At 42.5% G+C, this 288,358-nt stretch overlaps 3 protein-coding genes and 1 non-coding gene across 8 annotated transcripts in view; all 4 read left to right on the top strand.

The window, feature by feature from the left end:
• The window catches only part of TSPAN33 (tetraspanin 33), a 26,599-nt gene extending 13,874 nt beyond the window's left edge, over positions 1-12,725 (top strand). The window contains exons 2-8 of one of the 2 annotated variants that reach the window (XM_030933174.1): positions 5,068-5,125; positions 5,790-5,914; positions 6,226-6,300; positions 8,265-8,360; positions 10,670-10,798; positions 11,291-11,452; positions 11,664-12,725. In XM_030933174.1, the coding sequence (XP_030789034.1) occupies positions 5,068-5,125; positions 5,790-5,914; positions 6,226-6,300; positions 8,265-8,360; positions 10,670-10,798; positions 11,291-11,452; positions 11,664-11,765 (747 nt within the window). In that variant the 3' untranslated portion in view covers positions 11,766-12,725. Of the gene's footprint in view, positions 1-5,067; positions 5,126-5,786; positions 5,915-6,225; positions 6,301-8,264; positions 8,361-10,669; positions 10,799-11,290; positions 11,453-11,663 lie in introns of both variants that reach the window. The other variant, XM_010378759.2, reaches the window with a different exon arrangement.
• Positions 12,726-35,702: 22,977 nt separating this feature from the next.
• SMO (smoothened, frizzled class receptor) lies at positions 35,703-62,462 on the top strand. Of its 2 annotated transcripts, XM_030933356.1 has the most exons (13): positions 36,451-36,549; positions 50,872-50,987; positions 51,643-51,848; positions 53,465-53,674; positions 53,872-54,044; positions 54,416-54,635; positions 54,730-54,853; positions 57,712-57,804; positions 58,230-58,338; positions 59,292-59,477; positions 59,888-60,036; positions 60,558-60,692; positions 60,945-62,462. In XM_030933356.1, exons 3-13 carry the CDS (start codon positions 51,702-51,704, stop codon positions 61,370-61,372), a joined length of 1,974 nt encoding a protein of 657 aa, XP_030789216.1. In that variant the 5' UTR covers positions 36,451-36,549; positions 50,872-50,987; positions 51,643-51,701; the 3' UTR covers positions 61,373-62,462. The 2 variants fall into 2 exon arrangements, with proteins under 2 accessions (XP_010377062.1, XP_030789216.1); XM_010378760.2 differs by lacking the exon at positions 50,872-50,987 and having other exon boundaries at positions 35,703-36,549.
• A 9,709-nt stretch (positions 62,463-72,171) lies between these two features.
• On the top strand, positions 72,172-285,799 carry AHCYL2 (adenosylhomocysteinase like 2). Of its 3 annotated transcripts, none has more exons than XM_010378763.2 (17): positions 72,172-72,597; positions 232,567-232,675; positions 243,085-243,228; positions 243,661-243,761; positions 252,199-252,301; positions 255,552-255,646; positions 258,680-258,786; positions 260,632-260,748; positions 261,378-261,441; positions 261,917-262,005; positions 265,936-266,006; positions 269,831-269,925; positions 278,446-278,544; positions 280,472-280,540; positions 280,661-280,739; positions 282,049-282,169; positions 282,644-285,799. In XM_010378763.2, exons 1-17 carry the CDS (start codon positions 72,235-72,237, stop codon positions 282,648-282,650), a joined length of 1,833 nt encoding a protein of 610 aa, XP_010377065.1. In that variant the 5' UTR covers positions 72,172-72,234; the 3' UTR covers positions 282,651-285,799. The 3 variants fall into 3 exon arrangements, with proteins under 3 accessions (XP_010377065.1, XP_010377064.1, XP_010377066.1); XM_010378762.2 differs by having other exon boundaries at positions 232,564-232,675; XM_010378764.2 differs by lacking the exon at positions 72,172-72,597 and adding an exon at positions 228,510-228,594 and having other exon boundaries at positions 232,564-232,675.
• Positions 261,169-261,230, top strand: LOC115898449. Its single transcript, XR_004058182.1, has one exon. It is a non-coding gene; the product is annotated as a U7 small nuclear RNA (small nuclear RNA).
• Positions 285,800-288,358: the final 2,559 nt, after the last annotated feature.

Here is a 288,358-nt window from a genome sequence, read left to right as displayed (position 1 = left end):
TGGTTTGGGATGCAGCCTAGGCATTAGCAGTTTTTTAAGCCTCTCTCCCAACAACCCTAAGTCCCAGGCGACTCTAATGGCAGCCAAAGTTGAGCATATGCTTTCAGCTATAAATGCTCTTGCCCCTCCACCATATAGCACATGGATTAAGGGTCCTCAGTGTACTGTCTGCATAGCAGCAGATGAATTGGATTTGGATAATGTATTAGTTTCCTGTTGCTGCTGTAACAAATGACCACAAACTCAGTGGCTTAAAACAACACAAACTAATTTTCTTATATTTCTGGTGGCCAGAAGTCCAAAACGGTTCTCACCGGGCTAAAATCAAACAGGTCTCACCGGGCTAAAATATGGCAGCACTGCATTCCTTCAGGAAGTGCTAGGAGGGACCCGCCTCCTTGCTTGCTCCAGCTTTTAGAGGCAGCCCTCATTCCTCCATCCATAGCACCACAGCAGTCCAGCCTCTGCCTCCATTGTCATCTCCTTCTCTGACTCCGGCCCTCTTGCCTCCTTCTTGGAAGGTCTTTTGTGATTGTATTGAGTCCTCAGGGATAATATCCCTAGCTCAAAATTGTTAATCACATTTGCAAAGTTCCTTTGGCCATGAAAAGTAACACATTCACAGGTTCCAGGAATTAGGACATGGACATCTTTGAGGGGACGTTATTCTCTCTACCATAGATAGAGACAGAGCAGCTGCTGTAATTACAGGCCCATAAATAGAGTTAACTTACTCTATGATGTGTGGCATCTCTTTACTTTGCCCATTTTTTCAACTTTTTTTTTTTTTTTTTTTTTTTTTTTTTTTTTTTTTTTTTTTTTGAGACGGAGTCTTGCTCTGTCACCCAGGCTGGAGTGCAGTGGCCGGATCTCAGCTCACTGCAAGCTCCGCCTCCCGGGTTTACGCCATTCTCCTGCCTCAGCCTCCCGAGTAGCTGGGACTACAGGCTCCCGCCACCTTGCCCGGCTAGTTTTTTTGTATTTTTAGTAGAGACGGGGTTTCACCGGGTTAGCCAGGATGGTCTCGATCTCCTGACCTTGTGATCCGCCCGTCTCGGCCTCCCAAAGTGCTGGGATTACAGGCTTGAGCCACCGCGCCCGGCTCAACTTTTATTTTAGGTTCAGAGGTACATGTGCAGTTTTGCTATATAGGTAAATTGTGTGTCATAGGGTGATATTTCATAAGCCAGGTAATAAGCATAAGTAGTTTTCCATCCTCTCCTTCCTCCTGCCCTTCACTCTCAAGTACATGTGTCCACGTGTACTCAATGTTTAGCTCCCACTTACAAGTGAGAACACGTGGAATTTGGTTTTCTGTTCCTGGGTTAATCTGCTTAGGATAATGGCCTCCAGCTGTATCCATGTTGCTGCAAGGACACGACTTCATTGGTTTTTATGGCTGCATAGTATTCCATGGTGTATATGGACCACATTTTCTTTTTTCTTTTCTTTTTTTTTTTTTAGACAGAGTCTTGCTCTTTCTCTAGGCTGGAGTGCAGTGGCATGATCTTGGCTGACTGCAACCTCTGCCTCCTGGGTTCAAGTGATTCTCCTGCCTTAGCCTCCTTAGTAGCTGAGACTACAGGCACGTGCCACTATGCCCCGCTAATTTTTGTATTTTTAGTAGAGATGGGGTTTCACCATGTTGACCAGGATGGTCTCGATCTCTTGACCTCATGATCCACCTGCCTGAGCCTCCCAAAGTGTTGAGACTACAGGCGTGAGCCACCGTGCCTGGTCCCACATTTTTTCTTTCTTTCTTTCTTTCTTTTTTTTTTTTTTTTTTGAGACGAAGTCCACTGTGTCACCCAGGCTGGAGTGCAATGGCGCGATCTCCGCTCGCTGCAACCTCCGCCTCCAAGGTTCAAGTGATTCTCCTGCCTCGGCCTCCCGAGTAGCTGGGACTACAGGCATGTGCCGCCATGTCTGGCTAATTTTTGTGTTTTTAGTAGAGATGGGGTTTCACCATGTTGGCCAGGCTGGTCTCAAACTCCTGACCTCATGATCCACCCACTTTGGCCTAAGTGCTGGGATTATAGGCGTGAGCCACCACGTTTGGCCCGGCCCCACATTTTCTTTATCCCGTACTGTTGGTGGGCATTTAGGTTGATTCCATGCCTTTGCTATTGTGAAGAGTGCTTGTTTGGCCTTTGTTGTTTTATCTGTACTACGATTTAATCAGAGAACATCTTTGTGGAAAATTATACACCCTGGTGAAAATTTAACATGAAAAACAATGAGAACCTGGGAGCAACAGAAATCAAGAGCAGATACACATTTTTCAATAGTTCAGTTAAATGACACTCAGAACTGTAATTGGCTGTGATGGGTTTGTTTTATTTTATTTTATTTTATTTTATTTTATTTTATTTTATTTTATTTTATTTTATTTTTTGAGTCAGAGTCTCACTCTGTCGCCCAGGCTGGAGTGCAGTGGCGCAATCTCGGCTCACTGCAAGCTCTGCCTCCCGGGTTCATGCCATTCTCCTGCCTCAGCCTCCCGAGTAGCTGGGACTACAGGCGCCTGCCACCTCGCCTGGCTAATTTTTTGAAGTTTTAGTAGAGACAGGGTTTCACTGTATTAGCCAGGATGGTCTCAGTCTCCTGACCTCGTGATCCGCCCGCCTCAGCCTCCCAAAGTGCTGGGATTACAGGCGTGAGCCACCGCGCCCGGCCTGTGGTGGGTTTTAAATGGCAGACAGAGATGCTCACTCACTGTGGCGGAGGACTGGCCACCAGGCCTGGGGAATGACTGGCATCTCTGTCGTGTAGTTTCCCTGCCTCCCCCATGCTCTGTGAGCCTGGCAGTGCTGTGGGACAAGGCGCCAGCTGGCACCTGCAGCTCTACTAGCAGCTCCCTCCCTCCTGGACAAAGAGCATGAAGGCTGGCAATAACACTTTGGGCCCTGAGTTAAAGGCATGGTCAAATGATGTGAGGTGGGAAGAGACCTGGGCTAGCCGGGTGCCGTGACTCACACCTGTAATCCCAGCACTTTGGGAGGCTAGGGTGGGAGGATCAATTGAGCCCAGGAGGTCAAGGCTGAAATGAACTATTATCATGCCACTGCACTCCAGCCTGAGCAATAGCACAAGACCCTGCTCCCCCACCCTGCAAAAGAGAGGGGGCTGTACATACAGGCAGAGAAGAGTTCTGGAAGATGTGGTTTTGGATAATGATTGCCATTTACTGCTGAAGGCACCTGCCATCCCCTGCCAGATGGCAGAGAACCTTCAACAAGGAGGCCTACAGGAAAAAATGTCTTTGTACCGAGGGACTCATCTGACCCTATTACCTGTTCTGGGGGCCTAGCTCCCTTCTTCCACCAAAGCCCCATGGTGGCTCTTTCCAGCTGCTTTCTGTCTTGCAGGACAGTGGTGTCTAGCCAGCCATCTCCTTCCCCACTGAGTTGGTCAAGACCCTGTTGCTGAGAACTCTCTCCTGCCAGAGCTTGGCCCCATCTGTTGCCATGGCAACAGCCAGCTGCTGCTTAGCACCAGCCTGGAGACTGGGCACAAAAAAGGGTAGCCAAGGGAAGTAGGCACTGGGGCTGCCCTGCACCCCTGGAGACCTGGGGGTTAGGGGGCAGATAAGGCCCCTTTGGGGTCTCCTATTAGTCTCTGATGGGTTTGTTCTCTCAGGGAGAAGCCACAAAATTTGAAAGATCTAAACTCCTCTCTATTCCTCCACAATGGAATCGGAGTTTGTGAAGATAAAGGTTCCTTTGCCAAGGCAGTTCCAGTGCTTACACACATACACCCACACACAGTCCTTCACATTGGAGTGCACTTTCTTTTTGTACTTGACACGATATTGACATCTAAGAGGGTTAGAGAGCTGGGAGTATGCAACCGCCCAAGCCTGCTTTAGGTATAAAACCTGCCCTTTGATGCAGATAGATTTGAATTCAAAACTTTTCCATTTCTATGTGACCCTGGGCAAGTTAACTATCAATAATGATAGGTAATATTTATTGTCAGGCATTGTGTTAAATGCTTTCCATGCATTATTTTATTTGATTCTTACAGTAATCTTATCAGTTGTTTGTTCTTACTTCCCATCCTCAGATACAGAAACTGAGGCTCAGAAATTTACCCTATATGTACCCAAGTTTGACTCGCTCTGAAGACTGTGTTCTTTTTAATTTTTAACTTAAATTTTTTAGAGACGGGGTCTCACTCTGTCACCCAGGCTGGAGTGCCATGGCACAGTCATGGCTCACTGCAGCTTTGCACTCCTGGGCTCAAACCTCCTCCTGCCTTAGCCTCCTGAGTAGCTGGGACTACAGGTGCACACCACTGCACCCAGCTAATTACTATTTTGTGTGTGTGTCTAGAGACAAGCTCTCACTATGTTACCCACGCTGGTCTCAAACTCCTGTCCTCAAGTTGATTCTCCTACCTTGGCCTCCCAAAATGCCCAGCCTGAAGCCCATATTCTTAATCACTGTTTAGTACTAACCCTGGATTGCCTTAATGTCCTCATCCGTAAAATGGGCATAATATCTGCCTCACAACCTAATTGTGTTGTGAGGACTGAATGAATAATGAAAAATATAATGTGAGTAAAAGTGTCTCATGGAGGCTGGGTGTGGTGGCTCACGCCTGTAATCCCAGCAGTTTGGGAGGCTGAGGCGGGCGGATCACAAGGTCAGGATATCGAGACCATCCTGGCTAACACAGTGAAACTCTGTCTCTACTAAAAATACAAAAAAAAAATTAGCCAGGCATGGTGGCGGGCGCCTGTAGTCCCAGCTACTTGGGAGGCTGAGGCAGGAGAATGGCATGAACCTGGGAGGCAGAGCTTGCAGTGAGCTGAGATCACGCCACTGCACTCCAGCCTGGGCAGCACAGTGAGACTCCATCTCAAAAAAAAAAAAAAAAAAAAAAAAGTCTCATGGAGGTAAAGCCGTGGCAGATTCTATCAGCAGAATCACTGGGGAGGTGAAAGATGCTCACGTTTGAGTCCTAGGAAAGTTGTCCTTCTCCTGCTCTCCTAGGTTACTCACGGCATTCAGGGCTCTCTGGTTTCCAGAATCTCAGGGTCTGGTTCTTTCCCTGTCTCCACAGGTGATTTCCATGGTGATGGTGGCTGTGGGTGTCTACGCTCGACTGATGAAGCATGCAGGTGAGCTGTAGCTCTCCCTCCCTGCCCCACCTTGTGCCATGCCCCTTCCCCCTCTGCCTCCTTCAGCCTGGCCCTCACACATTAGCTATGGTGCTGAAGGAGGCAGCCTCCCTGGAGCCAAATCTTCATGGTCTACTTAGGTGTCAGACCCCCTCCATACCAGTGCCCCTGGATTTCCCTGAGCCCCTCTGAGTCTTCCAGGATATGCCTACATTTGAGACTTAGGAAGTGTCTGAGAAAGAAGCTAGGCCCCCGGGAACAGACAGTCATCAAGGGCTTTAGCCCCTCCCTAGCTCTGTTCTGGAGAAACCCAACCACCATTCCTATTTCACCACACAAGTCTCCAGGAAACAGAATCTGCAAAGCTGGTAAGGCTAATGCCATTCTAATTCTTTTCTGGAGGGAAAGCAGCCCCTCCTCTCTTAAGCCCAGGAATGAAGGCTTTTATTTTGTTAGTTTCTCAAATTAAATACCACAACCCTTCTGGCCCCTTTTTGGTTCTCCCCCTGGGACAGGGGTGCTGCCTCCCCTTAACCTTCATCCAACCATACTGGAGATTCCCCCACCAGGGGAAGGAGAACAGTTTGGGGCACCCTCCCACCCCCTCCATGGGTTCCTCAGTGGGCACCGGGCTCAGGCTGAGGTCCGGCTCCTTCTCCAGAAGCAGCCCTAGCCTGCCTGGCGGTGGACCCTGCCATCCTGCTGGTCGTGGTGGGTGTCCTCATGTTCCTGCTCACCTTCTGTGGCTGCATTGGGTCCCTCCGCGAGAACATCTGCCTCCTGCAGACGGTGAGTGGTCGAGGCCCCACAAGAAAGACCCTGGCCCTCTCCCCATCATGCCTCTTAGCCTCCTAGGGCCCTTTGGTTTCCTTGTCCCACCCTACCCCCAGACCTGTGCTGTCCACTCCTCAGTGCAGAGCTCAGCCCAGGTGACCCAGCATAGGGTGGCCACCCCCAGGACAGTGTCCCAGAGGCAGCTGCCTTTCTCATGTGTGGGGCATCTGGGAGAATTGCCTGGCATCTCCCAGCATCCTCATGGCCCTGGGAAGGGCCGCTGCCCTGAGTGGTCCCAGACGCCTCCTCTTCCTCCTGCTCCACAGTTCTCCCTCTGCCTCACCGCCGTGTTCCTGCTGCAGCTGGCCGCTGGGATCCTGGGCTTCGTCTTCTCAGACAAGGTAATGCTGGGAGCCAGGAGGCCTCCTCAGGTGTGACCCAGAGGGAGGAAGGAAAGTTCCTGCCCATATTTAGCCTGGTTAATTAACCACAGTGCTCCTTCCCTTGAGAAACATCAGCCATCGAAAAGTTCATTAAGGGTGAATGAATAGCCTGTAAGCTCATCATATTTGAAGAGAATTTTAAGATCATAAGGTGCTTTCCTCTGACAATCTGAGAAGCTAACAGGGAAGTAAATTATACAAACACAAAGTTAAAATAATTTAGAAACTTTAATGGCAAATGACAGAATCAAACTCAATAATCAAGTGGGCCACTCTTACTTCTTTTAAAAATTGTTTATTGAGATAAACAGAAGGAAGGAAGGAAGGGGGAAGAGAACAAGATTTTGTTTTGAGGTTTTTTTCTTTTTTCTTTCTTCTTTTTTTTTGTGCGGAGGGGGGCGGTTGTTGTTTTTGTTTTTTGAGAGATGGGAGTCTCACTAGGTTGCCCAGGCTGGCCTTGAACTCCTGGGCTTAAGTGATCCTCCTGCCTCCATCTCCTAAGTATCTGAGATTACAGTCATGTGCCACCATGCTTGGCTTAAGAAAAGGTTGTTTTTTTGTTTGTTTGTTTGTTTTTTTAAGATGAAGTCTCTCTGTTGCCCAGGCTGGAGTGCAGTGGTGCAATCTCGACTCACTGCAAGCTCCGCCTCCCGGGTTCATGCCATTCTCCTGTCTCAGCCTCCCGAGTAGCTGGGACTACAGGCACCCACCACCACACCCGGCTAATTTTTTGTATTTTTAGTAAAGACGGGGTTTCACCATGTTAGCCAGGATAGTCTCCAACTCCTGACCTCCTGATCCACCTGCCTCGGCCTCCCAAAGTGCTGGGATTACAGGTGTGAGCCACCGCGCCCAGCCACGAAAATGTTTTGAACAATGCTTGCCATATCTGGAAATGGTCTGCCATTCAGTGACATTCCTTTTTAAGAACCAGAATGCCTTTCCCAAAAGGCAAATGATTGCCAAGGGCAGAGTACAAAACTATGGAAAGAAAATTTGAGAAAAGTAGTGGGGCAGGAAGGAAGAGACTATGGTAGAAAATTATGAAATTGGGCCAGGCGCAGTGGCTCATGCCTGTAAACCCAGCATTTTGGGAAGCTGAGGCAGGCAGATGACTTGAGGCCAGGAGTTCGAGTCTAGCCTGGCCAACATGTCAAATCCCTGTCTCTACTAAAAAACACCAAAAAAATTAGCTGGGTGTCAGGAGGCTGAGGCACAAGAATCGCTTGAACCCAGGAGAAGGAAGGTGCAGTAAGCTGAGATGGCGCCACTACACTCCAGTCTGGGCAACAGTAAAACTGTGTTCTAGAGAAGAAAAAAAAGAAAAGAAAAGAAAAGAGAAAAGAAGAGGGGAGGGGAGGGGTAGGGAGGGGAGGGGAGGGGGGGAGGGGAGGGAGGGGAGGGGAGGGGAGGGAAGGGAGGGGAGAAGAGAAAATTATGAAATCGAGAGCAGCTGAGTTAATTCCGAATTTCCTAGTCTTCCCGGCTTAGAAAGATCCTGAAATGATGTATTAAATAGCTGAGTCTAAAGAGATGCAATTATCTCGTGTCCACTAGAGGGCAGTGCCTCAGCTCAGTAAGCTACTTTCTGCTAAAAAATTAAAAATTAATTTGTTTTCATCAGTTAACAAGTATTTTGTGATAGTAGCATTCAGAGATAGATATGCATTGGAATATCTTGAAATGTGTCTCTGAAAAGCTTCAACAGCAGGTCCAGCATTTCTCCTGCCCACTGGTACCTGAGGGCCTTGGGATGGATGGGCTTTGGAACTGAACTGGCTGTCTTCCACTATTAGGACTCGGTTCTGATTTCAAGGCAGACTCAATTAAGAAGGATGACCCCTGTCTACTGTTATTTTTGCAGGAAGGAGCAAGTTAGGGATTAGTCCTCTGTTCTGATTCCTTGCCCATGTCTCCGGCAGGCTCGAGGGAAAGTGAGTGAGATCATCAACAATGCCATTGTGCACTACCGAGATGACTTGGATCTGCAGAACCTCATTGATTTTGGCCAGAAAAAGGTATGGGTCAGCCAAGTGGTCTGGGGGACTGTGGGTAAAAGTGAACGTCATCCCAAGAGTTGCCTCACCCTCTATGCCTGTGGAGCTCTTCGTTACCTGCCAGGTAATGGCTTCTGGGAAGGGGTTTGGCAAAAAACCATATGTAGCAGAGTGCTTTAAACGTACTTTTAAAGACACAGAACAGTATATATTGTAATCTACTGTGTTATAAGTGGTTACCTACAGGGGGATGAGGAACTGCGCAGATTCTTGAATATTACCTCTTCGAAAGTGACATTTTCGGCTGGTCCGAAGGCAGTGAGTTATCTCATTTGATTGTTCACTGTCAGCTACAGATCGAACTCCTTGTTCTACTCTTCCCCCCCTCCCCATTCCACTTCTGCACTTGACTAAACTAAAAAAAAGAAAGTTACATTTTAAAAATTGTGATAAAATTTACATAATGTAAAATTTACCATTTTTAAGCATGCAGATCTGTGGCATGAAGTACCTTCAATTGTTGTGCAGCCATCACCACCATCACCTGAACAAACGCTCATCTTCTCCAGCTGAAACTCTGTATCCATCAAACACAAACTCCCCATTTTCCTCTCTTGAAACTCTGTATCCATCAAACACTAACTCTCCATTTTCCTCTCTTGAAACTCTGTATCCATCAAACACAAACTCCCCATTTTCCTCTCTTGAAACTCTGTATCCATCAAACACTAACTCTCCATTTTCCTCTCTTGAAACTCTGTATCCATCAAACACTAACTCTCCATTTTCCTCTCTTGAAACTCTGTATCCATTAAACACTAACTCCCCATTTTCCTCTCCTGAAACTCTGTATCCATTGAACGCCAACTTTCCATTTTCCTCTCCCCCAGCAACCACTATTCTACTTTCTGTCAGTAAATTTTACAACTCTAGGTACCTCAAATGAGTGGACTTACAGTGTTAATGCTTTTTTGAGTGGCTTATTTCACTTAGCATGTTTTCAAGTTTCATCTCTATTGTAGCATGTGCCACAACTTCCTTCCTTTTGAAGGCTGAATAATACTCCACTGTATGTATATGCCACATTTTGTTTATCTATTCCTTCACCAGTGGAGACAAGGGTTGCTTCCACCTTTTGGCTATTGTGAACAAGGCTGCTATGAATCAAAAGTTAACATTTAGGCCAGGCATGGTAGCTTACACCTTTAATCCCAGCACTTTGGGAGGCCAAGGCAGGCAGATCATTTGAGGTCAGGAGTTTGAGACTAGCCTGGCCAACATGATGAAACCCTGTCTCCACCAAAAATACAAAACTTAGCCGGGTTTGGTGGCGCACACCTGTAGTCCCAGCTACTCAGGAGGCTGAGGTATGAGAACAGCTTGAATTTGGGAGGTGGAGGTTGCAGTGAGCCGAGATCGTGCCGTTGAACTCCAGCCTCGGTGACAGAAAGAGACTCCGTCTCAAAAATAAATAAGTAAAAAATAAAAAGTTAACTTTTTTTTCCCCCTAAGACAGAGTCTTGCTCTGTCACCTAGGCTGGAGTGCAATGGCATGATCTTGGCTCACTACAACATCCACCTCCTGGGTTCAAGTGATTCTCCCTGTCTCCGCCTCCTGAGTAGCTGGGATTATAGGTGCCCCCAAAACCACACCCAGCTAATTCTTGTATTTTTAGTAAATATGGGGTTTTGCCATATTGGCCAGGCTGGTCTTGAACTCCTGACCTCAGGTGATCCACCCGCCTCGGCCTCCCAAAGTGCTGGGATTACAGGCGTGAGCCAAGCACCTGGCCAAAAAAGTTAACTTTTAAGTAAAAGTGCTTTGAGACAAGTCCTGAGTTCCCCTTTCTCTGGTGCAATAGACACTTGACTTTGAGATCCAGTTTGCTCTCATGGAATAATGATGGGCTCACAATATTGAAGATTCCTCTCCTGTGTTTTCTCTATCTTAAGGAGAAGTTTTTCAGCACTGATCCTTTAATTATATCAGTCAATACTTTTGATCACTTCCATTTGCCTGCAAAGCCAAAAACTTCTCTCAAGAAGATTATAGCTGACTATGTAAAACAAAATATATGTACAACTGTAATACCAACAAGCACAGTGGTAAGTTATAACCAGATATACAAAGTAATAGAAATTAAGAAGTGAGAATATCTTCAGGCGAAGGCAACTGGGAAGCCGGAGCTCAAAGTTTAAGGCTGTGTTAAAACGCAACCCAAACTTCCCAGTGGGAGCTTCCTATAGACTTTTGGTGGCTCTGAGAATTCCCCTTGTCACCTCAGTGTGAGGGGTGGGTAATTGTTAACCTCTGGTGGGTTTTGTTGCAGTTTAGCTGCTGTGGAGGGATTTCCTACAAGGACTGGTCCCAGAACATGTATTTCAACTGCTCGGAAGACAACCCCAGTCGAGAGCGCTGCTCTGTGCCTTACTCCTGTTGCTTGCCTACCCCTGACCAGGTAAGCCAGCATCCCACCTCACTTCCTCCTGGGCAGCGAGCTGAGTCACTTTCTGATGGGGGCAGCTGCTATTGGGAATATCCATCCCCCAGCTTAACCAGTCATGTGGGACAGGTGTCAGGTGTTTTCATTCACCCCAGCCTGATGCTTCTGTTAACCTCGCACTCCTGTAGCCCACATGGAGTTCAGAAGATACAGATTTAACTTTTAAGTTCAGGTTCAGTACCTGTGCAGATTTGTTATACAAGTAAGCTTGTGTCTTGGGGGTTTGTTGTACAGATTATTCCACCACCCAGAGCAAACAGACCTGGACCCTGACCTCTCAGAGGAAGGGAAGTCTGCATTTGGCAACTTCCAACCCAACATCCTCCACATATATTCTCTGACAATTTAGGAGTTTAGGAAGGGTGTTCCGGAAGCCCATCAGCTAAGGCCCCAAACAAAAAGTTATTGGAATTAGAGTCCCAACTGGCTTTTCAACTCTTTCCCCAGGCAGTGATCAACACTATGTGTGGCCAAGGTATGCAGGCCTTTGACTACTTGGAAGCTAGCAAAGTCATCTACACCAATGGCTGTATTGACAAGTTGGTCAACTGGATACACAGCAACTTATTCTTACTTGGTGGTGTGGCTCTAGGCCTGGCCATCCCCCAGGTAACTTACCCTGTGAGACTTGTGGGTCCCACACACTCTGTAAAGACTCCTTTGTTTTGGGGAAGGCCCTCGGGGATCAGTGAGGGTGTCAGGCACTGACATGGCTGAGGGTGGGGAAAGGGATAGTGCTGGCCGCACTGGAAAGATCGAGCCAGGGAAAACAAAACCATCACTCACTGCTGAGGGCCCAATTCCTTCTTGCCTCTCCCAGCTGGTGGGAATTCTGCTGTCCCAGATCCTAGTGAATCAGATCAAAGATCAGATCAAGCTACAGCTCTACAACCAGCAGCACCGGGCTGACCCATGGTATTGAGAATCCATCCTGCACCTCCTCACCATGGCAACTGGCAAGCCTCATCAACTAACAGCAGCGGGTGCTAAGAACAGCACCAAATGGAGATTTGGATTCCAGCCCCCCAGTGACAGCCCAGTGGGAAGAAGCAAACTCCAGATGGGCAGAAGGCAGGGTGCACAGGTGGCTCCGGTCTCAGGAGGATGCGCCCCTTCTCCCCCATCCCAGCCCTCAGCATTGTGCGAGAGTGATGCCCTTAAGTGTTTGGGTTTATGTTTTTAGTTTTGTTTGGGAAACAGCAGTTGCACAGAGTTACGGTGTAGTGCTGCTGCCGTTTCACCGAGGCACTGCCACCACCAGCTCTATCAGGGATGCTCCTGAGCTTGGCGGACATACTTAGATCCTAACGTGCCAGTGAGACCTGGCTGTGGAGAGTTGCACTGGCAGCCCTGCCTGGAGTTCAGTTGGCATGATACCAGCTCCAGAAGGGAATGGAGTGGAGCAGACAGTGAGGAGCGAGCCTGGGGGTCGGCTGGGGACAGCCGTATGTGCTAGCTGGGAGTGGAGGGGGATATGTTTACCAAATGCCTGCCCTGCCATCCTCCCAGGTAGTCAGAGTGAGCTACATCCTGCCCCGCCTTCATTTCCATGGAAACATGGCAGCTAGGGCACGGGGTACAGCAGCAGCCAAATTCTTCCCCACCTCCTCTGCTTTGAAAAAAAGTTTGGAACCCTGGTCCCTATACTCTGCAGTCAGAAGTGGGACTGAGCCATACATGCCCTTGAATTCCTCCCTGTCTGGCCCTCCCTCTCCAGCAAGTGGGGTTTTCTTTAACTTGGCAGTGTGCAGAGGAGAAGTGGTAACACCCCCACCCCATTCCCCTGCATCGGAGCTCAGTATTCCTGCAGGGTAAGAGGTAGGAATCTTGCTGGGACGAGCGGAGCCAGAAGTGGCAATAAAAAACGTGTTGACCTGGGCTACGCTGGACTCCATGAATTTTCCATTCTGGCAACTGGAAGGGGAGGAGTAGAAGGGCCCTGCAGAGGACGGCACTGGAGACTCCTAAAGGCCACACACCTCCCCCTTGCTGCCCCCGACACGGCGCGTCTCCTTCAACCGATGCATTGCCACCCTCCCACAGCCTCGCCCTCAGCTCTAAATTAGGTCGAAAGAGTCCCAGTTCCGATCTAGGAACAGCATAATTTTGTTCCAAAACCTGATGTGTTTTTTTCTAATTAAAATTGATTAAAATTAATTTGTCACCCAAAACAGGAGGGGGATGGGGAGGAGGGACATGAGCACTCCACTGGGGTCAGGACGGGGGATGAGGAGGAAGAAGGCCCTTTCCCCTACCCGGGCCCTCCACGCCTTTCCCCCAGGCTGCTGTAGGGAGGACTCCGAGGAAGCTCGGTGCGCTGGACCTCCTGGCGCCGGGAGGAGCGAGCGAGGCAGGCGGGGCGGGCGCGTCCCGGGCGGAGAGCTGGGCTTCGTGGGTGGTCCCCGCCCCCACGGCGGCCTCTGCCCGCGCCTGGGTCTCTCCACCCGGAGGAGCTGGGGACTGTGCGAGCCGCTTTCCCACCTAGTGTTCCCGGAGTCTCTCGACTCACCCCGCTATCGGGCACTCAGACCAGGGGCTCGGCCTGGCGGGGGAAAGCCTCGACCGAACTGCTGGGGGGACAAAGAGCCGCGAGTTCGCTCCCTGCCCCCCGTGTCTCCTAAGCGAGCCTTCTGCTCCTAGGAAGGAGCCTTTCCAGCAGCCGCCTGGGACCCCGGCCAGTGTTTAGCTCCCAACTAGTAACAGACGGAAAGAAAAAATCATCTAGAATCTAGAATAAAAAGTAAGGGTCCTTTATTCTGGGAGAGGACAGTTAAAAAGCGCGCTTTCTTGCTAACTTGCCTTTCTTGCTTAGTGCCAGAGATGTGCACTTTATAAACTTCTTTAAGTGACACGGACCCAGAAGTCGATGTCTTGGGTTAGAGGCCAGAGTGATGCGCCCTCTGGGTTCAGCGGCTTTGAGGAGCTCACCCTGCAGCGGGCTCCGTTTGGGGCCCCTTTGAGGAAGTAAGAGACCAGGAACCCTGACCCTCAGAATGATCATTCAAATCTGGATAAAACTACACTTTCACCGTGGCCTCTACTGTCTCTCAATATCTAGCCTCCTGGGTCTGGACTAAAAAGCTGGGAACTTCTGCTCATGCCCCAGACGTTATAACGCAGAGCAAATGTTCAGTATAGTGCAGTTCAGGGTTCCTAGCTAGACTGCAAATTGCCAATGTCCCTGATTCTCAGTCTCTAGCTTTCTTTCTCTTCGGCCTGATGCTGGGGAAGAAAATGCGTGAAGTTTTATATTTCATGTTTGCTCCTTGAATTTCTACCTATTTCTAGTAACTCTCCTCCCAAGCACACACTGTTACCAGACAGGAGTCCTGATCCAGACCCAAGACAGGGTTCTTGGATCTGACACAAGAAAGAATTCAGGGCAAGTCCATAAAATGAAAGCAAGTTTATTAGGAAAGTAAAGGAATAAAGAACGGCTACTCCACAGACAGAGCAGCCCCAAGGGCTGCTGGTTGCCCATTGTTATGGTTATTTCTTGATGATATGCTAAACAAGGGGTGGATTATTAATGCCTCATCTTTTTATTTTATTTATTTATTTATTTATTTATTTATTTATTTATTTATTTATTTTGAGACGGAGTCTGGCTCTGTCGCCCAGGCTGGAGTGCGGTGGCCGGATCTCAGCTCACTGCAAGCTCCGCCTCCCAGGTTCAGGCCATTTTCCTGCTTCCGCCTCCCAAGTAGCTGGGACTACAGGCGCCCGCCTCGTCGCCCGGCTAGTTTTTTGTATTCTTTAGTAGAGACGGGGTTTCACCGTATTAGCCAGGATGGTCTCGATCTCCTGACCTTGTGATCCGCCCGTCTCGGCCTCCCAAAGTGCTGGGATTACAGGCTTGAGCCACCGCGCCCGGCCTGAAATCTGTTTTTATCAGCAGGGTCTTTCTGACCTATATCTTGTGCACACCTCCTATCTCATCCTGTGACTTAGAGTGCCTTAATCTCCTGGGAATGTAGCCCAGTAGGTCTCAGCCCTATTTTACCCCAGCCCCTATTGAAGATGGAGTTGCTCTGGTTCAAACGTCTCTGACACCACTACTTTAGAATAGCTCATCAAATACAGGCCATAAAGGTGGTTGAATGAGAGGAGATTCTTGGGGACAGCAGAAATCAGGCTGGGTACGCAGACAGAGGTGGAGACAAAGGCCTGAAGGATGGTGAAAACCTGGCAGGGTGGCACGCCAAGTAAGGCACCATTAAGTTGTGTGGGCCTTAAGCCCTGCAGTTAAACAAAGACTTGTGTCCAGAAGAGCAAATTTTGCAGAATGTTCAGTGAAATTCTGATTTCCTCCTATCAATTTTTTATTGCTACTGTTACAAATTACCAGACGTTTAGTAGTTTAAAGCAACACAAATTTATCTCACATTCTGGAAGTAAGAAGTTCAAAATGGGTCTCATTGAGCTAAGATCACGGTGTGAGCAGGGCTGTGTTCCTTCTCCGGGGCTTCCTGCTCCCAGCGGCCACGTGCATACCTTTGGGTGGTCCCCTTTCTCCAACTTCTGTCATCACATCTCCTTTTTCTCTGACTCATACTGCCCCCTGACAGGACCCTTGTGATTGTATTGGCTCATCTAGATTATCCAGGATGCCCTTTGTCAGGCCTGTGAGCCCAAGCCAAGCCATCGCATCCCCTGTGACTTGCACGTATAAGCCCAGATGGCCTGAAGTAACTGAAGAATCAAAAAAGAAGTAAAAATGCCCTGCCTCGCCTTAACTGATGACATTCCATCACAAAAGAAGTGAAAATGGCCGGTCCTTGCCTTAAGTGATGACATTACCTAGTGAAAGTCCTTTTCTGGGCTTTAAAAGCTTCCCCACTGAGCACCTTGTGACTCCCACTCCTGCCCGCCAGAGAACAACCCCCCTTTGACTGTAATTTTCCTTTACCTACCCAAATCCTATAAAACAGCCCCACCCTTATCTCCCTTCGATGACTCTCTTTTCAGACTCAGCCCACCTGCACCCAGGTGATTGAAAAGCTTTATTGCTCACACAAAGCCTGTTTGGTGGTCTCTTCACACGGACGCGCATGATACCCTTCCCCAATGAAGATCGTGAATTTCACCACGTCTACAAAGTCCCTTTTACCATGTAAGGAAAGAGATGCATCAGTTCTAGGATTTAGGACGTGGACATTTTTGGGGTGGCAGGATTTAGCTCATTACATCCCCCTTTCCAGCCTCATGCATGCCTTCAGGTGCAGGGCATTTGGGAATGAGCTGATGTTGAATGCTATCAAGAGTTTGAGGTGTTCTCTGGCCTTTGTTCTGATAATTATGTAACATATATCGAGTGCTTACTATGCACCAGGCACATATTTATTATGAAGTTTAATATGCAACCTTTGCTATTTTCTGACTTATCCTCATCCTGAAGACCAGATATGTTAACAGGGCCAGAGACCAGGTTCAAAAAGGACAGCAGGCCAGGTGCAGTGGCTCATGCCTGTAATACTGGCACTTTGGGAGGCCAAGGCAGGAGGATCACTTGAGCCCAGGAGTTTGAGACCAGCCTGAGCAACAAAGGAACACCCTGTCTGTACAAAACACAAAAATTAGCCAGGCATGGTGACATGTTGGCCTCTACTGTCTCTTGATACCTAGCCTTCTGGGTCAGTCCCAGTTACTTCAGAAGCTGAGGTGGGGAGGATCACCTGAGCCTGGGGGCGGGTAGGGGTGGGGGTGGGAGGAAGGGAGGTGGGTGTTGAGGCTGCAGAGAGCTGTGGTCACTCCCACTGCACTCCAGCATGGGCAACAGAGAAAGACTCTTTCTAAAAAAAAAAAAAAAAAAAAAAAAACAGCAAGCAGCATAGCTTCTTCTACCAGCAATTCTTCTGTTCTATTTTGTAAACACGTGCACCCCACCCCCAAAAATAAAAGTAATTAGATCTTTCAAATCATCATAGATAAAGCACTTAGGGGATGGAATAAAGTAAGGGGTAACAACGGTCTAGAACTCAGGTTGGAAATTAAGCCTCCAGAGTCTTCTCACTACCATATCGGGAACCTGGAAAATCAATCAAATGAATGGAAATAGCAAAGGGATTCCAGAAATATTTTGGACATCGGTGCTCACTGTCTAATAAACAAGAAGCAACGCAATGTTGAGAAGAAGCTGTGATTGTAATCACTAATAAATGCTATTAGACAAATGAATTATTACAGTGTGGAAAATAAATAACAGATTTCTACCTCACACTGTGCACTGCAAAGCATTCCAGAAGGGTAAAAGAGCTAAGATTTTAAAGTAAAACAAACAAGAAAACGGGAATATCAATCTGTCCTAGCTCTAGGAAGCTAGAGTAGACAGCTTTTCAGTGTATCTGCCCAACTTGCAATGATTCCTTCTTCTTTGGAAACTAGTGTCCACCCCTCAAGCCACAGGGGTGAGTCTTGAGGAGCCATATTTATCCTCTAAGGCCTGGTCCCCTAGGCATAGCTGATTGGATCCAGCTCAGTCACTCTATTCGTTTCCTAGGGCTCCCATCACGAAGTGCCACAAAATAGATCACTTAAAACAACAGATACTTATTGTTTCACAGATTTGGAGGCTGGAAGTCTGAAATCGAGGTGTTGACCAGGCCATGCTCCCCGGAAGCCTCCAGGGGAAGATCCTTCCTTGTCCTTTCCAGCTTCTGGTAGCTGGGTATTCCTTGGCCTGCGGCAGCGTAAATGCAAACTCTGCCTCCCTCTTCATCTTCCGCCTGTGTCTGTGTCCCAATTTGCCTCTTCTCATAAGGATACCAGTCTTATTGGACCAAGGCCCACTGTACTCCAGTATCCTTATCTCTTTTTTTTTTTTTTTTTTTTTTTGAGATGAAGTCTTGCTCTGTCTGGAGTGCAGTGTCACGATCTCGGCTCACTGCAACCTCCGCCTCCTGGGTTCAAGCGATTCTCCTGCCTCAGTCTCTCTAGTAGCTGGGATTACAGGCACACACTACCACGCCCAGCTAATTTTTGTATTTTTAGTAGAGTCGGGGGTTTCACCATGTTTGTCAGGATGGTCTTGAACTCCTGACCTCGGGTGATCTGCCCATCTTGGCCTCCCAAAATGCTGGGATTACAGGTGGGAGCCACCACGCACCTGGCCTCTGTATCGTCATCTTAATTAATTACTGCTGCAATGACCCTATCTCCAAATAAGGTCCCAATCTGAGGTGCAGGAGTCTAGGGCTTCAACATGTCTTTTTTGAGAAGACACAGTTCAACCCACAACAGGCACCTAACCCAAACAGTAACAAACAGAGTTATTTCCCTGGGACTTGGGAATTGAGAATGAGGTTCTAGTCACAGCCTGGGTTGGTCTCATAAAGAAAGAAAGCGAAGGGAGGCTGAGGTGCCAGCCCTCTTAGGCTCCAGGGAATGATTATGGAGAAAGTCGATTCCCAGAAAGAAGAAAAGGAAGGAGTGGGGTGAGGTGAGGAGGAAGAAGAGGAGTCCTCCTGGAAGCGCCTTTCCTCTGTGATCCCAGAACCTTTCTGCAGTGGCACTGCTTTCCCTGTCTGCTTACAGTAAAGCCTGTTTTGTTTGCTTAGGGAAGCTCAACTGGTTTCTCTTGCTTGCAAGCAGAGCTAATAGAAAAGCTAGAATCAGAGTAAGATGCTGTATTAGTTCTCTTTTGCTGCTGTAACAACTTTCCACAAACTAAGCGCTCAAAACAACACAAATTTGGCTGGGCACAGTGGCTCATGCCTGTAATCTTCACACTTTGGGAGGCCGAGGTGGGTGGATCACCTAAGGTCAGGAGTTCAAGACCAGCCTGGCTAACATGGCAAAACCCTGTCTCTACTAAAAGTATAAAAGTTAGCCAGGTGTGGTGGCACATGCCTCTAATCCCAACTACTTGGGAGGCTGAGGGAGAATCACTTGAATGTGGGAGGCAGAGGTTGCAGTGAGCCAAGATCATGCCACTGCACTCCAGCCCGGGTGACAGAGTGAGACTCCATATCAAAAATAAAAATAAAAAATAAAAAAAAGGCAACACAAATAACACAAATTTCTTATCTTAATGTTCTGTTGGTCAGAAGTCTGCTATGAGTCTCACTGGGTCGAAACCAAGGCATAAGCAGAGTTGCATTCCTTGCTGGAGATTCCAGGGACAATACATTTCTTTGTCTTTTCCTGCTTCTTGAGGCTACCTGCTTTCCTTGGTTGGTGGCCCCTTCCTGCATCTTCCAAGTTAGCAAGGGCAGGGCAGGTACTTCTCACACTACTGTCTGTCTGCAGGCAGGAAAGATTCTTCACTCCTGTGATTAGGTTGGGCCCATCTGCATAATCCAAGATACTTTCCCCATCTCAAGGGATGTAACCTTAATCACACCATTTGTAAAGTCCGTTTTGCCATATGAGGTAATGTATTCACAGGTTCTGGGGATTAGGATATGGATATCTTTAGGGCCTATTATTTTGCCAACCACAGATGCCCAATAGAATATATTATGACCATTTGTAGTAAGATAGATGACCAAGCATTTCTTTGTGCTGTTTCTTTTTCTTTCTTTCTTTTTTTTCTCTTTTTTTTTTTTTTTTTTTTTTTTTTTTTGAGACGGAGTCTTGCTCTGCCACCAAGGCTGGAGTGCAGTGGCCGGCTCTCAGCTCACTGCAAGCTCCGCCTCCCGGGTTCACGCCATTCTCCTGTCTCAGCCTCCCGAGTAGTTGGGACTACAGGCGCCCGCCTTGTCGCCCGGCTAGTTTTTTTTTTGTATTTTTTAGTAGAGACGGGGTTTCACCGTGTTAGCCAGGATGGTCTCGATCTCCTGACCTCGTGATCCGCCCGTCTCGGCCTCCCAAAGTGCTGGGATTACAGGCTTGAGCCACCGCGCCCGGCCTTTTTTTTTTTTTTTTTTGAGACAGAATCTCAATCTGTTACCAGGCTAGACTGCAGTAGCGCAATCTCTACTCACTGCAACCTCTGCCTCCTGGGTTCAGGTGATTCTCCTGTCTCAGCCTCCCAAGTAGCTGGGACTACAGGAACATGCCACCGCACCCCACTAATCTTTATATTTTTAGTAGAGATGGGATTTCACCATGTTGGCCAGAATGGTCTCAATCTCTTGACCTCATGATCTGCCTGCCTCGGCCTCCCAAAGTGCTGGGATTACAGGCATGAGCCACTGGTACTGTTTCTTTTTCTTACGAAATTGCTGCATTTCAACAATACAGTCTGAAGCTCTTTTTGAGGAATATAGGGTCAATTCTGTGACATTCAAGGACCTCTATTTAGCTGCCTTCTCGTAGCAGAAGTTTTAACTCTCCCAGAAAGACATAAAATGAGTACATATTCTCAAAGGCCTCATTGGAGCCAGGGAAGAATAAACAGAATTGGGTGAAATATGTATTTCTCACTAAAGAATTTCATTTATGGCTGGGCATGGTAGGTCATACCTATAATCCCAGCAATTTGGGAGGCTGAAGTTGGAGGATCACTTGGGCCCGAGAGTCTAAGACTAGCTTGGGCAACACGGGGAGACTCCATCTCTACAAGAAAAAAATAAAAAATTTAGCCACGCATGATAGCGTGTACCTGTGGTCCCAGCCAGACGGGAGGCTGAGGTGGAAGGATCACTTGAGCCCAGGAGATCAAGGAGGCTGCAGTGACCCATGTTTGTGTGCCACTGCACTCCGGCCTGGGTGTCAGAGAAAGACTGTCTCCAAAAAAAAAAAAAAAAAAAAATGCATTTATGAAAATGTAATTACCGGAAAAAGGCTATTTGAAAAAAATGTGGGCCGGGTGCGGTGGCTCAAGCCTGTAATCCCAGCACTTTGGGAGGCCGAGACGGGCGGATCACGAGGTCAGGAGATCGAGACCATCCTGGCGAACACGGTGAAACCCCGTCTCTACTAAAAAAATACAAAAAAACTAGCCGGGCGAGGTGGCGGGCGCCTGTAATCCCAGCTACTCGGGAGGCTGAGGCAGGAGAATGGCGTAAACCCGGGAGGCGGAGCTGGCAGTGAGCTGAGATCCGGCCACTGCACTCCAGCCTGGGCGACAGAGCGAGACTCCGTCTCAAAAAAAAAAAAAAAAAAAAAAAAAAAAAGAAAAAAATGTGGTGGCCAGGCACAGTGGCTCACACCTATAATCCCAGCACTTTAGGGAGCAAAATGGGAGGATGACTTGAGCCCAGGAGTTTGAAACCAGCCTGGGCAATATAGGAAGACCCCGTCTCTGCAAAAAATTTTTAAAAATTAAGTGAGCCTGGTGGCAAGCACCTATAGTCCTAGCTACTGAAGAGGCTGAGGAGAGAGGATTCCTTGAGCCCAGGAGATTGAGGCTGCAGTGAGTCATGATTGCACCACTGCACTCCAGCCTGGGTGGCAGAGGAAGACCCTATCAAAAAATAAAAAAAAAAAAGGAAGGAAAGAGGGAAGGGGAAGGGAGAAGAGGGGAGGGAAAGGGAGGGAAGGGGAGGGAAGGGGAGGAAAAAGGGAAAGAAGAAAGAAAGAAATGTGAAATCTTCTTTGAACTTAGAGTCTGGGGTGAATACCTTAATAAAAATTATGTCTCTGGCAGGGGGCTATAAGGTCTAATTTCTGTATAGATACAATAAACGAAATGGACACCTGTAGGAAGCCAGGTACACCCACACATTCACTCAACAAATGCAGTGTGCCAGGTGCCATTCTAGCACCAGGGAGAGAACATAACAAATGCTTGCCCCCCTAAGTTTACATTCTACTGGAGGAGACAGATGTATGCAAATATATGTTATAGCTTATCCATTACATATAATATAAAGTCAGATATAGGCTATGAAGATATAGACTATGAAGAAAAATAAAGCAAGTTGAGAGGAAGGAGAGTGATGTAGGGAGAGCTATTTTTGGTGAGACATCTTTTGTTTTTTTGTTTTTTTTTTTAGAGACATGGTCCTGGTGTTGCTGTGTTTCTCAGGCTGGCTTCAAACTCCTGGGCTCAAGCGATCTTCCTGCCTCAGCTTCATGAGGTGCTGGGACAAAAGACGCTTTTAAAAAAAACTTCAGGCCGGGCGCGGTGGCTCCAGCCTGTAATCCCAGCACTTTGGGAGGCCGAGAAGGGCGGATCACGAGGTCAGGAGATCGAGACCATCCTGGCTAACACGGTGAAACCCCGTCTCTACTAAAAAAATACAAAAATCTAGCCGGGAGAGGTGGCGGGCGCCTGTAGTCCCAGCTACTCAGGAGGCTGAGGCAGGAGAATGGCGTAAACCCGGGAGGCGGAGCTTGCAGTGAGCTGAGATCCGGCCACTGCACTCCAGCCTGGACGACAGAGCGAGAATCTGTCTCAAAAAAAAAACAAATAAATAAAAAATTAAAAAAACTTTAATTTTTGTTGTTGTTGTTAAATTATTACAGACTCACAGGAGGTTGCAAAGAAATGCACAGGGAAGTCCCATGCCCTTTTTCCCAACCTCCCCCAATGTTAACATCTTATACAATTACAGTACAATACATTATCAGAACCAAGGAATTGACACTGGTACAATGTATAGAACTTATTTGGATTTCAGTAATCATATATGCACTTATTTGCATATGTGTGCATGGCTCTATGTAATTTTATCACATGTAACTTTGTGTAATCACCACTACAATCAAGATATACTCAACTGTGTATGTGAATTACATCTCCATGAAACTGTTACAAAAAAATACTCAACTGTGCCATCATCACAAGACACACTGGTGTTACCCCTTTATAGCCACACCCATTCCTCCCCACCATCACTAACCTCCGGCAACCACCAATCTGTTCTCCACCCCTATAATTATGTTATTTCATAAATGTTACAGAAATGGAATCATGCAGTAGTTATCCTTTTGAGACTGGCTTTTTTCACTCAGCATAATTTCTTTGAGCGCCATCCAAGTTGTTGCATGTATCAATAGTTTGTTCCTTTTTATTTCAGAGTATTATTCCATGGTACGGATAAACTAGTTTGTTTAACCACTCACCCATTAAAGGACACTTGTTTGGTTTCCAGTTTTGAGCTATTACAAATAAAACTGCCATGACCATTTGTGTACAAGTTCCTGCGTGAAAATAAGCCTTCATTTCTCTTGGAGACATGCCCAGGAATGTGATTGCTGGGTTGTATGGTATATATGTTTTTTCCAGAAACTGACAAATTGTTTTCCAGAGTGGCTCATTTTATGCTCCCCAGCACTGTACGAGTGACTCAGTTTCTCTGCAGCCTTGCCAGCATTTGGTGTTCATCACTACTTCTTTGGGTTTTTTTGTTTGTTTATTTGTTTTTAAGACAGAGTCTCGCACTGTCACCCAGGCTGGAGTGCAGTGGTGTGATCTTGGTTCACTGCACCCTTCACCTCCTGGGTTCAAGCGATTCTCCTGCCTCAGCCTCCTAAGTATCTGGGACTACAGGCATGTGTCACCATGCCCGGCTAATTTTGTGTATTATCAGTAGAGATGGGGTTTCACCATGTTAGCCAGGATGGTCTCGATCAATCTCCTAGCCTTGTAATCTGCCCGCCTTGGCCTCCCAAAGTGCTGGGATTACAGGCATGAGCCACTGCACCCAGCCCAGAATGTTTTATTTTAGTCGTTTTGATCAGTGTGTGGTAATATCTCATTATGGTTTAATTTGCATTTCTCTAATGGCTAATGATGCTCAACACCTTTTCATGTGTCTATTTGCCACCTATATATTCTCTTTGGTAAAATGCCTGTGCATGTCTTTTTCCCATTTTCTAATTGGATTGTTTGTTTTTTTAAGTACTGTTTTCAAGTTCTTTGCATGTTCTAGATACAAGGCTTTTGTTGGACATGCAATTTACAAATGTCTTCTCTCAGTATTTAATTTGTCTTTTTATTCTTTTAACAGTGTCTTTTGCAGAGCAAAAGTTTTAAATTCTGATGAGGTCCAATTTGTCAATTTTTCCTCTTCTAGTTTTGCTTTTTATTTTTTATCTTACTTTTATTTAACTTCTTTAGAGATGAGGTCTCACTATGTTGCCCAGGCTGGAGTGCAGTGGCTGTTCACAGCTGCAATCATCGACCACTGCAGCCTTGAACTCCTGAGCTCAAGTAATCCTCCTGCTTCAGCATTCTGAGTAGCTGGGACTACAGGTGTGCATCACTGTGCCTGGCTCTGGGTTGCGCTTTCGGTATCAAGTCTAAGAACACTTTGCCTGGTATAAGTCCTGAAGATTTTCTGTGTGTTTTCTAGAAGTTTTATAGTTTTATATTTACATTTAAGTGCGTGATTTGTTTTGAGTTAATTTTTGTTTAAGATGTGTGAGGTTTACATAGAATTTTATTTATGTATTTATTTTGCATATGGATATGTAATTGCTCTAGCACCATTTATTGAAAAAGTTCTCCTCTACCATTGAACTGCTTTTGCTACTTTGTCAAAAACTAATTGGCCATATATGTGGACATATTTCTGGGTTCTCTATCCCACTATATTGATCTATGTGTCTATCCTTCTACCCGTACCACATTGTCTTGATTACTGTAACTATATAGTCAACCTTAATATCAGCCAGTGATTCCTCCCACTTTAATCTTTTTCAAAAATTGAGTAAGGCCTTTCACTTTCCATATTAGTTTTGGAATAAGCTTGTCTATGTCTACAGAGAAACTTGCTTTCTTTCTTTCTCAAAACTTGAGACTTTGATAGGAATTTTGTTAAACTTAGAGCCTTAGGGAATCAACTTAGGGGAAAGTGACATCTTTGCTATGTTTGATCTTTTGATTCATGAACATAGTATGCCTCTCCAAGGATTTAGGTTGCCTTTGATTTCTTTCATCACCATTTTATAATTTTCATCATATAGATTCTTTATAAGTTTTGTTAGATTTATACTTAAGTATTTCTTTTTTTCATTTCTTTTCTTTTCTTTTTTTGAGACAAGTTTCACTCTTTCACCTAAGCTGGAGTGCAATGGCACAATCTCAGCTCACTGCAACCTCTGCCTCCTGGGTTCAAGTGATTTTCCTACCTCAGCCTCCCCAGTAGCTGGGATTACAGGCACCTACCATCATGCCCAGCTAATTTTTGTATTTTTGTAGAGATGGGGTTTCACCACGTTAGCCAGGCTTGTCTTGAACTCCTGACCTCAGGTTATCCACCCACCTCAGCCTCCCAAAGTATTGAGATTACAGGCGTGAGCCACTGTGCCCAGTCAAGTATTTTTTTTTCTTTTTTCTTTTTTCTTTTTTTTTTGGAGATAGAGTCTCCCTCTGTCGCCCAGGCTGGAGTGCAGTGGCCGGATCTCAGCTCACTGCAAGCTCCGCCTCCCGGATTTATGCCACTCTCCTGCCTCAGCCTCCCCAGTAGCTGGGACTACAGGCGCCCGCCACCTCGCCTGGCTAGTTTTTTGTATTTTTTAGTAGAGACGGGGTTTCACCGTGTTAGCCAGGATGGTCTCGATCTCCTGACCTCGTGATCCGCCCGTCTCGGCCTCCCAAAGTGCTGGGATTACAGGCTGGAGCCACCGCGCCTGGCCTATTTTATTTTCTTTGGAGCAGTTTGTTAGGAATGCCTTCTTCAGAAAGGATATTCAAACGAACGTAAATGAGAACATAAGAGTAAGCCTGAGTGCCAAGATCCTGAGGCAAGTGCTTGCTTGGTGCGTGTAAGGACACACAGCAAAAACTGTACCCATTAATCAGTAAAAAGGACAGCATGTTCAAGGTGGTGTGAGCTAGAAAAACAGTGGCAGCAGATGAGATCCAGGTGGTTGCCAGGGGTTAGCGGGACCTTGGTGAAGTCCTGATGGGAAATTGAAATTTTACTCTAAGTGTGATGAAATGCCATCAGAGTTTTGAACACAAGAATGATATAATTAGACATATTTTAGAAGGATGACCCTGGCACCTGAATGCAGAATAGGTTGTAGGAGGGTAAGGGGAAACAGGAAAGCTGTTAGCTCTAGGAGTGGCCCAGAGGACAAGTGACAGTAGCTCAGATGAGGGTGGCAGTATGAAGGGGACAAGGAGTAGTTGGAGTCTAGATGTATTTTGAAGGTGTGGCTGTCAGGATTGGCTGATGACTTGGTGTGAGTTGTTAGAGAAAGAGAAGAGGCATGTATGGCTCCAAGGATCTTGGCCCGTGCAACTGGGTGAACAGTGGTGCCATTTACTAAGAAGAGAACTACATTCTTCAATATAAAAACAGAACTGTCAGCCAGCACAGCGACCTTGCTCCTATAGACCTAGCGATTTGGAAGGTTGAGGTGGTGAGGGGTTATCATTTGAGCCAAAGAGTTTGAGGCCAGCCTGGGCAATACATGCCCCCATCTTAAAAAAAAAAAAAAGAAGAAGAACTGTCACTACCCAGAAAAGACCTGAAACCAAATATCTCAGTGTGCAGTCACAGACTGGCATGGGATAAGATTACCTTTCTACAATGTTGGCAACTAGTTGGAATTCCAGAAACCACTGAGATGGTACCATAAGATGGATGTTGGAGATGAAAGAAAAGGTAAGGGAAACCAGTAGTTCTCAAGCACGTAAGAACCAAGCTTTTTCATGTTACTTCACACTAATCTTCATTAGACTCCTTATAGCTAATTAAAAATACACTTGTTTTTTCCTTTTTTTCTTTCTTAAAAAATTATAGTAAAGTATATATAACATGTTTATTATTGTTATTATTTTTTGAGGCAGAGTCTTGCTCTGTCTCAGCTCACTGTAACCACCACCTCCTGAGTTCAAGTGATTCTCCTGCCTCAGCCTTCCAAGTGGCTCGGACTACAGGCACATGTCACCATGCCTGGCTAATTTTTGTATTTTTAGTAGAGATGGGGTTTGACCACGTTGGCTAGGCTGGTCTCAAACTTCTGACCTCAGGTGATCCACCCGCCTTGGCCTCCCAAAGTGCTGGGATTACAGGTATGAGCCACTGTGCCTGGCCTCCGTATTTATTATTGTAACTATTTGTAAATTTACAATTCACTGGCATTAAATATATTCACAATGTTGCATAACCATCACCATCTGTAACCAAAAGTCTTTCATCATCCTCAACAAAAACTTTGTACCTGTTAAATAATAAACTCCCTTTTACCACTTTCCCCAGCCCCTGGAAACTTCTATTATTTTCTGTTTCTATGAATTTGCCTGTTCTGGGCACCTGAAATCAGTGAAATCACACAATATTTATTCTTTTGTGTCCGGCTTATTACACTAAACATATTGTTTTCAAGGTGCATCCATGTTATCCATATATCAAAATTTCATTCTTTTTATGGCTTAGTAATATCCTATTATACAGATATACCACATTTTGTTTATCCATTCATCCACTGATAGACACTTGGGCTACTCGCACCCTTTAGCTATTGTAATACTGCTGTGAACATTGATGTACAAATATCTCTTCAAGTCTCTGCTTTCAATTCTTTCAGATTACATATACCTAGGGGTGGAATTGCTGGATCACATGTTAGTTCTATGTTTAGCCTTTTGATAAACCACCAAACTGTCCTCCACAGCAGATGCACCATTTTACATTCCCACCAGTAATGCATAAGGGTTCCAGTTTATCCATATCTTCACCAAGACTTGGTATTTTCTCTGCTTCTTTTAATGTGTGTGTGTGTGTGGTTTTTTTTGAGACGGAGTTTGGCTCTGTCACCCAGGCTGGAGTGCAGTGGTGCGATCTCGGCTCACTGCAACCTCCGCCTCCCGGATTCAAGTGATTCTCCTGCTTCAGCCTCCCGAGTAGTTGGAATTACAGGTGCCCGCCACCATGCCCAGCTAATTTTTTTATGTATTTTTAGTAGAGACGGTGTTTCACCGTGTTAGCCAGAATGGTCTCGATCTCCTGACCTCGTGATCCACCCGCCTCGGCCTCCCAAAGTGCTGGGATCACTGGCGTGAGCCGCCACGCCCGGCCTGCTTGTTTTAATAATAATCATCCTGGCTGGGCGTGGTGGCTCACGCCTCTAATCTCAACACTTTTGAAGACAAAGGTGGGCGGATCACTTGAGGTCAGGAGTTCAACAGCAGCCTGGCCAACATGGCGAAACCCCATCTCTACTTCAAAAAAAAAAAAAAAAAAAAAAGCCGGGCGCGTTGGCTCAAGCCTGTAATCCCAGCACTTTGGGAGGCCGAGACGGGCGGATCATGAGGTCAGGAGATCGAGACCATCCTGGCTAACACGGTGAAACCCCATCTCTACTAAAAATACAAAAAACTAGCCAGGGCGAGGTGGCGGGCGCCTGTGGTCCCAGCTACTCGGGAGGCTGAGGCAGGAGAATGGCGTGAACCCAGGAGGCGGAGGTTGCAGTGAGCTGAGATCCGGCCACTGCACTCCAGCCTGGGCGACAGAGCAAGACTCCATCTCAAAAAAAAAAAAAAAAAAAAAAAAGCGAAAATTAGCCGGCCATGGTGGCGCGCACCTGGAATCCCAGCTCCTCAGGAGGCTGAGGTAAGAGAATTGCTTGAACCTGGGAGGCAGAGGGTGCAGTGAGCCAAGATTGCGCCACTGCACTCCAACCTGGGGGCAGAGCGAGACTCAGTCTCAAAAAAAATAAAAAATTATAATCATTCTAATAAATGTGAAGTGGTATCTCACTATGGTTTTGATTTGCATTTTCCTTATGGCCAATGATGTTGAGCATTTTTTCATGTGTTTATTAACTATTTGTGTATCTTCTTTGGAAAGATATCTACTCAAGTCTTTGCTCCCTTTTTAGTTGCGTTATTTCTCTTTTTATTGTTACTGAGTTTCAGGAGTTCTTTATATATTCTGGATATGATGCCTTATCAGACATATGTTTCATAAATATTTTCTCCCATTCTAAAGGTTGTCTTTTTGCCTTCTTGACAGTATCCTTTGATGCACAAAAGTTCTTAATTTTGGTGAAGTCCGATTTCTCTAGTTTTTCTTTTATATAGTCCTTTTTTTTCTTTTTTCTTTTTTCTTTTTTTTTGAGATGGAGTCTCTGTTGCCCAAGCTGAAGTGCAGTGGTGCAATCTCAGCTCACTGTAACGTCTGCCTCCTGGGTTCAAGTAATTCTTCTGCCTCAGTCTCCCAAGTAGCTGGAACTACAGGTGTGTGCCACCATGCCTGGCTAATTTTTGTATTTCTAGTAGACACAGGATCTCACCACGTTGGCCAGGCTGCTATCGATCTCCTGACCTCAAGTGATCCACCCGCCCCGGCCTCTCAAAGTGCTAGGATTACAAGTGTGAGCCACCGCGCCCAGCGGCTCGATTTAACTAATTTTTTCTTTTATTGCCTGTGCTTTTGGTATCATATCCATAAAATCATTGTCAAATTCAATGTCATGCAGATTTTCCCCAATGCTTTCTTTTAGGAGTTGCATCATTTCATTTTTATTTATTTATTTATTTATTTATTTATTTATTTATTTATTTGAGACGGAGGCTTGCTCTGCCGCCCAGGCTGGAGTGCAGTGGCCGGATCTCAGCTCACTGCAAGCTCCGCCTCCCGGGTTTACGCCATTCTCCTGGCTCAGCCTCCCGAGTAGCTGGGACTACAGACGCCCGCCTCGTCACCAGGCTAGTTTTTGGTATTTTTTAGTAGAGACGGGGTTTCACCGTATTAGCCAGGATGGTCTCGATCTCCTGACCTCGTGATCCGCCCGTCTCGGCCTCCCAAAGTGCTGGGATTACAGGCTTGAGCCACCGTGCCCGGCCCATTTCATTTTTAAATTTAGGCCTTTGATTAATTTTGAGTTAATTTTTGAATATCGTATAAGGTAAGGGTCCAACTTCATTCTTTTGCATGTGTATATGCAGTTTCCCCAGTTCTACTTGTTGAAAAGACTGTCCTTTTTTCATTGGTCTTGGCACCCTTGTCGAAAGTCAAGTGGCCACATATATGAGGGTTTACTTCTAGGTTCTCTATTCTCTTCTATTGACTTGTATTTCTGCCCTTACGCAAGTGGTATAGGTGGCATGGTGTTGTTTTGTTTTGTTTTGAGACAGAGTCTCACTCTTGCCCAGGCTGGAGTGCAGTGGGGCAATCTCAGCTCACTGCAACCTCTGCCTCCCAGGTTCAGGCGATTCTCCTGACTCAACCTCCTGAGTAGCTGCGATTACAGACATGCAGCACAATGCTTGGCTTTTTTTTTTTTTTTTTTTTTTTTTTTTTGTATTTTTTAGTAGAGACAAGTTGTCCATGTAGGCCAGGCTGGTCTCCAACTCCTGACCTCAAGTGATCCACCCGCCTCAGTCTCCAAAAGTGCTGGGATTACAGGTGTGAACCACTGCATCTGGCCATGGTGTTTTAATTACTGTAGCTTCACAGTATATTCTGAAGTTGGGAAATAGTGTGAGTCCTTTTTTGAAGATTGTTTTGGCTATTCAGAGCTCCTTGCAATTTCATATAAACTTGAGGACTGGCTTTTCCATTTCTGAAAAAGAGGCTATTGGAATTTTGATAGGGATTGTGCTAAATCTGTAGATCAATTTGAATTATATTGACTAACACTGTTAAATCTTCCTATTCTTGAATACAAAATGTCCTTTCACTTATTTAGGACTTCTTTAATTTCTTTAAGCAACATTTTGTACTTTCCAGTATCTGAGTCTTTTACCTCCTTGGTATTTAGTTCTTTTTTTTTTTTTTTTTTTTTTTTTTTCCCTGAGATGGACTCTTGCCCTGTCACCCAGGCTGGAGTGTAGTGTCACAATCTCGGCTCACTGCAACATTCGGCTCCCGGGTTCAAGCAATTCTCCTGCCTCAGCCTCCCAAGTAGCTAGGATTACAGGCACCCACCACCACACCCAGCTAATTTTTATATTTTTAGTAGAGACGGGCTTTCACCATGTTGGCCAGGCTGGTCTCAAACTCCTGACCTTGTGATCCACCCATCTTGGTCTCCCAAAGTGCTAGGATTACAGGCGTGAGCCACTGCACCTGGACGTATTTAATTGTTTTAGATTTTATTGTAAATGGTATTACTGTTTTAATTTCCCTTTCAGGTTGTTCATCACTAGTGTATAGAAACACAACTGATAATTTTCTCATTTTGGGGAGGGAAGAAATTGAGGCTCAGAATAAGTTGCTCAAAGGTGCATGGCTAGTAAGGCCCAACTCAGGGCTCTAATTCCGAATCTACTGTGCTGTCTCTCTGAAGAGGTTGCTTACTGGGCCCCTTTACCATTTTGCCCTTTCCCTTTGACTCAGTGCTCTTAGTTGCAAAATAGGAAACACTGGGAAAAGAAAGAACTGGAGCACAGCCGGGTGTGGTGGTTCACACGTGTAATCCCAGCACTTCGGGAGGCCGAGGTGGGCATATCACCTGAGGTCGGGAGTTGGAGAGGAGTCTGGCCAATATGGTGAAACCCCGTCTCTACTGAAAATACAAAGATTAGCTGGGCATGGTGGCAGAAGCCTGTAATCCCAGCTATTCCAGAGGCTGAGGCAGGAGAATTGCTTGAACTCGGGAGGCAGAGGTTGCAGTGAGCTGAGATTGCACCACTGCACTCCAGCCTGGGCAACAGAGCGAGACTCCATCTAAAAAAAAAAAACAAATTGGAGCACTGCAACAGTTATGTTCTGAATTTCGCCAGTATAACAACTGAACCATAGGAGGCAGCCACAGTCTCAGGGATACCTATGGATACGTTCACATCAACCCTCTTTGACTGGAGGGCCCACAGGCAAATAACAGTCAACATTGAATGTGTGACCTAAAAGTGCCAAAATACTTGATGAGAATGACTCAGAAATCAAGAAGCTACTTGTAACAAATCAAGTACTGAAATGCATTGTCAACACGGGACAGCCTCTCATCCCTGACAACAGGATTGTGTTAGGACATGTAGTTGGGGCTAAGACTCTTGAGGAACTGTGTGGGGCGTGGCTCAGGCTTGGGAGAGAAGCACTTTGCAGCCTGCCACCAGGCTGGAGACCTGAGTGTGCCGAGTCACTCTGCGGAGTCTAACAGACACTGGCAGTCTTGCTATGTCTACAGGAGGGGATGCATGGACTTTCTCCAGGAACCTGAATACCATTCACAAACCACTGGGAAATTCCCTCTCCCCAGAACCCACTGAACACTTTCCTTCTCTCAAATGACAGGATTCCTGAATCTCTTTCTACTTCCTTCTGTATCTAAGAGATAGCACATCACTGCAGCTGTCACTAATGGGAACCTGGCCTGGTAGCTGTGGACAGTACTAGAAGCATTTTTGCAGTCTGCCTTCCTGCTACCCTTTGCTAGGCCAGCAGGATTCCCACAAAGGAATACTGAAGTCTGGTGAGTAGTAGCACATGTGTGCATGAGTGTACACACACACATACACAGAGAATTGAGAACTCAGCAGTATATTCTCCTCCCAAGAAGGGAAGAGCGTTCTGGCTGGAAAATAGTGTCTTAGGATAGCCTCAGTTTGCCTCTGCTGTCTCCAATGTGAAGGTATTATATTCCCACAATGCAAATCTTCCTCATACTTCCCGAGAAACCTTGCGTAATAAATGAGAGAGCCTATATCCTTGAAGAATTACCTACTGACATTTGGGGTAGAGAAGTAAGGGCCTGCCTGAGCACATGTGTAAGTTCTTCCCTAATACATGAAATATTAAGAAAATCCCACAAGGCTTCAAGACTGCCACAATAGGGCCAAGTGCGGTGGCTCATGCCTGTAATCCCAGCACTTTGGGAGGCTGAGGCAGGTTGATCACGAGGTCAGGAGATCGAGACCATCCTGGCTAACACGGTGAAACCCTGTCTCTACTAAAAAGACCAAAAAAAGAACTAGCCGGGTGTGGTGGCGGACACCTGTAGTCCCAGCTACTCTGGAGGCTGAGGCAGGAGAATGGTTGAACCCTGGAGGTGGAGCTTGTAGTGAGCCCAGATAGCGCCACTACACTCTAGCCTGGGTGACATAGCAAGACTCCATCTCAAAAAAAAAAAAAAAAAAAAAACAGACTGCCACAATAACAACCAGAAATTTTACTCTTGCTCACTCAGGAAGGTAAAGAGAAAAGCAAAGACAAAAAGAAAAAAAGAAAAAAACACAATCAAATAGAAAATAAGTGCAGATAGTTTACAAAGCAAAGCATCAAGCACCAAGTGTGCTATCAGGCTCCAAGGAGGCTTTCTCTATGGCTTGGACTTGGACATGTTATAACAGCCATTTTATTATATCATGGAAAGAAATAACTGAAGTAGGTCATAACATTTCAAATTATTTTTCCAGTAGGAATATTACGCCCTGATGACATGGTCTATTTTCACTTCTTCCATAAATCACCAGTGACTTCCCTTAAAATGGTCCCTTGTCTCCAACCTCTTGCACTTCATGCCATCCTCATGTTGCCTTATGTGTTAGTCTGTTCTCACATTGCTGTAAAGAAATTCCTGAGACTGGTCAGGCGCAGTGGCTCACGCCTGTAACACAGCACTTTGGAAGGCTGAGGTGGGTGGATCACTTGAGGTCAGGAATTTGAGATCAGCTGGGGCAACATGGTGAAACCTACTAAAAATACAAAAATTAGCCTGGTGTGGTGTCGTGTGCCTGTATTCCCAGCTACTCAGGAGGCTGAGGCAGGAGAATCATTTGAACTTGGGAGGTGGAGGTTGTGGTGAGCCAAGATCACACACTGTGCTCCAGCCTGGGAGACAGAGAGTGACTCTGTCTGAAAAAAAAAAAGGAAATACCTGAGACTGGGTAATTTGTAAAGAAAAGAAGTTTAACTGGGTCACAGTTCAGCAGGCTATACAGGAATCATAACAACTTCTGCTTCTGGAGAGCCTCAGGAAACTTCTAATCATGGCTGCAGGCAAAGGGGGAGCGAGACATCTTTCATGGCAGGAGCAGGAGGAAGAAGCGGGGAGGTGCCATACCCTTTAACAATCCTTGTGAGAACTCACTCACTATCTTGAGAACAGCACCAGGAGGATGGTGCTAAACCATTCATGAGAAACTGCCTCCATGATCCAGTCACCTCCCACCAGGCCTCACCTCCAACACCGAGGATTACAATTCAACATGAGATTTGGTGGGGATGCAGATCCAAACCATGTCACCTTATTAACGATTAAAGATTAGCATTATTCCCCTAGTCAAAACTTTGCAGTTTCCTGACTATCAAGAGAGTTGACCCTTAATTCTGTGTGTTATTTGAGCCTTCTCACCAACCAGTTTCCCTACTTATCTATGTCCTGATTCCTTTTCTTTCTTTCTTTCTTTCTTTTTTTTTTTTTGAGACGGAGTTTCACTCTTGTTGCCCAGGCTGGAGTGCAATGGCGAGATCTCCGCTCATCGCAACCTCCACCTCCCAGGTTCAAGCGATTCTCCTGCCTCAGCCTCCTGAGTAGCTGGGACTACAGGCGCCCGCCACAATGCCCAGATAATTTTTGTATTTTTAGTAGAGATGGGGTTTCACCGTATTGGCCAGGCTGGTCTTGAACCCCTAACCTGAGGTGATCCACCCACCTTGGCCTCCCAAAGTGCTGGGATTACAGGCATGCGCCACAGCGCCCAGCCTCTATGTCCTGATTCTAACTCCTTCTACTCACACTTTAGTCCTGGATTCAAAACCCACCTCCTCTACTTCTATCCACGCTGACCTCTCTCCCTTTTACTATAGCATACTCATGGTACATCTCATTTTGGCAGCTTATTTATCAAGTGATTAATGTGTATGCTCAAGTGAACTAGATGTTTTGTGAACACAGAGAATGAGATAAGATCCCTTGCCTGGAGGAGGAAACGTTGCTGTTTTGTCATGCTATGTTTCCTGAGAGCAAGCCATGTATCCACAGGAAAATGGAAGTCCTCAGATTCTTCCAGGATGTCTCTGTGCTATGAACATGCTGGAATTTCAGAAAGGCTCGCTAAATTGAATTAAATTCTCTCTCTCTCTCTCTCTCTCTCTCTCTCGCTCACTTTCCAATTGATTTAGTTGAAGTGCAATAGCTAATATGCACTTAAACTGTCCAAAGTAACAGAACTAGTCCACTACCGCTAGGCCATGAACGACTCTTCCAGAGGTAAGAAAGGAAAACCCACCCTGGTGTGCTGCCCGATTAGCAACAAGGAAAAATTTGTTCAATGCAAGTCTACTCTCCTGGTGGGAGCCTTGTGGTTATGCTGGATTATGCTTGGTTGTGCAGGTGTAAACTGCTGCAGTGGGAAATTAAGTGTGGTGACCAAAGGCGTGATGCGCAAAGGAGTGAGGAAAGGCAAAATGAGCAGAGTGGGGAAGAGGAGTAGCAGAAATCCCCCAGAGCAGATGAGCAGCAGGGCCATCAAAGAAGGACTGGCTTCCTTCTCACATAACCAAGGCCAGTCCCTGGGAACCACAGTTCAGACTTCACGTATTTGTAGCAGTAAAGGCTTGATGTTGGCAAGTTTATTTCCCAGACACCTGTTCCCGCAGGTAACAGCAGCTGGAGCAGCTGCTGTGAGTGACTCTGAGGTCATCTCTCTCAAAGGTCCCGAGCTGAAAGGATTTGGAGAAGCACAAACCCCAAACCCAGGTTCTTCTCCATGGGGCCCCGGAATAAGTTGGAAAATCTAACCAAAGCAGGAAAAACTGGCGAGCCTGGAGATCGGGACAGAGACGGAATAGAAGTCCCTGTTGACTTCAGGCATCCCCTGTCTCTCCCACCCTAAGCCAGGAGAAAAATCCGCTTCCTGCAGACGACCTCAGACCAACCAAGGTGCCCGCCGAGTCTCTCCTTGCAGGTCCGGCCCACGATTTCCACCCATCTCTTTCCCCCTGGCGCGGGGCGGCGGCAGGCGGGGTCACCAGATCCCCCTAGCCCGGGCCCCTCCGGGCGCCGGGGACGCTGACGCTTGCGCTCCTCCTCTCTCGCCTCCCCTCCCCATCTCTCCCCTCCTTCTTCGTCCAGTCCCTCCCCCAGCCTCGGCGCAGGGGGGCCGGGCTTGGCTCCGCGAGGCCCGTGCATTCCAGAGAGCCCAGCGAGCTAGAGCAACAAAGGAGCCGGGTCGTCGGCGAGGAGAGCTCGGGGGTCTGCGGCGCGCTGGGGCGAGGGTGGCTGCTGGGCCGCGGGCTGGCGCGGGGGCGGAGCCGGAGCTGCATTCGCACCCCCGGCCCGCGCCTGGCCTCCCTCGCGGGGCTGGGAGTTGGCTTTAATGGTGGGAGAGGGAATGGGGCTGGGGATTGGGGGCCCAGGGGGCTCCCAGGGCTGAAGACAACTTGGATTGCGAGGCGAGGGCTTTGGGAGTCGTGCATCCCGGTCCGGGCCTCCGCAGCCCAACATGGGCCCCAGGTTCCAAAGTTTGCGAAGTTGGGCGCCGAAGGGCCGGGGCGCGTGGAGCGTCCGGAGGGCCCCGGGCCCGGTTTCTCCGGGCGCACAGGTCGCATGAGCCGCCTCCGCGCCCGCAAGGGTCGTGCGTGTGGCCGGTGGGCTCCGAGGAGCGGGCGGGGGCGCCGGGGTTTTTGCTGAGTTGGCGGGGTTGGCCATGGCCGCTGCCCGCCCCGCGCGGGGGCCGGAGCTCCCGCTGCTGGGGCTGCTGCTGCTGCTGCTGGGGGGCCCGAGCCGGGGGGCGTCCTCGAGCGGGAACGCGACCGGGCCTGGGCCGCGGAGCGCGGGCGGGAGCGCTAGGAGGAGCGCGGCGGTGACCGGCCCTCCGCCGCCGCTGAGCCACTGCGGCCGGGCTGCCCCCTGCGAGCCGCTGCTCTACAACGTGTGCCTGGGCTCCGTGCTGCCCTACGGGGCCACCTCCACACTGCTGGCCGGGGACTCGGACTCCCAGGAGGAAGCGCACGGCAAGCTCGTGCTCTGGTCGGGTAAGTACTCCGGAGCCGGGTTGGAGGGGGGGGGAGTTGCTGCGGTAAGACGGGGGCACCCTTCGAAAGAACAGGCTCAGGCCTGAGCCTCGGAGAGGGCGGGGACAGCACCCAGGAGAGTTGGAGGGACAGAGTCCGAAACTTTGGGGGCGGGTTACGTGCAGGATGGGACCCTCGGTCATGGGAAAGGGAGGGCAAGGAAGTTGATGAAGCGAGTCACAAAGGGCCCGATCTGGTGGGTGAGCAAAGGATGGCGGGGATGAGGGGCCCGTGAGGAGGGGGCTCTAAGCCACGGGAAAAGACATTTTGTAAGAAGAGGAGATGCTCCACCTACTCTGGAAGCAGGGTGCCGGGGAATTCAAGGAGGTGTTCAAGACCCTGGGGAAATTGGAGTTGGAGAGGAAAAGGGGAGGGATGACGGTGGAAGAGGTTTAGGCATTTGGAGGGAAGGGTAGGGGGACATGATCGAGTGAAGTTTTGAAGGAAATGAAACCTCCTTAACGATGAGTTATTAGAAGGTAACCAGAAAGTTCTGGAAATCTTGATTTAGGAGACAGGAAAGAAGCCTAGAGAACTGTGATCTTGTCTGACTTTCACAGGAGATTTCATTCAGCTTGTGCATCTGAAAAACGGGCACTCTGACGCATGCAGGAGATTATGAAGGAATAAGACCTTTCTAACGATTATTTATGTGTTCTTTGGAAATTTGGTTACCCAGGCTGGTCAGGGCTGTGGAAGGACGCTTAAGTCTGGAGTGTTGAGAGCCTGTGGACACTTCCATGGTGGTTTGAAGTCCCAGAGCCCCCTCACTGGAGTGGCAGAGTCTGAAAAACTGCACACTGAACCCAAATGTCCTTCCTTAGCAGTGTGGAGTATATGCTCTCCCCACCTGTCACTTTTCTAGATGAGGCCTGGAGGGTGCTGGGGAAGGGAGCTGGCCTTATCTAGCCAGTGTGATTCTAAAACTGTTCTTGAAAAAGAAAAGAAAACCAGGAGCCAGGAGCAGAACTGGGAGCCTCCCTCTTTTGACAGGGCTGGGGTACCCCATGTCTTAGCTCTGCCCAGGGGTCTGGTGAGGACCCTAATGTAGGGAGTGTATGTAGGCCGCCTGTCATTGACAAGTTCTCAGCCTTTGTCAGATGTTGGACAAGTCCATAAGGTTCCTGGCTTGGTTCAGATGCTGGAGGAGGAACTTGGAGGATGGTATCCGTGGTACCCATAAGGTGGAGCTACATCCTTTGTGGGGATCAGGTTCTAAAGTCAGCACAGCACATTAGACAGAAACCGGGTGTAATCAACAGTGGCTTTGAAAACTCTGCAGATTACTGTAGTGTAAGGTTGATGTGGTTTTGCATATACACTCCTTTTACGACATTTGCATAAATGTGTTACATGTATACTCATACATAAGAATGGGTATACATAGAAGACAATAATTGTAATTTTAAAGTTACATTCATGCAAAAGACTGAAAGAATAATAGTAATAAAAAGAACACCAAAGTAAGATTAAGCAAGGTTGCTTTGAGCACCACTTGAGTTTAGGAGTGAGCTGAATGGAAAGTCCAAATCTCTCAGCACTAGAATCTCACCCAGTTCTGAGTTGCTCATGCTGTCGAAGGATAATCTTTCTGTCCCTCTCTTTATTGATTTTGCAGGGACCCATGGTTTAATTTTCCCAAGTTAAATGCATGTTTGATGTTGCCTCCTTGCAGTTACCATCAGATCAAGGAGGAAGGGTATGAACCTCTTTCCAGCCCATACTCTTGAGAGCAGCTGCTGAGCAGACAGAAGTAGTTTAAGCTGGAACATGTACGAGTTAGTACCATCTGCTGGTTGTGCAGGTTGAAATCTCATTTTCTGTGCCTTTTGGCAGGGTAGGGTCCTGCAGAGACGCCAGCACTGAGCCCAGCACCATTAGTTCCATTAGTTCACTATGAGTTCTCTGCCACCAACCACCATCACTCAGCTCATTCCTGTTTCCATCTGCGTTCTGGTTGCACTCTTTCTGCTTGGGTCTTGCAAGTGGAGCAGAAGCAGGTGTTAGCTTGAGCTGGGTAATGAGTAGGTAGAGTGAACCCGAGCCTTGAGTCTCGTGTGAGAATCACAGCCAGGTCAGCTGGTAGCCTCTGGCAAGTTGTTTATCATGTCCTGAGTTAATCATCTTGATTTTGCATTAGACATGATCAGTGTTACCCGGCTCTTAGGGCCGTTTTTGTGGGTGAAGGATGAAGATGATATAGGTTGTCTTCATCGGTAGACTCTTGAAGGTAGAGACTGGGTCTTCACTTTTTTCAAAGCCTCCGAGTACTGAGTACACATCCATGCTTCCATTCATGCATTCAGTTATGTATTGAATGTTTGCCATATGTCACATTCTGGGCATGTAAGGATGAAGAATACAGACATGATCCTCTGTCATCAAGAGGAAGACAGGTTGGGCATGGTGCTCACACCTGTAATCTCAGCACTTTGAGATTACAGTGCTGAGGTGGGAAGATTGCTCAATCCCAGGAGTTTGAGACCAGTCTGAGATCTTATCTCTAAAAAAAAGAGGAAGACAGACCATTCAACAGGCTTTAGAAATACCTGTGAAAGGGCTGGGCATGGTGGCTCACACCTGTAATCCCAGCACTTTGGGAGGCCGAGGCAGGTGTACCACGAGGTCAGGAGATCGAGACCATTCTGGCTAACAAGGTGAAACCCCGTCTCTACTAAAAAATACAAAAAAAAAAAAAAAAAAAAAAAAAAAATTAGCCGGGCATGGTGGTGGGCTCCTGTAGTCCCAGCTACTTGGGAGGCTGAGCCAGGAGAATGGTGTGAACCCAGGAGGTGGAGATTGCAGTGAGCTGAGATAGCACCACTGCACTCCAGCCTGGACGACAGAGCGAGACTCCATCTCAAAAAAAAAAAAAAAGTAAAGTAAAAAAGAAATACTTGTGAAAGGTACTGTGGCATTTTAGGGTGCTGAAAAAGCACAAAGGACCCAAAGAACATCCCCAGAAGAACTGACATTTAACCTATAACTTGACACATAAGCAGGAATTGCCTGGCCGAGGGAGAGTTGAGGTGTGAAGATCCAGGTAGGAAGAGGAAATAGTATGTACAAAGATGTAGAGGTAGGAGGGCTTGGTGCTTTTAAAGGAAGTGTAAGAGTTGCAGTAGAACTGGATCAAAGCGTGTGAGGGGTTGAATTGTAAGAGATAAGACCTAAAGAATTAGAAAATAAAGGGATGTATACCTCATATTAAGTTTGGATGTTATCCAGGGGATGATAAGGAGCCATTGAAAGATTTTAAGCAAGGGAGAGATGTAATTGTCTTTGCATTTTAGCTGGATCTCTTTGGGTGTGGTGTGAAGAAGCCATAGGAGCAGGGAAAGCCTGGAGACTGACTTCTTGACCAGGGGATGTCGAAGTAGCCCAAGTGAGAGACGATGGTGGTTGGGACTTGGTAACAGGACGGAAGGAGTGGGCAGATCCCACTAACTTTCAGAGGTAGTGCTCAGAGGGCACTGATGAGTTAGATGTGGAGCCTCAATGAGTGGGAGGCCTCAGGTTTCAGGCTTGGATGGAAGGTGGTGCCATTCCCTTTCACTAAGATAGAGAATGCTAGAGGAGGAACAAGTTTAGGCAGGAGGTGTGGCTTTGATTTTGGCCATGTGAATTAGAGATGCTCATTGGACATCTATGTGGAGATTCTTGGCAGATCTGGAAACAGGAATTGCTGGAGAGAGGTGGCTACTGTGTGCTTCCTTGGCCCTGACTACTGGGGCTTTGGAAGGATGCCATTGACTGAGGAAGTTTATAGCTCAGGTTGGTCCAATTTCTAGGTCTGTATAGACCTCAGGTCTTTCCTCTGTCTTTCATCTCTCTGGCCTCAGGCTTCTTCAGTCACTTAGCATCTCTCCCCTTTACAGCTGGAAATGCCTCCTCCCAGGCATTCCAAGCTGACCAGACAAACATAATGTCCAGGCCGTGGTCCACCTTAGGCCAAACCTGGTTTAGTAAGTGGGGCAAAAAAGCAGAGAGGCCTGCAGCTGGCAGTGATGATAGTCCCTGAGAGCCAGCACGTAGCCTCCTTAACCACTGCTGTGCTCTGTGTGGTACGTAAGTGTGTGGCCCTGTCACCTTGCCCAGGTGCAGGTAAGTAGGAGAGAGACAAAGGCTGGGAGGAATTTCTTGTTTGCCTGTCACACATTGAATTGAAGGGTGAGAGGAGGAATGTTTTTGGTGATGGTGGATTATTTTCAGGGACAGATCAGAAAGAATTTCCTTAGAGCTGTTCCCAAACTTGGCTGATGATCAGAGTCAGTTAAAAAGATATATATGGCCAGGTGCAGTGGCTGATGCCTGTAATCCCAGCACTTTGGGAGGCTGAGGCGGGTGGATCACAAGGTCAGGAGATTGAGACCATCCTGGCTAACACGGTGAAACCCCGTCTCTACTAAAAATACAAAAAATTAGCCGGGCATGGTAGTGGGCACCTGTAGTCCTAGCTACTCGAGAGGCTGAGACAGGAGAATGGCGTGAACCCGGGAGGCAGAGCTTGCACCACTGCACTCCAGCCTGGGTGACAGAGTGAGACTCCATCCCCCCCCCCAAAAAAAGTGTGCATATATATATATGTATGTATGTATAGGCTGGATGCAGTGGCTCACACCTGTAATCTCAGCACTTTGGGAAATTGAGGTGGGAGATTGCTTGGAGCCAGGACTTTGAGACCAGCCTGAGCAACAAAGTGAGACCCCATCTCTAAAAAAAAAAAAAATTAGCCAAGCATGTTGGCACACACCTGTGGTTCCAGCTACACTGGAGGCTGAGGCAAAAGGATCACTTGAATCCAGGAGGTTGAGGCTGCAGTGAGCCATGATCACACCAGTGCACTCCAGACTGGGCAACAGAGCAAGACCCTGTCTCAAAAATACATATGTTTATATGTATGTATATATGTATGCACACACACGTATAGGGAAACTATAAAATATAGAAAAACATACACGGGCCTAAGTCTTTTTAATTTTTTTTTTTTTTTTTTTTTTTTTTTTTTGAGACAGAGTCTCGCTCTGTCACCCAGGCTGGAGTGCAGTGGCGCGATCTTGGCTCACTGCAAGCTCTGCCTCCCGAGTTCACGCCATTCTCCTGCCTCAGCCTCCCGAGTAGCTGGGACTACAGGCATCCGCCACCTCGCCCGGCTAGTTTTTTGTATTTTTTAGTAAAGACGGGGTTTCACCGTGTTAGCCAGGATGGTCTCCATCTCCTGATCTCGTGATCCGCCCGTCTCGGCCTCCCAAAGTGCTGGGATTACAGGCGTGAGCCACTGCGCCCGGCCTCCTAAGTCTTTAAAAAAATTTTTTTTTAAATTAATTATTTGAGCAATGGGGTCTTGCTATGTTGCCCAGGCTGGAGTGCAGTGGCTATTCAGAGGCTCACTGATTGTATGCATGATACTTATGGTGCCTGGAATAGCTGGGACTACAGGCATGTGTTCTGTGCCAGCCCAAGTCTTCAATTTTGCTTCAGATCTTTAACTTTTTAATTGTGAAATATAACATGTATGTAGAAAACTGCATAAAACACAGAGGTACTAAATAGCAAATAATTATAAAGTGGCATCTGGGTCAATAACTAGAACATGGTCAGACCCCAGAAGCTCCCTCTGTGTCTTGCTAGTCACATCCTCCTCCGCTTGCTCACATCCTCTCCACTTTTCAGTAATCACTTCCTTTTTTTCTCTATGGTTTTACCTTTTAGTTTTGGAATCCATAAGCAGTATATTTCAGCTTTGCATGTTTTTGAACTCTGTTCAAGTGGAATTTGTATAAAATAATATGCTGTGCCGGGCGCGGTGGCTCAAGCCTGTAATCCCAGCACTATGGGAGGCCGAGACGGGTGGATCACGAGGGCAGGAGATCGAGACCATCCTGGCTAACACCGTGAAACCCCGTCTCTACTAAAAATACAAAAAACTAGCCGGGCGAGGTGGCAGGCGCCTATAGTCCCAGCTACTCGGGAGGCTGAGGCAGGAGAATGGCATAAACCTGGGAGGCAGAGCTTGCAGTGAGCTGAGATCCGGCCACTGCACTCCAGCCTGGGCGATAGAGCGAGACTCCATCTCAAAAAAAAAAAAAAATAATACTAATAATATGCTGTGCATATTATTTCTTGTTTCTTTTACTCTACGTTATTATGTAAGATTCATCCATGTTATTGCAGGTTATTTCTTTTTTGTTTGTTCATTTGTTTGTTTTTCTTTTTTTGAGACAGTCTCGCTCTGTCACCTAGGCTAGAGTGCGGTGGTGCGATCTCGGCTCACTACAACCTCCACCTCCTGGGTTCAAACAATTCTCCTGCCTCCACCTCCCGGGTAGCTGGGACCATAGGTGCGCACCACCATGCCTGGCTAATTTTTGTATTTTTTAGTAGATACGGGTTTTTTCATGTTGGTCGGGGTGGCCTCAAACTCCTGACTTCAGGTGAGCCACCCCCCTCATACTGCAGCTTATTTCTTCATTGCTGAATAATATTCCATTATATAAGTATACCACCAATTGTTTACCCCTTTTATTGTCATTTCAAGTTTTTGCCCTCTGTGAATAACATTGCTGTGAGTAGTCTTTTATATATATCCTGGTACAACTGGCACAAGTTTCTCCAGGTATATGCTGAAGAAGAATTGCTAGCTAATAAGGTGCATGCATACTTTGGGCTTTTGCCAAACCATTTTTCAAAGTGGTTGTACCAACTTATACTCCCACTAGGTAGTAGAAAGTCAACATTGGTTCACATGATTCCCAACACTTGGTATTATCAGCCTTTTACATTTTTGCCAATCTACTGGCTATGTTGTGGCATATATTTGTGGTTTTAATTTGCACTTCCCTGATTACTAGTAAAGTTAAATGCCTTTTCAAATGCTTACTGGCCATTAGGATTTCTGCTTTTGGGAAGTGTCTGTTCAAATCTTTGACGTATTTTTCTATAGGGACTATCTGTCATTTTTGTAAGATTTGTAGGAGTTCTTTATATATGCTAGATACGAGTATATAGGATTACAAAGAAAATAAATTATATTGACATAATAGTTATCAAATATAAAAATGCAAGTAGGTGGGCTTATTTATACAATAAATAAGATCTGGTGCAGGTGTAATAACCACTATAATATCAAAGTGATTATTGACATTATTTCGAGATATCTGCAACAAAATATCTGGTTTCCACTTGTGACAAAGCCACAGGTACTATTAACATTATGTGCTGTGGGCCAGGCGTGGTGGCTCATGCCTGTAACCCCAGCACTTTGGTGTGAGAAAAGAAAGAGAGATCAGACTGTTACTGTGTCTATGAAGAAAGAAGTAGACATAAGAGACTCCATTTTGTTCTTCTGATGGCGGACTTTACCGAGACAATGGAAGTGGTATTGTATGTCCAGGCACCGCCGGCCACTATCTTCATGCAGGAACCACAGGGCCCCCCCCCCCAAAATTATATACTGTGATGTGTTGCTTACATTCATAATTGGAGGAAGGGCCAAATTTTGGTTAGGTGTAATTTTTTTCCCATTGAAATTCATGGACCTCAATTTTTCCAAAAATCCTTTGTGAACCATAGGGTAAGAATGTTACTTACAGAATATCAGTATCTAGTAGAGAGTCTGAGCTATTCTTGATCGCACGTGTGTGTGTGTGTGTGTATGTGTGTGTGCACGCACATGTGTGTGTGTTTTAATAGAGACAGGGTCTGACCGTATTGTCCAGGCTGGTCTTGAACTCCTGGGCTCAAGCGATCCTCCTGCCTTGGCCTCCCAAAATGCTCCTTTGTGTTTTAATATAAAAATACTTGGTGATTTTTTATTGGGATTGCATTGACTATATAGATTAACTTGGAAAAAAAAGAGACATCTTTACAATACTGAGTCTTCCAAACATTGAACATTTTTATATTTCTATTTAGAGCTTTCATTTTCTCAATATTCTGCACAGATTTAAATACTTATTATTTGTTAGACATTCCTAGGTACTTGATGTTTTCGATGCTGTTGTAAATGATGCCTTTAACATTTATTTCACTTTGTTTGTTGCTGAAATATAGAAATAAAATTGATGCCTTTAACATTTATTTCACTTTGTTGCTGATATATAGAAATAAAATTGATTGCTAAATTTATTCTATACACATAGTCATATAATTTGTGAGTAATGAGTTTTGTTTCTTTTTTTCCAAGTCTTATACCTTTTATTTATCTTTATTGCTTTACTTAAGGCTTCCAGTACGTTGTTAAATAGACACAACGTCTTAATTCTTGATTTTTCTGGATCCTAAAAAGAAAGCTTTTCTACCCTTCACCATTAAATTTGATGTTTGATATAGGTTTTTTATAGTTAATTACAGTTTATCAGATTAAGAACGTTTTCTCCTATTTCTAATTTGCCAATTATTCTTTTGATCATAGATGGATGTTGAATTTTATCAACTTTTTTTGGGGGGAGATGGAGTGTCACTCTGTCACCCAGGCTGGAGTGCAATGATGCGATCTCAGCTCACTGCAAGCTCTGCCTCCCGGGTTCAAGCGATTCTCCTGCCTCAGTCTCCCAAGTAGCTGGGACTACAGGCGTGTGCCACCATGCTCAGCTAATTTTTTGTATTTTTAGTAGAGATGGGGTTTCACCATGTTAGCCAGGATGGTCTCAATCTCCTGACCTCATGATCCACCCACCTCAGCCTCCTAAAGTGCTGGGATTACAGGTGGGAGCCACCATGCCTGGCCGAATTTTATCAACTTTTTTTTTGCACCCATTGAGATGATAATATGATTTTTTTCTCCTTTAACCTGTTAATGTAGTAAATTGCATTGACTGAACTTTCTAATACTAAACCAACCTTAGAACAGTGGTACTCAACTTGATTCGTCATCAGAATCACACAAATAAAAAGTCTTTTTAAAAGTCTAGATCAGCCGGGCGTGGTACCACCTGTATTCCTGTTTCTCTTTTTGTTTCATATTTTATTAAAAGAAATAAGATAATACAGACAAAGCTGATATCCCCTTTCTTTCTCTTTTCTTTTTTTTTTTTTTTTTTTTTTGAGGCGGAGTCTCGCTCTGTCGCCCGGACTGGAGTGCAGTGGCCGGATCTCAGCTCACTGCAAGCTCCGCCTCCCGGGTTTACGCCATTCTCCTGCCTCAGCCTCCCGAGTAGCTGGGACTACAGGCTCCCGCCACCTCGCCCGGCTAGTTTTTTGTATTTTTTAGTAGAGACGGGGTTTCACCGTGTTAGCCAGGATGGTCTCGATCTCCTGACCTCGTGATCCGCCCGTCTCGGCCTCCCAAAGTGCTGGGATTACAGGCTTGAGCCACCGCGCCCGGCTCTTTCTCTTTTCAGTTTCATTTCCTTCTTTTCTCTTTGGAAAGCTTTCCCATCCTAGTAATTTGTGTGTTTCTTTATTTTGTTTTTAAGCTCAAGTTTTTGTTTGTTTGTTTGTTTTTGTTTTGTTTTTGTAGAGATGGGGTTTGGCCATATTGCCCAGGTTGGTCTCGAACTCCTGAGCTTAAGTGATCCACCCACCTTGGGCCTCCCAAAAATGCTAGGATTATAGCGTGAGCCACCATGTTCTGCCTTAAGCTTAATTACTTTTTAAAAATAGGTTATACATGTACGTGGCACAGAATTCAAAAGGAACAAGTTAAGTCCTATTTCTGCATCCAGCTACCTATTTTTCCTCTGCAGAAGTAACCACCAACACTGGTTTGTGTGTCCTTTTGGAAATATCTGACATCTGTCTAGATGTAGATGTGCTCTTAGTCTCTCCTCTACCACCCAACCAGTACCATGCTCTATAGACTGTTCTCCACTCAACTGAGTCCACGTAACATTACAACATTGGACATTCCATTTCAATGCACGTCCTGTCATGCACCCCATAAGGAGACTTTGCTTAACAATGAACCACATGTGATGGTGTTCCCTTAAGATTATAATACCACATTTTTACTGTAGCCTTTCAATGTTTAGATATGTTTAGATACAGGGATACTCACCGTTGTGTTACAGTTGCCTGCAGTATTCAGGATAGCAACATGCTGTATAGGTTTGCAGCCTAGGAGCCATAGGTTATACTGTATCACCCAGGTGTGCAGTAGGCTCTACCATCCAGGTTTGTGTAAGTGCATTCTATGATGTTCACACAAAGATGACATTGCCTGGTGACACATTTCTCAGAAGATATCCTCATTGTTAAGCAGCACGTGACTATAGTTCAACCCTGAAAAGTGTTCTATTATAATGGTGTACGTTATTTTACTTGGTTGGTCTCCTATTGATGGGTAGGGATTCAAGCTGTTTCTACTCTTTTGCTATTAAAACAGTGCTGCAATGAATAATCTATATTATCTTTGGGAACATGTGAAGTAGAAGTACTAGTATAAAATTTTGGGACCGGGGGCGGTGGCTCACGCCTGTTATCCCAGCACGTTGGGAGGCCGAGGCAGGTGGATCACCTGAGGTCTGGAGCTCGAGACCAGCCTGACCAACATGGAGAAACCCCGTCTCTACTAAAAATACAAAAAAATTAGCCGGGCATGGTGGCGCATGCCTGTAATCTCAGCTACTCGGGAGGCTGAGGTAGGAGAATCGTTTGAATGCGGGAGGCGGAGGTTGCAGTGAGCCGAGATCATCGTGCCATGGCACTCTGGCCTGGGCAACAAGAGTGAAACTCAGTCTCAAAAAAAAAAAAAAAAAAAAGAAAGGTAGATAATGCCAAAGTGTTTACTAATTTTTATTCCTACCAACAAATATAAAAGTGCCGGTTTCCCCCCATACTCTTTATCTTTGCTTTCTTTTTTTTTTTTTTTTTTTTTTTGAGATGGAGTTTTGTTCTGTCACCCAGGCTGGAGTGCAATGGCGATCTCGGCTCACTGCAACATCCACCTCCTGGATTCAAGCAATTTTCCTGCCTCAGCCTCCCAAGTAGTTGGGATTACAGGTGCCCGCCACCACACCTAGCTAGTGTTTGTAGTTTTTTAGTAGAGATAGGTTTTCACCATGTTGGCCAGGCTTGTCTCGAACTCCTGACCTCAGGTGATCGACCCGTCTCGGCCTCCCAAACTGTTGGGATTACAGGCATGAGCCACCACGCCCAGCACTCTTTATGTTTTTAAAGGCCATTAAATGGCCTTGAGCCCAGGAGTTCAAGACCATCCTGAGCAACATGGTGAAACCTCGTCTCTACAGAAAAATACAAAAATTCGCCAGGTGTGGTGGTGTGAGCTTGTAGTCTCTACTACTCAGGAGTTTGAGGTGGGAGGATTAACTGAGCCTGGGGAGCTCAAGGCTGCAGTGAGCTGTGATTATGCCACTGCACTCTAGCCTTGGCAACAGTGTGAGACCCCGTCTTAAAAAAATAAAATAAATAAATAAATAAAAGCGTAAAGAGATGTTCGACCTCACTCTTAATAATACAAATGTGGAATAAACTACAACGAAATACTCTTTTTTTAAACTTTTATACTTTTTATCACTTAGTGATAAAGATCAAAACATTTGAAGCTGTGATCTGTTATTTGTCTTTTGCCTATGTTTCTACAGAATTATGCAATTTTTACTGATTTGGAGGAGCTCTGTGCATATAAGGAAATTAGCTCTTGTGATAAGCATTGAAAATATATTTGTTGAGTGTCTTACTTTTCTTATGATTTTGTATCGATTTTTCTGAAGTCTTTTGTTTAAATCTTTTATCTCATGGTGTGTATGTTTTGTGTCATTTCAGAAGGTCTTCTCCACTCCAAGGTTTAAAAAATCATTTCCCATCGTTTCTTCTAAAACTTTAATTTTTAGAAAAACAATGTAGTTATTTTTTATCCATCTGGACTTTTATGTAAGAAATGGGGTAAAGATCCACCTTATTTTTTCCCTAGATAATGTCTCAGTTGTCCTTTAAGATTTATTTAATAGGCCGGGCGCGGTGGCTCAAGCCTGTAATCCCAGCGCTTTGGGAGGCCGAGACGGGCGGATCACGAGGTCAGGAGACCGAGACCATCCTGGCTAACACGGTGAAACCCCGTCTCTACTAAAAAATGCAAAAAACTAGCCGGGCGAGATGGCGGGCGCCTGTAGTCCCAGCTACTCGGGAGGCTGAGGCAGGAGAATGGCGTGAACCCGGGAGGCGGAGGTTGCAGTGAGCTGAGATCCGGCCACTGCACTCCAGCCTGGGCGACAGAGCGAGACTCCGTCTCAAAAAAAAAAAAAAAAAAAAAAAAAAAGATTTATTTAATAATCTCTCTTTTTCCTGGGGAGTTTTATTTTCAAGGTATGAAACCATATTCACAATGAGGGGAAAAAAATAAAAACAATCAAATTACACATTTTTAAAACCTGATTGTTATCACAGATATAAAAAGATTGAGAAAAATTACAGTTTTTTGTTTTTTGTTTGTTTGTTATGAGATGGAGTTTTGTTCTGTTGCCCAGGCTGGAGTGCAGTGGTGCCATCTTGGCTCACTGCAACCTCTGCCTCCCAGGTTCAAGCTGTTCTCCTGCCTCAGCCTCCTGAGTAGCTGAGATTACAGGTGCCCTCCACTACACCCGGCTAATTTTTGTACTTTTAGTAGAGACGGGGTTTCACCATGTTGGCCAGACTGGTCTTGAACTCCTGACCTCATGATCCACCCACCTCGGCCTCCCAAAGTGCTGGGATTACAGGCTTGAGCCACCATGCCCGCCGACACAACCTTTTTATTAACTGCCTTATGTTTCTCTAAAGCATTTTGCTCCAGAGAGCTCCCCCCATTTTAAATGTACTGTGCAATAAAAGTAAACATCCAGTAAAATTCACTTTTTCTTTGTTGTACAGTTCTAAGTTTAGACAAATGCATAGACTTGTGTAACCAGCCACCACATTCAAGATAGAGAATAGTCCTTTCACCTCCATATATTCTCTCATGCTACTATTTTGTAGGCAAACCCTGCCCTCACCCCAATCCCTGGCACCTACTTCTCTGTTTTCTACAAGTACCCATGTGCTGAGAATTTCTGGTGACTGTTTTTAGGGTTTTGTTTTGTTTTGTTTTGTTTTGTTTTGTTTTTGAGACAGAGTCTCATTCTGTTGCCCAGGCTGGAGTACAGTGGCGCCATCTCTTCCCACTGCAAACTCCGCCTCCTAGGTTCAAGTGATTCTCTTGCCCCAGCCTCCCGAGTAGCTGGGATTACAGGCATGTATCACCAGGACTGACTAATTTTTGGATTTTTAGTAGAGACGGGGTTTCACCATGTTGGCCAGGCTGGTGTTGAACTCCTGACCTCAGGTGATCTGCCCGCCTCGGCCTCCCAAAGTGCTGGGATTACAGGTGTGAGCCACCGCGCCTGGCCAACTGGTAACTGAATTGAGTCAAGTGGGAACTGTTGCCTGAGGACATTGCTGCCTTTTTTTTTTTTTTTTTTTTTCTGCGATGGAGTCTCGCTCTGTTGCCCAGGCTGGAGTGCAGTGGCATGATCTCGGCTCACTGCAAGCTCTGCCTCCCAGATTCATGCCATTCTCCTGCCTCAGACTCCCAAGTAGCTGGGACTACAGGCACCCGCCACCACGCCCGGCTAATTTTTTGTATTTTTAGTAGAGACGGGGTTTCACTGTGTTAGCTAGGATGGTCTCAATTTCATGATCCACCTCGTGATCCACCCGCCTCGGCCTCCTAAAGTGCTGGAATTACAGGCGTGAGCCACTGCGCCCAGCTGGAGGAGGACATTGCTTCTTAACTGGCAGGAACTTGCTCTGCACCCTGGAATATATTCTGAAAGCTGGGAGTAGTCAGAGGCCTCAAACAAATAATCATAAGAGCTAACATTTCCTGAGCGCTTACTACATAACAGGTACTGCCAAGGGCATTTCAAGTGTTATCTCACTTTTCACAGCAGTTCCATAAGGTAAATCTATCATCCCCATTTTACAGATGAGGCCACTGAGGCTAAAGTACTTTGCACAAGATCATAGAGCCAGGAAAGAGTGGAGCCAAGATTTGGACCCAGGCTGGCCAATTGCTGTGCGCATGCTCCTTACCCCTCTACTATATTGCCTTCCCTCCAGAGGAGAGGTTACCTGTCTCTGCCACCCCCAGCCTGGAAATGTGACCGGCACCCACGTTGGCTCTCACATCGTCATATTCTCTCCTAATGCAACTTCTTGTTTGGGAAATAGATATTGCTGAAGCCGGGATGATTCAGGAGGGGCTTCTGTGATGGGCAGGGTGGAGGACTATGCTGGGGAGGGGTGCTGGGAGATCGCCGTCTGTTTCTGTCTTGCTGACAACATTTTTCCCCTCTCTGCACTGGACAGAGCCTCCTCTGTTCCTCTCCATCTGACTTCCTGCTTCCTCCTCTGGCTTTGGAGTGCCTGGCTCCTCTGACTACCTCTTCTTAAGCCCCCATCTCTTCTCTCTCTCACTCCGCTTGGTAAGAGGAACAAGGGTTCTGGGGTCTGGGCAAAGGGAAACATCTCCTGGTTCTAGCAAATGGGCCCCGTGAGGGTTGGGTGCACCCCTGAAAAGGTAAATCCACCCTGGGGAGCTCTACCAGAGGCATTACCACTCCCTAGGAGGGCATCTGGAAGAGGCAGTTATTTTCTTAAAACTTAAATTATAGTAAGCATACAGAATAGCGCACAGATCATGAACTTGATTCCCACAGGGTGAATACACTCATGTAACCAGTATCAGATCAGGAGATAGAATATTCCCAGCATCCCGTGTAACCAGTACCAGATTAAGAAATAAAACATTCCCAGCAGCCCAGAGGTTCCTCTCCAGGCTCTCTTCTAGTCACCGTCCCTAGTAGAGGGCTGGGGCATTTTTGTTTGTTACAATCACTTCTGGGTTCTACTGGCATTGAGTTGGCAGAGTCTAGGAATGCTAAGTGTCTGCAATGCATGGGACAGTCCTACAGTATAAAGAACTGTCCTGCCCAGATGTACTGTTGAGAAATACTGTACCTGCTGGGTCTGACCAGTGATAGGCTGCAGTGTGGCAAAGGCCTGGGGAATAGGGGTGCAGCTGTGTCTGTGGGTCAGAGTGAGGAAGGGCCTTCACTGCGATTCTGTTGCCACCCTCAGGCCTCCGGAATGCTCCCCGCTGCTGGGCAGTGATCCAGCCCCTGCTGTGTGCTGTATACATGCCCAAGTGTGAGAATGACCGGGTGGAGCTGCCCAGCCGTACCCTCTGCCAGGCCACCAGAGGCCCCTGTGCCATCGTGGAGAGGGAGCGGGGCTGGCCTGACTTCCTGCGCTGTACTCCTGACCGCTTCCCTGAAGGCTGCACAGTGAGTGCTCTGTGAGACAAGGTCCAGGCTCTCTGGGCTGGGCAGGACCGGGTATAGGGCAGGGTCCAGTGGGGAGCAGGGGAGCCCAGAGCTTTGTCTCCTGGAGACCCTGAGCCTACAGCCATGGGGTCAGCAAGCCACAAACTCAAACTGCAGTTCACTGGCTGGACCCGTCTATTACGGATTCTCTATTTATCAGTGATCACATGTTCAGCAAAATGTTTTGAGCAGTGGCTGTGTTGGGTGTTGTGGTGTTATGGGCATCACAGATGACGGGAGCCTATCAGGAAGTCTCTCGTCTATGTTGGGAGTCAAGGCATGAGCATGTGAAACAGCTAGAGCCACCAAGACAGGGGACGTGAGCTAGTTCTGAGTGGTGCAGGAGAGATCTTCAATGAAAATAATAACAGTAATAATTATAGTAATAATACTAATTAGTCCTGTTTACTATATGCCAAATACCATTATAATAAGCTCACGCCTGTAATCCCAGCACTTTGGGAGGCCGAGGCGGGCAGATCACCTGAAGTCAGGAGTTCCAGACCAGCCTGGCCAACATGGTGAAACCCTGTCTCTACTAAAAATACAAACATAAGTCTGATGTCGTGGCGCCTGTAGTCCCAGCTACTTGGGAGGCTGAGACACGAGAATCGCTTGAACCCGGGAGGTGGAAGTTGCAGTGAGCTGAGATCATGCCACTGAACTCCAGCCTGGGCTGCAGAGTAAGACTCTGTCTCAAAACAAACAAACAAACAAACAAACTGGCCGGACACAGTGGCTCACGCCTGTAATGCCACCACTTTGGAAAGCCGAGGCAGGTGGATCACTTGATGAGGTCAGAAGTTCAAGACCAGCCTGACCAACAGGGTGAAACTCCGTCTCTACTAAAAATACGAAAAATTAGCTGGATGTGGTGGTGGGCACCTGTAATCCCAGCTACTTGGGAGGCTGAAGCAGGAGCATCACTTGAACCCGGGAGGCAGAGGTTGCAGTGAGCTGAGATTGTGCCATTGCACTCCAGCCTGGGTGACAGAGCGAGACTCTGTCTCTCTCTCTATAAAAAATATATGTTTATTCTTTTAACCCTTAAACCATACCGTGAGGTAAGTACTACCATCTTAGAAATGGGGAAACTGGCTGGGCGCGGTGGCTCACGCCTGTAATCCCAGCATTTTGGGAGGCCGAGGCGGGCAGATCACCTGAAGTCAGGAGTTCCAGACCAGCCTGGCCAACCTGGTGAAACCCCGTCTCTACTAAAAATACAAAAATTAGCCAGGTGTGGTGGTAGGTGCTTGTAGTCCCAGCTACTCGGGAGGCTGAGGCAGGAGAATTGCTTGAACCCGGGAGGCAGAGGTTGCAGTGAGCCAAGATTGCGCCACTGCCCTCCAGGCTGGGTGACAGAGCGAGACTGTCTCAAAAAAAAACAAAGAAAAAAAAGAAAGAAGTGAGGAAACTGAAGTACAGAGAGGCCAAATAATTTGCCAAGCCAGTCCTGGGATTCAGGTCCCAGAAGTGTATCTCCAGCCACCCTGCCATGCTACCTGGATACCTTTCCCTAAACGAGAGGCTCGCCCCTGAGCTGCCTTGACACCATCTTTTCCCATCCCTGGTGCCAGAATGAGGTGCAGAACATCAAGTTCAACAGTTCAGGCCAGTGCGAAGTGCCCTTGGTTCGGACAGACAACCCCAAGAGCTGGTACGAGGACGTGGAGGGCTGCGGCATCCAGTGCCAGAACCCGCTCTTCACCGAGGCTGAGCACCAGGACATGCACAGCTACATCGCGGCCTTTGGGGCCGTCACAGGCCTCTGCACGCTCTTCACCCTGGTCAGCCGCGGGAGGGCATGCCCGGGATGCCCTCTGCCTGGAACACGGGAAAAGAGCCAGAGGGAAGGGGGGCAAAGGGGTCTTGGTGGGGGTCCCCAGGGAAGGGTCATGATCAGAAGGGTCCGGGGCTCAGTTAAGGGTGTCTGTGTCAGCAGAATAACCCTAACCTCGCAGAATGGCCCACTTCTCTCTTCCAGGCCACATTCGTGGCTGACTGGCGGAACTCGAATCGCTACCCTGCTGTTATTCTCTTCTACGTCAATGCATGCTTCTTTGTGGGCAGCATTGGCTGGCTGGCCCAGTTCATGGATGGTGCCCGCCGGGAGATCGTCTGCCGTGCAGATGGCACCATGAGGCTTGGGGAGCCCACGTAGGTGTCTTGGGGACCCAGAAGTGAAGGTGCAGGGAGAAAGGCTGAAGTGTGCATTTACCCCAAAAGGGGCAGGTGCGTGTAAAACCGAGATCCAGAGCAGGATCTGGCTCTGCCTTACTGCATACTGCATGCAAGGTGTCCAGTGTTAGGATCTTAGTTTCAGAATCAGGACCTTCATGGTTTGCATCTGCTCAAAGGGGCGGCTCCTAGAGCCTCCTCAGATCTGATCTGGGTCCTGTCTGCAAGCCTTGCCTGACTTCTGGGAACCTCTAGACCTCAGCAGTTGAGGGTCTGGGCACAGGGTGGGGAGACCAGGTGGAGGGAGGATGGAGTGACCACCTCAAGTGACACCTCACCTCTCTGCACAGCTCCAATGAGACTCTGTCCTGTGTCATCATCTTTGTCATCGTGTACTATGCCCTGATGGCTGGCGTGGTTTGGTTTGTGGTTCTCACCTATGCCTGGCACACTTCCTTCAAAGCCCTGGGCACTACCTACCAGCCTCTCTCGGGCAAGACCTCCTACTTCCACCTGCTCACCTGGTCACTCCCCTTTGTCCTCACTGTGGCAATCCTTGCTGTGGCGCAGGTATAGTGACTGGTAGGGATGGGAGTTCTGGATAGGGTGAGTTTGAGGGAGGGGGCCAGTAACCCACCTTCCCTCCCGCCCCTTCCTGCCGCAGGTGGATGGGGACTCTGTGAGTGGCATCTGTTTTGTGGGCTACAAGAACTACCGATACCGTGCGGGCTTCGTGCTGGCCCCAATCGGCCTGGTGCTCATCGTGGGAGGCTACTTCCTCATCCGCGGTGAGTGAAGACCAGACCAGGACCAGCTGGGTAACAAGATGTGCTGGGCACTTGCTGTGTGTGATTGGGAGCCGAGAGCTGCCAACACAGCTGCCCCCATGCTGAGACCCCAGCTAGTTGCTACAGGGCCTTCACACAGTAGAAGGTGACCCTCTAGGCAGACAAAACACTGTGGGCACTTCTTGCAGGACAGCACCTTTGTGCTGGCCAGAAAAATCCATCCCTCTCTCCAGGGCCTTGGCCCAGGGCTCACAGCTTGTTTTTTTGTTGTTGTTGTTGTTTATTTTTGTTTTTGAGATAGAGTCTGGCTCTGTTGCCCAGGTTGGAGTGCAGTGGCACAATCTTGGCTCACTGCAACCTTTGCCTCCTGGGTTCAAGCTATTCTCCTGCCTCAGCCTCCCCCATAGCTGAAATCACAGGCATGCACCACCACGTCTGGCTAATTTTTGTGTTTTTAGTAGAGACGGGGTTTCACCATGTTGGCCAGGCTGGTCTTGAACTCCTGACCTAAAGTGATCCACCCACCTCGGCCTCCCAAAGTGCCGGGATTATAGGCGTGAGTCACCATGCCCAGCCTCACAGCTTGTTAGGTGGAGTTGGGCCAGGATCCAGCCCCAGTCAGCGCCTGGCCAGTGCACTTGTGTGATGAACACCCTGAGTAATCTACTCTGCACACTTGGCCCAACCTGGGTCCTTTGGTTATCCGTGTGCACATTATTAAATTAATGATATGTACTGTCAATCTTCTGAAGCTTGGTTTTCATCTTCTTTCTGCCCCTGGCACACACAGCTCTCAGCATGCATGAAATTAGTGGTCCCTGACTTTCCTGTCTCGTACTGCCGTCCCACAGTAAGCCTCAGCATCTATTTAGCTCATTGTTGTTGGGTTTCCTTTGTGAACCTCAGTTTCCTTACCTGAACTGCCAGCCTTCTGTTCAGTCGCCTCTTTCCTCTCTTTTTGACTTCTGATTTGTGCTTCATTATCATGCTGTCCTGGTGTGGTAATCACTAGCCACATGTGTTGAAACTAGTCCAGGCTGAGTGCGGCAGCTCACTCCTGTAATCGTAGTACTTTGGGAGGCTGAGACGGACGGATCACTTGAGCTCAGGAGTTCAAGACCAGCCTGAACAACATAGTGAGACCCCATTTCTACAAAAAATACAAAATTTGCCTGGGCAGGGTGGCACATGCCTGTGGTTCCAGCTGTGTGAGAGGCTGAGGTGGGAGGCTTGCTTGAGCCCAGGAGGTTGAGGCTGCAGTAAGCCATGATCATGCCACTGCACTCCAGCCTGGGTGACAGAGTGAGACCCTGTCTCAAAGAAAACAAGACAACAATGAAAAGAAACGAGTCCAAATTGAGGTGTGTTGCAAAATGTGAAATACACACTGTATTAAAAAAAACTTAGCAGGGCCGGGCGCGGTGGCTCAAGCCTGTAATCCCAGCACTTTGGGAGGCCGAGATGGGCGGATCATGAAGTCAGGAGATTGAGACCATCCTGGCTAACACGGTGAAACCCCGTCTCTACTAAAACATACAAAAAAATTAGCCGGGCGAGGTGGTGGGCGCCTGTAGTCCCAGCTACTCGGGAGGCTGAGGCAGGAGAATGGCGTGAACCTGGGAGGCGGAGCTTGCAGTGAGCTGAGATCCGGCCACAGCACTCCAGCCTGGGCGGCAGAGTGAGACTCCGTCTCAAAAAAAAAAAAAAAACTTGGCAGGAAAAAAATGTAAAATATCTCATTAATAATGTGTTACATGGATTATGTGTTGAAATGATTTTTATTTTGAATATATTGGGTTTGTAAAATATATTGATACTAATTTTGCTTGTTTCTTTTAACTTTTTTTAAGTGGCCACTAGAAAATTGCCATATGTATGTGGATCACATATTTCTATGGGAAGGTCAGCATGGTGGCTCACACCTGTAATCCCAGCACTTTGGGAGGCCGAGGTGGGCAGATCACCTGAGTTCAGGAGTTCAAGACCATCCTGGCCAACATGGTGAAACCCCATCTTTTTTTTTTTTTTTTTTTTTTTTTTTTTTTTTTGAGACGGAGTCTCGCTCTGTCGCCCAGGCTGGAGTGCAGTGGCCAGATCTCAGCTCACTGCAAGCTCTGCCTCCCGGGTTTATGCCATTCTCCTGCCTCAGCCTCCCGAGTAGCTGGGACTACAGGCACCCGCCACCTCGCCCGGCTAGTTTTTTGTATTTTTTAGTAGAGACGGGGTTTCACGGTGTTAGCCAGGATGGTCTCGATCTCCTGACCTCGTGATCCGCCCGTCTCGGCCTCCCAAAGTGCTGGTATTACAGGCTTGAGCCACCGCGCCCGGCCTGGTGAAACCCCATCTTTACAAAAATACAAAAATTAGCCAGCATGATGGTGGGTGCCTGTGATCCCAGGTGCTTGGGAGGCTGAGGCAGGAGAATTGCTTGAACCCGGGAGGCGGAGTTTGCAATGAGCTGAGATCGCGCCATTGCACTCCAGCCTGGGAGACAGGGTTCCGTCTAAAAAAAAAAAAAAACAACAACTATATTGGATAGCGCTGTTCTTGAGTTTGTTGTATGCCTTTTCCATCAGAACAGCTTTGATCTGCCCCCTTCCTTAGGGGCAGCTAGGCCATGACCGAGGTTTCCTCTTCTCGTGTCTGTCTAGGCTCTGCCCTGGTCTTCCCAGTCCCTGGTAGACCTGCTACCAACTTCTCACCATTTCTCCAGTGTCTCTAGCTCCCCAGGCTTTCAGTCAGCACAGGGGCAATCAGACTTGGGACTCCAGAGCCTTAGGACCCTCCTCCCACTCACCCATCCTTCCCAGCAGGGCAGCCTCACCCCTGCTAATGTCTGAGGTCCCCCTTCTGTTCAGGAGTCATGACTCTGTTCTCCATCAAGAGCAACCACCCGGGGCTGCTGAGTGAGAAGGCTGCCAGCAAGATCAATGAGACCATGCTGCGCCTAGGTGAGTGGCCCCGGGGGACTTCGGTCTGAGGTCCTGGCCAGTCCAACACTGCACCCTCCTGGGGCTATGTGACCGGCAGGATGCAGTAAGTCAGTGGGACAAGTTAGCCATGGGGACAAGGACAAGGGGTGTGTGTAGGTGGTAGTGGTAGTGGCAGCTCAAAAGAAGGGGGCCTACTCGGGGGGAAGAATTCAAGTTCATGCCAGGACTGGTTCCTCCTGCCCACTACATCCCATGTGGGCCCTCCCATGGCTGCCTCAAGTGCCCTTCTTTATTTTAGAGGAAGCAGTTCTTGGACTGAGCCCAGGATGAGTTCACCCCAGCCCCAGCGGTCTTTGAGGCCTCAGTGGGGCAGACTCCCTCCTCCCCACTGCAGCTGCGGGACTGGGCTTGGTAACGTCCTGTCCTGCCCCTGTCCTCCACAGGCATTTTTGGCTTCCTGGCCTTTGGCTTTGTGCTCATTACCTTCAGCTGCCACTTCTACGACTTCTTCAACCAGGCTGAGTGGGAGCGCAGCTTCCGGGACTATGTGCTGTGAGTGAGGGGCATGGAGGCGGCAGTGTTGGGAGCCGGAGCCAAGGCCATAGGACACCCACCTGCACCCACTGGGCAGCAGGGATTTGCCAAGTCCCTGCTGCATACAGCAGATTCAACTGATGGTGTCTAGGTGCATAAGGCGCCAGTCTCTGCAGTTTCTCAAACATGGCAAACAACCTTCACATCCCTTCTCACCTCTGCCCTTCCCTCTCCACCCCCTTGGTTGCCTGGCTGGTGCATGTGTGACTGTTAAGCAGCCAGTTCAGCTTCGTGACTGACACTAAGTTGCCCTCTAATTCTTCGTGCTCTCCCGCAGAGCCTGTTGTAGATCTTGGCACAGGACTAGTTACCTCTCTATGATAGGTTAATGACTTGTTAATGTCGGCTAGTTTTGCCTGTGCTTTTTCGTGTCATAATGAGGATGGATTGGAGAGAGTAAGACATCTCTACTGCGGAGAGAAGCGCAGTGCCCACTGTTACAAGGACAGCCGCTAAAATGGATGCTAGTCCAAGCCCTGACTGTGTCAGGCTCTTCCTTAAAGGTTCCGGCCTCCAGTCTGGGATACTTTAAACCACAATGATGCCTCAGTCTCTGCCCCAGAGATTTGATTTAATTGTCTGGGGCGGGGCCCAGACATCAGTAGCTATTAAAAGCTGCCCAGTTGATTCTAATGAGCACCCAGGGTTGAGATCAGCGCTGTGGGGCTTAGCCCTTTCTAAAGGTTTTGGATTGGTTGTCTGAGTCTACCTAGTAGACTCAGAAAACCCCACCTGTAGTTCCAGCTACTTGGGAGGCTGATGCAGGAGATTGCCTGGGCCCAGGAATTGGAAGCTGCGGTGGGCTGTGATCGTGCCACCGCAGTCTAGCCTGGGTGACAGAGCAAGACCCTGTCTCAAAAAAAGAGAGAGAAAAAAGGAAAGCCTCACTTCTCTACGTCCCCTCACTGTAGGTGTCAGGCCAATGTGACCATCGGACTGCCCACCAAGAAGCCCATCCCTGACTGTGAGATCAAGAATCGCCCGAGCCTTCTGGTGGAGAAGATCAACCTGTTTGCCATGTTTGGAACTGGCATTGCCATGAGCACCTGGGTCTGGACCAAGGCCACGCTGCTCATCTGGAGGCGTACCTGGTGCAGGTGGGCGCGGCAGCCAGCCCCTCCTGCCCTGCCCGCCTCACCCTCAGCCTTGGGACCCCATCTTTAGGTTTTGTCAGGTCCTGCTTCTAGTGCAGCCTTGGTCAGTGGTTCACCACTGCCCCCTGGTGGCACCTCCTGTCCTTGGGTGGCCCAATGCCTGGGCCTGGGCCAAGTGCAGAGCCAGCTGTCATCATCTTTTAAGAGTGGAGTGATTGGAGGGCTGGGCTCACAGGAGCTCTGCATTCTGGCCCCACTTCTTTGCAGAGAAGGCCTCTACTCCTGAGTCCTTGAAGGACTTGAGGCCCTTGGGAGCCTCCTTCTCTGGAAAGAATGGCATCGCTGGCCCTTGCCAAGATTTGCTGGGAGGCGGCTGTTTCTTCACGCTCCTTCCCTATCCCTTCTACTCTCAGGTTGACTGGGCAGAGTGACGATGAGCCCAAGCGGATCAAGAAGAGCAAGATGATTGCCAAGGCCTTCTCCAAGCGGCATGAGCTCCTACAGAACCCGGGCCAGGAGCTGTCCTTCAGCATGCACACTGTGTCCCACGATGGGCCTGTGGGTGAGCCTCACCCCTCCTCCACCGGAGCCGCCTGGCCCCGCGCTGCCCATGTGCTATTCTCTCCCAGCCTGCTGGGGGCACATAGATTATTTGGAAGACTGACTGTGTGGAGCAAGGCACTCCCTCTGTCACTCACACACCCATTCTTCCCCAGGCCCCTCCCACCCTCTGGGGGGCTTCCCCTCTCTGTTTCTGCCCCTGGGTCTGCTTGCCAGTGCTTGGGTTCCAAGAAGACTCCTCTCCCTCTCCCTTCTCCTAAATTCTGCAGTTGCTATCCCTGGGCAAGAGTAAGTCAGGGTTCCAAGAACTGGATTTCTGGCCTCCAGTTAGGCCCTTTGGGGACCTGAGGCCCTTCTCTTCAGATTCTGAAGGGGTAGAGATCACCGTGGTCACAGGGTGAGCTTTCTCTGGTGAGCAGGAGGGACTGGCTGTGGGAAGGTGAATGGCACTGAGTATGGGAGGCACTGCCAGGGACTGGGGAGTCACTATTCCTTCTCCTTTCCTTCCTTCTATTCCCACAGCGGGCTTGGCCTTTGATCTCAATGAGCCCTCAGCTGATGTCTCCTCTGCCTGGGCCCAGCATGTCACCAAGATGGTGGCTCGGAGAGGAGCCATACTGCCCCAGGATATTTCTGTCACCCCTGTGGCAACTCCAGGTATGAGGGTTCAGGCTTCTGGAGGAAGACGGGGGGGCACAGAGGCTGGGGGCTTCTGGGACTGGAGTACAGGGGCTGTCAAAGGAGGAGGAAGAGGAAGGAAAGGCCCCAGAGGATCTGAAAGGTGGGGCTAAGGCTCTAAGAGTCTAGAGGCCTGGGCCCCAGAACTAACAGGGTAAGGGCTCCCAGGAGAGTGGGGGTGGCATGGACAGAGCCAGGGCCCCAAGCTCATGTTTTTTTCCCTCCTGTCAGTGCCCCCAGAGGAACAAGCCAACCTATGGCTGGTTGAGGCAGAGATCTCCCCAGAACTGCAGAAGCGCCTGGGCCGGAAGAAGAAGAGGAGGAAGAGGAAGAAGGAGGTGTGTCCGCTGGCGCCGCCCCCTGAGCTTCATCCTCCTGCCCCTGCGCCCAGTACGGTTCCTCGACTGCCTCAGCTGCCCCGGCAGAAATGCCTGGTGGCTGCAGGTGCATGGGGAGCTGGGGACTCTTGCCGACAGGGAGCGTGGACCCTGGTCTCCAACCCATTCTGCCCAGAGCCCAGTCCCCCTCAGGATCCATTTCTGCCTAGTGCACCAGCCCCCATGGCCTGGGCTCACGGCCACCGACAGGGCCTGGGGCCCATTCACTCCCGCACCAACCTGATGGAGGCAGAACTCATGGATGCAGACTCAGACTTCTGAGCCTGCAGAGCAGGACCTAGGACAGGAAAGAGAGGAACCAATACCTTCAAGGCTCTTCTTCCTCACCGAGCATGCTTCCCTAGGATCCCGTCTTCCAGAGAACCTGTGGGCTGACTGCCCTCCCAGGAGAGTTCTGGATATCTGGCTCAAAGCAGCAGGACTGTGGTAAAGAGCCTAACATCTCCACAGGGAGGCTTCACCCCAGGGACAGGGCCTGGAGCTCAGGGTCCTTGTTTCTGCCCCACCAGCTGCAGCCTGGTTGGCAGCATCTGCTCCATTGGGGCAGGGAGTATGCAGAGCTTGCAGTGGGGCAGGAATGGTGGAGGCAGAGGTGACAGTTCCCAGAGTGGGCTGTGGTGGCCAGGGAGGCAGCCTAGCCCATGTCTGGCCGATGAGGGCTGGCTGCTGTTTTCTGGGCTGATGGGTGCCCTTTCCTGGCAATCTCAGTCCAAAAGTGTTAATTTTTTCCTTACTCCTTTGTCTAAGTAGGGCCAGGGCTCCCTATTCCTCTCCCAGGTGTTTGTGGGGCTGGAAGGGCCTGCTCCCATAGGGGCCATGTCGCCTCTTAATAGGTGGCCCTACCCCAAACCCATCTTTTGTTCTCCTGTATCCTCCTTCCCTTGTTCCTTTTCAGTTCAATTTCAGAGGTGCCAACCTCTTCACATTTCTTTTTTGTTGATGAGGACCCAGAGCTGCTGCACACACTCACCTCCAACCCCCTCCCCTCACTGCTGGGCCCCATCTCCACGGGAGAGACTGGTTCAGCTCTAGGGCCTCAGCCTGGAGTGGGATAGGAGAGGAGAGTAATGGGGCCTCTGAAAGATGTGTCATCTCTTCCTCACACCCATTCAGTGGGTGATGGGTCCTCTAGACTTAAGGGGCTCCCCTGGGAAGCTGCTGTAGCTTCAGCCAGGCAAGAAAGCTTCCTTCAACCTGCATAGTCGGTGGGTGAGATTCCCACCTTCCATAGCCTCCAACCATGTTCCCAAGGCCCCACTTTCAAGAATCAGACACCAGGAAGCCATAGATGCTGGCTGGGTTCCAGGTTATGGGGAGAAGAAATACAGTCAATAAAAGGTTTTTGTATAAACTCTTGGTGTGTTTTTTGTTTTGTTTGTTTTTTGTTTTTGAGACGGAGTCTTGCTCTGTCGCCCAGGCTGGAGTGCAGTGGCGCATCTCTGCTCACTGCAAGCTCCATCTCCCGGGTTCTCCATTCTCCTGCCTCAGCCTCCCAAGTAGGTGGGACTACAGGTGCCCGCCACCACGCCTGGCTGATTTTTTGTATTTTTTTTAGAAGAGACGGGGTTTCACCATGTTAGCCAGGATGGTCTTGATCTCCTGACCTCGTGATCTGCCCACCTCGGCTTCCCAAAGTGCTGGGATTACAGGCATGAGCCACCGCCGCTTTTTTTTTTTTTTTTTTTTTTTTGAGATAAAAGTCTCACTCTACCCCCAGGCTAGAGTACAGTGGCGTGATATTGGCTCACTGCAACCTCTGTCTCCTGGGTTCAAGCAATTCTCCTGCCTCAGCCTCCCGAGTAGCTGGGATTACAGGTGCCTGCCACCACACCCAAGTAATTTTCTTATTTTTAGTAGAGAAGGGGTTTCACCATGTTGGCCAGGCTGGTCTCGAACTCCTGACCTTAAATGATCCGCCCACCTCGGGCTCCAAAGGGCCGAAATTACAGGCGTGAGCCACTGCGCCCAGCTAGTGCGTTCTTTCTTCTGTGGCTCCCGGTCCTGGCCTCCTTACCTTGTCTTGGTCCTGATCTTTTTTGTCTTCCACATCTTCCCAAGGCTGCTCAGAAAGGCCAAGAGCTTGGTGCTAATGTGGCCACGGCTGATGGTCAGATGTCCAGCTGATGGCGGCCTCATGTGCTGGCTGCCCGCCTGAGCCAGTTGGCTGTGTATGAACAAAAGCTCTTCTGTGATCACAGCTGCCTTGCTGAGCACTGATCACAAGATATTTGAGCACAGGCGTGCAGCTTCCCCTGGGGTGATGGTGTCTCGGGGTGGAAATGGGCAGGGCTCCTCGAGGCATTCCTGGACCCCATCTCTGGGGGCCTTTTTCTTCTGCTGGGGATGTCCATCAGGCTAGGCGCCTTCTGATCCACAGCTTCTTCCCCTGGCCAGTCAGGGAAGCCTGTTAGCCCCATTTCCTCCAACAAGATAATGCGTAGAAGACTGGGATCTGGGGTGCAAGGGCTCAGGATTATGAGAAGAGATCTGTGGAGCAAAGGGGCTGGTGCCCACAGACTTGGCGGGTATTGTGGAGTACAGACCAGGCTTGTTTGGGGAGTACTCTTTTTTATTGTTGAAATGGAGTCTCACTTTATCGCGCAGGTTGGAGTGCAGTGGCACAATCTCAGCTCATTGTAATCTCTGCCTCCTGGGTTCAAGTGTTTCTCCTGTCTCAGCCTCCCGAGTAGCTGAGATTACAGATGTGCGCCACCACGCCCAGCTAATTTTTGTGGGTTTTGTGTGTGTGTTTTTATTTTATTATTTATTTATTAATTATTATTATTATTATTATTGAGAATGAGTCTTGCTCTGTCACCCAGGCTGGAGTGCAGTGGCGTGATCTCGGCTCGCTGAAACCTCTGCCTCCCTGGTTCAAGCAATTCTCCCGCTTCAGCCCCCCAGGTAGCTGGGATTACAGGCGTGCAGCACCACACCCCACTAGTTTTTGTATTTTTAGTAGATACAAGGTTTCTCCATGTTGGCCAGGCTGGTCTCGAACTCCTGACCTCAGGTGATATGCCTGCCTTGGCCTCCTGAAGTGCTGGGATTACAGGTGTGAGCCACCACATCCAGCCTAATTTTTGTATTTTTAGTAGAGATGCGGTTTCACCATATTGTCCAGACTGGTCTCGAACTCTTGACCTCACGTGATCCACCCACCTTGGTCTCTCAAAGTGCTGGGATTACAGGTGTGAGCCACTGCACCCAGCCAGGAGTACCCTTCTAATGCTGCTCATGTGATGAAGACACCGCATTTTGACCATGGCCAGATTCCAGGAGACGGGGAAAGGGAATACTAACTCATGGATTGTATTCTAGTCACTTTACACGTGTATTAATAATAGCTAACTCTTGGCTGGGCACAGTGGCTCATGCCTGAAATCCCAGCACTTTGGGAGGCCAAGACAGGAGGGCTGCTTGAGCCCAGAGTTTGAAACCAGCCTGGGCAACAAAGTGAGACCCCCAACTCTACAAAAAATTTAAAAAATTAGTGGGGTGTGTGGTGGTGTGCCTGTAGTCCCAGTTCCTTGGGATTCTGAGGTGGATCGCTTGAGCCCAGGAGCTGGAGGCTGCAGTGAGTTGTGATTACATCACTGTACTCTAGCCTGGGCAACACAGCAAGACTCTGTCTCAGAAAAAAAAAAAGTCAACTCTTAGTGGATGCTTGCTGGGTACTTCTCTAAGCACTTTGTATACATTAATTCATCAAATCTCACAGATTCAGACCTGTGAGGCTCTGTGAACACCCCTCAAGATATGGAGGCACAGAGAGGTTCAGTAGCTTGCCCAAGACCACACAGTAAGTGCAAATGCCGGCATTTCATTGGGCCCCCTGGCTCCAGTGGGCACTTAGCCATGGTGCTCCACTATCTGTTGTTTAATTCAGAGAATAACAAACCAATCAAAGGAGCTCATTTTATGTGTTAGGTTGGTGCAAAAGTAATTGCAGTATTTTCCATTTTTATTTTATTTTAATTATTTTGAGACAGAGTTTCGCTCTTGTTGCCCAGGCTGGAGTGCAATGGCATGATCTGGGTTCACTGCAACCTCCACCTCCAGTGTTCAAGTGATTCTCCTGCCTCAGCCTCTCGAGTAGCTGGGATTACAGGCATGTACCACCACACTTGGCTAATTTTGTATTTTTAGTAGAGAGAGGGTTTCTCCATGTTGGTCAGGCTGGTCTCGAACTCCTGACCTCAGGTGATCCACCCACCTCGGCCTCTCAAAGTGCTGGGATTACAGGCATGAGCCACCGCACCTGGCCAGTTTTTGCCATTTTAATTGGAAAATATAAGCTCAGTGAAGCAAAATGACTTGCTTGCAACTTCACAGCTAGTGAGTGACAGACACTAGGTCTAGGCTCTTCCTGACTTCAGTGTCCAGGCTCTTTCCACTCTTAATCCTGCCTTTGATTTTTCTCTCTATCCAGGTTTCCCAGTTTGTGTTCCCTCTGGCCATGCCACATCCTTTTACACCTGCTCTTCTTGTTCATCCTGGCCGTTACGGCTTCCCTCAGCATTATTACAGCTATTTTTTAGCCTTTATCAACAACAGTATTTAAAATAATGAAAGTTATCAGTGCTGTTTAAGGATCTTTTCTGAAACAAAGGAGAGTGTTACAATATTCTTCTTTTCATCTCCAAAGACAGTTGACTACTAGTTTTCCTCCCTCCTTCTATCGTTTCTTTCTTTAGTGGGATTACTTGCATAAAGGATGGGAGATGGGGTGAAAGGGGAGTTCATTGTGGGCCTTAAAAGCTGAGAAATAGGCCAGGCACCGTGGTTCCCATCTGTAATCCCAGCATTTTGGGAGGCTGAGGCGAGAGAATCACTTGAGTCCAGGGGTTTGAGACCAGGCTGTCCAACATGGTGAAACTGTGTCTCTACAAAAAATAAATTAGCCAGACGTGGCGGTGCGTGCCTATAGTCCCAGCTACTCGGGAGGCTGAGGTAGGAGGACTGCTTGAGCCTGCGAGGGTCCAGGCTGGCTGAGAATGTACCACTGCACTCCAGCCTGGCTGCTGGACTACAGCACTACCCTATCTCCAAAAAAAAAAAAAGTTGAGAAATGTGACTTTTGTGCAGAGACTCTGTGGCCACTAGGGGGCAATGTGAACCCACCTTTGTGAATGCAGATGTCCAGCACCATGGACACTCCCACAACCAAGAAATCTTCCAGTAATATCCCTATGGGAGCACGAGATCTCGGGACTGAACAACAGTAACCACCCTTCTACCAAAAGCTCCTGAGTGAGATCCCCAAAGAAATCCCTCAGGATCCAAGGGGAGCCTGGTTTGGGGGACTCCCAGTTTGGGGGACTCCCAGTTTGGGGGACTCCCTGCTAAGCTGTCACCCTGAGAACAGAGCTCTCCATGGATGCCCCTCATCACAGGCTCTGTCTGCCCTTAGCTGCCTCACTGGGCCTCTTACCATTCTTTCAAATTCAGCTGGCTTTGCCTCTGTTGGTTCCAGCTTCCTTAAAAGCACTCTGTCCACTGCTCCTCTTTGTTCCTCTGTCTGCTTTTTTTTTTTTTTTTTCGAGACAGGGTCTCACTCTGTTGCCCAGGCTGGAGTGCAGTGATGCAATCTCGGCTCGCTGCAGCCTCAACTTCCTGGGCTCAGGCGATGCTCCTGCCTCAGCGTCCCAAGGAGCTGGGACTACAGGTGCACATCACCATGCCAGGCTAGTTTTATCTTTTGTAGAGATGGGGTCTCACTATGTTGTCCAAGCTGGTCTCAAACTTGGTCTCAACCCAAGTGATCCTCCTGCCTTGGCCTCCCAAGGTGCTGAAATTGCAGGCATCAGCCACCATGTTCAGCCTCTGCCTGCTTTTTTATTTTTATTTTCAGAGACAGAATCTTGCTCAGCTGCCCAGGTTGGAGTGCAGTGGTACAATCATAGCTCACTACAGCCTCAAACTCCTGGGCTCAAAGGATGCTCCAGCCTCAGCCTCCCAAGTAGCTACAACTACAGGCATGTACCATCATGCTAGACACATTTTATTAAAAACACATTGGTTTTAGAGACAGGGTCTGGCCATGTTGCCTATGCTGGTCTTGAACTCCTGGCATTAAAGTGATCCTTTTGCCTTGGGCTCCCAAAGTGTGGAGATTGTAGGCATGAGCCACTGTGCCCAGCCTACTTTTGTATTTAAGAAATAGAAACGATATAGAAAAGTACAAAGAACAATCTAATAAACACTCATATTCCAACCACTCAGAATTATCAAATTTTTATCATTTTATATTTGTTTCAGATCTTTTTTTTTTTTTTTTAAAGAAAAGTATAACAGATTTAGCTAAAGTACCCTTTGACCAATACCCCATCCCACTCTCCCCACTGCTCAAAAGGAAAACAAGTCTTGGTGCAGTGGCTAGCACCTGTAATCACAGCACTTTGGGAGGCTGAGATGGGTGAATTGCTTGAGGTCAGGGGTTTCAGACCAACCTGGCCAACATGGTGAAACCCCATCTCTCCCAGAAATACAAAAATTGGCCGGATGTGGTGGCCCAGACCTGTAATCCCAGCTACTCAGGAGAATTGCTTGAGCCCAGGAGGCGGAGGTTGCAGTGAGCCGAGATCCCGCCATTGCACTCCAGCCCGGGCAACAGTGTGAGACTCCGTCTCAAAATAAATAAAATAAAATAAAACGGCCGGGCGCGGTGGCTCAAGCCTGTAATCCCAGCACTTTGGGAGGCCGAGACGGGCGGATCACGAGGTCAGGAGATCGAGACCATCCTGGCTAATACGGTGAAACCCCGTCTCTACTAAAGAATACAAAAAACTAGCCGGGCGATGAGGCGGGCGCCTGTAGTCCCAGCTACTTGGGAGGCGGAGACAGGAGAATGGCCTGAACCTGGGAGGCGGAGCTTGCAGTGAGCTGAGATCCGGCCACTGCACTCCAGCCTGGGCGACCGAGCCAGACTCCGTCTCAAAAAAAATAAAAAATAAAAAATAAAATAAAATAAAATAAAACACAAAAAAACAGGCTGCGCATGGTGGCTCATGCCTGTAATCCTAGCACTTTGGGAGGCTGAGGCAGGTGGATGGCCTGAGCTCAGAAGTTCGAGACCAGCCTGGGCAACATGGTAAAACCCCATCTCTAGTAAAATACAAAAATAGCTGGGTATGGTGGTGGGTGCCTTTGGTCCCCGCTACTCGGGAGGCTGAGGCAGGAGAATTCCTTGAACCCAGGAGGCAGAGGTTTCAGTGAGCTGAGATTGCGCCACTACACTCCAGCCTGAGCAACAAGAGTGAAACTCCATCTCCAAAAAAAAAAAAAAAAAAAAAAAAAAAACCAACCAGAAGTTCGAGACCAGCCTGGGCAACATAGCAAGAGTCCTTCTCTACCAAAAACAATTTTTTAAAAAGTAGCCAGGTGTGGTGGTGCAAGCCTGTAGTTCCAGTTACTTGGGAGGTTGAGGTGGGAGGATTGCTTGAGCCCAGGAGGCAGAGGTTGCAGTCAGCTATGATTATGCCACTGCACTCTTGCCTGGGCAGCAAGAGTGAGACTCTGCCTTGAAACAAAAAAACCAAAGTTTTCTAAGTTTTCTTCATCTGTCTGGTGACTTTGGTTGTCTGTTCATACTTAAGAATGTGACACTAAATGGTTCACGGAAGCTCTGTGAACATTAGTATGGTCTTCAGGGCGGGTGATCTGGCTGGCTTATTTCCTTTGGAAACTCTCAATGTTAGTATCTTTGTTTTCTCTCTTGGATTGGTCAGATACCTCAGAGAAATTCTTCTTTATTGGTTGGGCGTGGTGGCTTAGGCTTGTAATCCCAGCAGTTTGGGAGGCCGAGGAGGGCGGATCACGAGGTCAGAAGATCGAGACCATCCTGGCTAACATGGTGAAACTCTGTCTCTACTAAAAATACGAAAATTAGCCAGGCATAGTGGCACACGCCTGTAGTCCCAGCTACTCGGGAGGCTGAGGCGGGAGAATTGCTTGAACCCGGGAGGCAGAGGTTGCAGTGAGCCGAGATCATGCCACTGCACTCTAGCCTGGGTGACGGAGCAAGACTCCATCTCAAAAAAAAAAAAAAGGAAATTCTTTATACCAATGTCCTGCATGGAAGTTACGTTCCTGCTTGCCAGCATTCTGGAAGCTGAATGAGTCAGATGAAAGAAGACCTATAGTCCAAATATTTCATTAACTAGTTCATAAACTGGAGCTTAAGTGCACTGTTTCTAGTACGTAATTTGATATTCAACTGTACCTGGTGTCCCTCAGCTACAAAGATGGCAGAAGCAGCAGGTATGTAGGGTTGGAGTTTAGAACAGGTTGAAGAGTGTGTCCTGGTGGTTGGCCCCAATCAGTCGTGGTGACTGGAATAAAACAGGGTATCAGTTTCATTCCAGTGCTCTAACTCCTTATATTTTATAACCACATCACACTGAAGAATTAATTCATCCCCTCAGTAATCAATTCTAGTGGCAGGTAGGCAGCTGCTGTCTATGAGCTCCAACACATGCCAGGTGGCTGTACTGCAGCTCCCTTGAGCATTAGGGGGAAGAATGAAATCAGTTACAGAGCTGCTAATCTCTGCCCCGACAGCTGGAGGATGAAGCTCTGGACTGGTTTCTTTTTAACAGGAAGGAAATTCTGAAAGCCAGAATGTGAAGAAAAAGCTTAAGAATCTCTTGTGTCTTGTGAGCTCTGTGGAAATGGCAGTGCTCAGATGCCTTCCAACACATAGTGTGAGGCACAAATTTGGAGATCAGGAAATGAGAGTCTCCATTCAAGGCAGGACAGCTTCACAGAGTGAACAGATTTCCAAAATAGTAGCATAGGAAAGAAGAAGATCGAGGCAGGTGATTTCTCCCTCCTCCTTCTTTTTTTCTTTTTTCTTTTTTTGAGACAGAGTCTCACTCTGTTGCCCATGCTGGAGTATAGTGGTGCAATCTTGGCTTACTGCAACCTCCACTTCCTAGGTTCAAACGATTCTCCTGCCTCAGCCTCCTGAGTAGCTGGAACTACAGGCAGAAGCCACCATGCCAGGCTAATTTCTGTATTTTTATTAGAGATGGGGTTTCACCATGTTGGCCAGGTTGGTCTTGAACTCCTGACCTCAAGTCATCCACCCGCCTCGGCCTCCCAAAGTGTTGGGATTACAGGTGTGAGCCATCATGCCCGGCCTCCTTCCTTCTCCTTGTCAGGCAAAACATAGTGACACCAAAGACTAGATGTCTAAATAGTAGCTGTCCAGTGGCTGCCTGGGTTGTTAGGGCTGTAAGTCTCTGAAATAGCTGTAAACTGTATGAACACCTTTGCTCCTGTTTCTCTGAGAATACAGAAGAAACTCCCCCCCATAACCTGTCGTGAGTCAACTGCATTTTCTTTTTATAAAGTTTTCTTTACATAAAATCTTATGGAACGTGTAATTTTGTCTCTTGCTTCTTAGCTTAATATTTTTATCATAAACATTTATTCTGAAAGCCAGACTGCCTTGATCTTCTTTCCTGTGCTATTACGATTTTGGAAATCTTCACTTTGTGAAGTTGTCCTGCCTTGGAGTCTCTCATTTCCTGATCGCCAAATTTGTGCCTCACACTATGTGTCGGAAGGCGTCTGAGCACGACCATTTCTACAGAGCTCACAAGTGTACCAGACACAAGAGCTTCTTAGCTTTCTCTTCACATTTTGGCTTTCAGAGTAAAGAATGATAAAGGGAAACCCTTATTATTAAAAATGTATTGGCAAACAATTTTCTTTCTTTCTTCCTTTTTTTTTTTTCTGGGACAGCATCTCACTCTTGCCCAGGCTGGCTCACTGCAGGTCTTGCCAGGTCTTGGCTCACTGCAGCCTCTGCCTCCCAGTTTCAAGCGATTCTCCTGTCTCAGCCTGCTAAGCAGCTGGGATTTCAAGTGCCCGCCACCATGCCTAGCTAATTTCTGTGTTTTTAGTAGAGATGGGGTTTCACCATGTTGGCCAGGCTGGTCTTGAACTCCTGACCTCAAGTGATCTGCCGGCCTTGGCCTCCCAAAGTTCTGGGATTACAGACGTCAACCACTATGCCCAGCCGGCGAACAATTTTCAAAGGCTGTAACAATTTCTCTATTTGTTGAACATTCGTTTTAGATAGCTCTTTGTTATTAAAAAGGGCGCCGCTGTGCATGTCTTTGTGCTTACATCCTCTAAATGTAAAATTTAAAAATAATACATCAAAGTAAAAAGTAAAAGTCACCTTAAATCCCATCACTTAGGAAATTAACTATTCATATTCCTCTATGCTGATATATGTATCTGAATTTCAGATCATTGCCCTAGTAGAATTATAGGTCAAACGATTTGGCCTTGTTTAAGGCAACGTGTAATTCCTCAGCCTTGAATTTTGATCTAGTGATACCTAACTTCTTTGGGTTAGCTTCCAAACCCAGAATGTGCCAGAAAGCGCCACAGCAAGCAAGGTCCTACTTTATGCCTTCTAAAAACAAAGCCACTAAAGTTTGGAAAGGTGTTGGATTCTCTATTTCACAAAGAAAAATCAAGCCACTTCCAGCCTGGAGACACCACTTCTCCTTTAAATGCCCACCCACGTGATCGCAGACGTGCACACGCGGAGGAACTTCACGCTGTCAGGGCAACGAGCCAGTCCTCTCCCACTTCCCCTCCCCTAAGGCTTCTTGGCATTCCCTCCCCAGAAGTCACAACTCCTCTGGAGACTTTCTCTTCCTCATCCCCTCCGTCGAGTCACCTATCCTCACTCCTTTCTGTTAGTTGCCCGCCCTAGCGCTCCCGCTCCTCGCCCGAATCCCACTTTCCAGAGGAATTGCTCAAAGGGACTACAACTCCCAGGGGGCGCTGCGGGATCCGCCCCCGGGGCGCGCACTGTAGGTCGGGGCCTGAGGTCCCACGGTCTTCTCGCCGCGTGCGGCCGGGAGCAAACGCACTACAGGTTCCGTGGCGCCTCGCGCGAGGCCAGACTGGGCCGGGGTGGGGCGGGGCGGGGCGGGGCTGGAGGTGCAAGGGCTGGCGGGCGGAGGAAGGGGGTGGGAGCGGAGGCGATGGAGGGGAGGAGTGGGGGTATGGGGGAGGGAAGAGAAAGGGAGGCGGGAGGCGGGGCCGACCAAGAACTGGAGCTGGAGTCTGAGCCCGCGGTTGCAGCGGAGGCGGTGATGTCGGTGCAGGTTGTGTCTGCGGCTGCAGCCAAGGTGCCTGAGGTGGAGCTGAAGGACCTGAGCCCCTCCGAGGCGGAGTCGCAACTAGGACTGAGCACGGCCGCCGTGGGCGCCATGGCCCCCCCGGCGGGCGGTGGAGACCCTGAGGCTCCAGCTCCCGCCGCGGAGCGGCCCCCGGCCCCTGGTCCGGGCTCTGGGCCCGCCGCCGCCGCTCTCAGCCCTGCCGCCGGGAAGGTGCCTCAGGCGTCGGCCATGAAGCGGAGCGACCCACATCACCAGCACCAGCGGCACCGCGACGGCGGCGAGGCCCTGGTCAGCCCCGACGGCACCGTCACCGAGGCGCCGCGCACAGTCAAGAAGGTACTGGGGCCGGGCTACCTCTCTAGGAGAGGAAGGGAGGGGAGGGGAACAGCAGATCCTCTTGGCACGGCGGCACCACCTCCACACCCTCCTTTCTGATCGCAGGACCAGAGATACCCCTTGTCCCCTCAAACCCACTCTCTCAGAGATGCCCCCCAGCCGGCCCGTAGTGCTGGGAGCGGAGACTCCAGGAGGCACGGCCGTACTTCGCTCTGAATAACATGGAGGTAGCGCTCTCCCCTACTACTTGGAATAGGCAGCGGGAGGAGAGACATCTAATAGTACGTCCCGCGCCCCCAACACGCTCCCGAGTGTGATTTTCCAACCTATCGTGGAGGAGACCTCGATGGTATAGAAAAACCTTACGGCTCATGGGAATTCACCCAGCAATAAGGATGAAAAGATAATACTTGGAGAACGAGTAAGGTGTAGTCACCTTGCATAGAAATCGTCAGAGTTGTCTGGTTTCCGTACAATTGATGACTTTCCGCCTTTCTGTGGCCAACCGTGTCCATACAGCAACACGATGCTGTGCGCTTCATTTCCAGCGACTGCAATATTCTCTCTTCCCTGAATATGTAAAAGGGTAATGGAGAGATTCTCCTCACTCTTTCATCTTAAGAGCTTTGTCCTCCCTGCTCAGTGTAGTTGGTCACCAGGATTATTAGTTTGTGTATGAAGAGAATGAATGTCTTATTGGTTCCTTTATTATAATCTGAAAATGATAGGAAGAAATGCTGCTACTTTTGGGAAAGACGATCTTTGTGGGGTTTTCGGTCTTAGGCGTCAGCTCCTTTCAGACAGTTTTGAGGAGGTCTCAGAATACCAAGAAGTAACTGCCTAGATGGATGATAGTCCGGTATTACCCGTACATTGTCTATCCATAGTTGTCTTTCTCTCTCAAAGCTTATCTCTCTTTCTCTCTTAAAGCTAAATCAGCACAGAAAAACAGGGCAAGTATTGGAAAAGACAGAAGTGTGGATCGTATAAAAAGGACTTACAGCTCCAATTTCCTAGACACAATATGGGCACAGGGATTAATTTTTTTTTAATTGTTGTGAATGGTTTTTAATTGCTTTATCAGAACAGCAACAAAGAAACGGGAAGTGTGCATTGGTTTTACTGTGTGGGACTCAGCTGAATTGGAATCTTGGATCTACCATAACTTTTTGTTGTCATAGTCTCATGATTAAGGTATAGCAGATAATCCTTTCATCCTAACTCTACAAATTTAGGTTATAAGTCAGAGGCAAGACTGAAGGAATTTCTATAATGCTTTAGACAGTGTCTTTGTCATTTGCAGTATGAAACTCCTCTGGGAAGAATTACAGTAGAAAGAGGCAGCATCCTGCAGAAATGAGTTTAAAGAAAAAAAGTAAAGTAAAAAAGAGAGGCAGCAGCAGCACCAGTGCTGGGAGTACCTAGATATGAGTCTGGAAATTCAAAGCATACTTCTGACTTGTTGTGATACTTTGTAACTTTGGTCAAGTCATGTTCTTGTGATTAAGACTGTTTATGTTTAAAATTTGTAATTTGGTTAGATCTCTTTAGGCTAAAAGTGTTTAACAAATTGCTTTTAGAGCATGAAGTTTACAGTCAGGCAGACCTGGATATGAAGCCCAGTACCCCCATTACTACCTTTTGGGTAATTTTCAAATTACACAAATCAGTTTCCTCTTCTATAAAATGAAAGTACTAATTATGATTGAGGATTAGAAATATTTGTAAAAGGTTTAGCATTGAGCTTGGCACATAAAGTCTTAAATGATATTCTTATTATTAGTGCTTTTATTATGAATAATTGATTTTATTTTATTTCTCCCATCATGGCTTAAGTGCAAGCCACCATGACCGCCTCTGAAAGGTTCACACAGTTCAATATATTCTATATAAAGAAGTTAAAAAATCATGGCTCACGTCTGTAATCCCAGCACTTTGGGAGACCAAGGCTGGCGGATTGCTTGAGCCCAGGAGTTCGAGACCAGGCAGCATGGTGAAAATCTCTCTCTCCAAACAGGAAAAAAAAAAAAAAAATACAGAGCTGGGCGTGGTGATGTGTGCCTATAGTCCCAGCTACTCAGGGGGCTGGGGTGGCAAAAACAAAAAATAAAAAACAAAACAAAAACGGTTCGAGACCAGCCTGGCCAACATGGTGAAACCCCGTCTCTACTAAAAATACAAAAATAAGCCAGGCATGGTGGCAGGTGCCTGTAATCCCAGTTACTCGGGAGGCTGAGGCAGGAGAATTGCTTGAGCCCAGAAGGTAGAGGTTGCAGTGAGCGGAGATCATGCCACTGCACTCCAGCCTGACCGACAGAGCGAGACTCTGTCTCAAAAACAAAAAATAAAAAACAAAAAAAGCAGGAGGCTGGGGTGGGAGGATCACCTGAGCCCAGGAAGTTGAGGCTGCAATGAGCACTCTAGTCTGGGTGCTGGAGTGAGGCCTTGTCTCAGAAAAAAAAAAAAAAAAAAAAAAAAAAAAAGTTAAAAAATCAAAGACCAGCATACTGGAGTCTGTTTGTCTTCTAGATGTGCTTCTTGACAATTTTCCTTGTCGTTGAACCATCTTCCTGTTTTTTCAGCATCAAATCTATGTTCCATGATTCTAGATTTACTCAGCAGCCTCAAGGCTATTAGAAGGCAGGGCTGAGCTTGCCTTACAATGTTAATTGCACCAAGAAAACAACTTCTCTGCTGAAAGTTAAGCAGGTGAAGCTCTGGGCAAAGGATACAGCTGGATGATGAAATTTAGGGCATTGCTGAGCTGCTTTTCAGGTGCCCAATCTTTAACCTTGTTATTGAATTGGCTAAATCAAAATAAGTGCCCAAGACTGCCCTTCTTTCCCTACGTTGAAAGTCATCTCACGAAGGGACTGCAGTGTGACATTTTGATTTGTTGAGTCTTTGTTGATTCTTAGATTGTCTATGTAAATAACCACTCTGACCTTGACTCCTCACTGTTTTTCTTATAGCATATGAAGGGACTGAGGATACTAGTATTGAAATAGCTGCCTTTGGCTGTGGAGCTGGTGACTGTTGCATTTGTTTTATAACTGTCATGTACAAACATTTATTTTAAGTCACATTTCCTTAGATGATTTCCCTTACTTCATTCACGTATCATCAGTTTTCTTAGTTTTGTTACTCTGCTCAGCCACACAAGGGAAATAAACTTTTTACAAGAGCCAGAATTCCCAAGTGAAGTAGTTAATAAGAAGGAACATATGGTGTGCAGTTTACTCAGTCACATCTTATCTTTGGCACCTGCCTCCATCCTGTAACTTGTGGTACTCTGGGGGCCAGATCATGTCATTTGGCTATGATATATTTAAATATAATGTCCTTTTTCATAAACTGACATCAAGTAAACCCAGCAAGCCAAAAATCTCTGTAAGAAGTAATTTGGGAAATGGGAAGATAAGTTTCACAGGGAATAAGGTAATAGTAGTTGAAGGGGATTTCTTCCTTGTGTTCTTGAAAATGAGTGATAGGAGTGTTGGAGCACAGCAGGGAAAACAAGGCAGGAGAGGATTTATTTCAGAAATATTAAAACTTTCTGACAATAAGGCTGCAAGTCCAAGAACCTCAACTAGATTGTGCTTACATCAGTATCAGTAATGACCATGTTGAAATAGACTCTTTATTGCTTTTGGCAAACATATCCACCTTCCACTGGCTTTGTTGCTGTCAGGAGAGAATGAGTTCAGCCATGTTAGCACTTCTTGTCCTGAATTGTTTAAGCTCTTGATTTGGTTAATTATAGAGTACTAAAATGGAATGTTTTGGATAAAGACATGGGAATCTGGGAATGTGGGAGCAGTATGACTCCTTTTGCCTGTTACAAAAGTACTGCTTTGAAAAGTGTTCAGTAAGGCAATTGACAGTTGGGCTATAATAACAGTTACCAATAATTAGCCTTTTTTTTTTTTTTTTTTTTTTTGAGACAGAGTTTCGCTCTTGGTGCCCAGGCTGGAGTGCAATGGCTTGGTCTCAGCTCACCACAACCTCCGCCTCGCGGGTTCAAGCGATTCTCCCGCCTCAGCCTCCCAAATAGCTAGGATTACAGGCATGCACCACCATGCCTGGCTGATTTTCTGTTTTCAGTAGAGATGAAGTTTCTCCATGTTGGTAAGGCTGCTTTCAAACTCCCGACCTCAGGTGACCTGCCTGCCTTGGCTTCCCAAAGTGCTGGGATTACAGATGTGAGCCATTAGCCTTTTATATGCCAGGAGTTGTCATAGGGGTTCTGTAATCCTCACAACAATACTATGAGATATGGGTGGCATTATCTCCATTTTACAGATGCGGAAATGAGATCCTGGGAGGTTAAGTGCCTGGCCCAAGGTTATATATCTAGAAACCCAGGGCTGTCTGTTTCCAAAGCCCATGTCCTTTTCTTTATGCCACACTGATTCTAACTTCTTATATGCTGAGTTCTTGCTTTCTTCCAGAGGTCTTTTAGAATACTAAGTGAACTCTAAGGCGTGTCTGTCTGGCTAAGGCTTAGGTCATCCCAAGACCAGAGTAAGGCAGGTCTGAGTCAGAGCTTTAGGAAGAGAATGGTACAAATGTAGAACTTGTACATTTTTGTACAAATGTAGAACCTGAAAGAATTGTAAATTTAGAAGAGGAGAATAAAAGCATCTTATACAGAAAAGCATTTCAAGATCAATGATGCAGCTTTACATTAGTAATTTACTGATAATCTGAGAAATTTATCCATATTTTAAAAGTTATAAATAAATCTGGAGTACCTGCAGAGTATACCCTTTCTTCCTGTTCAGCTAACACTTTTTCCCTATTCTTTAAGCCTCACCATCTCTCTGAGTCAATCTTTGATGACAGCTTTTGAAAATTACAAAGGGAAGAATATTCCTGCTGTATACCAGGCATTGTACTTAGATCTTTACATATGCTGTTTTATGTAATTCTTTTAAGAGGCCTTGAAGATAGCTAGTGTTCTCCTTGTTTTATTGAAGAAACTGAGGGTTGAAGAGATTAAGGAATTTGTCTCAAGGTTACACAGTAATGTGATGGAGCTAACAGAGCCCTAAACTGTTGTTTTCCAATTCAAATAGTACTGTGTTCGAAACTCAGGATGAACCTTCTAAATCTTTTTTTTTTTTTTTTTTTTTTTTTTTTTTTTTGAGATGGAGTCTTGCTTTGTCACCCAGGCTGGAGTGCAGTGGTGCAGTCTTGGCTCACTGCATATTCTGCCTCCCGGGTTCAAGTAATTCTTCTGCCTCAGTCTCCCAAGTAGCTGGGACTACAGGTGCACGCTACCACGCCTGGCTAATTTTTGTATTTTTAGTAGAGACAAGGTTTCACCATATTGTCCAGGCTGGTCGCGAACTTCTGACCTCGTGATCTGCCCGCCTCGGCCTCCCAAAGTGCTGGGATAACAGGTGTGAGCCACTGCACCTGGCCCTAAATCTTAATGTGTATTTTTTGGGTAGATATTTTTTGGTACTTACAGTTTCTTTTTATTTATTGCGTGGTTGAAGGTCTTACCACATGTTTTTGTGAGCAATTTATTAATTTTCTGAGAAAGCAGCCCGAGGCAGGCGGATCATGAGGTCAAGAGAGCAAGACCATCCTGGCCAATGTCTCTACTAAAAATACAAAAAATTAGCTGGGCATGGTGGTGCGCTCCTGTAGTCCCAGCTACTCAGGAGCCTGAGGCAGGAGAATCGCTTGAATGCGGAAAGTGGAGGTTGCAGTAAGCCGAGATCATGCCACTGCACTGCAGCCTGGCGACAAAATGAGACTCTGTCTCAAAAAAAAAAAAAAAAAGAGCTGCTTTAGGAGCTGAAGTTGCAGTTGTGTGTTTGATGTCTTGAGGAAGACGATTACTACTACCACTACTACTACTTACATTCTCAGCGTTCAGTTACTTGAAGAAATGGATGGTTCATTAAAAAGGGAGAGTGAGTTTATTATATCATTTCCTTGAAAATGATTCCCTCCCCCACAATGAGGAAAAAGTTTGTTGTAATCTTTATTCAGACCCTTTGTCAAGTTTATAAAGAATATGCAGTTTCTTTCATGGCGGTTTTTGTTTAAATAATTCAGAGAGGTACAACTGAGGCAGATGGGAAGAGAACAATCTTGGCAGTTGCCCTGATCCACTGCCCTGCTGTCATGTTCAGGTGGTAGACACAATTAGAGGAGCTAAAATTCCATTCACCCGACAAGAGGTTTAGTAAGCATGATCAGGTTTCTGTGGAATTTGTGGGAGCTTTTTATAGTCTGAATGACCTATGGCCTGCGATTTGGTGAGAGCCTAGCAGAAAGCAGCAGTGAATTGACGTTTCTTCCATAACAGTTACCAAGTCTAAAATTACTTTGATTAAATTAGATAATTATTTGTGTGGGTGTCAGTCTCCCTTTTCCCCAGCTATATCGTGCAACAGTTCAGTTAGCTATTTCCCTCTTGGACACTTGCACTAATAGCTGGTGATTTTCTTTTCTTTTTTATTCAAGGGTCTATCAGTAGAAATCTATTGGTTTGGGGCACCTAGTTCTTAGCTTAGAACCTATATAAAGGAAGGATATTTGGCCCGGGCGCGGTGGCTCATCCCTGTAATCCCAGCACTTTGGGAGGCCAAGGTGGGCGGATCACAAGGTCAGGAGATCAAGACCATCCTGGCTAACATGGTGAAACCCTGTCTCTACTAAAAAATACAAAAAAAAAAAAAAAAAATTAGCCCGGCTTGATGGTGGGCGCCTATAGTCCCAGCTACTCAGGAGGCTGAGGCAGGAGAATGGCGTGAACCCGGAAGGCGGAGCTTGCAGTGAGCTGAGATTGCACCACTGCACTCCAGCCTGGGTGACAGAGCAAGACTCTGTCTCAAAAAAAAAAAAGAAAAAAAAAATTAAATAAATAAAAGGAAGAGTATTTGAACTGCTGATTGAGTTTCTGAGTATGGGGCTTTAGCCTTTCCGAATGTTGCAAACCTGAGGCTAAAACTGGCTTCATCTTCGCTACACACACTTACCTTCTACAGTGCTCCAAGGTGAAACTTTTATCTATTGGCTGCCTTTTCTTGGAAACTCTTCTTTTGGCTTCAATGGCACTTGTAATCGCTACCGTTTACTGAATACTTACTCTGTGTCAGGAATCTCTCTCTTCGCATTTAATCCTCATGACAACTTTATCAGATGAGTAGTACTATCTTTATATTATAGATAAGAGAATATAGGCTCAAAGAGAGTAATTAATTTGCCCAAGGCTTTGTCGATGAAATGCTGGCCATAGCAATATTGGGCAGCTTTACCTCCATGCCAGCACCCCTGCTGCTCTGACCAAACTCCCACTGAAGTCTGCTTAAGCTGCTGCTAAGACCACTTTGGATCTCACGATCTACCCTCTTTCAAGGGGAGGCCTAAACACCATGCCTCACATCCCTGTTTGTTTCAGTCATTACCCACCATTCGCCATCCTTTATCTTCCTAATACTAATTCCTTTACCACTCTCTTCATTCTCTCAGCTAATTCAGTCCCTCAAACTGTTCCACCATGTTCTTTACAATATCCCCCTCCTTTATCAGCAAATTCACATTTAGTATCAGTCTCTAGCAGCAAGATCAAGTTACAAGGGCAACAGTGGCAAGTATTAGCACTTAGTATCCAGAACTGTAATGGTGCAAACCAAGCTGCAGCATCTCCTGCTTGGCATTAGTAATCACATCTTTGCCAACCTAGTTCTGTAATTTTGAGTGGTGTTTTAGCTGTGTAGCACTGAAGTTCTTCACTGTAAAAGTGACCTCATATCCTTTCTGTAAATTCTTTTTCTGTTTAATTCAGCCAGAGTTGACTTCTGCTGCTTGTAGAACTCGGAGTGATGTACAGATTGAACCTAACCATCTACCTTCTTAGTTGCTGGTACTCATGGAGCTGAGAGTTGCTAGAGAAAATCAGCAAATCAAACAGATCAGTATCACTAAAAATTTATAATCATCTATTTCATATGCATAATCAGCATTACCTAGCAATGTTATACATTTCTCTAGTTCACTTTCCAGCTCACTGCAAATTATTTCTTCATATTGTCTCTCTTTCTTTTTTCTTTTTTACTGAGACAGAGTCTCCCTCTCTCACTCAGGCTGGAGTGCAGTGGTACAGTCATAGCTCACTATAGCCTCAAATTCCCTGGTTCAAGCAATCCTCCTGTCTCAGCCTCCTGAGTAGCCAGAACTACAGGTATGCTACCATGCCTGGCTAATTTTTTATTTTTTTTTTTGAGACGGAGTCTCGCTCTGTGGCCCAGGCTGGAGTGTAGTGGCTCGATCTCAGCTCACTGCAAGCTCCGCCTCCCGGGTTCCCGCCATTCTTCCGAGGCCTCCGAGTAGCTGGGACTACAGGCGCCGCCCGGCTAGTTTTTTTGTATTTTCAGTAGAGACGGGGTTTCACCGTGTTAGCCAGGATGGTCTCAATCTCCTGACCTCGTGATCCACCTGCCTCGGCCTCCCAAAGTGCTGGGATTACAGGCTTGAGCCACCACGCCCGGCCAATTTTTAATTTTTTTGTAGAGACGATATCTTGCCATGTTGTTGGTCTCCAATTCCCGGGCTCAAGTGATCCTCCTGTCTCACCCTTCCAAAGTGCTGGGATTATAGGCATTAGCCACAGCGCCTGGCCTACTGTCTCTATTTCTTTTTCTTTTTTTTTGAGATGGAATCTTGCTCTGTCCCCAGGCTGGAGTGCAGAGGCGCGATCTCCGCTCACTGCAACCTCTGCTCCCAGGTTCAAGCAATTCTCCTGCCTCAGCCTCCTGAGTAGCTGGGACTACAGGCACTACCACGCCCAGCTAATTTTTGTATTTTTAGTAGAGACGGGGTTTCACTGTGTTGACCAGGATCGTCTCAATCTTCTGACCTGGTGATCCGCCCGCCTCAGCCTCCCCGAGTGCTGAGATTACAGGCGTGAGCCACCGTGCCCAGCTCTTGTTTCTAATTCTCATATTTTCTTCTTTTTTAAACAGTCACAGGCTTTATGCTTCATTATAAAAACTGAAGCTGCTGAATGGGAATTCCTTCATCCTTGTACTTCCCAAGTCTACAAACCTACCTGCATCTGGGACTCATCTTTTTCTCCTTCATTCTGTCAAGACCAATCCCTTCACAGGTGCTGTAATCATTCTCTTTTCCCCCGCCCCCTCTTCCTCCTCTGTTCTTTTTCTTTCTTCTCTCTCTCTCTCTCTCTCTCTCTTTGTTTTCTTTCTTTTTTCTTCAAGAGGTGAAGTCTCACTCTGTAACCCAGGAGTGCAGTGGTGTGGTCATAGCTCATTGCAACCTCAACCTCCTGAGCTCAATAGGTCCTCCCTTCTCAGCCTCCTGAGTAGCTGGGACTACAGGTACATGCCACCATACCTGGCTAATTTTTTAAAAACTTTCTTGTAGAGTTGTGGGTCTCTCTCTTTTTTTTTTTTCCCCCAAGGCAGAGTCTTACTCTGTCACCCAGGCTGGACTGCAATGGCACTATCTCGGCTCACTGCAACCTCCGCCTCCCGGGGTCAAGCAATTCTGCTACCTTGACCTCTCGAGTAGCTGGGATTACAGGCGTCTGCCACTGTGCCTGGCTAATTTTTATATTTTTAGTAGAGATGGGGTTTCACCATGTTGGCCAGGCTGGTCTGAAACTCCTGACCTTGTGATCCGCCCGCCTTGGCCTCCCAAAGTGCTGGGATTACAGGCATGAGCCTGCACCTAGCCAAGATGAGGTCTTTTGCTATGTTGCCTAGGCTGGTCTTGAACTCCCAGCCTCAAGTGATACTTCCTCATTGGCCTTTGAAAGTACTGGGATTATAAGCGTGAGCCGCTGCACCCAGCCACATTTTAAAAACTTTTTGTAGAGATGGTGTCTCACTTTGTTGCTCAGGCTGGTCTGGAATTCTTGGCTTCAAGCCGTCCTTCTGCTTCACCCTCCCAAAGTGCTGGGATTACAGGTGTGAGCCACTGTGCCTGGCCTCTCCTGTCTTAAAGAATTTCTTCCTTTGGTTTATTTCATCTTTCTACTAGGTCTTTTCCTTCAGAATTCACACTTGCCCTACTGTCTCCCATTTTGAAAACCCTGTCCTTTGACCTGCATATTTTCTATTGTTTTCATGTTTTTCTGTTCTCTTTCACAGACCTGCTTCTTAAAGGAGTTTTCTGTACATGCTATACGTGCTTTTTTCCTCTCATGAACTCCTTAACCCACTCCTGCTATAATAATCTGTTTAACCAAAACAGAGCCCTCTTGCTAAAGTTGTTAATGTCCATTAGATTGGGAAACATGGGGGTCTTTTTTTTCAGTCCTCATCTTCTTGGACCTCTTAGCAGCATTTGATATTGACTCTTTATGAAACACTCTTTTCCCTTGGCTTCTGTGACACTGCTCTTCACTAGCTTCCATCTTATTTCTCTAGCTGCTCCTTCTCATTCTTCTTCTTTTTCTGTGTGTTTTTTTTTTTTTTTTTTTTTTTTTTTTTGAGACAGGTCTCACTGTGTTGCTCAGGCTGGAGTGCAATAGTATGATCACTATAAAGTTGAACTCCTGGGCTCAAGAGAGCCTTCCACCTCTGACCCTAAAGGACTAGGATTACAGACATGTGCCACCTCATCCAGCCTCCTTCTCATTCTTCTTCTTCTTCTTTTTGAGATGGGGTGTCACTCTGTCACCCAAGCTGGAGTGCAGTGGTACCATCATGGCTCACTGCAGCCTCAACTTCCCAGGCTCAAGCAGTCCTCCCACCTCACCCTCTGGAGGAACTGGGACTGCAGGCACATGCCACCATGCCCAACTGATTTTTGTATTTTTTGTAGAGATGGGGTTTCGCCATATTGCCCAGGCGGGTCATGAACTCCTGGGCTCAAGTGATCTGCTCACCTCAGCCTTCCAAAGTGAGTTTTATAATAACTTGTACATAAATAAAAGTATACTGTCTATACATTGTTTTGCAGGTTCCTTTTTTACTCAGTAGCATGTCTTAGAGCTCTTTCTGTACCAATACCTATAGATCTATCTCATATTTTTTAACTATTCAATTAATTTCCTAAGTCTATATTGTTACTTCTTAAACCATTCTTCCACTGATGCACATTTACCTTAACTTGTTTTTTCTTTCTTTATACATGATGCTGCAGTAACTATCCGTATGTATTTTTGTGTGTGTACATGTAGAAGTGTTTCTCTAGGATAGATATCTAAAATTATAATTTTGGGATCAAAGATAACCTTTTTTTGTTTGTTTTTTGAGACTCTGTCACCTGAGCTGGAGTGCAGTGGCACGATCTCAGCTCACTGCAACCTCTACTTCCTGGGCTCAAGCAATACTCCCATCTCAGCCTCCTGAGTTAGCTGGGACTACAGGCACACGCCACCACGCCCAGCTAATTTTTTTTTTTAATTTAAAATTTTATTTTTTATTTATTTATTTTTTTGAGACAGGGTCTTGTTCTGTCGCCCAGGCTGGAGTACAGAGGCCTGATCTTGGCTAACCGCAACCTCCGTCTCCCAGCTTCAAGCGATTCTCCTGCCTCAGCCTCCCAAGTAGCTGGGATTACAGGCGTGTACCACCATGCCTGGCTAATTTTTGTATTTTTAGTAGAGACGGGGTTTCATCATGTTGGTCAGGCTGGTCTTGAACTCCTGACCTCGTGATCCGCCTGCCTCGACCTCCCAAAGTGCTGGGATTACAGGCGTGAGCCACCGTGCCTGGCTAAATTTTTATTTTTTTTGAGACAGTCTTGCTCTGTTGCCCAGGCTGGAGTGCAGTGGTGCGCTCTCAGGTCACTGCAACCTCTGTTTTTCAGGTTCAAGCGATTCTCTTGCCTCAGCCTCCCTGAGTAGCTGCGATTACAGGTGTGTGCTAATTTTTGTATTTTTCATAGAAACGAGGTTTCACGGTGTTGCCCAGGATGGTCTTGAACTCCTGACCTCAAGTGATCTGCCTGCCTTGGCCTCCCAAAGTGCTGAGATTACAGGTGTGAGCCATTGTACCTGGGCTGGCTAAAGTTTGTGTTTTTTGTAGAGATGGGGTTTTACCATGTTGCCCATATGGGTCTCAAACTCCTAGGCTCAAGCAATCTGCCCACCTCAGCCTCCCGAAGAGGCATGAGCCACAGTGCTTGGCCATATTTTAAACTAAATGCAAAATGCCATGTTGTCTTTAAAAACGTAGTACCATTTTACGTATCAGCTAACTATACACGAAACAATCTTTCACCATACATTTACCAATACTGGTAAAATTTTTTTTTTTTTTTTTTACATCTTTGGGAGAAAGTCTTTTACTGGTCTTTTTATAATATCTACATTCTTCTGACAGAATGCGGCTGAGAGTATTTTCATGCATATATTGGCAATTTATGTTCTTTTTCTTGTAATTCCCTGTTCATATTCATTAACAAATTATTTATTGATTGATTACTGTGTGCCAAGTGCTGGGGATACAGCAGTGAGCAAAACAGATAAAAATCTCTACCTTCATATTGCATTTTTTTTTCATGTTTGTTTTAGGAATTCTTTATATATTCTGGACATTAATCCTTTGTGTATATGTTGCAAGTATTTTTTCCTACTCCATTTCTTGTTTCTTGTAACATCGTTTATGATTTTCAAAGTTTGTATAAACTTGGATTTACCATTCTTTTTCCTTTTTGGCTTAAACATTTTGTGTCTTAGAATTGCCTTTCCACCGGGCGCGGTGGCTCACGCCTGTAATCCCAGCACTTTGGGGGGCCGAGGCGGGCGGATCACAAGGTCAGGAGATTGAGACCACGGTGAAACCCCGTCTCTACTAAAAAAAAAAAAATACAAAAAATTAGCCGGGCGCGGTGGCGGGCGCCTGTAGTCCCAGCTACTCAGGAGGCTGAGGCAGGAGAATGGCGTGAACCCGGGAGGCGGAGCTTGCAGTGAGCCGAGATCGCGCCACTGCACTCCAGCCTGGGCGGCAGAGCGAGACTCCGTCTCAAAAATAAAACAAAAAAAAAGAATTGCCTTTCCAACCCCAAATTTATAAACATCTATATTTTCTTCATCTGTTTATATGGTTGTATTTATTATATTTTGGTCTTCATCTGGAATTTAATTTTGTTTGTAATGTAAAATAGGGACTATTTGTAATATAAGGTAGCTCTATTTGTTCCCAAATAAAATATATTTTGTCTTTTCTGGTTTGTTCTCTGATTGTTTCTTTCTCTTTAACTTGTCCTTAACTATTTTTTTTCTTAACTCTTAGTTTACATGTAGAAGAAACTTGTGATTGAAGACTGTGCCTATTTATTAACTCAAATATGACCCTAAAAATTAGTGTTCTGGTACTACTGATTTAGTGTTTACGGTGAATTATTCATAGAAATACTTGCTATTTTAGCGAATTTTTCTTTTGTTTAGTTGATATGTTTATGTTTTGACAGAAATTGGAGCCCCAATAATATCTCAGATACATATCCTATGCAATGGTAGCCTACAGAGAAACTCATCTTCTGCATTACACTAAGTTAGAAAAATGTGATACTGTGTGGTCCTTTTCCAAAATGACACTTTATTATTATTAATATTATTAATATTATTATTTTGAGACAGAGTGTTGCTCTGTCGCCCAGGCTAGAGTGCAGTGGCACCAATGGGTCACTGCAACCTCCATCTACCGGATTCAAGCGACCCCAGTCTCCCGAGTGACTGGGATTACAGGTGCCTGCCACTGTGCCCAGCTAATTTTTTTCGTAGTTTTTAGTAGAGACAGGGTTTCACCATTTTTTTTTTTTTTTTTTTTTTTTTGAGACGGAGTCTCGCTCTGTCGCCCAGGCTGGAGTGCAGTGGCGCGATCTCTGCTCACTGCAAGCTCCGCCTCCCGGGTTCACGCCATTCTCCTGTCTCAGCCTCCCGAGTAGCTGGGACCACAGGCGCCCGCCACCACACCTGGCTAATTTTTTGTATTTTTTTAGTAGAGACAGGGTTTCACCGTGTTAGCCAGGATGGTCTCGATCTCCTGACCTCATGATCCGCCCGTCTCGGCCTCCCAAAGTGCTGGGATTACAGGCTTGAGCCACCGCGCCCGGCTGGTTTCACCATCTTGACCAGGCTGGTCTCGATCTCCTGACCTCGTGATCCACCTGCCTCGTCCTTCCAAAGTGCTGGGATTACAGATGTGAGCCACTGCACCTGGCCAATTATTATTTTTTTAAGGCCTTGTCAGGAATTGAGTATGTGTGATGAGGCTGTAGGATGAAAAATTTTTGCCCTGGTTGGGTAGGTGTGGTCATCTATCTTTCAAAGTTGACATAAACTGCGTTAGCTTAAAGAGGAAATTCTTTTCCTAGAAGGCAAGTAAAGATTCTTCTTCAACAAAACTTTATTGGATAACAGCTCGACTGAGTCTAGTCTTGGGTCATTGAGCTCAGGGAGGTAGAAATGGAATAGGAATTGTACTACATTAATTCATGTCTTTCATTTCTGTAAGGGAGAAAAGATGATTGGCCTAATGCTATTTTTTTTGTGACCGATGCTGGACTGTATTAGAGAAGTAACTTGACTGCTTCTGGATATTTGCCTAATAATCTCACTAATACATTGTGAGCTTCTTTTGTGAAAAAACCATTTAATTGTTGGGTGTCAAACACTGCTAAGTGCTAGAGTTATAAGTTAGCAAGATACCATTCTTGTCCTCCAGGAGAGGGTAGGGAATGTAGATACAGAAATGACTAAATACGGTGTAGTTTGATATAAGCAATATTGGAAACAAGAATTGTAGTTTGAAGAGGTCAGCACTGAAATTGAAACCCAAGCGGTTTCACCATGTATCAGAACTTTGTGGCCGGGTGTGGTGGCTCACGCTTGTAATCCCAGCACTTTGGGAGGCTGAAGCAGGCGATCACTTGAGCTCAGGAGTTTGAAACTAGCTTGACCAACACAGTGAAGAAACCCTGTTCCTACTACAAATACAGAAGTTAGTCAGGCATGGTGGGGCAGGTGCCTGTAATCCCAGCTGCTTGGGAGGCTAAGGCAGGAGAATCACTTGAACCCGGTGGGTGGAGGTGGCAGTGAGCTGAGATCACACCATTGCACTCCAGCCTGGGCAACAGGGCAAAACTCCGTCTCAAAAGAAAAGAATCTTTGTGAGGTTTCCTTGTTCCAGCTTTACAAGTCTGGAAATTCACATTTTTGTACAATCAGAGGTCATTTACCTGTTAGGACTGGCTCAAACTAACCAAGATCATGGGAGACTCATATTTAAAACAAAGTGATAACTCCTAATTTACAGTCATGTATAACACTCAAGCTAATCTCATAAACGTGTAAATCAGAGGATACTCTGGAAAATCTATATGGGAGGTCTAATTATAATTAGAGACAGTTTATTAAGTTTGGAATCATTTAGATCCTTGCTACTCAAACCAGAAGCATTGGTTATCACCTGGGAGCTTGTGAGATATGAACAATATCAGGTAACTCTGGCTCGGTACTAGCGTATACCTGTCAGAACCTCAATTTTGTATTCGTTGTTGAGTAGATGTTGGCTTAGCAGTTAGTCTCATTTCATGTTTCTCATTTTTATTAATTTTTTTTTTTTTTTTTTTTTTTTTTTTTTTTTTTAGATATGGGGGTCTTGCTTTGATACCCAGGCTGGAGTGCAGTGGGGCTGGAGTGCAATGGTGTGATCATAGTTCACTGCAGCCTCAAACTCCTGGGCTCAAGCAGTTGTCCCGCCTCAGCCTCCTGAGTAGCCTGGGATTACAGGCACAAGCCACTGTGCCCAGCTTCATGTTTCTCTTTTATGAAACCTCAGAGTAGAGAAGCAAGAAAATAATTTTAGGGTTTTATGGAAAGGTGGAAACTTAAAATAAAATCTGTTGTAAAAATTCATAACCAAATATTCAGTAGACACAAAGATATAGAAAAATAAACAGGCACAGATATATAGCGACAGACACACCGAGACCCAGAGAGAGAGAGAGAGACACAGACTCCCTACACACAGAGACACTTCTCCCATATACACATAACAGAACCCCTGCCCCACCATGCCCAAGCCTCTACCCAGTCCCTTCCCACACACAGAGACCCCACACCCACAGAACCCGACGGCCAACTCCACAGAGAGTCTTCTCCATGTTCCCACAGAGACGCCCCACACAGACCACACACACCCTGAGACCCACCCACACACAAAAATGCGGGCTTCCACAGAGAGAAATACATACACACACGCACACACGCACACACTGACATCCAACAGGTAATGCTTGAAACTAAGGTTTTCAGGGAGCTTGAATAGTGTTCTCCACAGTTATTCTGAGGAGAAGGAGCAAGTGTTCTTTCAAAGGTACTTTTAACTGAGCCAGAAAATGAAGCAAAAACAGACGGGCTGCCACTGGGTCTGCAGAACAGTGACTGCTACAAAGCCAGTTTGATTTGGATTCCTGTTTCTGGAACTGCTTGTTCCTGGGCATTGTTTTCAGTTTGATGTACTCAGCATGCTTGGGTGGAAAGTCATTCTCTTTTTTTCTCTCAGGAGCTTGCATCCTAGATTGCTGGTTAAGCAGAGTTTTATGCTCAGTCTCCTTTGGCACTAATTAACACACTCCCTTGGTGCTCCCTGAGTCATATAAGTCTGCCCAGGATTGGAAGATCCAGAAACACTGCGCCCATGTGGAGGAACTCATGCTGAGTCCTCTGTGGGCACATGGGACTGAGGAATGTAGGGGGAGATTATGTTAGAAATAGAAAGAGATGTGATTTTCATTTTTTTTTTAACCTGTGGGTCATCCATGGCATAGGTTTGCATAGAGAGCTTGATGAAACTTAACGAATGACTCAGGAATTATTTAGTTGTAAATTAAATGATTTTTAAGCTACATTGATATGGGCAGGGGATGGCACATTGGATTATTTTGGTTGAGAGAGATCACTGAAACTACGTAGCCAGATTTCTTAGTGACTCGGGTAGCATCTTCCGAGAAGTATCTTGTTGGGAAAAAGGAGACTTGACACATACAGCATGTTTGTGTGTGTAAATACTTGAAAGTTTTTATCACACCAAGGGAGCCAGATACCAGAGACATCAGAATAGTTTTATAAACATTAAGTTCCAAAAAGAACTATTTTCTCTTGTTGCCTGGTACGTGTATATGTATTACTTTGACTAAGCCTGTTTAAAAAGTTTAATTTCAAACAGGCTAGGCGCGGTGGCTCACACCTGTCATCCCAGCACTTTAGGAGGCTGAGATGGGCGGATCACCTGAGGTCTGGAGTTCGAGACCAGCCTGGCCAACGTGGTGAAACCTTATCTCTACTAAAAAATATAAAAATTAGCCAGGTGTGGTGGTGGGCACCTGTAGTCTCAGCTACTCGGGAGGCTGAAGCAGGAGAATCACTTGAACTCAGGAGGCAGAGGTTGCAGTGAGCTGAGACTGGCCACTGTACTTCCAGCCTGGGTGACAGAGTGAGACTCCATCTCAAAAAAACAAAAAAGGTTTCATTTCAAACAGATGGAAGAGTACTGAGAAAAGTGTACTTATTATCCAGTTTAGCAAATGTTTTCATTTTGCAAAATTTCTTTATTTTTTAAAGTTATAAAACATTGGATAAAATTGAAGACCCAGCTGGGCACAGTGGCCCATGCCTATAATCCCTTTGAGAGGCCAAGGTGGGAGAATCAGTTGAGGCCAGAAGTTCAAGACCAGTTCAAGACCAGCTTGGGCAACATAGTGAGACCCTATCTCTTTTTTTTTTTTAAAAAAAAGGGAGACAAAAAAAAAAGAACCCTGTGTATTCTTTCTCGATTCATTCTCCTTTATCCCTTCTCCCCTTCCCATGAGGCCCACAAAAATAACTGTGTTTATAACTCCCCTTCATATTTTAGTACTTTTGCTATATATATTCTTTGTCAATATCAATTGTATGTCAGTAGATAATATATAGCATTGTTTTGTTTATAAACTTTACATAAATGATATTTATGTATTCTGCAGCCCCCTTTTTTACTTAACTTTAGAGTTTTAGCCAGTTTGATGCATGTAGATTTTCTAATTGATTTATCTTAACTACTTTGTGGTATTTCACATGTATGAATATACTACAGTCTACACATTCATCTCACTGTGTTGCCCATGCTGGTCTCAAACTCCTCCTGGACTCAAGCAATCCCTCCTGCTTTGGCTTCCCAAAGTGTTGGGATTCCAGGCAGGAGCCACCAAGCCCAGGTTTTTTTTTTTTTTTTAACTGAAATGAACAACCTTACTCATGTTTCCTTATGCACATGTGTGAGAGTTTCTCCAGGATGTATCTCTAGAAGCAAAATTGCGTATGGTGGCCGAGTACAGTGGCTCACGCCTGTAATCCCAGCACTTTTGGAGGCCGAGGGGCACGGATCACGAGGTCAGAAGTTTCAGACCAGTCTGGCCAACATAGTGAAACCCCATCTCTACTAAAAATGCAAAAAATTAGCTGGGTGTGGTGGCCTACGCCTGTAATCCCAGCTACTTGGGAGGCTGAGGCAGGAGAATCATGTGAACCCAGGAGGCGGAGATTGCAGTGAGCTGAGATCGTGCCATTGCACTCCAGCCTGGGTGACAGTGCGAGACTCTGTCTCAAAAAAAAAAAAAAAAAAATTGCCTATGGTATGTTAACTTATATCAACTTGATGAGATATTTCCATATTGCTTTCCGAAGTGGCTTTATTAATTCCTGTTTTCAGGCCGGGCGCGGTGGCTCAAGCCTGTAATCCCAGCACTTTGGGAGGCCGAGACGGGCGGATCACGAGGTCAGGAGATCGAGACCCTCCTGGCTAACACGGTGAAACCCCGTCTCTACTAAAAAATACAAAAAACTAGCCGGGCGAGGTGGCGGGCGCCTGTAGTCCCAGCTACTCGGGAGGCTGAGGCAGGAGAATGGCGTAAACCCGGGAGGCGGAGCTTGCAGTGAGCTGAGAACCGGCCACTGCACTCCAGCCTGGGCGACAGAGCGAGATTCCATCTCAAAAATAAATAAATAAATAAATAATTCCTGTTTTCAAATCCTTACTAATATGTGGTATTGTCAGACATTAAACTTATGTCAGATAGTATCTCTGTTGTTTTAATTTGCATTTCCTTGGATATTAGTGAGGTTGAGTTTCTTCTAATATGTTTGTAGTTCATTTGGATTTCCTTTTTTCATTTCCTTTCCCATTGTTCTGTTGAGATTCCAGTGGTGTTTTCTTATCGACTGTATTGTTTCTAATTCCTTATCAGATATGTGTGTGTGTTGAAAATATCTTTTGGTCTGTGGCTTGTGGCTTTACTTATGACTTTTATTAAAAAGTTAAAAATTGTAATGTAAAATTGATTGTTTAAAATCATTCGTCCTTTTTCAGGTGTGTTTTAGAAACTTGTACCTATCTTGGGGTCATATTTTCTTTTTTTTTTTTTTTTTTTTTTTTTTTTGAGACGGAGTTTCGCTCTGTCACCCAGGCTGGAGTGCTGTGGCCGGATCTCAGCTCACTGCAAGCTCCGCCTCCCGGGTTCATGCCATTCTCCTGTCTCAGCCTCCCGGGTAGCTGGGACTACAGGCGCCGCCACGTTGCCCGGCTAGTTTTTTGTAGTTTTTAGTAGAGACGGGGTTTCACCGTGTTAGCCAGGATGGTCTCGATCTCCTGACCTCGTGATCCGCCCGACTCGGCCTCCCAAAGTGCTGGGATTACAGGCTTGAGCCACCGCGCCCGGCCTTGGGGTCATATTTTCAATCTAGTCTTCTAAAATGTTTAGTTTTGTGTTTTCACAGTTATGTCTTTTTTTTTTTTTTTTTTTTTTTTTGAGACGGAATCTTGCTCTGTTGCCCAGGCTGGAGTGCAGTGGCACCATCTTGACTCACTGCAAGCTCCACCTCCCGGGTTCATGCCATTCTCCTGCCTCAGCCTCCCCAGTAGCTGGGACTATAGGTGTTCGCCACCACGCCGGGCTAATTTTTGTATTTTTAGTAGAGATGGGGTTTCACTGTGTTAGCCAGGATGGTCTCGATCTCCTGACCTTGTGATCTGCCTGCCTCGGCCTCCCAAAGTGCTGGAATTACAGGCATGAGCCATTGTGCCTGACCTTCACAGTTATGTCTTTAATCCATGTGAAATTAGTATTTTATATGGTATGAGATAGTGATCTAATTTTATTTTATTTTATTTATTTATTTTTCTTTTTGTGTGCTTTTCTTTTGGTGGCAGGGGGACAGTATCTCACTGTGTTGCCCAGGCTGGAGTGCAGTGATGCAGTCATGGTTCACTGCAGCCTTGAATTCCTGGACTCAAGTCATTCTTCAGCCTCAGCCTTCCCTGTAGCTGGGACTACAGGTGTGTGGGCCACTGAGCCCCACTCTTTTTTTTTTTTTTGTAGAGACAGGGTCTTGCTATGTTGTCCAGGCTGGTCTTGAACTCTTGGACTCAAGCAATCCTTCAACCTTGGCCTCTCAAAATGCTGAAATTACAGGCATGAACCACTGTACCTGGCCTTATTTTATTTTTCCATATGCATAACCAATTGTCCCAGCCTTATTTGTCGACTGAGTATATCTTTTCTCTGTTGATATGTGTCATTGTCCACTCAGGTTGCTGTAACAAAAATACCATAGATAGGGAGGCTCATAAACAACAAAACTTACTTTCTCATAGTTCTGGAGGCTGGGAGTCTGAGATCAAGCACCAGATTCAATGTTTGGTGAGGCCTGGCTTCTTGGTTCATAGATGACAGTCTTTTTGCTGTGTCCTCACTTGGGGGAAGAGGGAAGGGAATTCTCTGGGACCCTCTTTTATGAGGGTACTAATCTCATTTATGAGGGCTCCACCGTCGTGACCTAATCATATCCCAAAGGCCTCACCACCAAATACCATCACACTGGGGATTAGATTTCAACATATGAATCTTTTGGGGGAACACAAACATTCAGTCTAGGGCGATACGTAATGCTGCTTTCTGATACTCAGATCCTTTCTGTTTCTGGATTCTCCCTTTTGTTTCACTGGTGTCTTTGTTGATGTCTTTACCAATTGCATACTTTTTAAATTGTTAGAACTTTATAACAACTCTTGATATTTTTGTTGGGCAGGTTCTTCCTAATGTATTCCTTATTTTAAACAGCAAGAGGTAAAATTTACATAGTATAAAATCCACCCATTATAAATTAAATTCAGTGATATATATTTGTAGAATATGATGATGATGATTATTATTTTAGACGGAGTCTCGCTGTGTTGTCCAGGCTGGAGTGCAGTGGCGCAATCTTGGCTCACTGCAGTCTCCGCCTCCTGGGCTCAAGTGATTCTCTTACCTCAGCCTCCTGAGTAGCTGGGATTATAGACGTGTACCACCATGCCCAGCTAATTTTTGTATTTTTAGTAGAGATGGGGTTTCACCATGTTGGTCAGGCTGGTCTCAAACTCCTGACCTCAGATAATCCACCTGCCTCAGCCTCCCAAAGTGCTGGGATTACAGGCATGAGCCACTGCACCCGGCCAGAATATTCTTGTTATGGTAAAATATATATAACATACAATTTACCATTTTATACATTTTTAAGTGCATAGTTCAGTGGCATTAAGTACATTCACACTGTTGTGCAACCATCACTACTATTCATCTCCTGAAGTTTTTTCGTCTTCCCAAACCAAAACTCTATACCCATTAAACAGTAACTCTCCGTTCCTTCCTCCGCCAGCCCCTAGAAATCACCATTCTACTTTGTCTTTTATGAATTCGACTTCTCTAGGTACCTTATATAAGTAGACTCATACAGGATTTTTCCTTATGTCTGGCTTATTTCACTTAGCATAATATCTTCAAGGTTCATCCACATTTGTATCACATGCCAGAATTTCATTCATTTTTAAGGGTGGATAATATTCCATTTTACATATATACTACATTTTGTTTATTCATTTGTTGATGAACAGTTGGGTTGTGTCTACCTTTTGGCTGTTGTGAATAATGCTTCTATGAACATTGGCATACAAATATCTGTTGAAGTCAATACTTTAGTATTGTTCTGTTGGTCGTATACCCAGAAATGGAGTTCTGTTGGTTGTATACCCAGAAATGGAATTGCTGGGCTGTATGGTCATTTTATTTCTGATGTTTTGTGAAACTGTCACATCGTTTTCCATAGCAACTGCACCATTTTACATTTCTACCATCAGTGTACAAGGATTCTAATTTTATTTATTTATTTATTTATTTATTTATTTTTTTAAGACGGAGTCTTGCTCTGTCGCCCAGGCTGGAGTGCGGTGGCGGGATCTCAGCTCACTGCAAGCTCCGCCTCCCGGGTTTACGCCATTCTCCTGCCTCAGCCTCCGGAGTAGCTGGGACTACAGGCGCCCGCCACCTCGTCCGGCTAGTTTTTTGTATTTTTAGTAGAGACGGGGTGTCACCGTGTTAGCCAGGATGGTCTCGATCTCCTGACCTCGTGATCCGCCCGTCTCGGCCTCCCAAAGTGCTGGGATTACAGGCTTGAGCCACCGCGCCCGGCCCAAGGATTCTGATTTTTATATATCAGCAATTTTTTTTTTTTTTTTTTTGAGACGGAGTCTTGCTCTGCCACCCAGGCTGGAGTGCAGTGGCCGGATCTCAGCTCACTGCAAGCTCCGCCTCCCGGGTTTACGCCATTCTCCTGTCTCCGCCTCCCGAGTAGCTGGGACTACAGGCGCCCGCCTCGTCGCCCGGCTAGTTTTTTGTATTTTTAAGTAGAGGCGGGGTTTCACCGTATTAGCCAGGATGGTCTCGATCTCCTGACCTCGTGATCCGCCCGTCTCGGCCTCCCAAAGTGCTGGGATTACAGGCTTGAGCCACCGCGCCCGGCCTATTTTGTTTTCAAGGATTCTAATTTTTATACATCAACAACTTACTTTGTTTTTTGATAATAGCCATCCTAATAGGTGTGAAGTTTGTAGAATTTTTTTTTTTTTTTGAGATGGAGTTTCACTCTTGTTGCCCAGGCTGAGTGCAGTGACGCAGTCTTGGCCACCTGCAACCTCTGCCTCCCAGGTTCAAGCGATTCTCCTGCCTTAGCCTCCCAAGTAGCTGGGATTACAGGCATGCACTACCATGCCCAGCTAATTTTGTGTTTTTAGTAGAGACAGAGTGTCTCCATGTTGGTCAGGCTGGTCTCGAACTCCTGATCTCAGGAGATCCACCCGCCTTGGCCTCCCAAAGTGCTGGGATTACAGGCGTGAGCCACCGCTCCCTGCCAAGTATGTAGAATTTTAAAATCACCTCCACAATCCAGTTTTAGAACATTTTCATTTCCCCCAAAAATCCCTTTTGCCCATTTTTGGATCAGTCTCTGGTCCCACCCTCTGCCCCAGGTAATCACTGATCAGCTTTTTTTCTGTTTATTTTTATTTTTTTTTAGACAGGATCTCGCTCTGTCACTCTGGCTGGAGTGCCATGCTGCGAACTCGGCTCTCTGTGGTCTTGATCTCCTATACTCACTCAGTCGATCCTCTCATCTCACCTCCCAAGTAACTGGGGCTATAGGTGTGTGCCACCATGGCTGGCTAATTTTTGTATTTTTTGTAGAGATGGCATCTCATCATGTTGCCCAGGCAAGTCTCAAACTCCTGGGCTTAAGTGACCCACCTGCCTCAGCTTCCTAAAGTGCTGGGACTACAGGCGTGAGCCACCATGCCCAGCCTGCTTTCTTTCTCTTTAGATTTGCCTTTTCTGGAAATTTCATATAAATTGAATTATACAATATAGGGTCTTTTGTGTGTGGCTTTTCCACTTGATGTAATGTTTTTGAGGTTCATTCATGTAGTAGGTTCATTCAGTAGTTCCTTTTTATTGCTGAGTAATATTTCATTATATGGCTATACCACATTTTATCAGTTTAGTAGTTGAAGGACATTTAGATTATGTCCACCTTTTGGCTATTTTGAATAATGCAGTTATGATCAATTATGGATAAATCTTTTGGCAGACATATATTTTCATTTCTCTTGGGTAGGTATCTAGGAGTGGAATTGCTGGGTTGTGTGTTACATTTATGTGTAATTATTTCATATAAATGTAACTGGTAAACTGTTTTCCAAAGTGATTGTATGATGTTAGATTCCCACCAGCAATGCATGAAGGTTTCATTTTCTCTACATCCTTGCCAATACTTGGCATTGTCAGTCTTTTTGATGATAACCATGGAAGCATTTGTATAGTGCTATGTCATTATGGTTTTAATTTGTGTTTCCTCATGACTAATGATGTTGAGCATGTGCTTATTAGCTATTTGTCTTTTTTGGAAAAATGACTATTTAAATCATTTTCCCATTTTTAATTGGGTTGTTTTATTACTGAGTTGTAAGAATTCTTTATACAGCATGTTCTGAATACAAAAGATTTTTCAGATATGTGCTTTGCAAATACTTTCTCGTAGTCTGTGGCATGTCTTTTTGTTTTCCTAATGATATATTTTAAAGAGCTAATCTTTTTAATTTTGAAAAAGTCCAATTTACTACTTTTTAAATAGATTGTACTTTTTTTCCCCCCCAAAGACAAGGTCTCACTCTGTCTCCCAGTTTGGAGTGCAGTAGCATGATCATGGCTCACTGTAGCCTTGACTTCCCTGGGCTCAGATGATTCTCCTCACTTAGTCTCCTGAGTAGCTGGGAGTACAGGTGTGTGCCACCATGCCCGGCTAATTTTTCTATTTTTTGTAGAGAAGGGGTTTTGCCATGTTGCCCAGGCTGGTTTTGAATTCCTGGGTTCAATCAGTCTGCCAGCTTCTGCCTCCCAAAGTGATGGGACTACAAGCATGAGCCACTGCACCTAGCCTTAGATTCTACTTTTGGTGGAATAACTTAGAAATCTTTGTGTAACTCAAGGTCACAAATTTTTTCTCCTTTGTTTTCTTCTAATGGTTTTATAGTCTAGGTTTTGCATTTAGATTTTTGGGCTTGGGGTGAAATAAAGTACCCATTTTTCCCTTCATATGGATATCCAGTTATCCCAGCACCGTTGGTTGAAAGGACTGTCCTTTCCTCGTTGAATTGCTCTGATACTTTTGTTGAAAATCAGCTGTCTACAGTTGTGGAGGTATGTTTCTAGACTTTCTTCTGTTCCATTGATCAGCTTGTCTGTCTTGATGCCAATACAACCCTCCCCTGATTTTGATAGCTTTATTGTAAGTACAGTCATCCCTTGGTTTCCTTGGGGAATTGGTTCCAGGACCCTCATGGATACAAAAATCCTGGGATGCTTGAGTCCCTTATATAAAATGGCATAGTATTTGCATATAACCTGTACATATCTTCCTGTCTACTTAAACCATTTCTAGATTACTTACACCTAATATAATGTAAATGCTATGTAAACAGTTGTTATACTGTATTTTTTATTTGTATTACTTTTTATTGTTGTTACTATTTTTTCTTTTTCTTCTTTCTTTTTGAATATTTTTGATCTGAGGTTGGTTGAACCTGTGGATGCAGAACCCATGGATATAAGGGCTGACTATTGGACCTGGGTGGTATAAATCCTGGGTACTATTTTTTTGTTGTTTCACAATTATTTTGGGTATCCTAAGTCCTTTGAATTTCCATATAGATTTTAGGATAAGCTTGTCATTGTCTACAGAAAAAGCTTGCTGGGATTTTGATAGGGATTTCATTGAATCTATAGGTCAATTCGGGAGAATTCCCATCTTAATGATACTGAAGCTTCTCATACGTGAACGTGGAACTTCTCTCCATTTATTTAAATCTTCTCTAGTTGCTCATTCGCTGTATTTTGTGCTTTATACTGTAGGCTATTGTAAATGAAATTGTTTTCTTTTTTTTTTTTTTTTTTTGAGACGGAGTCTTGCTCTGTCGCCCAAACTGGGCTGCAGTGGCCGGATCTCAGCTCACTGCAAGCTCGCAGTGAGCTCTTTCGGGTTCACGCCATTCTCCTGCCTCAGCCTCCCGAGTAGCTGGGACTACAGGCGCCCGCCACCTCGCCCGGCTAGTTTTTTTTTTTTTTGTATTTTTTAGTAGAGACGGGGTTTCACTGTGTTAGCCAGGATGGTCTCGATCTCCTGACCTTGTGATTCGCCCGTCTCGGCCTCCCTAAGTGCTGGGATTACAGGCTTGAGCCACTGCACCCGGCGAAATTGTTTTCTTGATTTTACTTTCAGATTGTTTATTGCTAGCATAAACAATTGTAGAAATACAATTTTTTAAAATTGTGGTAAAGTTTACATGGTCTCACTTCCTCACCCAGGCTGGAGTCCAGTGGCGCGATCTTGGCTCACTGCAGCCTCAACCTCCTGGGCTCAGGTGATCCTCCTACCTCAGCCTCCCAAATAGCTGGGACTACAGGCAGGCACCACTGTGCCTGGCTAATTTTCGTATTTTTTGTAGAGACAGGATCTTGCCATGTGGTCCAGGCTGGTCTTGAACTCCTAGACTCAAGCAGCCCTCCTGTCCTGGCCTCCCAAAGTGCTGGGATTACAAGCATGAGCTGCTGCACCCAGCCCATTTTAACCATTTTAAAGTGTGCAGTTCATTGGCATTAAGTACAGTTCACAATATTACATGACCGTTACCACTATCTATACCCAAAACTTTTTTATTGTCTCTAACAAAAACTATGTATTAAACGTTACCTTCTTTTCCCCGCTCCCCCAGCCCTTGGAAACCTCTGTTCTATTTCCTGTCTCTATGAATTTGCCTATTCTGGGTACCTTCTCTTTTTCCTTTGGTGTCTGGCTTATTTTACTTAGTATAATGTTTTCAAGGTCCCTTCATATTGTAGCATGTATTAGAATTTCATTCTTTTTAAGGCCAAGTAATATTCTATTGTTTATCCATTCATCTCTTGATGGATATTTGGGTTGTCTTCATATTCTTTTGGCTATTGTGAATAATGCTGTTATGATTATTGGTGTACACGGCTGGACGCAGTGGCCCACACCTGTAATCCCAACTTCTGGGAGGCCAATGTGGGAGTATTGCTTGAGGCCAGAGGTTGAGACCAGGCTGGGCAACTTAGCAAGAATCCATCCCTTCCAAAAAAAAAAAAAAGTTAGCTGTGCATGGTGGTGTGCAACTGTAGTCCTAGTTACCGAGGAGACTGAGTTCAAGGCTACAGTCAGCTATTATTGCACCACTGCACTCCAGCTGGGATGACAGAGTGAGACCCTGTCTCAAAAACAAACAAACGAAAAAATTGGTGTGCAAGTATCTGTTTGAGTTCCTGCTTTCAATTTTTTTGGATATATACCTAGGAGTGGAATTGCTTGATTACAGATGATTATTGTGTTGATCTTGTATTCTGCAATTTTAATAAACTTGTTTATTACTCTATTCGGTTTTTGAAGTTTCTTTAGGATTTTCTTTGTACAGGATCATGTTATCTACAAATTACCATTTTTGCTTCTTCTTGTCCAATGTATGTGCCTTTAATTTCTTTTCTTTTCATATTGCGCTGTCTAGAACCTCCAGTACAATGTTGAATAGAAGTGGCAACAGTGGACATATTTGTCTTGTTTCTGATTTTAGAGGAAAAGTATTCAGTCTTTCATCATTAAGTGTAATGTTCACTGATAGTTGGTAGGGCAAATTTCTCCTAATATATCCTTTATAATGTCTTAGTTTTGACTGACTAAGGGACTGAATAAATTGGCATGTGTTAGTGAATATCACCTCTTGACATTTGTATGTCTTTTAGCTATAAGATTAAAAATCCCTTTCTGTCTTGTAGAATGGGGCAACCCTTATGACACCCTGTAAGTTTCTACTTTGGGTCCTTCAGTTTTTGAGTTAGTGAAATTACTTATCTAAATTCGCAGTTCATAGTCTGCCTGTCCATATTAAAGTCTAGGGTGTCTAGACTGTGACCAGAACTAGTGAAGCCTTTGTGTTCTCTGATGCTGTTTTAAAGTTTATTATAATTTTCCCTTCTATAGGGAAAGATTCTGTGCTGTTTTCTCTTAAAGTAAAATATATGTGGTTGTGTGTTTTTAAATAGTTGTAGTTTATTTTACAGCCCAAACCTGTTGTTTCATCTATTCCCATAAGATCCACAGGCAGCATCCTTCTCCATTTGGATGGGGACAGTTTATATACCTTGATTGGTAAGCCTGTGTCTGTGCCTTATCCCTTAAATTGTAAACTCCACAAGGACTTAGACCATGTCTTTCTTGTTCACTGTATTGTTAACAGCTGGCAGATAGTAAGGATTTTTTTTTTTTTTTTTAAATGAAAGAGTGATTAAATCAGTCTGTTTTGTGATGCTTGTGTGAAGAGGAGTGATTAGTGTAAAGTGGCTTTGCTTTAGGGTTTTCATTCTCTAAATTCTTGAAGTGTTCTAGAGTAGCGATTATTGTCTATTTAAACAGGACTTTTTTCCAGTTCCTTTTTAGTAATTAAGTTATTACCAAGTTTGTTATTCTCTTACGTGCATTTTAAAAATTTGAAGCACATCTCACCTCCTTTACAGTTTGGTAAAGGCTGCCTTGGCCTCCCAAAGTGATGAGATTACAGGTGTGCGCCAGTGTGCCTGACCAGCTGAAGTTTTTGATTCCCAGCCTTATTCTCTGTCTTTGCACCTCAGTGATGCTCCAATAAGCATCATCTGTTTTTCTCAAACTGCTTGGTATAATGGTAACTCATATAGTTTGATAATGAGGATATCTAAAAATGATTATTTCCAGTTCGAATACATCCATTAATCTGCACACTTAATCCTCAATTTTTTTCTTGTCACACTGCCTTCTGAGTTATTATAGTGACTTATACATTTTATGGTTTCTAGAGTCTTTTTGAGTGAGAATCATCGAGAATATTTGTGTTTTTAATCTCTTCTGTTTATCAAGCTGATCTGCTTTTTGTTAATTACTTGGCTGGCTTTCAGTGGATCTTGCACAATTTAATGCTGGCACATAATAAGTTCGTAATAAATGTTTGTGATTATCGGGCTGAGTCATGAACCATTGGTTTCTAACATATTCTTTCCCTTTAGCAACCCAGTTACCTCTGCCCTTAAATGAACATAATTGATGCCGTGACATACGTGGAGACTTTAGTATTAATTTTTCAGTTCTTTTTTTTTTTTTTTTTTTTTGAGACGGAGTCTCACTCTGCCGCCCGGGCTGGAGTGCAGTGGCCAGATCTCAGCTCACTGCAAGCTCCGCCTCCCGGGTTCACGCCATTCTCCTGCCTCAGCCTCCCGAGTAGCTGGGACTACAGGCGCCCGCCACCACACCCGGCTATTTTTTTGTATTTTTTTTTAGTAGAGACGGGGTTTCACCGTGTTAGCCAGGATGGTCTCGATCTCCTGACCTCGTGATCCGCCCGTCTCGGCCTCCCAAAGTGCTGGGATTACAGGCTTGAGCCACCACGCCCGGCAATTTTTCAGTTCTTATATGTAACACTCTTAGGTAGAGTCTCTGTCAGATGGCACTGATAATTCATCTTTTGGAAAGATCGCAAGGGCTTTCAGGCTCTCTGGCTAGATGTTAACAACAGGAACAGTGAGTAGTATATAGCAACATGATAATACTTGACAGTTTTAAAGCAACACGGGTTTTATTTAAGATCGTCAGGTTAAACCAACTAATACTCCTTTGGCTTAAGACCTACTTTGTAGTTTTTGCTGGTTAGTATACTCTTTTTCTCCAGAATTGTTCTTTATATATGTAGCAGAGGCTGCACGTGATGGCTAACCCCTGTAATCCCAGCACTTTGGGAGGGTGATGCAGGAGGATTGCTTGAGCACAGGAGTTTGAGACCAGCCTAAGCAACATAGTGAGACCCTACTTTTCCAAAAAATTAAAATATTGTCTGAGCGTGGTGGCATGTGCCTGTAGTCCTAGCCACTTGGGAAGTTGAGGTGGGAGCATCACTTGAGCAAAGGGGTTTGAGGCTGCAGTGAGCTATGATCATGTCACTGCACTCCAGCCCGGGTGACAGAGTGAGACCTTGTCTCTGATTGATAAGTAGGTAGGTAGGTAGGTAGATAGATGATTGATTGATTGATAAATAGATAGCAGAGATCATAACAAGTCTGTATCCCACTTGAAGATTAGGAGACTCAGCAGGAGGGCTCTTGGCTTAAAAAGAAGGCAAAGGTGGCCAGGCGCGGTGGATCACACCTGTAATCCCAGCGCTTTAGGAGGCCGAGGCGGGCAGATCATGAGGTCAGGAGTTCAAGACCAGCCTGGCCAAGATGGTGAAACCCCATCTCTACTAAAAATACAAAAAATTAGCCGGGCGTGGTGGCGGGCGCTTGTAATCCAAGCTACTGGGAGGCTGAGGCAGAGAATTGCTTGAACCCAGGAGGCGGAGGTTGCAGTGAGCCGAGATCGCATCATTGCACTCTAGCCTGGGAGACAGGGCAAGACCCTGTCTCAAAAAAAAAAAAAAAAAAAAAAAAAGAAGGCAAAGGTGATAGGTATTTTGGGACTCACAGTCAGACTCATGAAAGCTTTGTCCCAATCTTGAGAAGGAGAAGGGACGCTTAGGAATATTGGGACCTTGCCAAGATGAAGCATGTAGCAGAGTATCAAAGAATACTCTTTTTCGAGCACTTACAAATATGAATTAATTCTTATGGTAGCACTGTGACAGGCAATTATAGTTTACTAATGGCGAGACCAAATAAAGTGAAATTCAATTGATGTTTGTTAAATGACATTAAGCATACTTAGTGCTTGTCCAAGGCTTTAGAGCTGTAAATGCAAATGGTAAACATTGTATTTTGCTAAGACAGCACCTCAGTTTCTCTGTCTGTAAATATAATCCCAGAGTTATAAGGTTGTAATTAAGAAACTTTTTTTTTTATTTTTGAGACAGGATCTCACTCTGTTGCCCTGGTTGGAGTGCAGTGGTTCAGACACAGCTCACTACAGCGTTGATCTTCTGGGCCCAAGTGATTCTTCTGCCTCAGCCTTCCAAAGTGCTGGGATTACAGGCATAAGCTGCTCTACCTGGTCAAAAAATATTCTTCTTGAATATTTAGAGATTAGAATGCAAATGTTTCAAAATATACTTGTTTAGGTTTTCATGTTTCATGCATTTTCAAAGGAGTAAAGAGAATTACAGAAAAAAGAAACAAATGTAGTTTATAGTTATATCTTTTCTGCTTAAGTATTATGATTTAGTTAATAAAACACAAGGTAAAAAGCTGAACTTGAATTCTTGTTCTGTAGTACTTTAACCAAGTGTTTATTTCACAAAATCAAAATATGACCACTTGGTTTAAGTATTACAGAATAGCCGGGCGCGGTGGCTCAAGCCTGTAATCCCAGCACTTTGGGAGGCCGAGACGGGCGGATCACGAGGTCAGGAGATCGAGACCATCCTGGCTAACACGGTGAAACCCCGTCTCTACTAAAAAATACAAAAAACTAGCCGGGCGAGGTGGCGGGCGCTTGTAGTCCCAGCTACTCGGGAGGCTGAGGCAGGAGAATGGCGTAAACCCGGGAGGCGGAGCTTGCAGTGAGCTGAGATCTGGCCACTGCACTCCAGCCTGGGCGACAGAGCGAGACTCCGTCTCAAAAAAAAAAAAAAAGTATTACAGAATAAGAATTCAAGTTCAGTTTTTTACCTGTCTTTGAAATGTTAGTGTAACATCGAAATGAAGATGTCTTGCAGATAGTTAGAACTGGATTCATAGTGGAAGTTGGGAAGAAAGGATCAATAAAAGCTTTGGAAGGTATCAGAAAGATCCCAATCATAATGGTAGCTATACTTTGATTGGATATGGAGGACAAAGATGGCTAATGAGAGTACCTTAGGTACAAAGCACCATCAATGGACAGAAAGAAGAAAAAGTATTAGCAAAATTACATTATTATCCTACAACAACGTAATTTTACCTTTGTGTAACTCCTTATACCTTCAAACCAGTAAAATCCATTATCTTACTTGATACTGAAATAGTTTGAAATAAAGCAGGTGACTTAGTGCAACATGTTAATTTTAGAGAAATTACCTAGTACTGTTTTTTCTAGAGACTCTGATTATATTATAAAGACAAAACCTAGATACTTTACATTGAATTATTTTGTACTTGATTGGTACATTGTTAATATTTTTCTAAGAAACAGCAATTTCGTTGAACTAGAGCCATGTCTCAATTTTCTGTCTAGCTTTCTTTGTAGCACCATATTCCTGTAAGACCATCAATGCTCATTAAGCTGTGGATCACTTTGGCTTTTCTTAACTGGCTAAAGCAGTGTTACCCACAAGTTTTTTTATTTCAGAGAAGATAGAACATTGTAAATAACCTGAAGGTGCCTTTATAGCTACCCTTCTATTGTCTCTGAGGGTAGGTCACACGCTGTGATGGGGAAGATGATAAGGGTTCCAAGGTTTGAGAAAAAGTGGTGAAAATTTGAATAATTTTTTGTGGAGTGTGAGCAACTGAATTAATCAGAAATGCAGTAGGATTTCTGAATTAATTAGAAAGTAAAGAGTTAAATTTTCTAGTAGTGGCTGCATTAAAAGTAAAAAGGGCCAGGCACGGTGTCTCCCAGCACTTTGGGAGGCCAAGGCGGGCGGATCATGAGGTCAGGAGTTCGAGACCAGCCTGACCAACATGGTGAAACCCCGTCTCTACTAAAAATATAAAAATTAGCCGGGCGTGATGGCACGTGCCTGTAATCCCAGCTACTTGGGAGGTTGAGGCAGGAGAATCACTTGAACCCGGAAGGTGGAGGTTGCAGTGAGCCGAGATTGTGCCATTGCACTCCAGCCTGGAGTGACAGAGCGAGAGTCTGTCTCAAAAAAAAAAAGTAAAAAGAAACAAGTGAAATTGATTTTAATATCTTCTACTTAACTCAACAAATTAAAAGGTTATTATTTTAACATATCAATATAAAAATTTTAACATATCAATATAAAAATTAAGATATCTTGCTTTTTAATTTTGTACTTGAGTCTGTGAAATCTGGTGTATATTGTGTGTCTGAACTTGACTAGCTACATTTCAAGTGTTCAACAGCCATGTGTGGTTAGTAACTATCTGTTGGACAGTGTAGGTTGAAAGTAATTAAAAATAAATTTTGAACTGCATAGACACTGTCATCTCTTACATGAGTGTGTGTGTGTGTGTGTGTGTGTGTGTGTGTGTGTGTGTTTAGCAATTCTTAGGGTTAAGACAATTCATTTGATAGACCTGGGTTGATGAACTCAACAGAAGTTGATGTGAATAAAAATGAAAATGAGGGCTTGGAGTGGTGGTCCACACCTGTAATCCCAGCACTTTGGGAGACCAAGGCAGGCAGATCATCCGAGTTTGGGAGTTCAAGACCAGCCTGGCCAACATGGTGAAACCCTGTCTCTACTAAAAAAAAAAAAAATTAGTTGGGCCCGGTGGGAGGCACCTGTAATCCCAGCTACTTGGGAGGCTGAGGCAGGAGAATTGCTTGGGCCTGGGAGCCGAGATTGCACCACTACACTCCAGCCTGGGTAACAAAGCAAGACTCTGTCTCAAAAAAAAAAAAAAAAAAAGAAAGTGAGATTGAATTCAAAGGGAAGTAATTGCAAGAAGACAGTGCCGGTACTAAATGTAATACCTCCGTCCTGTATAGACACATCCACCTTGTTGAATAGAAAGCTGACCTCTTACTACCCTTCAACTACTTTATTTTTTCTGTTGACTTGTAATAAATACTGTCTAATTGGAAGTCAGCGTGTTACAATTAGAATGTGAGGATTAGAAGAAACGAATGTAGGTAGGACTAGGAAAAAATAATAGATTACGGTGATAAAGTACAAATTTTAAGAATACATGCAATAGTATGAAAATCAAAGGATATAAAAAGATTGTATACCAAATATAAAGCTCTTATCCTCTAGCCATCTGATTCCCTTCCTTGGGAGTAACCAAAATAGTTTCTTATGTCTTACATATCTTTTAGGAGTAGCCTATGCATTTACAAGTGTATACATACTTTTTTGTCTTTCCTTGAATAAACCAATAAAATATTTATATCCTTTTGAAAATATACAAAAGGTAGCATACAGCACACACCATTTTACATCTTGCTTCCCCCCCGCCCCGCCTTAATCTATATTGGAGCTGCTTTGTTGTTGTTGTTGTTGTTGTTTTTTTTTTTTTTTTTTTTTTTTTTTTTTTTTTTTTGAGACGGAGTCTCACTCTGTCGCCCAGGCTGGATGGAGTACAGTGGCCGGATCTCAGCTCACTGCAAGCTCCGCCTCCCGGGTTTACGCCATTCTCCTGCCTCAGCCTCCCGAGTAGCTGGGACTACAGGCGCCTGCCACCTCTCCCGGCTAGTTTTTTGTATTTTTTAGTAGAGACGGGGTTTCACCGTGTTAGCCAGGATGGTCTCGATCTCCTGACCTCGTGATCCGCCCGTCTCGGCCTCCCAAAGTGCTGGGATTACAGGCTTGAGCCACCGCGCCCGGCCTGCTTTGTTGTTTTTAAAGTCTATATAATATTTCATTGTATGAATGTACCATAATTTATGTAACCAGTGTGTTATTGATGGTTATTTAAATTGTTTTCAATATTTTGCCCTTACAATCAATACTGTAATGAATATCTTTGTGTGTATGTATTGAACACATATGTGAGTTACGTGGAATAAATTCTCATAAGTAGAATTTCTTGTTCAAAAGGTTTTTTTTTTTTAAATTGTATAAATATATCCAAATGCAATAGAGGTTTTACCAGTTAACACTTCCAACTAGTAATGTGTGAATAAACGTTTTCTTAAGTAAAACTGATTCTACAAACTGAGTCTTAGGAGAAAACAAAATTTATAAATAATAAAATTTTTATTGTGCTGTTGAAGAGGCATAGATAACCCCCTTTTGTCTTGACATGATCATTTTGAGCAACCTCAGAGGAGCCCCTAGAGTTGCAGAGGCATAGACTGAAAACATCGATAACCAGCTCCCTTTATTTTATGTATGAAGAAGAGAGCTCTAAAGAGATGAAGCTGTTCCTCCAAGGCCGCCCAAAAAACAGAAAAACATGAACTATAGAACCCTCAGATAGGAATAGGAATGGCTTGGAAATGTATTCAGAAGTGTTTTGTGTAACAGTTAAACCCCAATTACTTTTTGAGAATGAAACCTTTTTAAAATAATATTTGCTGTTTGATTTTGTTTTAGTAAGCTTCATGGTTAGTGGAGCCTTGGCAGCCTAAGGGATTCTTGGAGTAGAAGAGGGAACTTGGTGGTCAGAGACAAGTAAGGGAAAAAGTCCTGCCTTCATGTTTCTGACATAGTGACGACTGATATGAAGAGCAAAAGGGGCAAAAACTAGCAGAAGAGAATGAGGAGGTGGGGGGCAAAAGGATCTCAAGTACCTGCCCAGTGCCTGGTGCATGGTGACTGCTCAGTATGCACCAGGTTCCTTACTGGTGAAAGTATGGACTGGTCTAACCATTTTGAAGGATGGTACTAAATCAGATTATGCATTATGTATACCCTGTAACCCAGCAACTTTTTTTCCTGTATATATATGTGAAAGAAGTTCTCACACAGGTTCATAAGGGGTCATTCATTTCAGTGTATTTGTTCTTGTGGAAAGTAATTTGTTGTCCATACCCTTTCCCCAGTGATGGGTAAAATGTGATGATAGATTTATACCTCAGTTTGAAGTAATGGTCTAGATATGCACCTGGTAGTCTAAGGATCTTAAAGACATAGTGCTGAGTAATAACAGAAAGAAAAGGAATGAGATATATAACACAATAGCATTTATATACATTTTAAAATGTATGTAAGTAAACCATATTACATACTTTACAAGAAAACATGTTAACACATTAAACACATTATAGTGATTGCCTGTGTTAGGGATGATAGGAGTGGAATAAAAGAGAATAAGCAAATAAGAGTAAAAATACAGAAATGTGAAACTTCATTTCTGTATTTAGGTGATCTTTAAAGCATCTGTTGGATAATTAGGAGGACACCTACAGATCAGAACCCCTGTTGTCTCCCGTTCTCCCATTGTGGTTACCTTTGGGAGTAAAATTTCTAATAATGAATTGCCACTGGAATAGTTTTTGTTGTTAATTTAACTGAAAGTAAATCAGATTCACAGTTCTGAATTTTTTTTTTTTTGCCTTTAAAAGGCCAAAAAAAGAATCCCCCATCCTTCACTTTTTCTGTCACTGTGTGTGTTCTGTTTGATTGTTGCTTAAATACAAAGTATACTAACCTTATGCTTAATTTAGGTACTATGTGTATACCAGCACTACATGATACCATTCTTAGAAGCTAATACTTAGTGACATTAATAATTCAGTGGGAGACTTCTCCATGTTCTTTTAGATAATTGCCTTTTCTGATTAAAGCTTGGAATACCAATAGTTGGAATAAAGCAGTCACTTCTTTGATCTGTTACCCATTATAAAATTTATGTCATTTATCTTGCTTTTTTACAAGAATCTCTGCTTATGGCAGATAAAAGTACTGACTGACTCCCAGAGTGTTCCCTGAGATATCAGGTAAGATCTTGGGTAGAATGGAGTGTAGGAAACAAACAGTTCCTATCATAAGCAATTTTTGTTGCTAGAACAGAGTCCTTTTGTAGGTTATGAACTTTTGAATAGCCTGAGTTTTGAGTTAGCCTCAATTAAGGTTTTTGGTTGTTTTACCACCCAGGCTCCAGATTAGCAACTGGAGACAGGAGCTGTGATGGAATTAAAGTAACCGTGGCAACCATTATAATGTAAATGAGTCTTCTTGGGAAGGAAGTTGAGAGCGTGGGCACTTGTTAGAGCGTTACTTTATTACATCTACAACTAGGGCTGAGTAGCATTTTGCTATTTTAAAATCCTGCTCCTTGGACACCATCAAGTACTGTGTTATTCCAACCTTCTTTTAGTTTTCTGAGAAACTAACACCAAACTAATATGTATATAGAATAGAAAATGAATCTCTGGTGTGCTTATCCTCTTTCATTCAGATTAAGACCTCTTCTTCCTTTAATAACATTACCTTTTTCCCACTGCTTCTGGCAATAACACTCAGCACCAAATCTCTGATAAACAAAGAAGGCCACTTAGGTTTCCGAGAGATGTGGTGTGTACCTAGTATACTCTGATGGCCAAGATTTGGCTTATGGTGGAACAAGTGGTGCCAGGGCCACTTCTCAAGCAGCACGAGAGCCACAAATCTTTGGTCTCAAATCTTAATTTTTTTATATTAGTCCTTAAAATTTTAAATTATTTAAAAATTTTTTTTCAATAAGTCTTTTGTACTCCTAACCTTTGAGTTTCAAATCATAAAATTGTCTATAAGTTTTAGAGTATTAATGTAGGCTTACTCTTTGTGGATTTAGAGATTAGATGACTGGAGGAGAATAATAAAAGTGAAACTGAAGTAATTACCAAACTGAGGTTGAGTTCTAAGTTAAGTACTATACTTGTTTACTACCCCACAACGAGTCCAGTGATTTTAACAACAGGCTTGTAAGCGAGAAGCTTAAGGTTCCTGTTGTTATGATGTTGGTGCTAGGCAAATAGCTTCCCTCAACCTCAGTTTTTCTCTTTGTAAAGGAAGAGTGAAAACAACGACTCACTCTGTTGTGGGGAAATATTTACAAAAAGAAATAAAATTTAACTGGTAGTACGGTTAAGAATGTCAGCTGAGGTCGACAAGGCGAGGTAGCTCACATCTGTAATCCCAGTGCTTTGGGAGGCCAAGGCGGGCAGATCATCTGAGGTCAGGAGTTCGAGACCGGCCTGGCCAACATGGTGAAACCCTGTCTTTGCTAAAAATGCAAAACTAACTGGGCGTAGTGGCACGTGCCTGTAATCCCAGCTACTTGGGAGACTGAGGCAGGAGAATCGCTTGAACCCGGGAGACGGAGTTTGCAGTGAGCTGAGATCACTGCCTTTGCCCTCCAGCCTGGGCAATATGAGTGCAACTCCGTCTCAAAAAAAAAAGTCAGCTGATGTAAGACAAATTCTGAATTTTAATGTAATGTGCCTTAGTTATGCCTGGTTAGCCTGTGCCAGTTAAGGCTTTTTACTTTGATTTTAAGTTTCCTTCCTCCTACTTCATCCTTTTGTTGAGTTGTCATTCAGATCACAACAGATACTCCTGTATAACTGTCTTTGTTGGCTTAGTCTTCAGAAGGTGGGTTGATCTTGAACTTCAAATATTTGAGTATTTATTATATGCAAAGCTTGGAACTGAGTGCATAGGGAAAAAATATAAAATGTATAAAAGTGTGATTCCTGCCCTTCAATATACAATCATTCAAATACTTGTAGACAGCTTTGCTCTTACTTTTCCTATCCCAGATAGTCTCTTCTCCATGGAAATCATTCCTGCTTCTCTTTGTCGTTCTTCATATGATGTAGTCGGCCAGGCCATTACTACCATCCTGGCTATCAGCATCATTTGTAAGAGGTCATGTTTCAAATTATAATTCTCAGGGTGTTGCTTGACCTGTTTCAGTTTTCTTCCTTGTTCAGGTCACTGTACTATTACTTTATTACCTATGAATTTGTATTAACTTTTAAGCTGTCAATTTAGGACAAAGGCCAACCTTAAGCTTATAGTCAACTGAACTCTCATCAACACATGCTAAAATTGATTTCAATTTTTTTTTTTTTTTGAGACAGAGTCTTGCCCTGTCACCCAGGCTGGAATGCAGTGGTGTGATCTCGGCTCACTGCAACCTTCGCCTCCTGGGTTCAGGCAATTCTCCTGCCTCAGTAGCTGGGATTATAGGCATGCGCCACCACCCCTGGCTAATTTTTTGTATCTTTAGTAGAGACAGTGTTTCACCATGTTGGCCAGGCTGGTCTCGAACTCCTGACCTTAAGTGATCCGCCCACCTCAGCCTTCCACAGTGCTGGGATTACAGGCATGAGCCACAGTACCTGGCCTGAAATGGATTTCTTATTCACTGTATACTTCTAGAAAATAAATGCATGTGTATTTACCCTTGATAAATTTTATTTTGTATTTTCAGCACATTGTTTCTATATGTTCAGATATTTGATCTTTTATAATTTTTAATGGTATCTTTTATATCTTTAATGATATTATTTAATCTTTATAGATAAGTTTAGATCACCAGAAAATTTATAAGCTGCCATTTAAAGCTTCACAGTATTGATAAACATCTACTAAGATAAGGCCAAACAGAGAGTCCTGTGGCAACTATTAGTTACTTCTGTCCAGATTTATGTTAACAATTGATTAATAATCTGAGAATGGTTGTCCAACCAGTTGTAAATCTATCACTTAACTAGCATAAGAAAGTTAATCTTGATTTCAACAATATGTTTTGGACCTACTTTATGTTATTTCTCTGATCTCTTAGTCTAATAATTTTGTCAAAAGTAAAATGAGGTTAGCATGATCGTTTTTCTTCTTGGTGAACCCCATTCTGACTTACCGTGTTCTCTATACCCCTTCCCTACCCCACCATAGGCTAACATAGGAAATCTTTGTTAAACCTTTAATCTATGATTTCAAGAATCTAGTCTCTTTTTTCCGTTGAAATTGAGAAAATTAAAATTGAACTTTATTGTCTCTAGTCTTCTAGCTTCTCTTCCATTTTTCATGAGAGATCATGGAGATCTTAGGCTGTAATTTAACTGGTCCTAGATATTTGCATTTACTAAAAGCTACTGGGTGCTCTTTTATTATCTTTTCTCCTATATCAGGTTTCAGTTTCCTCTTAATCATTTGCATTCTCTTTTCAGTATGGAAAATTACTCTGGATAAAGAAAATGCAAGCAAAATAAGAGTTGAATAGATTCGATTTTCTGTATTACTTTTTAACGTGGTAGAAGGGCCTGTCTCATGTTTTTGCATATAACATCACTGAAAAAAGACTATACGTTTGCACTTTTTGTAAGCTTATATTGATATTCTATTATGTGCCAGGCACTACATTAGATTCTTGGGCTCCAAATATGAATAAGATATGGTCTCTGTTCTCAAGGAGGTCACAATATAATTGGAGAGATGCATATTTATGTAAATATTTACCATATAGCGAGAGCTGCTGGCCAGGATCAGAAAATACACTTTGAGGGTTAGAAAAATAAGACAGGGATTTATGCTGAATTAGGTGGCGAAATGTACATATTCAATACGCTGTAGGAGGAGTCATGAATATTTATGAAAGGAGAAACATGTACATGCACAGTTGAGCTTCTTACCCCTTTATGGGTTGCACGTACAGAGAAAAGGCAGCATTAGCATCATCCAAGGGTGGAGTTTTTGAGCCTCTGGCCTCAAAAGGTGAAGCAGAGGACATGAAAAGCCTCACTGCGCATCCTCTGTAGACTGGCCAGAACCGCTTCGTGGTTGGTGGTCTCCTATTAGGAAGGAATGCTGGTTGGTGGTTGTGAGGAAACCACAAAAGGGAGGGGCAGTGTCAGGAGGCTGGTTTATATTAGCAGTTGAGCAAGTAAAAAGGCTGGTTTCTGTTTAACCCTTAGGAAAGAAGCCTAATGGCGGGCAGCGAGGGATGGGTATAATGAGGCGTGTCTGACCTTTCACCTGGTTATGGCTGGGAACTCAGATTTCAGGGTTTCTCTGGGGTCTCCTTGACCAAGAGATGGTCACTTCAGTCAGTTGAGGGGCTTAGAATTTTATTTCTCAGGAGGAACAACATTCCTTTTCATGAAGAATAGCATATAATAAGTTGACATGAAAATGGAGGGTAAAGGCCATCCTGATGTGTTTAGAAATCTTAAAATAATCCAGGATGGTTGGAATATGGAATAGGAGTCCCAAGAAATGAGGTTGGAAGTGGGACCATATCAGAAAGGGCCTTATACACTTTGCTAGAAAATGGATTCCAGGAGGCACAAGAGTGTCACTGAAGGGTTTTAAGCTAGGGATGTGATCAAAACCAAGCCTGTCTAGTCCTTCCTTGTGACATACTATATAATTAAGTTTAGTCTAAGTTATGTTGTGGTAACAAACAGTCCCCATATTTTAGTGGTTTATAATAACAAGGATATATTTTTTGCTCATACTACTTGTCCATTGTGTAGCTTTGTTCCAAGACTTAGGCTAAATGCTCCTATCTGAGACATTTTCTCTTGTACTAGAGAGAAATGGGCATTGGAAGAACCACACCATTGCTCTGATGAAAGTTTCTGTTCAGAAGTGGGATATGTCATTTCCTCTTACTTCCTGACATCATTGGCTAAAGCAAGTCATGTGACCAAACTTGATCCCAACTGGACAGGTTGTCTAATTCTCCACCAGGAAGGAGCAGTGATTTTTGAATAATAATGGCATCTATTTATGTGTATCAAATTTTATTTCTTTGCTTTCTGGGATTACCTGGGAGCATCTGGTGGCTGTGTTCCCAGTGACTTGAAGTAGCTTGAGAGAATAAAGCTAGTTGTAGGCAGAGAAATGAGAGACCAGAAAATGTCGTGGCAGCTTTAGTTTATGTCTCTTCTCCCTGGGGCTGTCCTGGTTCCTGAAACTCTCCTTTGTGTCTGTGAACTAATAGGAGAGTGCCATGATCAGATGTGCATTTTAGCAAGATTACTTCGGATGCAATATGGAGAATAGGGAGAATGCATTAGAGTAAAAGCAGGAATAACAGTTAGTGCCTTGTGTAGAAAGAATGATTAATAATCTATTTCAGATACAGAAGGACAAACTAAGGGCCTGGCAATGGAAATGGAAAAATGTAGGATTCTTTTAGAGTTACCTGAGAGCCTGGCTATTGTGGGGAGAAATAGAAGGAAGAGAGTTATGTCCAGGTAGGGACTCACCATTTGAGTGGATGGTGGTGCCTTCACCAACATAAGGGGTAAAACAGGTCAGAGGAGAAGATATTTTAGACGTTGAGTTTGAGGTGTCTGTGGAACATCTAAGTGGAGATGATTAGTAGGCAAATTGGATAAACTGGTATCGAGCTCACAGGATGTAAAGAGTGTTATTAAAATGATGGTTCATGGAATGTAAGGGTAAGAAATCATGGGTAAGAAGGAAAGGAAAAAAGGAGATGACCGAGAGACTGAAAGTAAAAGAATTAGTGAGCTAAAGTCTGTGAAATTATATTAGAGAAAATTAAACAAGCAAGCTAAAAAGCCAGAGAACAGGATACCCAAATTAGCCATTTATGGAGATGGAACAGTTTCTAGTGGTGATAAGGTCTGGAGAAACCTTGGTGGTGCTTAGCTGAGTTAGAATGGAGCAGAACGTCATTGGAGATGACATTAAGGAACTCAAAGGCTAAGGTCTTTTTGGGACACCCATGTGGATTGTTGCTTGTTCAGTGTGACAGAGACTCCTAATTGTCTACTCAATATCCAGTTTCTACTTCTTCTTTGTTAGCAGAACACTAAGCAATATGCATTGGAAAAACTATACATAGATTTAAATTCAACTGCATATAACAGTAACCCCCAATAACAATGCCTTATATTGTATATGGGTTTATTTTTGTTAAAAAATCAGCTTAGTTTCACATCTTTTACAGCATTTATGGTATTTATTAGATTCTAACTTGAGTAAATTATATACATGATTTATTAAATCTGGTCAGTTGTAACCCAGAATGTATGTATTGTGTTTTATTTATAAAGAAATATATAGATAAACATTTACAAGATTGGTATGATGGCTCCTCCACAGGGATTAGAGACCCAGACTCCTGTCATTTTTCTCTCCATTGTTCTTAGTATGCTGCTTCTATCATTAGGGATGCTTTCATGGCTTAAGATGACTGCTGGAGCTCAGGGCATTATTTCAACATTATATGAAGCAAGGAGGAAGGGGGAAAAGGCAAAAAGGGCATCCCAGAAGCCCCACCCAACAACTTCTGCTTACATTTCATCTGATAAACTCAGGTTGATGGTGGGATTTAGGATGACTAGAATCTGAGAGAGGAATCTGATAGATGGCAGTAACTAGGGAAAGAGATGAGAGAGTTGAATGGCATGACCTTGAAGGAGCTGCTTTTTTATAAGAGAGTGAAGAAGTAGTATTCTGGCAGAGTGTGGCAAGTGCAGAGGTTCTGAGGGGTGTGTGTGGGTGAGGGAAGTTGATCAGACATTTTTCAGGAATTAACAAGGAGGCAAGTGTGGCTGGAATAGAGTAAGGATGGGGGAGGGTTGTGGAGATAAGGCTGGCAGGTAACGGGCTGGCAGGTAACGAGCCAGTGTCATATATGGTGTTAATAGGTCATATTCAGGATTATGCTTTAGCTTTTGCTTTAAATGAGATAGAAAACCATTGGAAGGTTTTGAGCAAAGAATGATAGGATCATATTTAAGTTTTGAAAAGATCACTCTGGCTGTAGGGTTGATAATAGAATGAAGGGGTCAGGAGACTTGTTAGGAGGTTACTGCAATAACTACCGAAGAGATGATAGTAGTTTGGAGCAGATAATAGCAGTGAAGATGAGAGAAGTGGCCAGATTCTGCATATATATTAGTAGAGCAAAAAAGATACCCTAATGTATTTGATGAGCATTTGAAAGAGAAAAGTTTTAGATGACTTCAAAGTCTTTGTCCAGAACAGTTGTAAGCATAAAAGCAATAGGGAGAGGGAGGCCGAGACGGGCGGATCACGAGGTCAGGAGATCGAGACCATCCTGGCTAACACGGTGAAACCCCGTCTCTACTAAAAAATACAAAAAACTAGCCGGGCGAGGTGGCGGGCGCTTGTAGTCCCAGCTACTCGGGAGGCTGAGGCAGGAGAATGGCGTAAACCCGGGAGGCGGAGCTTGCAGTGAGCTGAGATCCGGCCACTGCACTGCAGCCCGGGAGACAGAGCGAGACTCCGTCTCAAAAAAAAAAAGCAATAGGGAGAAACTGTCCAAAATGAGGACAATTGCATTGGTACGGTGGCCTTCTGTAAGTGTAGTCAGTGCCTTCCTGTTTTAGTATATTCCTGTTTCTTGTCTCTTTTTCTTTTTTCTCAGTGCACATTTAACTAGTTTTCAATACATTCGCTATTTTGCTCAGCCAGCAAATGACTGTTAACAATTACAAAGTTGATTCAGCTTTTATTGGTTAGGCTTCTTTGGTTGCAAAACAAACCAAAATTGACTTTGTTCAATTGACTTAAGCAAAAAAGGTGGTAGATGGATGAGAAGGAAGGAGGGGAAAGGATAATGGAGGTAAGGCACAGAGTAAGGAAATGCTAAAGAATTACACGTTGGGGCTGGGTGTGGTGGCTCACGCCTGTAATCCCAGTTTCTCTGGAGGCTGAGTCAGGAGAATGACTTGAACCCGGGAGGCAGAGGTTGCAGTGAGCCGAGATCTTGCAATTGCACTCCAGCCTGGGCAACAAAAGTGAAACTCCATCTCCCGCCAAAAAAAAAAAAAGAAAAAAAAGAAAAAAAATTACACCTTGGGAGAACCCTGAGCTAAAGTATCTCACTGAGATCTAAGTAGCATAATGGACATAATGGTTTTTGTCAGGGTAACACCATCTGGACAAACCACTCATATCATTGAGTATCTAATTTAATAATGGCACTGAGCTAGATACTGGTGGCAGGGAGTAGGAGGGGGGCAGTCCAAAGCTGAATAAAATATAGTACATACCTTTGGAGGGTTGTAATAGAGTAGAATTAATAAATCATGGCTATCACTTATTCAAATTAGAACGTAATAAATACCATAAATGCTACAAAAGATATTAAAGATGATTAGATGATTTTATATGACTAACCATAGCAATATTTAACATTTTAGATACAAATAGATTTTAAAGGAAAGATAAATGTAAGAAAATGTCAGATAAATTTTTTTTTTGCCCACTAAAACAATGCAAAATATTTATGTTGTGGAGACATAGTAAATTATGGTACATTCATAGAGCATAATACTAAGCAGCCATCAGAAATGATGTTGAACAGATATGCCTAATGAGAAGGGGAAATGATCATTTTCTTTTAAATTAAAAACAAAAAACATTATGAAATCACACAAATAGAAAATCTGAAATTGAACATGAGTGGGGTGTGTGTGTATGTATGAAAGAGAGAGAGTAGTACACCCTCCAATTTATTGAGTTCACTCAGGGAGTGTTTGTGTGTGTGTGTGTGTGTGTGTATGTGTGTATGTATGTGTGTATACACCCTCCAATTTATTGAGTTCACTCAAGCCTTATTAGATATTTTTTTTTTTTGAGACAGAGTTTCACTCTTGTTGCCCAGGCTGGAGTGCAGTGGCGCAATCTTGGCTCACTGCAAACTCCACCTCCCAGGTTCAAGCGATTCTCCTGCCTCAGCCTCCCTAGTAGCTGGGATTACAGGTGCCTGCCACCATGCCTGGCTAATTTTTGTATTTTAGTAGAGACAGGGTTTCTCCATGTTGTCCAAGCTGATCTCGAACTCCTAATCTCAGGTGATCCGCCCACTTTGGCCTCTCAGGGTGCTGGGATTACAAGCATGAGCCACCGTGCCTGGCCCCAAGCCTTATTAGATTTGAATGTTAGTGTGAATAGTATATTTGAGGTGGAGGTGAGGCTACTACGGAAGGTGAAGAGAATAGTCAGGATATTGTAATTATCTAAGTAAGAGAGGATAAGGGCCTGGCCCTAAGATAGGAAGTAGAAAAGAGGGAATCTTATGGGAGAGATGTTAAGATGATGGAATTGATAGAATATGGTGACTGACTTCTGTATGTGTGTGTGTGGGAGTGGATGCTCTGTGTGATAACAGAGAAGGATGAGTTTCTAGTCTTATATGATTGGATAAACGGTCATACTCCCGCCTATTTATTTAACAGTACCTATAACATGGGAGTAGAAAGCTCTGAAAATGTCATATGATCTGTTTTAAGAAAAAAGAGGATAAGGGGAAATATTGAAAGAGAGGAAAGTGAGGAATTTCTTTTGAAGCCTCTTTGGACAAACTTGCTATTTCAATTCATTCCCTTTTTACTCCTAGTTCTACTAGGAGTAAACATAGTAGTTTAAACTAGTAATTAGTAATTTAGTAAATTTAAACTAATAGTTTCCAAGTCTGAATTTTAACAGTCATGACTGATTTTTAAGCCTCTATGTTATTTTGAGGATCTTGTTTTTATTAGCTATACCTTAAAGAAGTTCAGCTTTGAAAGAGCTTTGTGACATAACCAGGTTTTGGAAAGATCAAGGTATGAAAATGCTGTAACTTTGAAGGCAGCATTAGGGAGTTTGCTTGTGCTTTCTTTTTGTGTTTTTGGTTTTGGTTTTTTTTTTTTTTTTTTGAGACGGAGTCTCGCTCTGTTGCCTAGGCTGGAGTGCAGTGGCATGATCTTGGCTCACCACAACCTCTGCCTCCCGAGTTCAAGTGATTCTCCTGCCTCAGCCTCGTGAGTAGCTGGGACTACAGGCACATGCCACCATACCCGGCTGATTTTTGTATTTTTTTTTAGTAGAGATGAGGTTTCACTATGTTGGCCAGGGCGGTCTCTTGAACTCCTGACCTTAGGATCCACCCACCTCGGCCTCCCAAAGTGTTGGGATTACAGGCATGAGCCACTGCACCCGGCTGCTTGTGCTTTCTTGGAAGCAACATTAATGCTGTGGTTGAATCCTTCCTTTGTTTAAACAAACCAAAAGTAAGATTTGAAGGCTGCTTGGTGGGCTGAATTTCTCTTTTGGTAGAATGTTTTAGCTTTTTGAAAATAAATAGGCCTCTTTACTTTTTAAAAATAGCTTTATTGAGACATAATTTCATACTACGAAGTTCACTCATTTAAAGCATACAATTCAGTGAGTGATTTTTTTTCATATTTACAGAGTGTATAACCATTACTGTAATTTAATTTTGGAACATTTTCATCATCCCAGAAAGAAACCTTGTGGTAATCATTCCCTAGGCAACCACGAATCTATTTTCTCTCTCTGGACATTTCATATAATTTGTCTATTCTGGACATTTCATATAAATGGGATCATAACCATATGTGTAGACCTTTTGGCTTTCAAAGTTTCTTTTTTTTCTTTTTTTCCTAAATGATTCCTGGGTTTATTTTTTTTACTTACTCTGTTGCCCAGTCTGAAGTGTGGTGGCACGATGATTGCCCAGTGTAGCCTCAACCTCCCAGGCTCAAGCCATCCTCCCACATCAGCCTACTATGTCCTACTGGGACCACCATGGTGTGCAGCACCATGCCTAATTTTTTTTTTTTTTTTTTTTTGAGACAGCGTCTTCTCTATTGGCCATACTGGAGCGCAGTGGCACAATTTCAGCTCACTGCAACCTCTGCCTCCTGGGTTCAAATGATTCTCCTGCCTCAGCCTCCCAGGTAGCTGGGATTACAGGCACGCATCACCATGCTTGGCTAATTTTTTTTTATTTTTTATTTTGAGTAGGGACGGGGTTTCATCATGCTGACCAGGCTGGTCTTGAACTCCTGACCTTGTGATCCACCCACCTTGACCTCCCAGAGTGTTGAGATTACAGGTGTGAGCCACCGTGCCTGGCTTTTTTTTGTTTGCTTGAATAGAGATGCGGGTCTCACTATGTTGCCTAGGCTTGTCTTGAACTCCTAGACTCAGGCGGCCCTCCTGCCTCAGCCTCTTAAAGTGTAGCCTCCATGTCCAGCCCTAAATGAGTTCTTTTTGTGTTCCATAATTTTCAGAGTTCGCCCTAAATTTTACAGTGTCTATAGCTTGATAAATTTGCTTGATACTGAAGTCATGCTTATATCCTTCTTATTAAATGCATAATATATGTCACATAAATAATTTGTAATGGATTTTTATAGACATTAAAAGATATTTGTTATTGATATTGTTCCAATGTCTTTCATTTATAATTTCTTATTACCATTTTTGCTTCTATCTACTACTCACTTTCTAGCTAAAGTGTTTATACTTACAGTGATGGAAAGTTTTTGACTCAGACCTTCCTTGTTGCTGCACATTATTTAATTTTACAGTGTTTGGTAGAAGCAAGGTCAAAAGTTTACTGAAAAGAAAATGAAGCCCATTAGGAGACTATTAGGTATATCTTAATATTTCCTTTCTCAGTTCCTTTAGACCCTTCCTCATTGTATTATCTGGGTCACACTGGTTGAGGGATTCTGCCTTCCTAATGTAATGTCAGTTGTGTTTAGAACTGCCTTGACATATATACCTGCTTGGTTGGTGTCCTCTTCCATTAGTCACCAGAGTACAGAGATATTCAGTTCCAATGGTAAAAATAGTATACATTCCTTTAGTTGGAATCTTCTTAGTGCAAATAGCCTTTGACCTATGAGTGCTGTCCATGCTAAAAGGCAGAACATTTTTCACTTTTTTCTTTGAGTTTCTCTTCCTGTGACCTCCCCCTCCTTGTTATATGTTTTACATTTGACAAAAGGGGAAAGAACACTCAAGATTCCTAGTCATATGCCAGATAAATATATAATAGACATTACTTTAAATCTATAGCTGAGCTTGTGAAAAAGTAAGGAAAATCCTTAGGGGCAAAAAAAGGATGAGGGCATTGACAATCAGTGTTAACTACATAAGCTAAAGCTACGGCTGCTCTGGGTGACTAAGAGACTTTAGTTTTAACAAATGGGAATAAGAGACTTTTTTACTCCTCTGCAGAAAGCTAAGTTCCTCAAAGGGTTACCACATTATTGAAAAGATGATCTAGAAAAAACATTTGCCCTGTGGTATAGAGAGATGTCAGGGAAGTTTGTCCACTCTGTGTGGGCTTTAGGTGAGAAAGGTTTCCCTGAGAATTTGTTACCTGGGCTTGTCTAAACTGAACATAGATTCAGTTTAGGATGTTCTTCTTTCTCTGCGGTCCAGGAAACCCAAAGCCTAGAAATTAACATATAAAGTAGTCTTGAATCTGCAACAGTTCTATGGCATTAGGCTGAAGCAAATGCAAAACTTCTCTATAGGGATATCCTCAATCAAGGCCACACCAAATCACACAGCTAAAGGTGCTCTTAAAAAAAATTTTTTTTTAAATAGACCTTAAAAAAATATAGTCACTGAAACTTAAAATTTGGTGGACAACATCAATGGTAGACTGGATACATTATGGTATATTCATGCAACAGAATACTGTTAAGCAGTGGAAATGAATAAATTGCTGCTATGCACAAGATCATGGCTGAATAACGATAATGTTGAAAGAAGGAAGCCAGATGTAAAATAATATGTACTATGTAATTTTATTTATGTAAAGCTAAAAACCCAACATATGATGTTAGGGGTCAGTATAGTAATTTTTGAGGAAGAGGGAAGGGATAGTGATTAGGAGGTGGGATGAGGGAAGTTTCTAGGGTGCTGGTAACCTTGGATTTTTGTCCTGGGTGATAATTACATGGCTGTTTTGCTCTGTTATAATTCATTGAATTTATCATTTGTATACTTCCTCCATTTAATAGAAAGCAGATAAGGAAAATGTAATAAATATCATAGAAAAGATAGGATAAATAGAACGCATAATAAAAGATGGTAGAGATAAATCCAAATGCATCAGTAATCATACTGAATGTAAATGAAACAAAGACAGATTGTCTGTTGTAGCATGTTTTCAAGATGGCTGATGTTAGTTCCTTCCCTCCACATATGCACCACCCCCATCTAGTGGTGGAGTTTATTCCTCTGCTCATACCAAATCTAGGCTGGCCTTAGTGACTTGTTTGACTGATGAAATGTGGCAGAGATAACATTGTGGGACTTTCAAGGCCAGTTCATGAAAAGTTCTGCAGCTTCCATCTAGGCCTCTTTGAACATTCTCTTTTGGCTTGCTGTACTATGGAACATTCAGTCTGGGAACCTAGCTGCCATGCTGTGAGAAGTCCAAGCCAGATGGAGAGGCTCAGCTGAGCTCCTAGCCAATAGCCAGCATCACCTTTCAGCTGTGTGAGTGAATAAAGGAATCATCTTGGACATTCCAGTTCCAATAGGCATCATATGGAGAAAAGCCCAGGCCCTAGGCATATGGCTCCCAGTCTAGTCATCCTAAATCAATGGAGCCACCGTATCTGAGGCCCCAGATGTTGTAGAGCAGACACAGGCTGTTCCTGCTATACCCTGTCTGAATCAGAATTGTGAGTATAATAAAATGGTTGTAGTTTTATGCCACTAAGCTTTAGGGTAGTTTGTAGTGGTAGATAACTGAAACCAAATTTGGTACCTTGAAATGAGGTGCCGCCAAAACCTACAATTTGCATTGGCTTTGGAATTTGGTGAGGGTTGAAGATGGAGGGACCTTGAGAAGACAGTGAGGGCTTGAAACACAGTGAGAAAACTGTTATTGGAGGCTGGGAAAAGAGTGAACCTTTGTTATATAGTGATACAAGGTTTATTGGTACTGCCACATGTGGTTACATAGACCATAGAAAATATATCTAATGACTTCAATATATCTAAGGAGATTTCTAGGCAGAATGTTGAAAAAAAGTTACCTAGTTTTTTCTAAGTATGATAAGGTACAAATAAATGAACTAAAAAGTGAACTACTAAGTTTTAAAACAGAACTTAGAGGAAATATTTCTAACCCAGGAATGGTTGTGTTACTATAGAAAATAAAACTTTCTCATCTCTAGTTGCTTCAAATGGCCAATAACTTTTATTTGTTGTTATTATTATTATTATTATTATTATTATTTTGAGACAGAGGTTTTCTTTATCGCTCAGGCTGGAGTGCAGTGGTGTGATCTCGGCTCACTGCAACCTCTGTCTCCCGGGTTCAAGCGATTCTCCTGCCTCAGCCTCCCTAGTAGCTGGGATTACAGGCATGCACCACCACGCCTGGCTAATTTTGTATTTTTAGTAGAGATGAGGTTTCTCCATGAAGAACTCCCGACCTCAGGTAATCCGCCCACCTCAAGCCTCCCAAAGTGCTGGGATTACAGGCATGAGCCACCGCACCTGGCTGACTTCAGAAAGATTTAAGACAGTGCCTCATAAAACCTTTCAATTAGATAAAGGGATATCTAGAGGTCTTAAGGGAATACTTCTTAGGCTCATCTGTTAAACAATAGGGCTTCTAGGGATCTTAAGAGTGTTTTCTTTCAGTAGCCTCACGTAAGACTTGAGATAGAAAGGGTGGATGTGGCTTTTGTCTGCTGGAGTGAATCCCAATAAGATTCATAGGAAACCCACAAGATTTTAAAGAAATCATAATAATAAAAGAGCATTCAGCTTGGATTAAAAGGAACAGAGACAGTAGAAAGTGAAAATAGGTCTTTAGATTTCCAATCATCTATAGGCAGGAAACAAGCTAATAGGGCCACTCCATTGCAGAAATTAACCCATCTCTTAGGTAAAAAGAAGGATAACTCAGAAACTGAGAGGGTGGAGCCAAGGGTTGTAGAGAGTCATTCTCAAGGTGTAGGACTTGGCTGTAATAGAGGAACTGGTGATGTGTGTCTGATTAGATTTCAGAATTGTTATGGGCCAGTAACTGTTATGTGTCTCCTGTTCCTTCTCCCTTTTTCCTCACATTTTGAATGAGAGTGTCTATTGTGGTTATCCTAAGTCAGCCTCACTACTGTATGTTTGTATGTTGGGTGTGTGGGAGCAGATAATTTGTTTCTTTAATTCAGATCAGGAGGAACTATACTGCAGTAGCTGTGCCTGAGGAACTGCATCTGAGGAGCCTCAACCACATCTGGACCTGATTTAGATATCGAGATTCTGGACATCAAGCTGATGCCATAATGAAATGAGACTTTTGAAGGTCTTAGAAGAGGGTGAGTGTATTTTGCATGTGGGAGGGACTTGTTGGGGCCAGAGGGTGGTCTGTGGTAGCTTGTCTCCAAAGTGGCCATCACCAATTTCTTCCCTTCTTGCCATTCAGAGGTGGAGTCTATTTCCCTTGTCCCTTTGAATCTGGGCTGGCTTTAGCAACTTGCTTAACCCATAGAATGTAACTTTCTGGGACTGCAGAGGCTAGGTCATAAAAAGCCTTGCTTCATCTGCCTATATTCCTTGGAATCCTCTCTCTTGGACTGCTTGCACACAGAACCCAGCCACCGTGCTGTGAAAATCCCAAGCCAGATGGAGAGGACACATGTAGGCACTGGTTGATAGCCACATTGAGCTATCAGCAAACAGCCAGTATCAACTGTTAGCCTTGTGAGTGAGTGAAGGAACCATGTTGAATAATCCAGCCCTAGCAGACACCACCTGGAGAAGAGCCAAGGTTTCAGACTTATGGCCCATGTTAAGATATCTCAGCCATCTTCATCCTTTCAGGGCACCCCACCTGAGTTCCCAGACATTGTCAATCAGAGACAAGCTGTCTCTGCTGTGCCCTGCTAGAATTTCTGGCCCACAGAATCATGAGAATAATAAAATGATTATTGTTTAACACTACTAAGATTTAGAATAGTTTTAAAATTTAGCGATAGATAACTGGAACATGGCCAGGTGCAGTGGCTCACACCTCTAATTTCAGAACTTTGGGAGGCTGAGACAGGCGGGTCACCTAAGGTCAGGAGTTCGAGACCAGCCTGGCCAACATGGTGAAACCCCATCTCTACTAAAAATACAAAAATTAGTCAGGCATGGTGGTGCATGCTTGTAATGGTGGCAGGCGCCTATAATCTCAGCTGCTTGGGAGGCTGAGGCAGGAGAATCTCATGAACCCGGGAGGTAGAGGTTGCAGTGAGCTAAGATTGTGCCACTGCACTCCAGCCTGGGCGACAGAGCAAGACCTTGTCTCCAAAAAAAAAAAAAAAAAGATGACTGGAACATTGCCAAACTGAATAGAAAATAATCCAAGTCTATGCAGTTTATAAGAAATACATCCGGCCAGGCACGGTGGCTCAAGCCTGTAATCCCAGCACTTTGGGAGGCCGAGACGGGCGGATCACGAGGTCAGGAGATCGAGACCATCCTGGCTAACATGGTGAAACCCCATCTCTACTAAAAATACAAAAAACTAGCCGGGCGAGGTGGCGGGCACCTGTAGTCCGAGCTACTCGGGAGGCTGAGGCAGGAGAATGGCGTGAACCCGGGAGGCAGAGCTTGCAGTGAGCCGAGATTGCGCCACTGCACTCCAGTCTGGGCGACAGAGCGAGACTCCGCCTAAAAAAAAAAAAAAAAAAAAAAGAAATACATCCAAGACATCAGGAATGAGAGAGATTGGAAATAAAGATATAGAAAAACCTATTCCAGAAGAAAGCTGGTATAGCAGGTTAATAGTAGACAAAACTGATTTGAAGGCAAAAATAATTATTTGTGTTAAAAATTATCAGAAAAAAATTGTAAAAGGAAGAATTAAGCTTTCTAAATCAGTATGCATCCTATAGCATGGCCTTAAAATATATAGATAGAATATAAAATATATAGATAGAATATAGGAAGAAAATACATCGATACAAATATGAATAAATTTAGAAATCTATAAAATGGGGAAATTTAACATGTCTTTTTGAGTAATTGATGGTCAGACAAAAAAACTTGAGAAAATAACAAGATTTGAACAACCAACCAACAGGCTTCATTTGTTGGATATGTACCAAGCCCCACACCAATAGATAAGAATATACATTCTTTTTAGGGAGTTTTTAAAAAATTGAACACACACTGAATTCATAAATCAAGTCTCAACAAAACCAATGAATGGATATTATGCAGACTATTCTCATACTCAATTCAGTTAAGATTGAAATTGAGCAAAAAGATAACCAAAATAATTTCATATATTTGGAAATTTAAAAGCATACTTCTAAGTAGCTGATAGAGCAAAAAAAAAAAAAATGGAAATTATAAGTAAAGCTGAATGATAATATAAATACTGTGCATCAGAATTATGGGTTACAACTAAAGCAGCATTTAGAGGGAAATTTATATCATCACAAAGAAGATGAGGGTAAGAAAAACTAATTAAGAACTTTAAAAAAGCCAGAGGGAGGCCGGGCGCGGTGGCTCAAACCTGTAATCCCAGCGCTTTGGGAGGCCGAGACGGGCGGATCACAAGGTCAGGAGATCAAGACCATCCTGGCTAACACGGTGAAACCCCGTCTCTACTAAAAAATACACAAAAACTAGCCGGGCGAGGTGGCGGGTGCCTGTAGTCCCAGCTACTCGGGAGGCTGAGGCAGGAGAATGGCGTAAACCCGGGAGGCGGAGCTTGCAGTGAGCTGAGATCCGGCCACTGCACTCCAGCCTGGGCAACAGAGCAAGACTCCGTCTCAAAAAAAAAAAAAAAAAAAAAAAAAAAACCAGAGGGAAATTTACAGCCTTACATGCTTATGTTAGAAAACAACAGAGCTCCTTATTTATCAGTCTTAGTATTTGACTGAAAAGTTATTTTTAAAAAGAAATGAATAAAAACCAAGGAAAGTAGAAGGGAAGAATAATAAAAATAACAGCAGAACCGAATGAAATTGAAAACAGGCTGGGCACGGTGGCTCATGCCTATAATCCCAGCAGTTTGGGAGGCTGAGGCAGGAGGATCACTTGAGGTTAGGAGTTCAAGACCAGCCTGGGCAACATAGGGAAATTCCATCTCTACTAAAAGTATAAAAATTAGCCGTGCATGGTGGTGGGCACCTGTAATCCCAGCTGCTTGAGAGGCTGAGGCATGAGAATTGCTTGAACCTGGAAGGCAGAAGTTGCAATAAGCTGATATCATGCCACTGCACTCTAGCCTGGGCAACAGAGCAAGACTCTGTCTCAAAAAAAAAAGAAAAGAAAAAAGAAAAAACCCACAAAGATATAAAAGAATTAACAGAACAAAAGTAGGTTTTTTTAAAAAATGATTAAAATAAGAATAAGCCCTGCAAAGATTAATCAGCAAGACAGAGTGAAGATACGGATACTACTAAGATTGAACAAGAAGACATATCTACAAATACAGCATAGATTATGAAATAACATATTATTAACAAATCTATGGTGCTAAATTGTACAACTTAGATAAAAAGAACAATGTTGTGAAAAATATATATAATTTACCAAAATTGACTCAAGGAGGAATACAAACCTGAAGAGACCTATAATCATTAAATATTTTGAATTAATAAGTAAAATACTACCTAATTGAAAAGAGGCACAGATGCAATTTTTACAGTAGTTTTATAAAGGGGTATAATTGACATACAAAAAACTGCAGATATTTAAATGTTACAATTTGGAAAGTTTTGACACGTCTAAAACCATGAAACTTGTTACAATGAAGATAAAGAACATATTTATTACCTCTAAAGTCTCTCTTTTTTTTTTTTTTTGAGATAGAGTCTCCCTCTGTCGCCCAGGCTAGATGCAGTGGTGCGACCTTGGCTCACTGCAACCTCCACCTCCTGGGTTCAAGCAATTCTCCTGCTTCAGCCTTCTGAGTAGCTGGAATTACAGGCGTGCACCACCACACCCGGTTACTTTTTTTGTATTTTTAGTAGAGACAGGATTTTGCCACGTTGCCCAAGCTGGTCTCGAACTCCTGGGTTCAGGCAATCCGCCCGCCTCGGCCTCCCAAAGTGCTAGGATTACAGGCGTGAGCCACCGATTGCGCCTGGCCTCTCCTGTCTCTTATTACCCGGTTTCATCCCTAGGCAATCACTGATCTGCTTCATATAATAATAGAGTCTGTATTTTCTAGGCTTTTAAGTGGAATCACACAGTATGTACTCTTTGGGGAGAGGGGAGTGGGGTAGTTCTGGCTTCTTCCACTTAGCATCATTATTTTGAGATTTATTTATGATGTTGATTGATCAAAGGTCCATCTTTTTCATTGCTTAGTAGTACCATCATATAGTTAGACCACATTTGATTTATTCGTTCACCTGTTGACAGACACTTGGATTATTTCCAGTTTGAGGCTATTATAAATAATGCTTCTGTGAACATTTATAGAGATATGTTTTTGTTCATCATTGTTAAATATTTGGAAGTATAATGGTTGGATTATATAAGTATATGGTTTAATTCTTAAGAAACTGCCAAACTGTTTTCCAAAGAGGTTTTGCCATTTTACATTCCCACCAGGTTTGAATTCTTCCACATCCTCATCAACATTTGGTATGGTCAGTCTTTATTTTTAGCCATACATTTGGTATGGTCAGTCTTTATTTTTAGCCATTCTGATTAGCATAAAATAGTATTATTTCATTGTGTCTTTAATGTACTTAAATGACTAATGCTGAGAATCTTTTCATGTACTTTTTGTCATTTGTATATCTCTTGTGGTAAAGTATCTATTTAAATATTTTGACCATTTTTATTTTATTTTTTATTTTTTTAGAGATGGGGTCTCCCTGTGTTGCCCAGGCTGGTCTCGAACTCCTGGGTTCAAGTGATCCTCCTACATCAGTCTCCCAGTGTGTTGGGATTACAGGCGTGAGTCACCACATCCAGCCTCTTTTTACCATTTTTAATTAATTGGGTTGTTTATTTTCCAGTTATTGAGTTTTGAGAGTTCTTTATATATTCTAGATATAAATCCTTTATCAGATAGATGATTTGCAAATATTTCCTCCCAGTCTGTGGCCTTTTTTTTTTTTTTTTTTTTTTTTTTTTTGAGACGAAGTCTCGCTCTGTCACCCGGGCTGGAGTGCAGTGGCCGGATCTCAGCTCACTGCAAGCTCCGCCTCCCGGGTTTAGGCCATTCTCCTGCCTCAGCCTCCCGAGTAGCCGGGACTACAGGCACCGCCACCTCGCCCGGCTAGTTTTTTTGTATTTTTTTAGTAGAGACGGGGTTTCACTGTGTTAGCCAGGATGGTCTTGATCTCCTGACCTCGTGATCTGCCCGTCTCGGCCTCCCAAAGTGCTGGGATTACAGGCGTGAGCCACCGCGCCCGGCCTGTGGCCTATTTTTTTTATTCTCTTCACAATGCCTTTCGAAGAGCACAATCTTTGTATTTTCATGAAGCCCAATTTATCAATTTGCTCTTTTATGGCTTGTAGTTTTGGTGTCATATCTAAGAAATCTTTGTCCAATCCAAGATTAGAAGAGTTTTCTCTTATATTTTCTTCTAGAAGCTTTATACTTCTGGTTTTACATTTTATACCAATGGCCCATTTTGAGTTAATTTTTGTATATGGTACAAGGTTTGTATTGAAGCTCTTTTTTTTTTTTTGCGTGTGAATATCTAATTGTTGCAGCATCATTTGTTGGTAAGACTGTCTTTTCTCCACTGAATTGCTCTTGCACCTTTGTTGAAAATCAGTTGTCTGTAGATGTGTGGGTATATTTTTGGACTTTCTTCTGTTCCATTGATCTGTTTGTCTAACTTGACACAACTACCACATTATTTTTATAGCTATAGTTTTTATAAGTCTTAAACTGATAGAGGTACTCCTCCAACCTTGCTTTTCTTTTTCAAAGTTGTTTTGACTCTTCTGTGTCCTTTACATTTCCATGTGAATTTTAGAATGTTTGTCAGATTCTACAACAAAGCATCTGGGATTTTTATTGGAATTGTATTGAATCTGCATTTGGGGAGAATTGATAGCTTAACAATATTGAATCTTTTGGCTATGAATGGCATATCTATACCATCTTGTGGACATCTTTTATTTCTCTCAGAAGTGTTTGATAGTTCTTTTTTTCCTGCCTCAGCCTCCCGAGTAGCTGGGATTACAGACGCACACCACCAGACCTGGCTAATTTTTGTATTTTTAGTAGAGATGATGTTCACCAGGTTGGCCAGGCTAGTCTTACACTCCCAACCTCAGGTGATCCTCCCGCGCTGGCCTCCTGGCCAGTGTTTAATAGTTTTCAATAGGTCTTGCACATCTTTTGTCCAGTGTATCGATGTTTCATGTTCCATGTTTCATGTTTTTGTTATTACCCCGGAAAGGGGTCCTGATCTAGACCCCAAGAGAGGATGCTTGGATCTCATGCAAGAACGAATTTGTGGTGAGTCCACAGAGTAAAGTGAATGCAAGTTTAAGAAAGTAAAGGAATAAAAGAATGGCTACTTCATAAGCAGAGCAGCCTGAGTGCAGCTGGTTGGCTATTTTTGTGCTTATTTCTTGGTCATATGCTCAACAAGGGGTAGATTATTCATTCATGAGTTTTGCAGGAAAAGGGGAGGCATTTCCCACAACTAAGGGGTCCCCTTACTTTTAAGGTAACTTTTGATGTTGCCATGGTGTTTGTAAACTGTCATGGCACTGGTGGGAATGTCTTTTAGCATACTAATGCACTGTCATTAGCATATAACAGTGAGGACAACCAGAGGCACCTCTTGGTTTTGGCTGGCTTCTTTACCGCATCCTGTTTTATCAGCGGTGTCTTTGTTACCTGTGTTTTGTGCCAACCTCCTATCTCATCCTGTGACTAAGAATGCCTAGCTTCCTGGGAATGCAGCCCAGCAGGTCTCATTTTACCCAGCCTCTATTTCAGATGGAGTCGCTTTGGTTCTAATGCTTCTGACAATATGGTTGCTCTTTGCTAATATACAGAAATATCAAATGACTTTTATAAATTGATCTTATAGTCTTTAAGTTTGCTACATTCTTTTTATTTATTTATTTTTTTGAGACGGAGTCTCGCTCTGTTGCCCAGGCTAGAGTGCAGTAGCACGATCTCAGCTCACTGCAACCTCTGCCTCCTTTGTTTAAGCAGTTCTACCTCAGCTTCCCTAGTAGCTGGGATTGCAGGTGCCCACCACCATGCCCAGCTGATTTTTGTATTTTAGTAGAGATGAGATTTCACCACATAGGCCAGGCTTGTCTGGAACTCCTGACCTGAAGTAATCCACCCGCCTCGGCCTCCCAAAATGTTGGGATTACAGGCATGAGCTACCATGCTCGGCCCTAAATTTGCTAAATTATTGTTTTAGTTCTAGTAGCTTTTTGTAGATTCCATCAGATTTTCAACTGAGGCAGTTTTTTGTCAACTGTGAGTAAAGACAGTATGACTTGCTTTCTAGTCTAGATATTTTTTAAGTTCTTATTTTATTGTACTTTTCAGATCATCCCATGCAACATCGAATGGAAGTGGTGAGAGTAGACACCAATAAGTAGGATATTAGCTGTTGTTTTTTTTTTCTGGATCCCTTTTATCATGTTGAGAAAGTTTCCTTGTATTCCTAGTTTTCTGACAGTTTTTATCAGGAATGTCTGGTGGATTTTGTCTAATGCGTTTTCTGTATCTACTGAAATGAATAATTACATGCTCTTTTTAATTTTGTTAACATGGTGAGTTACATTGATTGATTGATTGATTGATTGATTGATTTTTTTTTTTTGAGACAGAGTCTCCCTGTGTTGCCCAGGCTGGAGTGCAGTGGCACCATCTCAGCTCACTGCAACCTCTGCCTCCTGGGTCTAAGTGATTCTCCTACCTAGCCTGCTGAGTAGCTGGGACTACAGGTGCATGCCACCACGCCTGGCTAATTTTTTGTATTTTTAGTAGAGATGAGGTTTCACTGTGTTAGCCAGGATGGTCTTGATCTCCTGACTCCATGATCCGCCCACCTTGGCCTCCCAAAGTGCTGGAATTACAGGCATGAGCCACCACACCCAGCCCATTGATTCATTTTTAAATGTTAAACTCACCTTGTATTCTTAGGATACATTTCACTTGATTGTGATGTATTCTTTCTATATATTGCTGGGCTTGGTTTGCTGAAAATTTTTTTTTTTTTTTTTTTTTTTTTTTTTTTTTTGAGACGGAGTCTGGCTGTGTCGCCCAGGCTGGAGTGCAGTGGCGCGATCTCGGCTCACTGCAAGCTCCGCCTCCCGGGTTCCTGCCATTCTCCCGCCTCAGCCTCCGAGTAGCTGGGACCACAGGCGCCGCCACCACGGCCGGCTAATTTTTTGTATTTTTAGTAGAGACGGGGTTTCACTGTGTTACCCAGGATGGTCTCGATCTCCTGACCTCTTGATCCTCCCGCCTCGGCCTCCCAAAGTGCTGGGATTACAGGCTTGAGCCACCGCGCCCGGCCTGTTTGCTGAAATTTTTAAAATATTTTTTCATCTGTGTTCATGAGAGTTATTAGTATGCAATTTTCTTTAGGTCTTTGTAAGGCTTTGGTATTAGGAGAATGCTAACATCATAAAATGGGGTAGGAAATATTTCTTCTTTTCAGTGTTCTAGAAGAGTTGTTATAGATTTCCTTCTGATCTTTATTTTTCTTTCTTCTGGTTGTTTTGTGTTTTATTAGTTCTTCTGTTTCTAGATTTTTTTTTTTTTTTTTTAGACAGGGTCTCCCTCTGTCACCCAGGCTAGAGTGCAATGATGTGATCTCGGCTCACTGCAAACTCCACATCCTGGGCTCAAACGATCCTTCTGCCTCAGTCTCTCAAATAGCTGGGACTACATGCCTGGCATCACCATCCCTGGCTAATTTTTGTATTTTTTCTAGAGATAGGGTTTTGCCGTGTTGCCCAGGCTGGTCTCGAACTCCTGTACTCAAGTGATCCACCTGTCTCGGCCTCCCAAAGTGCTGGGATTACAGTTGTGAGCCACCGTGCCTGGCCATGTTTCTTGACTCTTGAAATGGAAGCTGAAGTTTTTTATTTGAGACCTTCTTTTATTAATAGGAGTGTTTAGTGTTATACATTTCCTTTAGTGCTGCTTTAGCAACATTCCACAAATTTGGATATATTTTCATTTTCATTCAGTTCAAAACACTTTCTAATTTCCCTTTTGATTTATTCTTTGACCCATCAGTTACTTAGGTGTGTATTACTTTACTTCCTAATATTTGGGAGTTTTGCAGATACTTTCCTTTGTTGATTCCTAATGTAATTCCATTATGGTTGGAGAACATAACTTTGTATGACTCTAATTCTTTTATATTTATTGAGGATTGATTTATGGCCTCAAATATGGCTTATCTTGGTAAATTTTTTATATGCACTGGAAAAAATATTTTTCTATTATTGGTGCATATTTCTTGTGTTTTTTGTTCTTATGATTCATTTAGCATCTTAGATCTATGAGTTTATTGTCAATATCAAATTTGAAAGAATTTGGCCACTATTTCTTTAAATATCCCTGTCTTTCCTCTCTTTCCTTCTGGGAACTCTAGTTACATGTATATTCAAGTGCTTCAAGTGTTTCCAGAATTCACTCATGGTATTTTTATTCTTTTTCCACTGTGGTTTATTTTGGATAGTTTTTATTATGTGTCTTCTAGTTCACTCATCTCTTATGTTTTGTCTGATCTGCCGTCAGTCTTATCCAATGCATTTTTCATGTTAGACATTATTCTTTTTATCTGTAGAAGTTGGATTTAGGCCTTGTTTTCTTTCTCCCATGTTTCTACTTAGCCTTTTGAATATGGGATAACTTTTTAAATTCCCTTGTCTGCTAATTCTAACATATATGTCAATTCTGTTAGCTTCAGTTGATTGATTTTTTTTCTTCTTCCTGGGTCATATTTTCTTCTTTCCATGTTTGATAGATTTTTGTGGATTCTAAACATTGTGAGTTTTACCTTTTTTAGGTACTGGATTTTTAACAATTTGTTCTGTGTCACAGTTAATTTATTAGTACAGTTGAATTCTTTCCTTAAGATTTGTTTTAAAAACAGAGGGAGAAGAGGGGGAGGAAAAAAAAAAAGATTTGTTAGGTGGGGCCAGAGCAGTTTTCCATCTAGGGTAGTTATTCCTCAAGACCCTACCTCGTGCCCTGTTAATTACGGAGTTTTCCAGTTTGCCTGGTGGGAACAGGCATTGTTCTTGTTCTGTTTGAGTGCCAGTTAGTGTTCCCTCTCGTTCTCTGAGTAGTTCCGACATGCTCTTACTGGTCAGTACCCCACTGAGTAGTACTTAAGAGGCGCCCACTGCAGAGCTCCAGGTGCTCCCAATATGCAGCCTCTTTTCTAGCACTCCATCCTGCACACTCTCTCTGCCTTGGCCTTCCCAGACTCTCAGCTCCATCTCTTCAACTAAGGTAGCCCCTGGGCTCTACTTGGGTTCTTCCTTCATTAAACAGCACCTTGGAAATATTCTCAAGGCAGTAAGTGGAAGCATTCACAGAACTTACTTCACTTGTTTTCTGTCTCTCAGGGATCGCTGTTCTTCATTGCCTAATGTGCAGTGTCTTTGAAACCATCGTTTCATGTATTTTCTCTGCTTTTTTTGTTTGTTTCAGGCAGGTAGGTAAATCTTATACTTGTTATTCCATATTGACTAGAAATGGAAATCCATTATTTTAAATATTTCTTAGGTGCTTGAAATGTTTCAGGATAAACATATACACTAACTGGGTATGTTTGCCAAAGATGAGGTACTGATAGAAATTTTCTAGACTTTAAAATTAAGTTTCACCTTCTTCTCTTCCATCATTTTGAGAGACTAAAGTTTTATATTTTAGGTGTTTTTTGGTAATTGCTTGTGTTTTGCTTTTTATCTGTTAAAAAAAAGTTTAGTATGTTCTATAATTGTGTGAATAAAACAATATAGTACTTTTTGTACCGCAGGCCCTGAAGTCTGAACTCAGCATCACTATCTTTTTTCATATTAGCTTCCAAATAGCATCAGGTGGTCATTTTTAAAATTTAAAACCTGTCTACCTATCTTGTTTGGTTTGATCTGTGACCTTAGGGAAGAAACTCACCCAGGAATAGAATAAAGAAACTTTTTATATCCTGAGGCTTTAAAAAACAAAATCAAAATCCAGCTATTTAAAAAATTTTAATATTTTTAAACCTTTCTACGATGGAGTCATTTTTTAAAAAGAAAGCACTGTCCTTTTGCCTGGTTAATGAATAATGTGAGTACTATTTTATTATAAATAATTGATTTCCAGGACTTCCTAGGGTAGGAGGAATGTATCCTAGCTGAATTCTGTTAGTGGAAGTAATAAAGGAAAGAAAGGTATGAGGCTGGGGTTGATTGTGAGCAGAGAGTAATTCTGTAGTTAAGATGAAGGGATTTGCTTGTCTTCTCAGAGAGGAAGGACAAGCGTGAGGAATAGGGAAATTTCACCTGTAGGTGGGATGGAAAAAAGCCTGGAATAGTTGGCCAGACGTGGTGGCTCACTCCTGTAATCCCAGCACTTTGGAAGGCCGAGGTGGGCGGATCACCTAAGGTCAGGAGTTCAAGACCAGCCTGGCCAACATGGTGAAACCCCCATCTCTACTAAAACTAAAAAAATTAGCGGGCATGGTGGCGTGTGCCTATAATCCCAGCTACTTGGGAGGCTGAGGCAGGAGAATCGCTGGAACCCAGGAGGCAGAGGTTGCAGTGAGCCAAGATCGTACTGCTGCACTCCAACCTGGATGACAGAGTTGAGACTCTGTCTCAAAAAAAAAAAAAAAAAAAAAAGCTTGGAAGAGTTTTTTGGGGGCCATCCTGAGACAATGTGATTCTCACATACGGGAATATGAAGATGAGGAATCCCTTGGAGAATTCTAGCTTGTGACTTTCACTCCTGCTTTCTCTTTCTTCTCTATGTTCAGTATGCAATTGTTGATTAATTAAAAAGGAGTGGAAACGAAAAAAATTTTTAATTTTTTTCAAACTAGAAAAATATATTAAGAAATTGAAAATGAAATCATTAGTTTCTAGAGCTTTATTTTTGGCAAACTAGAATAATCCAGGTTTTATTGTACTAATTTATAGAATTATAGCCCTAGAAAGGTAAGCGAATTTCTGTTTTCTGCTACAATATTTTTGTAAAGGTGAAATCTAGTTAAAATATCTTGGAGTATAAAAAATTAGAAGACATGGTACAGAAGAGCCCAGTGCTGCTCAGGGGTTAATAAGGCTGGGACAGCCAGCTCTAGCTGTTAACATATGTAGGTATTACATACGCTAAAGGCTGTGGGCTACAGCCTTTGCTTTCTCTCCCATCTGTGGCCTCCCTCGTGTATTTATGTATGTAGCCTCTCTGATGTGTGGATGTATGTATGTATTTACAGCTAGCATCAGCTATGGTTAGGGCTTCATTCTTTTCTTTCTCTCCCATCTGAGGCCTCCTGGAGTCATTCTTGCAAGAGTTCACACAAGTTTGTTGAACTGAATTAAACTTCAAGTTTTTGTTAGAAGAATTAGGCAGGGATTAGAGCGTAGAGATTCCCAATGGAGAATCCATCAGGCAAGGAAATGAACAGCTCTTTGTGTCCTGAGATGACCAGCTTCTCCTACCCAGACCAGGAAGGATTGTTTTGCCAGTCTTCCATGGTGTCAGGGAACCAGGATTGAGGAGTCTAAATTTCAGTTTTGGCAAGTTGGAAAAGAAAAAAAGATACAAAAAAAGGAACTTAGGTTGAACTTATTGCCAATCTTTCCCCAGAGGGAAATGTTCTTACTGACCTTGTTAGTTTAAAGTTCTTCATGTCCTTTTTAGAGTTATGAGCAGTAATCCTCTTTTCTTTTCTTTTCTTTTCTTTCCTTTTCTTTTCCTTTCCTTTCTTTTCTTTTCTTTTCTTTTCTTTTCTTTTCTTTTCTTTTCTTTTCTTTCTTTCTTTCTTTCTTTCTTCCTCTCTCTCTCTCTCTTTTCTTTTCTTTTCTTTCTTTTCTTTCTTTCGATAGGGTCTGGCTCTGTCACTCAGGCTGGAGCGCAGTGGCACGATATCAACCTCCACCTTGCTAACTGCAACCTTCACCTCCTAGGCTCAAGCGATCCTACCCCCTTAGTCTCTTGTGTAGCTGGGACTACAGGCCTGTGCCACTCCACCCAGCTGATTTTTGTGTTTTATATAGAGACAGGGGTCTCTCTTTGTTGCCCAAGCTGGTCTCAAACTCCTAAGCTCAAGTAATCTGCCCACCTTGGCCTCCCAAGTGCTGGGATTAGGGGCATGAACCACTATACCTGGCCTAAATCCTGTATTTAAACCAGGATCACCTCCCTATCCCCAACCTCCACCAAAAAGAAATTTTAGTTATATCAAACCAACTAGTTTTAGGTCACAGTGTCTTTCTTTGGAGGGTGAAAATCAAAGAATTGAGGCCACACAATATAAAATGAAATGGTAATGTGAGCATTAATTAGAATTATAGGTGTTTTAGAGCAGTAGTTCTCAAACTTTTTTGTCTCAGGGCCCTTTACACTCTTTATTTTTTTATTTTTTAATTTTTGTGTGTGAGATGGAGTCTTGCTCTGTTGCCCAGGCTGGAGTACAGTGGCGCAATCTTGGCTCACTGCAACCTCTGCCTCCCGGGTTCAAGCTTCTCCCCATGAGACTTGCCCTGGCCTTTTCCTTTTTTCCCTTTACCTGGCTTTCAAAGACAAATATGAATATGAGAGGAGGAGAGTTAGTTGTTTTTTTTTTTTTTTTTTGAGACAGGGTTTCACTCTCATCACCCAGGCTGGAGTGCAGTGACATGCTCTCAGCTCACTACAACCTCCACCTCCTGGGCTCAAGTGATCCTCCTGCCTCAGTCTCCCGAGTAGCTGGGACCATAGGCACATGCCACGTGCCCAGTTAATTGTATTTTTTAGTAGAAATGGGTTTCACCATGTTGGCCAGACTGGTCTCGAACTCCTGACCTCAGGTGATCCACCTGCCTTGACCTCCCAGAGTGCTGGGAATACAGGGGTGAGCCACCACTTCTGGCTCCTTCATACTCTTAAAAATTAAGGATCCCAAAGAGTTTTTGTCTCTGCGGGTTATATCTATATCAATACTTACAATGTTATGAATTAAACCTGATAATTTAAAAATATTGAATGGTTGATGGATTTAAAATAACTGTAAACCCACCATGTGTTACTTATTTAAAATTGAGACATTTAAAAATATTTAAATATTAATAAATTGAAAATAATCCCACTATATGTTAACATAAATAATATTTTCATGAAAAATAACTATATTTTCTAAAACAAGAAAATACTTAATTGGAAGAAAAGCATTGTTTTATATTCCTGCAAATCTCTTTGATGGCCAAATTCATAAAAAACTGTTGGATTCTCGTATCTGCTTTTGCCTTATCTGGTGTGTTGCCACACATCTTGTATCCTCTGGAAAACTCCACTGTACACTTATAAAATAATAAGAGTAAAAAGAACAAATATAATCTAGTGTTATCATGAAAATACTTTTAACCTCAAGCACCCCTTCCAGGGATACCTCCAGTATTTTCTGGACCACATTTTGAGACCACTGTTCCCAACTTTGTATGTGAGAAAAGGGAAACACAAGAGTTATCACCATTAGGTCTACAGCAGATTTTTCCATGTGTTCAATCAGTACTGGCTGTTTAACCTAATTAAGCAGTATAACATCCAGACTCCAGAATTGAAGTGGGTGGTATAGCTGAAAACTCCAAGCACTGTACTGGGAGTAAGTCCCAGTTTAATGTGCTTTTTAAAAGTAGTTGTTCAGTGTTTTTATAGGTTATTGCTAACCAGTGGGAGAGGAAAGTTAAGGCAACTCTCTGGGAAAGAAAAACCAAAGAGTTTTAGAGATTAAAAATGACCTTTAAAGATAATCTAGTCATCGAATTTTTAGACTATTGGATTTGTAAGTCAGATGCTGAGAGGTCATCTAATCCAACCCTTAAGGTTTTTAGTGATTATAATTAGTACTTGTGATACACAGGCTAAGTTCTTTATGTAGAGCTCCTTCTCTCCACCCCACGTCATTTTGATGTTTACTGTTTCTTTTGAGTGTTTTTTATAATAAAAAATGTCGATCATGTACTCCATTACTCACCTTCAACAATTGTGAATTCATGGCCACTTATTTCACATATAGCCCTATCTACACCATCCACTCCCCGGATTATTGGATGCAAATTGAAGAATTTTATAACTTCATCTGTAAACATATCACTATATCTCTAAAGATAAAGACTTTAAATAACTTCAATTCCATTATCATGCTAAAAAATTAACAGTAATTCTTTAATAGCATAAAAACCCAGTGTTCACATTTCCCTCACTGTGTTATTCATAAATGTATATTTTTTCAGTATGTTTGAATCAGGATGCAAATGAATATCATATAGTGCAGTTTGTTGATTTGTCTCTTAACATTAGTCCTCTCTTTTTCCGTGTTTTTTGTTTTGCAGTTTTTTGTTGTAGAAATCAAGTCATTTGTGTTGCAGAATTTCCCTGAGTCTGAATTTTGCCAAATACATTTCTGTAGTGTCTTTTAACATGTTCCTTTGTCTTCTGCAACTCCCGTAAATTGGTATTTATATTTAATTTAATTTAATTTAATTTTTATTTTATTGAGACAGAGTCTCGCTATCGCTCAGGCTGGAGTGCAGTGGTGTGATCTCGGCTCACTGCAACCTCCACCTTCCAGGTTCAAGCGATTCTCCTCAGCCTCCTGAATAGCTGGGATTACAGGGGCCCGCCACCACACCTGGCTAATTCTTGTATTTTTAGTAGAGACAGGGTTTCATCATATTGGCCAGGCTGGTCTCGAATTCCTGACCTCAAGTGATCTGCCTGCCCCAGTCTCCCAAAGTACTGGGATTACAGGCGTGAGCCACTGCGCCGGCAGTACTTATATTTAGAAGAGTGCTCAGACTTCTTCATGCGTGGTGTTAAGTACTTCCATCAGAAGGTACATAAATGTCTGCTTGTCTTTTTTGCTTTAAAATTTTATTTATTTATTTATTTATTTATTTATTTATTTATTTATTATTAAGACAAGGCTTTGTTCTGTCACCCAGGCTGGAGGTGCGGTAGCATGATCACAGCTCACTGCAGCTTCAACCTCCTGGGCTATTGATCTTCCCACCTCAGCTTCCTGAATAGCTGCGACTGCAGGCATGCGCCACCATGCCTGGCTAATTTTTGTTTGTTTGTTTGTTTTGTAGAGAGAGTTTCGCCGTGTTGCCCAGGCTGGCCCTGAACTCCTGGACTCATGCCATTTGCCGGTCTTGGCCTTCCAAAGTGCTGGGATTACAGGTATAAGCCACCACACCTGGCCTATTTTTATTTTTATTTTACTTTTTTGAGTCCGGGTCTTGCTCTGTTGCCCACGCTGGAGTGCAGTGGCACAATACAGCTCACTGCAGCCTCAACCTTCTGGGCTCAAGTGATTCCCCTGCATCAGCCTGCCTAGTAGCTAGGAGCACAGGTGTGTGCCACCATGCCTAGCTAATTTTCACATTTTTTTTTTTTTGTAGAGATAGGGGTCTCACTATGTTGCCTAGGCTCGTCTTGAACTCCTGGATTCAAGCAGTCCTCTTGCCTTGGCCTCTCAAAGTGTTGAGATTGAGAGCGTGAGCCATCTTGCCCAACCTGTCTCTTTTTGTGTGATGTTAGTAACTATTGATTTTTACTTAGATCCATTAAATCATTAAGAGCCATACAATGATGGTATTCCAATTCTATTATTCTTTCATTTATTAGCTGGAATACTTCTATAAAGAGAAACCTCCCCTTTTCTAATCTTTGATTTACCCAGTGGTATAATACATATGGGAAAGTGAGGATGAATGTTTTGTTCTTTCCCCTTATTTACCAATTTTCAGAGTACTGTATTGGTTCACTAGCATTCTCCAATTAGGCATTGGTTTTGGTGGGTTTTTTTTTTTTGGTATCATAAACTCTTGGGTTTAAACATTTTTTAATATGTTTCAATTCATTGCATTTTATTCCTTTTCTAGTGATTTTACTTATATATTTCTTCTTTCTTTTTTTGTTTCTTGATACGGAGTTTCGCTCCTGTTGCCCAGGCTGGAGTGCAGTGGCGCGATCTCAGCTCACTGCAACCTCTGCCTCTCAGGTTCAAGCAATTCTGCTGCCTCAGCCTCCTGAGTAGCTGAGATTACAGGCATACAGCACCACACCCAGCTAATTTTGTATTTTTAGTAGAGATGGGGTTTCTCCATGTTGGTCAGGCTGCTCTCGAACTCCTGACCTCAGGTGATCCTCCCGCCTTGGCCTCCTAAAGTGCTGGGATTACAGGCACCGTGCCCAGTCGCATATATATTTCTTCTAATAAACTCAGCTTGATGATGAGGATGTGTCGTAGACACCTTTCTGTCCCTCGTGCCTAGTGCATGGCTTTCAATAAATGTCAAATGAATCAGTTGATATTCTGAGCAGCATTTAAAAATATGAGTTACTTTCGGAGGCATGACAGAGGCGCAAAGTCCAGTATGACTTTCCTGTGTCATCTGAAGAAAGGGCAATATAACAGTGAAAAATAATACGGTTGTAGGTGAAAGAAAAACATGTTTTTTAAAAAGTGAATGTGGGCCGGGCGCGGTGGCTCAAGCCTGTAATCCCAGCACTTTGGGAGGCCGAGACGGGCGGATCACGAGGTCAGGAGATCGAGACCATCCTGGCTAACACGGTGAAACCCCCGTCTCTACTGAAAAATACAAAAAACTAGCCGGGCGAGGTGGCGGGCGCCTGTAGTCCCAGCTACTCGGAGGCTGAGGCAGGAGAGTGGCGTAAACCCGGGAGGCGGAGCTTGCAGTGAGCTGAGATCCGGCCACTGCACTCCAGCCTGGGCGACAGAGCGAGACTCCGTCTCAAAAAAAAAAAAAAAAAAAAAAGTGAATGTGGCTGGTGTGGTGGCTCACGTCTGTAATCCCAGCACTATGGGAGTCCGACGCAGGTCTATCATGAAGTCAGGAGGTCGAGACCAGCCTGGCCAAGATGGTGAAACCCCGTCTCTACTAAAAAATACAAAAATAAATCGGGCGCAGTGGTGGGCGCCTATAATCCCAGCTACTGGAGAGGCTGAGGCGGGAGAATCACTTGAACCTGGGAGGTGGAGTTTGCAGTGAGCCGAGATCGCGCCACTGCACTCTAGCCTGGGCAACAGAGCAAGCCTGTGTCTCAAAAAAAAAAAAAAAAAAAAGTTAATGTTATGTAATTGCCATTTGTTAACAGACATGGTATTGTTTACACCATTGTTTCCAGTGGATCTTTTAATTATATTTTTGTCCAAAGGAGTAAGTCAGAGTCCTTGTCTTTACTTCTCTTGCTGTAAGATAAGTAACATTTAAAAGCCTCCTTTCCTCCCCTCAGGTTCTTTTCTCTTTTAATATGAATGGCAAAGAACATACATGTTTATGACAGACATGTTCCCCATAAGTTTATTCATTTATTCTACAAACCCCCCCAAAATTTTGCAGGGAAGTAAAACAAAACTAGTTTAAGTACCCACAATATGTGAAGGCACTATTCTGAACATTTTTGCATGGATTATACATGGAATATATTTATTCTTACCACAACCCTGTAAAGTTGGTAGGATTATTATCATTGTCTCCTTTTTATAGATTAAGTAATTGAAGCACAGACATTAAGTAACTTACTGAGGTCGTACAACTAGTGAATATTCGCACCAGGATTCAAATCATGCATTCTTTTACCAAAGCCTCTGCTGTAGTGACTGTACCTGAGCCCTTTTTTTTTTTTGTGGGATGGGGTGTTATTCCTAAAAGGATTTTACAGTCATGTGAATAATAAAATCTATTGTCACAAAGTCTATTTTATTTTATTTTTTTGAGACAGAGTCTCACATTGTCAGCCAGGCTGGAGTGCAGTGGCGTGTCTCAGCTCACTGCAAGCTCCGCCTCCTGGATTCACGCCATTCTCCTACCTCAGGCTCCTGAGTAGCTGGGGCTACAGGTGCCCACTACCATGCCTGGAAATTTTTTTTTTTTTGTATTTTTAGTAGAGACGGGGTTTCACCGTGTTAGCCAGAATGGTCTTGATCTCCTGACCTCATGATCCGCCCGCCTCAGCCTCCCAAAGTGCTGGGATTACAGGCATGAGCCACTGCGCCTGGCCCGAAGTCTGTCATTTTATAATGACAAATATGGCTAAGTTTTTTTTTAATGGAACTTTATTCCTCAAAAAATGACTTTTAATTTTTCCCAGGCCATCATTTCATGGGTGGTATTAAGATAATTATGAAGCATTGAATAATTAAGTTCCTATTATTACTGTATTACTGTATTACATATTACTGTAAAAAAATTAGAATTAATAAAATTTGCAAATCTTGAACAATTTTAGTAGGACTACTGCTTGTAACATAATTTGCTTACTATCACTTTCCCTTTGATTAGATAATTATAACTTGTTTTGTGTGGTTATAAACAGGTTCATAACATTCTCATACATGAATCCTAAAGAGGCAGCCATCCTAGTTTCTTCATCTGTCTTTGCTTCATTACCATGAATTTATGCATGGATTAAGATAAGTCACAAGCATTATAATAATCAGCAGTTGTCACAGCTGTGAGTATAGCATATGTAATAGAGCCCACTAGTTGTCTAAAATTCCTTGCTGACTAGGGCTATATATCATTCTTTTCTCTCCCACTCAGTAAAGTTAAATGTGACACAAGAATGAAAATGATGTTAAGGCCGGGCACGGTGGCTCATGCCTGTAATCCTAGCACTTTGAGAGTCTGAGACAGGCAGATCACCTGAGGTCAGGAGTTCAAGACCAGCCAGGCCAACATGGTGAAACCCCATCTCTACTAAAAATACAAAAATTACCTGGGCATGGTGGCACACACCTGTAATCCCAGCTACTTGGGAGGCTGAGGCAGGAGAATTGCTGGAACCCAGGAGGCGGAGGTTGCAATGAGCCGAGATCATGCCACTGTACTCCAGCCTGGGTAAGAGAGTGAGACTCTGTCTAAAAGAAAGTTATATTAATAGGGAAAACTTTGAATTTACTTTAACTTATTCATTAGAAAGGAACTTAAATATTATTAGGAATAAATTATTTGGGACACAGTTTTACAGCTTCTAGACTGAGAAACATTACTCTTAAAAGCATATTGCTTTGGGAATGATAGTAAGAGGAGTAAAAAATAAAAGTGTATTGCTTACCCTCTTTTAAAATTATTTATTTATTTATTAGAGATGGGGTCTCACTATGTTGCCCAGGCTGGTCTCAAACTACCAGGCCCAAGCACTACTCCCACCTCTGCCTCCTGAGTAGCTGTGATTATAGGCACTTGCCTCTGTGCCTGGCTTTCTCAAGTTGATCAGCGAAGACAGAGTTTTTGGGGTTTTTTTGGTATCTTTCGAAGTATGGCATTGGGAAACTCATTTGTAAGGTTGCAGAAAAGGAATTTTTAAAAAAGGAAACTAAGAAATAATAAATGCTAAACTTACTGTAATAAGTTATAGTTTGCTGGTTTTCCAAGACTAAGAGGTTAAAAATACTCTTAAAGCACATAAAAGTTATATGCAAATATATGTATACCCCTTCAACTAATAACCAGAGTCTGGCCTTGAAAATGTTCTAGTAGAAGCCATAGATTGATTGTAACGGACTAAAACTGGCTGGACATGGGAGGCCAAGACCAGTGAATCACTTGAGCCCAAGAGTTTGAGACCAGTCTAGGCAACATGGCAAAACCCCATCTCTATAAAAAATACAAAAAAATTAGCTCGGCATGGTGGCACATGCCTATAGTCCCAGTTACTAGCGGGGTGGGAGGCTGCTTGAATCCAGCTTGGGCAACAGAGTGAGCCCTTGCCTCAAAAAACTTCTCCCCCCTCCCCCACCAAAAAAACCCAAAAACTGATTTGAGGAAACCCAGTACACACGTAACGTTTTTTCAAACAAAAATGATAAAAATAGCAACAATTAATTTAAGTTCTTATAGGTCAGGGATCTAACATGTTCAAATTTTTCAAATATTCATAGCAGTAATCTCTTAACTGTCTTTTGGAATATAGTATAATTCCAGGAGAGAGATGGCTTAGTATGAATTTGTGTATAGTATTGAGATTAAGACTTGGATGTGATTTGTTCCAAACTAATTTAGAGATTGTTAATTCACTTTTAGGAACTAATTTCACAGTTAATGTGATTTTTTACTTATTGGTTGTGAAAGTGCTTTATCTTATTTGGCTTGTTTTGTAGTAATGGAGAAAGATGATTTAGATCAATGTTTATATTATTTCACTTTGGATCTAAACAGTTATTTTGTAGGAAAAGAAATATTCTTCTCTTCTTTATTGGGAGACTGGTGTATTCTAGCTGGCTTTTAAATATATGTTTAGTTGGTAGAACAATTACTTTGTGTACCTATGATGAATGTTATTTATTTGGACACATTTGCCTTTTCCTATTTTTTTCTTAATTGGTTTGACTGCATCTCTAAAAGCTCTCTTTAAAGTGATGCCAAAAAATCTCACATGTCTGAGGGAAGTGCCAGGAAAGTGTTAATGCTTCAATTTCCCTGATTCTTATCCCTTAATTTTTAGGGGTCATTGAAATCAGAAGGGTTAGACTCTCTAGAGGCTGTTGGTCTGTTCAAGGACTATTCTAGGGAAGGAAATTAACACTTACATGCCTGTTAGTATTAGGAACATGATGTGTTAACTCATTTAATTCTTAGAATTCTGTGAGGTAGATGGTATATCAATTTTTCTGATACAGCAATTGAAGCCAGTTATCAATTTACCATAAGTCACACACCTTAAGTGGCAAGAGTGTAATCTGAATCCATCTTGGTCTCTAAATATCCCTCTTTCTACTACACCATGTTAGTTTATATCTACCACAACACTATAGCTGTTCATCTGAACAGGAAATCTTCTATTAGCAAATATTTTAATAAGATGGGGCAGATATTGAGATTAGTAGATATACTAAGGAATATTGCAAAGATACATGATGTATAGAAAATCCTGGGACTATTAACTTCATAAATTAGAATGTTAGATCCACTATTAACATCTGTACCCTGGACAAGTCATACATTGCCTTTGTTGTAGTTTTCCAGTCTCTGAAAATGAAGATATTAGTAATATCTATTCTGCCTTCCCAATGGGGTGTGTTGAATGTGTGTTTGCTGGCTTTGAAAATGATAAAACTTTACCAATGTAAAGTATTAAGTAATGTAGTTATGGGGAGTCGTGTGGCTTGATGGATTGGTACCATTCTTTTAACCAAGAAACAATTAGTTGATCTTGGCAGTAGGCCATTGGAATTCAAAGAAATAGCATCTGTCAATCACAGTCATTTCTTGGAAGGAAGAATTGAAAAATGGCACAGCAGTTATTCTCCTTGACCTCTTTCTCTGAAAGGGAATTTGATTAGGCAAGCTGGTTTCATAATAGAGTAGAACTTCTCTTTTCTCTCTGGGGAATTGAAGCTGAGCAGCCAGACTGGTTCTGTGAAGCCAGAGCAATCTGGTTTTAAAGGATTTAACTAAATTCTCTATGATTAAGGTTTTATGAGGGATGTGCATTGCTGAGCAGCAGCTTTAAAAATGTTACATATGAGTCAGTCTGTGTCCCTAGACTGAGAACAGAGTAGTGGAACTGGTTTAAGTTCGGGGAATAGTCTTCAACAAGTTTATAGCATCTTAAAGAGAAGCCTAGACTCTGAAAGCTGAAAAAATACGCAGTAGGAGACCGTTGTATAGACTATAGAACTGAGACCCCATGTAGTCATTATTTGGTATTTCTCCAGACCTTTGTTAGTGAGCTGACTCAAGTACTTTATAATAAAAAAACAAACAAACAAAAAAAAAAACTAGAAGTCAACAATCAACATATAGTAGGTGTGCAGTAAGGATATGAATATGTAGTAAAACTGATTGTAAAATTATGCCTAATTATTGCCTTACGGTGAAGGCCATGAATGGGCAGAGAAACTACTTAAAACATTTGAGTGTCTGTAACTACAGGCATCCTCAGAGGGTTACTGCGTGCTCTAGTGGAACTCAAATGTCTCTAATTAGGAAGATCTTAATCCTTTACTCTTCCAGCAGTTGCTGGCTTTGCTGGGGGGTTGTTCGTATATATGCAGAATTAAAACCACTGGTTTAAGTAATTTGGCCAAAGTCAGGATAAAAATAGATTAATTTCTCCAAAGGCTCTCTGCATTTATACTGTTAACCTTTATTTGCTAAATAGATTTTGGATAAATGTATAGCTGCTTTTAGATCTTGGAATCTTAGTACTTTGGACAGCCACTTGGCTTCGATGCTTCAATCCCCATTCCAGTATGTGTTATTCCAACTCACTGGAGACTTTAGAAATGTGATTAGATGAGTCTCATTTTGGAGGAATCATGTAGGATTACTCCTATGATAGTTACTTAAAATTCTTATCTTTATGTTTAGGAGAAAACACATTTAGTTGGAAGTAAAAAATCAAGGAAATAATAGGAAGAGTAGAAGAGAGGTTGCATAAAGGGAGCCAGTGAGTAACCTCTGTACACCTTAATATACCATCAACCATAGACTTTTCTTCCAATTAAGTACTTTCCCAAATAATCACAAACATCAAGGGAAGAAAGACAAAATGATTTTCTGGTGTTATGTTGATTTTCATTGGATTTAAATATTTTGGGGCCAGGTACGGTGGCTCACGCCTATAATCACAGCACCTTGGGAGGCTGAGGTGGGAGGATCACTCGAGCTAAGGGGTTCAAGACCAGCCTGGGCAACATACTGAGACCCCATCTCTACTGAAAAAATTAAAAAATTAGTTGGGCATGGTAACATATGCCTGTAGTCCCAGCTACTTGGGAGGCTGAGGTAGGAGGATCCCTTCAGCCCAGGAGTTCAAGGCTACAGTCAGCTATGATCATGTCACTGCACTCTAATCCTGGGTGACAGAGTTAGACCCTGTCTCTAAAAAATAAAAATAAAAAATTTTGGCTTCCTAGAATGGTCCATGCAGTTGATAGAGAGTAAATGCCTGGGGTTTATTAAAATAGAAAGGTTAGTATGCTTATACCTATTTTTCACATAGTCTGGAAGGTAAAATAAGTAAAAATTTCGGGACATTTTGATCCTAGGTAGTTTAAAACAATACTCAAATGGTTTCTGAAACTAGCCTTATAAAGGAGAATTAAACTAAATTGGCTAAGTTAGAGTCCTTACCCTTGCTTGGCGAGTTAGAGTTTTTAGAAGCTTAAAGTTTATGTTCTTTTTGAGATTTAATATATGTCAGCCTTTCTGAAGTGGGTAGTCAATTTGTGAAGACTGTGTGTACACATACCCACTGACCTATTGTAGTCTTGGCACATTGTGTGACTTTAAGTAGGGTGATTGGGGATGTGAAAGGTAAAAGGATCGTAGAGAGGTGGCTGCTCCAAAGAGGAGGAATTTCTGAAAACATCATTGTTTATTCCAATTACAAATTTTTTGTAGTGCTATGTCCCCTGGTTAGTGATGGTGTCAGTGGTTACCTGTGAGTCCTTTGCACTCTAGTATGCTTTGCTTTGAGGTAAACTTCATCTTAGGACTGGGCTGAGTTGTGCATACTGCTGAAATTAAAGGTACTGAAAAAGCATAGGTCCATAGACAGGACCCAAGCAAGAAGCGCCGGTTAGGAGCTTTGGAAAGCTAGCGAACAGTTCCAGAGCATTGGTGCTTGGGAAGCAGAAGTATCACACGTTGAGACAGGAAATTTAGAATGCCTTTGCTTGAGGCCCAATTGGTCTCCTTCCTCCTACAGACTGCTAGAAATTGTAGCTCTGGACTGCGGGTCCCAAAGTTGGAACCACCATTCTATTCCTGTCATTTGTAGAATGGAAAAGTAACTTTTTTCTTGTTTATAAAATGAGAAAAAAAATTTGAGAAGTTTTTTTTTTTTTTTAAATGAGTGAAAGTATATGGTGTTTGATAAGGTAATTTAGAGCTATAATCAGAATCATTACCTGGCCAGATGCAGTGGCTCATGCTTGTAATCCCAGCACTTTGGGAAGCCAAGGCATGGGAAGATCCTTTGAACCCAGGAGTTTGAGACCAGCCTGGACAACATAAGGAGAACCAGTCTCTAAAGAAACTAAAAAATTAGCCCGACGTGGTGGTGGACTAATCCACGAATAGTCTCAGCTACTCAGGAGTCTCAGGTAGGAGGATTGCTTGAGCTGGGGAGGTTGAGGCTGCAGTGAGCCATGATCCTGCCCCTGCACTCCAGCTTGGGTGACAGCGAGATCCTGTCTCCAAATAAACAAATCATTACCTGCTGAAATAGTCATTTCCAGTTTATATAATCAGATAACTGGAGGGTAACCATAGACAAGAAGGCCTGTGGTTTAATTTGATAGGAAAGATGCTAACCTCATTGAGAGAAAATGATGAGAAAATACTCCTTTTCTAATGGCAAGAGAGGAAAAACTTGATTTATTTAAACATATAAATTACGCTTATATTATCTAGGGAATGGGGTATTCACCAGCCAGCCTATTTCTGATTCCTTAGTGAAATCTGATTTAGGAAATACAAGGCAGCCTGGTTTTATTGTTGAACTAGGGAAGGAAAAAAATCACTTTGTCCTATCTAGTTAACTAAATATTTCAAGGTAAGGATATGAAGGTAGTTTAAATTTCCATTACAACTTGTATCAAATTTTGCTTCTCTACTCTGATTAGAAACTGTCTCCACCTACTGGCCGCAATTCACCTGACATTTCATGAGGACACCTGGTTTTTTGTTTTGTTTTCTTGAAACATGTAACAGCTATGGAAAGTACTTAGGCAGGGTTGTAGTGACTAAAATACCTCTATGTAGCTTTTCCTAAAATTCCCAGAATGATTTTGGAGTTCTTTTTTTTTACTAAACTTTGCTTGGGGGATAATGGAAGAGAAGCAATGTAAGGCCTTACAAGAACCAAACCAAAGCAGGACATTTGCAGTGTTTGTTTGATATTTGTCATTCTACCAAGTGAATTGTCTATTTTATGTATTATATTAAACTGTTTAAGCTTTGTTATTTATAATTAAGGTCATTATTTTCCAAATGGCTGTTGCTTTCACCTCTTTTGCCTATTTGGAAATAATTATCACAGTCATTACTGAATTATACAATAAAATAAAACTTTTCTTGGTCCAAAGATAAGCAAGCTTTTTCTGTAAAGTGTTAGATAGTAAGTATTTTACGCTTTGCAGGCTGTATGTTTTTTGTTGTAACTACTCAAACCTCTTATTGTAGCAAAAAAAGTAGTCATAGACAATACATAAATGAATGAACTCCAAAAAAACTTAATGGAAACCAAAAATTTGAATTTGATACAATTTCTATGTGCCGTGATATATTGTTCTTTTTAAAAAGTTTTGACCTTTTTGGGGAGGAGATTCAGGGACAGACTGGAAATTTTTCAACCGTTTAAAAATGTAGAAACTGTCAGGCATGGTAGCTCATGTCTGTAATCTTAGCCACTCGAGAGCCTTAGGTGGGAAGATCACTTGAGGCCAAGAGTTTGAGAGCAGCCTGGACACCGTAGCAAGTCCCCTTCTCTACAAACAACAACAACAACAACAACAACAAAATTATCCGGGCATAGTGGGTCACCTGTAATTCCAACTATTCAGGAGGCTGAGATGGGAGATTCCAACTTTTAGAAGTACTTCCATAACAAGGAAAACTTGTCAGAAGGGTGTTGTACCTGTTCCGTCTCATCACCAACCACATGGTATAGAAGTACAGAACTTTGTATATGTGGAAGATGATTCTTTACCCACACATGTAGGATCTGACCTGTTGTGGTTTGATTATATATCCACGGTTTAGATAATTTAAATTCAAAACACCTAAATAATTTTTTAAAGGAGAAGAGTCTCTTTAAAATTTTTGAGACCAGCCTGGAAATTTTATACATACAGGAGAAAACTTTTTAAGATTTTTTATTTATTAAAAATTTTTAATTTTTATGGGTACATAGGTGCATATATTTATGGGGTTTATGGAATATTTTGATACAGGCATACAATGTGCAATAATTACATCAAGGTAAATGAGGGTATCTATCACCCCAAACATATGTTGTATTGTAATCTTATTATACTTTTAGTTATTTTAAAATGTACAGTTAAATTATTATTCACTATAGTTACCCTGTTGTGCTATCAGATACCAGATCTTATTCATTCTTTCTGTTTGTTTTGTACCCATTAGCCATCCCCACTTCCCCGCCAACCTCCTTACTACCCTTCCCAACCTTTGGTAACCATCATTCTACTCTCTATCTCCATGAGTTCAATTCTTTTAATTTTTATCTCCCAGAAATAGGTGAGAACATGCAAAGTTTGTCTTTCTTTGCCTGGCTTATTTCACTTAACATAAGGATATCCACTTTGATTCATGTTGTTGCAAATGACAGAATCTCATCCCTTTTTATGGCTGAATAGTACTCCATTGTTTATATGTACCACATTTAAAAATTTTTTCGTCTGTTGATGGATGCTTAGATTGCTTCCAACTCTTGGCTATTGTGAACAGTACTACAACAAACATGGGAGTGCAGATATCTCTTCAATGTACTGACTTCCTTTCTTTTGAATATACACCCAACAGTGGGATTGCTGGATTATATGGTGGTTCTATTTTTAATTTTTTGAGGAATCTCTAAATTGTTCTTCATAGTGTATGAGGGTTTCCTTTTCTCCGTATCCTCACCAGCATTTGTTATTGCCTGTCTTTTGGATATATGCCATTTCAACTGTGGCAAGACATCTCATTGTAGTTTTTCTATGTTTTTTTGAGATGGAGTCTCACTCTGTCGCCCAAGGTAGAGTGCAGTGGCACAGTCTCAGCTCACTGCAACCTCCACCTCCTGGGTAAGGGATTTTCCTGCCTCAGCCTGCCAAGTAGTTGGGATTACAGGCCCGCGCCACCACACCTGGTTAATTTTTGTATTTTTAGTAGAAATGGAGTTTCACCATGTTGACCAGGCTGGTCTTGAACTCCTGACCTCAAGTGATCTGCCCACTTCAGCCTCCCTAAGTGCTGGGATTATAGGCGTGAGCCACTGCATCCGGGCTTGAGCACCTTTTCATACACCTGTTTGCCATTTGTATGTCTTCTTTTGAGAAATGTCTGTTCAGATCTTTTGCCCATTTTTTAATTGGATTATTAGATTTTGTTTCCATAGGGTTGTTTGAGCTCCTTATGTATTATGGTTATTAATCATGTGTCAGATGGATAGTTTGCAAATACTTTCTCCCATTCTGTGGGTAGTGTCTTCACTTTGTTGGTTGTTTCCTTTGCTGTGCAGAAGCTTTTTACCTTGATATGATCTGATTTGTCCATTTTTGCTTTGGTTCCTACGCTTGTGTGGTATTTACTCAAGAAATCTTTGCCCACTCCAATGTCCTGGAGAGTTTCCCCAATGTTTTCTTTTGGTAGCTTCATAGTTTGAGGTCTTAGATTTAAATCTTTAATCTATTTTTATTTGACTTTTGTATATGTGAGAGATAGAGGTGTAGTTTTATTTTTCTGCATGTGGATATCCAGTTTTCCCAGCACCATTTATTGAAGAGACTGTTCTTTCCCCAATGTATGTTTTTGGTGTGTTTGTCGAAAATGAGTTCACTGTAGATGTAGGGATTTGTTTCTGGGTTCTCTATTCTGTTCCATTGGTCTATGTGTCTGTTTTTATGCCAGTACCATGCTGTTTTGGTTACTATAGCTCCGCAGTATAATTTGAAGTCAGGTCATGTCATTCTTCCAGTTTTGTTCTTTTTGCCCAGGATAGCTTTGACTATTCTGTCACTTTTGTAGTTCTATATAAATTTTAGGATTTTTTTTTTCTATTTCTGTGAAGAATGTTACTGGTATTTGGAATCTATAGATTTAGTACAATCCCTACTACTACACAGATTCTGCTTTAGATAGGATGGACATTTTTACAATATTGATTGTTCCAATCCATGGACATGGACTTTTTTTTTTTTTTTTTTTTTTTAGTATTCTTTTCAGTTTCTTGCATCAGTGTTTTATAGTTTTCATTGTAGATATATTTCACTTATTTAGTTAAATTAATTCCTAGGTATTTAATTTTATCTGTAGTTATTATAAATGGGGTTACTTCCTTGATTTCTTTTTCAGATTGCTTCCTGTTGGTATGTAGAAATGCTAGTGACTTTTGTAGGTTGATTTTACTGAATTTGCTTATCAATTCTAATAGTTTTTTGGTGGAGTCTTTAGGTTTTTCCAAATACAAGATCATATCATCTACAAACAAGGATAATTTGACTCCTTCCTTTCCGGTTTGAGTTCCCTTTATTTCTTTCTCTTGACTCATTGCTCTAACTAGGACTTCTAGTACTATATGGGATAACAGTAGTGAACGTGGACATTGTTGTCATGTTCTAAATCTTAGAAGAAGGGCTTTCAGTTTTTCCCCATTCAGTATGATACTAGCTGTGGGTTGTTGTATATATTTTATTATGTTGAGGTATGTTTCTTCTATACTCAGTTATTTTTAGGGTTTTTATCATGAAGGGATGCTGAATTTTATCAAATGCTTTTTCAGCATCAGTGGAAATGATCATATGGTTCTTGTCCTTCATTCTGATGATAGTCTGTATCACATTGATTGGTGTATGTTGAACCATCCTTATATCCTTGGGATACATCCCACTTGATCATTATGAATGATCTTTTTAATGTGTTGTTGAATTTGATTTGTTAGTATTTTGTTGAGGATTTTTGCATAAATGTTCATCAGAGCCTGTAGGTTTTTTTTTTTTTTTTTTTTTTTTTTTTTTTTTTTTAATGTGTCTTTCTCTGGTTTTGGTATCAGGGTAATACTGGTCTCATAGACCAGTTCGGAAGTATTCCTTTCACCTCCATTTTTTGGAATTGTTTGCGTAAGATTGCGTAAGATTGGCGTTAGTTCTTTAAATGTTTGGTAAAATTCAGCAGTGAAGCCATTGGGTCCTCGGCTTTTCTTTGCTGCTGGGATACTTTTTTTGTTTTGAGATGGAGTTTCACTCTTGTTGCCCAGGCTGGAGGGCAATGGCATGATCTCGGCTCACTGCAACCTCCGCCTCCTGGGTTCAAGTGATTTTCCTGCTTCAGCCTCCCGAGTAGCTGGGATTATAGGCATGCGCCACCACGCCTGGCTAATTTTGTAGTTTTAGTAGAGACGGGTTTCTCCATGTTGGTCAGGCTGGTCTCGAACTCCTGACCTCAGGTGATCTGCCCGCCTTGGCCTCCCAAAGTGCTGGGATTACAGGCGTAAGCCACCATGCCCTGCCAACTGAGAGACTTTTCACTTTGACTTTGATCTTGCTACTTGTTATTGGTCTGTTTAGGTTTTGGATTTCTTCATGATTCAATCTTGGGAGGTTGTATGTGTCAAGAAACGTATCCATTTTTTCTAGGTTTTCCAATTTATTGGCATATAATTGCTCATAGTAGCCTCAAATGGTCCTTTGAGTTTCTGCAGTATCAGACATAATGTCTCCTTTTTATCTCTGATTTTATTTATTTTGCTCTTCTCTTTTTTTCTTAGTCTGGCTAAAGGTTTGTCAATTTTGTTTATTTTTTCAAAGAAACAATTTTTTATTTTGTTGATCTTTTGTATTGTTTTCTTCATTTCAATTTCATTTATTTCTGCTCTGATCTTTATTTCTTTTCTACTAACTTTGGGTTTGGTTCGGTCTTGCTTTTCTATTTATTTAGGACGTATTGTTAGGCTATTTATTTGATGCTTTTCTACTTTTTTGATATAGGAACTTATAGCTATAAACTTCCCTCTTTGGGCGCAGCGACTCACACCGATAATCTTAGCACTTTGGGAGGCTGAGGCGGGCAAATTGCCTGAGTTCAGGAGTTCCAGACCAGCCTGGGCAACATGGTGAAACCCTGTCTCTACTAAACATACAAAAAATTAATTGGGCATTGGTGGTGCACGCCTGTAATTCCAGCTACTCGGGAGGCTGAGGCACAAGACTCACTTGAACCCGGGAGGCGGTGGTTGCATTGAGCTGAGATTGCACCACTGCAATCCAGTCTGGGCAACAGAGCAAGACTCTGTCTCAAAATCAATCAATCAAGAAATAAACAAACCTCCCTCTTAGTACTGCTGTAGCTGTATCCCATAGGTTTGGGTATGTTATGTTTCCATTATCATTTGTTTCAAGAAATTCCTTCATGTTTGTACCATTTCCAAAATTCTTGTTATTGATTTCTAGTTTTATTCCACTGTGGTCAGAAAATGCTTGATATTACTTCAATCCTTTGAGTGTTTTAAGACTTGTCTTGTGACCTAACATATAATCTGTCCTTGAGAATGATCCATGTACTGAGGAGAAGAATGTGTATTCCACAGCCATTGGATGAAATGTACTGTAAATATCTGTTAGATCCATTTGGTTTGTAGTGCAGATTAAGTCCGGTGTTTCTTTGTTGATTCTCTGTCTGGATGATCTGTCCAATGCTGAAAATGGGGTATTGAAGTCTCTAACTATTATTGTTTTAGAGTCTTATCTATTTAGCTCTAATAATATTTCCATTATATATCTGGGTCCTCCAGTGTTGGGTGCATATATATTTAAAATGCTTTCATCCTCCTGCTAAATTAACCCCTTTATCATTATAAAATGACATTACTTTGTCTCTTTTTGTAGTTTTTGTCTTGAAATCTATTTTGTCTTATACAAATAGAGTTAGTCTTGTTCTTTTTTCGTTTCCATTGATATAGAATATCTTTTTTCATCCTTTCATTTTCATTCAATATGTTTCTTTAAAGGAGAAGTGTGTTTCTTGTAGGCAACAGATCATTGAATCTTTCTTGCTTTTTTTTTTTAATCCATTTAGCCACTCTGTGTCTTTTGATTGGAGAATTTAGTCCATTTACATTCAGTGTTATTATTAGTAAATAAGGACTTACTCCTGCCATTTTGTTATTTGTTTTCTGGTTATTTTTTGGTCTTCTCTTTCTTCTTTTCTTCCTTCCTATTTTCCTTTTAGTGGAGGTGATTTTCTCTGGTGATATGTTTTAATTTCTCCCTTTTTATTTTTTGTGTATCCACTGTATGTTTTTAGATTTGTGGTTACCATGAAGTTTGCAAATAATATAACACATTATTTTAAACTGATGACAACACCGATTGTATAAACAAACAAGCAAAAAAAAACTAATAAAAGCTTTATACTTAGGCTGGGCACGGTGGCTCATGCCTGTAATCTCAGCACTTTGGGAGGCCGAGGTGGGTGGATCATGAGGCCAAGAGATTGAGACCATCTTGGTCAACATGGTGAAACCCCGTCTCTACTAAAAATACAAAAATTGGCCAGGCGTGGTGGCGTGTGCCTGTAGTCCCAGCTACTTGAGAGGCTGAGGCAGGAAAATTGCTTGAACCCAGGAGGTGGAGGTTGCAGTGAGCCGAGATCACGCCAGTACACTCCAGTCTGGGTGACAGTGATACTCCGTCTCAAAAACAAACAAACAAAAAAACTTTAACTTCTTACCCCCACTTTCTAATTTTTTGTTGTTTCTATGTATATCTTATTGTACTGTGTCTTGAAAAGTTGTAGTTTTATTTTTGATCAGTTCATCTTTCTGCTTGAAATATGAGTTTACACACTACAATTACTTGAATCTGTGTTTTTCTGTGTACTTACTATTACCAGTGAGTTTTATACCTTCAGATGATTTCTTATTGATCATTAGCATCCTCTTCTTTCTGATTGAAGAACTCACTGTAGTGTTTCTTATAAGACAGGTCTGGTGTTGATGAAATCCTTTAGCTTTTGTATGTCTGGGAAAGTCTTTATTTCTCTTTCATGTTTGAAGGATATTTTCACCGGATATAGTGTTCTAGGGTAAAAGATGTTTCCTTTAACACTTTAAATATGTCATGCCACCCTCTCTTGGCCTGTAAGGTTTCCACTGAGAGGTCTGCTGGCAGCTGTATTTGGAGCTCCATTGTATGTTGTTTCTTGCTGCTTTTAGGATTCTTTCTCTATCTTTTGACCTTTGGGAGTTCGGATATTAAATGCTTTGAGGTAGTCGTCTTTGGGTTAAATCTTCTTGGTGTTCTATAACCTTCTTGTACTTGAATACTGATGTCTTTCTCTAGGCTTGGGAAGTTCTCTATTGTTATCCCTTTGAATAACCTTTCTGTGTCTGTCTCTACCTTCTCTTTAAGGTCAGTAACTCTTACATTTGCCCTTTTGAGGCTATGTTCTAGATCTTGTAGGTGTGCTTTATTCTTTTGTATTCTTTTTTCTTTTGTCTCCTCTGGGTGTGTGTTTTCAAATAGCCTGTCTTCAGACTCACAGTTCTTTCTTCTGCTTGAGCAATTCTGCTATTAGGAGACTCTGGTGCATTCTTCAGTGTGTCAATTGTATTTTTCCACTACAGAATTTCTGCTTTATTCTTTTTTTAATTATTTCAATTTCATTGTTAAGTTTATCTGATAAAATTCTGAATTCTTTCTTATGTTATCTCGAATTTCTTTGAGTTTCCTCAAAACAGCTATTTCAAATTCTGTCTGAAAGGTCACGTATCTCTGTCTCTCTGAGATTGGCCTCTGATGCCTTACTTAGTTTGGTGAGATCGTGTTTTCCTCCTGGTCTTGATGCTTGTAGATGTTTGTCAGTGTCTGGGCATTGAAGAGTTGGGTATTTGTTGACTTCTTAGCAATCTGGGCTTATTTGTACCTGTCCTTCTTGGGAAGGCTTTCCAGATATTCGAAGGGACTTGGGTGTTGAGATCTAAGTTTTTGGTCACTGCAGCCATATCTGCATTAGGTGGCACCCCAAGCTCAGTAATGCTGTAGTTCTTACAGACTCATAGAGGTATCATCTTGATGGTCTTGGGTAAGATCCAGATGAATTCTCTGGACTATGAGGCAGAGACTCTTGTTCTCTTCCCTTACTTTCTTCCAAACAAATGGAGTCTCTCTCTGTCTCTGTGGTGAACTGCCTGGACCTAGAGGTGAGGTGACACAAGCAAACCTGTGGCCACCAACACTGGGACTCACTGGGTCAGTCCTGAAGCCAGTACAGCATTGAGTCTTGTCCAAGGGGTGCTGTGACCACTACCTGGCTACTGCGTATGTTCTCTCAAGACCCTAGGGCTCTACAGTCAGTAGGTAGTGAAGCCAGCTAGTCTTGTGCCCTTCCCTTCAGGTTGGCAAGTTCTTCTGGACCCTGGGCAAGTCCAGAGATGCTGTTCAGGAGCCAGGGCTTGGAGTTGGAAACCTTAGAGAGAAATCTATCTGGTGCCCTATTCCATTGCAGCTATGCTGGCAGTGAAACCACAAGACAAATCCTTCCTACTCTTCCCTCCTCTCCCTCCCCCAGGCAGAGGAGTCTCTTCCCATGTCCTCCACCACCACCACAGGCCCACGAGTACCAGGGCACCACTGATGTTCACTTAAGGCCCAAGGGCTCTTAAGTCAGCTTGTGGTGAATGCTGCCAGGCCTAGAACTCACCCTTCAGGGCAGTGGGCTCCCCTCTGGCTCAGGGTAGGTCTAGAAATGCCATGCAAGAGTCAAGGTCTGGAATCAAGGACCCCAAGAGCCTGTTTGGTACTGTTCCCCATTTTGACTGAGCTGGTACCTAAGCTGCAAGACAAAGTCTCCTTTATTCTTCCCTCTCCATTTCTCAAGCAGAAGGATTCTCTCCTCATAGCCAGCACAGTTGGGAATTTGCTGGGGACACACCTGAAGTCAGCATGTCTCAAGAGTCTTACCTAAGACCCATGGCATGTACTAGCTGGTTACCGCTGCTGATTATTTAGAGTCCAAGGGCTGTTTAGTCAGCAGGTGATGAATCCTGCCAGGACTGGTTCCCTTCTGGCCCAAGATATGTCTAGAAATGTCCGGGAGCTAGGGCCTGGAATGGGGCCTTATGATCCTGCCTGGTGCCCTTTCCTACTGTGGCTGAGCTGGTATCTAAGCTGCAAAACAACATCCTCTTTACTTTTCCCTCAAGCGGAAGAAAGGGGTCTCTTTTGAAGCTGGGAGCTTCAAGCTGCACTGCCTTGGGTTGGAGGAGGGGTGGCGTAAGCACTCCCTTAGCCAGCCTGGCTGACGTCTCACTAGGTCATGTGCCCCTCAAGTCCCCTGGCTCCAAGCCCAGCACGTCACTAGGACTTGCCCAGGAGTTGTAGTCTTTGTGGCCTAGACAGCCTTTCAAGTTTATTTAGAACCCCAGAGCACTTTAGCCCATTGTGGCAGGGCTTACCGAAATTACAGATATGAACGCTGGGTTGGGTGATTCCTCTCTGGCTAGGGCTCTTCTGAATGCTCCCTCTGTGAGTACCTGCTGAATCCTGTCTGGTGTTACCAGCACTGAGTTCCAATGCAAAGTTCCACAATCACTGAGCTCTCCCTGCCCCAAGCATACAGATTGCCCATGTGGCTGCTGCCAGGGGATGAGAGAGGGGTGTTGTTGCATTTCAAGACTGTTTTTCCTGCCTTCTTCAGTGCCTCTTTCAGTGATATGTAGTTAAAACCAGGTACTGTGATTGCTCACATGGTTTTCATTCTTATTGAAGGTGCTTTTTTTTGTGTAGATAGTTGTTAAATTTGGTGTTCCTGCAGGAAGGATGATCAGTGGAGGCTTCTATTCGGCTTACTCCCTGTCCTCCCAGGAGAAGATTCTTTATGTTCATTTAAAAAACAGAAACATTCAGATAGTAGAATTATTCTAAGACAGTTTCAAAAAAGAAACTATCATTACAACTGAAGAATAATTTGCTATAGTGAGGAGCATGTGGGGTTGGTATTGGGTGCCATGGGCCACATGATCTGGGCAGCATGCTGTAGATCATTCATTACAATTTCAGTGTGATGTCTGTGGTCATGTGGTGGTTCTTAGTCTATTTTGGAAGATAACTATTTTAAAACATTGAATTAAAAATATTTATGGTTATGGGCCGGGCACAGTGGCTGATGCCTGTAATCCCAGCACTTTGGGAGGCTGAGACCAGGTGGATCACCTGAAGTCAGGAGTTCGAGACCAGCCTGGCCAGCATGGTGAAACCACATCTCTACTAAAAATACAAAAATTAGCCGGGCGTGGTGGCGGGCACCTGTAATCCCAGCTACTTGGGAGGCTGAGGCAGGAGAATCGCTTGAACCCAGGAGGTGGAAGTTGCAGTGAGCTGAGATCATGCCACTGCACTCTAGCCTGGGCGACAGAGCAAGACTTTGTCTCAAAACAACAACAAAAATTATGGTTATGGTCAGGTGCAGTGGCTCACACTTGTAATCCCAGCACTTTGGGAAGCCGAGATGGGAGGATCACTTGAGGCTAAGAATTTGAGATCAGTCTAGAAAACATAGTGAGATCCCATCTCTACAAAAAGTTTAAAAATTAGCTGGGTGTGGTGGTACATGCCTGTAGTCCCAGCTATGTGGGAGGCTGAGGTGAGAGGATCACTTGAGCCTAGGAGTTTGAGGCTACAGTGAGCTGTGATCACACCACTGCACTCCAGCCTGGGCAACAGAGCAAGACCTTGTCTCAAATAAATGAAAGAAAAGAAAATTTATGGTTACAAATGGTTCATCATTTTCGTTTGTCACATGTAAATATCTTCTGTTCCCTTGGTTCTTATCCGCTGCCAGCTCCCACATTCCTGGATCAATCCTACAGTCTGCCTTCTCTGTTTCTGCCTATGCCTTAAAAACCGAGTGCTGTAAAGTTATGGAATTGCTGCCTCTCTAAGCTCAAGTCTCTAAACTCCAATCTTATTTGAGTTCTCTTTACCAGTCACCTTTTTTTTTTTTTAATTTTACATTGGTTAGTTGCCTTTGCCTTTTTCTTCAGCAGCTATTACAGACTTCTACTCATCTCAGACCCCTTCCTAATCTCTGTCTCATTGTCATCCAACCCACCTTGGATCTGGGACACCAAAAAGTTTAGGCTTTCTCTTGTGAACTGTTTCAACTTCCTTCTGACTTTCTCATTACATGTCTCTGTTTGACCTCATTTTTACCTTTTTCCTTTCTGTCCCAGAGGAAGAGGTTTAGCTCTTCCCATTTTAGATAGTTGTGACATCTGTCTAAATATATGATTCTTGATACCATCTCATCCACCTCCTCGGTGACTTAACAACATCTTTTATATCCTTAATCTTCAGTTTTTCCATCTCCATTAACTTCATTCCCTTAAAAAAAAAAAAAAAAGACAAAATAGATCCCATAAGTCTCTAATCCTATCTATACATGCTCTTTTAGATTTATCATTCCATTTTCTGTTTGATAATAGAGCATTTATCCTCACCTTTTCTCTGAAACCATGCTTGCTAAGATCACCAAGGATCTCCTGTCAAATCATTCATTCTTTCAGTGGAATCACCAGGGAGTTTATATGAAGTGATGGAGACAAGACTGAGAATGGACCCCAATGGACATCAACAGTTAAGGGAATTGGTGAAGGAAAAGATAATGAAGGAAATTAGAAGCCAGGGTTGAAGGAGAAAGCCAGGAGAGTGTGGTGTTCCAAAAAGAAGAGAGTTTTTAAGGAGGGGAGTTAAGTGTTAAATCCTATACAGATGTAAAATAAAATCAGTATTGAAAATAATTCACTGACTTCAGCAGCAAAGCAGTTTTTTAAGTGTTAGGGTAGATGGTAAGGTTAAATTGGACTGGTTAGAGACATTATTTGTAGGGAAGCAAAACAAGCTGGGGTAGAAAACGGTTTTGAAAATATTGACTGTGAAGAATAAGGGAGTTAGAGTTGCCGGAGAGGATTGCAAGCTCTAGGGAAAATGTTATTTAAAACAATATATAACAGACTTGATGGGCCAGGCGCAGTGGCTCATGCTTGTAATTCTAGCACTTTGGGAGGCTGAGGTGGGCATATCACTTTGAGCTCAGGAGTTTGAGTCCAGCCTGGGCAACGTGGTGAAACCCTGTTTCTACAAAAAATACAAAAATTAGCCAGGTATGGTGGCTCACACCTGTAGTCCCAGCTACTCAGGAGGCTGAAGCTAGAGAATTGATTGAGCCCAGGAAGCGGAGGTTGTAGCGAGCCAAGATCATACCACTGCACTCCAGCTTGGGCAAGAGTGAGACCCTGTCTCCAAAAAAAAAAGTATGACAGACTTGAATATGTTTAGGTGCCTATGGAAAACAGTTTGGAGAGGAAGAAAGCAAGATTGGAAAAAGGGAATAAAAATGGACTGAAGTCCTTGAAAAGAAAGGAAGGAATATGATTCAAAGCATGAATAGGACGATTGGCCTTATTTACATAGAAACGGGATATCTTACACAGTAAGAGACCTATTAATATGGGATGCCCTGGGGCCAGTCCTTGAATAAGCTCATCTCTTTTCTGTCATGGTGATTGTACCTATTCCCATGGTTTTAAATACCATCTAATCTAAGTGCTGACAAGTCCCAAACTCTCCTGAATTCCAGACTTGCATCTCTAACTGCCATCTTTATATCTTCTCTCAGGTGTGGATTATTGCATAGCCTTCCAAATGGTCTCTGCTTCTGTTGTTGCCGTTTCCGTCATCTCTTTTCAGTTTATAGCCAGAGGGAACTTGTTAAAACCTGTGTCAGATCATGTCACTCTTAGGTTCAGACTCTTGCAGTGGCTTCTCATGTTACGGGGTAATGAAAGCCAAAGTCCTTAAAATTGACTACAATTATATTAAACTATGAACTCTTATTTGTATTTCTCCTTGTTCATTCTGCTACATTCTTTTGTCTTGTTTTGGAGACAAGGTTTCGCTCTTGTCATTGCCCCAGGCTGGAGTGCAGTGGTGCAGTCGCAGCTCACTGTAGCCTCAACCTCTTGGGCTCAGGCAATCCTCCCACCTCAGCCTCCTGAGTAGCTGGAACCAGGCTGGAGTGCAGTGGTGTAATCACGGCTCACTGTAGTCTCTACCTGTTGGGCTCAAGTGATTCTCTCACCTCAACTTCCTGAGTAGCTGGGACCACAAGCATGCACCACCATGCCTGGCTAATTCTTTTTTTTTTTTTTTTTTTTTTTTTTTTTTTTTGTATTTTTGTAGTAGAGACGGGGTTTCACTGTGTTAGCCAGGATGGTCTCGATCTCCTGACCTCGTGATCCGCCCGTCTCGGCCTCCCAAAGTGCTGGGATTACAGGCTTGAGCCACCGAGCCCGGCTTGCCTGGCTAATTCTGAAATTTTTTGTAGAGACAGGGTCTCCCTGTGTTGCCTAGGCTAGTCTTCAACCACTGGGTTCAAGCGATCCTCCTGCTTCAGCCTCCCAAAGTGCTGGGATTACAGGCGTGAGCCATTGCACCCAGCCTCCTCCTTTTTCTTTTCTTTCTTTCTTTTTCTTTTCCTTTTTGTTATTTTTTTAGAGATGAAGTTTTGCTCTGTTACTCAGGCTGGAGTGCACTGGTGCCATCATAGCTCACTGCAGCCTTGAATTTCTGGGCTCAGGCCATCCTCCTGCCTTAGGTTCCCAAGTAGCTATGATTACTGATGTGAGCCACTGTGCCCAGCTCTGCTACACTCCTTCAGATCTCTAGTTCTTAATTATTTTTAGTCAGAAGGTCAATATACAGGATTACCTTTTTGCTATAGTTACCTATAACTATTTAGTCTTTTTTTTAAAAAAATTGAGGTGTAAAATACACAAATACTAAGTCTACAGCACATATAACACCATCCACTTCGAGATATTGAACGTTCTCATCTCTGTAGAACATTCTCTTATGCTCTTTCCCTGTAGGAAGCTCCCTGCCTCTCACCCCCGCCCCTATGTAACCACTATTCAGACTTATATCACCCCATAAATCAGCTTGTCTGTTTCTGAACTTGAGCCCTACTTATTTAATACTATTAGCTGTAATACTATAGCCTGACCCTCCACACCAACCCCAGCTTCAGCACTTTGTTTTTTACCCTGCAGTACTTTTTCTTTCTTCTGTCTCTCTTACCACTTTCTAACATATAATTTATTATGTTTGATATTTATTGTCTCTCTCCTAGAATCTAAGCTGTACAAGGGCAGGGATTTTTGTTCGGTAACCACCCAAAACAGTCCCTAATACACAGTAAGTGTTTGATAAATATTAGTGAAATGAATGAATGAGAGGACTGATGAATGGATGTAAATTTGTAGGCAATCCAGATGGGAGGATTCAGAAATTGAAGAAAATCCCATGTTGTATTTTTATGTTTTTAGAGAATAAGGGATAAAGTTGTCTTTTGGGAATGCAGAGGAGGTGATGGGATTGGGGTTTTGAAGACAGTGTAGGAAGTTTGAAATGTTAGGAGCATGGGAGATTGAGGATTTGGGCAACATAGATTTATTGCTTATTGTTGGATGCTCAGTGTTCTGGCCGTGTGTAATACCAGCCAATGTGGTTGAATGAGTTACTTCAGCAGAACTTAGCTCAGGTGTAGAAACAGAGAAAGCTGACAGTGTTTTTTGCTGTGTAGATTCAGTGGAAGGCCAGAGAGATAAAGGAGTTAGCCAGATGCTGACTGAAGTGATAAGACTTTGAGTTTTGGCTAGCCTGAGAAGGAAGTGATAGGCAAGAAAAACACATTGGGATAGTATAAAAGGATCGTTTCCAGAGGTGTGGTTGAGTTGAAACTATTTCCAAATAGACATAATGAAAAAAATAGAATGAGATATTGATAAAAGGATTAGCAGTTGTCATAAAAGTTAAGATACCATAGTTGATTGGTTTTAAGGAATACTTTCTTTTCCATTTTAACATTTCTAAAGTTGAGATACCAGTTTAATTGGTAACACCTTCTTCTTACTATTATGTGAAATGATGGCAAGTCTTCCAATTAGTGGCAGATTTGATGAAACACAGTATTTGAATGTTAGATTCCAGAAGTGTAGCAGTTATAAGTACTGACAACAGTACCCGGGTATGGCCACTAGAGAATGTAACTAAAAAGGAGTCGAGATCAAGTATCTGATTAGATAAATTATGCCCATGGACTTCAAAGACCCAGAGTCATGAGCTAGTTGTAAGAGTTTTCAGCAAATGACATGAAGTGACTAGAGGTAGCAGATGACAGCATAGAAATAGGTAGATAGGAAAATTCACCTTCAAGTCATCCCTTCGAGTCTCATGTGTCACTTTCTCAGAGGTCTTCCCATAAATCTCCTCTCCTCAAGTCTAACTATGATTTTCTTCTATACTGTCTCATAATATCTTATACTTTTTCTTGTATAATTATTTATTCGTTTCTAATTGCATATTTTATTATGTAATTATATTATGTTTCTCTTTCACCAGATTGTAAACTCATTGACTGTAGTAATTATTTTGGTACAGTGCCTAGCACATTGTCTTAGCCCATTCAGGCTGTTAAACAAACTACCATAGACTGGGTGACTTAAAAACAACAGTTTTTTTTTTTTTTTTTTTTGAGATGGAGTCTTGCTCTGTCGCCCAAGCTAGAGTGCAGTGGCACGATCTCATCTCACTGCAAGCTCCACCTCCTGGGTTCACACCATTCTCCTGCCTCAGCCTCCCGAGTTAGCTGGGACCAGAGGCACACACCACCACGCCCGGCTTTTGTATTTTTAATAGAGACGGGGTTTCACCGTGTTTGCCAGGATGGTCTCGATCTCCTGACCTCGTGATCCGCCCGCCTCGGCCTCCCAAAGTGCTGGGATTACAGGCGTGAGCCACCGCGCCTGGCCAAAAACAGCATTTTATTTCTCATAGTTCTGGAGGCCAGGAAGTTCAAGAACAAGGCACCAATAGATTCGGTTTCTGGTTAGGGCTCACTTCCTGGTTCATAGAGAGCCATCTTCTCGCTATGCCCTCGCATAGTAGAAGGGATGAGAGAGCTCTCAGCTCTCACTTTTATAAGGGCACTGATCCCATTCAGTCCTCATGACCTAATCATTTCCCAAAGGCCTCACTTCCAAATACTAGCACATTGGAGATTAGGTTTCAACATATGAATTTGGGCCAGGGGTGGGGTGGGGACACATAGGACACATTCTAGGCACTGAATAAATGAATCGAAGTAGAGAACGTGAGCTGTCTGTAACTAGATTAAAGATGTATTACTCTGGAATAAGGTTCTAGAAGCCACAGTGACAGTACAGAGGACATTTTACTAAATTTGATTCTGTTTCAGTGGTTGGCTTATTTGCTGCATTTTTTAGCTTTATCTGTTTTCTCTGAGCCTCAGTTTCCTCCTGTTAGATTAAGATACTAATGCCTATCTGACAGGGTTATGGTAACCATTAAATGAGTTTAGTATGGAAGGCACGTCATACAGCACTTACCACATAGTTGGTGCTCTGTAAGTGATCGGCTGAAATGGCCATCTTCATTTTTTTTCCTTCTGAAAAAAACCCTGTCTCACCTGGACCATTGCAGCTGACACCTGACTGATAGTCTTGCTTTTGTCCCTCCTCCCTCTCTTTTCTTCTCTACACTTATGCTGAATGATTCTTCTCAAACCCTGATCATGTCGTCTTCCTTTTTTATATTTCTTTAACCTCTGCTCATTGTTGCATGATCAAGTTCAGACCCCTTAGCTTGGAATTCAAAGCACTTCAGGGTCCAGTGCCTTGGTTCTTTCCTAATCCCCTACTGTCCTGTGCTGCCATTTCTCTCCTGCCTTTCCTGTTACACTCCAGCAACATCATGTCATTTGTTTCCCATGCATCTCACGTGTTCAGCACTCTTTGCCTTTGCTCTGGAATTTCTCTCTGACTGAAATGTCCTTCTCCTTCTAGGTCTGATGGAGTCCTATTCATTGTTAAAGTTACCACCTTTCCCAACCTTTATATATTTTCCTATAATTGCATGATTACACTGTGTTATAAATACAAATTTACATGTCTTTCTTTAAACAAGACTGAATTGCTTGAGGACAAAAGCTATGTATTTACTTTATCCACAACACCTGTATCTAGTGGGTGATTAGTAAAAGTTGATTGAACCTAAAGGGACTGTGGAGAATTTACAACCTGTTTGTTTTACCTAAAACAGTTACTAGAAGGAGATAGCTTTTGAGTATAGGTTTAACAAGGGAAAAATCTTAGGTGGGAATCCAATAGAGAGGGGAGAAAATGGTCAGTTATGAAAATTAGCAGTCAGCCATTTTAGTACTAATGTCAGGCCAAAATATGAACAATATTCATTTATCTAGGAAATTAACAATAGGACACAATTCTACTCTTGTTTCAGAGGCTGAAGAGGAGATACAAGAGATCTGACAGAAAAAACGAAATGAAACCCTAGAGGGCCAGAGAGACTTGACAGAAATGGCAGATAACAAACTTGGTTTGGGCTTGAAATGTGATCTGGCAGTCAAAGGAAAGCCAGTGCTATTCTGGGCAGCTAACAAAGAAGGGTTGTGCCACAGCATAGGGAGTTGGCAAGAGCCCACTGGGAGTATTACATTTAGCACAGTGTCAGCATGATAGAAACAGAAGGTGGTGAGCTCTGAGAGCAACTGTAGTGCTGAGGGGGATAAATACCTGAATTTATGAAGATCAGTTAACAAATTCAAGCATGCAGAGTTGACTGAATTCCAACTACAAGATCCAGGAGAGACACTCCCAAATATTTGAAGGGTGTTAACATTGGAGGAATAGTGGAATTATTTAGCCTGGACTACTGAACTTTGTAAGAAGGTGAAACCAAGGGCAGGGCAAATTTATACTTCTTTAAAAGAAATACCCTGATGTAGTTTTTGGGTGAGTCGGGTGCCTTCATCCCCCAGGACTTTTTGTAGTATGAAGCTGTAAGACCAAAATGAAAGATTTGAGAGTTCTTTCTCTGGAGAAATGGTTGAGGAATATTTTGGTCTTGTGAATAAAGAGTTTTTGTCCCAGAGACAGGTTATGAAGGGTTGATTTAATATTTATTAGCCATGCACAGTATATTAAGCACTGTATACAACACAGTACATAGTTCTTGAGGTTCTAAAATAAAACCACTGGCCATTATACGCTTTATGCATTCTCAGTGTGTTCCAATATTTTAGAAACTTTGGCAGATTTCCTAAGACTTTCCCTTTGGAATAGAATGATGGAGGAAATAGGCCAAATGTAAATGTAAAACAGCAACAACAGCAAGAGATGAAATCCTATTGAAACGAATGTTTCCTTTCACAAGCTGGCAAAACATATATCCTTGAGTCAAGAGTTTCCTCGGTGAGGGGGATGAAGAAGCCTTGAGCTGATACATGATAGCATGTTTGTTCTTCAGGATATTTTAAATGCCAGACAGAGGTGCTATATTGCCTTCATTACTGGCCAGGTCTCTGTTATTTCTCAGTTCAAGATAGGTCAAGGGAAAATTCGTTGATTCACTTAGAGACAGTTCTGTTTCCTGAGGCAAATGTACTTGAATTTTCAAGTGAAATGGTCAAAAAGCCCAGAGTATACTTAGATTTTTTTTTAAAAAAGCTTGTATCTCTTTTTTTACATCTGGGCTTCATGACTTCCATCTGCTTGTCTACAGAAGCCGTCATGCAATTTTAAAGATAATGTTAGGGATGAAGACTGTGGAGTCAGGTTCTATTTAAATAGGCAATGGAGTCTTTCCTCAATTAACTAAATTATCATGCTCCCTGTGTCAGTGTGGGTCCTCCAAGACAGTCTTAGAGGCATAAGATTTATTGAACCACAAACCATCAGTTGGGAGGGAGCTGGGAGTAGACAGGGAGAGCTTTTCAAATATAATGCAAGGCTAATACCTGTGAAGGAAGACCAGAAAGAAAAAGGTTGGGTAGGAAATCTTGCAGACCACAGCATAGTTGAGAAAATCCCAGCCATGCAGATGTAGAGTCCCCAAGCAAAAGTTGCCTGTAAGCAGAATCCCATATGGGGCAGGTGGGCAGGCACTACTACCCCTGCCTTGCTCAGTCACTGCCTGGGAGCAGCTTAGGCAAAGAGTGCCTTCAGTGTTCATGGGGCTGGTGGCTAGAGGCTAAACTGTGGTCCATACAATAGGTTCTCTTGAAGCAGATCTGAGCAACACATCTTGTTGGCCACCACACTTCCCTAGCAAGCTTATTTATTTCATGACAAGGTTCACAAAGTTTTAAGGTGTCTTGCCATATAACATTTACAATAGCATAATAAATACTAGGGAAGATAGAAATAAAAGTAGAGGGCTGGGCACAGTGGCTCACACTTGTAATCCCAGCACTTTGGGAGGCCAAGGCAGGCAGATCACAAGGTCAAGAGATCGAGACCATCCTGGCTAACACGATGAAACCCTGTCTTTATTAATAATACAAAAAATTAGCCGGGCGTGGTGGTGGGCGCCTGTAGTCCCAGCTGCTCGGGAGGCTGAGTCAGGAGAATGGTGTGAACCCGGGAGGCGGAGCTTGCAGTGAGCCGAGATCGCGTCACTGCACTCCAGCCTGGGCGACAGAGCAAGACTCCGTTTCAAAAAAAAGAAAAAAAAAAGAAAAAGAAATAAAAGTAGAAACTCAAAGAACTTACTATAATGTTCCTCTGGATAAACAAAAGTTTTCTGGGATATTTTTCAAGGAAGATTCACACTGAAAACTGAGTGATAATGACTTCATTGTCTACAATACTCGTGCAATAAATATATTCAGTTTTATTTTCTAATGTCTCTTTTATGTAGTGCATTTTGAGAAAACCCAAAGGTTTCGCATTATAACACAACTCATTGATGATAAGTATGTGGAAGTACTTATCATTGATGATAAGTAAGTATAGAAGAGTCAGGTAGCTGACAATGTGTATGGTTGGAATAGAGAATAGAACTCTGAATTTTCAGAGAAGGAAATGGACTGAACAGCATTTAAATAATCTTGCATAAATATGACTTCTGTCAAACAAATTTTGTGTTATTCTTTTTTTAAGAGACAGGTCTTGCTCTGTTGCCATGGCTGGACTTAAACTTCTGGGCTCAAGTGATCCTTCCGCCTCAGGCTCTTGAGTAGCTGGGACTACAGGCATGTGCCACTGTGTCCAGATTATAAAACAAACTTTTGGTTAACAGTCTGAAACAATAGACTATTCAAAAGTATATTCCTTAAAATAGAAAGTCTATTAACAGATCCAAAAGATATGTAATATAAGATAAAGGTGGCATTTTAAATCAATGGTGGCAGGTAGGATTGTGGAAGAGAGTGGATTATTTAGTAAATGGTGTAGAGAAATTTGGGTAGCCAATATGGAAAATAAACTTGTATTCATACCTCACATTTTATATCAGGATAAATTCCAAATGGATCAAATATTAAATGTAAGAAATGGAACTATGGTACTAAAAGAAACTATGGGAGAATTAAAAAACATAATTTTGTATAGTATATACTGTGTGATAAAATATTGCAGAAGCCATGAAAGAATAGACTGTAATTTTTTTTTTTAAATTTCAGTCAGTTTTGGGGGAACAAGTGGTGTTTGGTTACATGGGTAAGTTCTTTAGTGGTGATTTCTGAGATTTTGGTATACCCATCACCTGAGCCAGACTATAAATTTGACTACATATATATATATTTTTAATTTGGGGGTAGGGGAGGATGGCATGGCAAAAACTACTATAAGCAAAGTTAAAAGACAAGTGAGAAGCTGGGGAAAATATTGGCAACTCACAAAGGGCTGATTTCCCTAATATATAAAGAACTCTAAAAATCTGTGAGAAAAAGAATAATAATCCAATAGAAATAATGGGCAAAGAATATGAACAGATAGTTCAGAAGAAGTGAAATACAAATGTCACTTAAACTTACGAAAATAAACACAGGCCGGACACAGTGGCTCACACCTGTAATCCCAGCACTTTGGGAGGCCAAGGCAGGTGCATCACTTGAGGTCAGGAGTTCAAGACCAGCCTGGGCAACATGGTGAAACCTGTCTCTACTAAAAGTATAAAAATTAGCCAGGCCTGGTGGTGCCCACCTGTAATCCTAACTACTTAGGAGGCTGAGGCAATCGCTTGAACCCAGGAGGCAGAGGTTGCAGTGGGCCAAGATCACGCCACTGCACTCTAGCCTGGACAATAGAGTGAGACTCTGTCTCAAAAAAAAGAAGAAAAGAAAAGAAAAGAAAATAATCACAGTCTCACTCTTGATTAGGGGAATGCAAATAAAAACTACTCAGAGATACTGTTTTTGATGTCTCAGATTGGCAAGTACCTGGAAATTTGGTAATAAACTCTATTAGAGAATATATGGGAAGCAGATGCACCTTGGCAATTACTATCTGCTGTCTTATCACACTAGATTTGTTTGCATTTTCTAGAATCTTAAACATATAATATGAACTCTTACCTGGCTTCTTTCACTCAGCAAAATTATTTTGAGATTCATTGATGTTACAGCATGTATAAATAGTTCATTCCTTTATAATTGAATGGATACACTACAATTGGTTAATCAGATTTACTATTAATGGACATTTGGGTGGTTTTCAATATGGGACTATTACACATAAAGCTGTTGTAAACATCCGTGAACAAGTCTTTGTACATATGCTTTCATTTTTTTAAGGTAAATACAAAGGAGCGTAATAGCTGGGTCTTATGGCAGATTTATGCTTAGCTTTTATTAAAAACTGCAAACTGGTTTTTAAATTGGTTGTATTGTTTTACATTCATGCCAATAGTATGTGAGAATTCCCGTTTCTCCACATTTTAGTCGTTCTAATGGGTGTGTAGTGGTCTTTGTGTTTAATTTGCAATTCCATAATGTCTGATGATAAATCCATGTGCTTTTATTTTTCTTTACCTTTGTAAAAATGTGGGTGTCTTTTTGCCTAATTTTTAATTGGGTTGTTTGTCTTTTTGTTGTATAAGTGTTCTTTATATGTTCTAAATATAAATACATTGCCACATAATATATTTTGTAAATATTTTCTACCAGTCTGTTTGGCACAGTGTCTTTTTATCATCATTTGTTTGTTTGTTTGTTTGTTTGTTTGAGATAGAGTCTCCTTCTGTTGCCTAGGCTGGAGTGCAATGGCACGGTCTCAGTTTACTGCAACCTCTGCCTTCCAGGTTCAAGCGATTCTCCTGCATCAGCCTCCTAAGTAGCTGGGATTACAGGTGCATGTCACCATGCATGACTAATTTTTGTATTTTTAGTAGAGATGCGGTTTCACCATGTTAGCCAGGTTGGTCTCGAACTCCTGACCTCAAGTGATCCACCGCCCATCCCAAAGTCCTGGGATTACAGGCATGAGCCACCACATCTGACCTTATCACAGTTTTTAAAAAATTGAGATATAAATAATATGCCATAAAATCTTCCTTTTTGAAGTTCAGTGGTTTGTAGTGTATTCACAAGGTTGTACAACTATCAACATCACTGATTCCAGAACATTTTTACCATCCCCTAAATAAAATTCCCTACCTATTAGTGGTGGTATTTTCCTCTCCCCAACCCCTGGCAACCACTAACCTACTTTCTGTGTCTCGATTTGCTGATTCTGGACATGCATATAAATGGAATCATACGACGTATGATCTTTTGTGTCTGGCTTCTTTGACTTAGCACAGATCATTACTTCATTCCTTTTTATTGCCAAGTAATGTTACATTGTATGGATACACATTTTGTTTATCCAGTTATCAATTGATGCACATTTGTAAAATACAATGAATGTGTATCTTAACCTTGAATCCTACAACCAAGCTAGACTCATATTAGTTCTAGTACAGTTTTTTTGTAAATTCCATAGGTTTTCTGCATAGGTAATTGTTTCACCTGTAAATAAAGACAGTTTTATTTTTTTCTTTCCAATTTGATTCCTTTTATTTCCTTTTTTTATTGTGCTGATTAGAACTTGCCATACAGTGTTGAATAGAAATACTCAGAAGATTCTTGTTCTCACTATTAAGAAGAAAACATTCAGTTTTTCATCCTTAAGTATAATGTTAACTGTAATTTTGGCGGATGTTCTTTATCAAGTAAAGGCATTCTGTTCTAGTCTTAGTTTTCCAACAATTTTTATTAGGAATAGATCGTGGATTTTGGAAATACTTTTTCTGCACCTATTGAGATGACCTTATGGTTTTTCTTTTTTGGTTTGTTGATATAGTAAGTTATACTGATTGATTTTCATATGCCAAACCAGTCTTGCATTATGAGATAAACCCCACTTGGTTGTGATATTATTCTTTTCATATATTGCTGAAATAGATTTTCTAAAAATTTGTTAAGAACTTTTACATCTGTATTAGTGAGAAACATTAGTCTGTGGTTTTCTTCTCTTACTATGTCTTTCTATGGTTTTGGTATCTGGGTAATGCAAACGTTGTAGGATGGGTTAGAAAGTATTTCTCCTTCAGTTTTCTGGGAGGGTTTGTATGGAATTTCTATTCTTTCTTTGTTTATTTGTTTATTTGTTTTGTTTTTGAGACAGAGTCTCACTGTTGCTCAGGCTGGAGGGCAGTGGCATGATCTCGTGATCGCAGCTCACCTTAACCTCCACCTCCCAGGTTCAAGCGATCCTCCTGCCTCAGCCCTGCTAGTAGCTGGGATACAGGCATGCGCCACCATGCCCACCTAATTTTTGTATTTTTAGTAGAGATGGGGTTTCGCCATGTTGGCCAAGCTGGTCTTGAACTCCTGACCTCAGGTGATCCGCCCGCTTTGGTCCCCCAGAGTGCTGGGATTACAGGCTATTTCTTCTTTAAATATTTGGAATTCACCAAGTAAGCCATCTGGGCCAGGTTTTTTTTTGGGGGTGTGTGTGTGTGTATAGGAAGGTAAGGTGTTTTTTTTTTTTAGATGGAATCTTATCCTGTTGCCCAGGCTGGAGTCCAGTGGCATGATGTTGGCTCACTGCAACCTCTTCCTCCTGGGTTCAAGCGATTCTCCTGTCTCAGCCTCCTGAGTAGCTGGGATTAGAGGCACCCGCCACCACATCTGGCTAATTTTTGTATTTTTAGTAGAGACATGGTTTTGCCATGTTGGCCAGGCTGGTCTCGAACTCCTGACCTCAGGTGATCTTCCTGCTTCGCCCTCCCAAAGTGCTGGGATTACAGGCGTGAGCCACTGCGCCCGGCCAGGTAAGGTTTTATAAACCACAAATTTAATATCTTTAGTAAATACAGAGCTATTTAGATTTACTCTTGAATGACCTTTGTGCCTTTCAAAGTATTTGTTGAATGTCTTAGCAAAAAGCTGTTCATAATTTTTCTTTTTGCTTTTTTTTTTTTTTTTGAGACAGGGTCTCAACTCTGTTGCCCAGGCTGGCATGCAGTGGCATGATCTCTGCTTACTGCAGCTTCTGCCTCCTGGGCTCAAGCCATCCTCCCACTTCACCCTCCCAAGTAGCTGGGGCTATAGGCATGCATCACAATGCCTGGCTAATTTTTGTGTTTTTTTAGGGGTGGGGTTTTGCCGGGTTGCTCAGGCTGATCTCAAACTTCTGAGCTTGAGCTCAAGTGATCCACCTGCTTCAGCCTCCCAAAGTGCTGGGATTACAGGTGTGAGCTACCACGCCTGGCCTATTTTCTTATTTTTATTTTAAAATTGTAGAATTCTAGTGAGGTCACCTCTGTCATTCTTGATATTATTCATTTGGATCTTCTTTTTCTCCTGATCAGTCTGGCTAAATGTTTATGTATTTCATTGATCTCAAAGAAACCCGTTTGGTTCCATTGATTTTCTCTATTGCTTTTCTCTTTTTTATTTTAAAATTTCTGCTGTGGAAAAAAATCTTCTGTTTGCTTGTGGTTTGTTGATTCTTTTTCCAGTTTCTTAAGGTGGAAACTGAGGTTTTTTATCTGAGACTTTTCTTCTTTTCTTTTTCTTTCTTTCTTTTTTTTTTTTTGAGACAGAGTCTCGCTCTGTTGCCCAGGCTGGAGTGCAGTGGCGCGATCTCGGCTCACTGCAAGCTCCACCGCCTCCCGGGTTCACGCCATTCTCCTGCCTCAGCCTCCCGAGAAGCTGGGACTACAGGCGCCCCCCACCTCGCCCGGCTAGTTTTTTGTATTTTTTAGTAGAGACGGGGTTTCACCATGTTAGCCAGGATGGTCTCAATCTCCTGACCTCGTGATCCGCCCATCTCGGCCTCCCAAAGTGCTGGGATTACAGGCTTGAGCCACCGCGCCCGGCCTATTTTTTTTGTATTTTAGTAGAGACGGGGTTTCACCGTGTTCACCAGAATGGTCTGGATCTCCTGGCCTCATGATCCGCCCACCTCAGCCTCCCAAAGTGCTGGGATTACAGGCGTGAGCCACCGCCCGTCTTCTTTTCTAATAGAGGTATTTTGTACTATAAATTTCACTTTAAGTGCTCCTTTAGGTGCATTCCACAGATTTTGATTTGCTATATTTTTAGTCTGTTCAAAATACTTTAAAATTCTCTTGTTTGTTCCTTTTACTCCTGGGTAATATAGAAGTGTTATATATAATTTCAAAATATTTGAGGCATTTTCCAGACATGTTTCTGTTTTCTAATTTAATTTCATTGTGTTCAGAGAACATACTTTGTATGACTTGAATTCTTTTAAATTTATTTAGATTCATTTTATGGCCCAGAATATATTTTATATTGTTAAATGTTCTGTATACCCTCAAAAAGAATATGTTTTCTGCTCTTGTTGGGTTGAGTGTTCTATAAATGTCAATTAGGTCAAGTTGTTAGTATTGTTAAAGCCTTCTGTATCTTTCCTGCTTTTTCTATTTGTCCTATCAATTAATAAGAGAAAGGTGTTGAAATTTGTAGCTAGAATTGTGGGTTTGTCTATTTGTCTTGGCAGTTTTGTCAGTGTTTGTTTGCTTCCTGTGTTTGAAACTTAGTTGCCAGATACATAACATTTAGGATTATGTCCTTTTGATGAATTGACTTCTTTATGATTATGAAATAATATCCTTTAGTCCTGGTAATATTCTTTGTTCTGAAATATACTTTACTTGATATTAATATAGCCCTTTTAGCTTTTTTTTTTTTTTTGACAGAGTCTAGCTCTTTCGCCCAGGTTGGAGTGCAATGGCACGATCTCAGCCCACTGCAACCTCTGCCTCTCAGGTTCAATGATTCTCTTGCCTCAGAGTCTCAAGTAGCTGGTATTACAGGCACCTGCCATTATGCCTGGCTAATTTTTGTATTTTTGTAGAGTCGGGGTTTCACCATGTTGGCCGGGCTGGTCTTGAACTCCCAACTTTAGATGATCCGCCCGCCTTGGCCTCCTGAAGTGCTGGGATTACAGGCATGAGCCACTGTGTCCGGCCCAGCTTTCTTTTGATTAGTATTAGCATAGTATATCTTTTACCATTCTTTTTCTTTCAGAATGATTTTATCTTTATACTTAAAGTACATTTCTTATAGGCAGCATATAGGTAGGTCTTGCTTTTATCCAGTCTGACAATCTCTACATTTTAATTGGGATGTTTAGACCATTTACATTTGATGTGATTATTCATATGGATGAGTGTAAATCTGCCATCTTGCTGTTTGTTTTCTATTTGCCCCACCTCTTCTTTGTTCTCCTTTTCTTCTTCTGCTTCTTTTGGATTAAGCATATTGTAATCATTCAGTTTTACCTCCATATTGGCTTATTACTTTTTTTTTTTTTTTTTTTTTGAGACGGAGTCTTGCTCTGTCTGTCCCCCGGGCTGGAGTGCAGTGGCCGGATCTCAGCTCACTGCAAGCTCCGCCTCCCGGATTCACGCCATTCTCCTGCCTCAGCCTCCCGAGTAGCTGGGTCTACAGGTGCCCGCCACCTCGCCCGGCTAGTTTTTGTGTATTTTTTTTTTAGTAGAGACGGGGTTTCACCATGTTAGCCAGGATGGTCTCGATCTCCTGACCTTGTGATCCGCCCGTCTCGGCCTCCCAAAGTGCTGGGATTACAGGCTTGAGCCACCGCGCCCGGCCTACTTTTTTTTTTTTTAAGATGGAATCTCACTCTGTCGCCCAGGCTGGAGTGCAGTGGTACAATCTCGGCTCACTGCAAGCTCCGCCTCCCAGGTTCACACCATTCTCCTGTGTCAGCCTCCCAAGTCGCTGGGACTACAGGCACCCGCCACTATGCCCGGCCAATTTTTTGTATTTTTAGTAGAGACGGGGTTTCACCATGTTAGCCAGGATGGTCTCGATCTCCTGACCTCATGATCCGCCTGCCTCGGCCTCCCAAAGTGCTGGGATTACAGGTATGAGCCACTGCGCCCGGCCTGGCTTATTACTTCTAACTCTGTTTCCTTTTTTGTAGTTGTTTTAGGGTTTATGGTGTAAATGGTGTACATCTTTAATTTATCAGACACTCCCTTCATGTGATATTACGGCACTTCACATATAGTATGTCAATCTTTTTTTTTTTTGTTTTGTTTTGTTTTGTTTTGTTTTTTTGAGGCGGAGTCTCGCTCTGTCGCCCAGGCTGGAGTGCAGTGGCGCGATCTCGGCTCACTGCAAGCTCCGCCTCCCGAGTTCACGCCATTCTCCTGCCTCAGCCTCCCGAGTAGCTGGGACTACAGGCGCCCGCCACCACGCCCGGCTAATTTTTTTGTATTTTTAGTAGAGACGGGGTTTCACCATGGTCTCGATCTCCTGACCTTGTGATCCGCCCGCCTCGGCCTCCCAAAGTGCTGGGATTACAGGCGTGAGCCACCGCGCCCGGCCTAGTATGTCAATCTTATAATAGTATATTTCCATTTCTCCCCGCTCAGCCTTCACATTATTATTGTCATACATTTTAGTTCTGCATATAACTCCACAGTACCTTTTTGTTTATTTTTCTATACAAACTTTCAAGGATATCTAAGTAATTGTAAAAAATGTTTCTTTTACCATTTTTGGTACTTTTCATTCTTTTGTGTAGATCTCTTTCCATGTAGTGTAATTTTCCTTGTGCCTGAGGGACTTCCTTTAACGTTTCTTGTACTGCATGCCTAGTAGTGATGCTTTTTTTCAGCTTTTATGTATCTGGAAAAGTCTGTATTTTGCCTTTGTTTTTGAAGGATATTTTTACTGGATATACAATATTAGGTTTACAGGGTTTTTTTGGTTTGAGTTTTAAAAGATGTTTCTTTGCTGTATTGTCACTTGCATGGTTTCCTATGAGAAGTCTCTTGTTACCCATACTCTTTTTCATTTGCTCATAATGTGGGGTTTTTTTTCCCTCCCAATGCTTTTAAGTTTTCTTCTTTATCATTAGTTTTGAGCAATTTGATTGTGATGTTCCTTGGTGTAATTTTTTTTTGTACCTTTTGTGCTTGGGATTTGTTGAGCCTTTTGGATTAATGTATAGTTTTCATGAAATTTAGAAAACTTTCAGCCATTATTCTATTTTCTATACCCCTTTTCTTACCTTTCCTTTGGAGATTCCATTTATATGTAATTAGACCAGTTGAAGTTGCCCTCCAGCTCATGAATGTTCTGGGTTTGTTTTGTTTTTTTTATTTATTTATTTATTTATTTATTTATTTATTTTTTGAGACTGAGTCTTGCTCTGTCGCCCAGGCTGGAGTACAGTGGCGTAATCTCACCTCACTGCAACCTCCACCTCCTGGGTTCAAGCGATTCTCCTGCCTCAGCCTCCCAAGTAGCTGGGACTACAGGCACGTGCCACCATGCCTGGCTAATTTTGTATTTTTAGTAGAGGTGGGATTTCACCATATTGGCCAGGCTGGCCTCGAACTCTTGTCTTCAAGTGATCTGCCCGTCTTGGCCTCGCAAAGTGCTGGGATTACAGGCGTGAGCCACCTTGCTTGGCTTAAATTTTTTAAATGTGATTTTTAAATGACTCTATAATGTGTTCCACTTGGCTGAATGTCTAAGATTTTCTTCCTCTTTTTCATTAATCGAAATAATAGTGTGATGAACATTTGTATACAAAAATATTTGTATACATCTGTGATCATTTTCTTAGAATAAATTTCTCCTTAAGACTTTTAATATATGTTGCAAAATGCTGTCCATATATTTTTGTATCACATAAAAAAACAAAACAGAAACTCCTGGCTGGGCACAGTGACTGACACCTGTAATCCCAGCACTTTGGGAGGCTGAGGTGGGTGGATCACCTGAGGTCAGGAGTTCGAGACCAGCCTGGCCAACATGGTAAAACCCCATCTCTGCTAAAAATAAAAAAATTAGCCGGGCGTGGTGGTGGGCACCTGTAATCCCAGCTACTTGGGCGGCTGAGGCAGAAGAATCACTTGAACCAGGGGCGGAGGTTGCAGTGAGCTGAGATCACGCCGCTACACTCTAACCTGGGTGAAAGAGCAAGACTCCAACTCAAAAAAAAGCAAACACACACACACACACACACACACAAACACACACACACACACACACACACACACACACACACACACAAACCTCCTATGAAAACTGCTAGTTTTAATGGCAGGGGAACATTCAACTACTTGAACTCCTATTCTTTAGGAAGGGCCAGGATTGCTTGCTTGACACCAATATGTCAGAATTTTAAAGTGAAACTTTAAGACTAAGAAGAAACTAACCATATGAAGAATAGGGGAAAAAGAATTACAAGCAGAATGAACTGCAGTGTAAAGCCTCAAGATACAAGGGATATTAGAAGAATGGAGAGAAACCGAGGGTAGCTAAAGTATAGTGAGAAAGAGAGTCTGTCCTAAAAGGAGATTGCAGAGAGGCGAGGACTGGATCATGTAGGACCCAGAGGGCCAAGGCAGCTGTGCTTTGGACTTTATTCTAAGTGCTGTGATAAGCTGTTGAAAGGCTGTAAGCTGGGGAATTTATGGTGTTTGTGTAGAGGAAGATGGTTTAGAGAGTGGCAAGAGTGGAAGCAGGATGACCAGCTAGAAGATACGATTCTTTACTATTTCTCAATCACTTTATCATATATCTTAACATATGTTACTGCTATGGACTCAGTGTCTGTGTTCCTCCCAAATTTATATGTTGAAGCCCTAATGCCCAGTGTGATGGTATTAGGAGGTGGGGCCTTTGGGAGGTAGTTAAGTTTAAATGAGGTCATAAGTGTGAAGTCTCCATGATGGGATTAGTACCCTTATAAGAAGAGGAAGAAACACCAGAGCTTCCCTTCTCCACCATATGAGGATATAGCAAAACAGTGACTAGTTGTCTGCAAGCCAAGAAGCAGGATCTTGCTGAGAACTAGATTTGTCGCACGTTGATCTTGGCCTTCCTAGCCTCTAGAACTGTGAGGAATAAATGTCTGTTGGTTAATCCACCTAGTCTGTGGTATTTTGTTATAGCAGGTCAAGCAGACTAAAACATCTAGGAAGTGATAAAGAAGAAAATATAATTTGAGACTGAGTCCTGCTCTGTCACCTAGGCTGGAGTGCAGTGGCGCGATCTTGGCTCACCGCAACCTCTGTCTCACAGGTTCAAACAGTTCTCTGCCTCAGCCTCCTGAGTAGCTGGGATTACAGGTGCTCACCACCACGCTTAGCTAATTTTTGTATTTTTAGTAGAGACGGGGTTTTACCATTTTGGCCAGGCTGGTCTTGCACTCCTGACCTTATGATCCACCCACCTCGGCCTCCCAAAGTGCTGGAATTACAGGCATGAGCCACCACGCCCGGCCAAGAAAAAAGATATTTTCGTATTTTAGTTTATTATTTTTATTATTATTTCAGACGTAGTCTTACTCTGTGACCCAGGCTGTAGTGCAGTGATGTAATCATGACTCACTGCAGCCTCAAACTCCCAGGCTCAAGCGATCCTGCTGACTCAGCCTTCCCAGTAGCTGGTACTACGGGTGTGCACCACCACGCCTGGCTAATTTTTAAATTTTTCTTTTGTAGAGACGAGGTCTCACTATGTGGATTAGCCTGGTTTTGAACTCCTGGCCTCAAGTAATCTTCCTATGTCTGCCTCCCAAAGGACTGGGATTGCAGGCATGAGCCACCATGCCCAGCTGAGAAAACTATTTTAAAAGTAGTGGGAAACTATCACATTATTCCCTTTGGCTAGTTATGCTGCATTTCCTGATTTGGCTTTTTTTTTTTTTTTTTTTTTTGAGACAGAGTCTCACTCTGTTGTCCAGGCTGGAAGGCAGTGGCACAATCTTGGCTCATTGCAACCTCCGCCTCTCGGGTTCAAGTGATTCTCCTGTCTCAGCCTCCCAAGTAGCTGGGATTACAGGCACTGGCCACCACGCCTGGCTAATTTTTGTCTTTTTGTATTTTGTTTTGTTTTGTTTTTTTGTTTTGAGACAGAGTCTCGCTCTGTAGTCCAGGCTGGAGTGCAGTGGCGCGATCTCAGCTCACTGCAACCTCCGCCTCCCGGGTTCAAGCGATTCTCCTGCCTCAGACTCCCAAGTAGCTGGGATTACAGGTGCATGCTGCCACGCCTGGCTAATTGTATTTTTAGTAGAGATGGGGTTTTGCCATGTTGGTCAGACTGATCTCGAACTTCTGACCTCTCGATCCGCCCGCCTTGGCCTCACAAAGTGCTGGGATTACAGGCATGAGCCACTGTGCCCGGCCCTGGCTAATTTTTGTACTTTTAGTAGAGATGGGGTTTCGCCGTGCTGACCAGGCTGGTCTTGAACTCCTGACCTCGTGATCTGCCCGTCTCGGCCTCCCAAAGCACTGGGATTACAGGTTTGAGCCACTGCACTCGGCCTTTTTTTTTTTTTTTTTTTTTTTGAGACAGGGTCTCACTCTGTCACCCAGACTGGAGTGCAGTGGCACAATCTCAGCTCACTGCAACCTCCGCCTCCCAGGCTCAAGTGATTCTCCTGCCTCAGCCTCCCAAGTAGCTGGTATTACAGGCGCGTGCCACTACCACTCAACTAATTTTTGTATTTTTAGTAGAGATGGGGTTTCACCATGTTGGCCAGGCTGCTCTTGAACTCCTGACCTCAAATGATCCACCTGCCTCGGCCTCCCAAAGTTCTGGAATTACAGGCATGAGCCACCGTGCCTGGCCCGATTTGGCTTTCTAATGCTCTTGCTGCATACCTAACATTTTTCTTCTATTTTATGACATCCCTAATCAGTATTTAAGCTTTGAATGTTTATTCTCCTATTTTGCCTAATTTGTTTTTCTCCTTTTTTTTTTTTTTTGAGGCGGAGTCTTGCTCTGTCGCCCGGACTGGAGTGCAGTGGCCAGATCTCAGCTCACTGCAAGCTCCGCCTCCCGGGTTTACGCCATTCTCCTGCCTCAGCCTCCCGAGTAGCTGGGACTACAGGCGCCCGCCACCTCGCCCGGCTAGTTTTTGTATTTTTAGTAGAGACGGGGTTTCACCGTGTTAGCCAGGATGGTCTCGATCTCCTGACCTCGTGATCCGCCCGTCTCGGCCTCCCAAAGTGCTGGGATTACAGGCTTGAGCCACCGCGCCCGGCCTTCCTTTTTTTTTTAAATACATGGAGTCTTTTATTATGCTTCTAATGTAGTGTTCTCAAACTGACTTGAGTGTGGATTTTAAACTTTTTAAAATGAAATATCTGCCTGGGACACCCTTTGAAAAGCTAGGCCAGAGGATTGGGTTGCAGTGATTACCAAAGGCTTATGGTCAACCCAGTAAGAGAATGCAGTAAAAGAATTACAACGAAATGCAACCAAAGCAATGAGAGAATACCTTGCAGGAGCTGGTCCTGGACCTGCTATTAATGTTTTTTATTTTGTTTTGTTTGAGATAGGGTCTCACTCTCTTGCTCGGGCTGGAGTACAGTGGCGTGATCACAGCTCACTGTAGCCTCCACCTCCTGGGCTGAAGCAATCTTCCCACCTCAGCCTCTCAAGTAGCTAGGACTGCAGGGCAAGTACCACCACGCCTGGCTAATTTTTTTGTTTGTTTGTTTTTTGCACAAATAAGGTCTGCCTGTGTTGCCCAGACTGGTCTCAAACTCCTGAGCTCAGGCAGTCCTCTACCTTGGCCTCCCAAAATGCTGGGATTACTGGCATGAATCATGAGCCATCATGCCTGGTCTATTAATGTCTGTAGATTGATTTCTTAGATAATGATGTAGAGATTATGTTAATCATGAATATGGATGTGATATTACACCAGGGCAGGAATGAAAGCAATTTTTTGAGAGGGGAATGGGGCTTTGGAATCTGCGAATCAGGTTAAAATCTTAGTTTTAGCCTTTGCTAGGCTGAGTAGCCTTTGGCAAGTTGCCTAATTTCTTTGTCTTCAGTGTCTTCATTTGTAAAATGAATAGGATGACACCTACCTTGTGTGGTTTTTGTGAAGAGCAGATAAGATGTGTAAGGTATAAATTTCTTTATCCAGTTTTATTGTTGTTCTGTACCATCATGGAAGATGGGGATAGAATCTGTTATAATGTTAATAAATTGGAGAAGGGGCAAAGCAAACAAGAAAATTTAGTGAGAATAGTTCTGAATAAATATAAATATAGCATGTAGGATCAACAAGGTATAAGGGTTTTTTACTTGGATGTTTGAAATTTGGGGAATATAAAATCTTTTTAAAAATTTTAATTTTTTAAAAGACAGATGACATCTCACTCTGTTTCCCAGGCTGGAGTATAGAGGCACAATCATAGGTGAACTTGAACTCACCTCCCGGGCTCAAGGAATTCACCTACCTTAGCCTCCTGAGTAGCTGGGACTACAGGAATGTACCAGCATGCCTGGCTAATTTATTTTCTTTGTACAAGTGGGTTTTCACTATGTTGCCTGGGCTAGTTTCAAATTCCTGGCCTCAAGTGATCCTCTCACCTTGGCCTCCGAAAGTGCTGGAATTATAGATGTGAGCCACCGCACCCTGCCCAAAAGCTGTTCTTAAACAAGACTCCAAACATCAAGTAAAAAACGTTTATACAAAAAAGAATACCATAAACAATGTTGAAAATTAAGCTATAGACTGGGAGGAAATGTTTGTAATGTATATGTCTACAAATCAATAAGAAATAGACACACAAACCAATAGAAATATGGGAAAAGATACAAACTAGAATTACAAAGATGAGATATTACAAATGAATATGCCCACCTTCACTAGTAATTAAAAATACAAATTAAAGTGAGATACCATTTCTGTACATTATATTGGAAAAATTTTAAAGGTTAATATTCGGTATTGACAAGGGTATTAAAATGAGTACATTCATACATGGTTGATAGAAGAATGAGTTTCTACATCCTTTTGGAAGACTGTTTGGCAGTAGTTATCAAAATAAAAAATGCTCATACTCTTTGACTCTCCAATTCCATTTTGTAGTACATACCCTAAAGAAATATTCACACAATCCATAAAGGCACTGGTACAAGAACATTTTTACTGCAGCATTGTTTGTAATAGTGAAAAATGGAAACAATAAAGTAACAAAAGAATGATTAAATGAACCATATGTAGTACACTCATGCAATGAAATATTTTCCAGTCTTTCAAAAGAATGATATAGATCTGTATATTTGGACATGGAAAGGTTTCCAGGATACTCTGCTACATTTTTTAAAAAAGGAAATTAATAAACCACTTTTGTAGTAGGATGGTGTATGACCATATTTGTATTTAAAAAATTATGAACATGTCTGAATTCATAGATAAAGGTCTGGAAGGGTGAACTTCAAATTGTTAGTCAGCATAAACAACTTCTGTACTTTAGGCTTCTGTAAATAAAAATGAGACTGAAAAGGTACTGTAAGAAGCCATCAGAGATTGCTTTCTAAATATGACATAAAACCCATGATTCACAAGAGCAATACATTTAATGACATAAAAATTAACCTCCACATGTGACAAACTTCCAGCATTTCTGAAGTGATGGGGTTTTCTATTAGCATCCTATATTTTTTCATTCTAAAACATAGATTATTAAAAGATTTGCATATTTTTAATGTATAAAACTCTATGTGGATGAAGGGGTGAGGAAATGAACATTTTTATACACCCTAATAGAGATATAAATCGGTGCTTTTCTGGCGGGTACTTTGGCAATAGAGAACATGTTATCTCTTTTGAGGTAGAGTTCTACTTACAGGAATTTATTTTAACGAAAAACAATCACAGACATAAATGTTTAGATTTAGCATTTATTGCATTGTTATTTATAATATTATAAATTTAGAAACAATATCTGACAATAAAAGATTTTTAATAAAGTAGGCTACATTTATTCAGTAGAATACTAGCCACATAATATATTGTAGAAGTGTAAAATTGATGCAGTATATGTTGTTGAGTGCTTACTACATACCAGATTTGTTCTAAGTACATTATTAATATTATTTAATCCTGGCTGGGCACAGTGGCTCCATGCCTATAATCCCAGCGCTTTGGGAGGCCAGGGCGGGCAGATCAGGAGCTCAGGAGTTCAAGACCAGCCTGGCCGAAATAGTGAAACCCCGTCTCTACTAAAACTACAAAAATTAGCCAAGTGAGGTAGCATGCACCTGTAGTCCCAGCTACTCAGGAGGCTGAGGCAGGAGAACCTCTCGAACCCGGGAGGTGGAGGTTGCAGTGAGCCGAGACTGTGCCATTGCACTCCAGCCTGGGCAGCAGAGTGAGACTCCATCTCAAAAAAAAATTTAGTTTAAAAATATGTATATAAAATTTAATCCTTAGAATTAGCAAGTGAAATAATCATTTCTTATTTCCATTTTACGTATGAAGTAACTTGGGCACTGAGAGAAGTTAAATAACTTGTCAAAATCACATAGTGGGAAAGCTGGGACTCAACTTTTATCTGTCTGACTTTAAAATTCATGCTGTCAATTACTATATTTAATGATTTTATAGATATAAAAATATGGCATGATGCATAAAAAAGGTTATAAGATGACATCATTTTTTTGAAGAAGGATTTATTCTAAAATGTCAGCAATGGTAATAGTTGAGTATTGGGATAATGGTTGATTTTTGTCTCTTCTTTTATTACTGTTTTCCACAGTGAATATGAATGACTTTCATAACTACAGTTTTTCTTTTTTTTTTTTTCTTTTTTTTTGAGACGGAGTCTTGCTCTGTTGCCCGGGCTGGAGTGCAGTGGCCGGATCTCAGCTCACTGCAAGCTCTGCCTCCTGGGTTTACGCCATTCTCCTGCCTCAGCCTCCCGAGTAGCTGGGACTACAGGCGCCCGCCACCTCACCCGGCTAGTTTTTTGTATTTTTAGTAGAGATGGGGTTTCACCGTGTTAGCCAGGATGGTCTCGATCTCCTGACCTCATGATCCGCCCGTCTCGGCCTCCCAAAGTGCTGGGATTACAGGCTTGAGCCACCGCGCCCGGCCTCATAACTACAGTTTTTAAGAGATACTCATTTCATAGCAGAAGGGTGGAGTGTATTAAAAAAATAATTATTCCTTCTTCCCCTCTGTTTCTGGATGTATTTCTGAGTTTGGGTGTATTCACTCCTGATATTGCCTGTAATTGCCTCTTGGCACTAGTTTATAAAAACTAGAAAGTTGAAACAGTGATGTTATTCTGAGGTCTGAAGATATAGGCAGATGAAATATGTTTATATAATGACATTTTAACCATTATTCAGTTCCCTAGATCTGGGACCAGGGCCACTGGTAACAGGATTCAGAAGCATAGTACCACACAGTGAGCAGTTCCCCAGACTTGTCTCTTTGAGGTTTTGACTAGAAAATCCTTCTTCACCTCTCCTTTCTCCCAATTCCTTTTTATTAAGAGTCTTTTAACCTGGAGGAACATAATTTGAGCCGATCATAAACAAATAGCTCTCTTTTGTGCTTGACTTTATGCATTTCTGTTGCCATGTAAACCAAATAAAGCTAGTTGTGAGCAAACCAGCTGCTGCCTGCAGCCTCCTTCCCTAGAGGAAGGGGGGAAAAGGTGGTGAAGGTATTTGGGAAGGACTATAAGAAAGGTAGAAATTGAGGGAAGAGAGTATTCTGTTTACATTTCTGGTCCTGATTCTCACTCTGTTTATTCAGCTATTTAGAATATGATGACTATACTTAACTTAGTCATTCTTCCCAGCAACTGAGAGATATAGGTGACTAATAATTTTTTCTCTTACTTGTTTGCATGTTGGAAATGGTTACTATTGAGGAGTGGAATTAATAGAGTCTAAGCTATCTTTCAGGACTGGAAAACTTGGAAAATGAATGGTTGTAGGGAATAGCATGGGGTCTATGATTTTTTGTTTCAAAGAGTTACACTTTGGGTACTGGCATTAAAAAGTAGTTCCAGGGACCAGGCATGGTGGCTCATGCCTGTAATCTCAGCACCTTAAGAGGCTGAGTCCAGAGGATTTCTTGAGGCCAGGAGTTCAAGATCAGCCCTGGCAACTTAGCGAGATCTCATCTCTACCAAAAAATATATATATATATTTTTAAGTTCCAGGGTGTCTAATTGAATGCACCCTAGAAGCACTGTGCAAAGACTACATATAGCTGGTCAGTGACTGTCAAGCATTTACACTCAATTGAAAGGACATGACAGCTCAGGCCTAAAACATATGACATAGTAACTAGGTAAGTACTTGGAATCATTAATGAAAAGACAGTAAGGTGTTTGCTTAAATTATAAATATTGATTGGGGTAGTAGAAGTAATACATTATTGTGAGAAGAGAAAAGTGAGTGTGGCAGTTACTCATTTAGTTCAGATATAGGGAAAAAAAGTCATCTCTTCTCTGAGCTCAGGAAACTTTGGAAGTCAATTAGCATCAGATACACCAATCCTCAGACACTATAGTGCCATCCAAAGCTAAATATTGTCATTCAGATGATCCAGTTCATCCTTAAGCTAGGAAAGAGCAAAAATTAAATAAGAAACACTGTAATAATCTTAAGTTTCTCACTGGGCTATAAGGTTGATAGTGAACTTATGTGTAAATATCCAAAAACATTTTTTTCATGGCCCAGTCCTCGTTTCTTATTATTTAAAATACAAATATGAATAATGCATTTATTTATTCTTATCCCCTTTCTCTTACACAATAGCATAGTATCATATGAACCTTGCTTTTTTTCCTATATGAGTACAAAGAAAGTTTCTTCTTTTATAGCTGTATAATATTCTGTTGTTGGATGTACCTCAGTTTATGCAATCAGAACCCTGTTGATGGATAGTTGAGTTGTTTCAAATCATTTTAAGCTGTAATTTTACTGACTTTAAGTCTCTTTTATTAGCATTCCCACTTTGAGGCCAGGCTACAGAAGTTAGTATATAGAAAACAAATGAATATAAATAAAAAACTACAAACCCAACTTTAGTTCTAATCTGGGCTGTAGGAAGATGGCTGCCTAGCTTCAAAGTTATTCTACCTTCATGCAGTCTCTCTCTATTTTGTTTTTCTTTGCTGTCATCTATGTATCTGGTGATGTTTGGTTTGTTTTTTGTCTTCTAATTTTTCTTTCATGGTTAATTCCTGATCCTATGTAATACACCAGTCTTCCTATGTCCTAGTTAGAGCTTTGTTGGAAAATTGTTAGACATGCAGATCTTTGCATTTTACTGTCGACAAAGGATAGCAGTTTTCAGTCTAGATGATGATGGGATTCCTCCTATCTACCTTGCTGGAAGCTCTGTGAAAATCTTAATACTTGGATAATGCACTTTTACTATCACTGCTTCCCTGCTAACAAAGTACACTTGGTAACAGATTTGTATTCTATTAGTGATACTTAACTGCCCCAGGAGGCTGGTACCTGCTATTGCTGGTGGGATGTCAAAATTTCTTCCTGCTCAGTAGGTGTAGAGACAAGCAAAATTGAGAAATGCTATTTAAATCTGTGAATTTTAAGTCTGGGTTCTTTGGAGGATAAAGGGGTGATTGATTCATATCATTTTGGCTGCTCTTCTGCCACAAGGAATAAGAGTAGAATAAAGAAAGGAAGAAGAAGATACAAAGAAATTCAGATTAGAGAAGAAACACTACATTGAGAATCAAGAAGCATGGGTTTTGATTTGTATTCTATTACTAATTTGGTCTGTGATTTCACTTCTCTGGTCCTAAGTTTGTGACCTATGAAATTAGTGGTTTGGAATTTTTTAAAAAATTGTCTGAAATTCTAAGGCAGAAAAGAGAAGTAAAGCAGCAGGCCGGGCATGGTGGCTCATGCCTGTAATCCCAGCACTTTGGGAGGCCACGGTGGAGGATTGTTTGAGCCCACGAGTTCAAGCCCAACCTGGGCAACACGGTGAGACTCTGTCTCTACAAAAAATAAAAATAAAAAAATTGGCCTGGCCTGGTGACACATGCCTGTAGTCCCAGCTACTGGGGAGGCTGAGGCAGGAAACTCTCTTGAGCTCAGGAGTTCGAGACCACAGTGAGCTATATGATCACACACCTGCACTTTGGCCTGGGTAACAGAGTGAGACCCTGTCTAAAAAAAAATCCATATTGTTATTAAATAATATAAAGGGGAGAGCTTGTCTATTAAAGTAAAATACCTGTTACAGTTAGTGTTGTTGCATAGCACATTATTCCGAGGGTTTAGGGGCTTAAAGTAAGCGTTTTACTTTGCTTCTGATTTTGTGGGTCAGGATTATGGGAATGGCTCAGCTGGGTAATTCTCATTTGGGGTTTCTCATGAGGCTGATGTCAGATGGGGCTACAGTCATCTGAAAGCTCAGTTGGGCTAAATGTCCAAGATGGCTCATTCACATGGCTGGCAGTTGATTTTGGCCATGTCTGCATGTAGCCTTTCTAGCATGATGGTCTCAAGATAGTCAGGTTTTTTACATGGTGGCTGTCTTCTACCAGAGGGTCCCAAAGAAGACCAGATAGAAGCTGTGTGACTTTTCTGACTTTGTCTTGAAAGTCACATAGCATTACTTCCCCTGTACTATGTTGGTTGAAGCAGATACAAGCATGCCCAGATTCAAGGGGACAGGTTCTAAATCCCACCTCCGTGAGAAGAATGTCAGAGAATCTGGGGGCCAAGTGTTTAAAACTGCCACACTTTCTCTTCATAGAGTAGATGGCTTCTATAGAGAATAGCACATAAATACTGAATTTTATTCTTTCTTTTTTTTTTTTTTGAGACAGAATCTCACTCTGTCACCCAGGCTGGAGTGCAGTGGCACGATCTTGGCTCACTGCAACCTCTACTCCCAGGTTCAAACAGTTCTCCTGCCTCAGCCTCCCAAGTAACTGGGATTACAGGCACCTGCCACCATGCCCGGCTAATGTTTGTATTTTTGGTAGAGACAGGGTTTCGCCATGTTGGCCAGGCTGGTCTCAAACTCTTGACCTCGAGTGATCCGCCTGCTTTGGCCTCCCAAAGTGCTGGGATTATAGGCTTGAGTCACCCACCCAGCCTGAAGTTTATTCTTTCTTTTTGCTTAGTAGAAGCACAACCAAGCAAAAGAAATGTGTTTAAAATTATGATCACAGAATAAGTGTTACAGATTTCTCAGTGGTAGCTTAATCCAGATAGTAATAACCTGAACATTAATTTCTTGCCTTTCTCTTATATGGAGATTATGCACAGGAGTTTGGACATTGTTCTGTAGACAGTTGGGAATCACTTGAGGCAGGAAGTATAAAAGTTGATTAGAAATAGATAAGACTGGAGGCAAAAAGAAGAGCACCAAATCTTTTCTTCCCCAAGCAGTGCAGGTGAGCAGTGAGATCCAGAACTGGGGCAGTGGCAGTTGGGATAGAGAGGAGATGTTTAATTCAAGACATAGTAAAATATTAATAAAACGTAATTTTTTTTTTTTTTTGAGACAGGGTCTCACTGTCGCCCAGGCTGGAGTGCAGTGGCACGATCACAGCTCACTGTAGCCTCAATCCCCTGAGCTCAAGCAGTCCTCCCACCTCAGCCTCCTGAGTAGCTGGGACTGTAAGCGCAAGCCACCATGGCTGGCTAATTTTTAACTTTTTGTAAAGACGGGTATCTTATCGTGTTGCCTAGGCTAGTCTCGAGCTCCTGGACTCACGTGATCCTTCTGTCTTGGCCTCCCAAAATGTTGGGATTACAAGTGTGAACCACTACATGTGACCTAACATATTTGTAAAGAAATTATTCGAATAGGTAGTAAACAAATGTGCAAAATTCAAAATGTACAAAAGGATATATAATAAAAATAAATTTTTTACCATCTCTTCTCCCCTGTTTGCCTAGTTTTCCCCTAAGGCTATCACTATTACTATTTTTTTATGTGTATTTCCAGAGTTTCTATGCATATACAAACTTACTTTATCGTACTGTATTCACTATTCTGAACCATGTTTTTTTCACTTAAAATATATCTTGGAGATAGTTTATATCAAAACATATATAGCTGCCTTGTTGTCTTAACTGTAGAGGATTCCATTGTATAGATAGGCCATAATGTATTTATTTATTTTTATTTTTTACTTTTTTGGAGACGGAGTCTCACTCTGTCTCCCAGGCTGGAGTACAGTGACGCGATCTCGGCTCAGTACAACCTCCACCTCCCAGGTTAAAACAATTCTCCTGGTTCAGGCTCCTAAGTAGCTAGGATTACAGGTGCACACCACCACGCCCGGCTAATTTTTGTATTTTAGCAGAGACAGAGTTTCACCATGTTGGCCAGGCTGCTCTCGAAAACCTCAGGTGATCCACCTGCCTCAACCTCCCAAAGTGCTGGGATTACAGGTGTGAGCCACTGCGCCCAGCCATGCCATAATTTAAGTCAGTCTCCTATAAAGATTTAAATTGTTTTCAGTCTTTCTTTTTTTTTTTTGAGACGGGGTTTCGCTTTTGTTGCCCAGTCTGGAGTGCAATGGTGCAATCTCGGCTCACCGCAACCTCTGCCTCCCGAGTTCGAGTGATTCCTGTGCCTCAGCCTCCCGAGTAGCTGGAATTACAGGCATGTACCACCATGTCTGGCTAATTTTGTATTTTTAGTAGAGATAGGGTTTCTCCATGTGGGTCAGGCTGGCCTCGAACTCCCGACCTCGGGTGATCCGCCCGCCTCGGTCTCCCAAAGTGCTGAGATTACAGGTGTGAGCCACTGCGTCCGGCCAGTCTTTCTTTACAAGAAAAAATGCTTTAATGAATATCTTCATTATTTCATACATGGGGAAGTATATCTGTGGGACAGATTGCTAGACGTGGAATTGCTGATTCCAAGGATGTATGCATTGTACTTTTTTTTTTTTCTTAAGAGTCAGGGTATTGCTCTGTCACTCAGGCTGGAGTTCAGCTTACTATAACCTAGAACTCCTAGGCTCAAGCAATGCTCCTACATCAGCCTTCTGAGTAGCTAGGACTAAGGCATGTACCACCATGCCTGGCTAATTTGTAAATTTTTTTTTCTGTAGAGACTAGAGGTCTTGCTATTTCCCAGGCATGTCTCAAACTCCTGGCCTCAAGTGATCCTCCTGCCTCGGCTTCCCAAAGAGCTAGGATTATAGGAGTGAACTGCTGTGCCTGGCCTACATTATAAATTTTGATAGATATTACTAAATGGCTTTTTATGGAGAATAGAAACCAGTTTATCGTCTCACCAGCCGTGTATGTGAGTAGCTATTTCCTGCAACTTCATTAGCACTATGTTGCCAGACTTTCGGATCTTTCCTGTTCTGATGGATGAAAGGTGTTAAGTCATTGAAGTTTCAATTTACATTTCTCTTTAAGGCCATTTGTATTTATTTCCCTTTCTATGTAAACTGGTGATATGCTCTGCGTACTTGCCTGTTGGATTGTTGGTCTTTTAAAAAATCAATTTGTTGGAGCTTTTTGTATATTGAAGAAAAAGGTCCTTTGTAATATGAATTGCGAATATTTCCCCCAATTTGTCATTTGTCTTTTGATTTTAATGTAGTTTAATAGAGCTTAATTTCTTAATAGTGTTTAATGTAGTTTGTGTCACATATAGGCCCTTTCCACTTTACGATTATTTTAAATGATGGGTCTATTTCAAATCTGCTGCACATCCTTTGTGTTCAGATCTCACTTCCTACTTTATGGGAAAATAGAAGCTATTAAGACTTTCAACTTGCTCCTTTCCTTTTATTTGGAAAGGCATCCTGTTTCCTAAGTTGATGTTGATTTGTTATCTAATTCTCATTGCCCTTATTATATTTCAGGGATGTTGCCACATTGGTTCTTTAACTTCTTCCTCGGTTCTAACTTCACATTAGCCATTTAGGTTCTTGTCTCTTATGTTTGCTTCTTTGTTTGTTTTAAAGAACCAGTTCTAGGTGTAGAACAACAGATACTCATACATTCATGGTGGAAGTGCAGTCATGGTGCGGTCAATTTGGAGGGTAGTTTGAAAGTTAATATCTCTCAAACCTAAAAATGTATGTAGTCTTTGACCAAATTATTTCACCTTTTAGAAATGTACCCTATTGATATACCAAACATATATGAAAAGTATATACAAAGATATAAGTTACTGCAGTATTTGTGAGCCGAGATTGTGCCGTTGCACTCCAGACTGGGCAACAAGAGCAAAACTCCGTCTCAAAAAAAAGAAAGACTGAAAACAATTTAAATCTTTATAGGAGACTGACTTAAATTATGGCATGACTGGGCGCAGTGGCTCACACCTGTAATCCCAGCACTTTGGGAGGTTGAGGCAGGTGGATCACCTGAGGTTTTCGAGAGCAGCCTGGCCAACATGGTGAAACTCTGTCTCTGCTAAAATACAAAAATTAGCCGGATGTGGTGGTGTGCACCTGTAATCCTAGCTACTTAGGAGCCTGAACCAGGAGAATTGTTTTAACCCGGGAGGTGGAGGTTGTACTGAGCCGAGATCACATCACTGTGATAGAAGAAGACTGGTAACTATCTTTGTTGTATTTTTCAGTAGTTATGTATCCATCTATGTTTCCATGCCTTTAATGCAGCCACTAAAATTCACACCATTCTGGGGACTATTTTTTGCCATTTTTCTTTTCATTTTTAGAGACAGGATCTCCCACTGTTGCCCACGCTGGCTCACTGCAGCCTGAAACTACTGGGCTCAAGCAATCCTCCCACTTCAGCCTCCCTGGAAGCTAGGACTACAGGTGCATGCTGCCATGCCTTGCTAATTATTTATTTTTTTTAGAGACAAGGTTTTGCTGTGTTGGCCAGGTTAGTTTTAAAATCCTGGCTTCAAGTGATCCTTCCACCTCAGCCTACAGGCGTGAGCCATCTTGCCTGGCCACTAATTACTTTTCTTTTAGAATTTTGAAGCAGTACACTGTTATCCAGTGTTGCTCTTTTCCCTTTTCCTCTTTTTTCTTTCTTTCTTTTTTTTTTTTTTTGAGACGGAGTCTCACTCTGGCACCCAGGTTGGAGTGCAGTGGCACGATCTTGGCTCACTCCAAGCTCCACCTCTTGGGTTCACGCCATTCTGCCTCAGCCTCCCCAGCAGCTGGGACTGCAGATGCCTGCCACCATGCCCGGCTAATTTTTTGTATTTTTTTTTTTTTTTTTTTTAGTAGAGATGGGTTTTCACTGTGTTAGCCAGGATGGTCTCAATCTCCTGACCTTGTCATCCGCCCGCCTCAGCCTCCCAAAGTGCTGATTACAGGCGTGAGCCACCGTGCCTGGCCCCTTTTCCTCTGTTCTTTTTGACTTTCTGTCCTGATCTGCCAGTTTAAAAAAATATTTTTTCTCCTCTTTGTCGTTTTATCTACTGTTTGTGAAGTTGTTTTAACTTCCTCTTCCAATTCTTCCATTGAATTTTAAAATTCCTACTATTATTTTTAATTTCTAAGAACTGCTTTTACCCATTTGTTAAGAGTTTTTAAAAATTTATGAATTGTTGAATTTTATCAAAAGCTTTTGCTGTATCTATTGAGATCATATGATATTTTCTCCATTAATCCATTATGGTGATAATTCTACAAAGTAGTTTTTTAAATGTTTAATCACTCTTGAATACTTTGTTTTTGTTTTTGTTTTTGTTTTTTGAGACGGAGTCTCGCTGTGTCGCCCAGGCTGGAGTGCAGTGGCGCAATCTCGGCTCACTGCAAGCTCCGCCGCCTCCCGGGTTCACGCCATTCTCCTGCCTCAGCCTGCCTAGAAGCTGGGACTACAGGCGCCTGCCACCACGCCCGGCTAATTTTTTTGTATTTTTAGTAGAGACGGGGTTTCACCGTGTTCGCCAGGATGGTCTTGATCTCCTGACCTCGCGATCCGCCCACCTCGGCCTCCCAAAGTGCTGGGATTACAGGCGTGAGCCACCGCACCCGGCCCACTCTTGAATACTTTGGATAAGCTTACGTTATCATGCTTTTTTTACATTGCTGTGTTAGTTTGCTATTTTGTTCATGAGCTCATATTTTGTGTATGTCTGTGTCCATGATTAAAATCAGTATGTAATTTGCCTTTGTTGTACTGCCCTTGTCTGGGTTTGGAATCAAGGTTATGCTGGTTTCATCAAAAGTTGGCTGGGGCTGCAAATTATACTGACAAAAGACAAATTAACAAGAGAAAAACAAATATTAATATATGCGTGGCACATACATAAGGAGAGCTCAGTGATGAGTAACTCAAAGAGGTAATTAGAACTTGGGGTTACATAGCATCTTAGCAAAGAATAGTAATTTTTTAGAGAAGTGACAAGACAAAGGAAAAGGACGTTGAGCTTCTAGGGGTAACAAGTGTGGGAACACAAATATATGGGGAAACTAGGTAGATAAAGGCTAGTTAGCAAGGTTTGTTTGTGTTGACTCTCAGTGCCATCCTTTCTCCAGTGATGAGGCTTTTTATCTCCTTCCTTGTAAGGGAAGTGGTTGGGGGACACTTTTCACAAAGGTAGTGGAAAGGTGGATGTGGGGAGGGAGACAGAGAACTTCTCCTGTGTCTGCTTTTTCTCAATTGCCTTCAGCACAAAATAATTCTTAGGCCAGGGTAGCATACTCTGAACCCCTTCGTTAGAATTAACTAAGAGCATAGCATATAATTCTTTGGTACCACTTACCAGAGAAAGAAAGAGAAAGTATAGGAATGAAGAGATCTGGTGGCGGCAGTGGCTGGCAGGGTGGTGATGGAGGTGGGAGGCAGATGAAGATGGGAATGGAGGACTGAGTACGTGTAAGTCACTGATAGCAGTAAAAGTGACTATTGTCCCCAAAACTTTCTTGTCGAATGCCTGTGAATTTCAAGGGTGGGAATAACACACTCATGGTTATCATATGAAACCTATTTGAGGCAAGATAGTAGAAATGAAACGAACTGTGTAATCTGTCCATAATCTTGAGAACTTACCAACACTGGGGAAGAATTAGCAAGTGCTTTAAGAGAAGAGTATCGGTGTAAAGGAGCATGGACTACAAGTCTGTTAAGTGGTACAGGCAGTAATTATAACCATTAAACCACTCAGAAGAATGGTTTATCCCCAGGGATATAAAGGTAAAGCTTTATATGGGAACTAGCATGTACTTTGGCATTAAAAGAAGAGAAGGGAAGGAGAAGAAAGTAAATAGAAACAGTTTAATAAGAAGGGGACCGAGCAGGCATTTTAAATTGAGGAAATTACATGCAAAAGTCCAGGGGTGGAGTTGGGAAGGGACACCAGTGTTGAAGTATTCTTGTTACTCGTTGGTATCATCATTCACCTATCAGCTGGTAGGAGAGCACCAGAAACCCAAGTCTTCTTAGACTCCTCCTCCCCATTAACTCAAAGGTAATATTCAGAAGAAACAAAGGACATTTTTGGAAAGAGTAAGAATCATGACTCAGTTTTGAACCTAAGTGACCAGAATAATAGATTTAAAAAATATATGGGTAGGGAGGTAGTTTGAAGGAGACCCCTTCCTTTAAAATAGGAATAAAGAAGCAAAAGGTAGGTGAATATACCAAGAACTTCCAGTTAAAAGATGAGGGAACTTATAGTTATCTCTTTTCTGTGTGTTAGAGAATGCGGCTAGGTAGCTTTGTACCTTGAGGGACTTAACAAGGGTTAAGTATAATCAACCTTTGGAACACACTGTTCTAAACTCAGTATTATTCACTTGCCACCTATTTTGGGAGTTCATGTGTAAGCATATAAAATTACCATTAGACTGTTTCAAAGTGGTAGACCTACATTTTAAAGTAAGAGCATTTATTTTACATGTTTAAAATAAGGGATATGTAAATCTTCCCTTTCTCCCGACTCACCCCTGCTCGCCACAGGCAGTCATTGTTGACATCATCTTGTGCTTCATTCTAGAAAAATTTGGCATATATGTATATAATATTACACATTATGTGTTTTATACAAGTATATATTAACATATATATCTTGATAATGTATTTATAGTGTGTATCTTGAAACAATTTTATTTACATCTTTTAATTATGTAAAATCTTTTCTCTTTTCCTTTGGCCTCTGGCCCCATTTCCTTTATATAGGGAAGTATATACTATGGGGATATAAATTCCAAATACCTGTTTTGTCTATCCAATTTTCTGTTTCATTGCATTCACGTTGGATTAAAGTTGCTTAGAACAGCAAAACGTTTTCCTTTTTTATTTAAAAATTTTTGTCTTAAAAAGCATGAGGAGAACGCATGGAAATATTAGTCACATTTCTTGGTATTCAATATCCCTGTGAGTAGTGTTTATTAGCTCATCTTTCTTGCTTGGCATATCATTACAGTTTCCTCCCACTAGAGGACACTAGGATATTGTTTGTTTTTAGTGGTCTGTTCATGATGAACTTAGCATAATTGTCATATGTTTTCTTATTTGTTCTGCATTATAATAGGAATTAAATCTTCATGCTGATGTCACTTTGTTAGAGATATATGGACAATTAAGGCACCTTCCCTGCTATCAGTTATGACTTTGAAGACTATTCTGTGCTTAATACTTAAGAAGAAAAGGAGAAGGGGGGCTTAGAGCAATGGGAAATTCCAGAAATAGACCTCTACCTATAGAATGAACTGGATTTTGAAAACCCAAGATAATTCTGTGGGGAAAAATTTTTCTTTTCAACAAATGGTGCTGGAACAATTAGATATCTGTTCGGGGGGAAAGTGAACTGCGTTTCTGATCTCATTCCAAATATAGAAATTAACTCAAAATGGATCATAGACTATAGAAGAAAACAAAGGAGAAAATCTTCATGACCTTGGGGTAGGCAAAACTTTCTTTGCACACAAAAAAATACTCGAAAAGAAAATGTTTTGATAGAGTTCTCCAAAATTAGAAACTTCTATTCAAAAGACACAGGTAAGTAAATAAAAAGGCAAGCCACAGACTGGGAGAAAATATTCACAATACATATACAGAAAAATGGTATTTAGAATTCATATAAAGAAATCTTACAACTCAGTAATAAGACAATATAGTTTTTTAAATGGACAAATGATTTGAACAGATATAGCACAGTAGATACTATATGAATGCCAATAAGCACATAAGATACTCAACACTATGAGAGAAGTGCAAACTAAAACCACAGTGAGAATGGCTAAAATTAAAAAGAGTGACAATAGCTACTACTGATGAGGATGTGGGACAATTGTAATGATCATGCATTGCTGGTGGGAAACAGTCTATTATAAATTTAATATGCTCTTACCAGGTGACCCAGCAATTTCGCCCTCACGTATGCATTTACCCAAGAAAATGAAGCCCATTGTTCACTTGAAGACCTGTACACAAGTGTCCATGGCAGTTTGATTCATAGTGGCCCCAAAGTGGAAACACCACCATATGTCCGATAAGTGAATGGATACATAAAGTGTGGTACACCCATGTAATATGCTACTCAGCAATAAAAAAGAATGAACTACACATGTAACAGTGTGGATGAATCTCAAAAACATTAAACGAAAGAAGCTAGATATAAAAGATTATTTTGTGATTCCATGTGATTTGTATGACATTCCATAAAAGGCAAATCTATCTATAGTAACAGATCAGTGGTTGCCTTGGGCTGTGATAGTAGTGAGATGAGTCAGCAACAAAAGAGAAAACAAATTGAAGTAACCAAAAATTATAAGTGTTGTGAAGGAAACAAAGCAGGTGGCAGTATGTATAAAGGCCCTAAGCTGGAAAAGAAGACTGTTGATGGAGTATAGTGAGCAAAGGAATGAGTGGTGGGAGATGGGGTTGGAGCGATAAGTAAGGGACCAGGTCATGTGGAAAGAGTCCTTAAGAGGGGCAGGAAGCAGGGAGGAAAAAAAGTTCTTAAGAACTTGACAGGGAACAGACTAGAGCACAGATAGAAATCCTTCCTTAATCCGGGCATGGTGGCTCACACCTGTAATCCCAGCACTTTGGGAGGCCGAGGCAGGTGGATCACCTGAGGTCAGGAGTTTGAGACCAACCTGGCCAACATGGTGAAACCCCATCTCTACTAAAAATACCAAAATTAGCCAGCATGGTGACAGGTGCCTGTAATCCCAACTACTCAGGAGGCTGAGGCAGGAGAATCACTTGAACCCAGGAGGCAGAGGTTGCAGTGAGCCTAGATCATACCACTGCACTCCAGCCTGGGCCACAGAGCGAGACTCCATCTCAAAAAAAAAAAAAAAAAAAAAGAAAAAGAAAAATTCTTCTTCAGTGAGAGAGGGTAAGAAGGAAGCTGTGCACATGAGGTTTGAGGTTTGCCTGGTGATTGGAAAGGGAGAGAGTTTACATCAGACATTTTTCTGTTTCCTTACATTTATTTATTTATTTATTTATTTATTTATTTATTTATTATATATAAAGTAAGTCTGCCACCTGAAAGCAAAGGTGAAGAAGTTGAGGGGACAAACATACAATATTCTTTTTGGGAGAGGATAGCGGAGTATGTGCCTACTAAAGAAACTTTGTAAGATGACTGAAGAACTATTGATGCTCATTAGATGTTTGGGAAGGTGATTTTAATATGAAACCTGTCAGCTTAGTCACACATGGTTTTTCTCTTGCAACATGTAACTGCTTGGGCCCAAACATGGAATTAATAGATTGGTATGTGTCATCAGAATTTAGGTTTTGCCTGGCAAAAATAATGAAGGGAGTGAAGGTGGTGGTGGTGTTGGCTTGCTTTTGTCTGGACCATTGATCACTGAGTGAAGGTGTTTCTAGGAGTCATTATCAAGATGGACAGGAAGTCTAGGCTAGAAAAGGAGGAAAATGAAACTAGGAAAGGGTTCATGAATAGGAAGAAAATGATAGGATCATTGGATGGAGAACACAGAATTATATTTTGGGGCCATTTCTGCAAATGAAATGGTAGGATAGGAGGAAGTAATCTCAGGGTGACTTCCAGATTTCCAAAATAGAGGCTCACTTATTGACATAGGTAATCTTAGAGGAGGAAGAGCAGGTTTAGGGGGTAAGATGATGAGTTCAGTTTTGGACAGGCTATATTTGAGGAACCTGTGGGATGTATAAGTGGAGATGTCCAATGGGCAATTAAGTATATAGATCTGAGAGATCTGGGCTCTAAGTAGAGATTTAGCAGTTATCAGCATATAGATGATAACTGAAACATGGTAACAGAAAAGATTATCAGAGAGGATTTGTGGAATAAGAGAAGGTGAGGGTGTGCAGTTTCCTTTTTCCACAACCAGAGTGGTTGTGGTGGTGGTTGGTATTTGGTTTTGTTTCTTTTCCCTCAGTATTGTGTCTTCTTTTTCAAATAAATCCTAGGAAATACAACATGGAATGATAGTAAGAACAGAGTTAAAGTCCTATCTTTGCTATTTCCTACTGTGTGCCTTGAGTTGTTAAACTTCTCAGTCTCAATTTTCTCAACTGTTACAAACAGTGGTATCAAAAGAATGAGAAGATAAACCACAGACAGAGAGAAAATATTTGCACAAGACCTATATGATAAAGGACTGTTATCCAAACTGAAAAGAACTCTTAATAAGAACACAAACAACCTGATTAAAAAGTGGGCAAAAGACATGAATAGATAACTCACCAAAGAAGATATGTAGATGTCAAATAACCATCTAAAAAGATGCTCAACATCATATGTCATTAGAGAAGTGCAAATTAAAACCATTTGAGATACCATTACTCATCTATTAAAATGCCAAAATTCAGAACACTGATAACACCAAATGCCAATGAGGATGTGGAGCAAAGGGAACTGATTCATTTTGGTAGGAATGCAATATTGTACAGCTACTTAGAAGACAGTTTGGTAGTTTCTTAGAAAACTAAACATATTCTTACCATACAATCCAGCAATTCCACTCCTTGGTATTTACCTAAAGGAATTGAAAACTTACATCCACACAAAAACCTGCACACAGGTGTTTACAGCAGCTTTATTTATAATTGGCGAAATTTGGAAGCAATTTTAAAAATGTTCTTCAGTAGGTGAGTGGGTAAATAAACTGTGGTACATCCAGACAATGGAATATTTTTCAGTGCTAAAAAGAAATTAGTGATCAAGCCGTGAAAACGTATGATAGAAGCTGAAATGCATATTACTAAGTGAAATAAGCCAACTTGAAAAGGCTACATACTGTATGATTCCAAATATATGACCTTCTGGTAGAGGAAAAATATGGAGACAGTGAAACAATCAGTGGTTGCCAGGGGCTGGGAGAAGGGAGGGATAAATAGGCAAACCACCGAAGATTTTTAGGGCTGTGAAATCATCCTGTATGAAGCTACAATGGTGGTTGCCAGGGGCTGGGAGAAGGGAGGGATAAATAGGCAAACCACCGAAGATTTTTAGGGCTGTGAAATCATCCTGTATGAAGCTACAATGATGGATACATATCATTATACATTTGTCTAAACTCATAGAATGTGTAACACCAAGAGGGAACCCAAATGTAAACTATGGACTTTGGGTGACAAAGATGTGTCAGTGTAGGCTTATTGATTGACTGTAACATATGTACCACTCTGGTGAAGGTTGTTGATAGTGGGGGCAGCTGTGTCTGTGAGGGGGCAGAGGGTATATGGGAACTCTCTGACCTTCTACTCAATTTTGCTGTGAACCTAAAACTGCTCTTTAAAAGTCTACTTTTAAAAACAACAGCTTTGATAAGAAACTGCATGGAGACAGGTCAAATAACTAAGGACTACTGGTCTAAATTCAAAATCACCCTCAGCTGTATAGGTATTGATATGTTCACTTGTGGCTTAGCTTACTGCTGCTTAATGGGAAAGTTTTGCTTCCCGTCCTCACCTGTGTGTGTGTGTGTGTGTGTGTGTGTGTGTGTGTGTGTGTGTGTGTGTGTGTTTTGGGACAGTGATAGTGAACAATTACAGTCTTTGGAAAGATTGAATTATAGCCTAATGAATGTACAGATACAAATATCTAGATTTTTTGATATTGCCAAGAGTAGAAATGACGAGGGAAAACACGCAACCCCCACAATTAAAAGGCATTTATTTCACTATTCTAAGGAATATTTGAATCTCCTTTCAGTTGTATCCCTTACCTTGTGTACTTTACACCCAAGTAGCATTTCATACTTGAAAGCTTTTCAAATAGATATTACAGTATCAATCTACTTTGGGTACCAGGACCTCTTTCCCTTGTGGATTCCAAAACAATTTCTGAAAATATGGGAGAAGGATCTTCAGTTACCACGTATACAAAAAAGCATATGTCTGGATGAAAGATACATCTGGAAATTTATCCTACAGATATTCTCACACATGTAGAATATTCACTACAGCATTATACATTCATATGTAGAAGGATATTCACTACAGCATTATATCATGGTGATAAACAAATAGAACAAGGTAGGAGCAATCTAAATGTCCATTGGCAGGAACTGGTTAAATAAATATTGGTATATCTATAAAATAAAACAATGTGCAGAAGTTGAAAAGAGTGAGGCAATTCTGTATACTGATAGTGAAAGTCTTCAAGATAATGTTGAGGGGGAAAACTGGATGCAGAACTGTATGTATGATATGCTACCATCTGTGTAGAAAAAGAAACAATACCCCCCCAACACACACACACACACACACACACACACACACGCTTTTATGAAAAGAATGTCTGTAGAACAATGTACAAGTAAGATTTCTCTCTAGAGAGGATATTTAGGTGCTGAAGGAAAAGGGTAGAGACTTTTCACCATATACTTTTTTTTGTCTTTTTTTTTTGAGATGGAGTCTTGCTCTGTTGCCCAGGCTGGAGTGCAGTGGCCGGATTTCGGCTCACTGCAAGCTCCGCCTCCCGGGTTCACGCCATTCTCCTGCCTCAGCCTCCCGAGTAGCTGGGACTACAGGCGCCCGCCACTTCGCCCGGCTAGTTTTGTTTTGTTTTGTTTTTTTGTATTTTTTAGTAGAGACGGGGTTTCACCGTGTTAGCCAGGATGGTCTCAGTCTCCTGACCTCGTGATCCACCCGTCTCGGCCTCCCAAAGTGCTGGGATTACAGGCTTGAGCCACCACGCCCAGCCCACCATATACTTTTTATATCTCTTGAACTTTGTACCATAGTTAAAAACAAATGAAGAAATAAAATTCAGATTTTTAAAACCTATCTTATAGGATTGTCACGAGGATTGCATGAGTCATGTATATAATCTAATGCATTGCCTGGCATCTAGTTAAGTATATAATACCTACTAAATATGATACTAGCCTTTGTTTCTGTTCCTGCCCCTCCAGTTCCATAATTGCTGTTTGGAGGGTTTGCAGGATTTATTTTCTTCACCTAGGCCAAGGATTGTTAACCTGAATGGATCAATGAACCTTTGAAATTGTATACCAAATTTTGTGTAAGCATATGCTTATTCCAGACTTTCTAGATTCTAGAGAGAAGAGGGTCTGTAACTTTAATCAGATTTTCTAAGGAAGGGAAGGCCTCATGGCCCTAAAAAGTTAAAACATACTAACCTAAGCTGTTTTGCTATTTTATGTTTCTTTCCACCAGAAAATACTCTGCTGTCAGATTGTTTTCTCTTTATAGCTAGGAAGAGCCTCTGGCTGACTTTTTTTCCTCATAACTTTTATCTTTTCTAAATATATCATGTCTGGGCAAGTAATTTAAACTTTCTATGTCTCAACTTCTTAACTGTAAAAAGAAGTGATTGATCTGGACAAATTCAAAGGTTCCCTTCATCTTGAAAATGTTTTGATTCTATCTAGGTTTACTATGTATGGGCTTTAAAAATTAGAAACACTGTCATAAACCAAGAGAAACCCTTATGCTAAGAATAATCTTTAGGTAAAGACCTAAATCTTGACTAAGAGATAAAATTGGAGGTTTGTATATACAAATATAAGAGCATATGCCAGGCCAGGCACGGTGGCTCACGCCTGTAATTCCAGCACTTTGGGAGGCTGAGGTGAGAAAATCACCTGAGGTCAGGAGTGCAAGACTAGCCTGGCCAACATGGTGAAACCCCATCTCTACCAAAAAAAAAAAAACCACAAAAATTAGCCAGGCATGGTGGCACATGCCTGTAATCCCAGCTACTCATGTGGCTGAGTAAGGTAGGAGAATCGCTTGAACCTGGGAAGCGGAGGTTGTAGTGAGCTGAGATGGCACCGTTGCACTCCATCCTGGGCAACAATGCAAGACTGTGTTTCAAAAAAAAGCATATGCAAACCTGATTCCATATGGAACAGCCATGGTTTATTTTCATACTAGCAATAAAGCTGCCTTACTAATGAGATAGAGCTATGTAAGATGCCCTAGTGGCCCTGTTGACATCTCTATAAAACCTCTCCCATCTCAAGGTCTTTTCTCTGCTTTGTTGTAGGAAAAGGGGAGAACAGTAGAACTAGTGAGTTGTAGTTCTACACTAATAAAAAAATGCCTCTATCAATATTGATCATTATCTGTTACTTGATTAAAGTTCAGATCATAGTTCTTATTTATGAAAAATCAATCTGCATACTTTAACTCAGATATACATTTAGTTATTCATATTATTGCACAACTCAATTACTCAGAAACATTTGTTCCAAATTTATACTGTGGTCATTTTTGACTGTTGTTTCAAAAGGCTTTATAGAAGATGGGATTCTTGACCTACAAGGCAGTTCAGGGTTAATACATTCAACAAGCATATGAAGATAAGGGCATTTCCGATAAAGCATACAGAGGTGTGGGATTCAGGTCTTAGCTGTGTCTTATGAGCTCTGATCTTGGGTCAGTCACTTATCCTGTCCATACTTATTTCCTCAGTTGTGAAATGGTAATAATAAAAGCACCTACTGTATAGCATTATTATAAGGATTAAATAAGATAATACATGCCAAAACAAGGTAGTATTTGGAATGTAGAAAGCATTCAATTAATATAGTCTTCTTTCTTTTTTAAGATGGAGTCTCACTTTTGTCATCGAGGCTGGAGTGCAATGGCGTGGTCTCTGCCTCCTGGGTTCAAGGGATTCTCTCACCTCAACCTCTCGAGTAGCTGGGACTACAGGTGCGTGCCACCACACCTGACTAATTTTTGTATTTTTAGTAGAGACAGGGTTTCACTATGTTGGCCAGGCTGGTCTCGAACTCCTGACCTTGTGATCCTCCTGCCTCGGCCTCCCAAAGTGCTGGGATTACAGGTGTGAGCCATTGCACCCAGCCTCCTCCATTTTCTTTTTCTTTTTTTTGGTTATCTTTTAGAGATGGAGTTTTGCCTGTTACTCAGGCTCTCAGCTCACTGCAACCTTTGTCTCCCAGGTTCAAGCGATTCTCCTGCCTCAGCCTCCCAAGTAGCTGGGATTACAGGCTCCCGCCACCATGCCTGGCTAATTTTTGTATATTTAGTAGAGATGGGGTTTCACCATGTTGACCAAGCTGGTCTTGAACTTCTGACCTCAGGTAATCCACCCTCCTGGGCCTCCCAAAGTGCTGGGATTACAGGCATGAGCCACTGCACCTGGCCCTGGCCTAATTTCTCTTTTAAAAGCAAACAATTCATCCTTAAGTATTAGAAGTAGCATAACTTTTATTTTATTCTAGAATATTATTAAATTCTAAAATAGCAGTTTTAAATAACAATTTTAAATTTATGAAAGTTGAAAAAAGTTTTGAATTTTATTTTAAAACAAGTCAAAAATATATACTTATTTTTGGTGTTTCCACATAGGCATAAGGAACACTTTTGGATTTAAAAAATAACAATTTATTGGATGATAGTGAAGTTACAGAGATTATAGTAGGTATAGCTGGGGATACCAGCAGGAACACAGTAGAAATAATAAGCCAAAAACACTTTTATTTATACTGTAACCAATCTCCTTGGAAAACTTTAGAAAACACAAAAATATACAAGCACACGTTCCATTTATTCAGCCTGATGACATCATCACACATGTAGCCCCTGGAAAACCCCACTCTACACTCATGAGAGAATGAAAAGTGAAAAAGACAAATGACATTTTAGTATTATTATGAAAATGCTTTTGACCTCAAAAGCCCTTGAGTCAAAGGGGAAGGTGAAAGGAAATCCCCATTGGCAATGGTAGAGGCTATGCAAGATTGGGTCTTGCAAACTTTATCAGAAGACGTTTCTGAAGAGAAGACATTCTGAGGCATCCCTTTGCAGGTAAAAAACATTCATGTCCTCTTTCTCCACAAAGCTTTTGTTAATCACCAGACTTCCCGGTCTCCCAGCACCTGTTAAAGCAGTGGTTCTCAAAATGTGGTCCATGGACTCCCAGGAGTCCCTGATATTGTTTTTCAGGGTCTGTGAGGTCAGAGCTATTTTCGTAATAATACTAAGGTGTTTGCCTTTTCTATTGTGTTGACATTTTGCACTAATGTTACATAAGCAATGATAGGTAAGTAATTAATAACCATTAGTTACCGTATTTGTCATTGGTGTGCACTTGCAGATAACATCTTTTTTCCAGTTTCACTTAGAATGTTTTTGATGAAGCCATTAAAATGATTAGTTTCATTAGATATGAATCCCGGAGTATAATTGTTTTTAATGAAATGGGAAGTACACATAAAGTACTTTGGCTGCATGCTGAAATATAATGTTTGTCTTGAGGGAAAACATTCCTGATTGTTTGAGTTACAAAGTGCGCTAGCCTTCTTTTTTTAATCATATATTGCTTTTACTTGACAGAGAGACCATGGTTATTCAGGTTTGGGCATCTGGCAGATATTTTCTTGAAAATGAACGAAGTGAGCCTGTGTCAAGGAAATTGACAGTATTTGTTGTCAGTGATAAAATTCAAGCTTTCAAGTGAAAATTAGAATTTTGGAAAATTCTCTTTTTTTGGGAAAACCCAAACCCACCACCGTGAGCTTGACAGCTTCCAGTCAAGCTGTCCCCAATGTAGACCTCGTATTTGAGCTCCAGACTCTCACGTCTACCTATCTATATAGATACTGTGTCCACATAAATGTTTCATATTCTAAATTTAATATGTCCACAATGGAATTTTTTATTTCTCCCACAAAACTTTCTCTCTTTCACCCTGCCCCAATTTTTCTCATCTTAGTAAATCACCTCCAACCCAGCTGTTCAGACTAGAATTGAAGTCATTATTTCTTTTTCCTCACCTCCTACTTCTAATCCGTTAGCAAGTCTTGTGAGTTCTTCTGTCAAGATTACCTCAGATCTGCCTGCTTTTCTCCACCTTTGCTATCAGCCTATTCCAGGTTACCATCATCTTGCATTGATCTACTGCATCAGGTTTCTGATTGGTCTTCCCTTCTTGCCTGTCTGTAATCCATTTTCCACACAGCAGCAGATGTAAATAGAAATTGTTTCATGTCACTCCATTGCTTAAAATCCTTTAATAATACCCGTTATGCATAGAATAAAATTCAAATTCCTTAGCTTCTAAGGCCTTTCATGTTTAGGCCTTTACCTCCTCATTCTTTTTTTTTTTTTTTTGAGACGGAGTTTCTCTCTTGTTGCCCAGGCTGGGGTACAATGGTATGATCTCAGCTCACCGCAACCTCTGCCTCCGGGGTTCAAGCAGTTCTCCTGCCTCAGCCTCCCGAGTAGCTGGGATTACAGGTGGCTTCGACCACACTTGGCTAATTTTTGTATATTTTTAGTAGAGATGAGGTTTCACTCTGTTGGCCAGGCTGGTCTCGAACTCCTCACCTTATGTGATCCGCCTGCCTCGGCCTCCCAAAGTGCTGGGATTACGGGGTGAGCCACCATGCCCGGCCTTTCTTTACATTCTTTACAACCTCATTCTCCCTTTCATTCACTAAATTCCAGCCACACAAGTCATCTTTCTATTCCTTAAACATGCCAAGTTCTTTCTTACATCAGGGGTTTTGCAATTACTATTTTCTTTCTTTCATATAGCAAGCTTTCTCTCATCCCTCTGGTCCTAGTTCAAATGTTATCGCCTTAAAACTGCCTTTCTTGATTATTCTGTCCAAGGTAGTTTCTTCCTTTTATACCTTATTTAGCCTCTTGGTCATTTCCTGTATAACACTTAGTATAAATTTAATTATTTCATCTATTTACTTAATTTTTTAATCTATCTCCCTTATTAGATAAAAATAAGCAAATAACTTTAGATGTGTTAAGATGGAGGTGCCTATAGGAATATCATAGAGTAATGCCATCTAGTAGGCCACTGTCTAGAACTTAAGCTCAGAGGGAGATGTTGTTAATAGATACAGAGTTTTAGAAATTACCTGTATGTTAATAGTAAATGAAGCCATGGATACAGGTAAGAGGAATATTTGACAGAAGAGGACACAGAGACTAGAATAGAATCTTCAAGAATTCCCACATTTGAGGGACCAAAAAAAGAAGCCCAAAGGAAACTGAGAATGAAGATATCTTGGAGATCAAAGGAAATATGAGTATAATATCAGAAAAGCCAAAGGAAGAGAGTCTTTCAAGGAAGAAATATTAATAACTATGTCAGAATCCTGAGAAGTATCCAATAGGTGTAGCAACGAGGACATAGTAACCATGGCATGAATAATTTCTGTGGATTGGCAAGACAAGACAGACCATAATAGATTGAGGACTGAATGGAAGGTGAAGAGTTGTGGATATACTGTAGTAAGTTTAGAAAGCCAAGGAGTTTGGCATTGAAGGCAATCCCCAAGAAGGTGAAAAAAGAATTTGATCCAGAGCACTGGTGTAAGGATAGATTTTGATGAGAAGAGAGAATCTGCCACAGGAGAGAAGAGAGAATCTCCACAGGAGGGAGATAGGAGAAGATGGATGTGGGGAAGTTTATAGGTTTGAGTATCATCAAGAAGTTAGAAAATAAATTGTTTCCATTTAATGATTTTAGTTTTTTCTGTAAAATAAGAGTAGAAGTAATATACTGCGAGTAAGGGATGTTATAGCTGGACATTTAAGAAAAGTATAGAACATTATGACAGCTGGTATGGAGACAAGAAGAAAGGGCTGAGTAAGGAAATGTAACAGGATTACTAGGTTGTATTGACCTGTCTGTGTATCTGGGTTGTTTTCAGCAGCAGAACAGTCCAGGCGTAGGCATGACCATTTGGTAATGGTAGTCTGCCTATTTATGGTCCCTTGCAGGTCTTCACTGTGGATGACATTGAGTAAGACTTGCTCTTGCAACCGAACATAGACTCTGGTTAACACTACAGTGTCAGCATTGCATTAAGAAGATAGATTGAACTCCCTTCCACTTTCTCTGTCACTGCTAGACTTGGCAGAAGATTTTGACTCAAGCATCTTTACCTTGCAGAGAACTGCACTTAGAAGCAAAGTTGAGGCCGGGCGCGGTGGCTCACGCCTGTAATCCCAGCACTTTGGGAGGCCGAGGTGGGCGGATCACAAGGTCAGGAGATCGAGACCACGGTGAAACCCCGTCTCTACTAAAAAAAAAAAATACAAAAAATTAGCCGGGCACGGTGGCGGGCGCCTGTAGTCCCAGCTACTCGGGAGGCTGAGGCAGGAGAATGGCGGGAACCCGGGAGGCGGAGCTTGCAGTGAGCCGAGATCGTGCCACTGCACTCCAGCCTGGGCCACAGAAGGAGACTCCGTCTCAAAAAAAAAAAAAAAAAAAAAAAGAAGCAAAGTTGAAGTGATTTATGGACCTCACAGAAGGGATTTATAGCTCCTGTAGGAAAGAATTGGCTCATGACCTTTAATATTAGAGGAAGTTTGCCTTGGAATCATCCAGAGTGAGTGAACACAGCAGCACAGTCAACACTCATTATTTTCAGATTCCATATTTGCAAATTTGCCTAGTCAGTAAAATTTATTTGTAACCCCAAATGAATACCCCTGATCCTTTTGGGGTTGTAGACATGCACAGAATGGTGAAACATTTGTGTCACCTGACATGCATTAAGAAGCAAAAATTGTCCTGGAATACAAACCTTCAAGAAGACCTACAGAACTGAGGTCAAACATGACAATGGTCTGCCTTCCTGTTTCACCCCTCATACTGTAAACAAGTCTCCTGTTCGTCATCTGTTTACTGCCATATATTTTTGAATTTTGGTACTTTGTTTTAGTGATTGCACTGTGTAAAATGGTCCCCAGGTGTCATGGTAAAGTGTTGTCTAGTGTTCTCAAGCCCAAAATGGCTGTGATGTGTCTTACTGAGAAAATGTGTGTTAGATCAGCTTAGTTCAGACATGAGTTATAGTGCTGTTGGCTCTGGGTTCAATGATAAGGTATCAAAATACATTAAATAAGATGTCTTTAAACAGAAATACACATAAAACAAGATCATCTATTGACACAAATGCTGAGAATCACATGCACCTAACCCTGTATTTTTCCTAGGAGCAATGGTTCAGTGTTGGCAAATTTAGTGTTCATGGCAACTTTATAGAATGTAACTACCTCAAATAATAAGAATCAATGTATTTTATATATTTATTTCAGAAGACCTTAAAGTATCTCACAGATATTAGCTCATTCATCAACACAACTTCCAGAAATTGGCTGCTAGAGAATTAGTTGTTATTTGGAGGACAGGTCTCCCTTAAGGTTTGTATTCTAGAACAATTTTTGCCTTTTAAGTAGACAGTATTTTACCCTTGGATGTAAAAAGATCTGCTTGCTAATTATGGTTATGTTTGATTGATTTGCTTTGGAACTAATTGGAATATTCCCTATTTGACTTCAATGGGAAAAGGTTAAAAGGTAAAGTATTTTGGAAAGCAGTCAGAACTTTCTGGCAGAAAAGTACCAGGTAGAGAGAAATAATCATAGTGGTTATTATCACAAATGTAAAAAAGGTAATGATATAAATTGCTGGATACATGAAATTTGAATGTGTTATGTTGAAAGTGGCTACTCACATATATATTATAGGAACTTTTCTCTCCTTCAGCTCGGCATTCAAACCTTTGTCTAGATCCTGCTAATTCTTCCTTTATACGATTTCTCAAATTTGTTCCCTCTTTTTCATTCATATAGTGATAATCTGGAAATCCAGACTTTAACCATTTTCAAGGTTGACCTTAAAGTTGCTCTCATTTCTTTCGGCCATATTTTCCCTTGAATGTAAGAGTTACACTGTAATAAACTATCTTCCTTAAGCATATTTTATCACATTCTGTAAAGATATTACTGCCCTACTTAGAAACTGTCAGTGGCTGCTAGTTATCTATTTTTAAATTACTATAAACCATTGTCTCTTCATGTTCCTCAATTCTCCTACAGCCTTTCCACCCTACTCCCTATAATTGATGTCATCTCATAATTCATTGGGTGTGCAGGGGAACCTCTAGATGTTAATTCCTTCATCTTATTATAACCAAGTTTATAAAGCTGCCTGTGTCTATTCCTTTTTTCCCTTCCATTACAAAGGAAAGAAGTATTAGGACATAGGCAACTTTGATGAGGGGCATTATTTTGTCTACCACATAATTCTTTTTTCTTCTCAATATAAGAGCAATATATCCTCATTCCAGAAAAATTAGAAAACCCAGACCAACAATTTAGGAACTGTGTAGGCCCTGTTGATCTCCCAGTGGAAATAGAGATCCTTAGTTCATGTTGATTAAGAAGGGAGGGTCTCTGAATACTTAAGGCCTTTAAGATACTCCAAAAGTTTGTCAAAAGTCACAGAGAAGAAAAGTATCACCTTCCACGTAAAATCCACGGGAAAAAGGAGTACTGTAAGACTCTTGGCAAGGTACTTCGTTTCTCTAGGTCTTGGCTTCTTTATCCTTGAAATAAGAAATTGAATTAGCTGATTTTAAAAATTGTTTTCTGTTAATATATAAAGGTTGGTACCTATACTCTACTAAAAATCAAAATAGATGAATAGATAACAAACATAGGTTTGCTAGTTTTTTAAGTCAATGTATAGTGTTATTTCGGGATTCAGTCAGTTACATTTTCACAGTCATGAAAGACAAGGAAAGACTGAGAAGCTATCACAGATTGGAGGACAGCCAAAAGCAATGTGGGATTCTGGATGGGATACTGGAACTGAAAAGGGATATTAGTAGAAAAACTGGTGAAGTCCAACTAAAGCCTTGAGTTTAGTTAATAGTTAACAGTATTGTTAGGTAATAGTATTGCACCAATGTGAATGTCTTAGTTTTGATAGTTGCTGTGATTTTACAAGAAGTTAACCTTAGAGGATGCTAGGCGAAGTACATATGGAAACTCTCTGTACTATTTTTGCAAGGTGTTTCTAAGTCTAAAATTATTTCAAAAGAAAATGTTTTTTGGCCGGGCGCGGTGGCTCAAGCCTGTGATCCCAGCACTTTGGGAGGCCGAGACGGGCGGATCACGAGGTCAGGAGATTGAGACCATCCTGGCTAACATGGTGAAACCCCGTTTCTACTAAAAAAATAGCCGGGGGTGGTGGTGGGCGCCTGTAGTCCCAGCTACTCAGAGGCTGAGGCAGGAGAATGGCATAAACCCGGGAGGCGGAGCTTGCAGTGAGCTGAGATCCGGCCACTGCACTCCAGCCTGGGCGACAGAGCGAGACTCCGTCTCAAAAAAAAAAAAAAAAAAAAAAAAGATTAAATAACTAATACCTATAAAACATTAAGCACCAGGAAGCTATTTTGTCCAAAACTAGATACAGCAGAGCAGTACTCAACTGCCTGGTTTGAATCTCACTTCTTACAATAACATAACCTTAGGCAAATTACTTATCCTTTTTGTGCTTCAGTTTTCTCATCTGTAAAATAGGGATATTGAGTATCTATCCTATAGGATTACTGGGATAATCAAATAAATTAATGTGGATAAAGCACTTACTACCTGGAACTTATTAGTGCTATTTAAAATTTACTATTATTCAGTCTGAGCAACATAGCAAAACCCCATCTCTTAAAAAAAAAATTAGCCCAACATAGTAGTGTGCGCCTATAGTCCTGGCTACCAGGGAGGCTGAGATGGGAGGATTGAGCCCAGGAGTTTGAAGTTATAGTGATCTATGATCATGCCACTGCACTCTGTCTGAGAGAGAGAACAAGACTGGGTGTCCAAAAATAAACAAACACACACACATATATAAAATAACTATTATTGTTAACAATTATAGCATGTACATCCTTCTCTCCAACATACCCAAATCCATTTTCTCTTCTTATACGTGATGAATTCATTCATTTAAATCCATTTTTTATTCTTATACATGATGAATTCATTCATTTAGTCAAATCACAAATATTTATTGGGTGCCTACCATGTGCCAAGTACCACCTTTGTCTTTGTGGTGCTTAGAGTATAAGGAGAGAGGCAATTAAATAAGTACATAAAAGTGTGAGAAATGGTAATATAAGCACATGGGATTATATGGCAAGGGCATCAATTATGTGTATTGGGGCCATGGCATCAGAGAAGCTCCATTTAAGGAGAAAGGTAAAGGATAAGCAGGAGTTACCTGGTATGTGTTGGAGGGGAATTGAGAATAGTATTCCAAATAGAGGGAAGAACATGTGCTCCGTAGTATCTCTTGCAATCTGTCCTATCTTCTTCAGACCAGCTGTATAAAGCCTGACCATCATCATGATCTGTCTGAATCAGTGCTTTTCAAATTTGAATGTGCATATAAATCATGTGAAGATCTTGTTAAAATGCCCATTCTGATTTAGAAAGTCTGGAGTAGGTCCCAAAATTCTACATTTTGAACAGCTCTCAGATGATGACAGTACGGCTGGGACACCACTTTGAGAAGTAAAAGTCTACCTGGATAATTCCATTTATACATGCGATATCACTTCCTTGTTTATATCACTCCAGTTACTCCTTACTGTCCTCAAAATAAAATCCAAACTCCTTAGCATGATGACATACAAGACCTTTCATGACTTGGCCTCTGCATATCTCTGGAGCCTTGGCTCTCTAAATTCCCTTACCTTCCCACTCTAAACGAAAGCACACATAGGCATATGCATGCACACACAGACACACACACACACGTCTTTCAAAATTTATAGATTAGCTGTAATTTCCTTCAGTAGACATTTCTAGTTCCTGGTCTAGGTTAAGAATTACACGAATTACTGAATAATCCTCCGGACTGATCTCTATCACAGTACATGTCAGCATTGATACTATAATTGATCATTTGTCTCTTTCCACACTAGTACTGCAAGCAATCTAAGGACAGAAGTTATATGTCTTATTTTTGTATTCCAAGTCCCTAACACAGTAAACAACCCATGAATATGTGCTAGATGAATATATGATTTAAAGAGTAGTGACTGGGCGTGGTGGCTCTTGCCTATAATCCCAGCACTTTGGGAGGCTGAGGCGGGCAGATCACCTGAGGTCGGGAGTTCAAGACCAGCCTGACCAAAATGGAGAAACTCTGTCTCTACTAAAAATATAAAATTAGCCAAGTGTGGTGGTACATGCCTGTAATCCCAGCTACTCAGGAAGGCTGAGGCAGGAGAATCACTTGAACCCAGGAGGCAGAGGTTGCAGTGAGCTAAGATCATGCTATTGCACTCCAGCCTGGGCAACAAGAGCAAAACTCCACCTCAAAAAAAAAAAAAAAAGAAAAGAATAGCTAGCTAGCTCAGGGCAAAGCCTAAAATGAATTAAATATAGAACAGGTACCTGAAGAGTAAAAGGAAGGAAAAGATAACAGGGTATGAGTAAAAATTAACAAAACTATAAATAGAAACATCAGTATAACAAAATTATGCTTAGTATAAACTAAATGTACCTCCTTGCCACTGACTAATCCAGTGTTTCTCAAATAAACAATTAAGTAATACAAAGATTACAGTATTCTAAAGCAGTCACCAAGCTACCTTCTCTACTCCCTGTTAAGACCTATAGAATCCAGGAGTGGAGTATGGACTTAAATTCTCAATTTCCCTGTCCCAGCTAATTAGAGCTCCACTTAGGTCAGGGTTCAGTTTGCTGCATAGTTAGCACCTCTAGCTAAAGCTGTTGTCAAAGAGAAGTCAAGCTTAAAGTTGAAAACTTGTTCTTAAACTTCAAAACAACAAGAATAAGAGTGGGAAGGAATTTGCATTCCGGGCCCTCAGTTTTATCACTGAGCTGGAGGTGCTGGTTAAATAATGAAACATAACGCCATTAAATGAATGTAGAAATGTACTCTCGCTATATTCTTTTTTAAAATAAACTTTTTATTGAAGCATAACTTAGTTACAAAAGTACACAAATAAAAAAGTTACAGCTTGATAAAATTTCAAAAGTTAACAAACCTATGCAATCACTACACAGACAAGAAACTAGAACATTCCCAGTACCCTAGAGACTTCTTATAGGTGGCCTATCAGTTGTTACCCTCACTCCTCCCCAAAGGTAATCTCTGTCCTGACTCTTATCACCACTGATCAGTTCTGCCTATTTTTGAAACCAATATAAACATTATAAAATATTTATTCTTGTGTCTTTTTTTTTCTGCTTAATGTATTTTTAAGAATTGTCCAAGTTTGTTGCACTTACTAGAAGTTTTATTTGTATTGTGGGAAAGTATCCCATTGCATGAACGGCCAGAATTTATTGAATCCATTTTTTGTGTTTATGGACTTTTTGGTTGTTTTCAGCATGGGGACTATAAAAATTAATGTTGCTATGATCATTCTTGTATGTCTTTCAGTACCCATATGAAAATACTTCTACTGGATATATATCTAGAAGTGGAACTGCTAGGTTATGGGGTATGCATATGTTCAGCTAGATAATGTCAAACAATTTTCCAAAATACTTGTTCTAGTTTATATTCCTACCAGCAAGATATCAGTATTCCAGTTGCTTCACATCCTTTGGTCTCTGTCGTTTTAGCCTTTCTAGATAATGGTGTCACATTGTGGTTTTCATCTATATCTTACCACCACCACTACCATTACCAATACAACCACTTAAAAAAAATTGTGGTAAATGTACATAAGATTTACCACTTTAACCATCTTTAAGTAAACAGTTCAGTGGCATTAAGTGCATTCACATTGTTGTGCAACCATCACCACCATCCATCTCCAAAACTTTTTCATTATCTCAAACTGCGACTCTATACCCATTAAACAACAATTCCTGATTCTCCCTTCCCTCCAGCCCCTGGTAACCACTGCTCTACCTTCTGTGTCTATGAATTTGACTACAACAGAAAGCTGCAGGAGCCGATACAGTTTGCATAACTTTTTTTTTTGAAGTTGCCAACTCCTCACCTACATGTTAAGGGTAATATAATCATATGCAGTGGTCTCACTCCTGCCCTGGCTATAGGTGTGTCTTCTAAGGCACATTATGGTAAAGTGGAATTATATTGGAAACAAATGTATAACTAGTACTTATACCTATTCCTTATGCCTTACACAGTCCTTGTCAGTTAATAGGCCTTCAGTTCTCAAATGTAATAGCTACTATTTTATTTCCATTTCAGAATTGTTGCAGAAAGATGTAGTGAGGTTGCAGTGTTCAAATAGTCTATTTTAGTTAAAACCTACAGTAAGGAAACAAAAAAGTCATAACTAAAAACACCACTTAGTTTAGCCTGCCAAAGTGATATATTTCACTTGTGTTTATTCTTTTATTTATTTATTGGAGATAGAGTCTTTGCTATGTTGCCCAGGCTGGAGAGCAGTGGCACAATGTCCGCTCACCGCAACCTCTGCCTCCCGTGTTCAAGCAATTCTCCCTGCCTCAGCCTCCTGAGTAGCTGGGATTACAGACACCCGCCAGCACGCCCAGCTAATTTTTGTGTTTTTAGTAGAGACAAGTTTCACCATGTTCGCCAGGCTGTTCTCAAACTCCTGGCCTTAGGTGATCCACCCACCTTGGCCTCCGAAAGTGCTGGGATTACAGGCATGAGCTGCCATGCCTGGCCTATTCTTTTATTTTTAATCTTGTTTCTCTAAAAGTCATTTTCTTCTATGGTTTAACACTACCATGAAGGTCGTCATCTTCTATTTATTTAATAAATCATTACATAGAGAAAATAGGCTGGGCACGGTAGCTCATGTCTGTAATCCCAGCACTTTGGGAGGCCAAGGTGGGAGGATCACTTGAGATGAACTCCTGGAAGTTCAAGACAAGCCTGGGAAACATAATGAGACCCCTATCTCTACAAAAAATTTAAAAATTTGCCGGGTGTGGTGTTGCACACCTGTAGTCTCAGCTACTCAGGAGATTGAGGTGGCAGGATCACTTGAGCCTAGGAAGTCAAGCAATGATCATATCACTGCACCTCAGCCTGGGTGACACAGTGAGACCCTGTTATGTTTAGAATAGAATAGAATAGAATAGAATATTAATTTTTTTCTTTTACCTTTTAAAAAAAAATTTTTTTAACTTTAAAAAATTGTTTTATTTTTGAGATGGAGTCTCACTCTGTCACCCAGGCTGGAGTGCAGTGGCACGATCTCGGCTCACTGCAACCTCTTCCTCCCAAGTTGAAGTGATTCTCCTGCCTCAGCCTCCTGAGTAACTGGGATTTTAGGCGCGGGACACTGCACCTGGCTAATTTTTGTATTTTTAGTAGAGATGGGGTTTCACCACGTTGACCAGCCTGGTCTCGATCTCCTGACTTCAGGTGATCTGCCTGCCTCGGCCTCCCAAAGTGCTGGGATTACAGGTGTGAGCCACTGCGCCCAGCTTCTTTTACCTTTACTTTTTAAATTATTGTTGTTATTACCACACTAGCCTACACTATCAATATAATCTAGTAATTTTCTTATCACTGAAATATTCTAAGGGTTGGACTTCACTCTAGCCATAAAATAGACCTTTGGCCTTAATTTGTTCCAAAAGTTTCATTATAATGCAGATCAAAATGTATTACAATGGGTCCAGATCAAGCAATGGAAAATGGATTACATGTTCCTGCAGAGATAATATAATTAAGGACTAAAACCCTACTAAGGACTTATCATCAAATAAGTCATATAGCTATAGTCAGTAGTATAACTAAGCCCCTATAAATATAAAACAGTGTTCCTTCTTCTATAAAATGGACATAAACATATTGAATAGAGTATGCAAGTTGCCCCCAAAGTATAATAAAGTATACGTACAGCATACAGAAATTTTAAATTCGGTAATTTGCTAAGCACCTACTATATCCCAGGTATTGTAGGCAAATCAAAGTAGGCTAAGCCGCTGAAGAGCATGGAGACTAACAAGGGGTAACACACATACATAGGAACTATAATTTGAGGAATGGTGAGAATAGTGATATAGCCAAAGAACAATATTAGATGAAGGGGAGATTCCTTTTTTAAGGTCAGGTTTCATGGTAGAAGTATCATTCCTTTAAATATTTGAAAAAGTGAAGATGATGGAAGTGAAGGCAGAAACGAATGCATTTAGATTTGAGAAAATGACATGAGCAAAGGCATTGAGGTGGGAAAGAACACAGCATAATAACAACATAATTAAGAGCTACCATTAACCAACCCCTTAGAGTATGTACACTTTTAAAATCCTTGCGTCAGTCCTGTTAGGTAGGTGACTTATTATTTCCACCATACAAATTGGAAATTGGAGTTACATAGAGAGGTCAAATAAGTGGCAGAGGCAGGATTCTAACCTAACTCTGATTCCAAAACCACTGTTCATGGTCACCATACTGTAGTGTGTACATTCAAGAAGTAGCAGATAATACAGTCTAGCTGGAGGATAGAATAAAAATACACATTATACACACACACACACACACACACACATATATACACATATATATGTGTGTGTATTATATATATGAAGTGGATAGTCTTCTGGGAAAGGATTTGTAGAGGGTTAAGAGGCGTGAAAATGAACAGAAAGGGATAGACGAAAGGTTTGGTGGAGGAGGGCGCAGAAATAATATCCAACTGATTGCTCTGGGGACTACGGAAAAGGGGAAAATCAAAGGTGCCTGAGGTTTCATATATGGTTGCCTGAGGACAGTGGCATCACAAACACACATAGAAAAGTGAGGAGAAGTGTTGTTTGGAGGGGGGTGGGAAAGGAAAGATGGAGCAATAATTTTGATTGTAGACGTGTTGCGTTTAAAGCACAGATGAAATACACCATTGGCAATTTAGGCAACAGATGTGACTTCTCATTTTAAGAAGTTCTCTGGGTTAAAAAGAAGACCAGAGGACAATAACTAGAGGTTACTAGGAGCTAAGACTTTATCAGAGTTGACACTCTGGCTTCAGTGGGCCTTATCTTCCCTGCATCTCATCACCCTCTGTCCTGACATCGCTCAAATCGCCTCACTCCATAGCTCCTCTAAGACCACAGCTTCCTTTACTTCTACCCCTGCTCTCCACCCTCCCTGTGATCCCTTGATACCTCTGAATGCACCTGGTTCAACAGTCCCCATTTTCACCTGCCTTTCTCTCCAGTCAAACCTCTGGCCATTCATTTGAATTCTGCCCTCTCTGGCATCTTACAGTACCTCTTCCGTAGATATTACCTTCCTCCCCTCCATTCCAAATCCAAAGGACCATCCTCTTAACTAGTGAAGGCCTTACAGGGAAATGAACTGTGAACTCCAAACATCTGAGACAGGTCTCGGTTAATTTAGAAAGCTTATTTTGCCAAGGTTGAGGATATGCACTCAAGACACAGCCTCAGGCGGTCCTAATGACATGTGCCCAAGGTGGTCAGAGCACAGTTTGGTTTTATACATTTTAGGGGGACAGGAGACATCAATCAACATATGTATGATGAACACTGGTTCAGTCTGGAAAGGCAAGACATCTGGAAGCAGGAAGGGGGCTTCCAGGTCATGGGTAGATAAGAGACAAATGGTTGCATTCTTTTGAGTTTCTGATTAGCCTCTTCAAAGGAGGCAATCAGATGTGCATTCATCTCAGTGAGCAGAGGGGTGATTTTTGAATAGAATCGGAGGCAGGTTTGCCCTAAGCAGGTCCGGCTTGACTTTTCCCTTTGGCTTAGTGATTTTGAGGGCCCAAGATGTTTTCCTTTCACAGAACCTATAATCATAATTATAATATTGTCACTGTTAGCTGTGGAGAAACTATCCTCTTCAATGGGAATTAACACTGTAAAGAGTCCTGGTCCTTAAAGGGACCAAAGCAAGCATATCTTGTTAGACTTCCTTTGTGCCTGAAACCTGTGGTACTCTTACTGGATAATGTACTCTTACTGGATAATATACTCTAGGAATGAACTAAGCAGGTGAGATAGGCTAGCTTACCTTCTTTCTAGTTGTGTCTTATTTCCAAACTTCTGAAGTGTGCAGCAAGGAGGCAGTTGGTATGGAGACATAAAGCAGAAACAACTTCGGAGGTCCTTTAATGTGACAGTGTACAGGGCTACTGCACTGGCATCCTGTTTCTTCCTGAAACCAGACCTGTGTGTAAAATCCAGCATTGGTTAGGGACTTTGAGGCAGCACTAGTCTTGGTTGGAAACCCTGGCTCTCCTCTAAACCTACACTGTGGTGGCTCCTGACTAGCCTCAGTGAAGCCACTTTGCAGTCAGCACCTGTGTCTCTGTAGCTGAGGGCCCTGAGGCCTTCGTGTATGTAGCACAGGGAGCCAGCAGAGGGAGCTGTCGTCCCAGAACTTTCTTAGAGCTTCTAAGAAGTTCTGATTTTGAAAAAGATCTTCCTAGGCTCCATCCGAACCTCCCATGCAATAAGACTCTAACTTGAGATACGTGACATTTTGGTGCCAGACCCCTGGTGTGAGCAGATGGGGAGCTTCTGCATAGTTGTTTAAACTTGAAAGCCCTAGGAGCTCTTGATTTCAAGGAAACGCCTGTTTACTGATCCAAAGCAAGCAACTCTTGAGAAATGGGAGTGCCTTTCTTACCTCAGTCTTTATTGATCTTGGTATCCGCACCTCCAGTGACGTGTCCTGAAGGGTGGGAGAGAATTCCTAAGTGCCTCACACACAGGGAAAGAAGGAAGTCCAACTAATGCTGCAGAAAGTCCCCACTGGGGAGGTGCGGGTAGTGTTTGGGTAGTATTAAACAGTGAGTGCCCTGTGAGAAGAGAAGCACAGTGCCTGGGTGCAGCACTTTGCATCAGCTCTGATTTTGAAATCAGAAACAGAGGCTTTGAAGCTGGCCAGTAAGGGGTTGTCAGTCAGTTGACGAATGCTCTTGATTTGAATCGGAGGCTGCTGTGAAAAGGGATGCAGCTTCTCTAGCCACTGTGAACTTCTGAATCTCACTAGGGTTGGGTCTGCTTTGGGGCACTCAGATAACCCCGGTATTTCCAAACCAGCTTTCCCTTTTGCTTCAGGACATATCTTACCCAAGCCTGCACTATGGAGAAGTGGGACGGTAATGAGGGCACCTCAGCTTTTCACATGCCTGAGTGGATGGTGAGTTCTCTGGTCGTTTTGTTTCTCCTTCTGTTTCTTGATAATGAGAGGCAACCATTTTTGCCGGGTGACAAGGATCACCTGTAAGAAGCTCCTACCAAGATCCGTGGTTGGAAAAAGTTATTCCTCTGAGTTCTGATTAGTTCCTAGGTACTAGGTCACCACTGTTTCTTAATTATCCGCGAAGCTGGGAAAGGTGTGAGAGTTGCCTGACCCGGGCTTGTTGCCTGGTTGTCTCTGGTGGGCGGGGGCTTTCCTCTGGCTGCTGGTATGATGTATGGGTTGTTTCCTGTGACTGTTTTGCACTTCTGTTTTCAACCTGACGCTTCATTTGTTTCTCTGGGGGTAAAGAAAAAGAACAATGATGAGAAAAAACAAAAACAGAACTTACAGAAATGGTGCTCTCTCAAGTCTGAGAAGATTTCAAACATTTCCCACCCCCTGCCTGTATTTTTCCCTTCAGTCACATTTCCCTATTTTCCCCCCAGCTATCCTTTACATATATATTTCTCTAAGGCAGGAACTGTAGCCCTCTTGGTACAGTTCTTCAGAATACCATATTTGCCTGATCGGTAGTTTTATTATAATGATAATAAGGACTTATTTGTTCATAAGAACTAGCATATAAACATATTATATTGGATTGAATTTCAACTTTTAATTTAAAAACAATAACCATCCTTATGTTTCTAAATAGTTTCTTCTAGATTTAGCCTGATTTCTTACAACCTATACAGGTTTATGTTTACAGGTTTGTGTTTCCCCACTATGGAAAACTAGTTAGACTCTCTAAAACATATTTCAGGTTCTTTTTAGTGTTTACAGAATTATGGATTTGAAGAAATAACTATTGATAATGAGATAGAATATATAGTGGGCCTAACAAAGGCCCCGCTGAGGAACTTACATTTCAACTCATTGTTACAACTATTGTTTATTGTTTTGGGGGAGGTTTTTGCTGTTCTTAATGTTGTTTCAGAACATTATGTTCAGGTTTTTTTTTTTTTTTTTTTTTGAGATGGAGTCTGGCTTTGTTGTCCAGGCTGGAGTGCAGTGGCATGATCTCAGCTCACTGCAACCTCCGCTTCCTGGGTTCAAGTGATTCTCCTGCCTCAGCCTCACGAGTAGCTGGGATTACAGGTGTGCACCACCACACAGGGTAATTTTTGTATTTTTGGTGGAGACGGGGTTTCACCGTGTTGGCCAGGCTGGTCTTGAACTCCTGACCTTAGGTGATCCACTCAACTCGGCCTCCCAAAGTGCTGGGATTACAGGTGTGAGCCACCACGTCCAGCCTTGTGTTCAATTTTAAAACATTTTGTGGAAAGAAAACTTATCCATCTACAAGCTTATTCCAAGTAATGTAGTGTTTTAGAATTAATGGAAGGATTTATTTAATACTTCTGATTGGGTTGAGTTTTTTTGAATTTCTTGCTACTCACTGATAACAAGAAGGGGGAAAAAGAAATTTGGTTTTCTTAGGGGAAGGTATCAAACTTTGATATTTCTATAAAGGAATATTACAGAAGAATTCTACTGAACATTAGTGTGCCAACTCAGAATCAATCAAAGTTTTATAGTAATTCTTATTTCTGTCATAGTCCTCATCGTCTTACAAGCTTAGCACATCCCCTCAAAGTTCAGTAGCAGCTCCTACTGAACTTTCACCCTATTTACCTTCTTTCCACTTATGTGAAAGGGAAAACTGCCCTAAAGGAGTTGGTGTGACCACTGCATAAGGGATATGATCTAAGGCTTCCCAACTTTTAGAAAACACTCTTTAAGAAAACACAGCTCTGTAGTGCTGTGTCTTGGTTGGAAATAAATAAATAAATAAATAAATAAATAAATAAATAAATAAATAAATAAATAAATAAATTTGTGGCCGGGCGCAATGGCTCACGCCTGTAATCCGAGGCAGGCAGATCACGAGGGCAGGAGATCGAGACCATCCTGGCTAACACGGTGAAACCCTGTCTCTACTAAAAATACAAAAAATTAGTGGGGCATGGTGGCAGGCGCCTGGAGTCCCAGCTACTCGGGAGGCTGAGGCAGGAGAATGGTGTGAACCCGGGAGGCGGAGCTTGCAGTGAGCCGAAATCCCACCATCTCACTCCAGCCTGGGCGACAGAGCCAGACTCCGTCTCAAAACAAACAAACAAACAAAATAATAGTTTAGAAAAGCACAGCTCTGCTCTGTTTTAAAAAGGTATTACTCTCAGGAATTTCTTGGCCACTCTGTCTCTTAAATAGCAGGAAAATACCTTTGCTCAGTGGTTTGAACAGCAATAAAAAGAAATAGGGAGGGGCTAGTCTTCAATAACACGATTGTCTCATTTGCTAGCTTTTCCTTACCAAAGACTTTTGAGGCTTTCTTTCAGATACCACGTAAGTCATTGACTCCTGACTTGGTCTGAAAGTACCTCATTAGGCTGCTACTGATAGCCACTTAGCCAAGAAAGCTAACCTCTGAGCACCCTCCAGTGTATTGCCTATAGATTTCCAAACCTTACTTGTGAAATGTTAAAGCGTCTTTTAATCCCTAAGAAAAAAACCCTTGCTCCAGCTCCCATGTTGGGCCAAAGTTTCAAGTTAAAGTTTTAACAAGTGTCTTACTCATGTTCCCATTTACATATTAGTGTAATGAAATTTCCACTGAAACTATCCCTGCCACCAAAGGAAATATGAGAAGCCTCTCAAATCTTCTTTCAGGAGAAAAATTTAGCAGAGAAGGTATATTACAACATCTCCCTTTTATTAAAAATCACCAGCAAAATGGGACTTTATATCCCTCAGAGAATAGGACTCACACTACATATAACAGCTGACAGTACTCACATCTCTGATTCCCAGCAGGGAAATAAGCCAGGATGAAGCCTGAAGAACCCCAATCTCAAGAACTGACAAGGTAGACTTTCAAGGTTACGTTCCACCAATCACTGGAAAACTTCTCCTGGCGCCTCTGCTCCTCAGCTGTTTTCATGTGAAGGATTTTCTTAGCCTTGTTCAGACAGCTTTACTGCTGAAAGGTTGGGGAACACATCCTTTTAAAGATTGTCTTTATTAATGTGTTTTACTTCCCCTAAGAGATCTTTAGTCCCTTCTGGTACTAACCTCGACTAACATGCATGGAGATCAGCAATAACTTTTTCTATGGTTCTACATTTTAATATTTCCTCCTCCTCCCACTCCAGCTCTCTGTACTTTTCCATAGGAAATCTGGTTGATTGACTTTCTTGAGTACCCAGCCAGCTTGCTGCCCAATATTCTTTTGGCTAGAAGTAATCCTTTTCATAGGTAAAGAGCTAGTTCAAGCCACTCATTTGGCTTGGAAGAGAGAGGTATTTTGAGGAATATCTGAACCATATCTACTTGGAAGTAGAGACAAAAACCTCCAAAGTATCTGATAAATGGTGGTTGGAGGTAGCTTGACTATAACTCTAGGTCAGGATTGGTGCTTAAAACAGAAAGCCATTTGAAAAACTGATGAAAACTATGGGCTCTCTCCCCAGGATATTAAAAATACAAAATTTGCATACTGTTGTAGGAGGTTCTGGACATCCATGGAATATAGGTTAAGCACATTTAATTTGAAAGAATAGAAATATTAATATTTTAGACTTGTATATCAATATGTAGTTTTCAAAACCCTCTCACATTATCTTATTATCTCAGCATACATTTTAGATAAGCAAAGTAGAAATGATTATCCCCATTTTAGAAATGATGACAGACCTTAGAAAGTAGAGACACAGATATATCCTTTGTAGTATTTATGTACTTGAAAAGGAATTAATTGGTTTCTCTTGGCCTGAACCTCTTTAGGATAAATAGATTTTCTATCCTCTCCATGAATCCTGTTTTTCTTAATATGTTACCTATCTCTTCTTAAAGCCTTAGGTTATGGAAATCAGAATTAGACCCACTTATCTTTAGACCTTGTTTTGGGTGATCACCTCGGCAGGGCGCGGTGGCTCATGCCTGCAGTTGAAGCACTTTGGGAGGCCGAGGTAGACGGATCACCTGAGATCAGGAGTTTGAGACCAGCCTGGCCAATATGGTGAAACCCCATCTCTACTAAAAAGTACAAAAAAAATTAGCCGGGCATGGTGGTGTGCTTCTGTAATCCCAGCTACTCAGGAGGCTGAGGCAGGAGAATCACCTGAACCCCGATAGGTGGAGGTTGCAGTGAGCCGAGATGGCACCATTGCACTCCAGCCTGGGAGATGAGGGAAACTTCCATCTCAAAAAAAAAAAAAAAAAAAGAAAGAAAAGAAAGGATCACCTCATTGTATTCTCTGACCTTTCAAATAACCTTTACTTTTCTGCCTGTGAACGTGCCTACATTGTTATAGCCATGATAGGATAGAATGGTTGGTTAAGAAGAGTCAAGAGAATCGGGGCTGCTTTACTCACACTTGGAGAAAGTGTTAGAGCAGTGGTTCTCAAAGTGTGGTCTTCAGACCGGTAGCATCAGCATCTCCAGGGGAGTTACTCAAAACACAAAATCTTCAACCAGAGAATTGGAAGCTGAAGAAAAAAAATTTTTTTAAATTACAAAATACAAAATCTTGGCCCCTCTCCAAACCTTATAATTCTAAAACTCTGGTGGTTAAAATCCAGCAATGTGCTTTAATAAGCTCTCCAGGTGATTGTGATACAGCTAAACTTTTAGAATTACTGTATTCTATAAAAACTTGTTGACTGGGCACAGTGGCTCACGCATGTAATCCCAACACTTTGGGAGACCGAGGTGCGTGGATCACGAGGTCAGGAGATCGAGACCAGCCTGGCTAACAAGGTGAAACCCTGTCTCTACTAAAAAAAAAATACAAAAAATTAGCCGGGTGTGGTGGCACACACCTGTAGTCCCAGCTACTGGGGAGTCTGAGGCAGGAGAATCACTTGAACCCAGGAGATGGAGGTTGCAGTGAGCTGAGATTGCGCCACTGCACTCCAGCCTGGGTGACAGAGCGAGACTCAGTCTCAAAAAAAAACCAAAACAAACCAACAAACAAAACTTGTTAAGTGGTAAGGCTTTTCCTGTCAGTCTCCTAAAATGTCTTCTGGTTATATTTGGTATAGGAATGCCAGTCCTTCTGGCTCAAGTTATCTGACTTCAGTCATTGGACCAAGGAGTTCCTTTTTACCTGAGTGAGGGAAAGGGGAACCAGCTTAGTACAAGTGGACTAAGGTGAACATTCTTGTTAGGAGGAGCAGAAGTTTAGAGATTCATCAAGCAAGCAAGTGATCTGTCTTACTTTGTGAAATTATGAGTAAGAGATCAGAATTGCTGTGGGTGATGGTGAACATTCATATAAGAGTAATTTTTAATTAAGTAAATTTAAAGATAAAAGGAATGATTTGGGACTAGTACACCTAGGACTAGGACCTTTGGTCTTCTGACTTATATTATAAGGCATGGTATAGTAAGCAGATAGAGCTTTGGCTCTAGCATAAGCACAGGCTCAAATTCCATTCCCATCACTTACTTGCTGTGAGACCTTGGACAAATCATTTGTTCTCTCAGAGTTACACTTTCCCACTTTGTCAAGTGAGAATAATACTGCCTACTTCTTAAGGTTCTTGTACAAATTAATAGAAGTAACATATACATAGAACTGTGAATATAGGCACTTACCGAACTTTTCTCTTCCAGAGATGTCAATAAGCAGTATGCAATATGACCTTCTCTCTCTAAATAAAGATTATCCTTAAAAAAGAATCTGCTGGGCCGGGCGCGGTGGCTCAAGCCTGTAATCCCAGCACTTTGGGAGGCCAAGACGGGCGGATCACAAGGTCAGGAGATCGAGACCATCCTGGCTAACATGGTGAAACCCCGTCCCTACTAAAAAATACAAAAAACTAGCCGGGCGAGGTGGCAGGCACCTGTAGTCCCAGCTACTCGGAAGGCTGAGGCGGGAGAATGGCGTGAACCCGGGAGGCGGAGCTTGCAGTGAGCTGAGATCCGGCCACTGCACTCCAGCCTGGGCGACAGAGCGAGACTTCGTCTCAAAAAAAAAAAAAAAAAAAGAATCTGCTGGCCGGGTGCGGTGGCTCACGCCTGTAATCCCAGCACTTTGGGAGGCCGAGGCGGGTGGATAACTTGAGGTCTGGAGTTCAAGACCAGCTGACCAAAATGGTGAAACCCCATCTCTAGTAAAAATAGAAAAAAGTAGCCGGCGTGGTGGCACATGCCTGTAATCCGAGCTACTTGGGAGCCTGAGGTAGGAGAATCACTTGAACTCGGAAGGTGGAGGTTACAGTGAGCCGAGATCGTGTCATTGCACTCCAGCCTGGGCAAAAAGAGCAAAACTCCGTTTCAAAAAACAAAAAAAAAAGTAGAATCTGCTATTTTATGTCCTTTCTTATGCTCAACAAGCAGTCTTTTTTTTTTTTTTTTTTTTTTTTTTAAGGAAGAATTCACATCACTTTCCCCCCAATCTATGTACCAGACAGTTGAGTGTAGCTTTCTTCTTCACTATGTCTCTTTCAGAAATCAGCAAATAAAGAATGTGATTCTTTGCCCTTTTGCTTGAATATTTGGCATGTAATAAGATTGTTGTGATTCTGGGGACTGAGGAGATAAGAAACTTCCCTTTGTAGTCATACCTTCCATGAACACACATTTTGTTGAAAAGAGCAAACTCGGTCACCCTGTGCCAAATCAGCAACAATCTTGAGCTGGGCCTAGAAACCAAATGTCAAAATCTGTATAAAAGATGCACAATTCAGAGGAAAGCAGTGAACTGGGAAAATTGATTTCCTTGGTGACAGAGCTGAAATCAGTGTCCCCAGTCTGGCTAATCCAAGGACACAGAGAATAGGGTAGGGCCTGCCTGAGTACTTGGCACCATTAATTTTTTTTCTTACTCTTTTAATAAAGTCTCTCATTGTTTTAGTGGCTCTGTGGTTAATTTTTTTCTAATGAGACTAGGTTAACTAAAATCATCTGACATGGAAAAGGAGGAGGTAAGGTTGAAAAGGAACCTAATTAGCAAGTTAATTATAGCAAGCAAAAAAGTGCAGTGGTTATATAAATAAGCTATTGTTATGCGCATGCAAGTTGGGCCTTGTCAGGGGACTTGCCAAGGTTTAGAGGTCAGAGGATCCATGTAATTAGGTGTTTAGGAAAAAAATAAATAAAAGCAAAACAGCCACCAGAATTAAGAATGGCTGATGAGCCACTAACAGAAATGCCTTATTAAATTGGGGCTGTACTGCTGAAGGGGTTGTTGGAGCTGCTTCAGGGATTCCAAGGAAGAGTAGTCTCCCACTCCCCAGCCCCAAAAGCTGGCTGGAACCAGAGCCAACAGAATTGCTGATGAGGAAAGTTTAAAGGCCTGATCACAAGGGTCCCTGGACCACAGAGGTGGCAGTGGGGCTGGTAATGTCACTATGCTGGGCAGCAAGAAGAAATACATTGTTAATGGCAACTCTGGGATTAAGGCCCAGGTGAGGCTAAGCTCTTATTTACCAGTCTTGCCGCTGCTATAGCCATTATTGTAAAAAGCCAGCTGCTTATACTCTTTTTCCCCTCCTTTCCTGCTTTCATCCCTCCCTCTGGTGTAAGGTGAACTACTCCTCTTTTAACAGTCTCTTTTCCTCCTTTGCCTTAATGCCTGTTGGAATTAGGCAATTCTCTCTCATATGGAAAAGGAGGATTTCTTTAAAAGACCCTGGTTCCAGACAAGGTAGGAAAGTTAGGGGTATAATCTACTAAGGTACCACAATTGGGGTGGGCAGATTACAAAACCAATCCATTACAAAATGGACTGTTGAGTGAAGAATATATTGGTGTTTAATTATTGAGAGGAGGTAGACACCAGGGAGCCACTTAATTCATGTTCTGGTTGTCAGAGAAAGATACTTGTTTCTTGGGGAAAATTGTATAACTTATATTTAAGTGGTTAATCTTGCTCTAATATTTTTCTGTCTTAAAGAAACTTGACTTCAGTGTCTAACCAATAAGCAAGGTTTTAGAACCCTATGTTCTAAGTGGATAAAGCCTTGCACAACCCAGTCTTCTTTAGTACTAAAAGATAGCATGAACTTGTCCCAGGAAGGAGGGATTACTGTAAATAGAAAACATTATAGAGAACACAGCTCAGCTCAGAGAAACTGGTTTGAGATGATAATGCAGGTAGATAGCTATACGGTTTATTTACCCCGATCCTACAATCTAGGGAATAAGAGTGACTGGCCCCCTCTAGTGGTGTGTGTACATGGTGTGTGTGCATATGCACCCACATGTGCATGTACGCAGGTGTGAGGTTGTGTTGAGCATCTGATTTATCTATTCTTCTTTAAAGGGGACACTGGAAAAGTTAGTGACTCAGGGTGACCTTTGAAGAGTTCCATTATTATTCCTTTTCCTAGACGGGCTTCTAAAAAAGAATAAAGACATGTGACTGTTTTGAACAAGGTTGGTGAAATGGAAGCCAGAGTTTGCAGCCTGACTGCTATCCACCTCCCAGCTTTCCACCTTTCCTCTTCTTCTCAGCTGTTTTTGCCCTTAAAAATCATTTTAACTTTAGATTTTGTTTATGTTTACCATATTTACTGAATATTCAACCAAGTATAGAAGTGAAGATAGAATAGGCTACTTCAGATATATTGATTCAGCACTTGATTGAGTGCCTAGGATTTGTGCCTGAGGATATAAGGTGAATGAGAATCACAGCTTCTCCCTTTATGAGCCTATAGTTTATAGAGAATACAGGTAAGTAGACAGATAGTTACATTCAGTGTGATAAGTGCTGTGCTAGGAGAAATGCAGTACATGAAAGTTCATGTACGTCCTATGGGAGTACATAGAAAGGCACTTTATCTTTTTCGAATAAGTTGTTAGTTGAGCAAGATAATCATCTTTGTCATTTTTGTTTGTTTGTTTATGAAGAGCTTCTTATCTGATGAGTTTTCCTATTGCTGAAAACAATTTGCAAGCCCTAAAGCACTTTGCAGGCTTTATTTGTTGTTATGGCTATGAAAAGACTATGAATCCCCCTAAAAGGCAATGTGAAGCTAATTCAATTTGGCATTGGTCCCCTTGTCGCAATACTCAAGTGACTCATTAGTTACCTCTAACTGCGGGAAGTGGAGCCGTCAGTTCCTGCTTTCATTCTGGTGTACTGTATGTTCTGCCCATCAAGGAACCATCTTTTTATCATTAAAGGTGGAGTCACTTGTCAGATCTTTGATCATTTTCATTAGACCTTCCTCTGTGCCACCTTGGATTCAGAATAGGCAATTATACAAACAGAGAAAATGAAAAAGTTATTAGTTGAATAAATTACATGAGCTTTTTTTTCCCCAAACAAGTATAGCTTATAAATGACCTTTGATTTGTAGAGTATTATAAAGTATCAGCTGAAACCTCCAACAATAGGAGAAAGATAAAATTGTAAGAAAATCATTATCAAATAATCATCAAAAATGCAACCTCCAGAGTATGATATGAGGTTTATACATATTCAGTCAAGTAATCTGCTCCTTCTATATCTGTTATAGTTAATGATCAATCTTACTGCTTTTAGGTATTTTATAACATCAAATATTAAAAAATAAATTAATATTTACTTACTAGCCAGGCTCGGTGGCTCATGCCTGTAATCCCAGCACTTTGGGAGGCCGAGGCGGGCGGATCACAAGGTCAAGAGATCGAGACCATCCTGGCCAACGTGGTGAAACCCCGTCTCTACTAAAAATACACAAATTAGCTGGGTGTGGTGGCGCACACCTGTAATCCCAGCTACTCCGGAGGCTGAGGCAGGAGAATCACTTGAACCCAGGAGGCGGAAGTTGCAGTGAGCCGAGATCACACCACTGTACTCCAGCCTCACTACAGAGTGAGACTCCATCTAAAAAAAAAAATTTTTACTTACTAGTATTGGAAAGCTAACTAATATATTTTAGAAAAACTTTAACAAATTAGAGTGGCTACCTGCAAGAGTTATGAGAGCATTGAACTGTAGGAGTCGGGTAGGGAGTGGATTTATTGAATTTTCTGCTATGTTTCAATTTACATGCATTGTCTCATTGAACCCTCTCTAAAACCTGTGAGGTAAGTACTTTTATCTCTGTTCTATTTATGGAAAAATGAGACTCACTAAAGCATCCTGAGCAACATCACACAGTTAATGAGTGGCATAGCCAGAATTTAAATGCAATTTCAGAATGTTCATTCTTAATGAAAAGCCTTTTTAAAAATTATTAAATCATACCATTTCCTGATATTCTTGAAACCTGAATGCAAGTCATTTTGCCTTCCTGTACCTTGCAATTTTCTCATCTAGATATATGGAGCTTACAAATATAATAATCTCAAATATTCTTTCCAGTTTTACTTTTCAGTGAAACTGTAGAAAATATTTCTGAATATGACTCAACTTTCTAAAAATTCAAGCAGAATATCCCATTCTCTATTTGTGGGGAGTGGGGTGTCACAATTTTATTGTAAAAAGCATATAGTCAAAGAGTGGGCCAGGCACACTGGCTCATGCCTATAATCCCAGCACTTTGGGAGGCCGAGGTGGGTGGATCACTTGAGGTCAGGAGTTTGAGACCAGCCTGGCCAACATGGTGAAACCCCGTCTCTACTAAAAATACAAAAATTAGCAAGGCATGGTGGTGTGTGCCTATAATCCTAACTACCAGGAGGCTGAGGCATGAGAATCACTTAAACCCGGGAGGTGGAGGTTGCAGTGAGCCAAGATTGCGCCACCGCACTGCAGCCTGGGTGACAGAGTAAAAGTCCATCTCAAAAAAAAAGAGCATATCAAAGATTTAAATTTGATTAGAAACATAGTAGGAAAAGAATGAGACATCGCCCGACACAGTGACACATGCTTGTAGTCCCTGCTATGTGAGAGGATGAGGTGAGAGGATTGCTTGAACCCAGGAGTTCAAGGCCAGCCTAGGCAATATGGAAAGACCCCATCTCGGCCGGGTGCGGTGGCTCATGCCTGTAATCCCATCACTTTGGGAGGCCGAGGCGAGCTGATCACTTGAGGTCAGGAATTCGAGACCAGCCTGGCCAACATGGTGAAACCCAGTCTCTACTAAAAATACAAAAATTAGCCGGGCGTGGTGGCGGGCACCTGTAGTCCCAGCTACTTGGGAGGCTGAGGCAAGAGAAACGCTTGAACCCAGGAAGCGGAGCTTGCAGTGAGCCAAGATCGCGCCACTGCACTCCAGACTGGGCGACAGAGTGAGACTCCATCTCAAAAAAATATATATAAAAATAAAAATAAAATAATAATAATGAATAAAAAAGTAGTATTCTCTTCAAAGAGTCTTAACATTCCAAACGTAGGTTGATACAATCAGATCAACTGTTAGGTGAAAGCCTGTAATACAAGCCTTGAATTGCTGTCTCAAAATGGAGGTTCTTTTTCTTCATATAACTAGGTTTCTTTTTCTTAGCAGATCCAGTTTGCTGACCAGAAGCAAGAATTCAACAAACGTCCCACCAAAATTGGACGTCGCTCTCTGTCTCGTTCCATTTCTCAGTCGTCTACTGACAGCTACAGCTCAGGTGAGTACTGAGCTGCTGTGGACCTAGCTGTTGAGGCTAGTAAGTATGATCTCAATGGGCCCTCCTGTCTATCCAAGGCTGATTAAGCATGACCAAGACTGTGCTTTGAATAAATACTCTGAGTCAAAATTTAGACTAAAATTCTGGGTGGAATCTTTGGATTCCTCTTGGCGATTCCAATTGGAGCTTAACAGAGGCCTCCTCTTCCAATAGAGGCAGAAGAGGGTGATTAAGGAAATTGAATTCTTTAATATACTCAGAAGGGTGGGAATATGTCATTGATGACCTTTCCTGAACAGTATGTGTATATATTTGTGGGGTTTTTTTTTTTTTAATCCTTTGAAAATAAAAAAGTTCTTCATCCCTCCATCTGGTACTTGCAAATTAACAGGGAAACCTCAATTGCCCCAAGAAATAAGGAAGACACTGCAGCTAGTTCAAGCAAGTGAGCCCTTTGCCTTCTCCCCTAAGCCGTGACATTGGACTTCTTGTTACTCCTCCCATCCTTTGCACTGGCATTAATTCAAATACATGTGCCCTGGGACTGAGTTATCATTTAATGCCAGGTAAGCTGTTACTGTGTAGGACCCCTTCAAGGCATCAGCCATTTGTGCTAAATGCTGCCTAGTATGAGTCTGATTCAATAAGGAGTTAGTTTATTTTGCTCTTGTGTTGGCATGTGGTAGGGAACTGAGTGCTTGCCCTAGTTACCTCTTCACATTATAAATAGTAATATTCATTAGAAAATTTTTATCATGACCTGAAATTTTATTTGTTCTTCGTACAAATAGGAAAGTAATATTTGTTATATAAAGTTGAAGAACAGTTGTTTGGGAAGCTGTAGCTTTTAGGCGGGGTAGATTATATACATTTTACATTTCTCTTTTTACTTTCCCCCCACAGTAACAGTGAATGATGTAAAGCATATGACATCACTTCCTATGGATTTTTATCTAAAGATACAGAATCTTGTACTACCTTTTTTCGGGGGTAGCACAAGATTTGAGATAGGGTCTCACTCTGTCACCCAGGCTGGAGTGCAAGTGGCATGGTCATAGCTCACTGCAGCCTTGACCTCGTGGACTCAAGTCTACTGAGTATCTGAGACCACAGGCACCCACCACCATGCCTGCCTAAATTTAAAATTTAAAATTATTTGTAGAAATGGAATCTTGCCACGTTGCCCGGGCTGGTCTCGAACTTCTGGGCTCAAATGATTCTCCTCAGCCTCCCAAAATTCTGGGATTACAGGCGTGAGCCACTGCGCCTAGCCGGGAAACCTATCTTATTCTACTGAAATAAGCAGTGTTGAAAATTCACGAACTGGTTAATGTAACTCTGGAAACCATAATAATTGTGAAAAATGTGAATTGTAAAATAGTTGTAACATTTTAAGCTGTGGGTTTCTGCATGTTATCTAAAGATTGATACTAAGTAATAATAATAATGTCAAATTTTAACTCCAGCTCAGTCTCTCCCTGACACACTAGATATACATATCCAACTATATTCCTGCAGAGGAAACCAATACCTGCCTTCCCACCCAGCCCCCATAGGCAGGGAGTGTACTTTAAAACATATCTATTTACCTGGAAGAGAGTAGTGATGCCCTTGGTTTCTAAGTGAGCACATAGTGGCTTGGCATAGCTCGTTGGTGAATGATATGGACTGGTATCATCCTGGCAAACTTGGACCTTTTAGATTAAATTATATGAAACTACCATTTTTTAAAGTCAAAAATTGCCAACCTAATGTATCTATTTAATGATATTAAGTTCAGGTGCAGGAAGTCAAAACATCCTGGAGAAGAAAAAGAACTTAAAGATCTCATTCGGCTTCCCACTAATTGCTGACCTCTTTGGGAGCATTTTAAATCATAGGATGCTACTTACTATACAGATTTATCTCCTGATAAGTTCTTATATAATCCCTGGAATTTAAAGATTTTATTTAAAATTTGCTGGTTTTGGTTGCCTGATTTGGGGGTATCCCACTGTCCTGGTTACCATCATCTGGACATATTTCAGATTAGGTATCATTTTAAAAATATTATGCCTATCAACATAATATTCTCAGTGGTCTGAACTAATCTACAGGAAGTGCTCCGTAAACTCAGTGCTTTTAAAATGAAACCCAGGCCGGGTGCGGTGGCTCACGCCTGTAATCCCAGCACTTTGGGAGGCCGAGGCGGGTGGATCACGAGGTCAAGGGATCAAGACCATCCTGGCTAACACGGTGAAACTCCGTCTCTACTAAAAATGCAAAAAATTAGCTGGGTGTGGTGGTGGGCGCCTGTAGTCCCAGCTACTCTGGAGGCTGAGGCAGGAGAATGGTGTGAACCCCGGAGGTGGAGCTGGCAGTGAGCTGAGATTGTGCCACTGCACTCTAACCTGGACCTGGAGGACAGAGCGAGATTCCATCTTAAATAAATAAATAAATAAATAAATAAATAAATAAATAAATAAATAGATAAATAAAATAAAATGAAACCCAGACTGTTTGTTTCTTTAGCAGCTGCATCACATGCACTGTTACTTTGTTTTGTTTTTTGTTTTTTTCTTTTTCTTTTCCCCTTTGAATGAATGGTTGTCAAGCCCTTTTAAACATTTTTTTCTTTTTCTTTTCCCCTTTGAGTGAATGGTTGTCAAGCCCTTTTAAACAAACTCTGACTAGAAATACCTACTACCTTGATTATTGGACTAGGAGTTAGGAGAGACCTAGTTTCTAGTCTTTGATCCATGTTTCATTTGTTGTGTGATGCTGGAAAACTTGCACTTGGCATCTTCATAACTCAGACAATGGAGAGTTATATACAATGATAGAAAAAGAGCTTCATGTGCATCGAATGAAAAGCCAAGAGTAATGGGACTGACTCACAGCTTTCTAAATAATAACAAGACATATATGCAAATGTGTATCAATAAGAACTTGGGACCCATTTTCAGCATACAGTATAATTTAAATGATGAGACTGGGCACAGTGGCTCATGCCTGTAATTCCAGCACTTTGGAAGGCCGAGACAGGCAGATCACCTGAGGTCAGGTGTTCAAGACCAGCCTTGCCAACATGGTGAAACCCCGTCTCCACAAAAAATATAAAAATTAGCTAGGCATGGTGGCACACGCCTGTAATCCCAGCTACTCCAGAGTCTGAGGCATGAGAATCGCTTGAACCCAGGAGACAGAACCAATGAGCTGAGATTGTGCCACTGCACTCCAGCCTGGGCAACAGAGTGAGACTCCATCTAAAAAAAAAAATTAAAAAAAAATAATAATAATTTAGGCTGGGTGCGGTGGCTTACACCTGTAATTCTAGCACTTCAGGAGGCCAAGGCGGGTGAATCACCTGAGACCAGGAGTTCGAGACCAGCCTGACCAACATGGAGAAACCCCGTCCCTACTAAACATACAAAAATTCGCCGGGCATGGTGGCACTTGCCTGTAATCCCAGCTGCTCAGGAGGCTGAGGCAGGAGAATTGCTTGAACCCGGGAGACAGAGGTTGCGGTGAGCTGAGACTGTGCCGTTGCACTCCAGCCTGGGCAACAAGAGTGAAACTCTGTCACAAAAAAAATTAATGATAATTTAAATGACTATAGAAATTAAACTGGAAAGCCCCAAAGACTGACCTCTTCCCTTCTCAGTTTGTACTTTCTCCCTAGATGAACTCATTTATCTCATTGGTTTAAATACCGTGTATTGGTGTTTGATTCTTATATTTTATCCCAGCTTAAATGTCTCTCCTGTATATTAGATTCATATATACAACTGCCTACTAGGTCCTTTCACTTGAATGTTTTATAGGTATCTCTTTTTATTTTATTCTTTTTTTTTCTTTTTAAGAGACAGTGTCTTGCTTTGTTGTCCAGACTGGAGTATAGTGGCACAGTCATGGCTACCTGTAGCCTCAAACTCTTGGGCTCAGTCAATCATCCCACCTCAGCCTCCCCGGTAACTAGGACAACAGATGTGTACCACCACATCCGGCTAAGTTTTGAAAATTTTTTTGTAGAGATGGGGGGTCTCACTTTGTTGCCTAGGCTGGTCTCAAACTCCTGGCCTCAAGCGATCCTCCTCCCAAAGTGCTGGGATTACAGGCATGAGCCATGGCAACCAGCCCATAGACATCTCAAACCTCCCATGTATTAAAAACTGAGCTCCTCAGTTCCAACCTTACCCATCTTCAGTCTATTCTCAACACTACAGCCAAATGTATTCTTTTAAAATAAGTCATGCCATATCATTTCACTGCCTAAAACCTTCCAGTGGCTTCCCAATCTCACTCTTAGGTAAAGCCTAAAGTTCTTACAATGGCCTACATTTCTGTTCACCTCTCTACTTCCCTAAACCTCCCCACTCCCCGAGATGTTCATTTCACTCTGGCCTTGCTAGCCTCCTACTGTTATTTTGAAACATGCCAAGCACTCTCCTGCTTCAAGACCTTTGTACCTGTTCCCTCTGCCTGGAATGCTCTTTTTCCAGATACATGCATGGCTGGCTACCTTACCACCTCCAGTTCTTCACCAAAAATCATCAACTTCTCACTGAATCCTATCCTGGCTACTCTTTTAAATTGTACCCAACATGGTGACTATAGTTAATAACAATGTGTTGTATTCTAGAAAATTGCTAGGACAACAGATTTTAAGTGTTCTCACCACAAAGAAATGATAGGAATATGAGGTAATGCATATGTTAATTATCTCTGTTGAGCCATTCCACAATGTGTACATATCTTGAAACATCATGTTATACACATAAATATGTACAATTTTGTCAATTAAAAATTCATTAGAAGCCGGGCGCGGTGGCTCAAGCCTGTAATCCCAGCACTTTGGGAGGCTGAGACGGGCGGATCACGAGGTCAGGAGATCGAGACCATCCTGGCTAACACGGTGAAACCCCGTCTCTACTAAAAATACAAAAAACTAGCCGGGCGAGGTGGCGGGCGCCTGTAGTCCCAGCTACTCCGGAGGCTGAGGCAGGAGAATGGCGTAAACCCGGGAGGCGGAGCTTGCAGTGAGCTGAGATCCGGCCACTGCACTCCAGCCTGGGAGACAGAGTGAGACTCCGCCTCAAAAAAAAAAAAAAAAAAAAAAAAATTCATTAGAAATAAATAGTATACGGAGCTCCACCCAACATTCTCTATCAAATTTTCCTCTATTTTTCTTCATAGCACTTATCATATAACATATATATGTTACTAATATGGTTTGGTCTTTTCCCTTCTACTTAAATGCAGGATCCATGAGAACAGAGAATTTTTTTTTCTTTTTTTTTCTGTTTTACATTGCTGTATTCCCAGCACTTAGAACTGTTTGACACAAAAGAGGTACTCAATAAATACATATTGGTGAAAGGTGTTCAGAGACATTATACTTTTCTACCCTTGTTGAGGTCTCTAATATACTCAGTGTGTGTGAACAACAAAAGCAGGTTTATGAGATTTCAAAACAAGATACTTTCCTGTCCAAAGTGCTTGTTTTGCTGAAGATACTCAGAGGTTTACATAGGCTGTAGCCTCCTCTCCCTTCCTAGGGATCGTAGTACTAAGTTTTGCCATGCTTTCATTTAGGAACCTCTACCAGCTTTTCTCAACCAGGGATCCTCATCTGAATCACAGAACACAGAAAATGATTTTATAGACTTTCTTAATTTTCCAAAAGATGATACATAACTAGTACCTTTCCAGATGTGTGGAAGAGAAGTTAATTCATCATGTACAATGAATGCTTCAAGGCATTAGGACTTAATTCTAGCAGAACTCAGGTTGAACAACGCTGCATTAATCCATGAAACTATTTTATAAGAAGCAAACTTCTAAAAAACTCTTCCCCTAAGGAAAAAAACCTCATAAAAACAAATGAACAGAAGATACTTTTTTTTAAATCAGACCATTCTCAGTGATATATTTCTGAATAAGCTGTCTTTGCAATGAGTTACTTGGTTAAGAATGAGGAGAGAAGACAGGAGTCCCTTCTTCACAATTGGTTCTTTTTTTCCCCAAACTCTACAATTCTTATAAAGTTTGATATATTTTCAGATTTTTCTGAACAATAAAGTTTGTTTGTATTTGAGATGCTAACATAGCTTTTTACACATTTCTAGAGTGTTATTCATCAGTGAAGTCTGCTATAACCTGACACACAGGTCCCTACTGTTACTTCCATTACCAGATGAATAGGTTAGGCCCAAGAGGAGTTGCCTGACATAAAATAGTCTAATAGGACTAATTCAGTCAGGGTTCTGACTGCTGCTTCTCCTAGCAGTAACTCACAGTATCACAGCTGCTGAGAGGTAAAGCTAATCAGGCTTGAGCCTTAAAACGTGTATACATGTTCTGTGAGATAGATTGTGGATTCTTGATTCATCATGTTGTATTTTGATTTTGGAAAATAATGAAACAAGATAACATCCCATAGTACCGTTATATTGTACTTCGTACTCCTTTTCTACATAGAAACTGAACCCTTCTGGTTATCATCTCATTTATTCATAAGATTTTTCTGGTGGTAGTTGGGGGAAAGAGCATGAGGAAAGAGGGAATCTGTTACAGTTTGCAGTTGGATAAATTGAAAATTGGTCACTTAACCACTTAGGGTTGAAGCCAGAGCTAGGATTTCAGGACTATTTTAGTAGGTTATTGGTTGTTCTTGCTTATTTAAACTATGACTCTGGGCTTTAGAGTATGCTGGCAATGGCCGGGCACGGTGGCTCAAGCCTGTAATCCCAGAACTTTGGGAGGCCGAGACGGGCGGATCACGAGGTCAGGAGATCGAGACCATCCTGGCTAACACGGTGAAACCCCGTCTCTACTAAAAAATACAAAAAAAAACTAGCCGGGCGAGGTGGCAGCGCCTGTAGTCCCAGCTACTCGGGAGGCTGAGGCAGGAGAATGGCGTAAACCCGGGAGGCGGAGCTTGCAGTGAGCTGAGATCCGGCCACTGCACTCCAGCCTGGGCGACAGAGCGAGACTCCGTCTAAAAAAAAAAAAAAAAAAAATACAAAAAACTAGCCGGGCGAGGTGGCGGGCGCCTGTAGTCCCAGCTACTCGGAGGCTGAGGCAGGAGAATGGCGTGAACCCGGGAGGCGGAGCTTGCAGTGAGCTGAGATCTGGCCACTGCACTCCAGCCTGGGCGACAGAGCGAGACTCCGTCTCAAAAAAAAAAAAAAAAAAAAAAAAGTATGCTGGCAATTACAAATATTTTAGAAACTCTGTTCAAGTGTGTTTGTACGTATGTGCGGGGTTTCTCTAAATTTTCCTATGAACAATCCTTAACTGCTATCTCAACTGTCATCATGAGTTTGTTACTCTGTGGCAGAAATGAATATGGATTCAAAGAATAAATGAGTAAATGTCACTAATTCAGCAATAACCTTTCCACCCTGTTTGCGGAACTAGTAATACATTCTCTTGGTCTGGATCTGTCAGCCATGTCGTATCCACATAGTAGGACAATCTAGACAACTGATATTTTTGGTTCTTACCTGATAGCAGGTCCGTATAAGGGGTTCTTTGAGGCCGGGCATGGTGGCTCAAGCCTCTAATCCTAGCACTTTGGGAGGTCAAAGTGGGTGGATCACCTGAGGTCAGGAGTTCAAGACCAGCCTGCCCAACATGGCGAAACCCTGTCTCTACTAAAAATGCAAAAATTAGCCGGGCACAGTAGCAGGCGCTTGTAATCCCAGCTACTAGGGAGGCTGAGGCAGGAGAATTGCTTGAACCCAGGAGGCGGAGGTTGCAGTGAGCCGAGATCGTGCCACTGTGCTCCAGCCTGGGTGACAGAGTAAGACCTTCTGTCTTCAAAAAAAAAAAAAAAAAAAAGGCTCTTGGAAAACAAATACATTTTGGTTCAAAGAAAAACATTGGTTGAATTAACTGTAACTACTTGACTACTGTTAAGAAAGTAAAATACTTTTTTTCCAGCTTTTAGAATAGGGAAATAGTATAAAGATTTTTTTTTTTTTCTTTGAGTCGGGGGAAAAAATGGTGAAGCCAGAAATTGGAATGCTTCCCTTAAGGGGAAGTTTTCAAATTTTGTTTTGCTTTTTTGTTTTCTTCTGACTCATTCTTAGAAACTAAAGAGGCATAGTAAGGGGGATCTCTTCTGGGTAGAGTTAGGACTCCAGTCTCAACCTCTCAAATCACTGCCAGCCAACCACCTGCTGCTTGGGTAGATCAGTAGGAGATGATGGAGATATAAAAAAAGAGAAACTGCTAAATGATAATGTATGTATATCATTCTTTTCCCATTCAAAATCCTAAAGCTGAGTAAGAACTCTTAAAGATGTTATATCTGGAACTGAATTTAAAATATGTGCAGAAGTGGGTAATATCAGGTATCATTTATTGAATGCTTAATTACTGTATGCCAAGCATTGCACTAAGCACTTTACATATATTATCTTACTTAATCTGCTCAACAACTTGACTCTGACAAGTCATGTTCTCCTATTATATAGTTTTATGACATCCTGATTTCTGCTTTACAGCACACATTACAACTGTTTTTTTTTTAAAGCTCTAAATAACTAATTTTGTAACTAGTTATTTCTTTTTTGACTCACTGACTTGACTGAAAACTCCATGAAGATAAGGACCATCTATATCTGTCCTGTATTTCCAGCACCTAGGCTATGCCTAGTACACAATAGATGCATAATTAAAATTTGAATAAACAACTGAATGTGTGAATGACTGAATATGTGAGTAAATTAACAACTCTTTCAAATGGATCAGCTCCACTTTATACACCCAGAAACAGAGACTGAGAATTAAATCAAAGACTGACTCCAGAACACGTGACCAATATATTTGAATGGCCATTGGGAAGCATAAAAGTCATCATGACTCTGAAAAAGGATTTGAGATTTCAGGATATTCTGAATATGAACACTTTCTTCAAAAGTAATTTTCCCATAAATCTGGATCAGGATTAGGGGTGGCTATTATCTTTTTATCTCTCAGGTGGTAGAAGCATGGTTCCCCTAAGCCTCTAATTTATTAGGTATTTCTGAATATTGATTAGTAAAACGGATGACTTCCCAGAAAGCTGTTTCTGGGTTCTGTTGCCAAAAGTACTTTGAACTTTCACTCACCCTAGGAGAGAGAACCACAAACTTTTTGTACATATTAGCTCCTTTCAAGAACAAAAGTCTCTTTGGGGATTTACTAATTCCCTCACCTCCCCTGGTGCCCATGTTCATTCCTGTTGCCTCGTGTTAGGACTTTGCTCCAGCTCCGTGAGAGATTCTCAAGCCCCTGCTGCCCAAATGGTTTGTAGTGCCATGCCTGATTAACTGGGCAAGGTCAGACTTGCCTTTTACAGCCCTCCTAGAGATAGACCATTTGCTAAGAAATCTCAGAAATGCCTTAATTCTCTGGATATAAGTAGATCAGAGTATCATAGACCGTAGGCACTCTGAGCTTTCACAGTTTTCTACCCTTAAAAGTGATGGCAGTACTTTACTCCATTGAGAGATACAAACCTTTTTCAAGAGAGTGTTTCTTAACCCCCCAAAAAACTTGGAGGTTAAGAACTATCTTCAGAAATTCAAACGCAAATCAGGGATGGACACTGCTGCGAATAATCTAGCAAGTGGTTAGTAACTACAGAATCCTGTGAAGACTAAAAAGACCCCAGCTAAGCATGTGAATAGCAGTAGCAGCAGCTGCCTGTTAGCCACGATAAAAAGTTTTGGACCTTTCACACTCTAGTGTATGTTGCTAAATGGATTAGTTATCAGAGCATTTTATTGTACCAAAGAGGATTTATTCACTTCTTTGGGAGTCTAAAATGCCTAACGCGGGACCCACTGAGGCCAGCAAGAAGGGAGAGCACATTGAATACTTCATTGTTAATGTCTAAGTAGGTCTGCAGGCACAATTCAGCCTCATCAGAGTCCGTCGTCAAAAAGAAAGCTCTGTTATGTCAGACAAATACTTTTTGTGTGGTTCTTAATTACTTTCCCATGGATTCCTTATTTTCTAGGTCTTATCTGTTCAGTAATTGTACTAAAACACAAATTATATCAAATATTTAAGCAGCACACAGAGCAGAGTAGCCAGAATCCCAAAAATCCATAGGTTAATGACCATGATGTTGCATTAGGAACTTTCACCTAATGCTACCATGGTGTAACCTTTCCTTTTTGCATATTCAAGGACCTTTGTATGTTCTGAAGATGAAGTTAACCCTAATTTCAAGTTAAGCCTATCCAGGAAGAATGTCTTTGGCAATCTCTTTCAGCTTCCCTCTTCTGGTCTGTGTATAGCATGTAGGTGCTTACCAGAGGTAAAAAATTTATATGGCGCTAGGTGGCTAGAGAAGCCTCAGTTCGCTCTGTGGTTTGGAATTTTAGAGGAAGCATTTTTTTATTCCCTGAGCATTTTTTATTCTGTCATTCCAGCGGCTTCATATACAGATAGCTCTGATGATGAGACATCCCCCAGGGACAAACAGCAAAAGAACTCTAAGGGAAGCAGTGACTTCTGTGTTAAGAACATCAAACAGGCAGAGTTTGGACGAAGAGAAATTGAAATTGCTGAACAAGGTAAAGAAAACAAGCACCTTTTCCTTCTTAACCTGCCTGTGTCTTTTTGTCTGTATTAATCCCTTTTTATGTCTGGGGTCTGGTAGCTTGTGAAATTTCTATGTGATAAGAATACTTATAACAAAAGAAATATGAGTTCAGAAAACACTGGGAAAATCTGGCAAGTCTAGAAGGAACCCTATATTTGGGAAAAAAAAAGGGGGGAGAGAGACTGGATAAGGACAGTAATATAGAGAATCAGAACCCTGGAGCATTTGCCTCTGAAAGCCCTTTATAAAGGAAAATTCAGGTTTAATGTCTTGATCCCTTGAGAAACCTAATCTAACCTGATCAGGGGAAGGATCTTAACTTAAGAAAATAAGTTTTTCTGTGTATTCTTTTATCTCTTATTCCCTCTTCTTTCATATTGCTGTATTTATTGGGCCTTTTCAGAAATGCCTGCATTGATGGCTTTGAGGAAGAGAGCTCAAGGAGAAAAGCCTTTGGCTGGAGCCAAAATTGTGGGTTGCACACACATCACTGCTCAGACTGCTGTGAGTTCTTTTCTTTTCTCCTTTTAATAACAATAGTTAATAATAGCCACAAGCTACCGAAAGCTTACAACATGCCAAGCACCAAGTTAAGAACTTAACAAGTATTAGCTCATTAATCCTTATAATAGCCATATAAAAGAGGTATTCTTTTTTTTTTTTTTTTTTTTTTTGAGACGGAGTCTTGCTCTGTCACCCAGGCTGGAGTGCAGTGGCCGGATCTCAGCTCACTGCAAGCTCCGCCTCCCGGGTTCCCGCCATTCTCCTGCCTCAGCCTCCCGAGTAGCTGGGACTACAGGCGCCACCACCTCGCCCGGCTAGTTTTTTGTATTTTTTAGTAGAGACGGGGTTTCACCGTGTTAGCCAGGATGGTCTCGATCTCCTGACCTCGTGATCCGCCTGTCTCGGCCTCCCAAAGTGCTGGGATTACAGGCTTGAGCCACCGCACCCGGCCAAAAGAGGTATTCTTGTTTCCATTTTATAAACGAAGCAGCTGAGGCTCAGAGGCCCTAAAATATTTGTTTAAGGCTATACAGCTAGAAATCACAGAGTCAAGATTTTAACTTCAATATATAGTAGTCCTCCTGCCTTGTCTGTGGGGGATAAGTTTCAAGACCCCTAGTGGACACCTGAAACTTCAGGTAGTACTGAACCCTATATATATTATGTTTTTTCCTATATATATATACCTATGATCAAATTTAATTTATGCGGTTGGCCCTCCGTATCCACCAGTTCTGCTTCCTGAGGATTTGACCAATTGCAGATCAAAAATATTCAGAAAATAAAATAATATAGCAATAAAAAATAACAGATAAGAAATATAACAACTATTTACATAGCATTTATACTGTATTAGGTATTATAAATAACCTAGAGATGCTTTAAAATATACAGAAGGATGTGCACAGATTATATGCAAACATTACATCATTTTATATAAGGGACTTGAGCATCCTCAGATTTTGGTATCCATGGGAGTCCTGGAATCAATTCCCTGAGGATACGGAGAGACAGCTATAAATTCAGCACAGTAAGAAATAAACAACAGTAACTCAAAATAAAAGAGAGCAATTGTAACAATAGACTGTAAGAAAAGTTATGTCACATAAAGGAATTTATCACAGTACATAGCAGAAAGTCCAAAGGGAAGGCAGACTTCAGATGCAGGATCTCAGGGCTCCAGCTTCACCTCTCTGATTCTCTTGGAGCTGCCTCCCCAGTATACTTACTTCACCCTCAAGCTGATAGCAAGGTGCTTACAGCTATTCTAGTCATCACAAACTGACATGAAAAAGAAGAGGGACCATTTCTTCCTCACTCAAGGGAAGTCCCTCCAGGATACTCCATAATGTCTCATTGGGCAGAACTGGATCACGTGCCTGTACTCCATCAGTCCTAGCAAGGGGCCTGGAATTACCATGATTTGCTTACACCAGTGATTCCTACCTTATTCTCATCAGTTTTAATGTCCCCTTTTTATTAAAAAACATTTTTTTTTTGCAGTGTCCCTGAATTATCCTGAAGTGAAATTCAGATATAATATGTCTAGGTACATATAATCTTTAAAAAAAATCAATATGAAATCTTAACTGAAATATGAAGGAGGAAAAAAAGAAAGTGCAATACTTAATGTGTATTTCAATATGTAAATACTTGAGGACAACTATAGTAGAACAATCAGATATTTGTACTATTTCACAGTATTATTTGAAATAGTATTATTTGAAGACAGAAAGAAATGTGTTACTGATTCCAGAGCATCAGAGCAGCATTGCCATGATTTTCTGAAATAGTAAACAACTTTTTGTAAACTTCTGAACAGCAAGAACAACAAAAAGTACGAGTTTTTTCTTCATTTACATAGCTGTTACATTCTTGGAAAAACTATTGTTTTGTATTAAAACTACAAAACTACTTTTTGCTAATTTGTAAAGTAGAATTAGGTTTGAGTACTCAGATAATTGTAGATAGGTTTTTCACCCACATGTGAACTTTCGTTTTGACGTTTGAAAATTGTACCAGCTACAGACACAGTTTTTTGTTGAGACACTCAGAATATAGAGATTCCTGGTCCTGCCCACTAAATGCCAATAGCACTCTCCTTCCAATTATTGTGGCAACCAAAAATGCCCCCACAATTTTCTAGATCTCCTCTTTTATCACCAGAGATGCAGTGTATATGGAGTTGCTAACCATAATGAGACCACTATAGGGAAATTGGAATATTGAGCAATGGTCTGGAATCTTTTATGGGGATCCATAAGATCTGGGTCATCTGTGTGGCTAGATCAGCTTTCCAAAGATCATGTCTCCCAAAGCACAACACTTATGTGGTCACATTCCTGATTCAGAACATTAGAGATTCCTCAAGGTACAGACAGCTACTATTAGCATCTTCACTATGAGACTTTTCTGGGTTATATGTTCTCCGAGGAAAAGAGTACCTTGACTGCCCAAAATTAATATAATAAATTGAAAAGCTATCTATTTTGGAGCTACAGACTAATGAATCAAGACAGAAACACCGGCCGGGCGCGGTGGCTCAAACCTGTAATCCCAGCACTTTGGGAGGCCAAGGCGGGCGGATCACGAGGTCAGGAGATCGAGACCATCCTGGCTAACACGGTGAAACCCCGTCTCTACTAAAAAAATACAAAAAACTAGCCGGGCGAGGTGGCGGGCGCCTGTAGTCCCAGCTACTCGGGAGGCTGAGGCAGGAGAATGGTGTGAACCCGGGAGGCGGAGTTTGCAGTGAGCTGAGATCTGGCCACTGCACTCCAGCCTGGGTGACAGAGCGAGACTCCTTCTCAAAAAAAAAAAAAAAAAAAAAAAGACAGAAACACTCTTGAATCTTTTTTGGCCTGCTCAGTCAGCGACATGAGACTTCAGTGTGGTAGCTTAAAATAGTAAGTGCTTCTCTACTGTCTCATGTTGCTGAATTACATCTAGTTTGTTTTTTACCCTTAGGCCCACTGAGCATTACCACCCTTCATGGTTCCTTTTCTATTTTTTTCCTGAATGGATGAATCACAATTAGCTTACCAATTTTAATATTAATTTATTGTTTCCACTCCACATTTTTTTCCTTTAAAAAATAACTACAAAGAAATTTTGCTTTGTTTGCCAACCTAATACTCTTTCACCCTTATCTTAGTTCATTTGGGCTGCTATAACAAAATACCTTAGACTGGGTAATTAATAAACAATAGATATTTATTGTTCACAGTTCTGGAGGCTGGGAAGTCCAAGATCAAGGCGCCAGCAGATTCAGTGTCTGGTGAGGGCCTGTTCCTCATAGATGGCGCTTTCTATGTGCCCTCGCATGGCCAAAGGGGAACGCAAGCTTCCTCAGGCCTGTTTTATAAGTACACTAATCCCATTTGTGAGCGTAGAACTCTCATGTCTGATCACCTCCCAATCACTTCCATAATCACTTTTTAATACCATCGTCACCTAGGGGGTTAGTTTTTAACATATGACTCTGGAGGAGGAGAACATACATTCAGACCGTAGCATTCCCCAAATACCATAGTGTATATTTTCTATAAACAAGGACATTTTCCTGTACAACCAGTATAACCATCAGAAGTAAAAAATTAACATTGATTCATTATTACCATCCAATCCTTAGATCCCACTGGAGTTTCACTTGTTGTTCTGATAATATTTTTCTAACGAAAGAATCCAGTCCATGGTTATATGTCACATTTAATTGTCATGTCTTTTTAATCTTCATTAGTATAGAACACTTTCTCAGTCTTTCTTTGATTTTCATGACCTTGACACTTTTGAAGATTACAGATGAATTATTTTGTAGAATTTCCTCAATTTGGATTTTTCTGATGCTTCCTCATTATGAGATTCAGGCTATGCATCTATGGTGGGAATACAGGGAAGTGATACATCCTGTCAGGTGGCACATGATTTCAGTTTGTCCCAGAACTGATGATGTTCACTTTAATCCCCTGATTGAGGTAGTGTCTGCCAGGATTTTCCTCTGTAAAAGTTATTTTTCTCAGTTTATAATTAATATGTTTTTTAGACTGGGTGCGATGGCTCACGCTTGTAATCCCAGCACTTTGGGAGGTCAAGGCTGGCAGAGAGCACTTGAGTCCAGAAGTTCAAGACTCGCCTAGGCAACATGGTAAAACACCATCTCTACAAAAAAATACAAAAGTTAGCCAGGTGTGGTGGCACGTGCCTATAGTTCCAGCTACTTGGGAGGCTGAGATGGGAGGAGTGATTGAGCCCGGAAGGTAGAGATTGCAGTGAGCAGTGAGCTGAGATTGCACTGCACTCCAGCCTGGGTGACAGAGTGAGACCCTGTCTCAAAAATAAATAAAAATAGAATTAATATGTTTATGTGAGGTAGTACTATGAAACTGTAAATATCTCATTCTTTATCTTTGATTTATTCATTATTTTTATTTGTATGGAATCATTGTTTCCTATTTTATTTAATAGGTTATAATCCATTACTGTCATTACTTACTTACATGATCATCTTGTTACCAGTTTGACCAGGGAGAGCCTCTTCAGTGTGGCTTCTGTGACTTCTTTGTCTTTTGACATATCGCTTTCATTCTTTGAACACTTTCTTGCTTTTGGTACAAGATCACCTAAGCTTATCTTGAACATTCCATGTCTTACTCTTGGAATCAGCCATTTCTCCCAGAATGCCTGGCTCCTTTTAGTGGATCTGGGCACTAATGTGCTGTTTGGTTTTGAAATGTCATTGTTCCCAGATCCTCTTTTTTTCCTCTCCATACATGTAATTGGAGTTCCAGAAGGCAAAGAGGGAAAGAATCCATAGATTCCCATAGATCCCATAGATTTTAAGCACTCTGTTCTGATTTTTTTCTGCCAGTCTTTCTTTTTGTATTTCAGTTCAGTAATTTCTTTTTTTGTTGTTTTGTTTTGTTGAGTAGTGTCTCACTGTGTCACCCAGGCTGGAGTGCAATGGTACAATCATTGCAGGCTCATTGCAGCCTCAAACTCCTGGGCTCAAGCGTTCCTTCTGCCCCAGCCTTCCAAGTAACTGGGACTACAGGCATGTATCATCATGCCCGGCTAATTTTTTAAATTTTTTGTAGAGATGAGATCTTGCTGTGATGCCCAGGCTGGTCTCAAACTCCTGGCCTCGAGTGATCTCCTGCCTCAGCCTTTCAAAGTGCTAGGGTTACAGGCATGAGCCACTGTGCCTGGCTCAGTTCAGTAAATTTTATTGGTCTATCTTCAGGTTCACTGATTCTGTCCCTGGATGTGCCCAGTCTGATGATAAACCTGAACCTGTTGAAGGAACTTTTAATTTGACATTTTTTTTTCTGGCATTTGTATTTGCCTTTTTTTTTTTTTTTTTTTAAGACAGAATTTTGCTCTTGTTGCCCAGGCTGGAGTGCAATGGCGCAATCTTGTCTCACCACAACCTCCACCTCCTGGGTTCAAGCGATTCTCCTGCCTCAGCCTCCCAAATAACTGGGATTACAGGCATGTGCCACCAAGCGGCTAATTTTGTATTTTTAGTAGAGATGGGGTTTCTCCATGTTGGTCAGGCTGGTCTCAAACTCCCGACCCCAGGTGATCCGCCCACCTCAGCCTCCCAAGGTGCTGGCCTTTAAGGCCTGAGCCACCGCACCGGCCTGCATTTGATTTTTTATAATTTCCATCTCTGCTGAAATTTTCTTTTTTTTTTTTTTTTTTTGAGATGGAGTCTTGCTCTGTCGCCCGGGCTAGAGTGCAGTGGCTGGATCTCAGCTCACTGCAAGCTCCGCCTCCCGAGTTTATGCCATTCTCCTGGCTCAGCCTCCCAAGTAGCTGGGACTACAGGCGCCCGCCACCTCGCCCGGCTAGCTTTTTGTATTTTTTTAGTAGAGACGGGGTTTCACCGTGTTAGCCAGGATGGTCTCGATCTCCTGACCTCGTGATCCGCCTGTCTCGGCCTCCCAAAGTGCTGGGATTACAGGCTTGAGCCACCGCGCCCGGCCTCTGCTGAAATTTTCTATCTATTCATAGATGTTGTCTGTCTTTCTCAACTAGGTCCTTTAACATACACATATTACTCCAGCCTGGGCAACATAGCAAGACCCTGTGTCTAAAAAAGTAAAAATAAATAACATAAACATATTAATCATAGTTATTTTAAAGCTCCTGTCTGATCAAACATCTGGCTCATCTGAGAGCCTGCTTCTGTTGTTTACTTATTTCCTGACAGTGTTTTTTTTTTTTTTTTTTTTACTTTTTATATGTCCTGACATTTTTAATTGAGTGGTAGTATATTAGTTTTCATTATAGTCATGAATTGGGCTGGATTTAGAGTTTGTTGTATACCAACAAAGGCTTCAAATTCCTCCAGCAGTGGACTGCTATAACCTTGTAATTTGAGGTTACCAAAGGACATTCCTCAGTGTTTCTGCTTTACCCTCAGTTTTCAGCTACTTCTGCACATGTGTGCCAGAGAAGTGTACTCTTTTCAAGTACCTGTCCCATCTGCCGCACTAGACTGCTGCTCCTTGTTTCCTGGGGCTAAGCACACGGTGAGGGCAAGTGGGGTTCTTGGATCTCTGGTGCGGTCTCAGTCTTAGGCAGACCTCTGTGAGGGCAGGGCTTTCTCAATATTCCTGCCTCTCCTATCTGTAACAGCCAAACTTTGCCTTGTATCTGTGGTGGATCTTGGGTAAGACATGTTTTCCTGCCCTTCCTGGAGAGCTAGAAAGGTAGCAGATCCTTACTTTGTATCAGTGAACTGTCCTGGGCCCAAGAGTTTTTCCTGTGCCTCTCCCAGAGGCAGAGAGTTTTTGCTTCTGCCTTCCTCCAGAAACAGTGGATCTTTGCCTGGTCCCTAATAGGAGGCCCACTTTTCCTGCTCTTCCTATAGCTTGAGGCTTTTTCTTCCTATGAGAGAAGAGTACAGGGAAGTGCCCAAGTTTCCTGTCTGTTTCTGAGCACAGCCAATCACTTCCTTGCCCCAGTCTTTCTTTTGAGCACTGGGTGGAAGCCTCTGGAAGACAGCCTGCATGTGAATGGGAAATCTACTTGTGCCTGGAGCCTCAACAAATTCCACATTGACACACTTTCCCACACCCAGCCTTTTCTAATTGTTCAGAAGTTTAGCTGACATTTTCTTATCCTCATCTGTGGCAGCCATTTCTTCCTCACATGCACTGCCAAAGGTGAAACAGTCTTCCCTCTCTCTTTAAAAGGATTTGTCACTCTTTGGAGGGCAGTTCACTTTGGTGCTTTACAGCCTCAGCTCTCCTTTACGGCCTCAGCTCTTTGATGGGCTCAAGAAGAGTTTGGCTTTGTAGATTACCCAGTTTTGGGGGTTTGTGTGTATGTGTTTGTTCATTTTGTTTTGTTTTGAGACGGAGTCTTGCTGTGTCACCCAGGCTGGAGTGCAGTGGCGCAATCTCGGCTCACTGCAAGCTCCGCCTCCCAGGTTCACACCATTCTCCTGGCTCAGCCTCCCAAGTAGCTGGGACTACAGGCACCCCCCACCATGCCTGGCTAATTTTTTGTGTGTTTTCAGTAGAGACGGGGTTTCACCATGTTAGTCAGGATAGTCTCGATCTCCTGATCTCATGATCTGCCTGCCTCAGCCTCCCAAAGTGTTGGGATTACAGGCGTGAGCCACTGCGCCGGACCATTTGTTTTTGAGACAGAGCTTTGCTCTTGTTGTCTAGGCTGGAGTGCAGTGGTGCAATCTTAGCTCACTGCAACCTCTGTCTCACCGTTTCAAGCCATTGTCCTGCCTCAGCCTCCCAAGTAGCTGGGACTACAGGCGTGCACCACCATGCCTGGCTAATTTTTCTGTATTTTTAGTAGAGATAGGGTTCACCATGTTGGCCAGGCTGGTCTCGAACTCCTGACTTCAGGTAATGACCCGCCTCAGCCTCCCAAAGTGGGATTACAGGCATGAGCCACCATGCCTGGCCATGTGTTTGGTTTTTTGGAGACAGGGTCTCGCTCTGTTGTCCAGCCTGGAGTGCAGTGGCACAGTCACGACTCACTACAACCTCCATCTCCCAGGCTCAAGCAGTCCTCCCACCTCAGTCTTCCTAGTAACTACCCAGCTTTTTCATGTCGTTAAGGTGGGAGCTTCTCTTGTAGCTTTGTGTATTCTAAACAGAAGCAGAACTGTAAATCTGTGTTTTTTAAGAAAAGTTTTGGCTCTGAAGTCCTTGATTTATTAAATCTTATGGGGAGGCTTAATTTAAATTGGTAAAAACATAGAGTCAGCTGGAGCCTCCGTCTTCCCATGGCTTCCCCCAATACTTGCCTTCTTCTTAGAATACTGAAGAGGTTCTGTAGAGGCCAATTTGAAAATCACTGGCCTAAGTCATTCCTGTTGTATTTTCTGATTGTAAAATATATAAACTTTATCTCCTTGACTAGTTGTTTGACCCAGGCTTGCTCATCCCCTGCTTTGTCTTTAATACAGGTACTTATGGAAACTCTGGGTGCTCTGGGAGCCCAGTGCCGATGGGCTGCCTGCAACATCTATTCCACTCTCAATGAAGTGGCTGCTGCTCTAGCCGAAAGTGGTAAGAGCTTGTTCTCTGTGCCTTTGGCTAAAGTAAGTCTCCAAAAAGTTCTGTTGTTTCAGCATAAATCTTTAAAGAAGGTTGACAATAAAAGAACTATCTTGGAAGAAATAGATCTCAATTCTTGATGAATTTGCTTTTTCTGGCCTTCGCTTGTCAAATATGATCTAGTTAACTTTGCCGTTTTACAGTTGACAAATATCTACCTATGTCTAATATTCCTTTGTTAGGTAATGCTTTGTTTTGACTCACTAATTTACTAATAGCAGAGCACTAGTGAACACTACTCATTGAGGTAACATGGATTACAGGAGAAAATGCTTCAGCCTTAGTTTTGTGACCCTATTGGTTTTCCAGCAAGTAATTTGCCCTGACTTAATGTTTGGTGTTTCTGCTTCAGGAGTAAAGAGGACTTGACCTGGCAGATTAATATTTGATCACAGCATCCACTAGTAGTTGATGGACAAAAGAAATAGAGAAATTTGGACTTTGCCAGCCTCTTGCCTTTACTCTTTGGCAGTACAGCTCAGCGTTTCATTTGTTCTTTCATTTTAATTTATTTATTTATAAGATTTTATGGCTGTATATATGATAGAAAAATATTTAATATTTTATTAATACAAATAGTAAATACCCCAGTGAATTGTATATTGCATTCATTTCTTTTCCTTTTTTTTTTTTAAGTAGAGACAGGGTCTTGCTCTGTCATCCAGGCTGGAGTGCAGTAGTGCAATAGTGTTTCCCTGCATCCTTCAATTCCTGGGAACAGGTGATCCTCCCACCTCAGTCTTCTGAGTAGCTGGGACTTCAGGCACATGCCACCATGCCCAGCTAACTTAAAAAAATTTTTTGAAGACACAGGGTCTTGCTCTGTTGCTCAGGCTAGTCTCAAACAGCCAGCCTCAAGTGATCCTCCCGCCTCATCCTCCCAAAGTGCGGGATTACAGGTGTGAGCCACCATGCCCAGCCCATTTTTTTTAATTTCTTAATTTAATTTAATTTCTATTTTTTATTTTTATTATTTTATTATTTTTATTTTATTTATTTATTTTTTTGAGACAGAGTCTCACTCCGTCGCACAGGCTGGAGTGCAATGGTGTGATCTCAGCTCACTGCAACCTCCGCCCCCCGGATTCAAGCAACTCCCCTGCCTCAGCCTCCTGAGTAGCTGGGATTACAGGTGCCCTCCACTACACCTGGCTAATTTTTGTATTTTTAGTAGAGACGGGGTTTCACCATGTTAGCCAGCCTGGTCTCGAACTCTGACCTCAGGTGACCTGCCTGCCTTGGCCTCCCAAAGTGCTGGGATTACAGGCGTGAGCCACCGTGCCCAGCAACCCCATTTCTTTTTTTTAAATAAATGCTTACTGACCTACTCTAAGAGCTGTAAGGGCAAATGAGGCAATGTCTTTACCCTCAGAATCTTATATTTTGGTGAGGAGATAATACACATACATAAATAATGATGATACAAGGACATATATGATAAATGCCATGACAGATTATAAATCTATATTCACTACACAAACAAGAGGCTTAGAAAAGTTCAGATTCCCACTTTGGGAGGCCGAGACAGGTGGATCACCTGAGGTCAGGAGTTCAAGAGCAGTGTGGCCAACATGGTGAAACCCCGTCTCTACTAAAAGTACAAAAATTAGCCAGGGGTAGTGGAGGGCACCTGTAATCCCAGCTACTCAGGAGACTGAGGCAGGAGAATCGCTTGAACCCAGGAGGCAGAGGTTGCAGTGAGCCGAGATTGCACCACTGCACTCTAGCCTGGGGGACAGAGCCAGACTCCATCTCAAAAAAAAAAAAAAAAAAAAAGGAAGAGGCCGGGCGCAGTGGCTCGCACCTGTAATCCCAGCACTTTGGGAGCCTGAGGCGAGCGGATCATGAGGTCAGGAGTTCAAGACCAGCCTGGCCAATATGGTGAAACCCCATCTCTACTAAAAATACAAAAATTGGCATGGTGCCACGCACCTGTAGTCCCGGCGACTCAAGAGGCCAAGGCAGGAGAATCGGCTGAACCCAGGAGGTGGAGGTTGCAGTGAGCCGAGATGGTGCCATTGCACTCCAGTCTGGGTGTCAGAGCGAGACTCCGTCTCAAAAAAAAAAAAAAAAGGCTGGGCGCGGTGGCTCAAGCCTGTAATCCCAGCACTTTGGGAGGCCGAGACGGGCGGATCACGAGGTCGGGAGATCGAGACCATCCTGGCTAACACGGTGAAACCCCGTCTCTACTAAAAAAAATACAAAAAACTAGCCGGGCGAGGTGGCGGGCGCCTGTAGTCCCAGCTACTCGGGAGGCTGAGGCAGGAGAATGGTGTAAACCCGGGAGGCGGAGCTTGCAGTGAACTGAGATCCAGCCACTGCACTCCAGCCTGGGCGACAGAGCGAGACTCCGTCTCAAAAAAAAAAAAAGAAAAGTTCAGATTCCTTGAGCGCTCATTTCCAGCTGGGTTAATCAGGCTTCGTTAGGAACATGACACTTAACTGGGCTATGAATTATAGTAACGTTTTAGCCAGTGGAGAAACATGTAAGGGTTTTTTTTTTCTTAATAATAGGGTGGGATGATTAAAGTATAGAAGCAAAATAAGTTAAAGTGTAATTGGGAAATGGTGAGAATGCCAGTTTGAGTGGATCAAGAAGTAACTGTTTCTGGTTTTTCTTTTCCCTCTAGTCACCTTTTTTTTTTTTTTTTTTTTTTGAGACAGAGTCTCGCCCTGTCCACCAGGCTGGAGTGCAGTGGCAACGATCTTGGCTCACTGCAACCTCCGCCTCCCAGGTTCAAGCGATTCTTCTGCCTCAGCCTCCCCAGTAGCTGAGACTACAGGTGTGCACCACCATGCCCAGCTAATTTTTGTATTTTTAGTAGAGACAGGTTTCATCATGTTGGCCAGGTTGGCCTTGAACTTCTGATCTCAGGTGATCCACCCACCTCAGCCTCCCAAAGTGCTGGAATTACAGGAGTGAGCCACTGCGCCTGGTCCCCTCTCGTTACATTTTAAACAACTGTCATACTTTTGTCCATTCTACTTGTCCTCATTGGGCTGATAAGAGCAGAATGGCCATCAAAGACAAAGGAATGGATAGAGGGCTGAAGGCAATGCCAATCAGTGAAGAATGTCAATCCAAGGATTATAGCAGAATGGGAGAGTTGGAAATTAGGAAAAACCAGACTCTTCTCACTAAAGTTTGGCGGTCGGCCTCTTTTGGTCTTCAGTGGTTTCTCTTTGTTCCTTTTTTTCTCAGGATTTCCTGTTTTTGCCTGGAAGGGAGAGTCAGAAGATGACTTTTGGTGGTGCATTGATAGATGTGTGAATGTGGAGGGCTGGCAGCCAAACATGGTGGGTCAGATTTCTGCTAACACAATTCTGTAGGGGTCAGGAGTGGGGATGGGAGGAGGTTATGGCCTGGGAGAGGGTTTCCCAACAAGAAGAAAGGAAAATGGCTTCATTTCTATATGACGTACCTGGATTTCCAGCAGAACTAGATTCTTATGCTACGGGTACCCCAAGAGTATTGAAGCTCTTATAACCTCAAAGTGCCTTAATTATTGGTTCTAATGTTGGAAGCATTTATATTCATTAGAAACATTAAAGGGCTGCCCAGGATTCACACATGGCTGGTTAAAAAGCAAGAGTAATGAGTTTCCATCCCCTGCTACTGCCTACTCCCCCCGCTTACAACAACCAAAAACCCCAAACACACCACCCCAGAGCTCTCGAGATGCTTAGCCTTCTCTCTGGAATCCATATACTTGTCATGTGAGTCAGGACTAGAAAAAAAAAATAAAAATAATAGAGTTCATATAATGAATTTATAGTAAACCTGAAGACCTTCCAAGTTCAAGTTTCTTCTCTTTATATTCATTCCCCACATTTAAAAAGACAGCAAGGTAAAGTTTTGGGGTTGTAATTTTTGCTTCATTTTTATTTTTGTGTTATTCTTTAGATCAAGTCTTGAAGCCTGATAGCACATTAGATTTGCAAAGAGGCAAAAAGCTACACAAAGGGCTGGGTGTGGTGGCCTGTAATGCCAGCACTTTGGGAGCCCAAGGCAGGTAGATTCCTTCAGCCCAGGAGTTCGAGACCAGCTTGGGCAACATAGGGAGACACTGTCTCTACAAAAAAATACAAAAATTAGCAGGATGTGTTGGCATGCACCTGTAGTAGTAGTCCCAGCTACTTAGGAGGCTGAGGTGGAAGGATCACTTGAGCCCAGGAGGTGGAGGCTGCAGTGAGCCGAGATAACACCACTGCAATCCAGCCTGGGTGAGAGAATGAAACCGTGCCCCCACCCCAGCCCCCTCCCCAAAAAGCTACACAAAATATGAGGTGCTCCTATTTTGCAAATAATTTTGCCCCCTCCCCTTGGGGGAGGGGGCAGAAATTAGGGAACGTATTGACAAAAGAATCCCTGAAGCTCTAGTCCAACCATTGCTTGCTGCTGAAGGCTGCAGAGCAGGCCTCACTTGGTGCATGGCAGAGAAGTAGCTTCTTTCTGAATTCTGTGATCCAGGTCACACTGCACCAGGCTTGTTTGAGGAAGCTGGGTTAGAGCCTTCATATCCTAAAGGGGTGGGGGAGCAGAGTTGACAGTGGCTGTAAGATGAGTCAGCTCATTCCAACAGTTTTAATAGTGACACGAGGGAGTGTGACTGACAGATGCTAAAGCAGATAGGCCAGGGAGTTTCTCCTGGGAATAAAACATTGATTTTTAAAGTCAGGAACCCAGGGACGACATTAGGATTTTACCTGGAGAACATTACAAACTGTAGAACCAGCACAAACTGCTAGGAAGGTTAATAAAGAGAGTAAGACAAGGACAAAAACAGTTGTCACCCCAGAAAACAGGACCCATACCTCTTTGGATTCTGTCAAGATTTAGTACTTTTCCTTACTTCCCAACCTCGGGAAGATTTCCTGATGACAAGAATTTCCTGCAGTAGATTTACATGGTGAGACTTATGGGCAGAGTTCATTAAGTAAATCTTAGAGACAGCAACTACCTGTCTGTATCATATCTTCCTTAAAAGGGAAAAGTGGATGAGAATAGTGAGACTTACAACACAGAGTTTCCAGTTGTTCAGTCTCTCTTGTTTCTTATCTTTTCTGTGGAAGGGAAAACTTCATGAGGGATTCCATACATGGAGAATGGGAGAGAGAAACTCAGAAGAGCCTTTTGATTTCTTGGGGCATCTGTTCTGGGGGTTTCTACTTGTAGTATGGAGCAGGTACAAAAGCTTTGATGAGAGTCCTAACTTGAATTCTGGTTCTCAAGCAATGTTTGAGTGAGGGAGAGAAAATAGGTCAACAGCAAGAGCAAAAGCGAAAAAGAGATCAGGTGGTAGACATGAGGTTGGGGATTTTGTGTACTCTGGGGTCCAGAATGGCAGTTTTGGCACTTACAGCAGTGTTGATAATTGATGGGACTGCAAGATGGGTGCATGTCAGCAGACGGCAACCCAGTTCTGTGGGACTTTCCAGGAGGATGGGTAGAACAATTTGCAGAATCCTGCTAAATACTTCTGACAGCCTAGCGAAGGACTGAAGTATCACAGCCTCATGCCTAATAGTGTTCTAAGCTGGTTTTTCTTTATCTTTATAATTCAAAAGCTTTTCTCTGCTGATGAAAGCTCCAGTGGGCACAGCACTGTGTTTATCTTTAATCCCAACCTGAAATAGTGATAGATGAGCTGTTCAGAGGCATGCTTGCACACCTACATGCTGCACGGTTCCCTGGTTATTTTTAATTTGGTTTGTACAGAGTGTGAGGTTGTGCTAGGCAAAACCCTACAGTGCTGCCTGATATTTTGGGTGGGAGAGTGCCTATACTTTGGGAGAAGAGAAGGTTAATGGAATACAGTTTTATAAGCCGTTGTTCCGAGAGGGAGACTTAATTATATGACCATTTATTGATTGATTTTTCTTTTTTTCTTAAGAGGCTGTGTAAACTGAGGCCTTTTATTTAAACTAAGTCTTGACTGAATATATTTAAAATCCATTTAGGCTTTCTGAATACCTATAGTAGATTCAAGATCTACTATATTGTGGCCTAGATAACCACAATTTATCAATCCATAAGAAAATCCTCAGTTAGTTGCTGTATATTTTGATGCAGTAGATATATCATAGGGAGGGTTGTTTGGCTATGTGAATTACAATTGGCCTTTATCCTCTCATTGTCTTTTACTTCAATATAATGACTGTTTGGCAGATTATTTCATTTACTCTGGCTTTAAGTTACTTTGCATAACCATGTGGGAAATTTTAAATATCTGTAAATTGCTAATTAGATTGAGATGCAAGACCCAGAGAAGCACTGAAGCCTTGAGGCTTCAGCAAAGTGAATGATGTTATTGATGCTTACTATTGCAGATCTTGGATGATGGAGGGGATCTTACCCACTGGATTTATAAAAAGTATCCCAACATGTTTAAGAAAATCAAGGGCATAGTAGAGGAGAGTGTTACTGGAGTTCATAGGTAAGATTTGACATGGGCATACCTGGTTTTATGCAGTCTAGACATAAAATCTTATAAACACATACCTATAAAACACGTGTTAAAAATTGGAGCCTGCTATGAGGTAACAACATTTCAGCTTGCTGTGAGGTGAACAGATCTCACCTTACTTTGAGGTGACCAGATCTCTCTTGTTTTTTTTTTTTTTTTAATTAACAACACAAATAATGAACCTAAAATAGTGAGAAGGGGGCAGGTGGGAGAACAAGTGAAGTCCTCATGTTTTCTAGTGATTGTAAACAATTACTTCTTGTCCTTTTTGGACACATTTATTCATTCATTCAACAAATATTTATTGAACTTCTACAATGAACGAGGAACTGCTCTAGGTGCTAGGCATCTAGCAGTAGACAAAACAGACAAAAAAACTCTGCTATCTTAGAGCTTACATTCTTACATGGAAAGCAAGGACATAGGGTTCTGCTTCTCAAATGAGCAATAATTCTCTGAGTAAAACTGGAATTATTTCAGTTCAATTTCTGTGATCATTTCTATGATTTATTTCACCCATAAAGAACTAAAAGTGTGAAAAAAAGTTTTCGGGAAGTAAATTCTGAACCAGCCACCGTCACTGCTTCAATACATTATCATCTTTTTGAATGTACAAAACTGAGGTCAGGAGTTCAAGACTAGCCTGGCCAACATGGTGAAACCCCATCTCTACTAAATACAAAAATTAGCCAAGTGTGGTGGCGCGCACCTGTAGTCCCAGCTACTCAGGAGGCTGAGGCACAAAAATCGCTTGAACCTGGGAGGCAGAGGTTGCAGTGAGCTGAGATCACGCTACTGCACTCTAGCCAGGGTGACAGAGTGAGGCTCTGTCTCAAAAAAACCAAAAAACAAATTGTAAGTGTATTTGAAAGTTAAAATTGTTGCAGTAGATTAGTGGGATTAAGCATGGTTTTTAAAGTAGTACTTAAAGTTACTCCTTTTATAATTAAAAAAGATGAGTGAAATTAATACACGGTTTAAGCTGGGCATAGTGGCTCATGCCTGTAATCCCAGCACTTTGGGAGGCCAAGATGGGAGGATCACTTGAGTCCAGGAGTTTGAGACCAGCCTGGGCAGCATAGTGAGATCCTGTCTCTATTAAAAAAAAAAAAAAATGCTGGAAGGCTGGGTGCAGTGGCTCACCCCTGTAATCCCAGCACTTTGGGAGGCCGAGGCAGGCGGATCACCTGAGGTCGGAAGTTTGAGACCAGCCTGACCAACATGGAGAAACCCCATCGCTACTAAAAATACAAAATTAGCTGGGCATGGTGGCACATGCCTGTAATCCCAGCTACTCAGGAGGCTGAGGCAAGAGAATCACTTGAACCCAGGAGGCGGAGGTTGCAGTAAGCCAAGATCACACCATTGCTCTCCAGCAGGGACAGCAAGAGTGAAACTCCATCTCAAAACAAACAAAACACAAACAGCCAGGTGTAGTCTCATGCACTTGTAGTTCCGGCAGGCATTGAGACCAGTGCAGGTTTAGTGAACATTGTACCCAGTAGGTAATTTTTCAACCTTCAACCCGCTCCCACTCACCCACTTTTTATAGTCTCCAGTGAAGGCCTTAAAATTTAGAGATGGGTCAAGGATTTTCCCCACATGACTTTTGAATACAATCTTTATTGTGAAGCTATATATGCAGGCTCTGGAAAGATACTCTTTGTTTCTCAGTGGCCACCTAATAGGATGAAACTAGTCATGTCTCAACGCTCTCATGCCTACCCAATCATCGTGTTTCTGGGGCCTGCTATGAAAGCAATGGTAGACTGTAACGTCCCAATGTTTTTTGTTCTTGGCTTCCCTCATCCTCAGGCTGTACCAACTGTCCAAAGCTGGGAAGCTGTGTGTTCCAGCCATGAATGTCAATGACTCAGTCACCAAACAGAAATTTGACAACCTCTACTGTTGCCGTGAATCAATTCTTGATGGGTATTGTTTATTATCTTTGAGATGAACTTGTGTTGTCAAGTTGAGATTCTAAGTTTTTTGGCTTTGGTTATTTCTGGAAAGGATTCATATAGCACCTCTGGATAATGTCTCCATTAAGCCAGAGCTTTGTCACCTCGTAAATTAAAATTACATTATTTTTATTTTCTCCTTTGTATCTTTTCTATTTCTAAATATTATATTTTCAAAACATTATCTAATAAATGTATATTGCTTTTATGTTTAAAAGTTACTGTGTCATCTACATCTTCTTCCTTTCTGCACCACTTGCAAGAAAGGGGGGAAAAAAAGGAAAAAACCCTTACATATAGGATTGGTTGGATGGCAGGGAGTGAGAAAATATGTATTTTATTCAACCTTTCTCTCTGGTCATTAGTTTCTCTAGGATGGAAACCAGACTTTCAGTGTTACAGCTCTTTTAGAATTTGTCTAGCAGGTTTTCTGGTCTTTACCAGAAAACCCCTTTAAAAAAAAAAAAAGAAACCAGACTTTCTTTCAAAATGAAAAACAAACCAACCAAAAAACCCCATGAAAACAAAGAGATTCAATCTAACCTCAAGGCAGAAACAAGAGAAGATTTTTCTGATTTAATGTGTTTTTTTTCCCCCTAGACTTAAAAGGACAACAGACATGATGTTTGGTGGAAAGCAAGTGGTAGTCTGTGGCTATGGAGAGGTGAAGTTTAACCTTTCATTTATTAGGTGTTTTAAATGGATTTTGTTGAAATATTCTGGAATTTTTTATTTGTACGGACATATGACTACTCTCGTTACCACTTTAGATGAGAAAAAGAACTTCAGAGGCCCTCTGGTTAAAGTCTTTCTTTTTCCCTTTGCATTGCCGCCATTTTTCCTTAAGCTGATTTTCTGACTTGCTCCAGTACCACTGTTTGTGATGTTCTTTTTAGCTTGTGTTTTGATTATGAATCATGAGGGTGGGTGTTCTTGTGCACGTGAATGCGATAAGCAGGAGCCAGGGGTTTGTTTATGAGCTGTATTCAATTATTTGTTCTTCTTGTTTTCCCCAAGTATGAATGTATTCAGTGAAATTCCTCTCGGGGGTGGAAAGAGGGGGTGCACTTTCCCAGAAGCTTTGAGAAAAGGTTTTCTTGGTGACTTTCCTTAATATGTGTGCTCTCTCCCCTCTTCAGGTGGGGAAAGGATGCTGTGCTGCCCTGAAAGCCATGGGCTCCATTGTGTATGTAACTGAAATTGACCCCATCTGTGCCCTGCAAGCCTGGTAAGCCTCTACACTACCATCTCACTTGCAATCTTGGAGCTGTCTCCAAAGAATGGCCTGGTTGATGCCACACTTTATTTTAGAGGAGTCCAGATCCTCAGAGAGGCTGCCACTAACTCTAAGCATCTGCCTTTCAAAAAGGTCAAGGAGCTCTGCTTGGAGAGAGCAGAGACTATCAGAAAAGTGAAAATTTAGAAATCCTGTGGAGATAGTAACAGGGATTCTGTCAGCCAGAGAACAAGTAGCCCCTTACTTTCTCCATGTGTAATACTTGCCATTCAAATAATGATCAGAAAAGAAATTGGCAGGCATCAGATGCCTTCTGATGTGTTACACTGAAAATAGCCCTTCTGTGGTATTCCTCCCAAAAATATATAACCTGAATCTAATTGTGAGGAAACATTAGACCAATCCCAATTAAGGGTAAAATCTACTAACTCTGAGTGAAGGGTATATGAGAATTATTGACACTAGTATTATAATTCTTAAGTTTGAAATGATTCTAAAATTAAAACTTAAAAAGAAGAATAGTTCTTTTCTTATAAAATGTGGGTAATCATACCTACCTCATAGGATTGTGAGAGTTCAGTAAAATAATAATTAACATAGGCTGGGTGTGATGGGTTCATGCCGGTAATTCCAGCACTTTGGGAGGCTGAGGCAGGAGGATTGCCTGCGTCCAGGAGTTCGAGACCAGCCTTGGCAACATAGGGAGACCCCATCTCTACAAATCATTTTTTAAAATTAGCTGGGTGTGGTGGTGCATGCCTGTGGTCCTAGCTACTTGGGAGGCTGAAGTAGGAGGATCACCTAAGCCTGGGAGTTGGAGGCTGCAGTGAGTTGTGATTATGCCACTACACTCCAGCCTGGGTGACCCAGCAAGACTCTTGTCTCAAAATAATAATTATCATTCTATATTATACATTATATAACAAATACATAATTATATAAGGCACAGAGCTGCTGCCACATAATATATGCTCACTAAATGATAGCTGTTATTAAAATTGTCTCTTGCCATCCTCAGCAGGGTGGGAAATACCACTGTTCTTAAAAACTATTGCAGAGTCCAAGTGTCTGTGGCCTAGGGGAACCATCATCCTTTTAGTACACTAAGGGTTTATTATAGGAACCTGAACATGTTTTAATACAAATTGTGATACTGTTCAAATTATCCTATAGACATGAATTGATCACTTACTATGCATTAGATACTGTGCTACGTGCTGAGAATGAATAAGATGAATGTATAAATGAGATAAGGTCCGGCTGTTAGAAGCACACAGACAAATAACCATTGTGCAGTGAAGTAAGTGCTGTCATGGAGTTAAACGGCACATGCTTCTGTAGGAGCATAAAGGAGAAATTGCTTACTAAGGAGCAAGGGAGCAGGGTAGAAAGAGATGTCAACAGAACAGAGTCTTGACATTTGTTTAGGTGTTTTCTTAGTGTGGAAGTATATTCCAGGTGCAGGGAACATGTGTGTTGTCTCCAAGGAAGGAGATAGCATGGCAGATTTAGGAAGCTGGAAATTTTTTTTTTTTTTTTTTTGAGATGGAGTCTCGCTCTGTCACCCAGGCTGGAGTGCAGTGGCGCAATCTCGGCTCACTGCAAGCTCCGCCTCCCGAGTTCATGCCATTCTCCTGCCTCAGCCTCCCGAGTAGCTGGGACTACAGGCGCCACCACCTCGCCCGGCTAGTTTTTTGTATTTTTTAGTAGAGACAGGGTTTCACCGTGTTAGCCAGGATGGTCTCGGTCTCCTGACCTCGTGATCCGCCGGTCTCGGCCTCCCACAGTGCTGGGATTACAGGCTTGAGCCACCGCGCCCAGCCAGCTGGAAATATTTTAATGTGGTTGGCAGATGGGATACATTTGGGGGAGTGGTCCTATCTAAGGTAGGAGTCATGGGAGTCATATGTCAATATAATCACATATTACTGCAAGTATTTGGGTCTTATTCTAATCCTGCCTTATCCTTAAGAACAGGTAGTCTCTAGGCCGGGCGCGGTGGCTCAAGCCTGTAATCCCAGCACTTTGGGAGGCCGAGACGGGCGGATCACGAGGTCAGGAGATCGAGACCATCCTGGCTAACACGGTGAAACCCCGTCTCTACTAAAAATACAAAAAATTAGCCGGGCGAGGTGGCGGGCGCCTGTGGTCCTAGCTACTCGGGAGGCTGAGGCAGGAGAATGGCGTGAACCCGGGAGGCGGAGCTTGCAGTGAGCTGAGATCCGGCCACTGCACTCCAGCCTGGGCGACAGAGCAAGACTCCGTCTCAAAAAAAAAAAAAAAGAACAGGTAGTCTCACTGAAGTATTTTAAGCAAGGAAATGACATGATCCAAATTGCATTTAGGAAAATCACTCTGCAAAATGATTTAGAAAGATGTAAACCTAGAGACAATGAGATTGTGCCAGGGGTTACTATAGTAATTTAGGCAAGAAGGAATAAGACCTAAACTTAAGCAATGCTAGTATGTATTAGAGAAGAGAAGACAGATGAAAGAGACTTTTAAGAAATTAAAGAAAAAGAGTCAGCCTGTTTTGGTGACAACTTCAATTAGGGAGAGGCAGCAAGGACATTCTTGTTTATATGGCTCATTCAGATGGATGAACAGTGATGCTATTGATCAAGATAGAAAATATAGAAGAAGAAATAAATGAGGTTGTGAGTGCAGAGAAAATAATAAGTTTATTTTCAAACACAGTAAGTTTGAGATCCTTCTGGGACATTCATGAGGTGCTCTCCAATGGCTAATTTGATCCTTGGCTATGAAGCTTCAGAGAGATCTAAGCTAAAGATACAAATGTAAAAATCAGCCATCTATAAGCAGTCATTTGCAGCCAAGGGAAGAATATGGTTCTCTATACTGAAAAAATAGAGAACAGAATAACCCTGCAGCGCACCAATATCCAAAGGTTGGCTGAAGTTGAGGAGAGACAATTAAGTAAGAGGAAAACCAGGAGAGATGTATCATGGAGTCCAAGGGGTATAGAGTTTTAAGAAGACAAATAATGTTTAATGTAGTAGAAGAAATCAAATAATGTAAGAATCTAAGAAGTTGGGCATGGTGGTGTATGCCAACAGTCCTGGCTACTCAGGAGGCTGAGGCAGGAGGATTGCTTGAGGCCAAGAGTTAGAGGCTGTAGTGCACTATGATTATGCCTGTGACTAGCTACTGCACTCCAGCCTGGGCAACATAATAAGATCTCATTTCTTAAAAAAAAAACAAAAAAACAAAAAAAACAGTTAAGAGTCTAAGAAATCTTGGGTTTGGTCTTCGGGAAATCACTGATGATCTTGGAGAGAGCACTTTCAAGGGGGTAGTTGTTTAAATGGCTAAGTGGCACTTTCTACAGTTTCTTTTTTTTTTTTTTTTTTTTTTTGAGATGGAGTCTCGCTCTGTCGCCCAGGCTGGAGTGCAGTGGCCAGATCTCAGCTCACTGCAAGCTCCGCCTCCCGGGTTTATGCCATTCTCCTGCCTCAGCCTCCGAAGTAGCTGGGACCACAGATGCCCGCCACCTCGCCTGGCTAGTTTTTTGTATTTTTTAGTAGAGATGGGGTTTCACCGTGTTAGCCAGGATGGTCTTGATCTCCCGACCTCATGATCCACCCGTCTCGGCCTCCCACAGTGCTGGGATTACAGGCTTGAGCCACCATGCCCGGCCTCTACAGTTTCTAGAAATTCAGTCAGGGAATCTCATGGTAGCCCCTGGCTCCCTATTATCAGGAAGAAATAAGTCCCATGGTGCAGAGGAACCTTTTATTTCTGTCTTGTATGAACTAAGGAAATTGTTTGGATTTTTCACTTCTAAGAATAGTTCAGCTATCTCAAGAAATGACAGCAACTTGATATTAGCCTTTGAAGTCCTGTGTTAAAAGGCTCCACAGCTGCCTGTTTAGGTTAATTGGTCATACTTTATTTCAACAGTATGGATGGATTTCGACTGGTGAAATTAAATGAGGTCATCCGACAAGTGGACATTGTTATTACCTGTACAGGTATGATAATGACATTTTAAATGGGGTGGCACTTGGGAATGTTTTTATGGAGCAAGTGCAAGATGATTGGACATATTCTGAAAAACCAAACTCTAAAAGCTAGAGAGAGATAGTAGCCCACAGAGCCAGTCAGTCTTTCATATTCTTCCTAATTCTTTAGAGCTCTGACCAGAGGTATACGATTAGGTCATTCCTATGTAAAAACGTTTTTCTTCACCCTTTAAGACAACTGTTGTATCTCCATTCATCCTAGGAGATAGCTAGAGATGAGATTCAGTTATAAAGTTTTATTTGGGAAGCCAGATCTTAAATGTACACTTGATTTCTTTTTTTTTTTTTTTTTTTTTTTTTTTTGAGATGGAGTCTCGCTCTGTCTCCCGGGCTGGAGTGCAGTGGCCGGATCTCAGCTCACTGCAAGCTCCGCCTCCCAGGTTCACGCCATTCTCCTGCCTCAGCCTCCCGAGTAGCTGGGACTACAGGCGCCCGCCACTTGGCCCGGCTAGATTTTTGTATTTTTTAGTAGAGACGGGGTTTCACCGTGTTCGCCAGGATGATCTCGATCTCCTGACCTCGTGATCCACCCGTCTCGGCTTCCCAAAGTGCTGGGATTACAGGCTTGAGCCACTGTGCCCGGCCTACACTTGATTTATTATTTTACCTCCAAAAGTGATGTATGTTTCTCTCTAGTATGTAATTAAGGCAAGGCTAGAGAGAAATTCTTTCATAGTTAGAGAAAGTAGAAGAGGTTATTCTGTTAATTCCCAAAGAGGTAGATTTTGAGTTTTAAAGAATATGCAGAAATGGCTGGTTTCCTCTAGGGTAAGATACTTATTTTTATGTAGAACCATAAACTACAGGAACACTGGTTTTCTTTTATAATTCTATTTTAGAGGGGGAAATTGAACAGAATAAAAAAAAATTTGTAGTTGTAGCCTCAGGGAGAAATAGGGGCAGAGAAGAGGGACTATAAGAAGCTGTTCTTGGTTCTTATCAATCCCCTGATCTCTTTTGTTGTTTTAAATAGAGATGAGGTCTCACTTTCCAGGCTGGTCTCAAACTCCTGGCCTCAGGTGATTCTCCCACCTCTGCTTCCCAAAGTGATGGGATTATAGGCATGGGCCACCCTGCCCAGCCTGGACCTTTTTTTTTTTTTTATTGCTTTTTTGTGAGCTGTAATTGATCTACTACACGTTTCACGCATTTAAAGTGTTCACTGTTTTTTGGTAATTCACAGTTTGTACAACCATCACAATCTAATGTTTTTACTGAGTTGTAATTCACATTGTAATGTTCACCCTTTTAAAGTGTACAGTTCAATGGCTTTTAGTAAAGTTGTGGAACATCCCAATTATTGAATTTTTATCACCCCAACAAGAAACCCCGTATCATTAGCAGTCACTCCTTATTCCATCCTCCATCATACCCCAGCCCTAGGCAACCACCATTTCCCTATTCTGGACATTTCATGTAAATGGAATTATAGCAACACCTGCCAAAAGAAGGGGGAAAAATTATAATTTTTTTTTTTTTTTTTTTTTTTTTTGTTGAGACGGAGTCTCGCTCTGCCGCCCAGGCTGGAGTGCAGTGGCCGGATCTCAGCTCACTGCAAGCTCCGCCTCCTGGGTTCACGCCATTCTCCTGCCTCAGCCTCCCGAGTAGCTGGGACCACAGGCGCCCGCCACCTCGCCCGGCTAATTTTTTGTATTTTTAGTAGAGACGGGGTTTCACCAGGTTAGCCAGGATGGTCTCGATCTCCTGACCTCGTGATCCGCCCGTCTCAGCATCCCAAAGTGCTGGGATTACAGGCTTGAGCCACCGCGCCCGGCCCTTATAATTTTTTTAAAAAAGGAATCATTCATGGCTGGGCACAGTGGCTCACACCTGTAATCCCAGCACTTTGGGAGGCCGAGGCAGGTGGATCACCTGAGGTCAGGAGTTCGAGACCAGCCTGGCCAACATGGTGAAACCCCATCTCTACTAAAAATACAAAAAATTAGCCAGATGTGGTGGCAGGCACCTGTAGTCTTAGCTACAGGAGTGTGAGGCAGGAGAATTGCTTGAACCCGGAAAGCAGAGGTTGCAGTGAGCCAAGATTGTGCCATTGCACTCCAGCCTGGGCAACAAGAGTAAAACTCCTTCTCAAAAAAAAAAAAAAACAAAAAAAAGGAATCATTCAATATGTGGTCTTTTATGACCGGCCTCATAGCAGGATGTTTTCAGGGCCTCCCCATGTGATGGTACATATCAGTACCTTATTCCTTTTCTTGCTGAGTAATGTGTCATTGTATGGTTATACCATATTTTATTTACCCATTCATTAACTGGTAGACATTTGGGTTGTTTTCTCTTTTTGGCTATTAGGAATAATGCTGCTGTGAACATTGAATACAAGTTTTTATGTGGACATATATTTTCAGTTCCCTTGGGTATATACTAAGAGTAGAATTGCTAGATCATATAGTAACTCTGTTTTTAACATTTTCAGGCTGGGTGTGGTGGCTCACACCTGTAATCCCAGCACTTTGGAAGGCCGAAGTAGGCAGATCACTTGAGCCCAGGAGTTCAGATCATCCTGGACAACACGGCAAAACTCTGTCTCTACCAAAAAAAATACAAAAATTAGCCGGGTGTGTGGTCCCAAGTAGCTGGGACTACAAGCACACGCCACCACACCCGGCTAATTTTTTGTATTTTAGTAGAGACAGGGTTTCACCGTGTTGCCCAGGCTGGTCTTGAACTCCTGAGCTCAGGCAATCCACCCCTCAGACTCCCAGTGTTAGGATTATAGGCATGAGCCACCACGCCTGGCTGGAATTGCCAAACTTTTTGAAAGTGACTGCACCATTTTACAATCCCACCAACAATACATGTGCCTTCTAATTTCTCCATATCTTCACTAACACTTGTTATTGCCATTCTTTTTGATATTGCCATCCTAGTGAACGTAAAGTGGTATCTCATTGTGATTTTGATTTCCATTTCCCTAATGACTAATGATGTTGAGCATCTTTTCATGTATTTATTGGCCATTTGTACATCTTCTCTGAAGAAATGTCGATTCAGAGCCTTTTCTTTTTTTTCTTTTGGAGACAGGGTCTCACTCTGTCACCCAGGCTACAGTGTAGTGATGCAATCACAGCTCACTGCAGCCTTGACCTATGGGGCTCAATCGATCCTCCTACCTTAGCCTCCCTAGTAGCTGGGACTACAGGCACATGCCACCATACCCAGCTTATTTTTGTATTTTTTTGTAGAAATGGGGCTTTGCCATGTTGCCCAGGCTGGTCTCAAACTCCAGGGCTCAAGTTATTGATTCTGCCACCTCAGCCTCCCAAAGTGCTGGGATAACAGGCATGAGTGAGCGTGGCTGGCCTGCTTTTTTTTTTTTTTTTTGAGACAGAGTCACCCAGGCTGGAGTGCGGTGGCGCAGTCTCGGCTCACAGCAAGCTCCACCTCCCAGGTTCATGCCATTCTCCTGCCTCAGCCTCCCTAGTAGCTGGGACTAAAAGCGTCTGCCACCATGCCCAGCTAATTTTTTGTACTTTTAGTAGAGACGGGGTTTCACCATGTTAGCCAGGATGGTCTCAATCTCCTGACTTCGTGACCCGTCCACCTCAGCCTCCCAAAGTGCTGGGATTACAGGTGTGAGCCACCTGGTCTGCTTATTTTTAAATTGTCTTCTTCTTATTGGGTTGTAAGAATTCCTTATAACAAGTCCCTTATCAGTTATATGATTTGCACATTTATTTTCTCATTCTGTGGATTATCTTTCTCTGCTGCTGCCAAAAGACAGTGAGCGCTCAAACCTCTCTTCTGTTTTTAAGGTAACAAGAATGTGGTAACCAGAGAGCACTTGGACCGTATGAAGAATAGCTGCATCGTTTGTAACATGGGACATTCCAACACAGAGATTGATGTGGTAAGATCAAGTGGCTCATTATTGGGGGCTTTTTTCTCTCCTTCACAAGAAACAAACTGGAAAATGAGAGAGCAGTGTCACAAGCCATCCTAAACATGAGTGTCCTGGCAGAGTTGTCTTTTCACTTACTAGCCCTATAGCCTGCTTTTGTGGAGACTATAAAGTTTCTTCATCTCAATTTAATAATTTTAAATGATTGTCATCTTCTATTCAAGCTCGATGCCTGTTTACACTGTAAGCCTTATCTCTATGTTTAGGATTGAGAGCAAGATAAACTCAAAACTACAATGAATGATACAAACTCAAAGCTAAGGGATACAATGAATGTGAATCAGTATGGTAGTCAGTATTTTGGGGGTGTTTGGTTTTACCATAAAGATGAGATAAGTAGGTTGGTCCAAGGAAATAAGGGAGAGAAATCTATGGGCTGGGATGATTCTGTTGCTTAGGATTGACTGTGTGTATCAAATACTGTGGTTTCTTCTTTTATCCCTCTCTTTTACTGGGCGAGGTCACCCCTCACATGTTTTTCAAACTGTAGTATTATGTCTGCAGGTGTCATAATCAATCCAGTGCCATTGTGTAGTAGCATGTATTCTTCAAACCTGGAAAATATATCACTTTGATTCTCTAATTTGGTTATATTCACCCTATAATTTTCCAATCCAAAATAGCACTTGCTCCTAATAAGTTGCCCAAGTAATAGTTAATAGAAGTGTTTTTTCTTTCTTTTTTATTTTGAGACGGAGTCTCGCTCTGTCGTCCAGGCTGGAGTGCAGTGGCACGGTCTTGGCTCACTGCAGCCTCTACCTCCTGGGTTCAAGTGATTGTCCTTTCTCAGCCTCCAGAGTAGCTGTGACTATAGGCGCCCGCTACCACGCCTGGCTAATTTTTATGTTTTTAGTAGAGGCAGAGTTTCACCATATTGGATAGGCTGGTCTCAAACTCGTGACCTTGTGATCTGCCCACCTCAGCCTCCCAAAGTGCTGGGATTATAGGTGTGAGCCACCTCACCCAGCCAAGTGTTGTTTATTTTCAGATTTACCAAAGTATCTCTCAGTGTGACTTTTACTCTGGTTTTAAATTTTTCTGGCATTTTTATGGCACACCTTTATTTCTCTCTGGGTAGCTGGCTCAAGCAAAGCATGCTTTCATCTCCACTGAGGGCTGCTTTGATTGAGCTTCAGCATTACCAGGTAAGGACCAGCTGATGGACTGAGAGCTTACTGGATAATATTTATTATATATGGTTTCCCTTTTAAATTCTGTGCTCTGTTCTTCCATTATTAAAAGTAGTTGGCAGGGCCGGGCGCGGTGGCTCAAGCTTGTAATCCCAGCACTTTGGGAGGCCAAGACGGGCGGATCACGAGGTCAGGAGATCGAGACCATCCTGGCTAACACGGTGAAACCCTGTCTCTACTAAAAAAATGCAAAAAATCTAGCCGGGCGAGGTGGCGGGCGCCTGAAGTCCCAGCTACTCAGGAGGCTGAGGCAGGAGAATGGCGTGAACCCGGGAGGCGGAGCTTGCAGTGAGCTGAGATCCGGCCACTGCACTCCAGCCTGGGCGACAGAGCGAGACTCTGTCTCAAAAAAAAAAAAAAAAAAATAGCTGGCAGAACAACCTACCAAAGCCTCTGTCTACCCTGGGGTGTCTGAGTGGTATGGCCTTATTACTCTCTCTTACCATGATATTTTGCTTACAATGAACAATTTAGTTGGTAGTTGGTTCTTTATTTTTCTTTTGCTTAAGTTTCATTTATGTGCCATACTGCCTCTTTGCTGCCATACTGCCTCTTTCCTGAGTGATCAAGGATATTAGTATTTCTAAAACTATCCAGCAAATGATTCTCATTTCCTGGATGACTTTGCTTCTAGAGCCCCCTAAGGGGAAAGGCCTAAAGGGAAGTATTGATGTCATGCCCTGGGCCCTAATGGGAAATCTTCAGAGGAAGGCAAGGGGAAGGAATTTTCCTTTGTAAACCCTCAAGAAACTCTGAAATAAAAATAACTCCAAATGCAGACATATACCTTTTGTATTTTTACTTTATCTCATTTCATCTTTTTGACCACTCCATGAGGAATTATTCTTATTCTTAATTTTCAGTTGGGAAACTAAGAAGTTAACTACCTTGTCAGGCATGTAATTGATTCAAAATGAAACCGGTGCACAGGCCGGGCACGATGGCTCACACCTCTAATCCCAGCACTTTGGGAGGCTGAGGCAGGTTGATCACCTGCAATTCTCTTGCCTCAGCCTCCTGAGTAGCTGGGACTACAGGTGCTCACCACCATGCCTGGCTAATTTTTTGTGTTTTTAATAGAGTCAGGGTTGGCCAGGTGCGGTGGCTCACGCCTGTAATCCCAGCACTTTGGGAGGCCGAGGCAGGCGGATCACAAGGTCAGAAGATCGAGACCATCCTGTGAATGGTGAAACCCCATCTCTACTAAAAATACAAAAAATTAGCCGGGCGTAGTGGCAGGCACCTGTAGTCCTAGCTACTCAGGAGGCTGAGGCAGGAGAATGGCGTGAACCCAGGAGGCGGAGCTTACAGTGAGCCAAGATCACGCCACTGCACTCCAGCCTGGGTGACAGAGCGAGACTCCATCTCAAAAAAAAAAAAAAAAAAAAAAAAAATAGAATCGGGGTTTCACCGTGTTGGCCAGGCTGGTCTCGATCTCCTGACCTCGTGATCCGCCAGCCTCGGCCTCCCAAAGTGCTGGGATTACAGGCATGAGCCACTGCGCCCAGCTGACTTAGGTTTGGTTTTTTTTTTAAATAAATTTTCTTCTTATAAATTTTTTTCTTTTTTTTTTTTATTATTATACTTTAAGTTCTAGGGTACATGTGCATAACATGCAGGTTTGTTACATATGTATACTTGTGCCATGTTGGTGTGCTGCACTCATCAAGTCGTCAGCACCCATCAACTCGTCATTTACATCAGGTATAATTCCCAATGCAATCCCTCCCCCCTCCCCAGGATAGGCCCCGGTGTGTGATATTCCCCTTCCTAAGTCCAAGTGATCTCATTTTTCAGTTCCCACCTGTGAGTGAGAACATGCGGTATTTGGTTTTCTGTTCTTGCGATAGTTTGCTGAGAATGATGGTTTCCAGCTGCATCCATGTCCCTACAAAGGACACAAACTCAGTCTTTTTTATGGCTGCATAGTATTCCATGGTGTATATGTGCCACATTTTCTTAATCCAGTCTGTCACTGATGGACATTTGGGTTGATTCCAAGTCTTTGCTATTGTGAATAGTGCTGCAGTAAACATACGTGTGCATATGTCTTTATAGCAGCATGATTTATAATCCTTTGGGTATATACCCAGTAATGGGATGGCTGGGTCATATGGTACTTCTAGTTCTAGATCCTTGAGGAATCGCCATACTGTTTTCCATAATGGTTGAACTAGTTTACAATCCCACCAACAGTGTAAAAGTGTTCCTATTTCTCCACATCCTCTCCAGCACCTGTTGTTTCCTGACTTTTTAATGATTGCCATTCTAACTGGTGTGAGATGGTATCTTATTGTGGTTTTGATTTGCATTTCTCTGATGGCCAGTGATAATGAGCATTTTTTCATGTGTCTGTTGGCTGCATGCATGTCTTCTTTTGAGAAATGTCTGTTCATATCCTTTGCCCACTTTTTGATGGGGTTGTTTGTTTTTTTCTTGTAAATTTGTTTGAGTTCTTTGTAGGTTCTGGATATTAGCCCTTTGTCAGATGAGTAGATTGCAAAAATTTTTTCCCATTCTGTAGGTTGTCTGTTCACTCTGATGGTAGTTTCTTTTGCTGTGCAGAAGCTCTTTAGTTTAATTAGATCCCATTTGTCAATTTTGGCTTTTGTTGCCGTTGCTTTTGGTGTTTTAGACATGAAGTCCTTAGGGCCCATGCCTATGTCCTGAATGCTTAGGTTTTTAAAAATTACTCTGGAAGCCAGGTGTGGTGGCTCACACCTGTAGTCCCCAGCTATTGAGGAGGCTGAAGTGGGATGATTGCTTGAGCCTGGAAGTTAGAAGTCAACCTGGGCAACATGGTAACATCCTGTCTCTAAAAAGAAAATTACTCTGGCTTTTGTATAAAGAAAACATTCTGGAGCTTGACTAATGATAGGGATAACACCAGGTTCTTTCAGTATTTCTGACTGTAGAAAGTGGTGGCTTGGATTACATGGGCAAGTGTTACAGGTGATAAGAAGTGATAGGTTGTGACTAATGGAATTTGCTAAATGGATTGGATGCACAGTGTGAGAAAAAGAGGGAAATCATTACCAGTCAGCTAAGTGAAACTGTAGGAAAATGATTTGGTAAGTATCCAGATATTTTTAGTAATCAAAATTTTTGAAGAGTTTTTTTTTCCTTTTTTGGTAGGAATTCATAGTTTTACCTAACCTTGAGATGTTGCCTGCTGCATATTTAGGAAGGAGCAGCTCATCAGAAGAGTTGATCATTTAGAAAGCTGCATTTTTTTCTGAGAAATATGAATGCTGTGAATATTGAAGGACCTGGGAATAGGGATTGTGTTCTTCACTGCCTTTTGGCCATATCTTTCTTTTATATGTTTGCTTTCTCTTAAAAGCAGACCTGCAGCCAGGTGTGGTGGCTCACGCCTAGAATCCCAGCACTTTGGGAGGCCCAGGCGGGCGGATCATGAGGTCAGGAGTTTGAGACCAGCCTGACCAACATGGTGAAACACCATCTCTACTAAAAATACAAAAATTAGCCAGGCGTAGTGGCGTGTGCCTGTGGTCCCAGCTACTCAGGAGGCTGAGGCAGGAGAATCACTTGAACCCGGGAGGCGGAGGTTGCAGTGAGCCGAGATAGCGCCACTGCACTCCAGCCTGGGCGACAGAGTGAGACTCCGTCTCAAAAAAAAGCAGACCTGCTTACCCACATGCATCACATAGAAGGCCTGTGTAATTGTAAGCTTCACAATTCAGGTGGTCAAACCATTAAGTACATAGGCTTTAAACATTTTTTCTAGCCAAAGAATGATTTAACCTGAGACTTTGTGCTTTACAGGAATAGAACCACAGTTGTTATCCCTGAAAAAAAAAAAAAAAAAAAAAAAAACAGATGTGCACTGTTCAGAATTATGTGAGACCAATTTGTGCAAGCATAATGAGTGGCCAGTTTATGGTGGGATGTACACCTGGTTTGGGAAGGTAGTCTGCACAGGAATCCCTTTTCCTGGTAGGTTGTTTAGTGATTATAGTTCCACAGCAAAGACAACTGGATGTTTTTGAGAGATTCTGTCAACCTGTGCCAGCCATAAGATAGGAAACCCTTCTGCTCTTGAGGAATGTGACTGCTGACTAGGCCTTAATAGGCAGGTTATTGGAGCTTCCTGGACAGTGATAGAGATAAGTTAACCAAGTTTCTCTTCAAACCCCTTTTTAAACTTACTGTCAGACTTTCACCTATAGCATAGCCATTCCAGTGCTCTAGTAAACTGCCTCTACTAAGCATTGGTTATTTTCTTATGTTCATAAGAAGTGTCCTTTCCTTGATTCTGCCATATCTTTCTTCCCAAGGAATACTTCCTAAGATGGGTTTTAGCTCTTTACTCCTAATCACCAAGATTGCTTGGCCTCTGGGAGATTAGGGGTGTGAAATACTAAGAACCTCTAATACTTAAAACTCCCGTCATTTCAATAAAAACTGCCATTGTCACCAAGAGTATCTCTTGACTCTTTGTGGTTTATTACCCTCCATGGTACTAAGCTCTAAAGGCTAATGGATTCTACTTCATATATCCTTAACTTCTCAAAATGGTCTGTTTGCTTAAATTCTTTTTTTTTTTTTTTTTTGAGACAGGGTCTCACTCTGTTACCGCCCAGACTGGAATACAGTGGCACAATCTCAGCTCACTGCAGACTCAACTTCCCAGGCTCAAGCATTCCTCCCACCTCAGCCTCCCGAGTAGCTGACACTGCAGGCACATGCCAACATGCCCAGCTAATTCTGTTTTTTTTTTTTTTTTTTTTTTGTAGAGACAAAGCTTGTTGCCCAAGCTGATGTTGAACTCCTGGGCTCAAGGGATCTTCCCACTTTGGCCTCCCAAATTGTTGGGATTATAGGCGTGAACCACTGTGCCTTTCCCTTAAGTTTTTTTTAACCCTTATATTTACAGTATTTATTTATAACATTTATTTTTTAAAATTCCAATTTTAAAGTAATACTTGCTTAGTTTAAAAATGCAAACACTATAAATATGCTTAAAATAAGCAGAAACTTCCATAATTGATATTACACTATATTGTTCTGCAACTTGATTTTTTTCACTTAATAGTGAGTGGGCTGGGCATAGTGGCTCATGCCTGTAATCCTAGCCCTTTGGGAGGCCGAGGCAGGCAGATCACTTGAAGTCAGGGGTTCGAGACCAGACTGGCCAACATGGCGAAACCCCGTCTCTACTAAATACAAAAATTAGCCGGACATGGCCAGGCGCAGTGGCTCAAGCCTGTAATCCCAGCACTATGGGAGGCCGAGACGGGCAGATCATGAGGTCAGGAGATCGAGACCATCCTGGCTAACACGGTGAAACCCCGTCTCTACTAAAAAATATAAAAAACTAGCCGGGTGAGGTGGCGGGCACCTGGGTCCCAGCTACTCAGGAGGCTGAGGCAGGAGAATGGCCTAAACCTGGGAGGTAGAGCTTGCAGTGAGCTGAGATCCGGCCACTGCACTCCAGCCTGGGCAACAGAGTGAGACTCCGTCTCAAAAAAAAAAAAAAAAAATAGCCGGACATGATGGCGTGTGCCTATAATCCCAGCTATTTGGGAGGCTAAGGCAGGAGAATAGCTTGAACCCAGGAGGCAGAGGTTGCAGTGAGCCAAGATCATGCCATTGCACTCCAGCCTGGGTGACAGAGTGAGACTCCATCTCAAAAAAAAAAAAAAAAAAAAAAAAAAAAAAAAAAAAAAAAGAATAGTGAATGGTTTTCATGTTAACACATATATGTCTATCTTTTTTGTGGAGCTTCTTGCTGTAGTACGTTTTTTAAAAAGAGCTGTATAATATTCCACTATATGGAACTACCCTGATTTACTTAACCATTCCCTTGTTTGTTTACATTTTTCACTATTATAAATAAGGCTGGATTGAACATTCTTGGGCACTTATATTTCTGAACTTGAGAAAGTATTTTTATAGGATCGTGACCTAAACAAGTGAAACTGATTGGTCAAAGATTAGGTACGTATAAAATTTTGCTAGCTGCTGCCAAATTGCCCTCTAGAAAGGTTGAACCAATTTATGAAACTTGACATTTCAAGAAATTATATGTGTTTCCCATCTACCTAATAAAGAAATGGTCCACACCATTAATATAGTTCTGAATGCACTGAAATATAATTGTATATGTCTTTTCCACTACATTGGTACTTCCTCATGGATAGGAACCATGAATTTCTCAACTTTAGCTTAGCATACCATTGTTTGCTTAAATAGACCTTGAAATACAAAAATGAAAAGAAGATATTGTCTTTGTCCATAAATGGTTCACAGCCCAGTAAAGGAATCCACAGTCTTATCTATATTCATGTTCTTTACTACAATGCCTAGAATATGGTATGTACCCTGTAAATGAATCATTATTGTATAACTAAAAGCGTTTCTCTTTATTTGTCTGAAAACTATTTGGCAGGACTCCTTAATTTTATCAAATGAGCCAATGGGTAGTTTTGGAATATGAACTCACTTTCTATTTTAGGCATTGCCTATTGGAAGAAAGAAGGTGTTGTCTTAAGTCTACACCCCGTGGCTGTTATTTGATTGCTGCTGTTAAAAAACAAAATAACATTTTTTTCTCATTTTCTCTGAATATACAATATACAGAAATGGAAGGAGGGTGAGCCATTGGGAGCTTTACTCTACCATTAAGCATTTCTTTAAAGGCTACCTCACATTTGCACTTAGGTCACAAAGCTTCTGTAACTAGGGTGGACCACCATCATTGAAAAGGTGGAACCTGGGACCTTGGGATATGAAGGCAGAACCTTGGGCCCCAGCATGCTATGTTTAGGACATTTGGCCTCTTACTAAACCCACTCATCTGTGTTCTTCCTTTTTTTTCTGTGTTTCTTCAGCACTTATATATTCAGTTTGCACTGTATTAATTTGCACTTGTTTGCATGTTGCTTTGTAAGTACTTTAAGGGCATTTTTTTCCTCTCACATATGTATTGTTTTGTGTCCCCAGCTAAAGTAGAAGCTTTTTGAAGGCAGAAACCATGTCTTTGGTTTCTTTTGTATTTCCCATAGCACCTTTTACTGTGAGAGTGGGCACACAGTATATGTTGTGGAATGACATCCTGAGTGATCCCTCCCTGGCTGGGCCTCAGATTAAATTCCCTGAAATGGAACAGTCCTAACCAACACAGGACAGGTATTCTCCATCTGGCATGTTGGTTGCTCCTTTCAACCTGCTATTTGAAATGGCTCCCTTCAACATCTTTCTGTCCCCACAGTGGGGCTTGCTATGGCTAATGCTGTACTTGCTATATGTGTTCCAGGCGAGTCTGCGGACACCAGAGCTGACCTGGGAGCGAGTGAGATCTCAAGTTGACCATGTGATATGGCCTGATGGCAAGAGGATAGTACTGCTGGCAGAGGTAAGGCTGAGACTGGCAAAAAATACTCCCCCACAACAGGAGAGACTGCAGTACCCAGGTCCCCTCCTCCTCATGTTCTCGCATACTTTCAACTCCTCTGTTAAGCACAAGTTTGACTACTTTCCCAGTGGATTTTACTTCTAATTGTGAAAGATCTTTTCATTCTGCAATTAAGAAACTATTTTGGTTCCCCACTTTTCACCAATTATCCCGTCTCTCCATGTCAATCCACAGGTTGAGTCAGATAATGATTATTACTATAGAAGGAATTCACAGATAGAACCAGTGCCACTTTAAGTGATGTGTGCAAAGAGATAATGTCATTTGTGGGATGCTTTAATCAGTAAGCACAAAGTAGATATTCCCGACTGTAACCAGGACTATCTTAGGCAAGCTCTGGGAATGTATGTTTTTACTGATACATTCCCTGTTTTTGAATGTCCATTCCCTTGAATTGAGCCAGATGTGTAGTAGGCACCTACCTAGATATCAATTGCTCAATTGATATTTCCTCATCCTAGCTCCTAGCTCACATTGACACTGTTGACTTTCATTTTACTTGGCTTCCATGTCAATGTTTGACCCCTTTTCCTTTCTTAAAAGCTCCTCCTCCCTAGTCCTGGATTCCTGACAGTTATAATGATGCCTTCTATTCTTACCTTGAAGCTTTCTCTTCTTCAGAGAAAGATACCAAAATAATAAGGAGGATAATAATACTTTTCCCAATTTTGACTTTCAGTCTTTTTTCTTTCTTTTTTTATATTAAAGAACCTGAATATGAAAATGTAAAAGATACATGGTCTTTATCTAGGGGCCCATAAGTTAGGGGTTTTTAGTATCCTTACTGTTCTCTTCATGTTTTCCTCACTTTATCTCATCTTCTCAGATACTTTAGGGCATTCGTAAAGGGACTGCACTATTTCTTCACAAAGAAGAAGTGTATATGAGGAGGAGATGGGCAGATTGCTAAATATGCGTTAATAGCTTTGATGTCAGTCTGCTGACTTGATGACTTATTTCTAGCTGCCCTAAGAGGTCCCCACCTGGTAATTTTGGTGACAAAAGCAAGTACCATGGGTGTTTTGTGCTACATGGTTGAGCAAAAAGGTGGTCAGGCTTCATAGGAAACAAAATAGGAAAGGGTGGCATTGGGGGCAGTTTCTAGTTCTTCTGCTATCTGAATCACCAACTCAAAATGCAGGGCTGACAAGGCTCTCTTTGAATTCAGGAGAACCAAACTGAAGGAGAAGCACAAAAATCATCACCGCTATGGTGAAACCCCGTCTCTACTAAAAAAAATAAATAAAATAAAAAATACAAAAGTTAGCTGAGTATGGTGGTGCACGCCTGTGATCCCAGCTACTCTGGAGGCTGAGGCAGGAGAATCGTTTGAACCCAGGAGGCAGAGGTTACAGTGAGTCAAGATCATGCCACTGAACTCCAGCCTGGGCAACAGAGGGAGACTCAATCTAATAAATCAATCAATCATCACAGCTTCCTAAGTCCAAAGATATCTCCCCTCACAACCTGGAGAGATTGTCCCTGGATTTGACTGATCATTGTTTATTTCAAGACAGTCTGTCAAAGGAATGCCAATCCTCAGGAGGATATTTTGCTGTAGAGAGTGGAAAATTAAAGAGAAATATACTGATATTTGGCATAAGCCTCAGTGTCATATGACCATCTATATTCCTTTTCAAATAATTCCAGAAATCTTTTAGCTATTTGTTTCATCAGATTTTCCAGAATTTTAGTGGTTTCATTTAAATGTCAGTCAGTTAGTTCTTATATATTAAACAGCTGCTTTTTTTCCAGCAGTGTTAGTCGGGAAGTGTTTGGAAAATGGTGGTCATGCTTCTCTTCCCTCACTTCTCAAAGGCCAACAACTTTGTCCTAATCCATTTGTGTCTTCATCTTTGATCACTAGGGCCGCCTGCTGAACCTAAGCTGCTCCACAGTGCCTACATTTGTGCTCTCAATCACTGCTACTACTCAGGTAAAGCTTCCAGAGTGGGACAGCAGTAGTCTGGAGAGGGTTCTCAGACCTACCAGGTTTCACTTGCTTGGGTAGATTCCCATGAATGGCACATCAGCATCCATCTCTCTGCTTTTCTAGGCTCTTGCCTTGATAGAGCTTTACAATGCTCCTGAGGGTCGCTATAAGCAGGATGTCTACCTGTTGCCCAAGAAAATGGGTAAGTATTTACTCTTCCATCTCCATCCTTACCAAAGTAGTTCAGAGTCTGAGGCTAAAGGAAGTTTGGGGGCCTTAGCTTACTTAAGTATGGGGGGAGGAAAGGTACCTTCATTTTGTAAAGTAGGAGTTAGGATTCCTAGGTCCCATTCCCAGTTGATTTATCCCATTTTTGACATGTGTTGCCCTAGCAAAGTGGTGACATTTTGCTGTGATTTATTTTACCTGCCTGTGAATTTTAAGGATTTTTTTTCTCTTAAAGTATCTTTATGTGCGAATCTCAAAGAAAAAAAAAATCTTCCCTTAAAAGAGAAGAATTATCTCCTACCTTGTGACATCTGACTTATTCCAATTCTAGACTGCCAAATAGCCCCTACCAGCCTTTTCTCAGATGACACAAGACTTTCTTACTATGCTTTCCAACACCAATCCCAATACTTCAGGCCAAAGGAGAGGTGTGGAATAGGAGCTATTCAGTTATGTGGGTGTTTTGTATAAGAGAAACATTAACCTGTCTTAAATTTTTAAAGAGCCTGCCTCAAGCACCTGAACTGATACAGTGTGTTTATAAACTCCTCAGGCAAAGATCAGGTAATAAATCAGCTTCTGGTTTTGTTTTGCCTTAGCACTAGGTATATAACAACTGTTAAAAGTTGATATATTTTCCCTTTAGTAGACACTTTAGAAGAATATAAAAGCAACAGCACAGTCCATATTCTGATGGAATATGTAATGAAGTTGGGAGACCAAACAAATACACAGGAAATGACATAAGATTATGAATAAGTACTGTGTAGTCAGATAATAGAATGTGAACAGAAACCCGTAAGAATTAAGAGTACTAAAAGCAAAGCAAACAGTTCATTTATCCCATTTATCCTGTGAGAGTATCCTTCTTAGTTTTTCCATTCAAGTTTCCCCAGGCATTAATTGTTTTAAATGACCCAACTTGTGGACTCCAAGGCAAAACTAAAGTTGGAGCTTCCCATTATTTAGTTCCCATATTATCCTGTTGCGTCTTTTAAATTTTGATGCCTGTTGTTTCTTTCATCTCTCCCGTACTTTTCTGGAAGGCAGGGTTCAAAGCTGAAAGAGTTAGTAAGGATAAATTGTTAAGGCTTTGGAAGGCACTAGGCTTGAAGCTGAAGGCTTCCTTAGAATTGAGGACTAGTGAGCAAAGGTTGAACATTTTTCATTCAGCTCCAGGAATTAGAAGGTGTCTTTGAACTTTTTGAGGCCTAGCTTGGGGACAACAGCCATCAGATAAAAGGCATGAATGCTTATACCAGGGCTTCTGTGGTCTGTTCCAGATGAGTATGTGGCCAGCCTACACCTGCCTACCTTTGATGCCCACTTGACAGAGCTGACAGATGAACAGGCCAAGTATCTGGGACTCAACAAGAATGGGCCCTTCAAGCCTAATTACTACAGGTGCCTTGGGTTCCCCAGAAATCAGGGACACCTGGGCAGTGATGAGCTTCCTGCACTGGAATTGGTCTTTACATCCCCAACCACATACGCTTACATGAACTCAGAAAAATGAACCCACTTCCCCTCACTGCCACCCTCAAAAGACTCTTCAAGGCCTTAAATAGTGTTCCCCTTCCTGAATTTGCCTTTTGGAGACAGAGAGGTGGAGTTTGGGTAAGTGGCTATTTGCCTCATTAAATAAAGTTCCCCTTCCTTAATTCCTTTCCCCATTTCATCTTGTTGCCATGATTTTTATCTCTCTATGGAGAAATACTGGCCTTTTTCAATGATGTGAAAAGGAGACATAGTTATCTCCTGTCACTGTACACTCCAGGAAAGTCTCTGCCTCCTGTTACACCTTTAGGCAGGCTCTTCATGTCCCAGCATCCCCATTAGCTGATAACATCACAGTCTCATCTTTCTTTTTCCCTCCAGGTATTAAGTTCCTGTAACTCAAACCAGAAGTTTTAAGGAATAGAACTCCAAGCCTTTTCCCCACTACTATACAAGAAAGAATTCAGCAAGCTGCTTCTCCAATCAAAGCTGCCTGCCGTGCTCACCCTGTGTGTTAGGTTATTTATTTATTAAAATCAAGAATCCTGTGCCTGTAGCATTGGCCCAGAGTGTGGTTACTGCCCTGAGGGCCATGAGAGCCACAGAGGACAGGCTGAGGAAGGAAAGAAATGGGGTCACTGCTCCCAGTGCATCATTTGCATCATTCCCCATTGACTGAATCCTCAGCAGTGGCCATTTTTCCTCTTGTCCAGGCTCACGAGTTAGTCCAGAGATTCCATACTCCCCGTTCCCTAGAGTTTTCTGGAATAAATTTTCAGCACCTGCTTTTCTCAGCTTTGGCCCTTCCCCAGGTGAGGCCGTTGGGAATTAACATGGCCAGTGTTTCAGGCAAGATTGGATTCCCAGTCTTGACCATCACTATCACTGCCTTCTTTATATAAAGGCTAATAAGGAAGGAGTGTTATTTATGGCTTTGCCAAGCTACATCAAGAACTCAGCTGTGCTGTGCCTACCAGGGGTCTCCTTTCTTACCCAGGACTCCTTTCTTCTCCTTGAATATTTATGTCCATTTTAACACTTGCTGGTTGCAAGAGGGATGTGCCTCCATTATTTCCTCCACAGTTTTGGTATTTGTTAGACATTTGTTTTATTGTCTTTCTAATCCAGCCAACCTCTGCTCAGGAAGTGGGGCCAGCTCCACTGGGACCCATAGTTTTACTTCCTTGTCATTTAATTGGATATTTTCCAAGGAAGCCCCTCCAGATTGATACTATCTCAGAAAAGGAGAGCTTGTTGTGAAGCACTGCTTCCTGAAACTTCCTGCTATTGCCTAAAGCTACATCTGAAACTGAGTAGGGAAAGGCATACTTTTCCAGGGACTTGGGGGTATAGGCCTTGGAAATGGGACTGGTCTTTCAGATTCAGAGCTTGATACCCTAACGAAGCAGAGTATATTTATTTGTTTCCCAGGGAGGTCATTGCAGCTTGACTGGCTGAGGGATACGGAGATGAAATTGTAAACTGTACCCAGATTATCACAGCTAATTTGACTAGTTTGAACCTCGTAAGACATTCATTCCTTTGACAATTGCCATGGATGAAACTGAGATCTGCAATCTGATCTGTGGTCTTCTGTGCTGGTATATCTTTTATAACTCTTCCATTTGAGGATTCTGTATTTCAGAGGCAGTTTCTTGAGTAACTCCAGTGCTACAAAAAGAATTAGTAATGTGTTGTGGGCAGCGTGACATTTTATGTCCCACCCAAAAAATTGGATTCCTTTTGGAGACTGATCCGTTGGTCTCAAGGGTTTCATTGGGACCAGATTGGTTCTAAGAGTTAGTCTGGAGTGGCCCTAGGAAACTTGAATTAAATAAGCCTCTTCCCCTTATCGATCCTATTTAACACTCTCAGGTTTGTTTGTTTCCCACTTTTTTCCTACGCTGATCTGCCTCAAAGTTTCAAGACCAAGGTGGCTCAAGGAAACACCAGACCACCCATGACCACTATAACCTTCCCATCCTGATTCTCTTCTACCTCCACCCTCACTGACTTCTCTTGGTCTTCACATACACTCTCAGAGCTAGTCTGAAAGTGACCTTACTTTTGGAAGTAGGAAGTGGAACTTTGGTAAATGACTATTTGCCTCATTAAATAGTATACAGGTTCAGCCCATAGACTACAGTTCTTCACAGGCCATATGTCTCAGCAAGTACTGGTTATATTCTTTTTTATAAGGAAGATCATAAATGCTAAAAATCCCACTAAGACATTCAGTTCTTCCTTTTGCCTACCTAGTCCTGATTTTTGTATTAATTGGGTCCCTTTAGCAAGAGATTCAGATCTTTGTACCTTATCTTATATCCAGAACAGATTCCATTTGGCAGATATATGGTCTCTAGCCTATTGTATTCTTAGACCAAAAATCATAACCTGCTGTTTCTCAGCAAAGCCTTGCTCTCTGGAGCTTACTATGTGCTGGTACTTAAGGAGTGCATTCTGCCTTGCTATAGTGAAGAGACCCACTCCAAATAAAAAAGGAGCCACACTGGGCTTCTGAGTTAGGTTGCCAGTGTTGCTGCCCATGATGAGTTATTTGCCTCTGAGTTTCAGATGACCTCTCTTCTTTGTAGAAACATTGTGCCATCAACATTAAGAAGAAAGAACCACAAGCCTCCTAAGTATTTGGGTTCTATCTTAGGGTTGAAATCGGTCATTATTCCCTCTACCCTTGGAATCAGAGCAATGTGTCTTCTTTCCTCCAACCTCTTACCTTAGATGCATCCTTGTTATCTGGAAGCATGGGAAAGAAGGCTAATTATCTCTTTGTATGTGGCTCCAGTCTGTGAGGATACATACCATTTTCTCTACAATGAATCTGTGCTAATATTTTGCCGCCTTCTTTTCTTTTGCCCCTTAGAGACAGGGTTTCACTATGTTGCCCAGGCTAATCTCAAAATCCTGGGCTCAAGCAATCCTCCTGCCTCAGCTTCCGGAGTAGCTGGAACCACAGGTGTGTGCTACCGTGCCTGGCACTTTTTTGCCTTCTTAATGGAGATATTCAGTTTTCTTTTTTTCATTTAAACAAAGAAAAAAATATATCTACTCTACCTTCCCTCTGCTCTCCTCCCTCCCTATCCTACTTGCCCATGTGAGCACGGCTCCCCATGGCCACATACTCTTGCAAAGCTTTTTTGCTGCTTCGCTTTTCTCTGAACAGATCTGATATTGCTGCTCCTGTGGTTTTCTCAAAATTAACTTTGCCATGGTTTTAAAAAAAGGAATCAAAATGCATTGTTGCATTAAGCTTTTTCAATAAAGGAAAATTACGGAGGGAAAATAGGCAACACCAGCAAATTATATGTGGACAGGTTCTAAACTATATATATACACATATATATATCTCTATATATATACGTAATCATCTAGTTCTGTCATCTTACTGAAAGGAATAAAACTTCTAAGGATCATCGTTTCTGAGAAGTTCTTGGAAATCTTTATGTCTAAGTGATTGTATTAGATCAGCAATAATGACTATGTAATCTCAAAAAACAAATAAAATATTCTTAACATGGACTCTTAAGGGTATTTCTTGTTTCTGTGAACTAGGAATTCAGAGATGAGCGAGATCTCTGGGCAACAAACTAGAGATCCTGCTGTAGGGCAAGGATGTGAAAATATTACCAATGGGCATGTTTGAATGACCTTAGCTTTGTTAATAAATATGCTGTTCCCCTCCTACCTGCCAGCACACACGTGCATCCTGGCTGTGTGTGTAAAGAATCTGCCTTCTCAGAACTACCACCCTGGGGAGTTGAGGACTGTAGGCTTAAGGCAGAGAAACTAAACCATAGTTCTAGGTCCCTGATTCCCTTTTAGTTGAAAAGCGCAGGAAATCAGCATCCCCCAGTTTGGGACCAAAAGACCCTGATAACTAGGACCTGATTATATCCAGCCAAAGGGAAGAAAGAAGCGCATCAGGCAGAGATTTGTCTCTAAATCAAGTTGCCTGACATAATCAACCAAAGGATGAATCCAATTGCCTATTCTTTCTCAACTGCCAGTAGGGTAACCATCTTTGGGTAGCTTTCTGATAGCCACCTTCTTTAGTTGACAACCTAAACTAGTTCTGCATCCTGTATGCAAGATATTTTCTTTCCATAGCAGAATCTTCTGCCACTTTGGCTTCTGATTATTTAGATTAAGGGCCACAGGACTAGAATAGTCTGGGCAGTCGGTAATCCTCAAAATTAGTGCCATTCCAGTTAGGAGGAGAATGCAGCAGCTAGCAGTAAAGCCAGTGAGGCAGCTGAAAGGATTCGCTCCCCTGCGACAGGGCTTGACTCCTCATTTGTGAAGGATGGAACCTTGGGTGCCTGGGTCTTCATTTCAGAATCACAGGGTAAGCCCAAGCTGTCCACTGCTGCACAAGGTTCTCCACCTCACAGTATTGTGGAAAATAACTTGAACTTTGAAACAGGCTAGCTTGGGTTTGAATCCCAGCTCTGCCATTTACAAGTTACGTAACTTAGCCAAATTAAATAACCACTCACAGCCTTGATTTTCTTGCCTGTGAAATGGATACTGCTTATCTCCTAGGGTAAGAATTTAATGAACTGATGTATAAAAAGTGCTGCTTATTTACAGAGCCTGGCGCGCACTGCTGACTGCATACACATAATTCCTTGTCTCAGTCTAGAGCCCTACAACCTCTGTTGCATTGTTACACCCACAGGTGCCCTTTATGGAGAGAGGAGGGTGTTCTATCCTTTTTTTACTAAATTATCGTAACTGCCTGGTAGCCTCAAAAAGCAGGTACTTTAAAACTTCCTGCATCTTATTAAGCTTTCTCAGTGCCAGGTACTATCCATTTAGTAAATTATCTGACCTCTGTGGATTAAAGTGGAGTGCTTATATGGGGAAAAGGGTATATATGTGATTATTGTAACTATACCTATTTATACCTCCAACCCTCTGCTGGCAGCCTGAGTTTTGGGACAAGGGAAATGGGTAATGTAGGTTTTTTAATAAAGTCAAATATAAAAATAACAGCATTGGAGTCATCTCTGCAAGGTGGAAAGACCAGCCTTGACTAGCTCCCAGGTATGGGTGCCTCTGTGGTGAATGGTATTGATGGCTAACATGCCTTTGTTGACAAATAAGCTAAAATAAATTGAATGTGTGCCAATTCCATGGCCTATAATTTCAAAGTTTTCAGTTACTCTGTGATTTCTTGTTGCATCTTCCAGTCGTTTCCAGATATCTTCCTCCATACTAGAAATTTTGAATGTCTGGGCCTATAATGAGCACATAGGTGTCTGATCTTAGTAAAGGTCTTCTATTCCATTGAGATGTGGAAAAGATCATGGATTGAGGTCTCATGTTGACTCTACGCAGTCTTCATAGTACCAGTTTTACACATTCCTTCTCTGAAATTAAAGCCAGATGGAGCTCTAGGCTTAGTAAGTGGCTTTAGATAGCCACCAGAGGGGATGTGCAAGCTGTCCTCTATCCTACTCCCAAGATCAGTCTGCCCTTTCCCCTAGGAGTAGGCAGGAAAAGGAATAAAGCGTTAAAACTGGCCGCTCCTGTCTGCTACCACGGTTGATATCTTGCTGATTGACGAGGCTCGCAAAAGAATATGAAGTTCTGGGCCTGTTAACCTTGGGGCTCTGACTACTTAGGAGGAAAAGAAGTACTGGGAAGAAAAGAGATAGAATAATGAATTCTTTTTATTAAGAAACCCCAATGGGCTGTGCTGTGGCAGGTTTACCACACTGAAGCAGTGATGAGCAAGGCGTGGGTTGTGAATTTTAAAGCTGAGTGTAATTTTTTAAGAGTTTAACAAATTATACCCTGAAAAAACTCCAAAGTCAAGTAGTTCAGGCCTTGAGCCAGGGACTTTCTTGGAAATTCCTATCAATTCAATTCTGTAAATGCCCCTCCCCCACCACCACCACCAGGGACATTTTTCAGTATCTGGAGACATTTTTGATTGTCGCACTAGTGGGAGGATACTACTTACTGGCATCTAGTGAAGAGAGGCCAGGTATTCTGCTAAGCATCCTACAATGCACAGGACAGCCCCCTACAATAAGTGTTCAGCCCCAATTGTCAATAGTACAGAGACTGTGA

Source organism: Rhinopithecus roxellana, chromosome 6 (assembly GCF_007565055.1).
Source record: "Rhinopithecus roxellana isolate Shanxi Qingling chromosome 6, ASM756505v1, whole genome shotgun sequence".
Classification (NCBI taxonomy): domain Eukaryota; kingdom Metazoa; phylum Chordata; class Mammalia; order Primates; family Cercopithecidae; genus Rhinopithecus; species Rhinopithecus roxellana.
This window is presented reverse-complemented; position numbering and strand designations above follow the sequence as displayed.

What these genes read in the sequence shown, in the direction of transcription:
- SMO (XM_010378760.2), top strand. Translation starts at nt 36,222, where the DNA reads ATGGCCGCTGCCCGCCCCGCGCGGGGGCCGGAGCTCCCGCTGCTGGGG. An exon ending in GCTTCCCTGAAGGCTGCACA is followed by an intron (nt 51,849 to 53,464) that starts GTGAGTGCTCTG and finishes CCCTGGTGCCAG; the next exon opens with AATGAGGTGCAGAACATCAA. An exon ending in AGGCTACTTCCTCATCCGCG is followed by an intron (nt 54,854 to 57,711) that starts GTGAGTGAAGAC and finishes CCTTCTGTTCAG; the next exon opens with GAGTCATGACTCTGTTCTCC.
- AHCYL2 (XM_010378762.2), top strand. Translation starts at nt 72,235, where the DNA reads ATGTCGGTGCAGGTTGTGTCTGCGGCTGCAGCCAAGGTGCCTGAGGTG. An exon ending in TGCTGCTCTAGCCGAAAGTG is followed by an intron (nt 252,302 to 255,551) that starts GTAAGAGCTTGT and finishes TTTTTTTCTCAG; the next exon opens with GATTTCCTGTTTTTGCCTGG. An exon ending in GGATAGTACTGCTGGCAGAG is followed by an intron (nt 278,545 to 280,471) that starts GTAAGGCTGAGA and finishes TTTGATCACTAG; the next exon opens with GGCCGCCTGCTGAACCTAAG.